Below are 218841 nucleotides of genomic sequence, written 5' to 3'. Positions count from 1 at the left end.
ATGTGCCATGGCCTGCGGGACGGCAGGAATGTGAGGCTCCTGACCTCAAAGAGCTTTACAGCATGGTCGACATACAGGGATAGTGGGAGATCAGGTCCAGGTATGTTCAATCTTTCCAAAACAAATTGAAAAAGCAGCAGGAACAAGGCACCCATAGAGTCCTCCCAGCCAGTGAGTGGGGGGGCACTAGAAGTTTCGTAATTGCTGGCAGATGTAGACCCCAGAACCCCCTCCGCGGGGCACACTCAGCCACCCTCAGTAGGCTGCCCACTTCCTTGCTCAGTAAGAATCTCCTCTTTGATGCTAACCACTTACATTATAGTAATGGTCAGAAGGGCTTAGCCACGGGAAGTGAGTGCCTACCAGAGAAATGCCTCTCCTTTCTCTCCCCAGTAGAGGTGGCCTTGGGCAAAATTATGGAGAAGGAAGGCAGTCCCTCTGATGAAAACCACAGAAAGTTCAGCTCAGGCGATTAAGACTTGCTGGCAGAGGGAGGTGGAAAACTAATACGTGTTGGGCAACTACATGGGCAGGGAGCTTGATCTGTTTGTATTTAACCTCCATGCCAGCCTTGAGAGGGTCTCCTTTTATGTTTCTGATAAGGGGCATAAATAACCTACTGCCCCCTACCTTCTGATGGTTCCAGCAGTCATCACATGACAGAGCTGAGTTTTTTATGCTCATAACTCTGTCTGCCACACCATTGAACAGCTAAAGGAGAGGTTGGGCAGCTGCCCTCCAACTTGCTGAAATGGTAACATCTGCATTTGAACTGTGAAAGTCTAGTTTTCTATAAACAAAATTAAGAGTGAAGAGCCCAGGGATTTTTGGTCCCAGTTTAGCCACTTAATGACTGTACAGCAGAGGGAGCCCTATCAGACCATCACCCCCTCCCTCACCTGCTCAGCTCCAGCACAAACTGTGATCTGACAGACACCGTGGACAGGCTGGGCCTGTGTCTGCTCCAACACCTGCAGTGCCCTTGAGGAGCAATGCCCTGGGTGGCCCCGACTCTCAGAGCGCTTCCCACTGCGGGGACTCTCAGGGGCACACTTCAATCTGTGGGTTTGCATGAGAGGAAGGACATATTAATGATCACCTTCCTCAGGGCAACCTTGTGTGAGCTAAAAAGGACCATGGCCATGTCCATTTCATAGGTCCAGAAACTAAGGCATGGAAATTCTGGAATTGCCCAATACTGTCAGCTCATCAATGACAAAGCAGAACTAAAACCCAGTTTCCTTTCCTGACAATGCAATATGTGAAGTCGATGCATGCCTGGTTCCTGTCTGTATTCACCTATCACGACATGATATGACCAGTGGTCACCTCAAGAATGGCGATTAGGATTACTTAGGAGCACTTACTTGTTTCTACTAACTATGAGAAGAGCCACCAGAGAAAGCTGGTCTGAACTAGGGCAAGCAAAATAGAAGGCAGGTAAAGAAAGGGAATATATTAGTTCAAGAAAGTGTGAGGGCCAGGTGAGCTACTAGATTTGAACAATTCGTACAGGGGTTTTATGGGTTCTTGATTTTAATTTGCCAGTCCCCATGCCTTCCTCGGTGTTCTAGGAAATCACAGTGCCAGCCCTCCCTTCAGAAGCAGCAGAAACCTCACCATGGGGATCCTCTTGAGTTGCTCCTTTGTAATGGAGTCAGAGAGGGAGTTCCAGGGTCCCCTGGAGAGCATCAGCGGAGCGGGGTCAGGTAACCGAGACTGCGCTGAGAGCACACGCATCACCACAAAGTGATGCCTGGGCCGAGAGCACAGGAATTCCAGGCAGCTGGTCATTAGGCCTAAAATCCTGTTTTGAAGCTGGAAACGGGGAGGCAGTCAGACAGACTCCCACATGCGCCCGACCGGGATCCACCCGCACGCCCACCAGGGGGCGACGCTCTGCCCATCTTGGGGCCTTGCTCTGCCGCAATCAGAGCCACTCCAGTGCCTGAGGCAGAGGCCACAGAGCCATCCCCAGCGCCCAGGCAAACCCTGATCCAGTGGAGCCTCGGCTGCGGGAGGGGAAGAGAGAGACAGAGAGGAAGGAGAGGGGGAGGGGTGGAGAAACAGATGGGCGCTTCTCCTGTGTGCCCTGGCTGGGAATCGAACCTGGGACTCCTGCACACCAGGCCGACGCTCTACCACTGAACCAACCGGCCAGGACCTAAAATCCCTGCTTTTTGACTGCTGTCAACAATGTGTTTCTGAAAATGCTGGAAATTCAGACTTCCCTAGAGTTCCCTAGCTGTTAAAGAAATTTATTCACATGTCAGGAGTTTTAAAAATTTGTTTGTTTTTAATGCTTATTGGTTCTTTTCATTAAAAGTAACTACAAATGTCTTATTAAAGTTTCCACTTTAAATGCACAATTTTGCCTCATTTTATTATAAGGATTGTTACAGAAAATGCAAATATCAATATTTGAAAAATACATTCCATTACATGGACTCCAAAGAAACAATGCTGATAGCGCCATGGTCCTAAGTGATGCCATCATCATCCCACTGAGCACCACCCTAAATGTGTTCCTGCAGTTTCTGCCCAGGTACTGGTACCTGCCCTTCCCTTGGTAACGGCCATCTCTACATATCTGCCAAAGGAGAAGCCATTATGTTCAGTAGTCTGCCAACCTGAGACTTCCTCGCTACAGAAAACCAGGGTTGTCAGTTGTAACAGGTTAATATTTATGCCACATAAAAAAGGAACCGTACAGGCAGTGATTTTCCAAAGGAAGTCTTTAAGGCATCTATGTTCACTTCTGGGAATTTAATAAGTGTGTAGTTAATATCTTGTCAAACAATTAGTTCATCACTAAATACTTCCACAAAATGAAAGTGGCTTCCGAACCTCTTTAGAAAGTTGTTTCCCCTTTGCTTCCTCCTCTCCGCAGCTGGGAGTGGGAGTTTTGTGCTTCAGATTAGGAGGGATTGGGCTTGTCCTGAGGGAAGCAATCCCAGATCCTGGAAGAAAGCTTGTTTCAGGAGCTCCTTCTTGCAACTTGCAAACTCCGTGGGTCTGTTAGCGGAAGAGTTGTATTTACTTGTTCAGGCTGTCACCTAGGGAGTTATTTGCCTTTCGTGTATAAGAATTACATAGTTCAACAGTGTTCTTTTCCTCCAGATTAAAAGAACCTAAATGGAGATCAAAGGTCTCCGCCTCCCGAGACTTTCCCTCTACTTCAGGCCTATTGACAAGATTAGCAAACTACGGTTCAATACAACAGGTCAGGGACATGTGTTGGGAGTGGTGGTGATCCCACAAGCACGCTGAGCTCCATGCAGGGACCCCATTCAGGGAGAAGAGTGAGGAGGCCAAACAGGGCAGTCAGAAATGACTCAGGGCTCTGAGGTAGAGGACTAACAGTCACAGGGACCCCACTCCTGGAGAGAATAATGGCATGTGAATGGAACAATCTAATCTAGCATTGACTAAATTGGTAATTGAGGTTGACAGTGCACAGGCAACAAACTCCAAATGGAACATATGTTCTAATACAGCATTCAGTGAGACACCACTAAAAAGATAACTGAAAATTAAAAAGTCCTACATGTAGGCACTTAAGTTTGTAGGAAATTTCTGTGTTAAGAGGATCATAGCAAGTTAGTTCAGTCATTGGATTTATATATAGCACATGATTTGTACCTTTGTCTTTAAAAAGAACTGTTAAGAATACACTGTATAATAAATCTGGTGATAAGCAAGAGACAGTTAAAAAGCTAATTCGGCATAACAATGTTGACTGATGCAGCAAATTGTATTTTGTACAGTTTATTCTTCCTGTTCTACTCATTCATAATTGGCAACTTTCTGAATGAATAAAGCTGAGTTTTTGCTACTAGTATTTAAGCTATGACTTTAAATTTCACAGGAACAGCTAGGGAGTTCTATAATCAGGTCTTGTCATCTTGGAGAGCACGGGGGACTGAGAGTATCTGAAGTCCCAGCAGGGGCAGTGGAGGGGAGGGGCCCACCAGGGCAGCCGCCACTCAAGGACCCCGCTGAGTGAGGCGCAGGAAGCATCAGCCTGGCCAGGGAGACTCCCTAGGGCTGTGGGAAGGTGGTTTTCTAGGTCTACAAGAACGCCAGTGCAGAGCTACAAAGTGCTCCCCTAACCCACGGCTGCTCAGTTACCACAGCTATCCCCAGACTCGGAAGAAACAAGTGTGACTCAACAAATTTTAAACATGATTTTAAGATTTTAAGTGCAATTAAGAGGCAAGATTGTTATTGAAATTGGCATGGTAGGGCAGGAGCAGGACAATCAGCCGCATCCCTGATTGAATTCCCATCCTCCTCTCTCTACCATAAATGTTAAAGGAACAAGTATAAAAGTACCAACCACCACAATTCATATCTAAAGCAGAGATATCTTACCTTACAATTAATTAAAGAATCAAGCTAACTAAACCCTGCTTCCCTGTGGGGGAAGTGGCAACAGAAAATGGAAACGGACCACATGCCTCACATGGTCAAATGTTTGCCAAGACCAGTTTTTCCAAAAAAATTCTATCTGAAATATGTCACAGACTTTTAGTTCCCCAACTCTTCTAATTTTTCTTTTAAACATTGTGCACAAGCTCATATTAACATATAAAGCACATATATCTTATAAATCACAGAAGTATTAAAAAAAAGCACTCTGGTTTATCAGTTCATTTTACACACACATTTAGGCAACGGATGGTATAAATCTACAGCAACATAGAGGACATACTACTATCCGAAAACAAACAAAAAAAGCAGGCTAATCCAAAAAATATTTAGTCCCTTTTACACATATATCCATACTTCATTGATACAAAAAAATGTAGTGGTTATTAAATGTCTGAAAAAAAATCAGTATATATGATTGAGATTGTTAATCTCGGTATAACTGTATAATGTTTATCTCAGGGTTGTTGGGGTTTTTTTCTTTTTCTTTTTTGAAGCAGTGGTAAAAGTTTCTCTTTAAATGTGCATTTTTTAAAAAACTGGCCAAACCTTAAAAAGAAAAGTTTAACACTTCAGAGTTAATATATGCACTAGCAGCAACTAAGGCTCAACAAGCTCTGGGGGCCTCATTCCGCATCCGAGCCAGAGCCTTCCCGAACCAGGTCACACGTTTGCCAGGGCCTCCAGCTATCAGCTCTTACAGGACAGGGAAAGCTGGACCTGGGACGATAGCACTCACAGCCTAATAGGGAAGGTTGCAGCAAGGAGCATTCATGTCAAGGAGAGGGGACCTTCCAGCCCAAGACTGGAGATCCCCCTTCTTATCCCTCGGCCTGTGTAACCTTCTTGCTCCCAATAACATTGCAGGAGTTTCTCCTTTAAGACTTGGTGTGAACTGAGGTCCATTCAGAGCTGTTCTTTAGAATCACTGACACGTGGATATATTTTTTGAATATGAATTTTAAACTGGAATCATTAATGCAGCTATATAAAAAGTGCAGCACAATAAAAGTGCATTTCCTCCACCACTGCCTAGTGGTAGAGTGAGGACTCCACAGACAGGACACAGCAAGATGAGAGAAGGAGACAGCTGCTAGGGGGTGTCAAGCTGCTAACCACACTACTGCCACCAAGTAGCATGAAGACTGGTAAAGCTTTCGGTTGTTAAGGCCACAATTTCTTAGCTCTCATCTTTAACCCTGTTTAGAAAGTTTTCACCTTTTTTTTTTTAAGGGGTAGCTCATAAATACAGCTTAGCTTAAAAAAAAAAAAAAAGACTTTGGGGCAAGAGGATCTTATAATCCTTATGAAAACACTGTAGAGAAGTCCAAAGCCACTTACCCTAGAATAAAGCCAGCTCCCATGGATCAGCCAGACACCAGCTTCCTACTGATGGGTGCTGCTCAGTGAGCCTGCCTAGGCGGAAGACTGCATGAATGCTCTGAGATGGACACACTAGGCTACTGGGAGGGAAAATGGTTTTCGAAGCGTTCTTGTATGTTGCTAGCAGAATGGGGTCTAATTCCTATCACATTTACCACTTAGGCTAATGGCGTGGTCCAATTAGTGAGACATCTAGTGAACTCGATCACAGGCTGACACGCTGACAAGCACACAGTCATCTGAAACGGGATCTATCATACCGTGGTCCTTAATCATTTGTTCCAGTCTACTGCCACAGGAAGGCAATGGCCAGCCCCTGCTCTGGGTCGGGTCAGGCTGGTGAGCAGAGCTGCTGCAAGGAAGGTGACCGGGGAGGTGGCCTGGACTCTCCTGGGTTCACTAGGAGACGCCACCCAAAGTCAGTACATCAAAGCAAATGTTGCAAACTCGCACAGGCTTGTTCAGATCAAACTTTATAATGGGAATCTCCTTGGTCGAACATTTATGGCATAGAAGACGTCCGCAGTGACGACTGTAGAAGCAAAGAAAGGAATTATGAGAGGGATGCTAAAAAGCAGACTGCTTCCCAGTACAAGGAAAGCCACATTGCCAACCAAATTCTACCAATTCATGTATCACTTTTAGTCCATGAACACAAGATTCTAGCCAGTAGTTAAAGTGATTCTGGAGAAGGCTCTTTCTTTAAAGATGAGGAGAGACTCAGCAGTTGCCAAAGGACAGTCTCATTTTCATGGGAATAGCTCCTCAGTTTTTGATAGAGCATCCTGTGTTCAAGCTAGGAAGCAGTTTCTAGGGGGGCTTTGCAGTAAGAAGAAAGCCTGGGAGAGACAATATAAGGCCTGACAGGCTCCCTGGGAGCCATGAAGCCAGCACTCAGCAGGAAAGCCACCAGTCTGAGTGCCCCTGCCCTCCTGATACCATTGTGGTGTGCGCAGTCCTGTCATTCCATCACTCCCTTTGGGCAAGTTTTGCCCACAGAGTGCAGGGCCCTGGCAAGGTCAGGGCTTATCATGGAAAAAGGCAGAAGCAATGACACCAGCAGAAGTCCCCTCACTCCTCTGGCAAGTGATGTTGGGGTTCTTACCAGTGATGTTTGCGAGTTGTGACTCCAAACTTGGCAGTGCACTCGTAGCAGTTGGAGCCGTCACACCATGGAGGCTCCTTGGACAGCATATCTGTAACATCGGCAGGAGAAGACCAGTTCCTGTCAGACAGTGACTGCGCGGCGAGGCGCGGAGTTTAAGGAGCAGTCACTCTGTGTCAGGGAGGGTCCAGGAAAGAGAGCATGGAGAAGCAGCCCCTGCCGTGCAGACTGGGGAGAAGGAATGGCACTCCAAGTAGTGTCCCAGCACAGCGTTTGTGGGGAAACACAGGCAGGCAGGGGGAAAGCCAACATCAGCAGCGAGAAAGACTGGCAGGAACCAAATGGTAAAGGGAACCAGGGAGGAGGGGACCCGGACAAGAGACACTGAGGATGCAGAATCTGTAAGATGTGGTGAGTGAATAGAAGTGGGGGATGAGAGGGAGGGAGGGAGGGAGGGAGCAGGAGGGAGACAGGGGCGATTCCTAGGTTCCTGGATGGAAGCACTGAGCCTGTGGTGGGACATGCAGCGGAGGAGAGACGTAAAAGAACCAGAGGAGGGGAGTTCAGTTTTGAGTTTACAGAACAATCCCTAGTATTTCCCGAACGTAACCAGATGCCAGGCACTGTTCTGAGCGCTCCACGCACAGAAGCAGACCGAGCTTGCAGGAAGGGGCAGCACACGAATCAGTCACTGCCCAGCACCCCCTACACACCAGTACTGTGTACTGGGCTCTAAAAGGCTGACCAAGCTCATGCAAACATACCAGATATTACAGAAACACTGCTTTAGTGCTGGCTCTGCTACACATCAGCTTTGTGACCTTGGGTAAGTCACCTCCATCAAAATCACCTATCTACTAAGTATTGCCAAGCTCATTTCTCTGCCCATAGCATGGGGCCAATAAACCGTCTGTATGCACTGTGGGTGACAACAGGCACTGATGCATTCTGATTCTTCCTGCCACCTCGATGAAGATGAGGAAAAATTAGCAAATATGAAATTAACAGGAATGAAGCATTCCTCTTCACAAAGGAGAACAGAGAAAACAAAGAAAGGGAGCCAGTGGGGGCTAAGGCAGACGGCTACTCTGAAGGAGGAAGAGATGAATGAGCTCACAGATAAAGGGTGGGACCAGATAAGCAGCTGGGACCAAGCGGAGGGTGACCCACCTGGAGCTCATGGATTTCTGGTAGCATCAAGGGAGTGGGAAACTGACAGGGGCCCCAAGTGAGCACTCTGCAAAGAGACTGCTAATAGTGAGCCTCCCACCATTACTCAAGGCCCTTCGTGGCATTCACAGAGAAAGTCCGATGTGATACCTGGAACACTACTAGTTCAAATCTTGGAGCAAGTCATTATGAGATTTAAAGATAATCTAGAAAATCAACACTGTAACTGCTTGCAGCAGAAGAGCACAAAGTAGGCAACTCACCTAACAGTCTAAAAAGAAGTTGCTTGGTGGCAACCTGGTAGTTGAAAATGTTGACTCCTTGATTATTATTCACCCCGAGGCGAGCCCCAGATCGGACGATGGCACGACACAAGTTGGCATTCCCCTTCATGTAGGCTAAGAGCAGCACTGGAAAACAAAACCACAGGTAGGGTACTTCCCACTGGGGCCCATGCCTGGCACTGCCAAAGGGCCAGCAGAGGACAGCTAGGGTAGGACAGACTTCCGGGAGGACACCTGTTAGGACAGTCCCCATCAGTACAGAGGAGCCCTGTGGCTCTCGGGAGACCTCCACAGAGCATCTGCAGCATCGTCTGGTCAAGGTCCTGGCCTGCAGCCGGGGACTCTGGAGCAGCTGCAGCTCCACAGACACAGCCCTCCCCATTCAGAGCCTGGGCAACAAGAGAAGTAAGGAGGGGGTGGGCACAGAAGGAACTCCATTACCTCAGCAGCCTTCCTCTGGCATGAAACACCATGAGGACAAAGCTCTTTTCACACAATGTAACTATCTAAAGGCCTGTGATGTGTGTACACAGGCCTCTGAAAGTCAGTGCGGAAACCATGTTCTAGGAAGTTCTTCCACCCCATGGAGCCTTTCTGCTGTGTGGGTGCAGGCCCAATGGGAACCTGGGCTCTGGCCAGGCCATCCTGCTGGCCTTTCTACTGACAATTACAGCTAGTAGCAGCTCCCCTTTGCTTACCTTTACCAGTTTATTTAAAGTCTTTCACTTAATTCTCTAAATAATCCAGCAAGATGGGTTATTATTTCAAATAAAGCAATGGGCATAGAGAACCTGCAAAATCTACTCGGAACCACCTGCTAGACTATGGGAGCTAGGAGTCTGGAACCAGCTCGTCTACGTGACTCAGCGCCTGCCTGCCTGCCTGTTTACCTGCTCCTGGAAAATGGTGCTCACTGGAGTACGTGCTGGGTCCAGCAGCTCACTCCCAGGCTGACTCCTCTGAAGTTCAGGCTCATCGCTGCCAGCTTAAAAAACACGTTTGTGTATCAAGACCAAGACCTCTTGCCAAGGCCAAGAACTGATGACAAAATATTTGGCCCCGAGCTAAGGTACAGGACATCCCTTGGTGACTGCATTTCTGCCAAAGGCCATGGAGGCTCTGTCTGACACGAGGGCAAGTGAACGGACACACAGCAGCAGCAGTGTGCTCATAAGCCTGGACTAGAAAGAAAGAGATCTGGGTTTTATCTGTTTCCTTACTTGAAAAGTGGGGACACGCTATATGTGCTGCTTCTGACCTTACAGGGTAGTTGTGACTATTCAACAAAAAAACAAATGTAAAAGTGTATTAATACACACACACATATGTATTAAACTATGAAAGCTATACAAATTAACATAGTGATTGCTGATAGCTAGAGCAACAACATAAAAGGCCTATTTTTTACCCCCCAATAAGATGTCAGCCTTTATATGCATATAACTTGCCACTTTTTCAAAGCATGCCAACACATGCTGTTGCCCACTTTCTCTCCTGGGATTTGGGAGCTTGCATAGGGCCCTAGTCACCTGTACTGAGGTAAATAAGGGCAACACAAACAGGTGGGCAGGCCTGTTTGAACATGGGTATGGCTTTGGAGCAGTACATACACATCATATGTGCTTATGCCTAATATGAGACACTGCCAAATCCCATGACAGGGATCTGACAGACGCGCAGAGCCCAGCTGAACTGCACTGGGTGACACGCGTGCCTGGGCTGATTGTTCCAGGAAGTGAGGGATAAAAGTGAGACAGGACACACAACATTAGTACATACCCGTGTTTCCTTCTGCATCTGGTTTATCTAGGGGATACTCAGGCATGCACTCTAGGAAGAGATCAAAGATGGCTGCTGCATTCTCTTTGCCATACTGTCCCAAAATGTGCAGTGGCGACTGGCCTCTGATAAAACAAGTTGAAAAGTTAGATATGTATCTGCCACAGCCATCATCCACAAAAGAAATGGGATTTTCTGAACTCTGTGATACTGGATAAATCAACACACATAACAGGTCATAAAAGTTTTTCTAAAAAGTATTTTTCAGCATGACCAGGCAGTGGCGCAGTGGATAGAGCGTCTGCCTGGGACGCTGAGGACCCAGGTCCAAAACCCTGAGGTCACTGGCTTGAGTGCGGCCTCATAAGCTTGAGTGTGGGGTTGCCCAGGGTTGCAGCTTGAGCGTGGGATCATAGATATGGCCCCATGGTCGCTGGCTTGAGCCCAAAAATTGCTGGCTTGAGCCCAAGGTCACTGGCTTGAGCAAGGGGTCACTGGCTCAGCTGAAGACCCCTGGTCAAGGCACATATGAGAAAGCAATCAGTGAACAACTAAAATGCCACACCTATGAGTTAATACTTCTCATCTCTCCCTTCCGTTTGTCCCTGTCTGTCCCTCCCATATTCTCTCACTAAAAAAAAAAGTATTTTTCAAAAAGAAAAACTCCAGGTTCCAAAGGCTGACCAAGTGGCCAGTTCTGCAGCATGCACCTGTGGCCGATGCGAGGCACCAGGAGGCACCAGGGACCACCAGCTCTGAAGGGCGGCCAAGCAACATGGAGCACTTGCCTCTGCTCCAGACCACACACTCTCACCTTAGATTAAAGGCTTCGGCATCCACGGTGCACTCTGTCAGGAGGACCCGGATGTTGTTGAGCCGACCATGCATGACAGCGAGATGAAGAGCTAGGGAATAAATCCTTTTACTGGGCAAGTCCAGAAACACACACAGACAATCTTGACTGCTGCTCACCCTCATAAACCTCAGGGACTGAGGCAGACCAGCCACCGCCCATTCAGAGTCATCCTTTCCAGTCTTCACCACCCCCCACGCATGAGTTATAATTGCAACCGTATAAGACTTTGCTTTCTGCTTCCAGTTATCCAAGGATGCGATTTAACGGTTTCACAAGAAGCCACTTTTGGCTCTTAGGGTTACCATTCAGATTGGGAGGCCTCCCAAGGCCTGGTCAGTGGCATGCTGAATGCCTCGCTCAGAGCCTTCCCTGTCACTGCTCTGCCCCTGTGAAAGCCGACCTCCCCGGGGGAGCAAACCCAAGGGTGCAGTGCACCTCTACCCCTACAATAAAGCATTGCTTAAGGCACTCAGCCTGGATAAAGGGAATGACTGGGCATTACCATTATTTCCATTCTCATCCACAGCGGCGAAGTCCACTCCATTCTCCAAGAGGACGGAGCAGATGGTGGGGAGGTCCTGCTGGGCAGCGAGGTGGAGAGCGGTCTGGCGGTGCTTGGTTAGTTCATTCACTTTGGCTCCTGCAAGAAGCTGTTGCAGTTGATTACATGAGCAGCCTCTTGGCCACAACCAACCAAGGCCTCACAGGGGGCCAACCTGCCTGTTCTCTGCCAGCCAGAGTCTGTCCTGCTAGTATAGGTGGGAGCACAAGGGCCTCACAAGGGGGCCAACCTGCCTGTTCTCTGCCAGCCAGAGTCTGTCCTGCTAGTATAGGTGGGAGCACAAGGGCCTCACAAGGGGGCCAACCTGCCTGTTCTCTGCCAGCCAGAGTCTGTTCTGCTAGTATAGGTGGGAGCACAAGGGCCGCACAAGGGGGCCAACCTGCCTGTTCTCTGCCAGCCAGAGTCTGTCCTGCTAGTATAGGTGGGAGCACAAGGGCCTCACAAGGGGGCCAACCTGCCTGTTCTCTGCCAGCCAGAGTCTGTCCTGCTAGTATAGGTGGGAGCACAAGGGCCGCACAAGGGGGCCAACCTGCCTGTTCTCTGCCAGCCAGAGTCTGTCCTGCTAGTATAGGTGGGAGCACAAGGGCCTCACACACACTCCTGCTGCAAGCCAGCAAAACTTGTCCCTAGGGCACACTGACAATTACCAAAATGTTAAAAAACCTTTTCTTAGGACACAGAAATTCTACTTCTAAGATTACACAAAACTTTAGTGATGTTCACTGCTTGTAAAAGTAAAACTAGATTGCAAAGAGAATTTAGTCATGAAAATTATAATATATAAAAGAGTACGTAGCTTATTAAGATGATAAAAATTTATAGTTTAACATGAAAAGATGTCTATGATACAGTAAGTCTAAAAAAAGGCAAATTAGCTCCAGCAGGACAACTCAGTTGGTTAGAGCATCCTCCCAATACACAAAGACTGCTTGCTGGTTTGATTGTTGGTCAGGGCACATAAAGGAATGGACTGATGTTTCCGTCTGTCTCTCTCTTCCTTCCTCTCTCTAAAATCAATCAATAATTAAAAAAAAAAAAGGCAAATGAGGAGACAGTATAATAGTATGACTCATTTGGAGAGAAAGAGAGAAATGTATATACATTTACATACAAACACTTTGAAGGTGTTTAAAAGCACATACACCAAACTCAGAACAAAGTTGAGGGTGAAAGGGAGATACTTTCTGCTTTTATATCCCTATGTGCTTAAAATTCTTCACAATATGTACTATTTTATATTATTTGTTAAAAGAAAGAAAATAACACAAAAAATAGTATAAAGTCAAAGGCAGGAAGTACCTTTAAATAATTATTCATTTAGTACTTGAAATTCATTTACCATCTACTTTCTGACAAGTTTCACAGGCAGTTGCTATTCACAGAAAAGAATCCATAGCCTGAGCAGGCGGTGGCGCAGTGGATGGAGTGTTGGACTGGGACGCAGAGGACCCAGGTTTGAAACCCCAAGGTCGCTGGCTTGAGTGCGGGCTCATTCAGCTTGAACACAGGCTCACCAGCTTGAGTAAGGGGTTGCTGGCTTGAGCCCAAAGGTCACTGGCGTGAGCCCTAGGTCACTCGCTTTGCTGTAGACCCCCAGGTCAAAGCACATATGAGAAAGCAGTCAACGAATAACTATGGTGCCACTACGAAGAACTGATGCTTCTCATCTCTCTCCCTTCCTGTCTGTCTGTCCCTCTTCGTCTCTGTCTCGGTCAAAAAAAAAAAAAAATTAATGAAAAAAAAAAAGAATCTGTAGTTTTCAGCAGAGCCCAATTAGCCTCCCCTGAGGGCTGACCACTTCTGAAGACTGTCTGTGTATGCAGGCACTCTGCCTCTGGGACACTCTGGACACCAGTTAGCTGCTTTGCTTCTGACCCTGACATAAGTTCGGCGTCACAGACCTCTGGGCATCTAGTCAAGTCACTCATAGGTCCAGATAGGACATTGCATAGAGGGGAATTTCCAGTCATAAGTGCTAGGGATCCTAGTTAACTCCAAGGTTAGTTAACTGGGGGAGGGGGAGAGGTTTGGGTAAAGGCATTATTTCAGTGTGAAAAGGTTTTAACATTAAATTATACCAATTCACAGAGGAAGGACTGATGGCCATTGTTTGGAAGATCAGCCATTTCTACCCCTATCACTGGAAGCTCAGGACTTACGAAGGCAGAGGCATGAGGCTGGCGAAAGGGCCATGATCCTCACACCTCCCTAGGCTCTCAGTGTGGCAGGCAGGTGGATGGACATACGCCTGACTCTACTTTGAGACCCACCTCTGCCCTCGTCGGCTACTTCCCCCACATCCAGTCTGTCCTGGCATCTGTCCACTCCACGTCCTCAATCACTGCCTAGTGCACCAGTCACCGCCACTGTCTCCCCTAGGTGACGCTGCCCCCACGCCCTTGCACCCCACCCCCAAGATGAATGCTCTCTCAGCTCTAACACAATACAAGTCTTGAAGGTTTTCTAAAAAATATTTCTCAAAAAAAAATGGCAGGGCAGCAAATGCTGGTCAAGTGCCTTAGTGGTCAGTTCTGAGCGTATCTGGGGCTGATGGGGAAGCACCAGCAACTGCCAGCTCTTAGGGGCCAGCAGGGAATGTGGAGCCCTGGTCTTGGCTCTGAATTATGCTCTCACCTCAAACATTTACAATGGTTTCTCCATTGCCAAAAACATGACATCCCACAGTCTGCTTTCTACCTGCTTCTCCAACCACTTTTCCTATTCACTGCTCAAATTTCAATGAAACTTTTCCACTTAAAACACATCACTGCAGCCCCTGGCTGGTTGGCTCAGTGGTAGAGCATTGGCCTAGCGTGTGGATGTTCCAGGTTCGATTGCTAGCCAGGGCACACAGGAGAAGCGCCCATCTGCTTCTCCACCCCTCCCCCTCTCCTTCCTCTCTGTCTCTCTCTTCCCCTCCTGCAGCCAAGGCTCCACTGGAGCAAAGTTGGCCTGGGCGCTGAGGACGGCTCCATGGCCTCAGCCTCAGGTGCTAGAATGGCTCCGGTTACAATGGAGCAATGCCCCCTAGTGGGCATGCCAGGTGGATCCAGGTCGGACACATGTGGGAGTCTATCTATCTGCCTCCCCGCTTTTCACTTCAGAAAAAGAAAAAAAAAAGCCACATCACTGCACTTTCCAGTCTCTGCATTTTTGCTCAGACCCTTCTCCTGCCTAGGTGGCATTATACTGTACTGAAAAAGGCAAGCTTTGGATTCCAACAGAAATGGCTAAAATCCAGGCACACTGCTGACTAGCTATTAATCTTGGGGAGAAAACATTCTTTCTGTGTTTAAATTTTCTCCTTTGTAAAATGTAAAAAATGTCCTACACCCCTCTGGGTGGTTTTGCAAATTAAGAGGCAGTAAGCTCTTTGACATCAATCTGGGTGATGATACTTTTGGATCTGACTCCAAAAGCAAAAATAAACTAGTAGGTCTAGAAAACAGCTTCTGCACAGAAAAGGAAATGGTCAACAAAATGAAAAGGCAGCCTACTGAATGGGAGAAGATTTCTGCAAATCATGTATCTGATAAGAGTTAATATCAAAAATATGTAATGAACTCATACAACTGAGTAGCAAAATACCAACTATTGGATTAAAAAATGAGCAGAGGATCTGAACAGACATATGGCCAGCAGGTACATAAAAGAAGCTCAACACCACTAATCATCAGGAAGATGCAAATCACAACCACAATGGGATGTTCCCTCATGGCTGTTAGATTGGTTCCTATCACAAAGATAAAAGAACAGTATAGGCAGACCAGACCAAGCGCTGGTGCAGTTGATGTCAGATTGGGATGCAGAGTACCCAGGTCCAGGTTCAAAACCCCCACGTCACCAGCTTGAGCACAGGGTTGCTGGCTTGAGCAAGGGGTCACTCGCTCTGCTATAGTCCCCGGGTCAAGGCACATATGAGAAAGCAATTGATGAACAACTAAGGTGCCACAATGAAGAATCTCTCTCCCTTCCTATCTATCTGTCTCTATCTGTCCCTCTGTCTCTCTCTCTCTCTCTGTCACAAAAAAAAAAAAAAGGCAAGAACAGTGCTGGTGAGCATGGGAAGAGAAAAGGGAATCTTGCACACTAATGGCAGGTATGTAAATGGTGCAGCCACTACAAAATATTGTATGAGGTTAAAAAATAGAACCACCAGCCTGACCAGGCAGTGGCACAGTGGATGGGACGTTGGACTGGGACACGGAGGACACAGGTTTGAAACCCCGAGGTTGCCAGCTTGAGTACGGGTTCATTTGGTCTGCTATAGTCCCCTGGTTAAGGTACACATGAGAAAGCAATCTATGAACAACTAAGATGCTGCAATAAAAAATTGATGCTTCTCATCTCTCTCCCTTCCTGTCTGTCTGTCCCTGCCTATCCCTCTCTCTGTCTCTGTCACACACACACACACACACACACACACACACACACAAAACAGAACTACCATATCATCCAGCAATTCTACTTCTGGGTATTTATCTAAAGAAAACAAAAACACTAATTCAAAAAAATAAATGCACCCCATGTTCACTACAGCATTATTTATAATAGCTAAGATATGTAAACAACCTAAGTGGCCACTGATGGATGAATGGATAAAGAAGATATGGTGTGTATGTATATACATTGTGTATGTGTACAGAGTGTATATACACACAAACACACATATACTGTATAGCTATATAATGTGTATACACACACAATGGAATTCTATTCAGCTATTAAAACAGAATGAAATCTAGCCATTTGCAATGACATGGGTGGACCTTAAGGCATTATGCTAAGTGAAATAAGTCACAGAGAAAGACAAATACCATTATGATCTCACAGACTGGTAGTTGCCAGAGGCAGAAGATGGGGTGGCCTGACCAGGCGGTGGTGCAGTGGATAGAGCGTCAGACTGGGATGCGGAGGACCCAAGTTCGAAACGCTGAGGTTGCCAGCTTGAGCGCAGGCTCATCTGGCTTGAGCAAAAAAAAACAAACAAACAAAAAAATTCACCAGCTTGGACCCAAGGTCGCTGGCTCGAGCAAGGGGTTACTTGGTCTGTTGAAGGCCAGCAGTCAAGGCACATATGAGAAAGCAATCAATGAACAACTAAGATGTCACAATGAAAAAACTAATGATTGATGCTTCTCATCTCTCTCCGTTCCTGTCTGTCTGTCCCTATCTATCCCTCTCTCTGACTCTATTTCTGTCCCTGTGGAAAAAAAAAAAAAAAAAAAAAAAAAGATGGGGTGGACAAAATGGGTAAAGGGGGCCAAAGGCACAAACTTCCAGTTAAAGAGTAAACAATACCCTGGCCAGTTGGCTCAGTGGTAGAGGATTGGCCCAGCATGTGGAAGTCCCGGGTTCAAACCTCGGCCAGGGTGCACAGGAGAATCGCCCATCTGTTCACCCCTCCCCTTCTCCTTTCTCTCTCTCTCTTCCCCTCTCGCAGCCACGGCTCCATTGGAGCAACATTGGCCCGGGTGCTTGGGATGGCTCTGTGGCCTCTGCCTCACGTGCTAGAATGGCTCCAGTTGCAATGGAGCAATGACCCAGATGGGCAGAGCATCGCCCCCTGGTGGGCAAGCCAGGTGGATCCCAGTCAGGCACATGCGGGAGTCTGTCTCTCTGCCTCCCCGCTTCTCACTTCAGAAAAATACAAAAAAAAAAAAAAGTAAACAAGACATGAGCATGTAATATATAACATGGTGACTATAGTTAACAATGCTGTTGTATATTTGAAAGTTGCTGAGAGAATCAATATTAAAAGACCTCATGACAAGAAAAATAATTTTTTGTAACTATGTAGAGTGACAGATGTTAATTATACTTATTGTGGTGGTCATTTCACAATATATACAAATACTGAATCAATATGTTGTAATCCTGAAACTGTTTTATACCTCAATTTACAAACAGGAAAGAGAGAGCTTGAAAGCACTAACTGAGCAGAAGTTCCCCCTTTCCGGAGACGCTCCCCCTGCCTCTACCACCGCAATCCTGCCTTCCCTCAAGGCCTCACTCCAGCACTTGCCTGCCCAAGCAGCCCACTGGGCACTTAGGATACACTGCACACTGAGTGTAGTGGCTTACTCCCCAGATTTGCACTGGCCTTTCATAACCACTGGGAAAACACCTGTGAAGAGAGTTTCTGCACACATACATGTGCTTTGTCTATATATTACATGCAGTAACGGTTTGGTGGCACTTACCAAGTTGCGGACAATAATCTCTGAGCCTGCTTGGACAGCAAGGTGCAAAGGGGTCAACTTGGAAGCGTCTTGGACTCTGGAATTCACATTAGCCTGGACACTGATCAGAAACAGGACACTTTCAATATCAGAGTTCTGAACTGCCACATGAAGAAAATTCCGGCCCTTGTTATCCACCTGAGACAAGAAGTAGGAACCAAAATATCAGTGGGCTCCCCTGTGTAAAAGTACATCCTTGAACACCTGCAAGCTGCCATGACCACTGGAGAGGTCATGGTGCAATCTTTCCCTCGGTTCCAGGATGCCCCTCGCCCCCAAAGAGACCAACTCTGCATATTTGTGCACACGACCATGTGTATATGGTCACATTCTTGCGCTCAGGGAAAGGGGGCCCTCACTGATCCAAGCTGTGCCACAGCCTCCTGCAGCAGGAGGCAGCCTGGGAAAGCCACGAGAGAAGCTGAAGTACGAGAAAGGAAGGCACCAAAAGGGGTGGGACATGCCTGACCAGGCGGTGGCACAGTGGATAGAGCGTCGGACTGGGATGCAGAGGACCCAGGTTCGAGACCCCGAGGTTGCCAGCTTGAGCGTGGGCTCATCTGGTTTGAGCAAAAGCTCACCAGCTTGATCCCAAGGTCGCTGGCTCCAGCAAGGGGTTACTCAGTCTGCTGAAGACCCGCGGTCAAAGCACATATGAGAAAGCAATCAATGAACAACTAAGGTGTTGCAATGCACAACGAAAAACTAATGATTGATGCTTCTCATCTCTCTCCATTCCTGTCTGTCTGTCCCTGTCTATCCCTCTCTCTGACTCACTCTCTGTCTCTGTAAAAAATAAAAAAATTTAAAAAAGAAAAGGGGTGGGACACTTGGGGAAAGGCACAGGTGGAGTCTCCTGCTTTGGCTAAACAAGCACCCAGCATCCTAACTCCATAGCTGCGATGCCAGCCTGAGCCTGAGCAGTCAAACAAACCTTCAGAAAGTTCCCTCTTTTACAGAGTGACAGGATAACAGTACATTTCGGGGAAGCAGCCAACAGTGCATCACAGACATCGCTTCACTCGTGTAAAGCAGACAAAAGCTCACTCAAATCGAACTACCAGAAGTATTGTAGTTACAGAGCTGTCATATCAGTAGGATGCTCAGTGAGTTTGAGGGGGTCACCAACATATGACACACACGCCCAACACATACATTTCCACAGCACATGCGCTGGTATTACCAGCACATGTACCTGCAAAGTATGTGGGTCAACAGTACCAGTTTTATACTAGACTGAGAGGAAATGTGAGATGACTGTCCATTCATGAACATTTTACATATCTGAGCAATGATGAGTTAACACCTACACAGTTCAGTCACATGTATACAAATGCTGAAGAAACCAAGGTACACAAGTCTGAACTATCAAACAATGGTCTCAAATATGTTAATTTCCTTTTGCTCAGGTCCCAAGTTTCCACTTACCTCTATAAATGGCTATTCAAAATCTTAACAGTATTCGAAATGCTAAATGGAGATTCATGGGTTTGCAGGAATGATTTAACAAAGCCCTCAGCCCCCGCTCAGAGCAGTGACTGCTGTCATTCCCCACACATCTGTTCTTTCAGGGCAAGAGTTCACCACTCAGAAGGAACAGGACAACTGAACCTGCTAAGCTGAATGATAAATTAATTCCGCTAAAACTCTCAGAAAGTTGACCCACTATCACACCAAAAGCTCAAGTTCAATTACAATCTTTTAGGAACATTCATCACCAGGGCAATTAAATAATCAAGCAAAATGCAAACAATGACCTCATCTGTACATGAAACAGAATTCCTATTACTGGGTCCAGCCATCTTCAGCTTCCTTCTGTATGTGACACCATTTGTTGGCTGACATACAGAGTAGAGTAGTCAAATCTAATCCAGCACTGACAGTACATCTAAATGGCCAAATTTTAAGTAAGGGAAGTATAGCCTGACTAGGCGGTGCGCAGTGGATAGAGCGTCAGACTAGGATGCCGAGGACCCAGGTTCAAGACCCCGAGGTCGCCAGCTTGAGCACGGGCTCATCTGGTTTGAGCAAAAAGCTCACCAGCTTGAGCCCAAGGTCGCTGGCTCGAGCAAGGGGTTACTCAGTCTGCTCAGACCGCTGAAGGTCTGCGGTCAAGACATATGAGAAATCAATCAATGAACAACTAAGGTGTCGCAATGAAAAACTAATGATTGATGTTTCTCATCTCTCCGTTCCTGTCTGTCTGTCCCTCTCTCAGACTCTCTGTCTCTGTAAAAAAAAAAGGGGGGGGAGGAAGTATAATTTCAAAACAAATGTCTTTATATAGAAGAGACCCATATAACTGCAGACATATGGTCAGTGTCCAGGCAGCAGATTCTACCGTGCTCGGGACACCATGAAGAATACTGGGTACTAGTCACTTACCTGCTCTGCAGCCCCAGACTCTCGTTTGAGGATGGCCTCGGCAGCCTTGTTGTTCTTGTAAGTCATGGCGCAAGCAAAAGGGGTCAGCCCTTGCCTGTCTCGTGCATTCAAGTGGATGTCAGGGTGAGATATCAACAACTGAATGATGACACTGTGTTGGTTGCTGATGGCCACGTGGACAGGTGTTCTTCCTTCTGCATCCTATGGGGACAAGGCACAGGTTTCAATGTCCAAATGAAAGATAAAACTCAGGAAAAATCTAAAGAGGAGTAATGTTTAAATCAAATTTGGTTTTGAGAATAAACACTGCCACCCTGTGTTTGAAATCAGCTTTTAAAGAGGCCAAACAGAGATAACTAAAAGCCACCCTCCATTACTCGTGCTCTAGTGACCTAGGGGCACAAACACATTTGTTTAGAAGATCTGCAGTCAGCCTCCCTATATGTTAAACCATTCCTAATCTGGCTATAGGGAAAGGTACATAAATATTCACAGGCTACAACGTTGAAAATCATTAAGGAACACAACTCAGGGATGTTCAACTGAGCTGCTAGAACATTTTCCTAAACAATGTACAGTTGCCCTTCACCTTATGATGAAGTGACATTCTAACAAACCCACTGTAAGTAGGAAATCTTTTAAGTTGAAAAGGTATTTAATATACCCAACCTACAGAACACCATAGCTTAGCCAGCCTACTTTATATGTGCTCAGAACACTTACATTAGCTTATAACTGGGCAAAATATGTAACACTATCTCGTGTAATTTATTATATTAGGCACATCACGTCCATACCATCATAAAGTTGGAAAATCAGTAAGTGAAACCACTGTACGTAGGGAACCATTTCTATGCAGTTTGGAACTAGAACAAAAACAAACTCTCAATGAAAATCTATAACTAACCGGGATAGAAGCCAAAGAAAAGCTGATTCAACAAATGTTCCTCGCCTGAGCAGTGGTGGCACAGTGGATAGAGTGTCGACATAGGACACTGAAGTCCCAGGTTCAAAACCCCAAAGTCACCGGCTTGAGCCCAAAAGTCATGGCATGTATGAGAAGCAATCAATGAACAACTAAAGTGCCACAACTAAGTTGATGCTTCTCATCTCTCTCATTTTCTATTTCTCTCCCCCGCTCCCTCTCTCTAAAAAAAATAAAATAAAATTAAAAAATAAAAATTAAAAGAAGTTCTTCATGCTGTAGAAAGACTAAGGTACAAAGAAGAAAAGTCTTAACATGAAATCATTCAAATTACTAGGCAGGCTTCATGACACAAAGAAAGTCACTTCACCTGTCTGTAGCTCAGCCCCATTTGAGGTAAGGCAGAGACCTAGGACTGGAGAATCTGCAAGGTCCCTTTGATGTAGAGATTTCCCTAATTCTGGGGTTACCATCCCTCTCCCTGGAAAAGAACCCTGCATACCTGTGCATTTACATTGGCACCAAACTCCAGAAGACACTGTACTGTCTCTTCCAGTCCCCAGGAGGCTGCCAAGTGCAAGGGGGTCTGTCCATCTCTGGCCTCTTCCTCTCCTTCTCCATTAGCACCCGGTTGTCGGGGACTGTTCACATCGCAGCCACTGAAGAGAGGGCAAAAGGAAAAGAAGGCTTTAAGTGCTACACTGCCACCTAGCCTGAAGGCACACAGCCTCACCTAATCCAACAAAAAAGCTGCCACCCCCAGGAATTGCTCCTCTAGGTCCTTGGCCTCAGTCGCTAGTATCCGGGTCCCCCTTCCACAGATTCTTCCGAAGTTGGCCATGAGAACTTTCTAAATCTCCCCAAGAGATCTGCAAGCATTTCAGTTTTGAGAATCATTCCTCTAAAGGGTTCCCGAATAAACTCGTCTCCCACACATCCTGTACTCTGAGAGGCCATGGAGCCTGTTACAGCTCTTGTATCTTGGTGGGGCCCTGCAGAGGCCATTTGGTCCCCTCCCCCAGCCTCTTGGCTTCACTGTGTAAACTGGTCTGATTTGACTATGGGCGCTTATATGGCTCCCAGAGCAGGAAGGTGACTCAGCTTTCAGAGTCTCTGATCTGGGCACACAAGCTTGTCTCACTCACACAGCAGAGTGAGCCCAGTCTCTCAGCTGACATGACGTGGCAGACCTTAGTTATGAAAGCCCAGCCGACGAGCCTGCGGCCAGCTGTCACAGACTGCACTGCTACGGTCTTCAGTGAGCTGAATACAAAAGGGTTTGAAGGGATACTTAAGCTTCTCGGACCTGCGAATGAGAAAGCAGGCGATGGACTCATTGTTCTCATCAATGGCTCTGTGCAGAAGTGTCTGAAGACATCCGCTAGGTCCTGGGCCCCAGCATGTGGCATCACAGCCATGTCTGACCTGCAGAAAAACATGTTACTCACAAACACTGCCTAGGAAAGGCAAACATTTTTATTCCCAGCTCTGAGCTTTATGTACATCATTAGCTTTATTTTTCAGGCAAGATACAGTTGATAATTAACTGATAATTATTTTAATCTGCATCTTTCATTAGTTTTATAAACACCGATTAAAATCTGCTCTGTGCAAGTATGCACTAGTCCTTGAAATGATGTGTTTGAAAAATATGAGAGGTATGTTTAATTAGTGGCCTCTAGAGTTGTATTTTAGAAGAAACAGAAAACACATAAGTGCACGCATACACACAATCACAAGCCCTCAGTGACATACACCTGTAGTTAACAGGTAAAGTCAGTAACAACTGGTCAAAACCACCAGATGTAAAATGCCTTACTGTGACATTTCAGGCCCTTCAAAAAGGAATAACTTCCAGGGTTACTCTAATTTTGGGCCCTCTCTTCTGGACAAGGGAACAACACTGAGATTTTGAAATTTATTACTCTGGTGACAGCCATTGTCCCCCACCTCAAATTAACCCACCCCAAGAGAAGACTCCTGAGGAAATGCCTTAGCTTTTTCTCTTACAAGAATTCTGGGTGGTTTTCTGGCTAACAGCCTAAAAAAGGGCTGGCTGAGACTATGTCGAACTGCACTCTTTAACATGATTTCTACTGCTCGTCTGTGACTCAGTTTGTCACGTGGCAGATCTCTTGCTCCCTGTGGTTGTTATGTAGGTACCAAATTCATTTCTGACATAAATATCCCCCTGGATAAACAGACTAAAGTTAAATCTGTCTCACCAGAGTGGACGCGATGTCCTCCAAATCATTTGCCAACGCAAGCCACAGTGGGGGGTTCCCCTTCTCGTCTGGCACAGACATGTCAGCTCCTCGGGTGCACACGGCGTCCACCACAAGCGGAAGCTGATTTCTGATGGCCAGCTGAAGGGCTGTCTCCCCATCCTGAGTCCTGTTAGAACATGCACACCAACACCAACATTGTAGTTAAAGCCGAATGCTAAATGGTGCCCTTCTGGGCATTCCAGAGGCTGAATCCACTGAATCTCTTAAGCATAATTCACTTACATTCATTAATACTTTCAGAGAAATATAACCTGTCAGTAGCGTTTGTCCCAGACTTTTTAAAAAATACAGCTTTGCCTTCCTAAGTCACAGAAAAGATGACTGACTAGCATCCAAGGGTATTGAAATCTTAAGTGAATACAGCTGGCTTTTAATGGTATCTTAATAAAATGACACCCCAACTATCCATGTGACAAAACACTTCATCCATCCACTCAGTCATTCAGGACCACTTGACATTGGAGAGCAAGATAAATTCCTTTGAAAATATAATACAATAAAAGTTTAACTCTTATTTTTTCCCCCTCAAGCCTTTCTGATAGCTCATTTGTTGTAATGTTCTTCATTATAACAAATTCTTACTCAAACAATTGATTTTTAGACTGTTCTTTTTAATGACACTGTGCAATAACATGGATCGGTCTTAAAAAGTTCAGACAAGAACAAAGAATTCCCCTTCTCCATCCCACGACTGTATGAGTACATTTTCTTCCTTTATTTAACAAAGACAAAAATCAGTTCTAGCCTGGCACAGTGGATAGAGCATCTAGCACAGGACTCCGGTTCAAAACGCTGAGGTTGCTGGCTTGAGTGTAGGATCATAGACATGACCCCATGGTTGCTGGATTGAGCCCAAAGATCACTAGCTTGATCCCAAGGTCTCTGGCTTGAGCAAGGGGTCACTCACTCTGCTGTAGCCCCCCACCCCCAGTCAAGGCACATATGAGAAAGCAATCAATGAACAACTAAGGAGCTGCAACAAAGAATTGATGCTTCTTATCGCTCTCCCTTTCTGTTTGTCCCTATCTATTCCTCTCTCTGTCTCTGTCTCTGACACACACACACACACACACACACACACACAATCAGTTCTATAAACAAGGGTATGCTTTTGAACCATCTCAGTGAAACGAGACCCGGTGCTGTGGCCGTCCCACCCACCTGACGTTGATGTCGGCCTGGTGCTCCAGGAGGAAGAGCGCACTCTTGCTATCCTGTCGCTTCATGGCCATGTGCAGCAGTGTCTGCCCGTCAGACATGGTGTCATTGATGCACGCCCCGGAGCCCAGCAACTGGGCTGCGATTGTGTGCATGCCTGGGAAATAAACAAGCCCTAATTAATGCATGCCCAGTTTTTCGCACTTCTTCAACATCTTACTGTAACAAATACACCCTCTCAATTTCTCAAAGCCAGCAGTTTTCTACTGGATATTACAGGCTTAACCCAAACAGAAATGTTCTTTTTACAACCAAAGGATTAGCTCCAAGTCTTCCACACTTCCCTCCTTCCCTCCCTCTCTCCCTCACCCCCTTCTGAGGCAAGTCTATCTGCAGATATCAACAGCCTCAGCACTGCCTCACCTGTCCATAACGCCAGGCCCAGCACAGTCTGGTCTTGGGAATCCTTGAGACTGAAGTCCGGAATAATTTGCAAGTTGTTGGTGGCATGAAGTGCATTAGCTAAATTTTTTTAAAGGAAAAGAACACTTGATTTCATGACCCATGGGCCACATTTTCTTTTTATTATTTTTATTTAAATATTTTTATTTCAGAGAGAAGAGAGAGAGAGAGAGAGAGAGAGAGAGGAGGAGCAAGAAGCATCAACTCCCACAGTGCCTTGACCAGGAAAGCCCAGGGTTTCAAACCAGTGACCTCAGCATTCCAGGTCGAGTCTTTATCTACTGCGCCACCACAGGTCAGGTGACCCATGGATCACATTTAAAGTGTCCAAGATAATAAAGAGTTTAGTTTCAAACTACCTGTCTAAAATACGTGATCCATCTTCTTGTGGAGAGTAGAAGCCAAGAAATATAATATTACAGAGCAAAGCTTAAATATTTTTTTTCTTTTTAGAAAAGAGGAGAAGAGATAGTGAGGCAGACTCCCACATGCACCCTGACCAGGATCCAACTGGCAACCCTTTCTGGGGCCAATGCTCAAGTACTGAGCTATTTTTAGCACCTGAGGCCAACATACTCAGACCAACCAAGCTGTCCTCAACAGCCTGGGGCCACACTTGAACCAATCTAGCCACTGGCTATGGGAGGGGAAAAGGGAGAGCAGGAGGGCAGGGGCGGGGGGAGAAACAGATGGTCGCTTCACCTGTGCACCCTAACTGGGAATTGAACCTGGGACTTCCATGCCAGGCCGATGCTCTATCTACTGAACCATCAGCCAGGGCCAAAAATGAACTTCTTAAAAAGCTTAGAACAATGAATCATCATAAAAAGAAACCCAGATTCTGCTAGGGAAATACACGTTAATTACCTGACTGTGGAAAAGAGAATCAAAACAAGCCGTGGCAAGGTTTTCCTACCACTTTACAATTCCTTTGAGGACCAAGAAAAAGCACATTCTACCTACACCCCACTTCCTTCCAGTGCGAAAAAGCGCTGGTCTTTTTCCAAGATGCAGAGGAGAGTAAAACACATTTCAGGACAGAGAGAACTATCAGAGACTTTCAGAGGGAAAGAGGCCTCCCCACTGCAGGGGCTTCCCTTCTTTTGGGCCCCTATCTCATGGTTCACCTGCCAGGGTGGCTCAGAGGCCACCTGGGAGGGCTGATGCTCATGCAGGACCCGCCGCAGCAGAGTTCTCAAAGAGCTCATGCCAAAGCAAGCTCTGCTTGACCTACACTGAAATGCCTGGGGATTGCTTCTTGGCCTTTTGGCTAAGATCAAGCATAGAAATGCCTGGGAAAACACCCTCAAATAAGAGAGAAGGAGTCAAAGGTTCTAACACCTTAACCCACTAGGTGAAGTGGGCAGGCCCATTCCTGAAAATGTACACTATAGTCGGGAGTCAGAGTATATGCTGATCCAGTTTAACCTTAAAAACTCACCAATGGAAGAAACACCTACTCTGTAATTAACTATTCAAAACCACCCTTTGAAGGTTAAAGTGACAGGCAGTAATTCCCAACTACCTACCTTTTTGCTCCAGGATGACAGACACCACATCTGGATGGTTATAGGCAATGGCCATGTGCAGCGGCGTCTGCAGATAGAGGCTGCCCACTGAGCTGGTCAGGGAGGTGGCCTCCCTCGGCAGAGGCAGGGCTTCCTCCGTCTGCAGGTTTGGGTTGGCACCCTGCTGCAGGAGCTCTGCAGTGAGGCTGGCCAGGCCACGCCGACAGGCCGTATGCAATGGGGTTTCTCCCTGAATAGAAACAAATGACCGAATCAGAGCACTTTCAGGCTGGGGGCCCCCTTCAGAAAGGAGTAATGACAGCCTCAGTGCTAAACTCAGATCCTCTGTGCCAGTCACAGCCCTCGGTCCCCCGTCACCAGCTGACCTCAGTGACTTTCACACCATTCCTCCTGGTCTCTCCTTCCTTTCCTCTATACCATCATCCTTAGTTTCTCCAGTGTCTCGCAGGCACCTTCCAAATGTCCTGGCTTCTCATCCTCTGCATTTCCAATGACCTTCTTAACCACCCTTGACTTTGTTTTTATAATTATTTATTATACAAATAACATCTGATTATTATTAAACAGCAACAGAGGGCTTCAATAGTCACTAAAATAAACACCATAGAAATAGAAGAGCCTGGGGGAGGAGCTTAAAAACGACAAATATAAGGTGACAGAAAATGATCTGGCTTTGGGTGATGGATATACAACATAACTGACTGTTCAAATGATATAGTGATGTTTGCCTGAAATCTGTGTACACTTGTTGATCAATGTCACCCTATTAAAATTAATTTTCTAAATTAAAAAAAAAAAAAGGGAAGAGCCTCAAGATCACAGCCCGAGACAGGACCATCACCTCTCAAACCCCCACCAGCACGCCCAGACCGTTTCTTTGACTCACTCTATCAACCTCACTTTGAACTCTGACCGAGACCACCTCCCATTACTTTTTAAAATTAGAAACATTTTAAGTTGTCTTATTTTTTTATTGATTTTAATTTATTGTGTTTACAAAGATTCTAGTGTTGCCCCGAATGCATCCCCCCTCCCCCGTGTTCCCCTCAAAATCTCCCTTGCGCCCCTGGGTTTTTTCTTTTTGTTTTTTCTCTTCTTTCTCTCTATTTTTTTTTTAAGGTGGTATTATAGATTCCTGATTCAATATTCAAAAGTTACAAGAATATTCAATGAAAAAAAGTTTTCTCTTACTCCTTGCTCCCACCATGCAATTACTGTCCCCTAAAGATACCAGCTTCACGTTTCTCTCCAGTGACAGAATATTCACAGAAGGACACATATGCATATGTATAGTTTAGGACCTGAAATACCACAAATGCTTACAAAATGGTGCTGAGTCAATCAATCAACCAACGTTTGAGGATAAAAGCATCTGTTTCATTCTGGTTTTTTAATCATGTTACATTACTTTGACAAAAACTAAAAGCAAGAATCCATCCCATTTTTCCCTACGCATCTGCCACTGCCATTTCTTTCACAGATCAAAACCGCTTCCCCCGGCTTCCCTGGCACACTCACCCACTTGTTTCTGTGGTTGATGTGGGCACCACTGGTTGCCAGGAAAAGAGCTGCTGCCTCATTTCCTGCTTCAGCTGCCCGCTGTAGTAAGCAATTTCCTAGGAGAAAATGGGCATATTCATTCTTCCCTTTGCATAAAAATGAAGTCCAGTTCCACATTGCAGCACACCTTGTCCTTCCCCTCCATTTTTCACAATTGACCTGAGAAGGTCACACTGAGGTCCACAGAGGCACTCTCTGTATGTGGCCAGAGACTAGGATGGGCCTGGACTTAGCAATGGCTTGTTCTGGAAGTCAGGAGACATTATTCTTCCCTGGGTTTGCACAATCCGCCACCCAGGACCAGAGGTAAGTTACATACCCTTACCGGGGCTGGATTTAAACACGGTTTCTCAATAGCAGTGCTACTGATATTTGAGGCCAGCTATAGGGGTCTGTCCTACATAGCAGAATACTTAGCAGTATCCCTGGCTTCTGCCCACTAGGTGACAGTAGCACCCTCAATCTTGTAGTAACAATAAAAAATGAATACAGATGATGCCAAATGTCCCTGAGGGTGGGGGTGGTGTCTCGTATCTGACAAATTCTGGCTAGATGTCCATTTTGAAGACATTGTGAGCTGAAGTTCTACCAGAAAATGTCCCTTAAATACTTGAGTTTTACTCCTATGGTCTTCAATGTTTGTCCTTGGCTTAGAAATGTTTTGTTTAGCCCTATCATTCTGACTTAAACAAGGTGGCTACAGGAGGGGAGGCTTGAATGGTGCTTACCTGGTGGTGTCCACCAACAGAAAGGTGGTTAATACATCTTTAAAACATTTCTCAGTTATAATTTCTAATGTGATAAACAACAAAAATGTAACCCACCAAAACAGAAAGCTCTTTAGGATATAATTTTAAGAGGGTAAAAGGAGCTCTGAGTTCAACAAGTCTGCCACTCACTGCATTAAACAAATGGAAGTGTTTCAGTGTAACACATATAACTCAGTCTAGCTAAATTTTGTGAAGCACAAGACTAAAATAAAAATAACTTGAACTTCCACTGCAGTTAAAATCAGCACGAAATACTTTTCATAATAACATTTCATTGTTTCTAAATTTTTGGAAGAATACTGACACACTGTTTCATGGCGCTCCAGACGTGAGCATTAGCCCTTAGGGACCCAGGTTTTACCTGTTACTGTGTCGGGTGCATTGGTGTTGCTGCCACGCTGAATGAGTCTGGCCGCAAAGCTGTTTTCATCAAATGAAGTCCCGTTTACCACAGGGAGGTCTTCAAAGGGGTTTACAGACTGGTCGGACGACACAGTGATATACTGCACTGCCAGCCACAGAGCCGTGCTGCCCTCATGGTCTTTCAGTTCCAGATCTAACCTGCGACACAAAAGCAATGTGAACATCAAACACGTTCTTCAGACACTCTATACTGACAACAGCTTCATTCTTCCTCTTTATACTTTTGGAATGATCATTTTAAAACTTTTACTTATTAAAATTTGTAACACTAAAAGACATTTAAAACTATTTTCCACTCACAATCCCACCCTCAAAATTGCTCTTTCATTTCTGCATGTTTCCCTACGTACTGTTTACACTGCAGCAACTGATTGAACACGTATTCGTTCCTGGCCATGATGGACAAGTGCAAGGGAGTCCTGCAGGATGAAGGAGAAGAGGTATCGGTCAGGATGGCCCAATTACTCACAGCAAGAGGCGACTAGAATCCTATGGACAATCACCATCCATAAGAAATACCACATTTCTGAACAGTGTCTTTTTTTACTGTGGCAAATACTTTTTCAAACCCTTAATGAAGTTTCAAAGAATGCAAATGGACTTGCTTAAATGTTACCATTTATTCAGTAGCCAAAAGGATAAGAATCAATAAAAGAAAGAGATATAAATACTTTCCAATTAAATACTGACCCTTATTGACTGCGCAGATACTCATGTTTTGTTTTTTTTTGTTTTGTTTTACAGAGACAGAGGGAGAGTCAGAGAGAGGAAAAGACAGGGACAGACAGACAGAAACGGAGAGATGAGAAGCATCAATCATTAGTTTTTCGTTGCGCATTGCGACACCTTAGTTGTTCATTGATTGCTTTCTCATATGTGCCTTGACCGCGGGCCTTCAGCAGACTGAATGACCCCTTGCTCGAGCCAGCGACCTTGGGTTCAAGCTGGTGAGCTTTTGCTAAAACCAGATGAGCCCGCGCTCAAGCTGGAGACCTCAGGGTCTCAAACCTGGGTCCTCAGCATCCCAGTCCGACGCTCTATTCACTGCACCACCACCTGGTCAGGCGATACTCATGTTTTTAAAACAGCAATTTCTACCATAGGTAGGAAAAGGAAGTTTTGCTTCTCATAATTCCTATACTCAAACACAGGCAGAGCAGCAACAGGTAGGACCTGATCAGAGTGGCAGTTAACTGCTCTTTGCTGCCCTCAGTGCCCTGAAGGTTACTGGCACTGCAGAGCACAGGAACCCCCTGGCTGGCGCCTGTCTCAGTTATAGACTGCCAAACTTGACTGCAGGTGGGGGAAAAAACTGAAGTCAACAGAAGAAAAACAAATGCAATTATTTTGGGGTAATAAAATAATTATCACACAATATTGGGAGATCACGGGGAGATCCATCCATGTATTTTGTCCATCATGCAAATCTATTTTCCTATTCTAACAACCTCACACAATTCTTATTTTTTGACAGTGTTTTCAAAGTTATAAAATACTGAGCTTTTATGATGAAAAGTGAGTCCAACTTATGTTGGTCATTCAGGTAGCTCCACTCCCCTCCACTGCCTCCCACACTGCTGTCCCAAAGACAAGCAGCCTTTTTTTTTTTTTTTTTTTTTTTTAATGTATTTCTTGATTTTAGAGAGAGGAAGGAAGAGACAGAGAGAGAAACATCTATTGTTATTCTACCTATTTATGCATTTATCAGTTGATTCTTTAAAAAAAAAAAGATTTTATTTATTTATTATAGAGAGAGAGAAAGAGAGAGAGAAGGGGGAAGGAGCAGGAAGCATCAATTCCCATATGTGCCCTGACCAGGCAAGCCCAGGGTTTCGAACCGGCAACCTCAGCGTTTCCAGGTCGACACTTTATCCACTGTGCCACCACAGGTCAGGCAAGCAGCCCTTTCTTAGATTCTAAAACACAAGGAACCCTCAACTAAATATTTCTGGAAAGGGGAAGAGGAACACGACTGCCACTGTCAAATACACAGAGGGCTGTGCTACGGAAGAAATGGCAAGCTGTGCAGAGAGAGGTCTCTGCAGTGGGAGTATTTACAAGGAGGTAGAACTGGGTTTAATACACCGACTTTCCCAACAATGAGACCTCACAAAAATAAAACAGACTGCCTTGAGATGGCATGCTCCACTTCTTCAGTCTATCTAAGCAACTCTAACAAAGGTGCCAGGAGAAGGTTTTGCTGGAGGAGTGGAACTAGATGACCACTCTGAAGATAACAGAAATTACTTAAAACTCCAAAGCCCTCAGTTACTCAGGATGGAAATGGTTTCCCCAAATGTCTGGCTTTAGTCATGTCTCTCATTTGGGTAGCAAATCGTTGCGACTTCAATAAATACCAGATTGAATAATACCAAACTAAAGAACATAAAGTTCCTGCCTTGCCACCATAAAATAACATTCTGGAAATGGTGCTAGGCACAGTCTGTTCGCTCCCCAACTTGCCTGCCCTTGCTGTCCTGCATGTTGGGGTTGGCACCAGCCTGCAGGAGGGCCTCTGCAATCTGCGCCATCGCACACATCACATCAGCTGAGTGTTTCTTTGAACTGTACAATGCCACCAGGTGCAGCGGTGTCTCCTGGGCACCCAAGGTAGCAGCATTGACAAAGGCTCCATTCTTAATGAGGAAAGTGGAAGCGAACAGATCTCCTAGAAAAGAAATAATAGAAGAACAGTCACATATGACAATACCCAGGGCAAGCTATTCTGGCCAATGCTGTACCCAAAAGGCACCAGTCAGTAACTGCAGACAAAGAGGAATGACTGGGTGTGTCTGAAGTGGAACTCTTGGGACACCTGTAGTTGGGAACTCATCACTGAAATCATGAAGTTACACACTTGAATTTTGCCCAGATACAGCTAATCAGAAGGGATGGCATTCCTGTGGACTCACCACAGACAGTGGCTGCCTATTTCATTGTTCACACAAACTGGTATACTTGGCTATTAGAATGATCACTGACTATTTTCTTTATAGATTCTAACACATGTCTAGAACCAGACTTAAATTTCATATATGAAAGATCTTTATTTTCTTTTTTAAGATTTTATTTATTGACTTTAAAGAGAGGAGAGAGAGACAGAGAAGGGAAGGAGGAGCAGGAAGCAACAATTTATAGTAGTTGCTTCTTATATGTGCCTTGACCAGGGAAGCCCAGGGTTTTTTTGTTTGTTTTGTTTTTTCTTTTTACAGAGACAGAGGGGAAAGTCAGAGAGAGGAATAGATAGGGACAGACAGGAATGGAGAGAGATGAGAAGCCTCAATCATTAGTTTTTCATTGCGACACCTTAGTTGTTCATTGATTGCTTTCTAATATGTGCCTTGATCACAGGCCTTCAGCAGACCAAGTAACCCCTTGCTCAAGCCAGCGACCTTGGGTTCAAGCTGGTGAGCTTTTGCTCAAACCAGATGAGCCCGTGCTCAAGCTGGCAACCTCGGGGTCTCGAACCTGGGTCTTCCACATCCCAGTCTGACGCTCTATCCACTGCGCCACTGCCTGGTCAGGCAAGCCCAGGGTTTTGAACTGGCAACCTCAGCATTCCATGTCAACGCTTACCCACTGCATCACCACAGGTCAGGCAGATCTTTACTCTTATTATAATGAACTTCAGGCTTGACCAGGCAATGGTGCAATGGATAGAACATCGAACTGGGACTTGGAGGACCCAGGTTTGAAACCCTGAGGTTGCTGGCTTGAGCATGTGCTCATCTGGCTTGAGTGCAGGGTCGTTTGGCTTGAGTGTGAGATCACAGATATAACCCCATGGTCCCTGGCTTGAGCCCAAAGGTCGCTGGCTTGAAGCCCAAGGTCACTGGCTTGAGCTCCAGGTTGCTGGCTTGAGCCCAAGGTTGCTGGCGTGAGCCCAAGGTTGCTGGCTTGAGCAAGGGGTCACTCGCTCTGCTACAGCCCCCCCAGTCAAGGCACATATGAGAAAGCAATCAATGAACAACTCAGGTGCTGCAACAAAGAATTGATGCTTCTCATCTCTTTCCCTTCCTGTCTGTCTGTCTCTGTCAAGAATGAATGAATGAATGAATGAATGAATGATGAACTTCAAGTAAGATTAACAGTTCAAGTTGAAGAAAGGTGAAAACGACTATAGCAATTGGAGCTAGTTGCAGTACTCCAACACAGGGCCAAGGTAAGTAATGAGGCTGACACTACCACATGGTAGTGGTCACTGTGAAAGGTGTGCTACTAACGCTGCCTCTCATTCTCTCAACAACCAGTAAGAGACATGATTCCTACTTTACAGATAAGGAAAAGAAGACCCAAATGGTTAAGTGACTTGTCCAAAGCCAGAGTAATTGGATGAGCCAGGATTCAAACCTTGGTACATCCAAGCTCCAACACCGGTGCTGTGTCTACCACACCATGCCACACTCTCCAAAGTTAGCAGCGATCATGTTTATCGTAACCACACTGTAATCCACAGTCTTGCAGGCAACTGATAAATTCAGAGTGGAAGATTAAATTGTCTGAAAATAAGCATCAAGAATGCATCACCAACTCTTGGCAATTCTTGTAACTAAGCAATCACCAAAATATTTAATAACTCATCAAAGATGTTTTTCATCACACATAAGAATTTAACTCCCTAACAGGAAAGAAACATATTCTGAGATTGTTTTTTTAGTAACATGTCTATTTGTTTCCAAAATAAGTATGCCAGACACTAAACAGTATGGGAAAGAATAATTCCCTGTGCGGTGGAAACTTTCCACACTTAACCCACACCCAGTGCTAAGCACCCAATGGCTTTGCACAATGCAGAGTGGTGCTTGGGAAAAATGCATCTGCTCTTGACATTCACATACTCTATGGATTTCCTTCCCTATGATGAACAAAATGTTCCTCTCCATTAGCCAGCAGGTTTAACACTCTAGCACATAGCTTAGAGACGTATTTATATTATTAAAACCTTCCCCAAAAAGGGTAAAGCCATAGCTGCAACATAACCATATCTGAAGCACCTACATTCCACCCACTAGGAGCAAACCGTGAATGGCAAAAGTGTAGCAGAGACAATAATAATAGTAATAACGCATAATTGAAAGTGTATAAAATACATGATTAAGATGTGGGGAAATCAGTATACTGTCTTTTTTTTTTTTTTTACAAGGACAGAGAGAGAGAGTCGGATAGAGGGATAGATAGGGACAGACAGACAGGAACAGAGCGAGATGAGAAGCATCAATCATCAGTTTTTTGTTGCGACACCTTAGTTGTTCATTGATTGCTTTCTCATATGTGCCATGACTGCGGGCCTTCAGCAGACCGAGTAACCCCTTGCTCGAGCCAGTGACCTTGGGTCCAAGCTGGTGAGCTTTTTGCTCAAGCCAGATGAGCCAGTGCTCAAGTTGGCAACCTCGGGGTCTCGAACCTGGGTCCTTCCGCATCCCAGTCCGATGCTCTATCCACTGCGCCACCGTCTGGTCAGGCTAGTATACTCTGTCTTTAATGTCCACACATAAACCAAAAGGTAGCCAAGTACTTCAATCAAGTCATCTATTGCTCTACAAAATTAAGGCTTTGGAATTTTTGAAAACTTTCGGTGCTGGCCAGTGACTCAGTGGATAGAGCATTGGCCCAGCATATGGACACCTGGGTTCGATTCCCATTCAGGGCACACAGGAGAAGCAACCATCCGCTTCTCTCCCTACCACCTTCTCTCCCTCTCTCCCTCCTGCAGCCAGTGGCTTGATTGATATGAGCACGGCCCCAGGCGCTGAGGATAGCTCCATTGGAGTGCATCAGCCTCAGGTGCTAAAAATAGCTCAGTACTTGAGCACTGGCCCCAGATGGGGTTGCCAGGTGGATACCAGTCCGGGTGCATGCGAGAGTCAGCCTCACTCACTATCTCCCTTCCTCTCACCTAAAAAAATAAAAACTTCATTCCATACTGGAATGCTATTGCTATACAGCTTCCTACTCAATCAAAAATGCTGACTACTGCAGCCCTGGCCAGGTAGCTCAGTTGATTAGAGTGTTGGCCTGATATGCTGACATTGTGAGTTTGATTCTCAGTCAGGGCACAGACAGGAATCAACCAATGAGTGAATAAATATGTGGAACAACAAATCCATGCTTTGTTGTTCCACTGCAGATACTACAATACTAATGACTATGTATTCAAAATATAGCTACAATTTATCATTTTTGTTTATAGCTACAAAGTATAACTTTTCTAAAATAAAATCAAACTTGATCACTTTGCCATGACAGAAGAGCCTAGAGAAAGATACTGAAAGCAAACAAATCACCTGCTTACAAGTAAAAGGTATTTTTTCTGAAAGTACCATCTTTCTAGCCTTTCTTCTAGGCCCCTGTTGACACTACGAAGAGCCTAAACAATAAGGCACAGACAATAGCTCTTCAGTCTCCCTTTGACCCACTGGTCACAAATTCTAAACCATGTAGCCCCTGTGAGTACAGACTCAAAAAGCTTTTAAGGATTTTTGGAACAGGGTCAGAGTCTTCAAAAATTACTCGCTGTGAGTAAAATTGCCTGCAGAGAAAAATATAAAATATACTTCTTCCTACCTCTTTGGATTCCTTTATGTAACAAACTCCAGCCATTCTTGTCTACCATGTCCACATCAGCTTTGTGACTAACCAGTGTGGTGGCAATACTCTCCAGTCGCCGTGATAGAGCTAGGTCTAAAGCAAGATCTCCATTATGATCCAATTCATTCAGCTTCCCAGGGAGCTGCACAAATAAATTTGTATATTAGCACCCAGCCAGCAGATAATACAACTGATTTTCTCTCTCCCACCTCGACTCTTAAATACCATCTCTTATGCAAATGTCAAAATTTAGCTTACTCCCCAAAGTCAACTGAATTCACAAACTTCTCTCAGGCCTCTTCAGGGCACATGCCTTTCAGGAAACGCAGAATTAAAGGGGAATCACAAAGCAGATACATATACCATGGAAGACATTACAAGGACGAGGGGGAAGTGCAAACAGAGCTATAAGAAGATAAGTGCCAGGCCCTGGCCGGTTGGCTCAGTGGTAGAGCGTCAGCCTGGTGTGCAGAAGTCCCGGGTTCGATTCCCGGCCAGGGCACACAGGAGAAGCGCCCATCTGCTTCTCCACCCCTCCCCCTCTCCTTCCTCTCTGTCTCTCTCTTCCCCTCCCATAGCCGAGTTGGAGCAAAGATGGCCCGGGCGCTAGGGAAGGCTCCTTGGCCTCTGCCCCAGGCGCTAGAGTGGCTCTAGTCGCAACAGAGCAATGCCCCGGAAGGGCAGAGCATCGCCCCCTGGTGGGCAGAGCATCGCCCCTGGTGGGCGTGCCGGGTGGATCCCGGTCGGGCGCATGCGGGAGTCTGTCTGACTGTCTCTCCCCGTTTCCAGCTTCAGAAAAATACAAAAAAAAAAAAAAGAAGAAGATAAGTGCCAGGGCAGAGGTTCCGAGAGCCTGATGGGAAACAGCTAATGTTCTCATAAAAGACTGTCTTAACTATTTAATTCCTCCTAGCAGTTTAATGTCTCCCACACACACTGGGCACCCAGGATAAAACATACAACACTCTCATCTGTCAAAACCAATTGCATTTCTGTAAGGCAGTGTGGTAGGCAGAATAATAGCGCCCAGAGATGCCCATGTCCTAACCCCTGGAACCTGTGAATGTCACCTTATATGATGAAGGCCATTTTGCAGATGTGATTAAGGTTAAGGACCTTGAGATGGGAAAGATTATCCTGGATTATCCAGCAGGACCCAATCTATCTAATCGCATGAACCTCAAAAGTAAAAAAGAGAAGCAGAAGAGGAGGTCAGAGATGTGCCGTGAGAAGAACTTGGCCCACCATTACTGGCTGTTTAGATGGAGGAAGGGGCCATGAGCTAAGGAATGGGACACAATCTAGAAGCTAAGAATAATCCTCAGCTGACAGTCAACAAGAAAATTGGGGCAGTGGCGCTATATGCACAAGGAACTGAATTCTGCCTGCAGATCAAATGAGCAGGTAATGGATTCTCCCCCAGAGCCTCTGGAAAGGAACACAGCCTGCAGACAACCTCTGCTGGACTCCCAACCTACAGAACCGTCCGAGAATAAATTTGTGTTGTTTTAGGCCACTAGTCTTATGGTAATTTCTTATAGCAGCAAAAGAAACTAAAACAGATTTTGGTACCTAGAAGTTGGGTTCTGCAGTAACCCCTACCTAAAAATGTGGGAGTGGCTCTAGAATTGGGCAATGGGCAGAGGCTGGAAGAATTGCGAGGCGCATGACAGAAAAAGCTCAAATTGCCTTGAACAAACGAGTAGTAAAAAAACTGCATTAAAGACTGTGCCAGTAATGGCTCAGAGGAAGTGAAGAACATTATAGAAAAAAATAAGCAAAACATAGTTTGAGAAAGGCATGAAAAATGAAAAAAAAAAAATAGCTACAGTACCTGTGAATCCATTTCAATTAGATAAAGGAAGACCACGTCTTCTCTCTCCACTTTGATAGCTTTATGTAGCGGGTACTCAGTCTTGGACTTGATCATTTTGTATAACAACTGAGCACTCATGCTGCTGAAGTCTTCCTTTCGTAAGTCATCCTAAGGATTAATTAAAGACAGTGAAAAGCAGAACAGATTCAACATTTCAATAATAATAACTGACATTGTCCTTAGAACTGTCTGGCCCTACTTTAAAGGGTTTAACATTTTTCAACTCATTTAATTCTCACAAAAACCCTATGAAGTAGGTAGTATTATCATTCCCATTTTTTTTTTAAGTGAAAGGTGGGAGGCAGGAAGGCAGAGACAGAGACAGATTCCAGTGTGGGCTCTGACCGGGATCTACCGGCACGCCCCCTACAGGGCAATGATGCTCTGCCCATCTGGAGCTGCTGCTCCACTGCTCAGCAACTGAAGGATTTCAGCAACTGAGGTGGAGCCATGGAGCCATCCTCAGTGCCCAGGGCCAAACTGCTCAAACAGTTCGAGCCATGGCTGCAGGAGGAGAGGGTGAGTGAGTGAGTGAGAGAGAGAAGGAGGAAGGGTGGAGAAGCAGATGGTCACTTCTCCTGTGTACCCGGACTGGAAATCGAATCCAGACTTCCACATGCCATCCACATGCCAGGCCGACGCTCTACCGGCTGAGTCAACCAGCCAACGCCCATTTCCATTTTACAGATGAAGAAAGTAAAGCATGAAGAGGCTAAATAACTTGTCCAAGTTTACATAGTGATAAATGGCTGAGCTGGCATCCAGAGCCAAGAGGTCCACCTCCCAAGCCTGTGCTATTTATGACAAAACTGCTGTGTCTCCTGAGGAGACAGTAAACACAAGCAGCACTGACTTCCAAGGACACAACCAAGAGGAACCTCCCCCCAACCCCCACAGAGATGATAATTCCAGAATTAACTAAAACTTCTGCAAACAATCCATTCTACTGAGTCACAACTGGTCTCTGCTACTGCAGAGCTCTAAATTTATACCTATTTTAGCAGAAAAGTTACCATTCCTGCTTCAATTCTTTAAAACCCAATTCTTTTAGCCTGACCTGTGGTGGCGCAGTGGATAAAGTATTGACCTAGAATGCTGAGGTCTCTGGTTTGAAACACTGGGCTTGCCCAGTCAAGGCACATATGAGAAGGCACTACTATGAGTTGATGCTTCCTGCTCCTCCCCCCAGTTCTCTCCTCTCTAAAATCAATATATAAAATCTTTAAAAAAAATAAAAGAAATCCAATTCTTTTAGACACTTTGCTCACAATGTTATTGAATAACAAATACTTCAGAAACTAGGTTATAAAACAGCACTAGCCAAGATTTTTTTTAAAAAATGCAAAAACAGTTGTCTGGCCTGTGGTGGCACAGTGGATAGAGCATTGACCTGGAACACTGAGGTTGCTGGTTTAAAACCCTGGACTTGTCTGGTCAAGGCACATACAACGAGCAATGAACAACTAAAAAGTGAAGCAACTATATTTCTTGCTCCCCCTCTCCTCTGTAAAATCAATCAATAAAGTCTTCTAAAAAAAATTAAAACAGTTAACATAACAAAGAAAAATAAAAACTGTTCTTTATGATGAAAGCTACCTAAGCAGGGAAAATCTAAATTCAGCAGGGCTCCACAGGATGGAGAAAGCAAGGAAAAGCCCCCAAAACAGTGAGGCCAAGCACTGCAGGCCTGCTGGCCCCCCGGCGGCACCTGCTCCTGTGGCCCACAGCTGCACCTTCTGTAGATGAGGGTGAAAGCAGGTGTACCTCCATTCCAAGCCTGTGTCCTGACCTGAGCTACTTGCCCACTACTCTGAAATCAGAATTTCGCGACTTTTGGGGCCAGAAAGACTCTCACAGACCATGTAATGCAACTAGTACTTAGCCTTCAATTTTGTAATAAGAGGAAACCAGGTGTCTGAAAGGTAATTTGTCATGGAACTTGGTCCCACGCCCAGGTCTTATGATTCCAGTAAGGAAGCTTTGTCCACACCCCTCAATCTCTCACTCACCCAATGACTTGCAATAATTTCTGCACAGTAATTCATCAGGGTGCTGGCATTTAGCTCCTCTGCAGTCTGATAGAAGCGAATGCAGTTCCTGACATTCACCAGAGACATAACACCCTTCTCACATCTACAAGAGAATATTAATGATGAACAGTATTATTAGTACAAATATATTTATAAACTTACAAACCAAAGCAATAATCTGTGTATTGGTGGCTACATCCAATAACACTAAAGTGCAAGGTTAAGCAAAGTAGTTATGAATAAATTATAGCTGAGCTACCATGTTATAAAAGTACTAGAATTTCATGATGAAACTATATTGCTCATTCTGGTCAGAATCCAAATAATCTGTAAATAATGTTAAGCATAATCCCCCAACTCCCTTAAAATTAATCACACAAAACTCACTGATCATATACACAGACAACTAGAGTATAATATCAAACACACAACGGGTCAAGTTCAGACCTTTGATATTTAAACATATGGGACACATTTGCAGTTTCCACTAACTCTGGTAGGCAAACTGCGGCTCGCGAGCCACATGCAGCACTTTGGCCCCCTGAGTGTGGCTCTTCCACAAAATACCACGTGCGGGCGCTACCTAGATAAGGAATGTACCTACTTATATAGTTTAAGTTTAAAAATTTGGCTTTCAAAAAAAATTTCAATTGTTGTACTGTTAATATCTGGCTCTGCTGACTAATGAGTTTGCCAACCACTGCACTAGCACGTCTCAATTATGAAATCAGTGTGACTTAGAAATAGCTTCAAATATGAGCCTCCATATATTCATTGGCCCTTAAAAGTCCTCCCAAAGGTGAACTATGTTATGTGAATTTTAACTCAATAAAGCTGTTTTAAAAAGCCCACTCAAAAAATCTATCATGTAGCCTGACCTGGTGGTGGCGCAATGGATAGAGCATCGGACTGGGATGCGGAGGACCCAGATTCAAGACCCCAAGGTCACCAGCTTGAGCACAGGCTCATCTGGTGCGAGCAAAAGCTCATTAGCCTGGACCCGAGGTCGCTGGCTCAAGCAAGGGGTTACTCGGTCTGCTGAAGGCCCGCGGTCAAGGCACATGTGAGAAGGCAATCAATGAACAACTAAGGTATCAAAATGAAAAACTGATGATTGATGCTTCTCATCTCTCTCATTCCTGTCTGTCTGTCCCTATCTATCCCTCTCGCTGAGTCTATCTCTGTCCCTGTATAAAAAAAAAAAAAAAAAGACTAAGCTTCTAAAAAAACAATAAATCTGAAACTTAAAAAAAAAATTAAAAAATAAAATCTATCATGTAGCCCTGGCCAGAACAGCTCGGGTGGTTAGAACTTCATTCCAAAGCACAGAGAATGTTGGTTCCATCCCTGTCAGGGTACATAAAGGAACAGACCAATGTTCCTCTTTCTCTCTCTCACCCCCTCTTCCTCTCTCTTTAAAAAAAAAAAAATCAATCAATAAAAAAAATTTTTAATGGCTCCAGTTGCAATGGACCAATGCCCCAGATGGGCAGAGCATCGCCCCCTAGTGGGCTCTCCGGGTGGACCCTGGTTCTGGCACATGCAGGAGTATCTCTCTGCCTCCCCTCCTCTCACTAAAATTAAAAAAACAAATATTATGTATAGAAACAACTGAGTTAGTACAAGCCACAGTACACCAAATAAGAGAACAACTACGTAAGAGAAGAGAGGGCTACACACAGGTAAGCAGGCCTCTGGTAGCACAACGCAGGCACACACTCTAGCCTAGAAGGTGAAGTCTAGGAAGACCCAGGCTTCCGCTACCCTAGAATTCCTGGGAACCATAGTGAGCCTCCACAGAATGAGCCTGGGGGCATGGGTCAGGGCTGGTGGCATGATCCTTGCCTGTACATTTCCCTCAAAATCAGGTTCCTCTCCAAGGTTAGCAGAGAGGCCTATTATAGTGTCAGGGATATTCCCTGATATCCCACCATTGCCTCCTGTGCTCCACAGCCCCCATAAAGACCCTTTTCTGCTCATAAGGACAGAATGCAGTACTGAGAGCAAAATGAACTGTGAGATAAGAAAGACCTGAGTTGAGATCCAATGAATTTTAGAGGCCAAATTACATAAGCCCTCAGTCCTCTTATCTCTTCTGTAAAATCAGAATGGTCTATATCAGAGGTTTAGAGAATCTGTTTTCCAAGATAAAAGAAAACTATACTAACATTGTACAGTAGGAGGTACATAATAGGTATGCTCATAAGTCCGCGGTCCTCAAGAAAGCTGTATAATTCAACAGCTAATATGAACAGGTTTCAGTACTATTATAAATAAGAATAACTGATTGGCTAGCAGATAATACTCTATTTTAAAAGGCAAGTTTTTTAATGAAAAAAATTGTTTTGGCCCTGGCCTGTTGACTCAGTGGATAGAGCGTCAGCCTAGCATGTGGACATTCCAGGTTCAATCTCATCAGGGCACATATGAGAAGTAACCATTTGCTTCTCTTCCTCTCCTTCTCCCCCTTCTTTCTCTCTTCCCCTCTGGCAGCCAGTGGCTTGACTGCTTGCAGCATTGGTACCGGGTGCTGAGGATAGCTTGGTTGATTCAAGTGTCAGCCTCAGGCAAGGGTTGCCAGGTGGATCCCAATTAGGATGCACGAGGGAGTTTGTCTATCTCTCCTCCTCTCACTTAAAAAAAAAATTTTCCCGATTGACCGGGCAGTGGCACAGTGGATAGAGCGTCGGACTGGGATGTGGAGGACCCAGGTTCACCCCGAGGTCGCCAACTTGAGCATGATGAGCTCATCTGGTTTGAGCAAAGTTCACCAGCTTGAGCCCAAGGTTGCTGGCTCAAGCAAGGGGTCACTCGGTCTGCTATAGCCCCCTGCCCCCCATCAAGGCACATATGAGAAATCAATCAATGAACAACTAAGGAACCGCAATGAAGAATTGATGTTTCTCATCTCTCTCCCTTCCTGTCTCTGTCTCTATCTGACCCTCTCTCTGACTCTCTCTGTCTCTCCCACAAGAAAAAGAAAATTTTTTCCCTATTGATTTGAGAGGTAGAGGAAGGGAGAGCGAAAAGGCAAGGGCGAGAGAGAGAAAAAGAGAGAGAAACAAAACATTAACAACTTGTTCCATCTAGTTGTTCCATTTTTAGTTGGGCACTCACTGATTGCTTCTCATAGGTGCCCTAACTGGGAAGCAAACCCGTGACCTCAGCATGTTGTGATGGTTACCCACTGAACCACCTGGAGAGGGCCCCAGTGAGGTTTTGTTTACATAAGTGGAGAAGTACCAAGGGAGTGGGTGGTGGGGGAAGAAAGGAGGAGCATGAGAAAGACCTGGGAAGAATGAGGAACAAACTTTCAAAACTTCACAAATAAGACCTTAGGCTACAGGCAAGATTAACCTTGGAGTCATTTCTCATACAGCAGTAAATGCAGGAGCCTAATTTATTCCAAGACCTATACTTAAATGCTTTGTTTTTAGTAACACAGCTGCCTCATATAAACAAGCATCTCTCCCAGGGCACTTTTAAATCAAATTGTTACCACAGCTAAATAAATTACTATAATAATGAGTAATAATGTTCATTTTTGAGCCTCCTCTCTCTGCCTCTGAACCACCAGCTTCTGCAAACTCCTACCATACCACAGCAATGTTTAAGGAAGTCGTTCTGACCTTGGCTATGAAATCAAGAGAATTCCAGGAGAAAAGTCCTCTTTTCAGATACATATGAGATTTTTACAATGACAAATACCTGTGGTCTTATCATCCTAGTGTCCTAACATATGTCATAATCTCAGGAAGTATGAGGTTATACTTTTGTAGAGCACTTTACAAAGCACATTGACAGACAATGCTTCGAGTCTGAAAGTCCCATTCTCCTCCTTTCTACTGCAAATGACATTGCTCCAAGATGGTCAGCTATGTTTCATTAGGACACGTGTTCTATTACAACTGGCAGACAGTTCATTTTCACTAAACTCTGGGATCCCCACAGTGTCATTCACTATTTGGATAGGCTGCAAATAGTAAATGACATGATTTAGATTCTCAGTTCACATCTCTTTAAAAAGTATCAGACAGGGTTGCTTTTCTGAAGGGATTTTGTTATTAATATGTTCTTAATTTTAGAGTACAAAAAAGACACATGCATAAAAACAATAAACCTAATTTTTAAAATACAAAATCAGACATTAATTTATGTCCCACAAAAACCTGTTAGTTCCTGGCCCTGGCCGGTTGGCTTAGCGGTAGAGCATCGGCCTGGCATGCAGGGGACCAGGGTTCGATTCCCGGCCAGGGCACATAGGAGAAGCGCCCATTTGCTTCTCCATCCCCCCCTCCTTCCTCTCTATCTCTCTCTTCCCCTCCCGTAGCCAAGGCTCCGTTGGAGCAAGGATGGCCCGGGCACTGGGGATGGCTCCTTGGCCTCTGCCCCAGGCGCTAGAGTGGCTCTGGTCTCGGCAGAACGACGCCCCGGAGGGGCAGAGCATCGCCCCCTGGTGGGCAGAGCATCACCCCTGGTGGGCGTGCCGGGTGGATCCCGGTTGGGCACGTGCGGGAGTCTGTCTGACTGTCTCTCCCCGTTTCCAGCTTCAGAAAATAAAAAATAATAATAAAAACAAACAAAAAAAAAACACCTGTTAGTTCTAGTATCAATCTCATGTGTATAAATCACACACACACACACACACACACACACACACAAAATAAATTAATAAAAAGATAAACACCTGTGGTTGAATTAGATTACTTGGTTTTCATCCTTATATCATTCTACATTTACCAAATACCACAATGCACTGAACATGTATTTTATAAACAGGAAAAAATTTGTTTTAACAGTCAATTTTTAGCATACACTATTGGTTTCTTTTTTTAAAATTTATTATTATTATTATTTTGACAGGGACTGAGAGAATCAGCAAGGGGGACAGATAGGGACAGACAGACAGGAAGGGAGAGAGATGAAAAGCATCAATTCTTTGCTGTGGCATCTTAGTTGTTCATTGATTGCTTTCTCATATGTCTCATATGTGCCTTGATGGGGCGGGGGGGGGGGGGCTACAGCAGACTGAGTGACCCTTTGCTTAAGCCAGAGACCTTGGGCTCAAGCAAGCAACCTCTGGGATCAAGCCAGCGACCATGGGGTCATGTCTATTATCCCATGCTCAAGCCAGCAGACTCTGCACTCAACCGAATGAGCCTATACTCAAGCTGGTGATCTCGGGGTTTTGAACCTGGGTCCTATGCATCCCAGTCTGACGCTCTATCCACTGCGCCACCGCCTGGTCAGGCTGGTTCCTTTTTTAAAAAAAGTGTATTTTCCTGGTAATACTTACCAAAAAAACCCCACAAAACTTCCTTTCCATCAAATTGGTGACCGCATTCCCAAACTATCAAGATCCTTACCCTTACAAAAATGAGCAACATCTACTTCATATTTAACTGCACACATTTCTGTCAGAGCCCTTGCACTGTCTCAAATATATAATTTCTCCTGCAGACAATTTAGAGCACTCTGTGACCTTTTAAAAAGCCAACATTTAATCCACTCCTGGGTCTCCACCACTCCAGCTCTTAACAAAGCCCTGACATGCCTAACCAGGCAGTGGCACAGTAGAGCATCAGACTGGGATACAAAGGACCCATGTTCGAAACTCCGAGGTCACCGGCTTGAGCGCAGGCTCACCCAGCTTAAGCCCAAGGTTGCTGGCCTGAGCAAGGGGTCACTCACTCTGCTGTAGCCCCCAGGTTAAGGCACATATAAGAAGCAATCAATGAACAACTAAGGTACTGCAATGAAGAATTGATGTTTCTCATCTCTCCCTTCCTGTCTGTCTGTCCCTATCTGTCCCTCACTCTGCTTCTCTCTTTCATGACAGACGACTTAATGCCCCACATCCAACAATACAAAATTGAGCCTGATAATGTTGATAGTTATAAAGCCTAATCAGTCAATAAACAAACATTTTAATTAAAGAATCCATTACACAGATTACAATTATCTAAACTACTCCAACCCATGGCATTTTTATCAAAGCAATTTAATTTATAAGCAAGCTTGACAAGGTCAATGGGAGAAAGCTCAGGAAATCTGGAAAAAAAAAAAAGATATAAATCTGATTTAATCTAATTAAAATCACTCTCACTTCACTCTCAGATGGTGTAAAAACTCACATAAACAAGCAAACGAAACAATTAAGTGTAAGGCCCTGACAGTCAAGTCAGTTTTATTAGTCTAATGCTGTTTGTGCTTACAAATCTTAGACTTGTTTGGGCTTTTTCTTAGTTATTGAATTTAGGAATTCAAATCCAACCAAGCCCACATCAATCCTAGACAGGAGTAACCTGTGTACTGACTCATGTGGGGCATAATGGACCATCCCATGGGAAACGGCCTGGTGAAAACAGAGCAAGCAGTACGACCTCTCTGGGCTCTGTAAGTGTAACACAACAACAGGCAGACTGCCTCTTGATGGCTGAAACTATCCCTTCACCCACTCAGGAGAAAAGTCATTTCTTCACATACCAAGGGGAATACAAAAGATCACAAAATGATGTAAAAAGATCCTCTCATCAACCAAGGTGACTACCAAGGGCCATACCTCCAACAGAAACTAAAGGGCATTTTGCCTGATATTTGATGAATGTTTTGTTTTCTGTGGTTTTAAAAGGCCAACTTGGGAGAACAATAACTTTAAAAATGCAATACAAAAAACATAGCAGGCTGTCTCTTTGGGAACCTCAAAAGCAGAAATGAAGTAAGATCTCAGAAACTTACTGAGCCATACTCTCAGGTATTAATATGTTTCCAGCAAAGAGAGTATGACCAAGGACTTCATTCAAGTAGATGGATCAGGAAGCAGAATTAAATGTCAAAGGAAAAGGGATAGGAAGGAAAGCTGAGGGTTAGGACATTGGATTCTATTACTTCACATTCAAGTTTATCAAGTCACACCATTATGTAATCTCAGGTAATAAACCAGTGAAAGAAAAAATACTGAAAAGCTTTAGCAAAGTTTAGCTTACATGGTAACACAAAACAAGGGAGATAAAATTCTCTCCCCCCTATAGCCTTTAAAAGAACGCCTTGCAAAAGTTATTTACATTAGTAGGAGAAGCTGTTTTCCCAGAGCTTGGCATAATTAAAGCTCAGCCACCACCATCTGAGGTGCTTGACTATATCTGCTGTGACTTGCCTCTCCCTAAGGAGCTGTAGCTGAAAGCGATTAGCTAGTTTCATCAACTCAGTGAGGAACACATCATCTTCTCTGAACTCCAGCTCATCTGTATAGATCCAGCGAAGCATTGTCATCGTCACCTCAGGGTTAGCATCTGGTCAAAGAAAAAAAGTGGAGAAACTAAAAACACAGCACTTATGACACCTAAGCCTTCTTGAGGACCCCTAAAATTTGAGGCTAGTAATACAGTATATTCTGGTACATCCAACTCAAAAGAAATATCACACAGCGATTAAAAATGGTGATTAAGCATTCTGGGCAGCATCAGACTCTAGAAAAGTGTTAAAAGTTTTAAAAGAGGTGGTAGATGAGGGAAATGAACCTATTAAAGATGTTAAGTAAAAAAAAAAAAACTGGGGGAAAATATTTTTAACATATGACAGTTTACATTCTAATAAAAAGACCCTCGCCTGACCAGGCAGTGGCGCAGTGGATGGAGCGTCGGACTGGGACGCGGAGGACCCCGGTTTGAGGCCCGATGTTGCCAGTTTGAGTGTGGGCTCATCTGGTTTGAGCAGGGGGTCACTCGGTCTGCTGTGGCCCCCTGGTCAGGGCACATGTGAGAGGGCAATCACTGAGAAACTAAGGTGCCGCAGCAAGAAGTTGATGCTTCTCATCTCTCTCCCTTCCACTCTGTTACTCTCTCTGTCTCTGTCATAAAATAAATAAATAAATTAAAAGAAAAATAATCTCCCTCCCTTAAAAAAAAAAAAAAAAAAAAGACCTTACCAAAAAATAAGAAGATAGACATCCAAGGAAAAAAGAGGTAATAGATGTAATAGGTAATTCACAGAGACAAATAAAAATGACCAATAAATCTGAACAATAACTAAATAAAATTTAAACTAGAATACATTTTGTTTCTCAGACTAGCAAAGATTCTTAAAAGTTCATAACCTTCTACAAAGCAATTATATATGTAGAACAACCTAAGAAAATAACTGAGAAAATATAAAGAAACATATGTACTAAGATAGTCAACACAGTATTGTTTTGTTTTTATTTATTTTTAGCACATGTGTGCACACATGTATGTGTGCATGCACGGAGAAAGAGAGAGAGATAAAAAAAGAGAGAGATGAGAAGCATCAATTCCTCATTGTGGCACCTTAGCCGTTCATTGATAGCTTTCTCATATGTGCCTTGACTGGGGGGCTCCAGGCAAGCCAATGACCCCTTGCTCAGGCCAGCAACTGTTGGGCTCAAGCCAGTGACCATGGGGGTCATGTCTATGATCCCATGCTCAAGCCGGCAACTCTGCACTCAAGCCGAATAAACCCACACTCAAGCCAGTGACCTCAGGGTTTTGAACCTGGGTCCTCAGTGTCCCAGGCCAATGTTCTATCCACTGCACCCCTGCCTGGTCAGGCTGTTTTTATTTTATTTTATTAATGTTCACTTTATTGATTTTTAGAGAGAAGAAGAAAGAGAGCAGAAGAGAGACAAAAACACCTGTTCCTATATGTGCCCTGATAGGAATCAAACCACAACCTCTGCACTTTGATATGATGCTCTAGTCTAACCAACTGAAATCCAGCCAGGGCCTATTATATTTTAAATACTTGGTATAAAATGCCTGTTGTATTGCCTGACCTGTGGTGGTGCAATGAATAAAGCATTGACCTGGAATGCTGAAGTTGCTGGTTTGAAACGCTGAGCTTTCCCAGTCTAGACACATACGAGAAACAACTACTATAGTACTAGTTGATGCTTCCTGCTCCCCTCCTCCCCATTCTCTCTCTCTCTTCTCTCTATAAAAATCAATAAATAAAATATATTTTTTAATTGCCTGTTGTATCTTCAACATGTGCTAAAATTCTTTAATAATTAACAAAATTAAAGTTGTGCTAGTTATGAATTTTAAGAACTATCAATTACATAACATCAAAAGAAAATGTGCAGCCCTAGCTGGTGGCTTGGTGGATAGAGTGTCAGCCAGGTATATGGACGTCCAGGGTTCAATTCCCAATCAGGGCACACAGGAGAAGCAACCATCTGCTTCTCCCCCACTCCCTCTCCTCTCCCTCTTCCCCTCCCACAGCCAGTGGCTCAAGTGGTTCAAGAGTGGCTCCAGGTGCTGAGCATAGCTCGGTACTTGAGCATCAGCCCTAAGAGGGGTTGTTAGGAGGATCCCAGTTGGGGCGTATGTGGGAGTCTATCTCTGCCTCCCCTCTTCTCACTGAATAAAAAAAACAGAAACAAAAAAAACAAACAACAACAAAAACCTCATGCAATTTTATTTGTTACAGGGACTGTCAATATTTCATTTTTCCCACTCTTAGTCATTTTGGTTGTATTCAGTATTTCACAATCACACATAAAACTATGCTGTCTGAATTATTTATGACAGAATCCATCTGACAAAAAAAAAACTATAGCTCTGCTGTCTAACTGCTTTCTAAAACTGTCATACCCCTTTACACTATGACTGGCAATGTGTAAGAGTACAAATTTCATAAGCCCAACTACTGGGATCATTAATTTTTGATAATGTAGGTATCAAAAGATGCTAACTTATTCTAAACTTTTTTCTTTAACAAAGATGAATATTTTCTTAACTTTTTATATCTCTTCTAATCTTTGTAAACACTCTGTTCATGTAATCAAGAGCCTACCATGCATATCCATCTTAAGCGAGACAGAGAGAGAGAGACAAGAAGCATCAACTTGTAGTTGTGTCACTTGAGCTGTTCACTGACTGCTTCTCATATGTGCCTTAACGGGCAGGGAAGGGCTCCAGCCAAGGCAGCGACTTTGGGCTTCAAGCAAGCTACCTTTGGGCTCAAGCCAGAACCATGGGATGAGACTGATCCCACACTCAAGCTGGTGACTCCACATGCCAGGCTCAAGCTGGTGAGCCCACGCTCAGGCCAGGAAGCTCGGGGTTTTGAACCTGGGACCTCAGCATCCCAGGTCAACACTCTATCTGCTGTGCCACCACCAGTCAGGCATCTATCATGCGTTTTGTGAAGAATACCTTATAATCTAATGATTTTTAATGTTATCCATAGTTACATATGGGGTCAAAGATATACGGCTTCAAATGCCTTTTTTAATTAGTGAGAGAGTGAGAGATAGACCACGAGAGAGATGAGAGGCATCAACTCATAGTTGCAGCACATTAGTTGTTCATTAATTGCTTTCTCACATGTGCCTTGACGGGCGTGGGTGGGTAGGGGGGCTTCAGCTGAGCCAGTGACCCCTTGCTCAAGCCAACGACCTTTGGGCTCAAGCTGGTGAGCCCACACTCAAACCAGATGAACCTGTGCTCAAGCTGACGACCTCGGGCTTTGGAACCTGGATCCTCAGCATCCCAGGCTGATGCTCTAGCCACTGTGCCACTGCCTGGTCAGGCTGGCTTCAGATGATTTTTTTTTTTAGTGAGGGGAGCGGAACCAGAGAGACTCCCACATGCACCCCAACTGAAAGCCATCAGGCAAGCCCACTAAGGGGCAATGCTCTGCCTATTGGGCTGTTGCTCCATTGCTCAGCAAATGAGCCATTTTTATTTATTTTTAGCACCTGAAGTGGAAGCCACAGAGCCATCCTCAGTGCCTGAGGCCCCTAGAACCAATTCTGCAGGAGAGGAAGACAGAGAAAGAGAGAGATAGAAGGGGGGAGGAAGGGGAGGAAGGTAAAAGCAGATGGTCGCTTCCCCTGTGTTTCCTAACCAAGAATCGAACCTGGGACATCCACATGCCAGGCTGAAGTTCCACCATTGAGCCAACTGGCCAGGGCTTCAAAAAACTTTTAAAATTGAAAAGCATTTTAAAATGGATAGAGCATCAGCCCAGTGTACAGACATCCAGGTTCAACCCCTGGTCAGGGCACAAATGAGAAGCGACCGTCTACTTCTCTTCCTCTCCCTCTCCTTCTCACTCTCTTCCCCTCTAGCAGCCAGTGGCTTGATTGGTTTGAGCATTGGTCCCAGGTGCTAAGGATAGCTTGGTTGATTTGAGTGTCAGCCCCAGACAGGGGCTGCAGGGTGGATCCCAGTCAGGCTGCATGTGGGAGTCTATTTCACTATCTCACCTCCTCTCACTTTAGATAGATAGATAGATAGATAGATAGATAGATAGATAGATAGATAGATAGATAGATAGATAGATAGACGAATGAATGAATAAAATAAAATCGAAAAGCTCTGCTCAACCTGGCCTGTGGTGGCACAGTGGATAAACCGCTGACCTGGAATGCTGAGGTTGCCAGTTTGAAAGCCTGGGTTTGCCCCATCAAGGCACATCCACATGCTTCTCACTCCCTTTCTGTTTCTATAACCCCAGCCTCTCTAGAAATCATTCAATCAATAAAATCTTGAAAGGAAAAAAGAAAAGCTCTGCTCAGAGAGTTCAATCACATACACTGGTGTCATTCTGGTAAAGATTATTTGCTAAGATGTTTTCGTTATAGAAATGAATGCAGATGCACATTTATATGCATGTTTGTACATGTGTATGCTGATAATTCTGAATTAGGGACCTCAGGTTAAACCCTAGAAATGATCATATAGCAACCTCTAGTGCAGGGGTCCCCAAACATTTTACACAGGGGGCTAGTTCACTGTCCCTCAGACCGTTGGAGGGCCAGACTATAAAAAAACTATGAAAAAATCCCTATGCACACTGCACATATCTTATTTTAAAGTAAAAAAACAAAACGGGAACGAATACAATATTTAAAATAAAGAACAAGTAAATTTAAATCAACAGACTGACCAGTATTTCAATGGGAACTATGGGCCTGCTTTTGGCTAATGAGATGGTGGTGCCCCTTCCGGAAGTGCGGTGGGGCCGGATAAATGGCCTCAGGGGGCCACATGTGGCCCACGGGCCGTAGTTTGGGGACCCCTGCTCTAGTGAGTTCACTCCCAGTGGAGAAGCATTACACATTTACCCTAAATCCTTGTTATAAATACCTACTTAACATTTGCAACACTGCTCAGGTATTAGTCACCTCTGACACCTTACTTATCCACCCAAGTTAAGTGTCCTCTGCACCTTAGATACAAAGCAATTATATTACCAAATACATAGTCCTATTCTGAAATGATTCTTTTTAAGTGAGAGGAGGGGGGATAGACAGACTCCCGCATGCACCTGGACCAAGATCCACCTGGCAACCCCATCTGGGGCCAATGCTTGAATCAACCGAGCTATCCTCAGTAGTGCTTCAGGCCAAAGCTCAAACAAATCCACTGGCTGTGAGAGGGGAAGTCAGAGAGAAGGGGGAGAGAGAAAGAAGAGAAATAGACGGTCGCTTCTCATGTGTACCCTGACTGGGGATCTAATCCAGGACATCTGCATACAGGGCCCACACTCTATCCACTGAGCCATCCGGCTAAGGACGAAAGAAAATTTTTTTCTACACATGCTCCCATACTTATGGCATACTATTATATGAAAAGAGTTTCTGGACAGAAATTTATATTTTATACAGGGGGTCCTTGGGTTATGACACAGTTCCGTTCTTACGACAGTGCCATAGCTGGAATTTTGGTGTAGGTCGAAACACACCCTCACCTAACAGAAAAGGAACACTTGTGCTTTTAACAGTCCAAAATGGCATATGTAAGCATACTGGGGGATGCCAACTCCCTCAGTGACAGGCCGCGTTACTGCGTATTCTTCAGCCAAACGAGTTTGACTGCATAGTCTGTAAGTACAACATTAACGGCATAAGCTGAAACATGTCCCGAAATTTTTTATTTCTTTATTTATTTTAGAGAGGAGGAGAGAGAGAGTGAGAATGGGACAGGAGCAGGAAGCACCAACTCCTCTATGTGCCTTGACTGAGCAAGCCCAGGGTTTTGAACGTGCGACCTCAGCATTCTAGGTTGATGCTTTATTCACTGTGCCACCATAGGTCAAGCTACATACACATCTCAATTTTTTAAAGTTTTTATAGGAGTGAGAGTCGTAAACTCAAAACATAGTATGTCGAGACTGTCATAACCTGAGGAACCCCTGTAAATTATAAAAATATTGTAATATTAAAATATTTATTATTAGCCAGGTAGTAAACAGAGGTATTTACAAAGTATAACCTACTGATGCACTAATTATTTAATTGTTCATGGTCACCACTGACTGATACAAAAAGTATTTTACTTTCACACCTTAACCTTCTGCCAAGACTTCTTGTGCTGGCAGTTTTGGGTCCCCAGTCAGTCAAGAGGCTCACCTGACAGGTCCAGCTCTGTGGTGGAAGACAAATTGGTCAGACTCCAGCTGTCACTGCGGGCTGCCAGGACAAACTTGTGAGCATTGATGTGCCTGTCCCCAACCTTTATCTTCAGATCACTGATGAAGAAATATATTCACAAATATAAAAAGAAAAATGTCATAACCATGCATAGTTGGAATTCAAAGCTGATAAAGAATAAGCATTAACTGATCAATATGTATCTGCAAAGAGAAAAAAAATCACAGCAAATTTATTTCTCTATGCTAGCACTGAGTTCTGATGTGTCCTAGTTATAATATATTGCTAGACATATTTTCTATTTCTTTTAACTTTTTTTATTTTTTTATTTTTTTAAGACTATTCATTTTATAGAGGAGAGAGAAAGAGAGAGAAGGGGTGAGGAGCAGGAAGCATCAACTCCCATATGTGCCTTGACCAGGCAAGCCCAGGGTTTCTTTTTTATTCTTTGTTTTTTTTGTATTTTTTCCGAAGTTGGAAACAGGGAAGCAGTCAGACAGACTCCCGCATGCACCCAACTGGGATCCACTCAGCATGCCCACCATAGGGTGTCACTCCACTCATCTGGGGCGTCGCTCTGTTGCAACCAGAGCCATTCTAGCGCCTGAGGCAGAGGCCATAGAGACATCCTCAGCGCCCGGGCAAACTTTGCTCCAATGGAGCCTTGGCTGCGGGAGGGGAAGAAAGAGACAGAGAGGAAGGAGAGGGGGAGGGGTAGAGAAGCAGATGGGCGCTTCTCCTGTGTGCCCTGGCCGGGAATCAAACCCGGGACTCCTGCACGCCAGGCCGATGCTCTACCACTGAGCCAACCGGCCAGGGCCAAGCCCAGGGATTCAAATCGGCGACCTCAGTGTTGCAGGTCAACACTTTATCCACTGCACCACCACAGGTCAGGCATGTTTTCTATTTCTAACTTCTAGCTTTAGTTCACACAGGATGCTCTGCTTTCAAAGACATCTTCTAATGAGATTCTTATAGTGGTGAACCCACAAGTTAAATAGAATGATTAACATTCATATAAAAAGTGGAAAAGGTTTTATGCAGACTAAATCAAGATAAATCATTGGGGGAGAAAGATAGGAATCTTAAAGACTGTGATGACAGCTCTGAGAGGATGGTGCTGCTGTGCTCATACTATATTAATGCTCAAGCACAGTAAGACACAAAAACTATGAATAAATTAGCTTTGATAAAACAAATACACGAAACCCAACAGCTAGACTCCTATTCTTACAAGAAACAGTCAGACCTATTATTACCCATCTTTTTCTCAATTATTTATAAAGAAATGAGGTGAGAGAAATCTTTTTTTTGAATATGTTTCCATGTAGTTATTTATGTTTAACTCCGAAATGTCAAATGTTAAGGGAAGAAAGCATCTAGGCAGTTAACAAAAAACCTAAGAATAACCTACTGAGCTGACAAATATGTGCCATATGGCTATGCTGGCAACAATCCAAAGTCATTAATTATCAATCTGCTTATATTTATGTTTTTCTTAATTTTCATACTCCCCTTTAAAATAATTGTTAGGTTGGAAAGCCTTTAGAAACCAAATATACAAAAACTATTACATGTAAAAAAAATAAAAAGAAACTATATTAATTAACTCATCCACTTAAAAGGAGACCCAACCAAAATACTGTTTCTATATGCTTGATGCAGACACATTTTACCCTACAAAAGCACTGTGTAGAACATACTTTGTAAAAGTATCAATAGTTCTAGTTCTATTAAAGACCAACCAACAACTAATTATGTTAGATCAGAAGAGTAATAGGTTACTTATTAGTTGAAGTAATTACAAACTAATAACACAGTAGAACATTATTAATTGATAAAAAAGAAATGGAATTAATATTCTATTTGAAACAGCATAAAATTCTATCTCAAATCATATCCTATAATAAAGTTTTAAAATTTTAATGAAAACAGAAACCTGGCTATTACAAAGTACAAATAATTTTTAAAAAATATTTTGTTTATTCATTTTAGAGAGGAGAGACAGAGAGAGAGAGAGAGAGAGAGAGAGAGAGAAGGGGGGAGGAGCAAGAAGCATCAACTCCCATATGTGCCTTGACCAGGCAAGCCCAGGCTTTCAAACCAGCGACCTCAGCATTCCAGGTTGACACTTTATCCATTGCGCCACCATAGGTCAGGCCTACAAAGCACAAATAATTTTTAAACTCTGAATTTATTTATCAAGTATTGAATTCTAATAACTTAAATGAATATTTATTGTATATATATTTCAGCCACAAGTCTGAATTTAAGCCACAAAATTATAAATATAAATGTTTCTATAAAATTCCTACCACTACTCATAAATAATAGGTCAAAATTTTTTCTCTTTTATAGAATGTCATAACAAAAGGAAATAAAAAATATTTCATGAATAATTTCTAAAATAATTTTTTTGGGTATTTTTCTGAAGTGAGAAGTGGGGAGGCAGGGAGACAGACTTCTGCATGCGCCCAACCAGGATCCACCCAGCAAGACCACTAGGGGGCGATGCTCTGTCCATCCGGGGCATTGCTCCGTTACAACCAGAGCCATTCTAGCACCTGAGGCAGAGGCCATGGAGCCATCCTCAGTGCCCGTGCCAACTTTGCCCCAATGGAGCCTTGGCTGCAGGAGGGGAAGAGAGAGATGGAGACAAATGAGAGGGGTAGGAGGGAGAAACAGATGGACGCTTCTCCTGTGTGCCCTGGCCGGGAACTGAACCTAGGACATCCACATGCCGGGCTGACGCCAACCAGTCAGGGCCTTCTAACAATAATTTTTTTAAGTACTATTCAAAAATGGAAAATTGAACAAGTAAAGTCTATGTGGGTTTTATGTAGAAACAATGAGGAGGCTAGTAATTTTTAAAATTTCATTCTAATTATGAAAGCATATTTTTCCTTTTAAAATACAGGTACTAGCCTAACTGGTGGTGGCACAGTGGAATGCTGAGGTCCCAGGTTCGAAATCCTGAGGTTGCCGGCTTGAGTGCAGGCTGATCTGGCTTGGGCAACAGCTCACTAGCTTGATGTGGGATCATCAACATGATCGCAAGGTCACGGGCTTGAGCCCAACGTCACACTGGCTTGAGCAAGGGGTCACTGGCTCAGCTTGAGCCGCTGGTCAAGGTACATACAAGAAGCAATAATGAGCCTGACCTGTTGGTGGCGCAGTGGATAAAGCATCGACCTGGAACACTGAGATTGCCAGTTCGAAACCCTGCTCTTCTCTGGTCAAGGCACATGGGAGTTGATGCTTCCTGCTCTTCTCCCTTTCTCTCTTTCTCTCTCTCTCTCTCTCTCTCTCTCTCTCTCTCTCTCTCTCCTCTCTTCTCCTCTCTAAAATGAATAAACAAATAAATTTTTTTTAAAAGTTAAAAAAAAAAGCAATCAATGAGCAACTAAAGTGATACAACTATGAGTTGATGCTTCTCATCTCCCTCTCTCTCTTTCAAAAAAAACAAACAAAAAAACAAACGGATACTAGGATGTTGTTACTGGAGAGGAAGAAAAAATATGGACTAGAGTTTCTTAACAAACATTTTAATAGGAAAAATTCTATGCTTGGTTGTAAAAGGATAAATGTAGTAAGTAACTACACATAACCATCATTTTTAACTATCTTATGGAACAAAAAGCCTTCTCCTGAACTTAAGAAAAAATGAATGTACAAATTTCTTTACACAATTCTAAATTAAAAATTGTTAATACCAACACACATAATACTATTTAAATTCTTCAACAAAATGCATGTTTTTGGGAAAAAGTATTTTTTTCTATATTGGTAAAAGAGCACCTGCTTCAGAAACTGATTTTCCAATTTCAGTTACTCCATCGTCACTCCTTTCTCAAAGGTCCGGTCCCCACCTCATATTCAACTGTAAATAACACAGGTGTTCAACCTTCTTTAGATAAAGGACAGGTGAAGAGAGACCTACTGGAACCATGAGATCATACTAGGTAAAAAGAAGCCAGAAAGAGAAACTGTCCAGTCTCATTCCCATGATCTCCTATAAGGACTACAGTACAATAAATGCGATTGATCAATATGTAATCGAAGAAGTAATAGGAATTCTAATGGAGAAGAGCCTTGAAGAGTGGGAGAAACATGTCTGTAATAGAAGTATGTCAGGTTACCTTGTCAGGGTGAGTAAAAATAAAGATTTTACTTGTCCAGAGGAAAAAGCAGGAAAACATCATTTCTGGTTTGGACTATTTACATTGCTGCTGCTTTCCAGCTCTCTTCTTTTTATAATTTCACCTATATAATGTTACCAGGTTAATCTTCCTAAAACACCACTTTGATTATGATAGTCCTACAACTCAAATATACCATTCCATACTTCTAGAAGATCAAACCCAAATTCCTCATCTTGGCATTTCAATGTAATCACCCTACCTTTTCCCTCTCCCAGTGCCCCCCCCAAAATGGACATGTACTCTAAAATGGCCCCCTTGCCATCCTCTAAATCCTCTGCATGTTCCCATGTCTGAGCCTATTCTTAGCCACTCCCTCTACTAGTAACATCACTGTCATTTCTTTTTTTTTTTTTAATTTTTTTTTAATTTATTCATTTTAGAGAGGAGAGGGAGAGATGGAGAAAGAGAGAGAGAGGACAGAGAGAGAAAAGGGGGGGGAGGAGCTGGAAGCATCAATTCCCATATGTGCCTTGACCAGGCAAGCCCAGGGTTTCGAACCGGCGACCTCAGCATTTCCAGGACGACGCTTTATCCACTGCGCCACCACAGGTCAGGCTCACTGTCATTTCTATTAAATCCTACCCAGCCTTTAACATTTACTTCCAAATTTACTTACTAACAACTGAGTATTTACTATCTATATATCAGATACTGTTCTAAGTGCTTAAAACATATATTTATCAATTTAATTCTCACATCAACCTTAAGATGAGTATTATAGCTCCATTTTATAGATTAGGAACCTAAGACATGTCATATAACTCTAGGTCACATGAAGAGTAAATGGCCAGCTGAGCTTCTAACACAGGCTGTGTGGTTCAAGAATCCACCTTCAACCATCATGCTATACTGCCCACTAGCCTCCTTCTGTGACCATTCCAAAGGAGAGTGACCTATCCCCTTTGAATCCCTGGACATGTAAGCTAATTCCTGTTTGCATTAAACATATTATCACCATGACTCCCTGGCTCTGTGCCCAAGATAAGTAGGAAACAGACAAAATCTTGCCTCAAGGAACTTACATTCTAGAAACTACAAGTCTGCTAAGATCCTCATCAGAGAGAAATAAACTTGGGAAGAAAGTCAACAAGAGAAGTTGCAATGTGGCCTGGGAATAAAGCTACAGGGCTGACTGCCCCAAACTGGCTGTGTCCAGGAACTCACCTGTACTGCTCCTGCTCATAGAGGTCAGCCACGATCGTCAGCAGGCGGCTGATGAAGGACTCACTGCTGTTTTCCTTGTTTGCTTGTGCGGCCAAAAGAGTGCATCTCTTCTCTGTCTCTGCCAATTTTTTCTGCAGCTTGACATACTCTTGTCGGAGAAGCATCAAGTGCTTCTCCAACTTGGCCACCTCCTCTGTAAGGGAAACAAAGAATCAAAATTGACCATGGCAGGTGTAAAGCAGACAGCATTCACTAATCCCTAATCCCAGATAGGATGGCTACCAAAATGACTAGTCACATGATGTTTCTACTTCTTAATGATACTCCTACAGGATCAAGAATGGTTCATTCAGGGTGCCACTGGGTTGCTGGGCCAAAAAGACCATCATGGTCTAAGAGTTTCTCGGTTTCCCTAGAAGATCAATATTCAAAATATGACAATGAACAAACACAGATAAAATGCTATCACGTACCTGCCTTGCAAATCCTTTACCATAAAGTTAGAAGTCTCAAGGAAAGATTATTAAAATCACCTAGGAGGCTTTTTGAAACCACTAGTAACAATAACTGATTTTCACATGTCACATGCTGTTCTAAAAGCTTTCTGTGAATTCTCCCGTGCAAGCTTCATGGCAACCCCATGAGGTAGGTCCTATTACTAACCAGACTTTACAGACGAGGACACTGGGGCACAGAGGGATTAAGTAAACTCACAAGCTGCTGGGTGGGGGGAAGGGGAGAGCCTAGGCATCCTCACTCCAGGACCTGTGATTTATGAACCACTACCCCACACTATCCAATACTTGCTCTCCTTCAGGAGAGGATCAGGGCAGTCAACAATGGTTCAGATGAAAGTAAGGTGTGCTGGGATAGATTTAAAAGGTTGAGAAACACTATATTTGATTCATAAAATTCAACAAATATTTCCCAAGTGTCTACAAGGTAGGTGCCAGACACTGTACAATGGTAAGCAAAATCAGACATATATTTCCTAAAAACTTAGTTACTGGGGAAAGTAAACTTTCACATAATAACAATTGTAAAAATCAAATGCAAAACTACAACTCTAATAAGTACGAGAAAGAAAGAACAACACTATAGACGCTTATGATAAAGAAATTAACTTAGGACATCGGGGAAGACTTCCCTAAGGAAATAACAGTCAAGAAATTTCTCCTTTATCTGGGCTCTAGAGTCTTGGTGGGGGAATAATGCAAATTAGTACCTCCATAAATCAAGGTCTAACTATGGAACCACAGTGCTGCTATGGTCATTCTATAGGCCTCAGTTTCTTTCCCCATCTACTTCCCACCACAGATACATTTCAAATCTTGCCACCATCCTCAAGCCCCTCTCCCACCCAATCTGCCTCATTCTGAGCCAACGCCTTGAGAAAACTAGGCTGCTACCAACAACTTCAACGGCACCAGCAACTACTCCCACCTACTCCATGCTTTCTCAGAGAAGGCATCTCTCTCCCGTCCAAGTTTAATCCTCCACCTATGCTCTAAGCCCATCACCCTCCTCTGGTCCTTTCCTTCATTATCAACCATCCCTTCTCTAGCAACTTGAATCTCTTTCAACTGACTCCTCATCAGCACACAAACCTGTTCAAGTCTAAACAAAACCTTCCTTGCACCCACAACTGACAACGTCTGCCTTTCTATTATTTCTCTACCCACTACTCCCATCATTTTCTCCTTCTGACCACACCACTCCCTTAAAACTACTCTCACCAATGACTTTCCTTTTTTTCTTTTTTAAGTGAGACAGACAGACAGACAGACAGGAAGGTAGAGAGCGATGAGAAGCATCAGTTCCTAGTTGCATCACCTTAGTTGTTCATTGATTGCTTTCTCTTATGTGCCTTGATGGGGGAGGGGGGGTTACAGCAGACCGAGTGACCCCTTGCTCAAGCCAGAGACCTTCGGTTCAAACCAGTGACCATGGGTTCATGTCTATAATCCCATGCTCAAGCCAGCAACCTTGGGGTTTCAAACCTAGGTCCTCAGCACCCCAGGCCGACGCTCTATCCACTGCACCACTGCCTGGTCAGGCTCACCAATGACTTTCTATGTAATTGCCAAACCCAAAAGACACATTTGCCAGTGGTTCTCCTCCTGGACCTCTACAACACAGCATATGGGGTTGCTGTCCATCCTTTTTTTCTTTTATTCTTTCAGCAATGACAGGCCACCCTCTTTCCCATTCTGGCTCAGTCTCTGTCACATGCTTTCCTATATACCTCCCAACGTTTGACCTCTGATATTCCTCAGGTTCTATCCTTGGCCCTCTTCTAAAATGTCTGTTCTCTTGTGCCTGACCTGTGGTGGCGCAGTGGATAAGGTGTCAACCTGGAAAGCTGAGGTCCTGGTTCGAAACCCTGGGCTCGCCCGGTTATGACACATATGAAAGTTGATACTTCCTGCTCCTCCCCTCCCACTTCTCTCTTTCTCTCTAAAATGAATATAACTAACCAACTAACTAAATAAATAAATAAATAAAATGTCTGTTCTCTCAAAGCAGCTGCCCCAGGTCTTGGGTCTGTGGTTGAGACCACAATCTAGGTGCCAATGATGCCTAGATCCATCTCTCTAGTACAGAGTTCTCTTCTTAGATTCACCTATGTATCTGTCCAACAGACAATTCTCTCTAGTGGCCCACAGGCACTTCAAATTCATTATGCCCAAACAAAATGTCAAGCAAATTTGCTCTTCCCTTGTACAGTCCCTACACTAATAAATGACACCACCATCTAGCCTAGTTACCTGAAGGTGAAACATGAGAATAATCTTAGATGTCTCCTCCTAACTCATATGGCACCCTCGTGTTTCCTCCCAATTACCACTCTCTTGGCATTCTTCCAAAGAGAACCATTTATCACACTTCTGACATCACAGACTTCATTTTGCCAAAAATGATAGCAATTTTTAAACAAAATTTGGTGTTACAGTTTTTCACCACACTTAGATATTCAGTGCCAGTTTTCTTTAAAGAAGCCATCACCTCCTTTCTTTTGTCTATTACAAAAAAAGTATAAATTTAATTTTTACTGTCACATGAACTTAATGCTTTCTGTTAAATGCTTTCCCCTTTGAGGTACATAATTACATTTTCTTTCTATTTAAAAAAAAAATCCCATTAATGAGAGAGAGAGAGAGAGAGAGAGAGAGAGAGAGAAGCATTAACTCATTGTTCCACTTAGTTCTATTTAGTTGTGCACTCATTGATTACTTCTCATTTATGCCCTGACCAGGGATGGAACTAGAGACCTTGGAGCACCAAGATGACATTTTATCCACTGAGTAACCCGGCCATGGCCAAATAATTGCAATTTCTTTTTTTTTTTTTTTTTTTTTTTTTTTTTTTACAGAGACCAAGTCAGAGAGAGGGATAGATAGGGACAGACAGACAGGAACGGAGAGAGATGAGAAGCATCAATCATCAGTTTTTCATTGCAACACCTTAGTTGTTCACTGATTGCTTTCTCATATGTGCCCTGACCGTGGGGCTATAGCAGACTGAGTGGCCCCCATGCTCGAGCCTGCGACCTTGGGTCCAAACTGGTGAGCCTTGCTCAAACCAGATGAGCCTGTGCTCAAGCTGGTGACCTCAGGGTCTCGAACCTGGGTCCTCCACATCCCAATCCGACGCTCCATCCACTGCGCCACCGCCTGGCCAGGCTCAATTTTTAAACTCTTTAGTCTGAGTCACTGTGAAGAACTCTTCAAAACCAGTGACATATCTAAATTTGGCACACCAGAATAAAACTGTAGAGCTGAGTCCTACCTACGGGGTTTTGTGTAATTGTAAATGCTACTTGCTGAGATTTTAAAATGTTATAGTAGGACACACAATTTCTTTAGCTAATGTTTTTTAAAGAAATATTTGGTTTAGCCTGACCAGATGTGGCACTGTGAATAAAGCATTGACCTGGGACACTGAGGACCCAGGCACGAAATCACCAGCTTGAGAACAGGGTCGCCAGCTTGTGTGTGGGATCATCAACACGATCCCATGGTCACTGGCTTGAACCCAAAGGTAGCTGGCTTGAAGGCTAAGGTCACTGGCTTGAGCAAGGAGTCACTGGCTCGGCTGGAGCCACCCACACCCCCCAATCAAGGCATGTATGAGAAGCAATCAATGAACAACTAAAGTGATGCAATGACAACTGCAGGTTGATGCTTCTCATCTCTCTCCCTGTAAAAAAACCACAAAAGTTCTAAAAATTGATATACACCTGTAGTGGTTTCTAAAGTCAAAACTGATGGGGATCCAAGCCCTTTTAATAACTATCTGTGAGACCACAGGCAAATTCATCTCTCTGAGCTTCCATTTCTTTATCTGTAAAATGAGAGGAAAGGGTCTATTTATCAGGGCTGACAAGAGAATTACATGACAACTATTGTCAGTGGTACATGTACTTAAAAACTGTAAGTATTGCCCTGGCCGGTTGGCTCAGCGGTAGAGCATTGGCCTGGCGTGCAGGGGACCCGGGTTCGATTCCCGGCCAGGGCACATAGGAGAAGCGCCCATTTGCTTCTCCACCCCCCCCCCCCTCCTCTCTGTCTCTCTCTTCCCCTCCCGCAGCCAAGGCTCCATTGGAGCAAAGATGGCCCGGGCGCTGGGGATGGCTCCTTGGCCTCTGCCCCAGGCGCTACAGTGGCTCGACGCCCCGGAGAGGCAGAAGAGCATCGCCCCCTGGTGGGCAGAGCATAGCCCCTGGTGGGCGTGCCGGGTGGATCCCGGTCGGGCGCATGCGGGAGTCTGTCTCTGACTGTCTCTCCCTGTTTCCAGCTTCAGAAAAATGCAAAAAATAAAATAAATAAAAAAAACCCTGTAAGTATTTCCTCCACCCTCCTGCATTCCACAATTATATAATTACTGGATAGAGTTTAAATCATTATAACAGTTTATACATTTTTTAAAAATTGATTGATTTTACAGAGAGAAGGGGGGTGGACGAGAAGTAGTTGTTTCATTCTAGCTGCTCATTGGTTGCTTGTCATATATGCTCTGACTGGGCAAACCCAGGGATGTGAACCAGTGACCTGTGCGTTTGAGATTGGCACTCTATCCACTGGGCTACTACAGGCCAGGCTATACAGCATCTCTTTGAGTCATGTAAAGCAGAATGAGATTCAAATGTATTATTGAGCTAGGAACTAAGATTAAGATTGATCAATTAAAGTCATAGGAAATCAACCAGACATTATCAGAAGGTGATAAACAAAAATAAAAACGGAAATGGAAACAATGCTAAATACTGAATGAGCCACTTTAATTATTTTTATCACCTCATACAGCAAGTCTGCATCGGTAATTTCCAAATCAAAAAGTGTAGTCCAACATGCTTCCAAATTCATTATCATTCTCATCTGGAAAAGGTACACATTAGGCTGCCTTTTTAAAAAACTGTCAAAGAGGCAACTCCTAATCTACTACAGAAAAAGTCAGCCAACAATGATCAATCTGGAAATGAGTATAAATATTATCACTTAGAAGTACATAGAAAAGAACAGGAAATACTGTAGTCTGGAGAGTGGAACAAGGAGCAGCAAAATTTATTTTTTGTGATAAGCCTCATAATATTAGAAGTTTCAATCTATGTGCACTTATAAAGCAAATATATTCTTTTATGGAAAATTTAAAGATTATAGAAAACAATTACAATAATAAGAAAAAATAAATAACTTTCTAATACCCCAGTGTAAGGGTTTTTTATATCACAAAACTTCCAACAAGAAAGGAGCCTAAAATCTCATTTGAACAAATCTGAGGAGCAGAAAGGGGACAAGCCTATGGCCAGCAGCCTGCCCACCTTTGCCTCTCAGACCATGCTAGAAGACCTTGTTCCCAGGCTGGCTGTATGAAAATCACTCAAGCAGTTTCAATTAGAGAAAGAAAGTACCCAGATTCAGTAGATCTGGGGTCAAGAAAAGTATACTTTTTTTCTTTTTTAGTGAAAGGAAGGGAGGCAGAGTCAACCTCCTGCATGCACCCTGACCAGGATCCACCCAGCAATCCACTAGGGGGTGATGTTCTGCTCAACTGGGGCCCTTGCTTCATTGCAACTGGAACCATTCTTAGTGCCTGAGGCAGAGGCCATGGAGCAATCCTCAGTGCCCAGGGCCAACTCACTCTAATCGAGCCATGGCTGCAGGAGGGGAGGAGAAGACAGAGAAAGAGAGAGAGAGAGAAGTGAGAGGGGGAAGGGGTAGAGAAGCAGCTGAGTGCTTCTCCTGTGTGCCCTGACCGGGAATCGAACTCAGGACTTCCACACTCTGGGCCAATGCTCTACCACTGAGCAACTGGCCAGGGCCAGGAAAAGTATACTTTTAAAACAGTCTCAAGTATAGGAATGACTGTCCTGGAGAAAAAGTTCAACCCACAGAAAATACCTCCGTAAATCACACACAGACTGCTCTGGGAATACTCCTGTTTAGATAGAAACTGCAATTCTTTTGTTCATTCATTGACTTGTTCAAAGATTTTTCATCTCTTAAGAAGACAACTGCATAACCTAATCATTCATTAAAAATTTATTAAGCACCTCTGCAGAGCCAGTGTCAAAGTAAAAACACCATCCTGGAACATTTCTTTTAAACAATATTACAGCCCTGGCCGGTTGGCTCAGCGGTAGAGCGTCGGCCTAGCGTGCGGAGGACCCGGGTTCGATTCCCGGCCAGGGCACACAGGAGAAGCACCCATTTGCTTCTCCACCCCTCCGCCGCGCTTTCCTCTCTGTCTCTCTTCCCCTCCCGCAGCCGAGGCTCCATTGGAGCTGAGATGGCCCGGGCGCTGGGGATGGCTCTGTGGCCTCTGCCTCAGGCGCTAGAGTGGCTCTGGTCGCAACATGGCGATGCCCAGGATGGGCAGAGCATCGCCCCCTGGTGGGCAGAGCATTGCCCTTGGTGGGCGTGCCGGGTGGATCCGGTCGGGCGCATGCGGGAGTCTGTCTGACTGTCTCTCCCTGTTTCCAGCTTCAGAAAAATGAAAAAAATAATAATAATAAAATAAATTAAACAATGTTACAGTGTAATGAAGATGAGCTATTAAACAATTCAATGAACGCTGATAGCACTCTGACAGGGAATACAGATAGGGCATGAAGCAAGACCATCTTCCTTAAGCTAGTACAAGAAAGATATCCCAGAAAAGTGGTGTTTTAATTTAAAACATCTATTTTTTTTAAACTTATTTATTTTAGAGAGAGGAGAGAGAGAGAGAGAGAGAGAGAGAGAGAGAGAGAGGAGAGGAGTGGGAAGCATCATCAATTCATAGTTGCTTCCTGTATGTGCCTTGACCGGGCAAGCCCAGGGTTTCGAACCGGTGATCTCAGCATTCCAGGTGAATGCTTTAGCCACTGCGCCACCACAGGTGAGGCTACTTCAAAAGATTTAAATAAAGCCTATAAGTGTTTGTAGCATTCTGGGCCTTGAAAATGCAAAGAAAAGGCCTTCATTTCATCTTTTACATTCTTGGTCAGATTCTCCTTTTAAACTAGTATCAGTCAACAGGTTTGTGGAACAGACATAGTACTTGACTTTATGACAAATACAAATAATTAGAAGGCAAGACCTAGCCTAGTCCTCCAAGAGCTCATTGGCAAAAATGTATGCCACTCACTTGCCTCTGCTTAAGTTAACTGAAAAGGATGGCCACAGGGTAAGTCATCTTGAAGTTAGAGCCCACTTGCTGGAGAGATATCTTCCATGTTTTCACAGGGGTAGCCTATCACTATGGACTGCAGATTTTTCTGCCATGAAGCCAACTGAATCCTTTAACACTGCTTACACACAGTATTCTAGCCAACCTTAAGTATTTTGCGCAAGAGCTCCAACCCATCAAGACTACACATTCGGTAATTAGTCTGCATTTCCATGTCATTTAAGTCACTAAAACAAATGATCAACTTGTGAGTATTTATGGCACACCTACTATGCTCTAAGGATTATGGGAGATTAGGAGTTGCCTCTTTCAGAGTTTTGAAAAAGGGCAGTTTAACTTGCACCACTTGCAAACAAGTATGTAGCACCAAAGGAGTATCAAATATAAAATCAAAGTAGTATCTGCAAGGAACTCACTTCACAAGCAGGAGGAGAGAAAACAAAATGAATAGTTACAAAGAATCTGGGGAATTATGAGGACATTTGCCTTCAAGAGTAGAAAGCTACTGGTTGCTTTACCTAATCCTTTTTCTTTTTCTTTTTTTATTTTTCTGAAGTGAGAAGAGTGGGGAGGCAGACAGACAGACTCCTGCATGCACTCAACCAGGATCCACCCAGCATGCCCACTAGGAGGGGATGCTCGGCCCATCTGGGGTGTCGCCCCAGCCAACTTTGCTCCAATGGAGCCTTGGCTGTGGGAGAGGAAGAGAGAAATAGAGAGAAAAGAGAGGGGGAAGGATGGAGAAACAGATGGGTGCTTCTCCTGTGTGCCCTGACTGGGAATTGAACCCAGGACTTCCACATGCCCAGCCGACGCTCAATCGCTGAGCCAACCGGCCAGAACAGCTTTACCTAATCCTTAAAATGAGATTGTAAATGTCTGTTTCAATTATTTTCTCCAGCAGTCCCTGTTAATTTTTTTGGATATCAGTTACACACATTACTTCCAAAATCTACAGCAAAAACCCTAAGTTTAGCTCCAGAATTTCTGACACAAATTTCCAGCTGCAGCCTGGACATTGATAAAAAATATAAACTACAAAAGTTATGATCAGAGATGAGGAAAGATAAAAGAAGGGCTTTAGGATAGTTTAGGGCTCTTATTCATGAAATCACAGATGTCCTCTGCCCAGCACCTTTTGTAGAAGGAAACACAGGTCACAAGTGCACCTATCAGTAGAATTGCAATTGCCACACCATTTCATAGTGTTATGGAAAAAGTGCCCACAGCTGAGATGTAATCCTGTGGGGAACACTGTCTCCTTGTATTGATAAATAGCAATGCAATGTATCCTTGAACTGTCATCAAGCTGTACAGTTCTTACAGAAAAAAGAATAAAATTACCATTCTGAGCAATAATGAAGAGAAAACCTACAGCATACAGCAGTGGCAACTACTGATCTTTTTTTCAGTTATTTCCTTAATGTATCTCCTTCCTAGAATATATACAGTATCTTCCTCGTTGGCATCAGAATAGATAAGCTCGCCAATGGTGATGAATTACTACCACTACTACTTTTCTAAACCTGTTACAATGAAGATGCAATTTTTCTTTCACTGGGGTTATTGAGTTTTCATGAATCAAGAGGACTAAATGTAAGTAAACTTTGTTTTAAGATTTTATTTATTGATTTTACAGAGAGAGAAGAGAAGGGGGGGGGGAGCAAGAAGAGAAGTATCAACTCATAGTTGCTTCACTTGAATTGTTCATTGCTTGCTTGTTGTATGTGCCTTGACCAGGCAAGTCCAGGGCCTTGAACCAGTAACCTCAGTGTGGGGTGGTCAGCAATGGGGGAAGGTCATGTGAGGAACCCAGACCTGAGAACTTTGTCTAGAACCGCCCACACTCATGCGTGCCAAAAGAAACTTCCCAAGAGTCCCTTGGAAAAGAGCGACTGTCTGTCAACCACTGAGATTTCGCTACGTCATATTAGCTTGACCACCCTAGAAGACCTCTTTAAATTTGCCCCACGCGGTCTCTCCATGCGATTTTCCTGATCTCCATCTCCCGGGCCAGTGAATCTTGTCCGAGAAGTGCTGTATTCAATAAAGCTTTTGCTTATCCACACTTGGTGGCTACGCCCCTTCCTTCTTCCTCAGTGGGGAAAAATACCTTAACACTCAGTGTTCCAGGTTGACCCTCTAGCCACTGTACCACCACAGGCCAGGCTCTTCACTGGGCAGCAGAAGAGCTTATTCTTTTCTAAGATTTTTATTTATTGATTTGAGAGAGAGAGAGAGAGAGAAAGGGAGGGAGGAGCAGGAGGCATCAACTCATAGTAGTTGCTTCTCATACGTGCCTTGACCAGGCAAGCCTGGGGTTTTGAACCAGCGACCTCAGCATTCCAGGTCAACACATTCTCCACTGTGCCACCACAGAACTGTTAAATGGAGAATAAAATAAGTGAATATATTTACTGCTGAGAACTCAAGTTCACATACCGTAATGAAAAGAAGGGGAAGAAAGATAGCAATATCTGAAGAGTGCAAAGGAATAGTAAGGGTCATAAATACTCCTGCCAGTCTGCACCTTTCTGCTTCCCTCACTCACACACACACACACACACACACACACACACACACACAGTTTGGATATTATTAAAAATAAGATGGTGCTAAGAGATATATAATAATTTGACTTTTCATCATTTAAAAAATCTAGCAATTCAGGGTGGTAAACCCACAATGCAATATACAGATGATGTATTATAGAACTGTACACCTGGCACTCATATAATTTTAGTAACCAATGTCACCCCAATAAATTCAATAAAAAATTTTTTTTAAATCTAGCAATTCATAACTTGAATGCTCTGACAAAGTCCAAAAGCCATTATTTAACCAAAGTTTGTTTTAAAAAAATCCTTTTGGGTTTCTGGTCAAGATGGTGATGTAGATAAATACGGTACTCGGAACTTCCCACAACCACATCAAAATTACAACTAAACTACACAATAACCATGTGGAGAAAACAGTTGCGTTACGTTTGCTTGCTGGTTTCTTCCTTGCGAGCATTTTGCACAATTAGTACGTGAGCATGTGGCAGAAAGCCATGTGCGAGTCCCTATGAAAAGCTATGGGTGCTTTCCCTCAGTGGCAATTCTCCCAGATTGCTTTCCAGCTACTGCAAGGCGCAGTTCCCTGATTCCCTCAGCAACCCCGTCTTCCTGATCCCTTGCCCTCCACTGCAAAAAGTGGTTTTCCTTTGTTTATTCGCTTGTCTGTCTCTGCAAGCCTCTAATAAATGGGTAACGGCCTGACGCTTTTGGGCTCCGCAGTTCCTCTACCATTTGCCCAAATTCAATGCAAACCTACTTGGCCTCAACCAGCAGCATTACAAACCATCATTCAGAATTGCCTGGAATCTACCTGAATGGAAGTCCTACAACTAGCTACATCCAAACTGGTAGGAGCGGAGGAGAAGCAGAACCGACTGGCCTCACACCCACCTGTGGCAGATAAAAATCGAGAGGGAAACCTTAGCTGCAGAGGTCCCCGCTGAGGAATAAAGGGTCAAAGCCCCACACCCCCTCCAAAGTTTCAGTGCCAAGAAGAGAAGTCCTCATAACTTCTAGCTGTAAAAGCCAGTGCGGATTGTTGCTGAGTGAAATGGAAACTGCGGTAGCCCCAACCAGCTCTTCTTTTCTCTTTTTTAGCGAGAAAGATTGAAAGAGAGAAAGAAACGGACAGACAGGGATAGACAGACAGTAAGGTAGAGAGAGATGAGAAGCAGCAACTGGTTGTTACGGCACCTTAGTTGTTCATTGACTGTTTTCTCATTCATGCCTTGACTAGGGGGCTCCAGCAGACAGTGACCTCTTGCTCAAGCCAGCAACCACAAGGTCATGTCTATGATCCCATGCTCAAGCTGCGGCCCCATACTTAAGCTGGTGAGCCCACACTCAAGCCTGATGAGCCTGCACTCAAGCCAGCGACCTCAGGGTTTCAAACCTGGGTCCTCGGCATCCGAGGTCAATGCTCTATCCACTGTGCCACCACCTGGTCAGGCCAAGCAGCTCTTCTTAAAGAGCCCTCACAGAGACTTACTTAGACTCACTCCCTCTAAACTCCTGCACTGGGTACCAGAAGGGAGAAGAGATCAAGAAATTGAAAACCTACTTGAAAAAATAATGACCGAAATCTTCCCTAACCTGGTGAAGGAAATAAACATACAAGTCCAAGTGCAGAGATTCCCAAACAAGATGAACCCTGGGAGGCCCACACCAAGATACATCATGATTAAAATACCAAGGCAAAAGACAAAGAGAATCTTAAAAGCAGCAAGAGAAAAGTTACAGGGGATCCTCAGGTTACAACAGCCAACATATAACCTTTTGAGTTTACAACGCTCACGCCCATAAAAACTTTAAAAAATTGAGATATGTTTTGGCTTACGCTGTTAGCATTGTATTTACAGACTATAGGGGCAAACTAGTTTGGTTGTGCACAGCAGAAGAACATGCAATAATATTTTTTCTGCGACTTAGTTGTGTTTTTATTTTCTAGATTACTATTTTACAACTGTGTTAGGATAGGTAAGTGACTTAGGCTAGGCTGTGTTTTGACTTACACCAAAATTCGAATTACATCACTATTGTAGGAACGGAACTGTTTCATAATCTGAGGACCCCCTGTAGTTACCTCCAAGGAAGCTCCCATAGGATTGTCAGATGATTTCTCAACAGAAACTTTGCAGGCCAAAAGGGACTGGCATGAAATGGTCCAAGTGATGAAATGCAAGGACCTATAACCAAATTACTCTACCCAGCAAAGCCATCACTTAGAATCAAAGGACAGGTAAAGAGACTCCCAGACAAGAAAAAGCTAAAGGAGTTCATCACCACCAAACCAGTATTAATATGAAATGTTAAAGCATCTTAAAGAAGTTTAATAAGCCTGACCAGGCGGTGGCGCAGTGGCTAGAGCGTCAGACTGGGACGCAGAGGACCCAGGTTTGAGACCCCGAGGTTGCCAGCTTGAACGCAGGTTCATCTGGTTTGAGCAAAGCTCACCAGCTTGAGCCCAAGGTCACACTGGCTTGAGCAAGGGGTTACTCGGTCTGCTGTAGCCCCATGGTCAAGGCACATATGAGAAAGTAATCAATGAGCAACTAAGGTGTCGCAACAAAAAACTAATGATTGATGCTTCTCATCTCTCTCCGTTCCTGTCTGTCCCTATCTATCCCTCTCTCTGACTCTGTCTCTGTAAAAAATAAATAAATAATTTTTTTTACATTGGTGTGGCGTTACTACAGTTAAATAATACTTAAGATGGGCTCAGTACAGTAGACCCGCCTGACCTGTGGTGGCACAGTGGATAAAGCGTCGACCTGGAAATGCTGAGGTTGCCGGTTCGAAACCCTGGGCTCGCCTGGTCAAGGCGCATATGGGGGTTGATGCTTCCAGCTCCTCCCCCCTTCTCTCTCTCCTCTCTCTCTCCTCTCTAAAATGAATAAATAAAATAAAATAAAATAATAAAAAAATAATAAAAAAAAATAAAAGTACAGTAGACCCCCTACAAAGCGGTTTGGCTTTCTAAGTTACCTACAACCAACTACAGTCTGAAAATATTAAATGGAAAATTCCTGAAATAAAAAATTCATAAGTTTAAAAGAAAAAAAGGAACAAGTGTTGTAAAGTACCCATACCTTACTTCCGCGAGTTCACGTAGAGACACCAAGTCCAAATGAATTTTAAGGAGTTTTTATTAAAGGAGGAGGTTTATTTAATCTGCCAGCCGCATATGACTATCACGGGGCACTTGCAGACCCAAATCACAAGCACAGGGCACAGCCCTTGCGGCAGGTCATATACCTTTGCACACGTGAGCACACACGTTGGTGGGAAAAGGAGGAAGGGGATGGGACACAATTCATTAGTAAGCTTATAACATTTGTCTATAGGATTTATAAAAACATTTCTAAATATCAAAACTTATAAGGTAACACAATAGATATTCCTAAATTTTCTAGTGTTTATTTGCCATTTCTTTGTTTAGATATATATACATATTAACTATACATTTTCAGGAGGGTAGGGGTGGTTTCCATGGCGCCAGGAGATTAATGCCTGCGAATGGCTCATTAAATAGGAAAAGGTTTTCTTCATTTCTGTCTTCCTGCACCTGGTTAGCTAGTTACCTGCTTCCTTACAGGTGTGGGGGAAGGGAGGGAATCTAAATCTCCTTCCCCTCTTTATTTACAACACAATGCTATCAGCCATCCTGAGTTGGTGTAAATCACACAAGCATAAAAATCATTTTTACAAAATCTCTCTGTATGCCTAGCCCAAATTAATAAAATGCCCTTTAAGCTTCCTAGTAGAAGGGAGTTTCCTGCACAGTATGTTTCTGCAGGCCAGGAAACTTTCATATTTCTTCTCCCTCACCCCTCAAAGGAAGGACGAGACAAGAAAACCTGACCTTTCCTCCTAAAATATCAATATTAATTTTGCAGCTTTTTGGTACCTTACTACACAAGATATGCATGCTTTTTAAAAAAAACTTTGCCTCCCTCTCCGTTTCACAAGTTCCACTAAGGCCGAGACTGTGTCTTGCTCACTCTGTCATACCTAGCATAGTAGCTTGCACCTGATAGAAGTGAAATATATTTTTCCTGAATGTAATTCAACTCTGTCAAGTGTAGTCTGCAAGTCAGTGGTATCACTTTTATATCTTTCAAAACCTCACTCTGCATAGCACTGATCACATGGCTGGCTTATAGGAGATACTCTACAAATAAAAGCTAACCAGATAATTTTTACCCAAATGCCAGTCAGAGTGGAAATGCTTCCAACTGCCTGCTAAGACATAACCACCTAAAGGTATATTAGGCATGGCAAAGTATGTCCAAAACTGAGGACAGTATTTCTGTTCTCAAATCTGTTCCTCTTCTTCCTGTTAACAGTCCAGCCACTATCTGAGTGATTCAGACCTAGAATCCTTTAGTCCTATTTGATCTCTCTTGCCAACCTGCAAACATGTTTTAAAAGCATGGTCTTTTAAACCTTCTATAGTCTCTCTCACATCAGTCCTAACCAATCCCAATGCCCCTTACCAAGGACTCATCAAAATTGCTACAGCCTCCTTGCCAGCCTCCATTCCTTTAAAACCTACCGTTGTAGAGATTTCAACATGCCTCAAACAATTCTAGTCCTGTCACACTATCTTGGCTGACACCTTTCAACCACCTCACCCCATGGCCTGCAGAATAAAATTCAAATATTTAACCAATTCCTTCACAATCAGCCCTTAACATACTTCTCCAGCCTCACATCCTTCTACCAAGAACACTGATCTCTTCCCACTACCATCTCTCCCCGTACCCAAAGAGGCCTATTTCCCAAAACCCAGCTCAAACTTGCTGTAAAGGCCTTCCCTAACCACCCAAAACATGCTCTCTACCACTTCCTTAAAAAATCTCTTCCTGTTCTGAATTTTCAAAATAACCTAAGCATTTATCAATGTCTACCATATAACAGTTTCTTTTTAAAATTTTTTTATTAATTTTAATTTATTGTGTTTACATGGTTTCAAGTGTCCCATTGAATATAAAACCTCTTGGCCTGACCTGTGGTGGCGCAGTGGATAAAGCGTCGACCTGGAAATGATGAGGTAGCCGGTTTGAAACCCTGGGCTTGCCTGGTCAAGGCACATATGGGAGTTGATGCTTCCAGCTCCTCCCCCCTTCTCTCTCTCTCTCTCTGTCTCTCTCTCCTCTCTCTCTAAAATGAATAAATAAAATAAAAAAATAATAAAAATAATAATAAAAAAACCCTCTTGATATAACAGTTTCTTATGTGCATACTTTTCATTTCCCCTCCAAGACTGCAGAGTTCTCTGTGACTAGGCTCTAGGTCTGGCTATTCTTTTATATAGACCCACTATGCCTCCTTCCACCATTCTCTATGCTCACCTCATCCTCTACCCAACAGTGCCTTACTAGGTACAGTTAAATAAACACATAGTTCCTTGGCCTACTTAGACTCAACAAGAGATATTGAGGACATAGCAATTTCTCATTTTGTGGGCATGACTGGAAATCAAGTTATCTCAACTACCTCAACTCACTTTGCTATCGAATGAACCCTGCATATATTAGCATGGCTCTGCAGCTTTACTCTGACACATCAACATTCACCGCAGTGAATGGATAAACTTCCTTTGGAAAAAAATCCTCAAAAAGGCTAACAGCTACTGCTTGTGACAGAAGTGAAAGAAAGGGAAGGTAGAGAAAAGAAAGGAGTGGTACAGAAAGGGACAGTGCTTGAGAAGTCTCGACTATATGCAATGGCCTGGGTCATCTGTTGAAAGAAAATAATAAGTGAAGAGATAAATTTCAAAACTGGAAAGAGAACAAAGTTTCTTCCTTCCCTATTTCTATCAGTCTATACTGATTAAGCATTATTCTCAAACAGAGCTGTCCAACAGCAGCACTTTCTAGAATGATGCAAGTGCTCTATTAATCTGGGCTGTCTACTAGTAAGGGGAGCCGGATGGCTACTGAGCACTTGGAATGGGGCTGGTGATTAACAACTGCATTTTTTGTTTTATTTATTTGTTTTCTTTTTTCTTTTTTAGACAGAAACAGAGAGAGAGACAGATAGGAAGGGAGATGAGAAGTATCAATTTTTCATTGCGGCACCTTAGCTGTTCATTGATCGCGATCTCATATGTGCCTTGGGGGGGGGGGACACTACAGCAGAGCGAGTGACCCCTTGTTCAAGCCAGCAACCTTGGGCTCAAGCTGCTGAGCCTTGCTCAAACCAAATGAGCCCGCACTCAAGCCAGCTCGAGGTTTTGAACCTGGGTCCTCTGCATCCTAGTCCGCATCCTGTTCCGCCGCTCCATCCACTGTGCCACTACCTGGTCAGGCTAGTTTTATTTATTTTTAATTAAATTTGTGGCCAATGACTACTGTGTTGGCCAGTGATTAACCAGAATATGGAACATCTTCACCTTATTACTTCAATTGTTATCAAAAATGATTTTTTTAATTCTTCTTTTCTAAGTGAGAGGAGGTAGGGAGGTAGAAAGACAGAATCCCACATGCGCCCCCATCAGGATCCACCCAGCAACCCCCATCTAGGGCCAATGCTCTGCCCAACTAGGGCAATGCTTGCAACCAAGCTAGTTATACCACCTGAGGCAGAGGCTCCATTGGAGCCATCCTCAGCGCCTGGGCTGATGCACTAGAACCAATAGTGCCATGGCTGCAGGGGTTGGGAGGGGTGGAAAAGCAGGTGGTCGCTTCTCCTGTGTGTCAGTGGTAGAGTATTGGCCTGCTGTGTGGATGTCCTGGAATCGAACCCAGGACATCCACACAGCAGGCCAATACTCTACCACTGAGCCAACTGATCAGGGCCAAAAATGTTTTCTTAACCAAATTCCAGGAAGTTAATAAAGTCTGGGATCAATTTTCTGTTTAATAAACCATTTACATTTTTTTTCAATTTTCACTTTAATTCTACAGGGAAAGGTAAAGAGAGTGTGGGTGAAGAAGAGACTAGGAGAAGAGCTGCACACCAGGGTCATAATGTCTAAAAGCTATGCTAAAAGCTATCTTCATTTATCTTTCTCTTTTTATTTTTTTCCCCGTGTACTATTTCTATTGATCCTCATGGCTACCTTTGAGATAGAGACTATCCTTCCTTTAAAGTTGAAGAAACTGAGAACGATTAATTGGCTTGCATCTGATCACAGTTTAGTAAAACTGGGTGGGATTACAATCCATTTTTAACTACAGAGACCTAAGCATTACACTTTAACTGATGAAACTAAAATGGACTGGATGAAAACTAGGTTAGGTTGCTCCCAGCAGACTGATGTTATTCAGAACACATTAAAAGCTAGACCAACCAGCTTACTTGACAAGAGACTAAGAATGTATCCAGGCAACTTTTCCTGATGTTTGATGAATGAGGCTGAATAAATTCACCCATTCCTTCAACCACAGGCATGATTCTATGTCTCTACTCTTATGGGGTTTATATTCCAGAAATGAAATTTTAAAAAATATTAGGGAAGTTTTCTAAAGAGATGAGAACTGAATAGACAACTGAATAAAAATTAGCTTGTGGAGGAACTGAGACTGTTCTAGGCCAAGGGAACTACAAGGACAAAGAAGCAGAGGTAAGAGCATGTTGGGATGTACAAAGAATGGCAAGGAAGTTGTGGCAAGAGTATCATGACGAAGAAAAAAAGTAGGAAATAAGGCCACAGTGTTAATCAGAGGCCAGTCCTTGTTGGGATTTAAAGGTCACTGAAAGGCTTTGCACTATATAAGATCATGAAGAGCCAGGGAAGTGGAGAGGGGAAGGGAAGGGGTAGGTATTTAGAAGAGCAGGAGAGGCATGACCTATGTTTTAAAGCAAGGGTCAGGAACCTTTTTGGCTGAGAGAGCCATGAACGCCACCTATTTTTTAAAATGTAATTCCGTGAGAGCCATACAACGACCAGTGTACATTACGCATTATCCAATAAAAATTTGGTGTTGTCCCGGAGGACAGCTGTGATTGGCTCCAGCCACTCACAACCATGAACATGAGTGGTCGGAAATGAATGGATTGTAATACATGAAAATGTTTTATTTTATTTTTTTCTTTTTCCATCATGAAATGTTGAAGTTTTGTTTTGTTTTATTTTTGTATTTTTCTGAAGTTGGAAACGGGGAGGCAGTCAGACAGACTCCCACATGCGCCCGACCGGGTTCCACCCGGCACGCCCACCAGGGGGCGATGCTCCGCCCATCTGGGGCATCACTCTGTTGCAACCAGAGCCATTCCAGCACCTGAGGCAGAGGCCATGGAGCCATCCTCAGCGCCCGGGCCAACCCTGCTCCAGTGGAGCCTCGGCTGCAGGAGGGGAAGAGAGAGACAGAGAGGAAGGAGAGGGGGAGGGGTGGAGAAGCAGATGGGCGCTTCTCCTGTGTGCCCTGGCCGGGAATCGAACCCGGGACTCCTGCACACTAGGCAGACGCTCCACCACTGAGCCAACCGGCCAGGGCCTGTTTTATATTTTTAACGTTATTATTATTTTTATTAAAGATTTGTCTGCGAGCCAGAGGCAGCCATCAAAAGAGCCACATCTGGTTCGCGAACCATAGGTTCCCAACCCCTGTTTTAAATGGAATACTGGAAACTATAACACTGGTTGTGGAGAAACAAAATTACAAAAAAAAGTAAAAGCATAAAGACCATGTAGGAGAACCTTTTTGAATGATGAAGGAAGCTGGGATTATAGGAAATCTGCAGAGATGTAGAATGGAAATGGAAACTTTTAGGACAGACTTTAGCTAATTATATATGGTCAAACCAATAACCATGGATGATGGAAGGAAAGAAGGTCAGTTTCTAAGCAATCACTGTAAGAAGTTACTGTGCGCTCAGGCTCTGCAGGTTCTAGTTACTATTCCTAACCACTATTTCAACATGCTCATGCATGCGCACTGCCAAACAAAGGCCTTTCCAGGGAAGTTCCCAGAGTGCACTTGCAGATGATCCAATTATTGTATGATGCAGACTTTTATATTTCTTTTTCTTTTCCTTTTTTTTATTAAGTGAGAGGCAGGAGGCAGAGACAGACTCCCGCATGCGCCCCACTGGGATCCACCTGGTAAACCCCAACCAAGCAATGCTTGGCTGGGCTGCCTGGCTGGGCTGCAGCTCTGTTGCTCTGTAACCGAGCTATTTTAGCATCTGAGGCCAAAGCCATGCAGCCATCATCAGCACCTGGGGCCAAGTAGGGTAAGAAAGGGGGGGAGTAGGGATAGATAAGTAGATGGTTGCCCCGACCAGGAATCGAATCCGGGACTTCCACATACCGGGCCAATGCTCTACCACTGAGCCAATCAGCCAGGCCCTATATTTTATATTTAAATGAGTATCTCAGAACAAGTGCAGCCGGCTCTAATAAATTCTCATTAAAGTACAGCAGCATTAAACAAGTAACATCCCTGCAAAGCATTTTCTAGCTAACCTATTTCTTTGCATAATAAGCACCTTCAGTTTAATAAGCTAATGGCCTAAAATGCCCCACTCAATTTTTTCTAGTCAAAGTTTGCAACATTGTTTCCAAAGATAATAAAACTGGTTAGTAAAATCATACAGGTTTCAAGCATACAACTCAAAACAAGGAGTAAACCATGCAGTGTGCAGCTGGTGTGCAGCTGGGATGTTTTGTTTAAGATGCATACTCCACTGGCTAGATGTTACCCTAACACCACGTATGTACTTTGAGACACTTGCACGATAACCATCAGCATATTCACCATGAATGAGTTCCTCATGGCTGGAACCTTCAACCTTGGTAATGTATTCCCAAAACACTTACCAACTTCTCTTCATAGTGTAAAAGAGCTGGACTTCCCATTACCTTCTGTAAGGCTTTCCTGAACCCTTCTACTCACCACTATAAGCAACAAGCCCCATTTCACAGGCCGCCTGCAGTGTTAAACAATGTTACACAACATTCTGTGGTTCACCCGAAAACTAGCTTCATGCAACACCTTAGCTTTCTTTCAGCTTTTATTCCTCCTCTTTCACACAATATTCGTCTGTTTCCCCCACCAACGGGGCCTAACATGGTAAAAAGCAAAGACGAAAACTAGGTGCTAGTCCCAGCTATCTCTATTGCTTTATCTATAAAGTGCAAATAATATATATGCCAGGCCTCCGTCACAATATTGTTCTGAAGTCTAATCCAATGAGAAAAGCCTGAATCTGTCATGTGCCGTCCAAAGGTAAGAGCTCTGTGAAGACGTATTCAGACAAAGCTTGACTCAAAACCAACAAGACCGGCCCTGGAGGTTGGCTCAGCGGTAGAGCGTCGGCCTGGCGTGCGGGGGACCCGGGTTCGATTCCCGGCCAGGGCACATAGGAGAAGCGCCCATTTGCTTCTTCACATCCCCCCCCCCCCTCCTTCCTCTCTGTCTCTCTCTTCCCCTCCCGCAGCCAAGGCTCCATTGGAGCAAAGATGGCCCGAGCGCTGGGGATGGCTACTTGGCCTCTGCCCCAGGCGCTAGAGTGGCTCTGGTTGCGGCAGAGCGACGCCCCGGAGGGGCATAGCATCGTCCCCCGGTGGGTGTGCCGGGTGGATCCCGGTCGGGCGCATGCGGGAGTCTGTCTGACGGTCTCTCCCCGTTTCCAGCTTCAGGGAAAAAAAAAAGGTAAAAAAAAAAAAAAAAACCAACATGACCGCCTGACCAGGTGGTGGTGCAGTGGATAGTGTGTAAGCCTGGGACGCTGAGGGCCCAGGTTCAAAACCCTAAGGTCGCTGGCTTGAACGTGGGATCATAGACATAAGCCCCCTTGGCTTGAGCAAGGGATCACTGGCTCGACTGGAGCTCTTCAGTCAAAACACATATGAGAAAGCAACCAATGAACAGCTAAGGTACTACAACTAGGAGTTGATGCTTATCATCTCTCTCCTTTCCTGTCTATCTCTCTCACTTAAAAAAAAAAAAAAAAACACGAGCAAAATAAACGAAAAACCAATATGACATGTCATGACCAAGTACCTTGAAGTCACTCAATAAACAAGTAAAATAAGGAGTGTTTTCCTCCAATAAAGGGATGAATAGAAGCATACTGGCCAGATCCCTCAGTGTCACTGCAGGGTCCCTGGCAGGTAACTCCTCATTTTCCCATCCTTATACAAGGCTTTCACAAGGAAAGATTCTAATACTGTTACGTTGAGGGAGATGGAACCTGAGAAGCCAAACTGCCTTTACCTGCAGTGTATAAAGACAGCACTAGAAAAGAGGCTCAGGACTAGCCTGAGAGGCAAAGGAGCAGCAATGTGGGTTGAAGCACATCACTTACGAACCGCGTGACCTTGGTCCACTCCCTCACCAGGCAAACCCCTCCTCCCGTCCACAGCTGTAAACCTAGCGGAAGAATCCCAGCCGGACCGCATCCCGGGACTGCGGGGACTCCAGAGACCACAGCGCGTGCCTGTTTGGCGTGCTGGCTAGTTACAGCCCTGGCTCTCCGCGCTCGTCACCCTGCGAAGAGTCCCAAGCTCTTTCGCAGGCGAGGGATGTGACCCTTCCGGATGCAAGACGTGCCAGGACAGCAGTTTCGATTTCCGAAGAATAAGGCTTAGTTCCTCCGCCGTCCCAGCACCGCAAGCAAGCAAAGAAGCCTCTCCCGCTCCCCACAGAATACCCGCGGGCGCATTCCGTGCCGGCATGGGTTTTCCCAGCCCGGCTCCGCAGCCCACCAGGGTCCCGAGAGGTCCTGGACCGCCGGAGGGGCGTTGCCATAGGAATAACATTCAAGACCCCCGCCCGAGGTGCCCGGGAGAGGCTGAGAGGAAGGTTCGCGACACCCGTTCTGCCCCGTGCGGCCACGTCCGGCCGTTCCCTCTCAGGACTGTTTGTCCCAGCCTGCATTATCCCTACAGTTCCGCGCCTTCCCGCCGGCTCCACAAAAACCCTACCTTCCGCCATGTCGGGCCGGCCTCGCCTGCAGCCTCGCGAGAAGCGCGCCGCTTAACTGGGGCGGTGCATAGCAGAGGCCCCAGGTCTCGCGAGAGTCGTGGGAGGTCAGGCAAAGGGAGGAGACGAGACTACGAAAAAACGGTGAATGAAAGTGGAGAGGGTAGCCAGATACATGGAAAAGCGCGAGCTGGTCTCTTTTCATCTAGTGCTTTCGAAGTCCGGGACTGACCAGGCTCTATCATATTGCACTCCCTAGGGAAGGCACCGAAAAGGATGGACACAGCGAACTAGACTACTCTGGAAAAACTCATCCGTAAGAGGGTCTAGAGAGGGATTTTTGGTTTTTGTTTTATTTTTTGTCTTAAGTTATGTTTGTAAAAATATGAGAAGCTGAGAGAAAAGAGCCAAAGGCGAGAGAAAGGCTAAAGACGGTTCTAAGTCCTTGGGGAGGTGGGAGGCCCTTCCAGCGAATGCAGAAGGAATTCTGGAGAAGGATTCAGACCACAGGCTGGTCACTGTTATTCTGCTAAAACATTGGGAAACAAGAGCATGCATGCAGACAGATGTGAGGGGGTGGGAGAAAGATATCGGGGAGAACGCTGGATAATATCAATTTTATGGTGAAGTTCTTAGGCAAGGGGACCAGAAGAGTGAAGAAAATTTGAGAAAGGACTGAGGTTGGAAGTCTTGGTTTCAAGTGTCTCCTATATGTAGTTTTCAAGCAAAACAGCCACCTGGCTGAAGGAGAGAATACAGATTATAGCATTTGTACAGGGCTTGGGATTTATTACCCCCAAAGAAATTGAGAGTGCTCGGGAATACAGCTCAGCTGCAAACTGGGTTAAGAGCTGAGGTAGGGAGTCATGAAACTGCAGGTCTCTGCAGAATTGAAGACCAGTGCAGTGCAAACAAGGTGGTGAGAGTCCTGTGGTCAGGGTGGCAAACTGAAGTTCGTAAGTTAAATAGCACTAGGAAATGGTAAAGTCCAGGACAGGGCCATAGGCTGCAGTAGGTGAAGTGGAAGTGAGAAGCTAGGAAAATTATATTGGAATTTAGAGGCAGGGAAAGAAGGAGACCATAAACTAGGTGCTAAAATATTTTGTGGTTGTTTGTTTGTTAGTTTGTTTTAGTGAGAGAGAGACAGACATGAAGGAAGAGAGAAGCATCGATTCTTCCCTGCGGCACCTTAGTTGTTCAATTGCTTTCTCCTGTGCCTTGACCCTGGGGGCTCCAGCTGAGCCAGCGACCACAGGGTGATATGTATGGTCTCACACTCAAGCCAGTGACCCCATGCTCAAGCTGGTGAGCCCGCAATCAAGCCAGTGACCTCAGGGTTTCAAACTTGGGTCCTATGCATCCCAGGTCAACGTTCTATCTATTTTAGCACCTGGGCAGGCTCAGGTGCTTAAATCTTTAGTGAATGTGTGGATGACTAATACCAAAAAATGGGGGTGAGGGGTTTAAAGGGTAATGTAATTGAATAGCATTAGACCTTTCAAAAAAGATTTTTATTTAAAGAAGAATCAAAAGAATGTTGCATGTACCCATTCCTAGAAGCATTAACAGTTATGGACTGCAAGGCAAGTAAGTGGTGGCCTTCGAGAAGAGCCAGGAGATGGTGGGTTGAAGGATCTGAGAACAGAATGAGGGTGTTAGAACAGAAAAGGGGGAGGATTTGAAGTTGGAGAAGTTTTAGGTGCTACCAAGATTAAGCATTAGTGGGTAGTGAGGTAGAAGTAGAGAAGGAATTTGGAGTTCTAAACATGGAAACATAGGGTCATGGGAAAATTTTTGAGGAAGAGTAATTCTAGCAGAGGGACACCTGGGAGCTGGAAGGGAAAAAGTATTGAAATATGTAAGAATGATGGTATGGGCCATGGCCGGTTGGCTCAGCGGTAGAGCATCGGCCTAGCGTGCGGAGGACCCGGGTTCGATTCCCGGCCAGGGCACACAGGAGAAGCGCCCATTTGCTTCACCCCTCCGCAGCGCTTTCCCCTCCCGCAGCCAAGGCTCCATTGGAGCAAAGATGGCCTGGGCGCTGGGGATGGCTCTGTGGCCTCTGCCTCAGGCGCTAGAGTGGCTCTGGTCGCAACATGGCGACGCCCAGGATGGGCAGAGCATCGCCCCCTGGTGGGCGTGCCGGGTGGATCCCTGTCGGGCGCATGCGGGAGTCTGACTGTCTCTCCCTGTTTCCAGCTTCAGAAAAATGAAAAAAAAAAAAAATCAATCAAAAAAAAAAAAAGAATGATGGTATGCTTAGGGAAATGAGGTTCCAGTTGTGGCAGACTAAAAGGTGTGAAGGAGGTATGGGCAGGGAGGTGCTTAGAGGAGTTGCACTGAGCAAGCAGCACTTAGACCAAGGAAGGGAAGGGAATATTGTGCTTGCCAGGCTCAATGGAGGTGCCATACCTCAAAACTTCTCTGTCAAGCATGGGTTATAGGTGTGCCACATGGTGAGCCCTTGGGGCCATCAGCGTGGCCAGGCAAACCGGTCTCCTGTGGCCATAAGCAGCCTCATTTGTTTATCTTAACAGTATCCTACAAATATGTACTGGGTCACACGATAAAAATGATGTTAAGAGTGGTTGGGAAGTACTGTCATAACTGATGTCTGTTTTTACAGCATATGACTTGCCTTTGCCTCACCAACACCAGCCTAGTACAGTAGCTGTTCAGAATGTCTGAGTTACCATCACTGTGACCTATACTGGGAGTCAGGAGAACTGGGTTCAAGTTTGGCTCTGCAACCAATTTGCTGTGTTGATCATAGGCAAGTCCCTGCAAGCTTTACATTGCCATCTCAGATTCTACATTTCAAAAGGGAGTTGGACTAGATGCATGGCTGTTAGTGATTTGGGGTCATGACCCCCTTTATTTATTTATTTATTTTGTGACAGAGAGAGGTACAGACAGGAAGGGAGAGAGATGAGAAACATCAACTTTTTGTTGTGGCACCTTAGTTGTTTGTCGACTGCCTTCTCATATGTGCCTTGACCCGGGGGCCACAGTAGAGTGAGTGACCCTTTGCTCAAGCCAGCGACCTTGGGCTCAAGCTGGTGAGCCTTGCTCAAACCAGATGAGCCCACACTCAAGCTGGTGACCTCTGGGTCTCAAACCTGGGTCCTCTGCATCCCAGTCCCACGCTCTATCCACTGCACCACTGCCCAGTCAGGCATGACCCCCTTTTTTTGATGAGAACCCTCTCCCTTGGGATCACACATGTAGGAATAAAAAATATATATATGCCCTTTCACTTTGCTTGGACTAGATGCCCACAGTCACAAGAGAATTCACTTTTCTTTTTTTAATTTATTGATTTTGGAGAGAGGAAGGAAGAGAAACATTGATTTGTTGTTCCACTTATTTATGCATTCATTGGTTGATTCTTGTACCACCAATGGGGAAATCAAACTCACAACCTTGGCGTGTCAGGACAATGCTCTAACGTAACCAACTAAGCTATCAGGCCACAGCAAAAGAGAACTCGCTAAGAGGTTTAATCAACTCAAGGGCTTGACTAGCTATCTCATCAAAACCTACCTTCAAGAAGCCCTCTATCAGAGGTGAAAGCACTCCTTATAGAAATGCATTTAATATCCTTCCACTGACCCTTCCTTGTCTTCTGAGTAGGCTCTTACTGGCTTGAATCCTCTGAGCTATAAAGCAGGGGTTTTCAACCTTTTTTACATGTGGGAAATGGGTGAAAATAGTATTTCAGGAACCACTAAGGTACAAATCACCCTGAGCATATGCGTGTTCAACTTAAGATCAGGTATATAATCATATATCAAGGTGGTTAAATCTTTCATGGACTGGCACAAAATTTCTGGTGGACTGGTCCGTGGACCAGCATTTGAAAAACATTGCTATAGAGGACTTCTTAACAAAGCCTGTAAAATAAAGCATCTGTAGTACTCAGTGAACTACAATACCCAACAGACTTGGATGGAGCTACATTAGATACCTGAAATATATAGTCATCTTAAAAAAATCTAAGCACTAGAAAACATGGTTTTAGACCTTAGATTTTGCTATCAGTTTAAGAGGAACAATGTGGACTTGTCTCAGGCAGGGAACACGAACTGCAGAAGGGATGAATGCTGACTGCCTGAAGAGCACACAGGAACAGACTTTCCAGGGAGACAGAGCCATAGCATAATAGGAGGAGGAAGGGAGGGAACCACTAGACTGGAAGTCCAATGAATTGGGTTCAACTACCAGCCTCAACACAGCCACTCTCTGGGTGACCTTGGAAAAGATGTTTCTGGAGTAAGTAGTGTAATGGCATACAGTATGTAAGGAAGGTCATGGAACTGAATCCCGGCTGCTAAATTTGCTTGCTATATGGTCTTGAAAAATTTATCTGAACTTGTTTCCTCACAAGAAACTATTACTTTGAAGGATCTGTGTAAGAATTTGGCTACTTTATGAAACCTAGACAGGCCTGCCACAAAGAAGCTCTATAAATAGGAACCGGTGCTCTTTAGGAATAAATGAGATGTCACAAGTGCTGTTATACTTATTCCTAATGGATACTGCTGGGAAGGGAAAAAATCAAGTATTTTTCCTATGGCTTTCTGTGCAGCTCCTATGTCTAAGATGTGTCTGGCTGCCTTTTATGAACCTTTTCCTTCTCCTTAGTTTATTCCATCTATTTGAATAGGATTCAAAATTCTTTAATCATTTCACTCCACTTCGGTGATATGCTGTCTAAACAAGCCAAAAAGCCTAATCCTCCCTTGCCAGATTACACACATGTGAAACTGAGCAGCCAAAAATACCTTATCCTGGATAACTTGCTCTGCACACTGAATCCCGTTGAGGTTTGCAGTTTCCCAGAAAATGAAAAATATTAATAAGGTGGTTACAGACCTCTCTCTACGAGGGGAAGGGAGAAAATCAACTAGGCCTTCCTCAAAGCCAAGTTAGTGCCTTGCACACCATAGAAACACTCAAAAAGCTCATCTGAATTTGAAGCAGCATGCAAACAAAAACATTTTTGTTATGTACCTGGAGTAGATGGTTATGCATAAAGCTGATCAAGTTCAGGAACATCATCTGTACCCTCCTGTAATAGTTTTATTTCAAATACATTTCCCCGGGAAATTAAAACTGAAAAATGCCTGACCAATGGATCGAGTGTTGACCTGGTACACCGAAGACCCAGATTTGAAACCCCAAGTTCGCCGGCTTGAGCACAGGCTCACCAGCTTGAGCATGAGGTCGCTGGCTTGAGCATAGGACCATAGACGTGAATCCCATGGTCGCTGGCTCGGCTGGAGCGCCCTGGTCAAGGCACGTATGAGAAGCAACCAGTGAACAACTAAAGTGCTGCAACTACCGAGTTGAAGCTTCTCCTCTCTCTTTAAAAAAGAAAACACACAACTCTGAAAATTACTCCCAATCTTTCTCAACTGCTCTTCAGGATTTTCTTGGTGGTTTTTTTTTTAAGATTCTATTTATTCATTTTAGAGAGGAGACAGAGAGGGGAAGGTGGGAGGAGCAGGAAGCCTCAACCCCCCGTATGTGCCTTGACCAGGCAAATCCAGGGTTTTGAACCAGCAACCTCAGCTTTCCAGGTTGATGCTTTATCCATTGCACCACCACAGGTCAGGCCCAGGATTTTCTAGTTTTTTACTCAGTTGCATGTTCTCAAGAGTTGTGAGGAAGAAGACTTACTTAATACATACAAGTAGTGGCTGGCAACTTGTATGAAAACAAGTTATCTTTCAACACCAAACGCTGTATATCCACATGAACTCTATGTAAGGATGCAGGGTGAAAAGCTGGATATTGAAATCCTACTTTTTTAAAAAAGGAAAAGTACTCAGTCTTGACTTTTGGCCACTAATTTATTGAATACTAAGTGGTTCTGGGTAGGTATTTGGGCCAAGTGTGCCCATCTGTTTAAAGCAGGGAAGGTGGTGATTGAGATGGTGCCTGTGGTCTCTTTCAGTTCACATTTGGGTCTGGATTCTTCACCTTTTACTTATTTTTATAGTACAGCCAGTTTAGGCCAAAGTCAAAATTTCCAATAATGCTCTAACTGGTGCTCATTTTATTTAGATTCTAAATCAGCATCACAGAAAAACTCTTGATTAAAGACGGGTACTCGGCCCTGTACTAAAAAATTTAAGACCATTGTATTAGTTTGGAAATTTATGTCCTACCCTCTTGGTTCCTTCTTTAAATGAAGTTTTAAAAATTACCAAGGTTCCCCTGTGGACCTTTTGGTATTGTGTGCTGTTTACACAGAAAGAATCCCACCTGCATCCTAAAACCAAAATAGCCCATGATACAGCCTCTAAGTCATCATTTATTGATTTATAGAGCCCCCATCACATGATCGAGGTGCTTTACAATACAGTAAACATCACAACAAAACTCACATATTTAAATACAATCAACAAATTACAGAACTAAAAACTGGAATGAAGCAACATTATGTCAAATTTCAAAGATGCTGAGAAGTGGCAGTACAAAAAAGGTAATTCCACCAACTGGAGACCAGATGGGCAAAGATACACAGGCACCACAACCCCAAATGGGCAGATTGGTAGAGGGTGAGTGAGCATAAGATAAAATTCCACAACCAAGAATGAAGGCCATTAAAAAATATGACACCCAAGTGATCACAGAACCAGTGGAATAACCTCACAAAGATATTGCCTAATAATGACAAAAAAACCAACCTCATGGATTTAAACTCACAGAGGCCAAAAAGCCACTGAGATCACCCATCCCATTATGAGCACAGACTGAAATTTATAAGCCTTTACAAGAACTTGGAATAAATTTAGGAAGCAGCCAACACTTCTACAATTAGACTATGTAGATGTCAATAGCTGGCACAAAGTTAGGGAGAAAAATCCTTTTCCTAAGGCAGAGAGGACTCACCTCACACTAATGGTGAGGGACTGGTGGGACAATAGCCACCTGGATAAGTAAGTGTCACCCAAGTGTGATTTAATAACAAATATAGAGGCATTGAAATTCACATTGTCAGATGAACTTTTAGGAAGGCACAGATGACACCTCTGACAGAGGAAAAGAAGTCAAAACATCTATCAAGTCCTGTATTTCCACATGTAGCATGGTCAGGACACCAGGTGGAAAGGAGTGTGAAGAAAGGTGCACTCATTCCTGCTTCTCTCTTCTTCTCCCCTAGATCTAAGCCCTAAACACATACGCTTATATCCAAGTAACTGCATAAAAGTGGCACTTAAAGTTCAAGAATAGTTGTCCCTGAGTTACTAAGTCATGTTTCTCCCTGAAGAGTCAAATTGCCAGGTTTTAACTCAACAGATCACTAGCAGAATTCAGCAATAGAAGAGCAAAATTCAGACTCCATTTTGTCACAACCACCACCACCACGTGAACAATTTCTGATTTAAGAGTAAAAGGATTGCTTTCAAAGTCCCATGTAGGTGTGCAGTACTGGCACTTTGGGGCAACAATAGTCTTCAGAAAAAAAGTTAAAGTTCTTGAAGAAACGGGCTACAATGAATAAAATAAAAAATCTTCACAGTCATTATACATTTATGGGTTTCCATATTGCTTCAAAGTGAACAGCCTGGGTTAGAGACAGCCTGGGATTTAGAAAAATCACTTTCTACGGTGACTACATCCTTAACCATTTTACTTCTGTTTAAAAAAGGACATGCAAAGTTCATAGAGGGCTAGGCTACTTGCAGGAATCCTTTCATCTGCCAAAGTATCTCTCCAAACTCCACAGGGCAGAGATGTGCCAATTCTCATCGATTCTCACAATTAAATACCATGTCCTATCTGGTGTTGTCCCTTATGTTGTTTTTTTTAAAGTATGAAATATATTTATGCTCAAACATTAATAAAATCCAAGTGCACCATGTCAGTGACAGAACCCTATGTCAAATAGCAAAGCATTTCCACCTCCGTAACGCTTTGAAAGTCACATAAGAATCTAGATGGAGACAAATATATATACTGCCATGGCCATGTGATTTTCAAGTATGAAAAGTTTGTTTGCATAAGGAATCAACCTGAGATTTTTCTAAACTGCACTTCTCTGGCATTCAGTATTATACCTTCATTCAATATAATAAAAGCCAACAACTTGACAATTATTGGAAAAAAATTATATTTTGGAAGAACTTACTACATAAGGTGACAGAATTCCAAAATCAAATTACATGAAAATATACATCGCAATTTCTTTGTACAATAAGTGAGAAAAATCTGCAGTATAGAAGAATAGAGGCAAAGAAATATGAAGGGCTAAGGAGCAGGGTATGAAGGTAAATAGCAAACCCAGAAGTGAAGAAAAAGCCTGTGGCTGTGCATGCTTTATTCATCCAACCTTAACAGTCAGTAACGAGAGGGCAAAAATAAAACCAAATTAGAATTTTGTTTTTGAGGTGAATTTCAGTAAATTGATTTCAGAACCAACCCTTTTTAATTCTTGGGAATAATGACAGTTCAAGAGCTCTCAACGGCCAAAAAATGTTATTGCTACATCCAATCCAAGTGATGAGTGCAACTACAATACAAAAAGGACAAAGCACCTAGTGATGACCCCTCTTCCGAAGTCATCATTAAAAATCAAGTAGCTGCTTATTAAGTATGTCAGTATTTGAACTAAGTGATTTGAAAATTTTCTGGCAGATAGAAGAGATAAACACAAAGGGGAGTGTGTCAAAACAAAGAAGATACAAAAGTTTAGTAAATGAAGAGTTTAATGAAGCCTCAATGCTTTAAAGGAAATTAAATGGAAACTTTTAATCCTAATTGCTTTTCATCTGACATGCTTTTAGTCTTTTAAAACAAGAAACAATGAGTTAGGGGAAGAAAACCTGCTAAAATCTTTTAGAATTTACACGATTCTTATTCTACTACAAGAAAGCATTATTTGGTACAAGGTGTATTTGTGGATGTACATGAACAGTATATATATTATCCGGATCATGTTGTGCTATGTACAGGTCTTTACAATTCTTCCTGAAGGTTAAAACAGTTCATTAGAATTCAAAATGCGTAATCATCTGTAAGTTGGCACTTGTTAGGCTCTTGTCAGCATTGATACTGGCATGTTTTATTGCAGCCCAGTTCCAGCCAGTGTTTGCCAACTTGTTACAACAGAAGTCCAGCAATAGGTGGGTAGAGTGCAGGAAAAACAGTGCCATGTTTCTCAATTGGAGACCTACAATAAAACAAACAGCATTATATAATTCATTTATAAATTACAAAAGAATTAATTGATCATAAATTTTATTCCTATGCTAGTTCTTTAAAAACAAATTCTTATTTTTATTTTAAGCTCACTTTTGCACTTGTCCAACATGATAGCCATTTGGCCATTTCGTTTTCAATCTAAATAATAGTAAATAAAATTTAGTTCCTCAGTTACACTAGCTACATATCAGTACTCAAGATAGTTAGTGACTATCGTATTAGTGCAGATACAGGATTATTTCCATCAGTGTAGAAAATTCTGTTGTACAGCCTTAATTTAGATTTTTCAATGCCCCAAATGTACTGCAACTTATATAGTATATCTAGAGTCAAAAACAGAAGAATTACCAAAAAGTCGAGTGATTGGAAATTAACAAATATTTAAGGATAATCAGAGAAACAATTTAAGATTGCTATACTTCTCAACTTGCTAAATTTTAGCCAATTCTCTAAGTTCAGTCCAAACACATTTTCTCCATGAAGTCCCCACAACTGACCCCTTATCACAATTAGTTTTCTTTCTTTTTTTTTTTTTTTTGTATTTTTCTGAAGCTGGAAACGGGGAGAGACAGTCAGACAGACTCCCGCATGCGCCCGACCGGGATCCACCCAGCACGCCCACCAGGGACGCTCTGCCCACCAGGGGGCGATGCTCTGCCCCTCCGGGGTGTCGCTCTGCCGCGACCAGAGCCACTCCAGCGCCTGGGGCAGAGGCCAAGGAGCCATCCCCAGTGCCCGGGCCATCTTTGCTCCAATGGAGCCTTGGCTGCGGGAGAGGAAGAGAGAGACAGAGAGGAAGGAGGGGTTGGGGGCGGAGAAGCAAATGGGCGCTTCTCCTATGTGCCCTGGCCGGGAATCGAACCCAGGTCCCCCGCACGCCAGGCCAACGCTCCACCGCTGAGCCAACCGGCCAGGGCCACAATTAGTTTTCTATTGTTTTGTAGTTGCAGGCCTCAGGTCCTCTATTAGCATAGAAGTCAATGATCATAATTAAATAAAATCAACTACCACCTTATCAAGTGCTTATCATGTGCCACACAGTATATAAAGTGCTTTACAAAATCTCAGGTAATGCTCATAATCACCATATGAAAGAGTGTTGCCCTATTTTGCAGAGAAAAGTGAGACAGCTAATAAGTGGCAGAGCTTCCTGCTCAAAAAAGTTAGGAAAAAACTAAGTTCAATTACAAAAAAAAAAGTGTCATTCAACGATTGGGCTTCTCAGAGCCTTTATTATATTAATGTGTGTTTTGACTATGTAGAAGGAGCAAAGGAAGGGGACAAAGAGGATAACACCTACTAATATTCCATCGAATTGAGTGTTTCAGAAACTCAGAAAACTGTATTGTGTGCCAAGCACATTGTTGGGTACAAAGAACTTGAATAAAGGATGACTAGGAATTCAAGACATATACTTTTAAACTAACAAAGAAGTCAAATGTACTTAGTATTATGAAAATATTTAACTCATACCAGGCATGTTAAAAGTTCAGTATGTCTCCTAAAGCCCTGAATGAAGTTATTAATCTTATAATCACCCAAATTCAACCATACCAAAACTCTGTTGTGGGTAGAAAGAGAGCTGTGGGCCTACCTGTGGCCCTAGTCCGTAGTTCCTGAGTAGAACTACTGCTAATTTTTTTAAGATTGTTTTTATTTATTCATTTTGGAGAGAAGAGAGAGAGGGAGAGAAAGAGAGAGAGAGAGAGAGAAAAGGAGTGAGGAGCAGGAAGTATCAACTCCCGTATATGCCTTGATCAGGCAAGCCCAGGGTCTTGAACCAGCGACCTTAGCATTCCAGGTCGAAGCATTATCCACTGTACCACCACAGCTCAGGCAGCTGCTGAATTTCTTTCCAAAAGGGTTCAAACAATATAAATGGTCCCTAGTACCTGATCAGGCAGTGGTACAGTGGACAGAATATTGGCCTGGGATGCTGAGGACCGAAGTTCGAAACCCCGAGGTTGTCAGCTTGAGTGTGGAGTCACCGGTTTGAGCACGGGATCACAGATATGATCGATTGGTTGTTGGCTTGTGCCCAAAGGTCACACTGGCTTGAGCAAGGGGTCACTGGCTTGGCTGGAGCCCCAGGGTCAAGGAACATATGAGAAAACAATCAATAAACTAAGGTGCCACAACAAAGAACTGATGCTCATCTCTCTCCCTTCCTGTCTGCCCCCCCCTAAAAAAACCCAGTCCCCAACAAAGCAATAAATGCACCAAATATAAATGTATCACCCTCGCCATAATCAGGTTCTATTATTTGCATATAGGTACACATATGTGCACCCATTTCTTATTAGAAAAATCTAAGACATATGGCATATTAAAACTCAAGAGACATTGTTATAGAATAAATTTTGCAACTTTAAGATAATTTATTATTTGAATGTTTTTCCAAAGACTACACTGTGCTCAAGTTAATCCCTGGCCAATTAATACCTCAGTGCTCAAACAAAACTGTGTACAAGCTTGGGCATTGAGTAATCATTCCCCTGTGTATGAACAAGAAATTTCAGGGCCACAAAAGAATCAATTAAAAACTTTCTATGTGAGGCTTTTAAAGAAAAATACCCTAGAGAGGATTGACTGATGAAAGTTGTTAAATACCTAAAATCAGGCAATCCAGCCTTTTAATAGTGAGTATCCAGCTTTAAACAACATTAGCTTTTAGCTTCCTTCATCAGAAATAGACCTATTTCCCCCCCCCCCCCCCACTTTTTTTTTAACAGAGACAGAGAGAGTCAAAGAGAGGGATAGATAGGGACAGACAGGAACGGAGAGAGATGAGAAGCATCAATCATCAGTTTTTCATTGCGACACCTTCGTTGTTCATTGATTGCTTTCTCATATGTGCCTTGACCGTGAGGCTACAGCAGACCAAGTAACCCCTTACTCGAGCCAGCAACCTTGGGTCCAAGCTGGTGAGCTTTTGCTCAAACCAGATGAGCTCACGCTCAAGCTGGCGACCTCGGGGTCTCGAACCTGGGTCCTCCGTATCCCAGTCCATGGCTCTATCCACTATGTCACCGCCTGGTCAGGCTATTTTTCCCACTTTGAATAAAATGCATTCTCAACAGAGAAAAGCCTCAGTACAGAAAAGAAGTTGCTTGTTCTTTTCCCTAGAAAGACAAATGAGAAAATGAAGTAACTGCATAACACTCTAAATGGCACTGACCTAAATCATTTACATTTTTGTAAGTAAATCCCATTTCTAACTTAAAATATGCATCTGCTGTTAAAATCACACTTTTTTATATTAATTGAGATTGTATCAATTGTCTAGTTTTTGTATCAATTGTCTGGTTTTATGAAATAATTTAAGGTTTTGTTTTTTTCTTCCAACCTCTTAATTTTTCCTGACTTTTAAGTCACAGTTCTGGAAAGGTTTCACTTCAAAAGACTACAAATGTCTCCATTTATTTCTAAAACTAAAACCAAATCATTCATTTCCAATGTGGCTACACAACTTAATCTTTTTAAAAGGCCCTAAAAATACAAAGCAGTCAAGTATGCTTCCAGATAAAAAACCACTTTTTGATATCACAGACAATAATAAAAGTAACTATTCACTCAGGGGTAAATGTTAAAATAATCTCAACCATTTTTAAATGAAAGCAGTCCGTAAGTTAAATGGCTTAGTACCAAGAGTTTTTTCCCATTACTTTCACAAAGATGCTTCTAAAAGTTTCAATTCGCCCTAAACTGACTGCTATCCAGCATACTACTAGATGACAACTCTCCCCTCATCATCAATACACTGGCTTTTCCCCCAAAACAGATTCCTATGTCTTACTCTTTTTTTTTTTTTTTTTTATGTCATAGCACTGGTGACTACCCACATCCTCTTCCTTTCTGAGGTCTGTAAATGTCTCACTATCCAAGCTCTCCTCTTTGTATCTAACCAGTCCACATGTTTTTGTTTCTGTTTCTTCCATCTGTTTCCCTCCAACCTGGAAATTGTACAAGATGCTGTCCTTGGCGGTAAAAAGCAATGCTCTCTACACCTAATAAATTTTCATCTCTACTATGGGGACTTCCAATCTCACCAGCAGCTCTGTCTAACCTCAGTCCAAGCATCCCAACCATTCAGTACTTAGCCATGTGCTGACTTCTCAAAGCCATGCTCTGCTTCTATTCCCACTGGCACTCTTAATGTGCCTTACCTTTTTTATTTTAAATGCTTGATCTAACTGGTTAAATTAACAGCTTGTTAATTGGCCAGGATAATGCATCTACAGAACTTAATGATGCCTTTGCAAATAGTAGGCAATTAACAAATATTCATTAATAAATACTGAAATGAGCTCTGTGTCAATTGCTCTCGGTATTACCTCTCATTGCAAGATATAAACATTGATTCTTAATAATATGCAACTGTTAAAGGTAGCAGATATATATTATTGAGTTAGCAAAATATCAAAAGACAATGTTAAATAAAAAGTGTACTATTGAGACTGAACCTTACAATAATGAGGAACAGTAACTAAAATTAATCACTGAAAAAATGAGTGTATTAATTTTATTTAAAAGTCAGTTCTACTAAGAATTCTGGCTGTTACATGGTACAAAGTCATTACAATGCATGCTGAATGTATCTGGAGAACTTGCAACTTTAAAGAATGATGTTTTGTTGGCCCTGGCCAGGTAGCTCAGTTGGTTAGAATGTTGTCCCCATATGCCAAGGTTGTGGGTTTGATCCCTAGTCACAGCAGATAAAAGAAACAACCAAAGAATGCACAGATAAGTGGAATAACGAACTGATGTTTCTCTCTCTCTCTCTCAAATCAATAAATTAAAAAAAAATTTAAAGAATGCGACCCTGGCCAGTTGGCTCAGTGGTAGAGTGTCAGCCTGGTGTGTGGATGTCCTGGGTTCGATTTACAGTCAGGGCACACAGGAGAAGCGACTATCTGCTTCTCCACCCCTCCTCATCTTCTCTCTCTCCCTCTCTCAGCCATGGCTCCATTAGTTTGAACACACTGGCCCCAGGTGCTGAAGATGGCTTTGTGGAACCTCCACCTCAGACACTAAAAATAGCTCAGTTGCAAGCACGGCCCAAATAGGGGTTGCCAAGTGGATCCAGGTCCAGGCATATGCAGGAGTCTGTCTCCTGTCACTTGGAAAAAACTTAATAAATTTTAAAGGATGCTTTGTTATTTATTTTTTGAGAGGGAGAGACAAGCCAGCAACTCCATGATCAAGCCAGCAACCTCAAAGTTTTGAATCTGGATCTTCAGCATCTCAGGCCAATGCTCTATCCACTGTGCCACTATCTGGTCAGGGAGGATGCTTTGTTATTAATGTGTGAACAGTACTGATCTATGTTAGTGAAGATTTCCAAGTATTGCTTCCATACTTTTTAATCGTAAATTATCAGTTCAGTTTCATTATTAACAGTACATTATATTATTTTTCAATTATGCTATTCTATGCAATGAGGTATTGTAATTCAATATATCTTTACTTCTATCTTTTTGATAAGTCAGCTTTAATCTTGGTAAGTGTATCTTAACATAATTTATACTTGACATATGATCATAACATGTGAATATTATGATCAAGTATAAATTAATCCCACTAGCAAAGGAAATAATATATAATCTCTTACAAAATTTGCATGTGATACTTCATTAATATTTATTGAATTTATAATATACTATTATCAAGGTAAATACAATAAAATTCTTGGTTATTTCCCTAAATTTATAAAGTACTGTTTATACAAGGTAAAATCACACATAAGCTTAGGTTTCAATTATGTTATTTTGTTCCTCACCAATTCTTTGTTGTAGCCAAGCCTTATCTGACTAGAAATGATATAGGTAAGGAAACCAAGCCCTGAGGGTGTTTGTTGTTCCTAAGATACTGTCATACTTATAAACCCACCAATGCAATGAGCTGAGGTTTGTGAAGACTAACATGGCAGTCGTATCCAGCACAGATATCCAGGATGCATGAAGTGCAGGCTGGCATGAAGAATGTTCAATACCAGCAGACTAAGGTAAAATCTAGTACTAACAAGAACTTGATCTAAGATGGTGTAAAGCAAGAGTCAAAGAAGGGAAAAGACATGGACCACTGACTAGATGTGAAGGAGGTATCAGATGTAATGATACTGAAATATGAAATAAGAACAAAATTACTAGCAAAAATAAAAAGGATATAAACATGAAAAACAAATAATTTGAAGACTACAAAGTTACTGTTATATCTGGTAGAAACAACAAAAAGTTAATTTTTAGAATTTCAGGTTATTATAAGATAACCTAAAACTAGATCTGAGTTTTTTCAGAAATCACAGATATCAAACATGAAAACAGAGTGAGTGGTGGATAGATTTTAGCCTTCTGATTTGCATCTTTGCATCTAGTACATGAATTTATTTATTTATTTATTTTTTTTTTTTTCTTTTTCATTTTTCTGAAGCTGGAAACAGGGAGAGACAGTCAGACAGACTCCCGCATGCGCCCGACCGGGATCCACCCGGCGCACCCACCAGGGGCGGTGCTCTGCCCCCCAGGGGGCGATGCTCTGCCCATCCTGGGCGTCGCCATATTGCGACCAGAGCCACTCTAGCGCCTGAGGCAGAGGCCACAGAGCCATGCCCAGCGCCCGGGCCATCTTTGCTCCAATGGAGCCTTGGCTGCGGGAGGGGAAGAGAGAGACAGAGAGGAAAGCGCGGCGGAGGGGTGGAGAAGCAAATGGGCGCTTCTCCTATGTGCCCTGGCCGGGAATCGAACCCGGGTCCTCCGCACGCTAGGCCGATGCTCTACCGCTGAGCCAACCGGCCAGGGCTAGTACATGAATTTAATCACAAAAATAATAAATAAAAATTAAGATATTGTGATACTGGTTCGGGGATAAACAAACCAATAAATCATAGAAAAGTGAGAAACAGAAATATACACGGAAATGTAATTTTATAACATAACCAACACTGTATATCAGTGTTGAAAGGATGTATGCTTTTAATAAATGATGTAGTCAACAGTTGTACATTGGTGGGATGGAACGGTCAAGTTGAACTCCTGCCTCACACCATATACCAATCAATTTCAGCATATTCAATACATACATGAATGGCAAAATGACAAAACTTTTAGGAGATAAATAATAGTAGCATTCTGATGACAGGGAAGAAACTAGGACACAAAAAAGTGAAATCCATATGAGAAAAAAAACTAATAAACTCAGCTGCATTAAAATTAAGAACCTCTTCATCCAAAGATACCATAAAGTGAACTGACAAGAATACAAACCAACAACCTAACAGAAAAACAGTCCAAAGATCTGAACAGGCATTTTATAGAGGAAATGCCAATTGTCAAACATATGAAACAATATGCAGTTGCACTGTTAATTAGGGTAACCACATTAAATCATAATGATGTATTATTTTACACCTTCCACATTAAAAATTTTGTACAGATCTGATAATAACAAATGTTAGAGTAGATAAGAAAATCAAATGGAATTCTTATTCTTGCCAATTGGAGTATAAATAGATAAAACATTTTAGGAAACAATTGGATATTATCTAGTCAAAGTGATTTGCATATACCCTTAACTCAACAATTCTACTGCTAGGTACACAACCTAGAAACTCTTGTAGTATCTGTGCAGGAAGAAACAAGACTATCCACATACTCTATAACAGCAAAAACAAAGCAAAACAAAAACACTCATCACAAATTGAAAAATAACTGCAATAAGAATCAAGAGTAGAGCCTGACCAGGCGGTGGCGCAGTGGATAGAGCGTCGGACTGAGATGCAGAGGACCCAGGTTCGAGACCCCGAGGTCGCCAGCTTGAGCCCGGGTTCATCTGGCTTGAGCAAAGCTCACCAGCTTGGACCCAAGGTCACTGGCTCAAGTAAGGGGTTACTCGGTCTGCTGTAGCTCCACGGTCAAGCTACATATGAGAAAGCAATCAATGAACAACTAAGGTGTCGCAATGAAAAACTAATGATTGATGCTTCTCTTCTCTCTCCGTTCCTGTCTTTCCCTATCTATCCTTCTGACTCTCTCTCTGTCTCTGTAAAAAAATAAAATAAAAAAGAATCAAGAGTAGAGAGGTGATTTACCTAATAAAATCCTACATAACAGTAATAACAGACAAAATATAGCTTACATTATAATTCCATATATATAGTTCAAATAATGCAGCACACTGCTAGGAATACAAACTTAATTAGATTATATATAAAACACAATGATAAACACAGAATTGGGAATATTAAAAAAGGATAGAGTAGCCTGACTGTTGGTGGCACAGTGGATAGAGCAGGACACTAAGGTCCCTGGTTGGAAACCCTGAAGTCGCCAGCTTGAGTGTAGAATCATCAAAATGATCCCAATGTGGCTGCCTTGAGCAAGGGGTCACTGATCAGCCTGAGCCCCCCCCCCCCCCACATCAAGGCATGTATGAGAAGCAATCAATGAACAAGTAAAGTGATGCAACTACAGGTTGATGTTTCTTATCTCTCTCTCTCTCAAAAAAAAAAAAAAAAAAAAGGACAGATGGAGAAAAGGAATATTGAGGATGTAAAAGGTAATAGGGACGGACCATTTAAAAAAAAGGAGAAACCAAGTAACTTAAATGTCACAGTTGGTCAATTCACCTATACCATGTCCTCTCCTAAATCAGATGGGTGCCTTCTATCTTTAATTCCTTGCTAGTCTTAAGACGAAGTAAAACAAGATAGGTAGATGTTTAACGCTCTTGCCATTATATTACAAAATACAATCTTCCTTCAAAAAATATTTGGGAACAACCTGGCTGATGGCTCAGTGGGTAAAGCATCATTCCAACACACTAAGATTGCAGGTTCAATCACCAATCAGGGAACCTTTGAGAAGCAATCAATGAATGAGTGCACAACTAAGTGAAACAAGTTGATGCTTTTTTTCCCTTCTGTCTCTCCCTTCCTCTCTCTTCCTCTTTCTCAATCAATGAAAATATTTTTAAAATTAGGGTGATCAAGATGGTACAGAATGCCTTACCAGGCGGTGGCGCAGTGGATAGAGCATCGGACTGGGATGCGGAGGACCCAGGTTCGAGACCCTGATGTCGCCAGCTTGAGCGCGGGCTCATCTGGTTTGAGCAAAGCTCACCAGCTTGGACCCAAGGTCGCTGGCTCAAGCAAGGGGTTACTCGGTCTGCTGAAGGCCCGCGGTCAAGGCACATATGAGAAAGCAATCAATGAATCACTAAGGATTCGCAATACGCAACGAAAAACTAATGATCGATGCTTCTCATCTCTCCGTTCCTGTCTGTCTGTCCCTGTCTATCCCTCTCTCTGACTCTCTCTCTGTCTCTGTTAAAAAAAAAAAAAAAAAAAAGGAAGATCAAAAGGTAAAATGGTTACATGGAAAAAACTGTTAAAGTAAGTACTTTATCATTTAGAAGAAAGTATCATTAGGTGTAAATTTTACTATCTCTAGTTTCCGAGTAAAAAAAAAGAATACTGCTAACAAACTAACCAGTTTGGTATATCCAGTTAAAAATAGCTGGGTCTGCTAAAAGAGAAAGCAAGTAAGTTAAAAACTATTTCTATTAAGAAACAACAAACTACTGGATATTACTGCTAAAATAATAAAGCCAATGAAAAAAGCAATTCAAATAACTAAATCACATAATTTCCCAAAACATATATGACATTTATTAAGAGGCAAAATAATAGTATAATTTTAAAAACAAACTTACCCTGAAATAAGTGAAGTTACAGTTGTTGAATAAATGTCACTCAAAAGCAGTCTCTTGGCTTTTTCTTACACAACGGGCAACTTTCCTTTTGAATTCTCCGTTTCTGTCTTCCCTCCATTCTTTCTATAGGTATAGCAGTGATATCAATTGATTTTATGCAAACTACTCTTACAATCTCAAATACTAATTTTACTTTTGAATATAATGCTTTGGCAATATGTAAGCTGGTAAGAGAGAAAAGTAGCCAAAACTACTTTTGCAAGGCACTCTGCTGGGATAAAAAAAGTAAAACTCCCCCATGCAAGTCACCTCTACAAGCAAAATTCTCTTTAAAAAAAGAAACAAACATTAACAGTTTTATATTATATTGAAAAGAAAGATACACTTAACAAATAAGATATTCATGTTATCTTACCAACTCTTATAAGCAAGCAGAAAATAAAAAAAGACATAAAAATGCTGTCTATATAAAATAGGCAGAAGGAGTTCATCAAATTGAGATGATGTTGAGTGCTACTTCAAATATGGGTAGGATGGGAAGGTGGCGAAGTATTGCTACCAATGCCAGAAAATGAAAATAGAACACAAAGCAACACCGGCATAGTTTCACACAAGAACAGAGATAATTTTATCTAACATGTAAATAGTAGAAAATTCTCACAAGAATACCCAACCTTTTCTTTTCTTTTTTAAAAACATATCACCCATTTACAGACTGCAAAAACCCCTAGAAATCTTCGATTTTTGCTTTTGCAGAAGAAGACATTAGAAAAATAACTTTTGCCCTCAAAGCAAGGAAAACACCACAGAAATCCAATCATTATAATCAATTATAAGATAAACTATAATGTTAACATGTACAGAGATTGAGATGTATGCTAAAGTATTTGTGAGTAAAATGTCATAAACCGTAATTACCTCATTATCATTTTAAGTAAAAAGAAGAAGACGGCAATTCTAGGCAAAAGGGGAAAGTCAACCTCAAGGAAAAAATTCACCAAAAACTACCACTTTGCAGAAAATTGAGACTGAGAGCAGGGAGATCAGATAGAAACTATTACAATAATGTAGAGAAGAAGTAAAAACCAGATGGCAGTGCAGTGGATAGAAAGTCGAACTGGGACACGGAGGACCCAGGTTGGAAATCTTCAAGGTCACTGGCTTGAGTATGGGCTCATCTGGCTTGAACACGGGCTCACCAGCTTGATCATGGGGTCGCTGGCTTAAGCATGGGATCATAGACATGACCCCATGGTCGCTGGCAAAGGAGTAGCAATGAAGAATTGATGCTTCTCATCTCTCTCCCTTCCAGTTTGTCTGTCCCTATCTGTCCCTCTCTCTGTCACAAAAAAAAAAGAAGAAGAAGAAGAAGAAACTAAAAAGGACTCAAGTCATTAAGGACAGAGGTGTGGCAAGGAGTTTAGAGAGATTTCATGACTGACATTCTCTGATGACTGAGACACTACTCGGGAAGTAAGACTTACAAAGGACAGATTGGTAGATGATGGCTCCAAAAGGAACTAGCTAATATAACCACCATTTGGTGAATCACTATGCCATAAATGTGGATGACCAGAGAGGTGATATTATCATCTACATGCATATCTCTTTGCTCTCCTGAGACCCTATTAAAAATGATCCTATGGGGCCCTGGCTAGTTGGCTCAGTGGTAGAACATTGGCCTGGTGTGTAGAAGTCCTGGGTTCGATTCCCAGTCAGGGGACACAGAAGAAGTGCCCATCTGCTTTTCCACCCTTCCCCTCCCGCAGCCAAGGCTCCATGGGAGCAAAAGTTGGCCTGGGAGCTGAGGATGGCTCCATAGCCTCCGCCTCAGGTGCTAGAATGCCTACGGTTGCAACGGAGCAACGCCCCATGCGCCCAGCAACGCATGGTCGGGCGCATGCGGGAGTCTGTCTGTCTGCTAGCCCCACATCCCAGTTCTCACTTGGGGGGGGGGAGATCCTATGGGAATTTCTTCCTTAAGGGATAAATCCTCAATATCAAAGAAAATGGCAAGAGTTTGACCAGCAGTGGCAGTAAATAAGGCATAAACCTGGAATGCTGAAGTCAACGGTTCAAAACCCTGAGGTTACTAGCTCTGAGTGCGGGCTCATCAGTGCAGGGTCACTGGCACAGCCCTGGTCAAGGCACATATGTGAAGCTCAATATGCAACTAAAGTGAAAGCCACTATGAGCTGATGCTTCTCACCTCTCTCTCCCTACTGACTAGTTGTCTAGTAACAGAGGAATTTTAGCTGGAAGACCAGAATACGGAATAGTAATGAAGCATGCAGCAGAGAAAAAAATGTATCAGCTTAGAAAAGTCTCAATAGAACCAGAACCAAGGAGGGCAAAAAGCTATTCAGCAGAACTCTAAAGAAGTTCAAGTTTCAGAATGGTAAACCTGAGAAGAGTCAGTAAGAAGTAGGCTGAAAATAAATTAATAGAAAGTCTGTGTAAGTCAATAGTTTGGCATTTTCCTCCCACCTATATCAAAAACTGTAATATCTCCCCAGAATAATAATAATGATAGATTTTTTTGAGGATATATTGATTTTATATAAATAGAGTATACTGAAGAGTACTGAACTTAGAGCTGTTAGTGAGAATACTGCTATTCATAGTAATTTCTTCATTTTGGCATTTAAACATCACCCCTCCTTCTCCAACTCTTACTCTTAGAAGTTCAATATCTGGCTTTTTACCCACACACTTTTTTCTTTTTTAAAAATTATTTGGTTTTAGCCATAGAGGAAGGAAGAAAGAGAGAGAGAAAGACAGGAATATTGATCCATTCCTGTATGTGCCCTGACCAGGAAGCAACCTCTGAAGTTCCAGCCAACACTGTAACCAACTGAGCTAGTCAGCCAGGGCTACCACACACTCAAGTACAACAAATTCTGCACATGCACACACACACACACAGAGCTCCAATCTGCTTTCCTAGACCCTCATTTCCTATCATTTCTTAATCATGAATGGAGAGTTGTGTAGAAAAGGCCTCAGAGTTCCAAAGTAGTCTTCAAAACACAGAAAAAAAGCTGACCTTAGAGAAAGAGACTTCAGAATTTAACTTTTAAATATTTCTAGATAGAGCTCCAAAAAGAACTGTTAAATTCATTCGAGTGATAAGATTTCATTTAAAAAAATGGAGAAAGGTTCAAGCATTTAAAATGAAGAGCAATACTGTCAAAATGAGAATTCAACATAAAATTTAAAATCAACACTATATTAGATGAAAAAGATAAAAGGAATCCATCTGGGTTATAAGTACAAGTTCAAAAAAAGGAAAGAATGCCAAACAAGAAAAATTCTCAAAATAATTCAAAAAGAAAATTCCACATACCTAAAGTCTTCAAAGTAAACATCAGCTAGAAAATTTTAAATAATGTGAAATTGCATACCAAAAATCCAGAAAAGGACCTAAAGGGAACCCAGAGAAAAAAAAAAAAAATCCTGACCAAGTGGTTGTGCAGTGGTTAGAGCATCAAACTTGGATGCAGAGGATCCAGGTCCAAAACCCTGAAGTCGCTGGCTTGAGCATGGGCTCATAAACATGACCCCACGGTCGCTAGCTTGAAGCCCAAGGTCACTGGCTTGAGCAAGGGGTTACTCGCTCAGCTGTAGCCCCCTGGTCAAGGCACATATGAGAAAGGAATCAACGAACAACTAAGGTGCCAAAGTGAAGACTTGATGCTTCTCATCTCTCTGCCTTTCTGTCCCTCTCTCTGTCTCTGTAGCAAAAAAAAAAAAGAAAGAAAGAAAGAAAGAAAAAAAAGAAAAGAAAAGAAAAAAGAAAGAAAAGGCCACCTACATATGGAAAAGAATAAACCTAACATTAACATTCTCATCAGTAACAATAAATACTAAAAATAAATTCTGAAGAAATTTGATTTTTCTCCCCTAGAATTCTGTAAACAAAGTATCAAGTATAAGGATAAAAACACTTTCAGACATATAAGGATTTGATTCCCAGATACCCTTTCTAAAACATTACTCTCAGATGAAGAAAAGCAAAAGAAAAAAGTCAACCCAAAAAAAGGGGGTGGGGGAGATCTGGGAAATATGATCCAATACAAAAGAGAAGCAAGGGAAGGAAGGAAAATTCAAGGAAAGCAACCAAGCAGCAGACTGAATCAATCAAATTTGGAGTCAAGGAAGGGGAGATCCTGGACAAAGATCTCCAAGAAAAATGAGTTTCCAGGAACAGGTATCATTAAGAGGTTAGAAAAACAAACAAAAAATTATATAAAAATATAATTTAAAAAATATGTAATACAAGAGGAAAAACCAAGTAAAAAAGGTAAACAAAATTGTTTACAAGAAAACTAGGGTGTAAATGTGAGACAACTAACTGGTTAAATCAGAAAAAGGAGCAGGGGGTTTCAAGAAAAAGAATGGGATAGATTTTGCATACTGTGTGAAGTCAAGTTTGCATATTTCAACCTCACATTAAGGCTATTTCTACCCTTTTGAAAATGTTTAGCATCAAGAGAAAGACTACTTTTTCAGTAGCTTCTATAGTTTCAGGACTCAACTGTTTTGAAGAGTTAATAATTTTTCCTATTCACACTGTCAAGTATTTATTTTTTCTTAATTTCTCCTTGGAGATTAAGACTCAAATTGTCAGTTCCAATCTTATTAAAAAGAGCTGAGTTAAGAATAAAATAATAGGCCCTGGCCGGTTGGCTCACTGGTAGAGCGTCGGCCTGGTGTGCAAAAGTCCCGGGTTCGATTCCCGGCCAGGGCACACAGGAGAAGCGCCCATCTGCTTCTCCACCCCTCCCCCTCTCCTTCCTCTCTGTCTCTCTCTTCCCTTCCCACAGCCCAGGCTCCATTGGAGCAAAGATGGCCCTGACGCTGGGGATGGCTCCTTGGCCTCTGCCCCAGGCGCTGGAGTGGCTCTGGTCGCGGCAAAGCAACGCCCCAGAGGGGCAGAGCATTGCTCCCTGGTGGGCGTGCCGGGTGGATCCCCGTCGGGCGCATGCGGGAGTCTGTCTGACTGTTTCTAGCTTCAGAAAAATACAAAAAAAAAAAAAAGAATAAAATAATAATTACTCTCTCTAAAAATTATTCTACAGAATTAAAAAAAAATCTTTCACCTCTTCTCCCTTACCACCTCTTATATTGTTTGAACTAATACTTGACTAAACAGAAAATTAAAAGTGTTCTACCAGTTTTTACTTCAATTTTATTACTGAATGTAAAATTTCAAAGCTATAGACATGAAAAGGGGCTATGTAGTGTTTTTCTACATGTAAAGTCTCACTCAAGTTTTTATATAGGTTTGAAGTAACCCAAGAAAAAGGTGAATTTAATCTTCTATGTATCTTTCATATACATCTTTCATTAATGTATATGAAAAAGTTCCAAGAATAAGAATGAGAATAAAAGGCTCTTTAAAGGATAGAAGGCTGAGAAATAAACATTAAAGAAGACTAATAAAATAAAAACTTGGGCCATAGCAGGACAACTCAGTTGCTTAGAGCATCAATCTGATTAGCAAAAGGATACAGGTTCAATCCCCAGTCACGGCACATACAGGAACAAATCAATGTTTTTCCTTCTCTCTCCTCTCCCTCCACCCCCACCCCCACCCCCTTCCTCTCTCTATGAAATCAATAAAAAAAATTTTTTAATAAGTCTGACCAGGCAGTGGCGCAGTGGATACAGCATCAGCCTGGCTTGAAGCCCAAGGTCCCTGGCATGAGAAAGGGGTCACTGGCTCAGCTGGAGACCTCTGGTCAAGGCACATATGAGAAAGCAATCAATGAACTAAAGGTGCTGCAACTGAGTTGATGTTTCTCATCTCTCTCCCTTCCTGTCTATCTCCCCACCAATCTCTCTCTTGCCAAAAAAGAAAAAAACACACACACACTTGGGAATAATAATATTGACTTTTACTGTCTTAGGTATAACTTTTTGTGTGTGTGTGTGTGGGAGAGATAGAGAGAGGGACAGATAGGGACAGACAGGAAGGCAGACAGATGAGAAACATCAATTCTTCATTGCGGTTCCTTAGTTGTTCATTGGTTGATTTCTCATATGTGCCTTGACCGGGGGGCTACAGCAGTCCGAGTGACCCCTTGCTCGAGCCAGCGACCTTGGGCTCAAGCTGGTGAGCCTTGCTCAAACTAGATAAGCTTGCACTCAAGCTGGCGACCTCGGGGTCTCGAACCTGGGTCCTCCACATCCCAGTCCGATGCTCTATCCACTGTGCCTGGTCAGGCTTAAGTATGACTTTTAAAATGGTATTCTTATTCTTATAAAGATGCAGGTTGAAGTATTTAGAAAGGAAGCTTACTTTAAGTGTCTGTAACTTATTTTTATACTGATTCAGGGAAAAAAAATAATGTCTATAAATAAATATATAGACACATACACATAAACACACAGAAATATACATATAAAGATACAATAGTTCTATTGAGTTTAATTAAAGGGGAGATGTGACCACCTTACCGCAGCATCAACATTAGCAGGTGAGTCTCCATTGGGGTCTGCCAGCATAGAAATAACACTAATCATGATAGTTTCCACGGTATGAATGGGGAGCCAGCGTTCCTCTGGTTTTTCATAGCCATATTTATCTTCACCAGGCTCATGAAGAATTGAAATGCATACATCACCATTTTTATCAACTGCAAAATTAGAGAGAAACAGTCCTGTTTAAATATATTTGAAATAATCTAATTATACATATCTATTATAGATGTAGTCCTGATTCCAACAATATCTGTATAAAACAATGAATATATGTAGAAGTTAATTTCCAAAATGGAACCATGTTAACCTTCTAGGAACATCACAGATTTTACCAAACAGGATCCATCTGACAAACCCAATAGGAATATATGCTATCTTTTACATTTGTGCAACACTTCAAGATAACTAGCATGTAGATGTTACATTTATATGTAAATACAGCAGGTCCTCCAATAACATCTTGTTTATATCAATTAGCCAATGAAAAAATGGGATTTATTATCCATCATTTGGCTTAAAGCTGATGCATCTCATCTCCCTTCCTCTCTCTCTCTCTAAAAAATAAATAAGTAGGTAAATAAATAAATAATGGTCTCTAACATCCTCTTCTATGCTACCAATATCTTTATAACTACATCACTGTCTTCTCTCAGTTTTACCATTAAGTTTACATGTCCAGCTTTGCTTTATATAGACCATATCTTACTTTTTGAGTATGAGAGACAGAGAGAGGGACAGACAGGAACAGACAGACAGGAAGGGAGAGAGATGAGAAGCATCAATTCTTCATTGTGGCACCTTAGAAAAAGCACTGATTGTTTCTCATATGTGCCTTGACGGGGGGGGGGGGGGGAGGGCAGCTACAACAGAGCGTGTGACCCCTTGCTCGAGCCAGTGACCCTGCACTCAGGCTGGTGAGCCTTGCTCAAACCAGATGAGCCCACGCTCAAGCTGGCGACCTTGGTTTTTCGAACCTAGGTCCTCCGCGTCCCAGTCTGACAGTCTATCCACTGCACCACCGCCTGGTCCAGCGAGACCATAATATCTTAATAAAAGAGACCATAGTCATTAATCATCTTTATATTCCACAGTGCCTAGCAGATACACAGTCATTTCAAAATTACTTTCACTCTTTCCTAGTCTAATTTTTCCTATACTTGCCATTATTGTCTCATCACCTCCTCAGGTATCCTTTCTTCACAAAGAATTCCCCTCTCAAATCAAGTTTTCATTGGCCCTGGCCGGTTGGCTCAGTGGTAGAGCATCGGCCTGGCGTGCAGGAGTCCTGGGTTTGATTCCCAGCCAGGGCACACAGGAGAAGCGCCCATCTGCTTCTCCACCCCTCCTCCTCTCTTTCCTCTGTCTCTCTCTTCCCCTCCCGCAGCCAAGGCTCCACTGGAGCAAAGTTTGCCCGGGCGCTGAGGATGGCTCTGTGGCCTCTGCCTCAGGCGCTAGAATGGCTCTGGTCACAACAGAGCAACGCCCCAGATGGGCAGAGCATCGCCCCCCCCCCCCGGGGCAGGGGGCATGCTGGGTAGATCCCGGTCAGGTGCATGCGGGAGTCTGTCTGACTGCCTCCCCGTTTCCAGCTTCGGAAAAATACAAAAAATAAAATTAAATTAAAATTAAAAAATCAAGTTTTCATTATTTTCCTCTCTAATGCCTTCTTTCTTATGGCCAAAAAACAAAAAGGTCTCTTCAACCTTAAAGAAAAAACAACCCTCACTCATTTCATAAGTTGTTCTCTTAAACTAGTCTAGGCTATTGTTATCCTTCCTCTTCACAGAACAGTGTCATGTTTACGTATATATGTGCTCTCAGTTAATTCTCACAGATGGAGAAACTAGGCTCAAAGACGCTTTGCCTAAGTTATACAGCTAGTCTGGTGTAGCCAACAGTCAGAAGCTTTGTCACATCTTCTTTTGAAGTAGGTATAAAAAGATCGCCTATTACACTTCAAATAATTCAAGTGAAACAGAAGAAACTGCCAAAAGCCTAGAAGAAATGAAAAATGTCAAAGAAACAAGAGGTAAATGTCAATTCATGCACCCATACTTCATGTAGCACAGCTGTTAATGCATTCTCCCACAAATAAATTGTTAGAGATATTTTTCTCTCTTCTGAACACAAATAATTGTGTGCCTTTCGTAATCACTGCTATCTTAGATGTGATAAAATATGGTGGTTCCCTTGGTTTCCAACAGTATTCCATTTGCCAGTTCTAGTCTCTCATAAGACCCATCTGCTTTTTTAAAAAAAACCTTTTTAAAGACTTTATTTATTCATTGTAGAGAGAAGACAGAGAGAGAGAGAAGGGGGAGGAGCAAGAAGCATCAACTCCCATATGTGCCTTGGCCAGGCAAGCTCAGGGTTTCGAACTGGTGACCTCAGCATTTCAGGTCGACATTTTATCCACTGCGCCACCACAGGTCAGGCAAGACTCATCTGTTTTACAAGCCTTGGGGTCTAATGTATACTCCCTATCCATGCAATAATGCCTTAATTTATTCTATAACCCATCACCCTCACACTGATTTTTGTTTAAAATAATAAATAAGGCTTTTTCTTCCTTGTAACTAAAAGAAAACTTGACTATGAGAAATAAAATGCAGATTAGTGTAGTGGTCTAAAAAAACAACAGATTACAAAATACTGATAGCCAAAATATGTAGAAAAGAAATCCTCACAAACTCATATAAAACGACCAAAATTCAAGGAGACTATGCATGATAAACATCGTTTATGTATTTAACCTAACCTTTGGCTTACAAAGTGGGTTTTATTTTACTTTTTTGAGGGAGGGAGATAAGGAGGGAAGGAGAGAGATAAAGAGAAAGAGAAAGAGGGAAAGGGAGGGAGAGACAAAGAGATGAGAAGCATCAACTCATAGTTGTCGCACCTTAGTTGTTCACTGATTGCTTTCTCATACGTGCCTTGACCAGGAGGGGGCTCCAGCTGAGCCAGTGACCACCCTACTCAAGCCAGGGACCTTGGGCTTCAAGCCAGCGACCTTTTGGCTCAAGCCAATAATCATGGGGTCATGTCTATGATTCCACACTCGAGCCAGCAACTTCAGGGTTTCAAACCTTGGTCCTTAGCATCTCAGGTTGACACTCTATTCACTGCACCACTGCCTGGTCAGGCACAAAGTGGATTTTAAATGGTAGTACATCTTCGGGTAGAAAAGCCAATGTTTCCATTTCATGAACAGCAGTACTGGATGCTTTCCAAAGGTTAAAACATGGTATTTTACCTTATTTGATGCTGTCACCTGAGGTAGGTAGGACATACCCTTTTTTATAGCTAAGAATATAGATAAAAAGGTCTAAGAGCTAAGATGAGAAAATATAAGTAAACAATTCAGGTTTAATTACTTCTGTGCTCTAGAGCCAATGAGTCACCTGATAACTTGAAAATTATCTCCTCAATTATAAGAGTTCTATTAATGCTGAATTATATCACACACACCCCCAAACTTGCCTCTAGTTTGGAACATCATGAAACTCAAAAGAGCTGAAAACTAAGTAAATAATTTAAAGAACTATATTTTTTACATAATCTGTGATTTCTTCTGGTCTAAAGAATCTAATGTACACCATTTGCATAACAAACACAATGAACTTAGTACAAACATTCAAAGCAAATTCATTAAGAACAACATCTTTCTTATTGATCTTGAAAACTTCAGTGATAGGCCATCATATTTGTAAATGCAAAAGTAAAACTAGATAAACTTACCATTTGGGTGCCAGATTTCTGTAATGAATTTCATTTTAGGAGGCCGGAGGGGATAATCTTTTGGGAAAGTGAGATGAGCCTTAAAAACACCACCTTCACTAGAAAACAAAAACAAAAACAAGTTCTTGCCTGTAAGTTCCTGCTTGTAAATTGACAATTATTATAAATTAAGTAAATGAATAATGTGGATTTCAAGCAGACAGTTTACTTACTCAAATACACAGGTTTAAAATCTGTCATACCCTACCACCTTTTTAAACTCTCAAAAAGCTAGTAAAATAAAATAGTTCAAAAAAGACAAGCATATTAGGTATTTTTTGCTGTGCTACAAACCTTTCTATCATTGCACTTCTAACAAAATTTAGAAGGTTTAACATTGTCAATAGGGGCCAACCTGCCAAATCTGTTGATCCCAAATCACTCTTCTTTCTGTCCTAGCCAGTCTTCTTTCAGTTCTTCGAATACAATGAGCTATTTCTCATCTCAGAATTCATGCACATTTGGTTGTTCCCTGTTTGAGAACAGATGTGCTTTACCTTCCTTTAATCTAACCATTTACTAAACATTTAACAAATATTTGGCCCTTATGTGTGAGACTCTAGGAATATAGAAATGAACAAAGTACAAAGTCTTGCAAAAAGTTTATATTCTAGTGACTTTCTAAAGGAGTGCTGTGTAATAGAACTTTCTACACTACACAATGGAGATGTTCTGTATTTGTGTGGTCCAATATGGTAGCCACAAGCCACTTGAAATACGGCTGGTGAAACTAGGGCCCTGAATTTTACATTTTAAATTTTATTTAATTTTAACAGCCACAGGCAGCCAGTGATTGCTATGCTATATTAGCGCAGTTCCAGAGTATTCTCATTTACTTAGGAAGTGTTCTCGGAGAACTGTCAAAATAATACAATGAGTAGTATATGTTAACGATGAAAATCAATGAGATAAAGTCAACCTAATTGGGCAAAAATGAACAAGTTCCTGCCTTGTGTCCTTGGTACTAGCTGTATCTTTTGACTGAAATACCCTTCTCCCTTTATCACTCAGAACTCAGCTTAAACGTTACCTCTGGAGAAAGATTTTACCTGACTACCCAATTTTAACAAACCACTCTAACAATTGACTAATTTACTGCAACAGCAAACAATTCCTTGTCAGATTATTATTTTTTTAAATTATTTTAGAAAGAAGAGAGAGAAAGAAGCATAAAGCATCAACTCCCATATGTGCCTTGACCAGGCAAGCTCAGGGTTTTGAACCGGCAACCTCAACGTTCCAGGTCGACGTTTTATCCACTGCGCTACCACAGGGCAGGCTTTTGTCAGAATTTTTTTGTTGTTGTTTTGTTTTGTTTTGTTTTGTATTTTTCTGAAGCTGGAAACGGGAGAGACAGTCAGACAGACAGACTCCCGCATGCGCCCGACCGGGATCCACCCGGCACGCTCACCAGGGGCGACGCTCTGCCCACCAGGGGGCGATGCTCTGCCCCTCCGGGGCGTCGCTGTGCCGTGACCAGAGCCACTCTAGCGCCTGGGGCAGAGGCCAAGGAGCCATCCCCAGCGCCCGGGCCATCTTTGCTCCAATGGAGCCTTGGCTGCGGGAGGGGAAGAGAGAGACAGAGAGGAAGGGGGGGGGGGGTGGAGAAGCAAATGGGCGCTTCTCCTATGTGCCCTGGCCGGGAATCGAACCCGGGTCCCCTGCGTGCCAGGCCGATGCTCTACCGCTGAGCCAACCGGCCAGGGCCTGTCAGAATTTTTTTACTGTTCAACATACAAACCATCAAAGCAATTTCATATGACTGTGTTTGTTTCAGGTAAGTGAAAGATAGAATTCTTGGCTCATTAAATTGAACAAATACACATTAGTTATCTACTTGTGTGAGGCACTGTTCTATGTAAAAGGATATACAAAGCCTGACTTTAGAGAGCACTGGTTTCATGGCACTTACCGTTCTAATAGTAGAGGAAAATATCAAGAAAAGTATCAATAATAAGTACTGGAATGATATGAGCAATCTATTGTTAAATTAAAACACACATACACACAAGCATCTACTGGATAAGCCCAATGGTCTTGAGAAGAAAAAAATGTGTGAGTATGTTTACATACTATGTCCGGAAACGTCACCAATTCATAACAATGTTTAACTGGAGCACAGTATTATGGAATCTTTACTTTCTGCTTTATACATTTCAATACAGCTTTACCTTTAACCACAGTAAGTATTAATTTTTATCACCTTTTTCTGATTATCAAAGCAAAATTGGGGGAAAGGTTAATAAGAGAGGTAGATCATTAATAACAAATAGTATTGATCATTCAGAAAATGCCACTGGACTCCGAGCATAAAATGTAACCTCGATAATACAATTTTGGTAGAAGCAGTAGAAAAAAGACTGCAAAGTATTAAAGAAAGAATGAGATGGTAAAAAGTACAGCATAGTAACAATTTGAGTTTAACAGTTAAAGATGGTGTGTAGATGGAAAAACATAATAGTATAAGTGAAAGGCTTTAGAAGAGGGAGAAGAAACTAATTTTTGTGCAAGTAAATGGGAAGGTACTGGCAAAGATTAGAGATACTAAAAAAAATAACTGAGAAATTAAAACAAAAAAATAAAGGTAGTAAAGATATAACCAAGGGAAAATGTAGTACAGATATCTACAGGTAGAAAGGGAGAAAAATGACAAAGTTTATGCCTGCCTTATTGGCCTTAACATTCATAATTTATTAAGATTATCTACTGAAGGGGAAAAACTTGAAGATGAGGACAGTGGAGACTGAAATAGCTGTTGTGAAGAATGAATTACATTGAAATCAAGGTAAGTCTACCAATTGACCAGTGGTGGAGCAGTGGATCAAGTGTCAACCTGGGATGCTGAGGTCCCCAGCTGGCTTGAACAAGGGGTCACTGGCTCAGCTGGAGGCCCCCAGTCAAGGCAAGTATGAGAAGCAATCAATGAATAACTAAAAGTGAAGCAACTACAAGTTAATGCTTCTCATCTCTCTCCTCCCTCTTTTTCTCTATCTTTTCAGCCTATATTACTCTAATTCTGTTAGTGCCAAAACCAGTCTTAGGACATATTAATTATATGGACTAGCTTTCCAAACTGAGTCACTAACTAGTTTTCTTTTTTTCTTTTTTTGACAGAGTCAGAGAGTCAGAGAGAGGGACAGATAGGGATGGACAGACAGACAGATAGATAGAAAGGGAGAAAGATAAGCATCAATTCTTTGTTTCGGCATCTTAGTTATTCAATGATTGTTTCTCATAGGTGCCTTGACCGGAGGTCTACAGCAGAGCAAGTGACCCCTTGCTTAAGCCAGTGACCTTGGGCTCAAGCCAGCGACCATGAATCATGTCGATGAGCCCACACTCAAGCTGGAGACTTCGGGGTTTCAAACCTGGGACCTCAGTGACCCAGGTCAATGCTCTAGACCAGGGGTAGTCAATCTTTTTATACCTACCGCCCAATTTTGTATCTCTGTTAGTAGTAAAATTTTCTAACCGCCCACCGGTTCCACAGTAATGGTGATTTATAAAGTAGGGAAGTAACTTTACTTTATAAAATTTATAAAGCAGAGTTACAGCAAGTTAAAGCATATAATAATACTTACCAAGTACTTTATGTCTGATTTTTGCTAAGTTTGGCAGAATAAATCTTTATAAAACAACTTACTATAGTTAAATCTATCTTTTTATTTATACTTTAGTTGCTCCACTACCGCTCACCATGAAAGCTGGAATGCCCACTAGTGGGCGGTAGGGACCAGGTTGACCACCACTGCTCTAGACTAAACATTAACATGTCACAAGTTCATTGTTTTTCAAATATACAAAAATGTTACTGTACTGAGCAAATTTAAATTTTATTAAAAGGCATCAATGAGGCCCTGGCCAGTTAGTGTCACCCCAAAACAAAGTTGTGGGTTCAATTTCCGGTTAGGGCACACATGAGAAGCAACCAACTAATGAACGTATGAGTGAACAACAAATGAATGATTCCCTTCCCCCTCCCTTCTCTCTCCCTTCCTCTCTCTCTCTCTCTCTGAATAAATAAAGACATAAAAATTAAGCTCTGGACGAATAGTTCAGTTGGTTAAAGTGTTGTCCCAGAGCCAGAGGTTGCCAGTTCGATTCTCCAGTCAGGGTGTATACAGGAGCAGCTCGATGTTCTTGTCTCTCTCAAAAAAATAAGTAAATAAAATAAAAATAAAAGGCATCATTGAATTAAAAATACCTTCTCTTCCATTATATATTCTCTTCATCACAAACACTAAAAGTATAATGCTAGCACAACGTTAAAGAGGTATGCATCAAGGAGTTTCCCATTTGAAAAGGCTGAGAAACATCGGCCTAGTTCAAGTTTCTATATGAGGCCTCCCTTTCCGTTTTTTTGTATTAAATTATAAAAATATTACAAGGATCAGAGACCCTATCATTCCACTTTGTCAGATATTATCATTCTGCCATATTTATTTTATTTAAATAATAAATTGTATGTTGCAATCTGAAATTTTGTTCAACATTGTTATTTTATATATATTCCTGTTGATACTTGTCTCTTGTTCGTTTATTTTATCTGACACATTCCACAACTTACCATTATAATCATAAGATATTTGATTACTTCCATTTTGCTATTATAAGCAATAGAATATTGAATATTACAAACACTTCTGAGGCACAGGGTTTTTACCCTAGAAAGCAAACTGCTAAGACAAAGTTTAAGTAATTGTTCTAAGTCATGCAACTAATAAAAGTGGTAGAATCAGGGAGCTAAAATGGTAGTCCCTAAAGCCTATGTACTTTAAGCACTAAGTGATAAATAACATGGCACTGCCAGTGATCCATCAATTTCTGAGCAATACATGCACTAGGTACATTCCCTCCAAAATTTCATTACAGAATATATGGCTTGTGGCTCTAAGTCTTAAACAAAACTATTAAAAATTTTGTTATCATAAAAGAATATTAATCACAGTTTGATAAGTCAACTCTTCATTTATTATATCCTCTCATAGTAAGGCAATACTACAAAATACAAATACTTCTCCAAATTTTTTACAAGATTGCCAGAGGTAAGAAATAAAACCACATACAATTTGAACAGGCTAGCCATTAGTAATGAAATAAAAAGAGAGTAAAGAGATAAAAGAAGTGGTACATTCACTATCCACTAATACTAAAAAAAAAAAAAAAAAAAATTAAAGAGACAGGAAGCTTGGAAGGGGGAGGAGAGATGAGAGACATCAACTCATAGTTGCTTCATTTTAGTTTATTGATTGCTTCTCACGTGTCTGTTCTTTTAATTTTTAAAGATTTATTATATTTATTATTATAAAAATTTGTTTATTAATTTTAGAGAGAGGAAAGAAAGGGGGCAGGAGAGACAGGAAGCATCAACTCATAGTTCTTTCTCATATGTGCCTTGACTGGGAAAGCCTGGGGATTCAAACCAGTGACCTCAATGCTCCAGGTTGAAACATCATCCACTGCGCCACCAAAGGTAAGACTCAAACTCAAGCCAGAGAACTTGGGCTTCATGTCAGCAACTTTGGGGCTCAAGTCAGCCACCCTGGGATTATGCTGATAATCCCGTGCTCAAGGCAACAAGTCTGCACTCTAGCCAGTGACATTGGGGTTTGGAACCAGGGACCTCAACATCCCGGGCTGATGCTCAATCCATTGTACCACCACTGGTAAGGCTCACTGATACAAATTTATAAAGATATAATCATATAGTGGTATCTAGGTCTCAGAGATTTTTTTTTTCTTTTTTTTTTTTAGTGAGAGGAGGGGAGGTAGAGACAGACTCCTTCATGTGCCCCAACTGGGATCTACCTGACAAGCCCACTAGGGGGCGATGCTCTGCCGGAGGCTCTTGCTGCGTTATAACTGGAGCCATTTTTTAGTGCCTGAGGTGGAGGCCATAAAGCCATCCTCAACGCCCCGGGCCAACTTGCTCTAATCAAGCCATGGCTGCAGGAGGGAAGAAAAAGATGGAGAGAGAAAGAGGTAGAGAAAGAAAGAGAGAGAGAGAAAGGGCAAGAGAGGGACGGGTAGAGAAGCAGATGAGCACTTCTCCTGTGTGCCTTGACCAGAACAAATGAGACTTTCTTTAAACACCTATTACCCCCAGTCAGGGCACATATAGGAAGTGACCAAAGAATGCACAACTAAGTGAAAAAACAAATGAATGCCCCCTCCTCTTCTCCCTGTCTTTTAAAAAATCAGTAATAATAAAAAACATATTGCCACTCCTACAATTTTTTTAAAAATTGTATTGATTGATTTAGAGAACTAGAAGCATCGATTTGTTGCTCCACTTAATTATGCTTTATTCCTGTATGTGCCCTGACCGGGGATCAAATCTATAACCTTGACATATCAGGATGATGCTCTAATCAACTAAGCTACTCAGCCAGAGCCTCCACCTGAATTTTTATTTCTATAACTATGGATAGCTATCCACACTACTTGATAATCAGTAGTCTAAAAACTGCGGGTATATCACACTAGTTTCAGAATATCTTTCATAGAAAGAGAGCCTCACCAGACCAGAAGGCACACAGTGGCACAGTGGATAGAGCAAAGGCCTGGGATGCTGAGGACCCAGGTTTGAAACACCAAGGTTGCTGGCTTGAGTGTGGGGTCACAGACATGATAGCTCAATTGAGCCCAAAAGGTCGCTGGCTTGAGCAAGGAGTCATTGACTTGGCTGGAGCCCCCTGGTCAAGGCACATGTTAGAAAGCAATCAATGAACAACTAAGGTGCCACACAACTATGAGTTGATGCTTCTCATCTCTGTCCCTTCCTGTCTGCCCCTGTCTATTCCTCTCTCTCCCTTAAAAAAAAAGAGAGCATCAAGTAGCAATTCTTAAGAGCAATAGAAAGAATAATAGAGAAGCAGTAGAAATTCAATTCAATACTGGGCAAAGATAAATATAATGGCTAAATTAATACAGCAACTATCAGTTTCAAATAAAGTAATCCTTAAATATACCAGCTGATTACATAGATTGTAAAGACTGTGGACTGCCCTCTAGTGACTAAATGAAAGCTAATGTTGTCACCATGAAACATCACACCAGCTTTTAAAGAACTTTAGTTCAGTATTCTTTTATTACATGAATTATAACTATTAAGCGATGAATTAATTACTTAGGTCTGGGTACCATCTAAGCCCACATTAACTTAATTTCAATCCTGTATCTCCCCCCAACCCCCATTATCAGTCTATATTTATTTTCCTCGGCAGTTATTTATACTTAAGGTCTATGTATGCGTTCCCAAAAACACTCCTCAAACAACTGGATGGTCCCTGCCCATCTATACTCCATTGAAATAACTTATAAGAACATCAGAAATTTCCTTACTGTTAAATCAACAAACACTACTGAACACCAGAAATTTTCTTACTGTTAAATCAGGGGTTGGAAATCTTTTTGGCTGAGAGAGCCATGAATGCCACATATTTTAAAAATGAACGCCACATATTTTAAAATGTAATTCCGTGAGAACCATACAATGACCCGTGTACGTTATGCATTATCCAATAAAAATTTGGTGTTGTCCTGGAGGACAACTGTGATTGGCTCCAGCCACCCGCAACCATGAACATGAGCGGTAAGAAATGAATAAATTGTAATACATGAGAATGTTTTATATTTTTAACATTATTATTTTTTTATTAAAGATTTGTCTGTGAGTCAGATACAGCCATCAAAAGAGCCACATCTGGCTCGCAAGCCATAGGTTCCCGACCTCTGTGTTAAATCAATAAACACTATTAAATGCTCGATTTTTGATACTGTACTTGATTCTGTGCAGCATTTTAGAAAGCTTTTATCAGTAAAACCTTTCTTCTCCGTGTACCTTCCTGGCTAAATTCTTCTGCCTTTCTCCAAGTCCTGCCCTACACACACATGCTTTCTCTCTAGCCCCTAAGCAAAGGCTATTAATCTGCCCACTTCAAGTAGTCATGGGCAACCCCCAAACTTCCAGTTCATTATTTTTATATACTAAGAAATTTTTAAAACATTTTTTAAAGATTTTATTTATTCACCTTAGAGAGAAGAGAGAAAAGGGAAGAGGAGCAGGAAGCTCCCATATGTGCCTTGACTAGGCAAGCCCAGGGTTTCGAAGTGGCAACTTCAGTGTTCAGGTCGACACTTTATCCACTGAGCAACTGCAGGTCAGGAATGAAAGATTTAAAATAACATTGTTAAAAACCTATTTTTGTCCTGACCAGGTGGTGGCGCAGTGTATAGAGCATCTGCCTGGGATGCTAAGGAGCCAGTTTCGAAACCCAAGATCACTGGCTTGAGCACAGGCTCACTAGCTTGAACACAGGTTTATAGACATGACCCCATGCTAGCTGGCTTGAAGCCCAAGGTTGCTGGCTCAAGTAAGGGGTCACTGGCTTGGCTGTAGCCACTCTCACCAAGGCATTTATGAGACAGCCATCAATGAATGACTAAGGTGCCACAACTAAGAGCTGATGCGTCTCATCTCTCTCCCTTCCTATTTGTCCCTGACTGTTTCTCTCCCTCACTTAAAAAAAAAAACACCCCAAAACCACATATTTTTGTTGCAGAAATAAGAAGTAAACTAAGGAAAAACAAAATCCATAATCCCAGAATTATAATATTTAGTAATTCAATGCACATTCTAAAATATAAATTAAAATAAATAAATATAAATTTAATTGGTAACTCCTGATGTAAAATTTCTCAGTGGCTGTGCTTTGTCCTTAGGACAAAAAAAATCAATCAATTCAAACTCTTAATCAATGTTTTGTAAACTTTTTTTTTTTTTGTATTTTTCTGAAGCTGGAAACGGGGAGAGACAGTCAGACAGACTCCCGCATGCGCCCGACTGAGATCCACCCGGCACGCCCACCAGGGGCGATGCTCTGCCCCTCCGGGGGGTCGCTCCGCTGCGACCAGAGCCACTCTAGCGCCTGGGGCAGAGGCCAAGGAGCCATCCCCAGCGCCCGGGCCATCCTTGCTCCAATGGAGCCTCGCTGGGGGAGGGGAAGAGAGAGACAGAGAGGAAGGAGAGAGGGGGAGGGGTGGAGAAGCAGATGGGCACTTCTCCTGTGTGCCCTGGCCGGGAGTCGAACCCAGGTTCCCCGCACGCCAGGCTCTACCGCTGAGCCAACCGGCCAGGGCCAACTTTTTTTTTTTTTTTACAGGGATGGGGGGGGGGATAGATAGGGACAGACAGACAGGGAGAGAGATGAGAAGCATCAATCATCAGTTTTTCATTGCGACACCTTAGTTGGTCATTGATTGAGTTCTCATATGTGCCTTGACCATGGGGCCTCAGCAGACTGAGTAACCCCTTGCTCGAGCCAGTGACCTTGGGTCCAAGCTGGTGAGCTTTTGTTCAAACCAGATGAGCCCATGCTCAAGCTGGCGACTTCGGGGTCTCGAACCTGGGTCCTTCGCATCCCAGTCCAATGCTCCATCACTGCGTCACTGCCTGGTCAGGATTTGTTTTTTTGGACAGAGAGGGACAGAGAGAGGGACAGATAGGGACAGATAAGAAGGGAGAGATGAGAAGCATCAATTCTTTGTTGCAGCACCTTAGTTGTTCATTGATTGCTTTCTCATATGTGCCTTGATCAGGGGCCTATAGCAGACCGAGTGACCCCTTGTTCAAGTCAGCTACCTCTGGGGCCAAGCCAGAGGCCATGGGGTCATGTCTATGATCCATGCTCAATCCAGCAACCCTGAGTTCAAGCTGGTGGGCCCGTGCTCAAGCTGGTGACCTCAGGATTTCAAACCTGGGTCCTCTGCATTCCAGTCCAACGCTCTATTCAATGAGTCACCACCTGGTCAGGCTCTTTACTTTTCTTTTCTTTTTTCTTCTTTTCTCTTTTCTTCTCTCTCTCTCTCTTTCTTTCTTTTTTTAAGATTTTACATATATATGGAAAGAGAGGTAGGGGGAGGAGCAGAAAGTATCAACTCCCATTCGTGCCTTGACCAGGCAAATGCAGGGTTTCAAATCATCTACCTCAGTGTTCCAGGTGGACACTTTATCCACTATTCCACCAGAGGTCAGGCTGTTTTGTAAATTTCAACTAGCCCTCAACTTCTTACCCAAGGTCATTGTGTGTGTGTGTGTGTGTGTCAGAGATAGGGAGAATCAGAGAGTGGACAGATACGGACAGACAGACAGGAAGGCAGAGAGATGAGAAACATCAATTCTTCGTTGTGGTTCCTTAGTTGTTCAATGATTGATTTCTCATATGTGCCTTGACCTGGGGGGGAGGTACACCAGACCTAGTGACCCCTTTCTCGAGCCAGCGACCTTGGGCTTAAGCTGGTGAGCCTTGCTTAAACCAGATGAGCCCACACTCAAGCTGGTGACCTTGGGGTCTCGAACCTGGGTCCTCCACATCCCAGTCCAACATTCTATCCACTGCACCACCGCCTGGTCAGGCCTAACCAATGTCATTTCTTAAAATTCTTTATACTCACTTCACTCAGTTGCCATTTCCTTGGTCCCATCCCTTTTTTCCAGGCTTTATGCCAGGGGTCCCCAAACTGCAGCCCCCTGAGGCCATGTATCTGGCACCCGCCGCACTTCCGGAAGGGGCACCTCTTTCATTGGTGGTCAGTGAGAGGAGCATAGTTCCCATTGAAATACTGGTCAGTTTGTTGATTTAAATTTACTTGCTCATTATTTTAAATATTGTATTTGTTCCCATTTTGTTTTTTTACTTTAAAATAAGGTATGTGCAGTGTGCACAGGGATTTGCTCATAGTTTTTTTATATAGTCCGGCCCTCCAACAGTCTGAGAGACAGTGAACTGGCCCCCGTGTAAAAAGTTTGGGGACCCCTGCTCTATGCATACTATTTCCCCTATGAAATGCTTAACTCCTACTTTTTTTTCCACTTACCCCACAGCTTACCGTCATTACCAGAATATTGGTCTAGTTAATTCTTATCTTGCTTTTTTTTTTAATATTTTTTATTTATTCATTTTAGAGAGGAGAGAGAGAGAGAGAGGGAGAGAGAGAAGGGGGGAGGAGCAGGAAGCATCAACTCCCACATGTGCCTTGACCAGGCAAGCCCAGGGCTTCAAACCAGCGACCTCAGTGTTTCCAGGTCGACGCTCCATCCACTGCGCCACCGACTGGTCAGGCCTTTACCTTGCTTTTGACAGTCCAAAATCTCTTCTATCTCTGAATACTTAATCTAAACCAGATGTGGCAATCTCATTCATCTTGCTAGTTACTGGGTAAGGAATGAGCCAGTCACTAAAGTCTGACAAATGAGATAAGAGGTAGAACCTGCTGAAGAAACTTTCTCTTCTTTCACTGGGTGATATTCTGAAATGCTCAAAAATGCTGTAATCATTTTGTGTCAGGATAACAAATTATTCAAAGTATTGTAAGGCAGTTAAAATCAGATTTCTGTTGCTTATAGCCACTAAGCCTAATAACTAACATAGTTACTAACTCTTCAGTTCTCGTATTAGACATCTTTTCCTCCAGTAAATTTCCCTGACACATTCAAAACCTGCCATGTTCCCAAAGACTTCTCATAATAGCCCATACCTATCTGTCATCATAGCTATCATCAAAATGTGTTACATGAGTATGCAAAGATCTGTTCTGTCAACTAACATATAACCTTGTTGGGAGCAGTGACAATTTAGCTTATTCAAGGTCATGTTCACAGCATCTAATGTAAGAGTACTCAGAAAAATAATCTGATAACTCAGTAAATGAGTAGTGTAACTACCAATGTAATGCTTTATTTTTGCAACCATTTTAGGTAGGACATTGCCAAAAGGGATGGCCTAAACTCAATAATCCTTACACAATAAATCTTAAACCTCTTTTTTCAGGACTTTTAAAACAGTTTTATAACTTCTAGCACATGAATTTTAGAAAAAGATCGTTAATAAAAAGAAATCAGGTAATTTTGGATGATCATTACAATGTTTGTCAACTGAATTATGGCTTCATTACTCACAAGATGTTCAAAATACATGTGGCACTGAGGTTAAACTACAGTCCTGGTGCTGCTGGTGCTCTCACGAGAAAGGGACAGTGTGGAAGTGGCTGCCAATCATCTATCTCATCAGTAAATCCGTACTCCTAAGGAGCTGCCACAAATGCTTCTGCCACCCAAATCTTGTATCAAAAAGCCAGCATTCTTAAAATGTATAGTGAAGGACAGAAATAGGTTTTTATTGGTGGAAATAATGACTGTTAATTAATACAATGTTTATTAAAAAGTGGTTCTCGGCCCTGGCCAGTTGGCTCAGTGGTAGAGCATTGGCCAGGGTGTGTAGAAGTCCTGGGTTCAATTCCTAGTGAGGGCACACAGGAGAAGCGCCCATCTGCTTCTCCACCCTTCCCCCTCGCCTTTCTCTCTCTCTTCTTCTCCTGCAGCCAAGGCTCCACTGGAGCAAAGTTGGCCCAGGCACTGAGGATGGCTCCATGGCCTCTGCTACAGATGGGCAGAGCATCAGCCCCTAGTTGGTGACTGGGTGGATCTCTAGCGGGGCATATGCAGGAGTCTGTCTCTCTGCCTTCTCTCCTCTCACCCTCCCTCCCCAAATGGTTCTCTGTAGTGAAGCTAAAGGTACACAAAATATATGGACCAGCTAATAATAATATTGCCACCACTGCATGAAAAAAAGTATAAGAATTGTGAGGTCCTTAGAGAAAAGATCAAGTCTAGATGCCTAACTAATCCTCTATGCAGACAGTATCAGTTTAGAAGAATTTCTCTCATTATCTCATGTCAACTGTAAGAGTAACAAGAGTCTACCACCGGAATATTGCTGTGTTTTCCCCGAGTAAACCTTCATGCAATATATTTTGATTGCAAAACCTAGAATAGAGCTGAACTTCATCAGGCTCACGAACCAGGTTATATAGATGGATCTGTAAAAAAATTTGTTTTAAGGCCTGACCTGTGGTGGCGCAGTGGATTAAGCATTGACCTGGAAATGCTGAGGTCGCCGGTTCGAAACCCTGGGCTTACCCGGTCAAGGCACATATGGGAGTTGATGCTTCCTGCTGCTCCCCCTTTTCTCTCTCTCTCTCTCTGTCTCTCTTCTCTAAAATGAATAAATAAAATTAAAATAAATTTGTTTTAAGAAATTAGTTTTCAAATAATATTAAGGTTGTGAGAGAATACTTCTAGAATGGTTTTTTTTTGTTTTTTTGTTTGTTTGTTTTTACAGAGACAGAGAGAGAGTCAGAGAGAGGGACAGACAGACAGGAACGGAGAGAGATGAGAAGCATCAATCATCAGTTTTTCGTTGCGTGTTGCAACACCTTAGTTTGTTCATTGATTGCTCTCTCATATGTGCCTTGACCGTGGGCCTTCAGCACAGCGACCTTGGGTCCAAGCTGGTGAGTTGTTTTTTGTTGTTTTTTTTTTGCTCAAACCAGATGAGTTCATGCTCAAGCTGGTGACCTCGGGGTCTCGAATCTGGGTCCTTCTGCATCCCAGTCCGACACTCCATCCACTGCGCCACCGCCTGGTCAGGCTAGAATGGTTTTTAATGGATACTGTTATCTATCAAACTAATGTGGTAGTTATTTTCAGTTGAGTTATTTCCGCTTGCAATAATCATTAATGCAAACATACCATTCAGAAATACACCAACAAAAAATTTGATGGCAATATGTATGACAAAACGATTTTTTTTCAAACTATAGAAAATACACAAATCCACACTATAGCTCAACTCTATATGTCATATACCAGTCTACTCTGGTACAGAAATAGCTCTGAGTTTTCTTTTCCATAACACGCTTTCTGTGGTATAAAGGAATTACCATCTTAGAACACCTAAACTGAAAATACTTAACCATCAGAAAAATTGTTTGATGCACCCAAATCCTTGCCTGCTTAGTACCATCAAGGACCATGGTCAAATGAGAAAGTGCAGTCTCCAGGAAACTCAGATCTAGAACTGTCCCTACTGTCCCTCAGTTGTATGGCTTTGAGAAGGTTGCTGTATTTTCTTCCCTCAACTTCCATAAAAAATATAGAACTTGTACCAGTCAGGTACAAGGTATTCATGATTCCTCTTATAGAACATTAAATATTAGTAAGCTTAAGTTAGTCGTAAGCATTTGGAGATGAAAATAAGATTGTGGTCTTTGAATCTAGAAGAGTATTACATAAAATATTTAAGAAATTCCATCATTTTTTCTATTGCTTTTTTTTTATTATTCATTTTGAAGAGGAGAGAAAGAGGGAGAGAGAGAGAGAGAGGGAGGGAGGAGGAGGGGGAGGGGGAGAGGGGGGGGGAGCAGGAAGCATCAACTCCCATATGTGCTCTGACCAGGCAGGTCCAGGGCCTCGAACTGGTGACCTCAGTGTTTCCAGAACGCCGCTTTATCCATTGCGCCACCACAGGTCAGGCCTCTATTGCTCTTTAACACCATTACATTCTGCTGTCTGTCTTTACATTAGTTAATGGTAATTAACTAAAATAATTAACCGTAGCCCTGGCCAGCTGGTCAGGAATAGAGGATTGGCCCAGTGTATGAATGTCCGGGTTCAATTCCCAGTCAGGGCACACAGGAGAAGTAACGATCTGCTTCTCCACCCCTCTACCTCACCCTTATCTCACTCGACTCTATCTCTCTGTTCTCCTCCTGCAGCCATGGCTTGGCTGGAGCTAGCTAACCTCGGGCACTGAGGATGGCTCCATGGCCTCACTTCAGGTACTAAAGTAGCTTGGTTGCTGAACAACAGAGCAGCGGCCACAGATGGGCACAGCATCACCCTGTAGTGGGCTTGCCAGGTGGATTCTGGTCGGGATGCATGAGGGAGTCTGTCTCTCTGCCTCCCCACTTCTCATTTAAGGGAAAAATAATGATTAACTTTATAAACTGGGAAAAGATGACTGTCAGTTCATTTTGGAGTGAGAATACCTTGGATTTAACCAATCTGTTGGGACCCAATTAGAGAACCACTAAAATTGTTATCTTGAAAGTTATTTCTAGCCTTTTTAAGACACTGATGTATATACTATACTCTGTATGAAATCTCCCAGATTAATAGTATGCATTAATTAAACCGATAAAACGTTAAGAATGATAAAGCTTTGTCTTTAAAATCATAATGTTCCCTTTGGAGGCAAGGCACAGTTTAAGTACAGCAGGAAAAGAAGAAACATTTCAATAAAGAATTTTCTTCTTGGCCCTGGCCGGTTGGCTCAGCGGTAGAGCGTTGGCCTGGCGTGCGGGGGACCCGGGTTCGATTCCCGGCCAGGGCACATAGGAGAAGCGCCCATTTGCTTCTCCACACCCCCCTCCTTCCTCTCTATCTCTCTCTTCCCCTCCCGCAGCCAAGGCTCCATTGGAGCAAAGATGGCCCGAGCGCTGGAGATGGCTCCTTGGCCTCTGCCCCAGGCACTAGAGTGGCTCTGGTAGCGGCAGAGCGACGCCCCGGAGGGGCAGAGCATCGCCCCTGGTGGGCGTGCCGGGTGGATCCGGTCGGGCGCATGCGGGAGTCTGTCTGACTGTCTCTCCCCATTTCCAGCTTCAGAAAAAAAAAAAAAAAAAAGAATTTTCTTCTTCCCCATCCTGACAAAAACCAATCCAATTTCTGGGATACAAGTAAAAAAATATATTACTTATAATCTCACCTTAAAGATAGTTTTTCTGTAATACATTTATCCCAGGTATTAAGAACATCTGAATTTATGAAACTATTATATATTTTAAAAAGCAAGTTTTAGATACTAGAGTTTCAAGCAAAACACAACAACCCTAGGCATAATCACTCCATACAAATGATACTATAAATACAGCCATTTCACCTATTCTTCAAAAAAATAATTTCACCTCAGTTTGCCAAAATAGCTCACATTTCAATTAATTATCAGAGCTGCACTTTGATGTCAGTTTTGTTGTACTTACTAAAGTGTATCTGGAGGACCAATAATAAGGACTTCCCACCGGTAGAGATCATTGTCATCTATTAAACCTGCTGAAAAGCCTTCGACTGGATTTTTGTTGAGTTCTGTGGAGAAAGAAAAATTTGACCAAAACTTTAAAATTAAAGCACATTAATTTTCACCCAATAGATAAATTATAAAACTTAAAACCTGAATGCATACCTTATTAACCCTACCTGGATCCATCAGCAAAATGCTACCTGATGACCAAAAAATTTCCAACTCTTTAACACAAGAAAGCAATGAGTAAAGCAAACTGATCAGAATATCAATTTCTACCGCCCTCTTACTTTTACCCTGGTTTCCAGCTAGGTTCTTGCTATCCTAGGTAGCTCTACAGTGGTAGAGAGACACAGTGGTGACACAGTGTTTAAAGAATCAACCTGGGACACTGAGGTCCCTCTCAGTTTCAAAATCCCAAGGTTGAAGGCTTGAGCGTGGCTCATGAGGCATGAGTGCCAGCTTACCAGCTTGAGTGACAGGGTCATAGACATGATCCCATGGTTGCTGGCTTGAGCCCAAAGGTCACTGGCTTGAAGCCCAAGGTCGCTGGCTTGAGCAACGGGTCAACGGCTCAGCTGGAGCTACCGAGTCAAGGCACATATGAGAAGAGATCAATTAACAACTAAAGTGATGCAACTATGAGTTGATGCTTCTCATCTCTTTACTCCCTTCTCTGTCTCTCTCTCTCTCTCAAAAAAAGTAGATATCCATGTCCATCCCCCAGAAACTGTTTCAGAGGAAAATGAAACCAGTACTTCCAGCAATTCTCATGCTATAATCTTTAGGGTATACTTTCAGAAACACCAACAGAGTGCCTAATACCTTTTCATTGGAATTTTTTTGAGCTTTTACAACCTTCATTCATACTAATATCTGTGTATATATTTGACAACTCCTCTGTAATCTTGGGATACACACCTACAGTTGATGTTCATGTGTGGCCCATCAGACTGTGAGCACGAAGAGAGCACAGACTCCATGTGTTCTGACTGTGTGTGTTGACCCCTCTGTCGGCTACAACTTCCAGCACACAGGAGCAGCTTACGGATAATACCTGGAGCCTATAATCATAAAATTTTTCTCTTCCAGAGAGTGGCTCTGGCATGAATGGAGGATGATGGAGGCTGGGGACAAGAACAGAGGCAAAGGACTAGTGAGGTTGGGGGACACATCCCAAGAGGAGACCTAGAAGAACAAGTGAGGGTTGCAAAGTCTAAACAGTTTCTGGAGATACAGGGTTTAATAAAGTAATGACCTATTGATGGTAGACTTCATGTAAGGAATTTTTTAACAGCTTTAATGAGGTATAATTTGCAATCAGTTAACTACACATATTTAAATTATATAATTTGATACATATTGATGTGTATATACATTTGTAAAGCCATCACAGTCATGATAGTATATAAGTATGCATATGTAGCATCAACTGGGAAGCTCAAGCACGGAGCAATGACTGGCTGAAACTGGGAAACAGACAAAGCCCATGCAAGAGAAGAGCAGCTCAGAAAGAACTTGCTGGAAGTTTGAACAGTTTTGTAATTCTAGTAATTCCTGCCATCCTTTTCAAGAAGCTCAATCTAATGATAAAAGTAAGCGTACCAGCAAACTCAAAGGGCTCTAAAATCTAGAAGACTGAACAAAATGTGTTGGTCACTGAGAAAGAGATATTATTTTTTTTTTGAGGAATCAGAGGTGATTCACACCCCAAAATGCCAATGAAACAGAGACTGAGCTAAAAGTAAAAGTTTATTTATATTTAAACACGAATGCCTTCTGTTCTCAAAATTAAGGGGCGATTTTTTATAAGTCTAATATTATTTCCTAACAGGAAAAATAGATTTTATATATTTTTTCAAATTAATACTGTATTTCAAAAAATAAGAAAGGCCCTGGTCAGTTGGCTCAGTGGTAGGGCGTTGGACTGGTGTGCAGGAGTCCCGGGTTCGATTTCCGGCCAGGGCATACAGGAGAAGCACCCATCTGCTTCTCCACCCCTCCTCCTCTCCTTCCTCTCTGTCTCTCTCTTCCCCTCCCACAGCCAAGGCTCCATTGGAGCAAAGTTGGCCCGGGCGCTGAAGATGGCTCCATGGCCTCTGCCTCAGGCGCTAGAATGGCTCTGGTTGCAACAGAGTGACGCCCCAGATGGGCAAAGCATTGTCCCCTGGTGGGCATGCCGGGTGGATCCTGGTCGGGTGCATGCGGGAGTCTGACTGACTGCCTCCCCATTTCCAACTTCAGAAAAATACAAGAAAAAAAAATAAGAAATACATTTTTACCTTTAAACAGCTATTCTAAGACAAAAAAATACTAAAGATGCAAATACAAGAATTACATCTTAATCTTATTTTGTTTATGCACACAAACATTTACTGAGTGCTAACTACAGGAAGAGCTGAAAGTCCCATTTTTACTGTCAATTGAGGGAAAGGGTAGAGCACAGACAACTGCAAAACAGTTTCTACATGGAGTTATCTCATTTCCAATCTTTTTCTAGATAAACACTACAGAAACACAGATCATTTCTCCAAAACTGTATGTAAATAAGTCTTGTAGAAGATTCTATAATTTATCTATAAATCACCTACCTGTATTTTCTGTCAGAAGTTTAATGGAGTTATATAAAGTAGGTGGGAAAGCTCTGAAATTAACATGTATGGTCAAAAATTACACTTAAAAATTTCCTTACACTTGCCACAAAGAATATTATTGTTTCTCACTTTGTCAATACACTATAAATTTGTAAAAATCTTTTGCACATACTTCCCATGCTTCTCTTCCATAAGAGTAATTGTACCTACTGCTTGGTTTATGTACGTAACACAAAATCAATGTTGAAGAAATGTCCAACATCTTCCTTTGTCATGGTTTTTGCCCCTAACATAAATCCCAATAAATATGATCCATGGATATCCAACAGTTTTAATCTACCATATCATGGAGTAGTCTACCATTACCATATCTTCATGAATGGTTCCTTAAAGGCCAGTTTAAATAACACCTTCCTCCATGAAGCCTTCCCTAAGTAATTTACCAAATAATATTCTTCTGATTTCTTTTCTTTCTGATTTTAAGCAAGAGAGACAAGACAGACAGACAGCCAGAAAGGGAGAGAGATGAGAAGCATCAACTCAGTTGCGGCACCTTAGTTGTTCATTGACTGCTTTCTCCTTATGTGCCTTGATGGAGTGTGTGTGTGCGTGTTTCTCCAGCTGAGTCAGTGCCCCTTGCTCAAGCCAGCCATCATGGGGTCATGTCTATGATCCCACACTCAAGCCGGTGACCTGGACTTCAAACCTGTCAGACCAACACTCTATCCACTGCGCCACCACCTATCAGGCTCTTCTTTTGACTTCTGAATTCCTATTAATTATACTTTTACCCTGCACTACATCATCAGGCACTTAACTATCAGCTCCTGAATTCTGCAATGTGTAGTCAACACTCCAACAGGAATTTGGAGGGGAAGAAAAGAAGAGTACATTATAATCATTAAGAGGCAGAAAGGGCTTCTAAAAGAGAAGAAACATCTAAAATAAGACAAAGGATTTCAGTCAGGGAGGTCCCAGTGTTAGAGGAACATATACAAAACCTTAAATATGGACCCTGGCCAGTGGCCAGCGGCCAAAGTGCCAGTCTGGCCTATGGATGTCCTGGGTTCAATTTCTGGTCAGGACACACAGGAGAAGCTACCATCTACTTCTCCCCGCTCGCTCTCTCCCTTCCCTCCCTCTTCCCCTCCTGCAGCCAGTAGCACTATTGGTTAGAGCAGGGGTCCCCAAACTACGGCCCGGGGGCTTCATGTGCCCCCATGAGGCCATTTATCCAGCCCCCGCCGCACTTCCGGAAGAAGCACCTCTTTCATTGGTGGTCAGTGAGAGGAGCACAGGATGCATCTCCTGGAGTACGGTATGTGGCTGCACTGCAAAGCACAGCGTCGATCACGTACAGTACTACTTCCGTTGATGCGGACACATGTGTCACGGCTCCGGAAGCGCGTCATATCACTTGTTCCGGCTAGCGGTGACAAATATGGAACCGGACATTGACCATCTCATTAGCCAAAAGCAGGCCCATAGTTCCCATTGAAATACTGGTCAGTTTGTTGATTTAAATTTATTTGTTCTTTATTTTAAATATTGTATTTGTTCCCGTTTTTTTTTACTTTAAAATAAGATATGTGCAGTGTGCATAGGAATTTGTTCATAGTTTTTTTTATAGTCTGGCCCTCCAATAGTCTGAGGGACAGTGAACTGACCCCCTGTATAAAAAGTTTGAGGACCCCTGGGTTAGAGAGTGGCCCTGGGTGCTGAGGATAGCTCTGTTGGAGCGCATCAACTGCAGGCACCAAAAATAGCTCAGTACTCAAGTATCAGCCCCAGATGGGGTTGCTGAGTGGATCCCTGTCAGGGTGCATGCGGGATTCTGCCTCACCATCTCCCATCCTCTCACCTTAAAAAACATAACAAAAGTTCAAATATCCACATCAGCATATGGCTAGAAAAAAAGGAAGGGTGTTGTTAAGTTGAAACTAGACAGAATGGAGCTGTACAGCAAAGAGCCTCTCTCTGTAGGCTCTGTAAGTTTAGATGTTCTCCAGAGGACTGTGATGATGAGCCTCTGGGATTGTTTTGTCTTGCTTTTAAAACAATGTGCTAAGTTCATAAAATTTACATTTTCAAAAACCAATTTTACAGTATGTGAAAGATGACATAGAATAAAGCCATGGTTATGACAAAGAATTTTAAAAAACTAGTTAAGAAATTGCAAAAAGAGTACCTTTCTTATATGATAAGGTTAACAATGACTAAAACCACAGATATTTAGGAGAGAAAGTAATCAAACACACTTGCTGATGTGGGGGGTAAAACAGTAAGTCAAAAATCACACACACAATTCCTTTAAAAGTTAAACATATAGTTTCCATATAACCCAGCAATTCCACGCCCATATATAGACCCCCCCCCCAAAATGAAAACATCTGTCCACATAAGAAGCTGCACACAAATGCTGCATACAGCATTACTCATAAAAGTAAAAAAGTGAAAACAACCCAAATGTCCATCAATAATGAACGAATAAACAAATTACGGTAAACAAATACAATGGAATATTTCAGCAATAAAAACAAAGTTCTGATACATGTTACCACTTAAATCTCAAAAACATCAGGTTAAATAAAAAAATATATATTGTATGACTCCTTTTATAAATCCAGAAAAGGTAAATCCAGAGACAGAAACCAGAATAGAGCTTACCAATAAATAGGAGAGGGGAAAATGGGGTATGATTACTTAATAGGTATGGGTTTTTTATTAACAGAATGATGAAAAAGTTTTGAAACTAAAAAGAAATGGTGGGCCGACAGGTTGGCTCTGTGGATAGAGTGTCGGCCCAGCATTCGAACATCCCAGATTCAATGCCTAGTAAGGGCACACAAAAGAAGGGACCATCTAGTTCTATCTCCCTCCCTTCTCCCACTTCTCTATCTTGTCCCCTCTAGCAGCCAGTGGCTTCATTGGTTTGAGTGTAGGCCCTGGGCACTGACAATAGCTTTGTTGGTCCAAGCATTGGCCTCAGGCGCTGAGGATAGCCTGGTTGATTAGAGCAGTGGTTCTCACCATGGACCGGTTTAATGTCAGAAAATATTTTCACAGACCGGCCTTTAGGGTGGGACGGATAAATGTATCACGTGACAGAGACAAGCATCAAGAGTGAGTCTTAGATGATGTAACAGGGAATCTGGTCATTTTTCAAAAATAAAACATCGTTCAGACTTAAATATAAATAAAATGGAAATAATGTAAGTTATTTATTCTTTCTCTGCGGACCAGTACCATATGGCCCATTGACTGGTACCAGTCTGCGGCCCAGGGGTTGGGGACCACTGGATTAGAGCACTGGTTCCTGAAAGCAGTTAACAGGCGGATCCTGTTTGGGATGCGTGCAAGAATCTGTCTCACTTTCTACCCTCCTCTCATTTAAAAAATAATTAAATAAAATGAATATATAAATAAAAATAAAGGGATGGCTGTATACATTGTGATTACATACATTAAATACCAATGAATTACACACTTTAAAATGGCTAATTGTCGCCTGATCAGGCAGTGGTGCAGTGGATAGAGCGTTGGACTGGGATGCGAGGACCCAGGTTTGAGACCCCGAGGTCGCCAGCTTGAGCGCAGGCTCATCTGGTTTGAGCAAAAGCTCACCAGCTTGGAACCAACGTCGCTGGCTCGAGCAAGGGGTTACTCGGTGTGCTGAAGGCCCGCAGTCAAGGTACATATGAGAAAGCAATCAATGAACAACTAAGGTGTCAAAATGCGCAACGAAAAACTAATGATTGATGCTTCTCATCTCTTTGTTCCTGTCTATCCCTCTCTCCGACTCTGTCTCTGGGGAAAAAAAAAAAGGCTAATTGTCTTAGTAAACACCTCTGAGTTTGTGTTACAGATTAAGCTTTTCATTGTTTGGAAATTTGTGAAGTATTTCCAGTTGCAAACGATGTTTCCAGTTGCAAACGATCACATTGTCCAAGCCTCCCTGGGCTCAATTTCTACAGAGACTATCACAGAGAAATCTACATTTCTCTTATCAATTTTATGTTCTGCATTTGTGCCCCAGTGAATATCCAGTAATGTAGCTGATATACCAGGCTGGTGTAATAATTGAATGACTAGCAAAAGGGAATAAAAAATTTTAAATATATTGCAGCCTGACCTGTGGTGGTGCAGTGAATAGCGCAACAACCTGGAATGCTGAAGTGGCCAATTTTAGACCCCAGGCTTGCCCAGTCAAGGCATATACAAGAAGCAACTATGAATTGATGCTTCCTGTCTCTCCTTCCCTCCTGGCTTCTCTCTTCTTTAAAATAAATAAAATCTTTAGTGTATGTGTGTACACACACACACACACACTGCACTGGAACATATGTCTATATTCCAATATACATACATACATACATGTGTATGTATATATATATACACACACTGCACTCATACAACATGAGTTAAGGAGCCTTATTATATATGTATATGTACTCACTGTATGTGGGGATGTATTTTATAAATAAGGGTGGATGTAATCTGTTTAACCAGCTCCAGAAAGCTGTTGGAAGCTCAAGTTTCTTTTGCCAAAAGCAAAATACCAATCAACACTCAAGGTTATGGCTGGTGACTGTTTTAGATGCCAACATAGTCACTGCAAAAGGTCAAGACCCTGCATCACGGAGTTTTGCAATTCTGGCTTTCACTCTGCAATGGCAGATAATGATGCACTCAGCAGGGCTGCTCTAAGCTCTCTGATACTTAACTAACCTGAAAAATAGCTTCCAAGGCCCTAGCCAGTGGCTCAGTGGATAGAGCATTGACTGGGGGAATAAACATCTCAGGTTCAATTCCCAGTCAGGACACGCAGGAGAAGCAACTATCTGCTTCTCTTTTCCATCACCCCTTCTCTCCCTCTTTGCTTCCAACAGCCAGTGGCTCGACTAGTTTAAGCATGGCTACAGACGCTGAGGATAGCTCCATTGGAGAGTATCAGCCTCAGGCACTAAAAATAGCTCGGTACTCAAGCATCAGCCCAAGACAGGGTTCCTGATAAGATCCCAGTCAGAGCATGTGCGGGAGTCTGCCTATCTCTTCTCCTCTCAACTTTAAAAAAAAATGCTTCCAAACCTTTTTTTTTTTTTTTTTTGTATTTTTCTGAAGCTAGAAACGGGGAGAGACAGTCAGACAGACTCCCGCATGCGCCCGACTGGGATCCACCCGGCACGCCCACCAGGGGGCAACGCTCTGCCCACCAGGGGGTGGTGCTCTGCCCCTCCGGGGGGTCGCTCTGTCGCGACCAGAGCCACTCTAGCGCCTGGGGCAGAGGCCAAGGAGCCATCCCCAGCGCCCGGGCCATCTTTGCTCCAATGGAGCCTCGGCTGCGGGAGGGGAAGAGAGAGACAGAGAGGAAGGAGAGAGGGAGGGGTGGAGAAGCAGATGGGCGCTTCTCCTGTGTGCCCTGGCTGGGAATCGAACCCAGGACCTCCGCACGCCAGGCTGACGCTCTACCACTGAGCCAACCGGCCAGGGCGCTTCCAAACCCTTTTAAGGATCACCTATACAGAAGAGACAAACTTTCAGTAAAATTAACATTAGAGAAGAAATAAACCATCATTTTCCTGGAAAAATAATGGTTCTTACATATTGAATGAAAATGGGAGCAACACTTTTCACACCTTCCCTGACCCTTGATTTTTCATTTGTGAAATGCAGGGGAAGGTTCTGCTTTTTGGAATTCTAATCTTTTGTAGGCTTCATTGATTTATATTTCTGTAAAGTGACCATTAATGTATTTATTAGGATATATAAATTCTTTAGGATTATTATACAATTTATATACTTATTAATATTCATTAACCTTTTATATGATGCTGTTAAAAGAGGCTGAAGGACATGAGTATTGCTACAAAAAGAAGTGTAATAAAAGTTTATGATTTTTTTTTTTTTTTTTTTTTTTTAGTGAGACAGACGGAGAGGGGAGACAGGGACAGGCAGACAGGTAGAGATAGGAGAAGCATGAATTCTTCATTGTGGCACTTAGTTGTTCATTGATTGCTTTCTCATATGTGCCTTGACTTGATGGGGCAGGGAGTGGGGTCTCTAGCAGAGTGAGGGACTCCTTGCTCAAGCCAGTGAATATGAGGGCATGTCTATGATCCTACATTCAAGCCAGCAATCTCACGCTGAAGCCAGCGACATCGGGGTTTTGAACCTGGGTCCTTAGTGTCCCAGACCAACGCTCTATCCACTGCACCAACCCTGGTCAGGCTAAAAGTTCATGATTATTTTAACGAGTCTATGAAAAATGCCTGCTTTTCAAAGCAAGGCTACAATACTTAAAGACTGGGGGTGGGTGTAATGAAAGAAAATCGTATCATCTCAGTACATCTCTTATCTTGAACTCAAATATAAAAAGTGACCTCATGAAAAAAAATGCATCAATTCGGCCCTGGCCAGTTGGCTCAGTGGTAGAGCGTCGGCCTGGCGTGCGGAAGTCCTGGGTTCGATTCCCAGCCAGGGCACACAGGAGAAGCGCCCATCTGCTTCTCCACCCCTTCCCCTCTCCTTCCTCTCTGTCTCTCTCTTCCCCTCCCGCAGCCGAGGCTCCATTGGAGCAAAGATGGTCCAGGCGCTGGGGATGGCTCCTTGGCCTCTGCCCCAGACGCTAGAGTGGCTCTGGTCGCGGCAGAGCGACGCCCCGGAGGGGCAGAGCATCGCCCCCTGGTGGGCAGAGCATCGCCCCCGGTGGGTGTGCCGGGTGGATCCCGGTCGGGCGCATGCGGGAGTCTGACTGTCTCTCCCTGTTTCTAGCTTCAGAAAAATACAAAAAAAAAAAAAAAAAAAAAAAAAAAAAATTCATCAATTCTACATATGATGAGATATAGTCCCATTCATTTATTTTTCCCTTTATTTCCCTTGCCCTTGGGGTCAAATTCATAAATTGTTCTCTACAGTCAAGGTACATGAGCTTAGCATCTGTTTCCTTCTATGTAATTTATTGTTTTGGATATTATATTTAGGTCTTCAATCCCTTTTTTTTTTTTTTTTAGGTCTTTGATCCATTTTGAATTAATTTTTGTGGAGGAAAACAAACTATAGTCAAGTTTCATTCTTTTGCATGTGGCTTTCCAATTTTCCCAGCACTACTTATTGAAGAGGCTTTCTTTTCTCCACTGTGTGTCTTTGGCTCCTCTGTCAAAGGATGATTTGTCCATATGTACATTGTTTTCTTTCTGGGTTCTCGATTCTGTTCCATTGGCCGGTATGTCTGTTTTTCTGCCAATACCATGCTGTTTTGATTATATTGGCTCTATAGCAGGGATCAGGAAACTTTCTGGCTCATGGTGTTCACGAGAGAGCCATAAACCCCACATATTTTAAAATGTAATTCCGTGAGAGCCATACAATGACCCGCGTACGTTACGCATTATCCAATAAAAATTTGGTGTTGTCCTGGAGGACAGCTGTGATTGGCTCCAGCCATCCGCAACCATGAACATGAGCAGTAGGAAATGAACGGATTGTAATAAATGAGAATGTTTTATATTTTTAAAGTTATTATTTTTTTTATTAAAGATTAGTCTGCAAGCCAGATGCAGCCATCAAAAGAGCCACATCTGGCTCGCGAGCCATAGGTTCCCGAACCCCTGCTCTATAGCAGTAGTCCCCAACCTTTTTTGGGCCACAGACCGGTTTAATGTCAGAAAATATTTTTACAGACCGGCCTTTAGGGTGGGATGCATAAATGTATCACGTGACCGAGACAAGCATCAAGAGTGAGTCTTAGACGGATGTAACAGAAGGAATCTGGTCATCATTTTTTCAAAAATAAAATATCGTTCAGACTTAAATATAAATAAAATGGAAATAACGTAAGTTATTTATTCTTTCTTTGCAGACCGGTACCAAATGGCCCAAGGACCGATACTGGTCCGCGGCCCAGGGGTTGGGACCACTACTCTATAGTATACAGTGGCACCTTGAGATACGAGTTTAATACGTTCTGTAACCGAGCTCATAAGTCAGTCAACTCATATATCAAACAAATTTCTCCTATTTATAATAACTGAAATAGATTTAATCTGTCCCAGCTCTGTGAAACATCCTCAAACCATCCTAGCCCTGTGAAACATCCTCAAACCATCCTAAATTATGAAAAAAGGCATGTTTTTAATTAAAAAACACACATGTATACTTTACCAATGCATAACAAAATATATGAAATAAAAGAAAAAAAGTGTTATTTAGTACTGTATTCTTACCTCGGAGACAGACGAGTGCGGCTAACAGAGGTGAATGGCGGAGGAGGAGGGAGGGAGGAAGGGATGCAGGCACTGTAGACCCGTAAACTAAAACTGCACTTTCTTTACTTAAAATGAAACCACAAAAACTTAATTGTAAAAAAAATACACTTTCTTAACTTTAAACTTAACCTAAGCTTAACATTGTATATTTTTCATTTAATCATCACCTGTTTTTGCCTTTTTGGCTGCACTTTTGGCACTTTCACTTGCAGGACTTTTGAATAAAAATCTATTCAAAGGGGTTTACTTTTGCCTGCCTTTTAGACGAGATCGGGCACATTCAGGGTGGTATGGCTGTAGACGCCTTTGCCTGCCTTTTAAAATGTTACGGAAATGTGACAAACAACTGTCCTTAAAAAGTGCTGAAGCAAGACCAGTTGAAACTTTTTCTGGGTGTTTCTTTTCAATGAAACGTGAAAGCTTCTCCCACATTGCCAGCATGTCTTTAATTTCACTTGTAGAAATCACTTCTTCCAACTCTACCTCCTCCTCACTACTAATCTCTTGCAAACACTCTGTATGTTGCATCATCTGTAGCTCCTTCAACTCCTCAGTTGAGAGTTCCTCCTCATGTCCCTCAATAAGCTCGTTTATGTCACCCTCATCTACCTCCAGACCCATCGACTTTCCGAGGGACACAATCTCCTCCAACGCTTCTACCTTGGTCTGGGTCTCTGGTTCGAATCCTTCAAAGTCCCTGTCTGCAACAAGATCAGGCCATAACTTTTTCCATGCCGAGTTCAAGGTTCTTCTTGTAACCTCTTGCCATGCCAAGCCAATAATGCGTAAACATATCACGATGTTGTAGTGATCTTTCCAAAACTCTCGAAAGGTTAGAATTGTATTCTCAGTCACCTCAAAGCAGCTGTGGAACAAGTGCTTTGTGTAAAGCTTTTTAAAGTTGGAAATGACCTGCTGATCCATAGGTTGCAAGATTGAAGTCGTGTTGGGTGGGAGGTAGAGGACTTTCACAAATTTGAACTTATCAAGAATGTCATCTTCAAGACTAGGTGGGTGGGCTGGAGCATTATCAAGGATTAGTAATGCTTTCATCGGGAGTTTATTTTCTTGAAATATTTCTTCACTGCAGGACCAAAGATGAGATTTACCCATTCAATAAAAAACTGCCGCATAACCCATGCCCTAGCATTGGCACGCCACATAAGCTGCAGTTTTTCTTTAAGAATCTTGTGAGTCTTAAAGGCTTGAGGATTTTCAGAATGATACACTAGCAGTGGCTTTACTTTACAGTCACTGCTAGCATTTGCACACAATGCAAGGGTCAGAGGGTCCTTCATGAGTTTAGGGCCTGGCAGCTTCTTCTCCTCTGCAGTGATGAAAGTCCTCTGGGGCATTGTTTTCCAAAACAATCCTATTTCGTCACACTTGAACACTTGTTGGGAGATGTAGCCTTCTTTTGCGATAAGCACAGCAAAACGTGCAATGTACTCCATAGCTGCCTTAATGTCAGCACTCACTCACAGCTTCACCATGCCTCACCACTAAGTGGATCCCAGATCTCTTCTTGAAATTTTCAAACCAGCTGTGACTTGCCTTAAACATATCTTCTGCTGCCTCTTTTGAGGTTGATGGTTCTTTCTTCTTCAAGTCGCTATAAATAATACGTGCCTTTTTGCATATTACAGTCTCCATCACTGTGTCTCCTGCCAGCTCTTTCTCTTTCACCCACACCAGCAGAAGCTTCTCCATTTCTTCATGGATATTTGTCCTTAATTGGGAGAGAATTGTAGTTCTTTTTGCTGAATTTGCTCTTTTGATTGCATCCTTTTGTTTAAGGATGGTACAAATTGTAGATGTATTGCAGACGTACAGCCTTGCCAGTTCAAACACGTGTACACCATGCTCATGTTTTTCTAATATTTCTTGCTTTACTTCTATTGACATCATTCTCCTTTTCTTCTCACCAGTGTCCTTTACACTCACTTTCTTTGGTCCTATCACAGCACACAAAAAAAGTTAGTAAAAAATGCAAAAATGATGCAAGAATGAGTACAGCGCACGAGATTTGACTTGATTCTGCAGGTAACACGTGAGAAAGAACGAGATGCTGGTGGTGTGCTGCCGATACTGGACTCGTACGCCAACTAGCAGCAGCTTCCCGAATCAGGACTCGTATCTCGGAATTTCGCTTGGATCTCAAACAAAAATACGGACCGAGTCGCAGCTTGTATCTTAAAATTAATATGTTGGTCTGCTTGTATCTCAAGGTACCACTGTAATTTGAATTCAGGTAGTGTGATACCTTCGGCTTCATTCTTTTTCCTCAGGATTTCTTTGGCTATTTGGGTTTTTTTATAGTTCCATACAAACCTGGTAATTTTTTGTTCTACAGTGTGTCCATAAAGTCATGGTGCACTTTTGACCGGTCACAGGAAATCAACAAAAGACGATAGAAATGTGAAATCTGCACCAAATAAAAGGAAAACTCTCCCAGTTTCATACCTATTCAGTGCAGTTCAATGTGGGCTCATGCACAGATTTTTTAGGGCTCCTTAGGTAGCTATCCCATATAGCTTCTACAGACTCATCACTGACTGATAGCCTACCAGAATGGGGTTTTTCCACCAAACTGCTGGTTTCCTTCAACTGCTTATCCCACCGAATAATGTTATTCCTATGTGGTGGCACTTCGTTATAAACGTGCCGATATTCACGTTGCACTTTGGTCATAAATTCAAATTTAGTGAGCCACAGAACACACTGAACTTTCCTCTGTACCATCCACATCTCGACTGGCATGGCCGTGGGCTGCTCTGCTGTATACACGGTGTTATGTCATCATCTGCGCATGCGCACATGCTGCCACATCATCCTACAGAAACTGGAAGGGTTTTCCTTTTCTTTGGTGCAGATTTCACATTTCTATCGTCTTTTGTTGCTTTCCTGTGACCAATCAAAAGTGCACCATGACTTTATAGACACACTGTATTTCTATTTTTAAAATGACATTGGGATTCTGATTGGGATTGCATTAAATCTGTATATTGCTTTGGGTAATAGGGCTATTTTAACTGTGTTGATTCTTCCGATCCATAAACATGGAATATTTTTCCATCTCATTGTATCTTTTTCAATTTCTTTCAATAATTTTTTGTAGTTTTCAATATATAGCTCCTTCACATCCTTTGTTAAGTTTATTCCTAGGTATTTTATTATTTTTGTTGCAATTGTAAAAGTGTTTTTTTTAGTTCATTTTCCAATATTTCACTGTTGGCGTATAAGAAAGTAGTGAACTTTTGTATGTTGATTTTGTACCTTGTAACTTTACTGTTTTGGTTTATTGTTTCTAATCATTTTTTTTTTTCAGTGAAGTTTTTGGTGTTAATAAAACTATTCTTAAATTGTAAAATGGCATATGCTTTTGTGTAAATTACATCTGAAAGATTCTGGAACTACGGCACATTCAAACCCATATTCCAGCCCCTATATCTGACTGACAAGAACACAAGAAACCAGGTTGCTGGGAAGAAACTCGGGGAAGTTGATTCTGAAGGCCTGGTTTCAATTAAATTTCTTTTCTTTTGTGAGGGAGTGGGACGAATGACTAATAGGAAGGGGGAGAGATGAGAAGCATCAACTCATAGTTGAGGCACCTTAACCAGGGGGCTCTAGCCAAGCCAGTGATCCTTTGCTCAAGCCAGTGATCATGGGGTCATGTCTATTATCCCACGCTCATGGTGGTGAGCTCAAGATCAAGCTGATGACCATGGGGTTTCGAATCTGGGTCCTCAGCATCCCAGGCCGATGTTCTATCCACTGCAGCACTGCCTGATCAGGTAATTAAATTTCTTAAGAGCAGAGTTCTTGGGAAGATGTGCAGGACCACTTTATTAAGTATTTTTACCTCCTCCAAAAGTTTTTTTTTTTTTTTTTTTTTTTTTTTCATTTTTCTGAAGCTGGAAACAGGGAGAGACAGTCAGACTCCCGCATGCGCCCGACCGGGATCCACCCGGCACGCCCACCAGGGGGCAACGCTCTGCCCACCAGGGGGCGATGCTCTGCCCATCCTGGGCGTCGCCATGTTGCGACCAGAGCCACTCTAGCGCCTGAGGCAGAGGCCACAGAGCCATCCCCAGCGCCCGGGCCGTCTTTGCTCCAATGGAGCCTTGGCTGCGGGAGGGGAAGAGAGAGACAGAGAGGAAAGCGCGGCGGAGGGGTGGAGAAGCAAATGGGTGCTTCTCCTGTGTGCCCTGGCCGGGAATCAAACCCGGGTCCTCCGCACGCTAGGCCGACGCTCTACCACTGAGCCAACCGGCCAGGGCCCCAAAAGTTTTAAGACTTAAAAAATTAAAACCCAAAATACTAATTTGAAAGAATATATGCTCTAGCCCTGGCCGGGTGGCTCAGTGGTAGAGCATCAGCCTGGCATGTAGAAATTCCGAGTTCGTTTCCTGGCCAGGGCACACAGGAGAAGTGCTCATCTGCTTCTCCACCCTTCCCCTCTCCTTCCTCTCTGCCTCTCTCTTCCCCTCCTGCAGCCATGGCTCCATTGGAGCAAAGTTGGCCCAGGTGCTGAGGATGGCTCCATGGCCTCCACCTCAGGCGCTAGAATGGCTCCGGTTGCAACAGTGCAATGCCCCAGATGGACAGAGCATTGCCCCCTGGTGGGCTTGCCGGTGGATCCCGGTCGGACGCATGCGGGAGTCTGTCTCTCTGCCTTCCTGCTTCTCACTTCAGAAAAATACGAAAACAAAAAAATATATACTCTAATGTAACCCAATAAAGTTAATTTAAAAAAAAAGAACATATACAAACCTTTTGTTCATTGCAGTGTTATTTACAATAGCCAAGATTTGGAAGCAGCTCAAGTGCCCATCAGTGGATGAGTAGATAAAGAAGAGCTGTGGTACATTTTACACATTGGAATACTATTCAGTCATAAAAAAGAAACTTCACCTTTTGTGATGGCGTTGATGGACCTAGAAAGTATCTGATGAGTCATATAGGCCAGTCAGAGAAAAGACAGGTACCATATGATTTTACTTATATGTGGAATCTAAAGAACAAAATTAACCAACCAACAAAACATAAACTGACTTGCCCTGGCCGGTTAGCTCTGTCGGTTAAAAGTGTGGTCCTGAAATGACAAGGTGGGAGATTTGATCCCCTGTCAGGGCACACACGGGAATCAGCCAATGAATACATGACTGAGTGGAACAACAAATGAATGCTCCCCTTTCCTGTCCCCCTTCTCTTCCTTCCTCTGTCTCTCTGAAACAATAAATAAAAAGAAATTAAGCCCTGACCAGATAGCTCAGTTGGTTAGAGCATTGTCCCAAAGTACAGAGGTTGCCAGTTCAATACTGGTCAGGGCACATTGAAGTTCCTGTCTCTCTCTCTCTCAAATCAATACAAGAAACATTTAAAAAAAAAAAAAAAAGAATGAAAGAGAGAAAGAAAGGGTAGGAAAATATCAGTGAAAACTTTTTCTAGAGGTTTGTGGATGGAAAAGTGTAGTAGCCATAAACATTAAATTCAAGCAGGATTTTAGTGAAAAAGGCCAAAGAAACATGCTTAATACCCTATCTGATTATAAATGGTGATAGGGATAACTCACAGTACCTTCAAATCCCATTGGATTACAGATATAAACAACATAACTTAACTGAAAGAAAATACAGAATTTTTTTCTTTTTTTACATAATTTTGAGTAGAGGTAGCCGTCCTCAGCAGAACACAAAACACAAGTCAGATTATACTACACAAAATATTTTAAGTCCAGTATCGCAATAAAATTTACACACAAATGAGAGGCTAGGGAGAACATTCGCAACATAATAAGTAAAATCTAATATCCCTAATACAAAGAGAGTTCCTATAAATCAAAAGAAAAGAGAAACATGCAAAGGGTACAAACACATGGGGAGAAAATGGAAATGGTTAACAAACGCAAATATCTAGCTTGCTTGCAACAAATATTTAAACCAAGCAGTACCCATGCTTGGGTCTCTACTTGTATTTCTTAAGGTATGGCAGAGAAGTTTTGAATGTAATAAAGCTGAAGATAACATCTTTTGTTAATGCCACCTAGACACAATAGAGTTGGAAAGAGCTAGAAAGAGCTCTCTCACAATCAAAACTGTAAAGTTCTAAAGCAAGCAAAACTAATCAACATTATATGAAATTGTTTTCTTTTGGAAGGGGAAATGAGAGTAGGATTTCAAAGGAGGCATGAAACTACCTCTTGGATACTGGTAATGGCATGCTGTACACAATATTTATGTACGTGTCTGTGCGTATGTTATACTCCAATTTTTAAAACTCAGTATATCATGGAGTATCACAACATTATTAAATGAGTTATGTACGCATGCCATAAATCTGTGGACCAAAGTCGTCTATAAACCGTAGATAAAAAGGAAACTAAGGACAAGAAAATGTCCCTAAGAATAATGATTTGGATAGGCATAAGTAATGAAAAATAATGCGTGAGCAGACTTGCTATGATATGGTCATTATGCAAGAATAAAACTAAAAGAGAGAACATATAAAAAGTAAAAACTGGAACTGGAAATATTAATGCAAATTCATGAGACAGCTTTAAACCCTTTTAGTACAAACGTTCATGTACATCCTTGTGCTTCCTGACCATCCAGAGTATGACTGTACAAAAATTTTTTAAAATGTGTAAGGCCAACATTTAAAAAAAGGCAAATGTATGTTCTTCTTGTTTCCATAAATTGGTTATCAACCAAACATGATTTTAAGTTAATAAAACTGGAACTAATTTCATTTTTTGAAAAAACAAACAAACCTTACTCCCAAGGGTCAGCGAGCATGAAAAAAACTCACTGCTCAAAGGGTTAAAAATCTGAATTCTGCCCACTGAAAAAGTACAGAAAAAATGGCCAACCCTGTAGCAATGAGCATTTCTAATGACCAGCACATGGTCTCCAAATATGATTAACCATCAAAGGGACCAGGGCTTTTCACAGAATGGCTAATTCCAGGTCTGGGACAGAAAATGCCCTATGCTTATCTCATACACAGCAGATAAAAAGAAAGCCATCAAATAATACCACGGTCTTGTTAAAAGAACTCAGCCAAACCTGTGGATCAAGTGTTGATCTGGAACACTGAGATCCCAGATTCAAAACTATGAGGTCCCTAGCTTGAGCACCAGCTTGCCAGCTTGAGCCCAGGGTCACTGGCTTAAAGCCCAAGGTCACTCACTGGCTTGAGCACTCAGTCAAAACACGTAGTAGAAACAATCAATGAACAACTACAGTGAAGCAACTAAGAGTTGATGCTTCTCACTCACTCTCCTCCTCTCTATCTCGCTAAAAATCACTTTTTAAAAATCAAAACAAAACAAAACAAAACTCAGTCAGCTTGAAGAGGCTCCACTGGCCAAATATGAGGACAACTTGAGTACCATTAGTTAATAACCACAATGGATTGAAACACGAGTTTCTAAATGTAATTTAAAAAGGACAAACTAGGCCTGACCTGTGGTGGCGCAGTGGATAAAGCGTCAACCTGGAATGCTGAGGCCGCCGGTTCAAAACCCCTGGGATTACCTGGTCAAGGCACATATGGGAGTTGATGCTTCCTGCTCCTCCCCTCTTCTCTCTCTTTCTCTCTCTCTCTCTCCTCTCTAAAATGAATAAAGTCTTTTAAAAAAATTTAAAAAAATAAAAATTAAAAAAAAGGACTAATTGGTCACCATTATAGGATGCTAGTAAACCATTTTATATTTTGAAAACCAATAAAAAAGCAAAAAAATCAAAATTTATTCTTCCTTTTCATACAAATTATATCACCAAGTGATCAAATAGTAACTACCACTTGATCAAATGAGGTATCTCTTTATAGAAAGTCCAGTTAAAAATGAAAAAATATTTAAAGCATTTCCAGTTTGTCATCTTAATCTAGACATTTTAAAAAGAAGGACAAACTGATATGTCTCCTGATAAACAAACAAACCACCACTTATACAGTGATCTCTCCTGATTCCCAAAGCTGAACCTGTTCAAGCCCCCAGACACAATTATCAATTTATAGAAAATATAGTCAGAGAAAATATGTTTAAGAACATCTCTGGAATACAATTAGCAAAATCTACACTGCTGGTAAATCTAAAGGGCAAGGCCTGGGATCTTCCATAAGTACACTGGCAAGGGGGAAAAAATGAAAGGACTGAACTTTAACTTTTAAAAATTTGGCCCTGGTAGGTTGGCTCAGTGGATAGCACATCAGCCGAGCATGTGCACATCCCGGGTTCCATCCCCGGTCAGGGCACACATGAGAAGCAACCATCTGTTTCTCTTCCCCTCCCACTCCCCATTCTCACTCTATTCTCTCGCAGCCAGTGCCTCAAATGGCTTGAGCATTGAGGATAGCTCAGTTGATTCGAACATCTGCCACAGATGGGGGTGGAGGTTGCTAGGTGGATTCCGGTTGGGGCACATGCGGAAGTCTGTCTCTCTATTTCCACTCCTCTCACTTAAAAAAAAAATTATAGACTGACCAGGCGGTGGCACAGTGGACATCGGACTGGGATGCAGAGGACAAAGGTACAAAACCCCAAGTTCTCCGGCTTGAGCGTGGGCTCATAGACATGACACCATGGTCACTGGCTTGAGCCCAGAGGTCGCTTGAGCTTGGAGCTCAAGGTCGCTGGCTTGAGCAAGGGGTCACTCACTCTGCTGTAGCCACTTCCCCCCATCAAAGCACATGTGAGAAAGCAATCAATGAACAACTAAAGAGCTACAACAAAGAATTGATGCTTCTCATTTCTCTCTCTTCCTGTCTGTCCCTCTCTCGGTCTCTGTCACTCTCAAACACACACACACACACACACACACACACACACACACACACACACACACAATTACACCTGACCTGTGGTGGTGCAGTGGATAAAGCATTGACCTGGAAAACTGAGGTTGCCAGTTTGAAACCCCAGGCTTGCCAGGTCTAGGCACACACAAGAAGTAACTATGAGTTGATGCTTCCTGCTTCAACCTGCACCCTTGTCTTTCTCTCTTTCTCCTCTAATATCAGTAAATACAATCTTTAAAAAAAAATTTTTTTTTTTTTAGAAATTACAACACACCCTGGCCAGATGTAGCTCAGTTGGTTAGAGCATCATCCTGAAGCACAGAGGTGGCTGATTCAATCCCCTATCAGGGTACGTATAGGAGGAGCATATCGATGTTACTGTTTCTTTCTAATATCAATACACAATACAGTAAACGTTTAAAAAGCAATTTATGACACAAGTGAAAAATTAAAAACTGACTAGATATTAAGGTAATTTTTAAAAATTCATTATTTTATTGATTTTAGAGAGGAAGGGAGATAATGAGACAGGACATCAAGATGCTCCTGCACAAGCCCTAACCAGGGATCAAACTGGCAACCTCTGTGCTTCGGGAGGACACTCCAACCAACTAAGCCATCGGCCAAGGCAAAGATAATAGTAATAATAACAATAATAATAATAAATCATTGTGCCTGACCTGGTGGTGGAGCCATGGATAGAGCATTGGCCTGGGACGCTGAGGATCCAGGTTCAAAACCCCATGGTCGCTGGCTAGAGCCTAAGGTCACTTGCTTTGCTGTAGCCACCCCACAATCAAGGCACATAAGAGAAAGCAATCAATGAACAACTAAGGTGCCACCACTATGAGTTGATGCTTCTCATCTCTCTCCTTTCCTGTCTGTCCCACTAAAATATATATATACATACATATTAAATTATGTTTATTTTTAAAAGTATGGTGATGGTAATGTGGTTTTTACCCCCATTTTTAAGAGATAAATATTAGGATGCTGAAATACTTAAGTTAAATGATGGTGATGTTTGGTATGTGCTTCAAAATCATAAGAGATCAGGGCAGAGGACAAAACAAGATTGGTCGTGACCTAGTAACTGTTGAGGTTGAATGTATGGAAATTCATTACATCAATCAGTCTAGTTTGGTATTTTATATGTTTAAAATTTTTCTAAAAAGAATTCAAGAAACAATGCTAAAAAAGCAATTTAAGGTAGTCTAAAATAATGCCTTGTAATATTTTGTCAAAACCATGAAAATAAACATCCACTGAGCCTCAGCAAAATTACGAAGTTTCATAACAACATACAATGACCCAAATACTGTCATTTTATATTTGACTATTAAGGAAATAAGCTACTTTAACACTATAAATATACTTTGCCAAGACCAACTCTACCAGCTACAAAGCCAAATACAAACTGATATTTATAGCCTTGCACTGATGTTTCTTTGTGTCTGATTGATCGTAGTCTCCTGCTCCAGGGAATGTGCATTCCTGTCAAGTTTATTTATATAACACACAGCTGGCTGTAAGGTGCATTTGTATAAAGTGACTATTTTTACACTGGCTTCATTTTAAAGTTTTGAAATCACAGATAGAATCTTTTATCAAGACACTATCTAATTACTCCTAAGTATTGAGATGTTTTGTCAAAATAATTTCTACCTTATTATCAGAGGAATAAATCACCACAAACCCAGTCACCAAAATTAACTGGGAAAATATTCCTTTCTCATAAGCTTCTGTTAATTAATTTTGAAAAAAGTAATATTGTATATCAGCACATAACTGCAAAGGTATATTTACATTTCCTCTATAAACTTTAAGATGCATCAATTTAATCATCTTCACAGATCTCTTACAAACTTTAAAAGGTTGCTTAAAATTAGCTTTATTTAACCTCACCTGTGGTGGCGCAGTGGATAAAAGCGTCTACCTGGAATGCTGAGGCCACTGGTTCAAAACTCTGCGCTAGTCTGGTCAAGGCACATATGGGAATTGATGCTTCCTGTTCCTCCCCCTCTTTCTCTCTCTCTCTCTCTCTCTCTCTCTCTCTCTCTCTCCTCTCTAAAATGAATAAATAAATAAATTTATTTTTAAAAATTAGCTTTTTTTTCTTTTTTAACATCATGCCATGGGTTAGGGCTAGGACTCGCTGATTTCCTAATTTAAATCATTTGCAACCCAGATGAGTTTCTTATAGCATGCTCCAAAAACATGGAGCCTGCCTGACCAGGCAGTGGCGCAGTGGATAGAGCGTCGGACTGGGATGCGGAAGACCCAGGTTCGAGACCCCAAGGGCGCCAGCTTGAGCAAGGGCTCATCTAGTTGAGTCCAACATCGCTGGCTCAAGCAAGGGGTTACTTGGTCTGCTGAAGGCCCGTGGTCAAGGCACATAAAAAACAAACAAACAAAAACAAAAAACAAAAAAACATGGAGCCTGACCAGGCAGTGGCACAGCGGATAGAGCATCAGCCTAGGATATTGATGACCAGGGTTCAAAACCTCAAGGTTTCTGGCTTGAGCCCAACAACTAAGGTGCTGCAAAGCTATGAATTAATGCTTCTCATCTCTCTCCCTTCCTGTCTGTCCATGCCTGCCCCCCTTCCAAAAAATACATATGGAATATGGAGCAGACAAGCAAAACAGGTCAGAGATCATATCTTGCAAAGATTTTACCAATATGCTTCACAAAGATTTGCTTGGCAGATTCTGGACCACATTCCTAAAATAACAAGTTTACTAAAGTCTGCTGCCTGCAATATTTCACCTTGCTTATACCCTCTTCAAACACTTAGATCTAGGGGTTCTTCAACATTAAGTCCTAAATAATGTTGTTCAAGGCTAAATTAAATGCAGTAACATCATCATACATCTCTGCCAAGATTTGCTACAGCAGGAACTTCTCTGCACAATACAGAAATTGTTATGCCTTTACACTAGTCTATAGTTTCATATAAACTTCACCTATTTTCACCTATTTGTCCTGACCAGGTGGTGGCGCAGTGGTAGAGCATCGGACTCAGATGCGGAGGACCCAGGTTCAAGACCCCGAGGTCACCAGCTTGAGCGTGGGCTTATCTGGTTTGAGCAAAGCTTACCAGTTTGGACCCAAGGTCACTTGCTCGAGCTAAGGGTTACTCGGTCTGCTGAAGGCCCACAGTCAAGGCACATATGAGAAAGAAATCAATGAACAACTAAGGTGTCGCAACAAAAAACGGATGATTGATGCTTCTCATCTCTCTCCGTTCCTGTCTGTCTCTCCTATCTATCCCTCTCTCTGTCTCTGTAAAATAAATAAATAAATAAACACCTATTTGGTGATCTCATTTTTTTATTTTTTTTTTTTGACAGAGAATCAGAGAGAGGAACAGACAGAAAGGAAGGGAGAGGGATGAGAAGCATCAATTCTTCGTGTGACATCTTAGTTGTTCGGTGATTGCTTGTTCATTGATTGCTTTCTCATATGTGCCTTGACTAGGGGGCTACAGCAGAGCGAGTGACCCCTTGCTCAAGCCAGTGACCTTGGGCTCAAGCCAGTGACCTTCAGCTCAAGCCAGGTGAGCCTGTGCTCAAGCCTGCGACCTCAGGGTCTTGAACCTGGGTCCTCCGCATCCCAGTCCGATACTCTATCCACTGTGCCACCACCTGGTCAAGCGATCTGATCTATTTTTAGAAATAAATTTGACAGAAAATGGGAAAAGGATTCTGAATTTCATTTTACAAGAGAGAATTTGGGACACAGTTTTAGACACAGAGCATGGTATTATGTCAGCCACACCTGGGCTTGACTGCCAACTCTCTCACTAGCTTTATATTTTAAATAAGTCAATCTCATTCTCTCTCTGTCTCATTTTCCTGATCAGTAAAATATGGTAAAATCCAAAATAGTGTTTGCAAGACAGGCGACAGATATGGTATATGGAAAAGATTCTCCATCTTAGAGTACATAAATGTAAGCGTTAGCTATCCATTTTCTTCCTTTAAAATTGCTCATCAGGCACTGGCCAGATGGCTCAGCAATAGAGCGTCGGCCATCATGTGGATGTTCTGGGTTTGATTTCCAGTCAGGGCACACAGGAGAAGCGATCATCTCCTTCTCCACCCTGCCCCCTCTCCCTTCTCTCTCTAATTTTCTCTCTTCCCTTCCTGCAGTCATGGCGTGGTTGGAGCAAGGTGGTCCCTGGTGCTGAGAATGACTCCATGGCCTTGCCTCAGGTGCTAAAACTGCTGAACAACGGAGCATGGCCCCAGATAGCCAGAGCATCACCCTATAGGGGGCTTGCGGGTGGATCCCGGTCAGGGCTCATGCAGGAGTCTGTCTCTCTGTCTCCCTGCTTCTCACGTAAAAAAAGAAAATTTTGCTCATTAGGACCTAGCCAGGCAATTCAGTGGATAAATCATTGTCCTGGTGTGACGAGGTCACAGGTTCAATCCCTGTTCAGGGCACCTATGAGAAGCAATCAATGACTGCACAACTAAATGGAAAAACAAAGTGGAATTGATGCTTCTCTCTCTCTCTCCCTCCCACCTTTCCTTCCTCTTTCTTTCTCAAATCAATGGAACAATTAAAAAATAAAAGTGCTTCATCAAACTACAGGCTATGAAAGAAAAAATGTTTAGAATCGTAAAAACAAGCCATATCTTAAATTTAACTACAGATAGTTGTTTGTTATTACAAAAAGAAATGAATTCTTAAAACAATCCTAAAGTTCAGAGACTACTTTAAGTAGAATTGTGAGTCAAAGGAACATGCATATCATCCATGAAAAATTTATTTCAGTACGTAGATATTCCCAGAAACACTGCAGGTCCTTTTTTTCCCCTCAGCCTTGCTCACACTGGGTATTGTCCTTTTCCCTTTGGTCACTGACAATCTGTATTTCTTACCTGAATTACCTATTTAAATTTTTACTCTTTTATACATAAAGTGATTCAGCCTTTTCTTACTGACTTGGGTGAGCTTCGTAAGTATACTGCTCACAAAAATTAGGGGATATTTCAAAATGAATATGAAGCGATTAAATAGCCCCTAATTTTTGTGAGCAGTATATTTTGGCTCTTTATAACTACCATCTTTGTTTTAAAATGTTGATTTTTATCTTTTTAAATTTTCATTTTTTTTACTAAACAGAAGTTCAAGCAATATAAGTTTAAAAACAGCAAATATTCTTTCTTGGCGGGTCTTTGGTTTGTCATGCTTATTAGTAAAACCTCATTCCCTCAAACACAGATTTATTTATTTATTTATTTGGGAGGGGGATGAGAGAGAAGGAGAGATAGACAGGAAGGGAGAGAAATGAGAAGCATCAACTCGTAGTAGCGGCACTTTAGGTGTTCATTGATTGCTTTCTCATATGTGCTTAGACCCGGGAGGCATGACAGGGGGTGGGAGTGGCTCCAGCTGAGCCAGTGACCCCTTGCACAAGCCAGCAGCCCTGTGATCGTGTCTATGATCTCATCCTCAGACTGGGTGAGCTCACACTTAAGGTGGCAACATCCAAGTTTCGAACCTAGGTCTTCGGCATCCCAGGTTGATGCTCTATCCACTGTACCACTACCTGCTCAGACTAAAATATTCTCAGTTAGTTTCTTTTACTGTTCTTATCTTTTATTTTATTTTACCTATTGTCTAATTGGCCACAGTCAGGTTTCTCACCTCTAAAATGAAAATAACTGTCTCTTTCAAAAGATCTTTCTCTGTTTTTTTGCATTTTTTTGAAGTGAGAATCAGGGAAGCAGAGAGACAGACTCCCACATGCGTCTGACCTGGATCCACCCAGCAAGCCCACAAGGGGGCGATGCTCTGCCCATCTGGGGCATTGCTCCGTTGCAACAGGAGCCATTCTAGCACGTGAGGCGGAGGCCATGGAGCCATCTTCAGCACCCGGGCCAACTTTGCTCCAATAGAGCTTTGGCTGCAGGAAGGGAAGAGAGAGAGAAAAAGAAAGGAGGGAGTAAGAGTAGAGAAGCAGTTGGGCGCTTCTCCTGTTTGCCCTAGCCAAAAATCGAACCCGGGACATCCACCCGCCAGGCTGATGCTCTACCACTGAGCCAACTGGTCAGAGCCTTTCATAAGATCTTTTTAAGAACACATTCACACATGTAGTGTCTGACCTAGTACTTGGCACATTATAAGAATGTAGTAACTGTCCTGGCAGGTTGGCTCAGTGGTAGAGCATCAGCCTGGTGTGCAGGAGTCCCAGGTACAATTCCCGGCCAGAGCACACAGGAGAACTGCCCATCTGCTTCTCCACCCCTTCCCCTCTCCTTCCTCTCTGTCTCTCTCTTCCCCTCCCGCAGCCAAGGCTCCATTGGAGCAAAGTTGACCCGGGCGCTAAGGACGGCTCTGTGGCCTCTGCCTCAGGCGCTAGAATGGCTCTGGTTGCAACAGAGTGACGCCCCAGATGGGCAGAGCATCACCCCCTGGTGGGCGTGCCGGGTGGATCCTGGTCTGGTGCATGCGGGAGTCTGTCTGACTGCCTCCCCGTTTCCAACTTCAGAAAAGTACAAAAAAAAAAAAGAATGTAGTAACTATCACAACCCTTTATAATTTATGCAAACATAAAGATATAAATCTAGTTCCCATCCACCTATCCTCAATATGATTAGCCAGTTGTTCCAGGAAATTCTGTTAAATAATACATCTTTTCCTTAAGCTTTGAAAGCTAGCTGTTGGTAAATCCCAGACCTGAAGGCAGATCATCAAACTCTAAATATGCTGCTTTCCGTTACAACACTGAATCTTGAGTTTGGTTTCAGACCAATCTGTAATAGCATTTCCTGGCCCTGGCCGGTTGGTTCAATGAATAGAGCTTCAGCTAGCATATGGATCCCTTCAGCTCGATTCCTGGTCAGGGCATACAAGAGAAACGACCACCTGCTTCTCTCCCCTCCCTTCTCTCCCACAGCCAGTGGCTCGACTGGTTCAAGCATAGGTCCTTGGCATTGAGGATGGCTCAGGTGGTCTGAACGTTGGCCTGAGACACTAAAAATAGCTCAGTTGATTCAAGCAACAGCCCCAGACGAGGTTGACGGGTGGATCCCAGTCAGGGCACAAGCGGGAGTCTGTCTCACTATCTCCCCTCCTATCACTTAAAAAGAAAATATTGTGTGTGTGTGTGTCTGTGTGTGTGTGTATGTAATAGCATTTCCTTATAAAGTGTTTAACTTACATTAAAATCGATAAGAAACTTAAATAACACAAGTTGAGAGACCCATTCTTTCACTTGTTTGTACACATACATGAATTTCTAAACTGGTCATACAGCACCTCAAAAACAAAGAATCCTAAATAGGCCCTGGCCGGTTGGCTCAGTGGTAGAGCGTCGGCCTGGCAAGCGAGAGTCCCGGGTTCGATTCCTGGCCAGGGCACACAGAAGAGGCGCCCATCTACTTCTCTACCCCTCCCCCTCTCCTTCCTCTCTCTCTCTTCCCCTCCCGCAGCCAAGGCTCCATTGGAGCAAAGTTGGCCCGGGCGCTGAGGATGGCTCTCTGGCCTCTGCCTCAGGCCCTAGAATGGCACTGGTTGCAGCAGAGCGACACCTCAAATGGGCAGAGCATCACCCCCTGGTGGGTGTGCCGGGTGGATCCCAGTTGGGCGCATGCGGGAGTCTGTTTCCAGCTTCAGAAAAATACAAAAAGGAAAAACGAAAAACAAAAAAAGAATCCCGGCCCTGGACGGTTGGCTCAGCGGTAGAGCGTCGGCCTGGCGTGCGGGGGGACCCGGGTTCGATTCCCGGCCAGGGCACATAGGAGAAGCGCCCATATGCTTCTCCACCGCCCCCTCCTTCTTCTCTGTCTCTCTCTTCCCCTCCCGCAGCCAAGGCTCCATTGGAGCAAAGATGGCCCGGGCGCTGGGGATGGCTCCTTGGCCTCTGCCCCAGGCGCTAGAGTGGCTCTGGTCGCGGCAGAGCGACGCCCCGGAGGGGCAGAGTGTCACCCCTGGTGGGCGTGCCGGGTGGATCCCGGTCGGGCGCATGCAGGAGTCTGTCTGACTGTCTCTCCCCGTTTCCAGCTTCAGGGGAAAAAAAAAAAAAAAAAAAAGAATCCCAAATAAATTAAACTCCCTCCAATTTTTGAATTTCTTATGTGAAATTCTCAAAATTTTCTACATTTGATTTCAACTGAAAAAGCTTACTTTAGGTAAAGAGAAAAAAGCAAGAACTTACTGGTATTCAAGTCTTTTAAAAAATATTCATAAAGAAAGAACTGACTGTATGTGCATGCACAATAGTGTTTTAAAGTCTCTACCAGCTTTTCAACTAATCTATGGCTTTTATAAAGACTGAAGACAAAAATTACACAAAACCCAGATAAAATCTTTGCTAGACAGTCAAACATTAATTATACTATTCCCAATTGAGGAGAAGAGCAGATCCCTAAAGCAATACATGAAAAAACTGACTTGAAACGCCAAAAATAAAATAAAAGATCTGAGGCTAGAGGTAAGTGACCACCAATCATTTAGATGAAATGTAAGCATTTTAAAAAATATTTTATTTATTCATTTAAGCATCAACTCCTGTACGTGCCTTGACTGGGTCAGCCCCGGGTTTAAACTAGCAGCCTCAGCATTCCAGGTTGTCACTGTATCCACTGTGCCACCACAGGTCAGGCTAAGCCAGGGGTAGTCAACCTTTTTATATCTACTGCCCACTTCTGTATTTCTGTTAGTAGTAAAATTTTCTAACCGCCCACTGGTTCCATGGTAATGGTGATTTATAAAGTAGGGAAGTAACTTTACTTTATAAAATTTATAAAGCAAAGTTAAAGCATATTATAATAATTACTTACCAAGTACTTTATGTCAGATTTTTGCTAAGTTTGGCAGAATAAACCTTTATAAAACAACTTACTATAGTTAAATCTTTTTTATACTTTGGTTGCTCCACTACCGCCCACCATGAAAGCTGGAACACCCACTAGTGGGTGGTAGGGACCAGGCTGACTACCACTGGGCTAAGCAATTCTTAAAGCAATCTAAGTAAGGAGCTGGATCCAAAACTAACAGAAAGTTTTTCCTATGCTGACCAGTACTTTGGTATAACTACATTCCACTGGCTTTAAAATGATGGGAATAAAAACAATTTCACAAAGAAATGAGATACAGTAACATGTGCCATTAAATAAAGGTTAGGATAACATATTAACTAAACCATGTATAGTCAGTCCCCTTTCCAAAGTTATCTGTCCTACCCCTTTTCGTTTCTTTGATAAACTCTAAACTCAAAGTTATAGACTGTATGTGATTTAGGGCCAAATGCACCTGATATTTACAGCATTCAAACTTGAATCATTGTCAGTACCCAGTGATTACATTATACAAATCTGAGACACGAGCATGCAACAGTCAAAATCTCATCTCTTTAAGTCATTCATAAAATATGAAAAAATTTTAAAGCTATGTTAATGTTAGATTATTAATATGAATGGCCGACCAGCTCATTCAAGTTTAAGTTTTAATTATCAATGAAAACTTTCTAGAAGTCAAGACAGTTATATCCATCCTGTGCTTAATTTTACTCTAAGCAGTTCTTTCTTAGTTTTCCTCATATATAAAAAACAAGTAGGCAATTATTTTTTATAATTGTTCATATACTTAAAATACATATATCCTTGAATTTAAAATATTTCATTATATAGTGCTAAATTTTAATTAGTAAATTTCCTATTTATAGTTGTTTTAAATTCACTACAGCTACAAATATCTTGTAAACTGGCAGGCAAAAATATAATTTACTGCTACTTTATTTGTAAGGTAAACTTTATTTTATGTGCTAATTACAATGAAATGATATACTGTTCTTGTCATTCATCTGTTTTTTTAAATAGTTTCATCTTTTCCTTAATACATCTTAATAAAATTATCCATTTTAAAATATTATATACAGATATATCTATCTTAGCTCTTGTTTCTAACGTTTAGTTTGATTTTCTGGATTTTTTAAAGTAGATCATTGTTTGGTAACATAATTTGATTTGTTACCATTACTTGTATTTCATTTTCTGTCTAATTTTCTTGCACTGGCTACATTATCAAAAATATGAACAAAAGTAGTGATATACATCCTTTTATTATTTACATGTATTTAAATATACATATAACTACTGTTGATTCCCAACCATTATTTATACATTAAAGCAGTTTTATTCTTTTCTTTGGATTCTAAGTTGTTTGTTATTTGGTTAGTTTTAAAATATCAAGCATGAATGGAAACTGAGTTTTTTCAAATGCCTTTTCAACATTTGTGTCCATTATTGATCCACAATCATGGTATTATTCCTTCTTTAATGAACTAGTAGTAATATGAATACATTATTTCAGCAATCCTAAATAGAATCCCATTGGTCATTTACTATATTGACAGTTTCAACTTGCCAAAAATCTTAGTGAGAATGTTGGCATTCTGTCCTGGGACTGCTCTAAAGTGTTTCTAGGCTGTCAGATTTTAATACAGTTGTAACAGATTCAAAATGAACAGGAAGCTTTATAACTTTCATGAAAGAACAATAAAATAAAGTGGAGTAAGTATCAGAATTAACAGATCAATGGAACATACTGGAGAAAAACAGTTCTCTGGGAATTTACAGAGGGTTCATTGGGCTGAGGGGGAAAAATCGAAAATTTACATTCACATTATACATTTATATATAACAGTTACCAAAATAAAGAAATAAAGTTTTTTAATTCTTTAGCTAGACTAAGCAAGACATGAAACTCAAAGGTCATAAAAATCAGAGTGATAGCTTTGTCTACATAAAAATGTAACTACTTGAACCACAGGAAAAAATTACTACCATATGGTCAGGTGTTAATCTACTTTTAGTGCATGAATTCACATAAGAAATACAAAGAGGCCCTGGCCGGTTGGCTCAGTGGTAGAGCGTCGGCCTGGCGTGCAGGAGTCCCAGGTTCGATTCCCGGCCAGGGCACACAGGAGAAGCGCCTATCTGCTTCTCCACCCCTCCCCCTCTCCTTCCTCTCTGTCTCTTCCCCTCCCGCAGCCAAGGCTCCATTGGAGCAAAGTTGGCCTGGGCACTGAGGATGGCTCTGTGGCCTCCGCCTCAGGCGCTAGAATGGCTCTGGTTACAACAGAGCGATGCCCCAGATGGGCAGAGCATCGCCCCCTGGTGGGCCTACCAGGTGGATCCCAGTCGGGTGCATGCGGGAGTCTGTCTGACTGCCTCTCATTTCCAACTTCAGAAAAATACAAAAAAAAGAAAAAGAAAAGAAAGAAATACAAAAAGAAAAAAGAAAGCAATGCAAAAAAACCCCCCTAGAATGGGTAATACAAAGGTACAGCAGTCCCTCCCTTATCTGTGGTTTCACTTTCCATAGTTTCAGTTACCTGTGTTCAACCATGATCAAAAAATAAATGAGGCCCTGGCCGGTTGGCTCAGTGGTAAAGCGTCGGCCTGGCGTGTAGAAGTCCCGAGTTTGATTCCCGGCCAGGGCACACAGGAGAAGCGCTCATCTGCTTCTCCACCCCTTCCCCTCTCCTTCCTCTCTCTCTCTCTCTTCACCTCCCGCAGCTGAGGCTCCATTGGAGCAAAGATGGCCCGGGAGCTGGGGATGGCTACTTGGCCTCTGCCCCAGGCACTAGAGTGGCTCTGGTCGCGGCAGAGCGACGCCCCGGAGGGGCAGAGCATCGCCCCCTGGTGGGCAGAGCATCGCCCCTGGTGGGCGTGCCGGGTGGATCCCGGTCGGGCGCATGCGGGAGTCTGTCTGACTGCCTCCCCGTTTCCAGCTTCGGAAAAATACAAAAAATATATATATATTTTTTTTAATTGATTGATTTGTACAGAGAGGAGAGAGAGAAGGGGGAGGGAGAGTGGGAAGCATCAATTAGTAGTAGTCGCTTCTCATATCTGACTTGATCAGGCAAAGCCCAGGGTTTTGAACCAGTAATCTCAGCATTCCAGGTTGACACTCTATCCACTGTGCCACTACATACAGGTCAGGCAAAACTCTTTTTACTTAGCAGAAACAAATATATTTAGATAGTATTAAGAACACAGTAGAAAGTGGCATTTAATATATAGTGATAGTGGAAATACAAACGGGCTCATTTTAGAGGCAATTGATAATAGTTATTAAGAACCTCAGCCAGACCAGGTGCTGGCACAGTGGATAGAGTTCCACCTAAGAAACTGAAGACCCAGGTTCGAAACCCTGAGGTTGGCAGTTTGAGTGTGGGATCAGACATGACCCCATGGTAACTGGCCTGAGCAAAGGGTCCCTGGCTCAGCTGGAGCCCCCCTGCCCCCCCATCAAGGCACATATGAGAAAGCAATCAATGAACAACTAAAGGTGCTGCAACAAAGAATTGATGCTTCTCATCTCTCTTCCTTCCTGTCTCTCTGTCCCTATCTGTCCCTCTGTCTCTTAGTAAAAAATGAAAATAAAAATAAAAACTTTGAAGGAGTATTTAGTAACATGGGATAATAATTGCAATGTGTTTTTAAAAGATTAAAATATTGTAAATATACCTAACTCAAAAAAAAAAAAAATTAAACAGCCTGACCAGGCGGTGGCACAGTGGACCAGACTGGGACACAGAGGACCCAGGTTAGAAACCCCGAGGTTGCCGGCTTGAGCTCAGGCTCATCTGGTTTGAACAAGGCTCACCAGCTTGAACTCAAGGTTGCTGGTTTCAGCAAGGGTCACTCACTCTGCTGTAACCCCCCCACACACGCGTCAAGGCACATATGAGAAAGCAATCAATGAACAACTAAGGTGATGCAACGAAGAATTGATGCTTCTCCTCTCTCTCCCTTCCTGTCTGTCTGTCCCTCTCTCTCTGTCCAAAAAAAAATTACACATACTTAAGAAAACAAAACAAAAAACTTTGGCCTAACCCTCTAGTAGTCTATCTTCCAACTCTAAGTGCCAATATAAGCACATGTGTTAATTTTCTCTTCTTCCTATTTAAATTCTCTAAAGAAATATTAAAGTAACTTTTTAATTTTAAAAAATTGCCCGATCAGGCGGAGGCGAAGTGGATCAAGCATCAGACTGGGACGTAGAGGACCCAGGTTTGAACCCCAAGGTCACCGGCTTGAGCAAGGGGTCACTTTGCTCTGCTGTAGCCTCCTGGTCAAGGCACATATAAGAAAGCAATCTATGAACAACTAAGGTGCAGCAACGAAGAATTGATGCTTCTCATCACTCTCCCTTCCTGTCTGTCCCTATCTGTCCCTCTCTCTTCTGTCTCTCTCTGCCTCTGTCACAAAAATAGATATAGACAGACAGACAAACAAACAAACAAACAAATAAATAAATAAATGGCTGCATAGAGTGGTCACAGTTCTGAAAGATGAAAAAACCGAATGGAAGAATGTGACCTGATTCAGCCAAGTGGAGACAGTAGAAGAGTAGTATATTCACATAAGGGGATGAAGCCAAGGAGGAAGGCTCATCTTCTGGGCAGAACCCCAGAGAGATGCCAGTTCAGTGACTGTCATAGGAAGAAGGTCAATAGTGAGAGGTGGGACTGAAAACATCTGTCACAGCAAGAAGTCAACAGAGATTGTCTAAAGTTGATAAACCAAAAAATAAATACTCTAAGCATATTACTTAGAACAGGGGTCCCCAAACTACGGCCCCGCGGGCCGCATGTGGCCCCCTGAGGCCATTTATCCGGCCCTCGCAGCACTTCTGGAAGGGGCATCTCTTTCATTGGTGGTCAGTGAGAGGAGCATAGTTCCCATTGAAATACTGGTCAGTTTGTTGATTTAAATTTACTTGTTCTTTATTTTAAATATTGTATTTGTTCCCGTTTTGTTTTTTACTTTAAAATAAGATATGTGCAGTGTGCATGGGGATTTGTTCATAGTTTTTTTTACAGTCCGGCCCTCCAACGGTCTGAGGGACAGTGAACTGGCCCCCTGTGTAAAAAGTTTGGGGACCCCTGACTTAGAACATAGGGATAAGCCCCAGGAAATTTGAACCAAACGGGTTTTTTTTTAAGTAATTGACTTTGGGGAGTGGGGCTAATGATTATTAGGCCTTTTGTATAACATATTTGATTAACTTGATTTTCTTAAGCTAAGTTTGTGTAGAATATTGACTTTCAGTTATTATTCCTTTTAATTTTATGCTTATTTGTTTTCCTTTGTTTTACCTCCTTCCCACTAAGATCCTAGTGGAACACAAACAGCATTTCTTTTGCATAATAAAAAGAAAAAATAAAATAGAGACATTGTTGGTGCTTTCATTTCAGTTATAAATGTTTATTTAAATGTATGGACTGAGGTACTATGTAAAATCTCTCTTGCTGTGTGTCTATTATCAACCCAGTCGCCAGAGTGATCCTGTAAAAATTGTAATTAGAAGTATGTCATCACTCCAATGACTTTGAGCTCTCACTCAAGAGTAATGGCTTGATGATGGCCCAAAAGTTTCATCAGAATTAACCAGCTTATCTTTTCAACCTTCTAATTGTTACCTCATTCACTTGGCTTCAGCAATCTGCTCCCCTTCATCTTCCTCCAATGTTCAAATCTGTCCCCATTTCAGGGGTGCTCAACTCAAATGTCACCCTGCTTTAAATTATAACCACCACACTCTTACAAACTCCCTATTTTATAACCTTACTTTCACACTGCTTTCATTACTCTTACACACTCTTTACTTGATTCCCTGTTTTACTTCTCTAGCACAACTTTCTACTATCTCCCCCATCTCCACTAGAATTCATAACCTAAAAGGGCAAGGATTTCTGTTTACTGATTTAGCCCCAGCATGTTAAAAGTCCCTGGCATGTAGTATGCCCTCACTAAGTATCTGTCCAATTAATAGAATAGTCTCAAAATATATATCATCTTAGAAATATGTCAAATAATTGTCAGTCAACAGTTTGGAACCCTTAAGAAATTCTGCTTATTTCAATTATAAAGATAAGCTATGAATTAGACTCTGGAGTAGTAAATTCAGGTTATTCACAATACTGGGTGTGTTGCTAACATAACTATGTCATACTGAATGTGCAAATCTACCGAAATAATTAAAATAACCTTCGTTAACATCAAAAATGCTTGTATCTCAGCCATCATTTATAAAAACAACATAGGAGGACCTGGCCAGATAGCTCTCAGCTAGTAGAGCATAGTACCAATACGCTAAGGCTATGGGATCCCAGATCAGGCACATACAAGAAATCAACCAGAGAATGCATAAGTAAGTGGAACAACAAATTGATGTTTTTCTCTCTGTCCCTTTCTCTTTCTAAAATCAATAAATTAAAAATAAATCTTTTAAATTTAAAAATAAAAGAGTAACATAGGCTAATCTATTTCCTAAACAGCTGAGATAAATTAAAGTGTATATTTTACATTTTTTAAAAATCACAGTCTCATTCTCAGTAACCACAATCAGCGCGCAGTCACAATTTTCACTATTTCCTTCAACCCTGAATAGAGAGATCAAGAAGGCACACTGCTGATCATTTTCATTTCTTCAGAATAAAACAAAGAGCAAATTAGAATTCAGGTGAAATTCATAGTGGCACACATGAATGACAGAGCCTGCCAGTTATGATTTCAATGAAGTTGTTTTTGTTTTTTGGGGGGTTTTTTTCTGTGTTTTTCTGAAGCCGGAAACGGGGAGAGACAGACAGACTCCCGCATGCGCCCGACCGGGATCCACCCGGCACGCCCACCAGGGGGCGATGCTCTGCCCTCCAGGGCATCGCTCTGTTGAGACCAGAGCCACTCTAGCGCCTGGGGCAGAGGCCGAGGAGCCATCCCCAGCGCCCGAGCCATCTTTGCTCCAATGGAGCCTCGGCTGCGGGAGGGAAAGAGAGAGACAGAGAGGAAGGAGAGCGGGAGGGGTGGAGAAGCAGATGGGCGCTTCTCCTGTGTGCCCTGGCTGGGAATCGAACCCGGGACTTCTGCACGCCAGGCCGACGCTCTACTACTGAGCCAACCCGGCCAGGGCCTCAATGAAGTTTTTACTAATACACATTACAACTCATTGAATTTCAAAAAACTTCAAGAGTTCAATGATTAACAGAAAAAAATGAACACTTTTCCCTAATACAAAAAGTACACATGGCAAAAAACAGATTCCTACTGTGTACAAAGGAAGCTTATTCAGATACAAAAAGAAACAACACTTTTCCCTAATACAAAAAGTACACATGGCAAAAAACAGATTCCTACTGTGTACAAAGGAAGCTTATTCAGATACAAAAAGAAACATCTTTAGCCTGCAAAAGAATAATGGCTTTTCCGTATTTCATGCCATTAATAACAGCATGATTTGATAAAACAATTTATCACTTTTTTTTTCCTGTTTTTGGAGGATAAATTTTGATATTAACTGCTTTGCATCTGGTTTTACCCACCTTCTCAAAAACAATGTGATTTTACCTGGTTTGACCACAAGTAAAGGCCTTTTTATAAAAAGAGGAAAATAAATGAGACAATTTGAAAGGGCAACTCGCAGACATAAATAAATAAAATTGAATTAAGTACTGAAACCATGGGCAAAATGAAAACTACATTGTATGAAAAAAGTAGGAGATCTAATACTGATAAAAATAAATTTAGGAAATGAAAGGTAACCTTGAAAAAATTATACAGAACACAGCAAAAAGAAACAAAGGAAGCCTGATACACAGAGGTTGCCAGTTTGATTCCCAGTCAGCACACATATGTACAAAAACAGGTCGTTGTTTCTCTCTCAAGTCAATAAGTTAAAATAAAAAAAGAAAAATAATAAAATAAAAAAAGGAAATAAAAATGATCATAAAACTAACATTTCTTGAGGAAAGAATAAAAATGAGAGCATGTTAAAAGACATATTAGAGAATACTCCTAAATCACAGATTGAAATTGCTTACCATGTAACAGAGAATCACACCAAAGACCAAGATATATCCTGATAAAGTTTCTGAACTTCACTTCAGGGATAAAGAAAGATTTCTACCAACACCCAGGCAGAAGTAGGTCACCTACTAAGGGGTAAAAAAAAGTCAGGCTCGCCCCAGACTAAAGTAATTCTACATGCCAAAGATAATGGAATAATGTCTACTTAGTATTAAGGGGAAGGTAATATAGCTAAAAATTCTATAACCAGCCAAAATATCATTTCACTTGTGAAAACAACTGACAGATATTTTTAAACACACAAGAACCTGAGAAAAGAGGTTCTTCACAAGAATGCTGAGAATAGAGCATTCAAACAACCACTCTTCAAACAGAAAATTCTATTTGGTAAATATAATAAATTTCAATATTTTAATGCTTCAGCTTTGTAATAGCCACAGACCTATAAACAAACTACCATATTTCATCTCTTCTAAGATAGATTTTTTCTTATTTCAATATCTAAAATCAGCATGCATTACTACTGATGGTATGTCATAGTTTCTGTAAGAGCACTTAACCATATCAGTAGCTGTCAAAATAATGAGGCATCTTGCAATCAATGGTACCTTAGACATAACGAAATACAGTATATAATTTCCAAAATGAGAAAAGAGCAAATAAAGGAAATAAACAATGTGGTTTAAGAAGGAAAAAGAAGCCCTGGCCGGTTGGCTCAGCGGTAGAGCGTCGGCCTAGCGTGCGGAGGACCCGGGTTCGATTCCCGGCCAGGGCACACAGGAGAAGCGCCCATTTGCTTCTCCACCCCTCCGCCGCGCTTTCCCTCTCTGTCTCTCTCTTCCCCTCCCGCAGCCTAGGCTCCATTGGAGCAAAGATGGCCCGGGCGCTGGGGATGGCTCTGTGGCCTCTGCCCCAGGCGCTAGAGTGGCTCTGGTCGCAACATGGCGACGCCCAGGATGGGCAGAGCATCGCCCCCTGGTGGGCAGAGCGTCGCCCCTGGTGGGCGTGCCGGGTGGATCCCGGTCGGGCGCATGCGGGAGTCTGTCTGACTGTCTCTCCCTGTTTCTAGCTTCAGAAAAATGAGAAAAAAAAAAAAAAAAAACAAAAAAAAAAAAAAAAAGAAAAGGGAGCCCTGGCAAGATAGCTCAGCTGGTTAGAACATCACCCCAATATGCAATGGTTGTGGGCTCAATCCCCAGTCAGGGCACATACAGGAACAGACTGATGTTTCTGTCTCGCACTCTCTCTCTCCCTTCCTCTCTCTAAAATCAATAAGTAAATTAGAAAAAAAGAAAAGAAAAAAGAAAACCAAGCAAAAAGGAGGAAAAAAAGAGGATTACAAAAGCAAAATCAAACATACAGCAATATAAAGCAGCTCAAACTGAGTCCAAAAAAGACTAACCTTTATCCAACTACAAGAGAAAAATCTAAAACGAAGACTTTAAATAAAGTTAAAAGTAAAACATTAGACAAAATATACCAGGCAAGTATAAATACTCTTAAAACTCGTTGAATTCAAAGTAAACACTAAAGGTGGCAAAAAACTTTTTACAATGGTCACCTTGTAAAAGTTAACTTTTACAAGGTAACTTTTTACAATGATCAAGATTACAATATATAAAGAAGATACAGTATTTATAAAACTATATTTACCAAAACTTCCAAATACATATTTGAAGCCAAAACTTTAAAGAAAACTGGGCAGAAAAATAAAAATAGAAAGTAATAAACCATTCTAGTCCTAGGAGATCAAACAGTACAAATGATAAAATGGCTGAATATATGAAGGGATAAGATGAAATCCATATGAAACATGTATAAAAATTGATCATCTATTTACACAATGACACTTCAAAATTTAACAAAGTAGAAATAGTCGAGACCACAATCTGACAATGAAGCAATTAAACTACTCCCCTTAGTGGAAGAGACTTGACATTTATGTACTATCTTTCTCAAAACCACTCCATTCAAAGATGAAAATCAAAATATGAATATACCTAAAACCAGTGAGAGTTTGAGTAGATTTCCATGTATCTCCAGGTTTCAACTGTTCCCCTACTCTTCCTACATTAACTGCCCCACATTTACAACTGGTTCCCAAACTGTCATCTGACTCATGTGAAAGCCAGTATTTCCAGAGTATTACACATACAACTGATTTAAGGAAACTGGTCATGTAAATAACACTGTAACTTAATATATAAATATTACAACCATAACAATTTCATATACCAAATCATTTAGTTACCTCTACAAATGATTTTAATAGTCAACAATTACAGAGCACCTGTGTTCTATAATCATCCCTGTATAATATTAACCTATCCAATATTCATAGAAATCCCATAAAGTATAAAATTTTCCACCCTCCACACTGATCCATCCTCTTTCCTGAATCTCTGCCCATATACTTATTACTTCACCTGTTACTTTGGAGGAACTTCCATGAGCCTAGCTAAGGCTTCCAAACTGGGCAGTAATTAGATCCCATCTCATTCTCCTCACTCAGACATTGCTCCAGAAATTCCTGCCCTCTCCTGTGTCATCAATTCTTTCCTCTCTATTGAATTCAACCCCACAACAAACATGCTCGCTTTTATCCAACCTTCATGAAAACAAATATGAAGTTCACACTCACTCCAGTTACATCCCATTTCTCTGCTCCCATTTTACAGCACAACTTCTAGAGTCATCTGAATTCCATCTCCAACCCTTTTCCTCCCAGTCTCTCGTGTTCATACCAATCTGGTTTTTGCTCCCATCACTAGACTGAAACTGTCATTCTTAAGTCATCATTCACCTCTAGTGGACATTTACCAGTTTACATTACCTGACATATTATTTGACACAGTTGACCTCCCTTCCTCCTTGAAACTTTCTTCACTTGGCTTATAGACTACCATATTCTGGTTTTTCACTTATTCCCTGACACTCACCACCCAGCTGTTCCTTCCCTAGTTTCTGGTAATGTCTCTGACTTCTTAATGCTCGTGTGCCCCAAGGACTTAGTCCTTAATACTCTTCTCTTACTGATCCATTCAACTCATGGTTTACAAACAACCTATAAACAATCTCCCAGTTTAGTTCTCTAAGCCAAACCTCTTCACTGAATATCAGATTATATATAAGCTGCCTGTATGACTTCTCTACTTCAATGTCTAATAGGAAGTTCAAATTTTGTGTGTATATTCAAAACTGAGTAATTTCTCCTCTTCCTCCTGCAGTCTCTTGCATCTCAGTTAATGCCACCTTCATCTTTTCAGTTACTAATGTCAAAAACCTTGAAGGCATCCTAGATACATTTTCTCTCACACACACCATTACCCAAAAAAACTGGTCTAACAGAAAATCCTGACAACTCTATTTAGAAAATATATCCAAGAATTCAACCATTTATCATTTTCACTGCCACCAACCTTGTCCAAGCCACTATCTCATCTGACTTATTGCTGAAGTCTTATAACCACTCTATTTCTGCCTTGTCTCCCTGCAGTCTATATTCTTAGCATCATAAGCCAAGAGTGATCCTGTTAAAATATAAATCAGATGATATCATTTCCATGCCAGAAAATTTTTAATGGCTTGTCTCTCTGAAAAAAGGCTAAATCATCCTGCCACCCCCTACACCTTGCTGTTTCACTGACAAACTAGGCCTCTCTTCCCACCTCAGTGTTCTGTTCATTAAAGTAGGCACTCACATGTTCACTGCAGTGTTATTTACAATAGCCAAGATCTAGAAACAGCCGTAATGTCAATCAGTGGATGATGCATGGATAAAAAAAAGCTGTGGAACATTTACACAATGGAATGCTACGTGGCTGTAAATAAGGAGATCTTACCTTCTGCAACAGCATGGATGGACCTAGGTATTATTATCCTAAATAAAAAAAAGCAAGTCAGAGAAAAACAAGTATGTACCAAAATCTCACTTATATGTGGAATCTAATGAACACAATAAACCGATGAACAAAACAGAAACAGAGGCATGGACACACAGAAAAGATGGACAGCAGTCAGAGGGGAAGGGGGTAAGGGAACTGGAAGAAAGAAGGTGAAGTGATGAGCCAAAAACTATATACATGATAGACTCAGACAACAGGGTGGCAACAGCCAGAGAGAAAGGGAGATGGCGACAAGGTGGAGGTGGGCAAAGGGTGGGGAAACAAGGACAAAAAGAGATTTTGCTGGGGGTGGAAGGTGCATGATGCAGTGTGCAGATGATTTTTTATTCAGTTGTATACTTGAAACCTGTATGGTTTTGCAAACCAATAATAATATCCCAATTAACTCAAATTAAAAATTAAAATTAAGGCCCTGGCTGGTTGGCTCAGTAGAAGAATGTCAGCCAGCATACAGATGTCCCAGGTTTAATTCCCAGTCAGGGCACAGAGGAGAAGCGTTATCTGCTTCTCCATCCCTCCCCCTTCTCTCTCTCCCTGACTCTTCCCCTTACACAAAGCCATGACATGGCTCCACTGGCTCCAGCATATTGGCTTCAGGCTCTAAAAAAACGGCTCTGGTTGCAATGAAGCAGTGGCCCCAGATGGGCAGAGCATTGGCCCCTAGTGGGCTTGCCAGGGGGATCCCAGTTGGGGCACAGGCAGGAGTCTTGTCTCTCCACCTCCCCTCCTCTCACTTAAAAAAAATAAATTAAAAAAATAAAAAATAAATAAAATAAGAGCCATCATGTAGTTAAAAAAAAAGTAGGCACTCAAATATTTAAGACTGTAGAATTAAACTTGATGTGTCAGCACTTTCAGTTCAAAGTGCTATGTAAGATCATTTTAACAGGATCCCATCTCTTAAAAGCTGTAAAACTAAAAACAAGGCTAACCCCCTTTTTCTGTATAAGCAAGTGACAGATTGATTACAATATACAATAGTCTTCTTCAGATCTTTTTCCACAAGAGAAAAGAATATATATTATCAGTAAATTTCTCTTCTATTGCAATAGATACAAACTCAAGAGGCTAAAACTCTGGGGATATCTCTGGAAAAAATAGCAATGACTCTAAACCAAAAGAAAAAAATTGAGGTAAACAAATACACTGGTACTCTAGCATGTTTCTAAAACAGCATTAAATCCTTCATTTATTTAAAGCAGAGACAATGTTATCCTTCGTCTTAACTTAAGAAAAAAATGCAACAATTGAGAAAACTCATTTACCTCATATATAAAAACTGAATTTTATACAATTCATATAAGACCAAACCATCAACTTATGTGGTGTTAAATATACTATATATACTAAATATAATATACTTTTCAGCAGAAAAGTAGAACAGTAAAATAATCTACCTTTAGGTTCAATTATCCAGATGGCCCATCCTGTTTATCTATATAAATGCAGGGCCGGTGTCCACAGCCATGCAGGTTCGCACTGAATTTGGGCAGATGATAAAGGAACTGTGGAGCCGGAGGATGGCAGGCCATTCTGTTTATTACAATCTCGCATGACCTTGGTGGCACACTGGATCAAGCGTCGACCTGGAATGCCGAGGTCGCTGGTTCAAAACCCTGGGCTTGCCCTGCCAAGGCACATATGGGAGTTGATGCTTCCTGCTCCCCACCTTCTCTCTCTCTCTCTCTCTCTCTCTTCTCTAAAAATAAAAAGAATTTGTTCAAAAAAATAAAAGAGTCTCGCAGCGGTGGACAGGCAAGGAAATGGAAAAACAACTTCTCCCTCTCAGGACTCTAGCAAAACGGGGGGGGGGGGGGTACAGACCCCTTCTCCAACAAACAATAGCAAACAATGGCCCTTCCCAATGGTGGCAGGCAATCTGCATTTTACAATCTGTTGCCCTGAGGGCAAGCACCTGCAGCTTTACACAAACTATACACACATGGTGCTGTCCTGTGCTCATGCACCAACCGGACAAAGTGCAAGTGAGCAAGCCTAACACACTTGTTTGCCTAACAATGTCCTCACCCATAATCCCTTAACCTAGAGTTTAAAGTAAATTCTGAATGTCATACTTTTATCTGCCAATATTTTAGTCTAAATTCTAAACATAACTACATTATCACATCCTAAGAAAAATCAACAATTTATGTTAGAATCAGATATCCAGCTCAGTTTTTCCCTTTTACTTCATGTAACTATTTTTTACAATTAGCTGGTTAGAATAAGGCTCCATCCAAATAAAAGCCCCACATTGTATATAGTATTTGGTTAATCTGTCTCTTTTAATTTATAGGTTTCCTGAGCCTTTTCTTGTCACTTATTTGTTAAAGAAACTAATACTGTCCTATAGAATTTCCTTCTAGATTTTACAGATTGTATCTACCAACGCTTTCTTTCAACATGTTCTACTGTTCTACTGTACCTTATATTTTCTATAAATTGCTAGAGGCTTGATCAGACGCAGATATGAATTTTTTGCATAGGTGATGTCACTGAATCACATCAAGAGGCACATGTTTGGTTTGTCCCTCTTTTTTATTACAGGTTGAAAAATGGTAATACAGTATTCTAATTCTTCATTTCTTTATTTAATTCCTGGAATATTATTATAAAGAAAAACGTCTTTTTATCAACCATTTGGTTTTCCAGGAACATCTTTACAAATAAACGCTTGATTCTTTCCTCCTGCCCTCAGAATAAATTAGTTCCACAGTGTCTTCTGAAGATGACCATTAAGATGTTTAGTTGTTACTTGTTGTTTTAGTATTATAAAATTACAGATTTTAACAAAGTCGATGTGTTTTAACCCATAATTATTACTCTTTTTATCCACCCAAATTGTCTGTGAGCAATTTACCCAATGGAAACCTTGCCCAGTGATTTTCCTTTATGGTATGACAAGATAGGTTCTTTTTAATAGGAAAAAGTAATGTGTTATATATCGTGGCCCATTATCCTAAAATCTCCTACCTATCCTTTTTCTCCTAATTATTACAATTTCAACATAAAGTATATCCAACTGTATCCAGCTAACAGACAAAGTTCTGTATGGCTACCTGAACAAGTCTAATTAGTCTACCTTGCCACCCAATAGGGTACAAAAGTGGAAACAGAAAACAGGTGATAAACTCAGGGAAAAGTAATATAACTTAAAAAAATAAAATCCTTAGGTAAAAGAAAAGACTGAGCATACCAATTTCAAAGAACAAATTATGAATATATAGACAAACGAGAATTCTAAAAGTAAACATGGTGGGAGTTAAGGTATGAGAAAATACTAAATAAGTATAATATTGTACCTGCCTTTATAAATTTCCTACAATTCAAAATGCAAACAAGTTTTGCTTTATTATATGCAGTTTTGTGCCCAAGAAATAAAAAGACCAAACTTCAACTTAAAAACATAATTATCTTTCAATTCCCAGCCAGGGCACACCGGAGAAGCACCCATTTGCTTCTCCACCCTTCCCCCTCTCCTTCCTCTCTATCTCTCTCTTCTGCTTACACAGCCAGGGCTCCATTGGAGCAAAGTTGGTATGGCTGCTGAGGATCACTTTACAGCCTCCGCCTCAGGCGCTAGAATGGCTCCGGTTACAACAAAGGAACACCCCAGATGAGCAGACCATAGCCCCCTAGTGGGCATGCCGCATGGATCCCAGTCAGGTGCATACGGGAGTCTGTCTCTGCACTCCCAGCTTCTCATTTCAGAAAAATACAAAATAACAAAAAAAATAAACAAAACCCCCCAAAACATAATTATCTTAAAATTGTGAATTGGCTTTGCAAAATAAATTACTTCATAAGTAAAGTCTCATGTGATGTCATGTTAGGCCAGAGACCTAGAAAGAACAAGGAGAATATAGCACCAGATGGGCAGCCAGAAATACAAGCCCCAGCCTACAAACAAACAACATAATGCTCATTAGTTTTTTTTTAAATTCAATGAAAGGAGGGGAGCCAGAGACAGACACACACATGCGACCCCACAGGAATCCACCAGCAACCCCACCAGGAGGCGATGCTCTGCCCATCTGGGGCCTTGCTCCCTTGCTCAGCAACCCAGCTCTTCCCAGGGCAGGCAGAGACCATGGAGCCATCCTAAGCTCAAGGGGCCAACTCGCTCCAGTAGAGCCATGGCTGCAGGAAGGGAAGAGAGAGAGAGATGGAAGAGAGAGAGAGAGAGAGAGGTGAGAGGGCAAGGGATGGAGAAGCAGATGGGTGCCCTACCTGTGTGCCCTGACTGGGAATCAATCCCAGGACATCCACTCGCCAGGCCAACACTTTACCACTGAGCCAACCGGCCAGGGCCTTATTACTTTTGTTGAGAGGGGGAAAACAGTGTCATTAATTAGGTCTTCTCTGCAATGTTTTGTTTTTTTTTCTGAAGCTGGAAACGGGGAGAGACAGTCAGACAGACTCCCGCATGCGCCCGACTGGGATCCACCTGGCACGCCCACCAGGGGCGATGCTCTGCCCCTCCAGGGCGTCGCTCTGCCCCTCCAGGGCGTCGCTGCGACCAGAGCCACTCTAGCACCTGGGGCAGAAGCCAAGGAGCCATCCCCAGCGCCCGGGCCATCTTTGCTCCAATGGAGCCCTGGCTGCAGGAGGGGAAGAGAGAGGCAGAGAGGAAGGAGGGGGGTGGGGTGGAGAAGCAAATGGGCGCTTTTCCTATGTGCCCTGGCCAGGAATCGAACCCGGGTCCCCCGCACGCCAGGCCAACGCTCTACCGCTGAGCCAACCGGCCAGGGCTCTCTGCAATGTTTTGCAAAAGTAATCTACTAACAATCTTTTCAGCCCAAGCCCCAACCAGAGTCTAATGTCTTAAAAAGTATAAATGTTGCTATGTTGCTCAATATGAATTTTAAACAGTACTGTTTTGCTTTCATTTTGAAATTAAAATGAAGATAAAAATTGATTTACAAGACTTACTTTTAATTCAAGAGGCCTGGTTTATTTCCAACAATTTGTAAATAGTCTATATATATACTTTCATTGATCCCTTAATAAAGAATTAAAAACTTAAACATATTATTCAACAATACAAAAAATTACTTCTATCAAGTATTTATCAGGCATAAAGCCAGCCTTTGAATTTATTATTGAATTATTTTTAGTCATAGTACCAAGAGAGATTTGGTATAGCATTACTTTTCCTTGAAAAAAAACCTCACAATAAATATCTACCAGTTTACTAAGACTTGTTTACTCTTCTAACAGTCTCCTTTACACAATTCTCATCTTACGAGAGAAGATCTCTTGTTGATCTTCAGAACATGAAATCAGAGATTGCTTCAGTATGAGGATCCACAAGTAAAAATAGAACAGATTCCAGAGACTCAAATTGAGAGGAGGAGAAAAACTTATTTAAGAAAACAACCTATGGTTCTATTCAAAACCAAAAATGGATTATCTCCCTTAATTTGATTACAAGGTGTTCAATAATTCAAGATTGCACTTTTCAAACTAGTTTTACAATAGGTTAGTAATAGGACGCTAATATCTGCTACTGATATTTCAACAATATAGCATTCAGCGTTGCTATACAATTAACAACTTATTCTCTTTATAAAAATAACTACTTTTAAAATACAAAAATATCACTTACTCCCATTAATGTAAAGACCAATCTGTGGTAGAACCTCAGCCTGGTGTGCGGATGTCCCAGTTTGATTCAGTCAAGGCACACCAGAGAAGCAACCATCTGCTTCTCTACCCTTCCCCCTCTACCCCCCTCCTTCCTTTCCTGCAGCCGTGGCTCAACTGGTTCAAGCACACCGGCCCCCAGCACTGAGAATGGCTCCCTGGAGCCTCTGCCTTAGGCACTAAAACTAGCTCAGTTGCGAGCATGGCCTCAAATGAGCAGAGCACTGACCCAGATGGGGGTTGCTGGGTGGATCCTGGTTGGGGCAACATGTGGGAGTCTGTCTCTCTATCTCCCCTCCTCTCACATGGAAAATATTAAAAAAAAGACCAATCTGAATTCTCATCATAGGTGTATTTTCTATCTACTGAAAGAAGGTTTTACATGCAGATAATTCTCCAATGAATATCGTATATTAATGCTAGAAGTATGAACACTGTATCCACACCTAAAAACTAAAGTAATTCTAACTATTTTGATTAGATAGCTATATTAATTATTTAACCAATAAACTCAAATAGTTTTATGGTCCTTCAAAGGAGATAAGATACTTCAGGATCATCTATACAACTTAGAAGTCAAGAAAGGAGGAACTGGCCCTGGCCAGTTGGCTCAGTGGTAGAGCGTTGGCCTGGCATGCAGGAGTCCCGGGCACACAGGAGAAGAGCCCATCTGCTTCTCCACCCCTCCCCCTCTCCTTCCTCTCTGTCTCTCTCTTCCCCTCCCGCAGCCAAGGCTCCACTGGAGCAAAGTTGGCCCGGGCGCTGAGGATGGCTCTATGGCCTCTGCCTCAGGCCCTAGAATGGCCCTGGTTGCAACAGAGCAACGCCCCTGATGGGCAGAGCATCACCCCCTGGTGGGCATGCCGGGTGGATCCTGGTTGGGTGCATGCAGGAGTCTGACTGCCTCCCCGTTTCCAACTTCAGAAAAATACAACAAAATACAAAAAAAAAAGAAAGGAGGAACTGGCCCTTGCAGACTGGTTCAGTGGTAGAGCATGTGGATGTCCCAGGTTCGATTCCCAGTTAGGACACACAGGAGAAGCTCCCATCTGCTTCTCCTCCCCTCCCCCTTCTTGCCTCTCTCTCTCTCTCCTTCTCCTCCAGCAGCCATGGCTCTATTGGTGTGAGTTGGCCCTGGGTGCTGAGGATGGACCCATGGCCTCTGCCTCAGGTGCTAAAAAGAGCTTGGTTGCTGAGCCACAGAGCACTGCCCCAAATAAGCAGAGCATCGCCCCCTAGTGGGCTTGCCAGGTGGATCCCAGTCAGGGCACATGTGGGAGTCTGTCTGCCTCCCCTCCTCTCAAATAAAAAGAAAAAAAAAGAAAAAGAAAGGAACAGAGAAAACAAAGATGCTAGAGCCTGACTTGTGGTGGCTCAATGGATACAATGTTGACCCGAATGCTTAAGTCACCAGTTCAAAAACTTGGGCTTGCCTGGTCAAGGCACATATGACAAAAAAACCAGTGAACACCTAAAATGAAGCAACTCAGAGTAAATATCTCGTCCCCTCTATTCTCGCTGTAAAATCAATAAATAAAATCTTTTTTTAAAAATTATTTTAAATAAAAAGGAATAAAGATGCTAGAGAAAACGGTACTAATGAGGAAGCAAATACAATGGTAGAAATTCAAGAATTAAAAAAAACTGTTTAGGCCTAACCAAGCGGTGGACAGTGGATAGAACGTTGGGACTGGGATGAGGAGGACCCAGGTTCGAGACCCCGAGGTCGCCAGCTTGAGTGCGGGCTCATCTGGTTTGAGCAAGGCTCACCAGCTTGAGCCCAAGGTTGCTGGCTCGAGCAAGAGGTCACTCAGTCTGCTGTACCCCCCCCCCCCCCCCGTCAAGGCACATATGAGAAAGCAATCAAGGAACAACTAAGGAACCGCAACAAAAAATTGATGTTTCTCATCTCTCTCCCTTCCTGTCTGTCCCTCTCTCTGACTCTCCTTGTCTCTGCCACACACAAAAAAAAACCCCACAAAAAAAACCAACTGTTTAAAACTGTTTAGTTCTTCTAATAAAATCTACCAGCCTCTCCCTTTCTAATAACCTTACAAAGATTTAAATTTAGCAACTACCTGAACAGTGCCACCCACAAACATTTATTTACTGAGTGTCTACTATCTGTCAAACAAGTACTGTGTCATGTGCTAGCAATATAATCATTAGTACTGTCATCAAATATATCTGGTTTTCTCCTTTTGCAAGCACACAAGTAAGGCATTTCTTGGCCCCCTTGTGGTTGGGCCCCTGTCTTGGAAGTGGAAGTATCTCCATTCACTTCTAGCCACAGCATTTAACTTTTGGTTAAACGAAGCCTCCACAAAAAACAATGCCTCTCTCTGGCAAAGTTTGAGATTGTAACCCCGATGAGCAGACCTCTACTAACCTGAGCTAGTAAGAAATAAACCTTTGTGTTCTAAGCCACTGAGGTTTTAGGGTCATGTTTTTAACCACAGCCTAACCTGGTCTATTGTGACCAGTACAAAACATGACCTGTAATAGAGCTCTTTTTCTCACAAGCTACCTATGGCTAAGCTAGGTCTCCCTGACTTCATGCTAGCAAAGTCACTTTTTGTTTTTTAAGACAAATACTATTTTCTGTTATTTCAGCATATTTTCTGTCCAACTATGGAAACCTTTCTAAATTCTAATTTTATCAACTAATCTAATCGTTATTCAATTCCTGTGAATTCTACAAACTTAGAGATCACATTATACGTATACTCTAATGTTTTCATTTAAGTGATTATTTCTTGGAATTGAATCAGTCAAGTTCAGGAACCCTGATACAAACCAGCAGAATATTCCATCCTAGTTAACATGAACCAATCAACCACCACTCTGGTTCTAACTGTTCAACTATACAAGCATCCAGTCTTCCACATGGCTACCACGAACCATTCTCTCAAGTGTCTTAATAGAATCATTACAAAGTATTATACATGACTTAGGAAAGAGAGAAGGAAGGGAATGGGGATTAAGAAATAGGATATTTCCCTGGCCAGATAGCTCAGTTGGTTAGAGCATCGTCCCACAGCACAGAGGTTGCTAGTTCAATCCCTGGTCAGGGCACATACCTGTGTGTGTGTGCATGTGTGTGTGTATGTGTGTGTGCCTCTCTTTCTCTCTCTAAAATCAATAAAATAAACATTAAAATAATTTTTTAAAAAAGAAATAGGATATTAACAGTAGAATGACCAGTTAATATCAAACAAAGGGCAAAGGGAAGCACATAAGCCTGACAGGAGGCGGCGCAGTGGATAGAGCATTGGCCTAGGATACTGAGGACCCAGGATCAACAAACCGAGGTTGCTGACTTGAACATGGGCTCACCAGCTTGAGATCAGGGTCACTGGCTCAGGCATGAGATCATAAACATGACCTCATGATTGCTGGCTTGAGTCCAAAGTCGCTGGCTCAGCTGTAGCTCCCCAGTCAATGCACATATAAGAAAACAATCAATGAACAACTAAGATGCTGCAACTACGAGTTGATGCTTCCTTCCTGTCCATCTGTCCCTCTCTCTCTTAAAAAAAAGGGGGGGAAGACACATGAAATTCCTAAGTGGCACATTGGGTAGAGTGTCCTCCCAAAGCACCAAGGCCACCAGTTTGATCCTAGGGTAACCAACTCAAGCACAAGTCAGAGCTCATAAAAAGCAATCAATGGGTAACACAACTAAATGGAACAGAGTTCATACTTCTCTCTCTCTCTCTCTCTCTCTCTCTCACTCTCTCTCCTCCTCTGTCTCAAAGAAAAAATAACCCTCATAGCTAAGTACAAAATGATAAATGCCATAAGGATAAAGAAAATACTGAGTAGAGCAGGGGTCCCCAAACTACGGCCCACGGGCCGCATGCAGCCCTCTGAGGCCATTTATCCGCCCCCGCTGCACTTCGGGAAGGGGCACCTCTTTCACTGGTGTTCAATGAGAGGAGCAGAAGATGCATCCGCATCCTGTGCTCCTGGAGTACTGTATGCGCTGCAAAGCGCTGCGTTGCTCAGGTATAGTACTATTTCCGGTGATGCGGGACGCACATGTCACGGCTCTGAAGCGTGTCATATCACTTGTTATGGCTAGCAGTGACAAATATGGAACCGGACAATGACCATCTCATTAGCCAAAAGCAGGCCCATAGTTCCCATTGAACTTTCTCATATATGAGCTTTTTCATATATGCCTTGGTCAGTTTGTTGATTTAAATTTACTTGTTCTTTATTTTAAGTATTGTATTTGTTCTCGTTTTGTTTTTTTAATTTAAAATAAGATATGTGCAGTGTGCATAGGGATTTGTTCATAGTTTTTTTTTATAGTCCGTCCCTCCAATGGTCTGAGGGACAGTGAACTGGCCCCTGTGTAAAAAGTTTGGGGACCCCTGGAGTAGAGGGAATAAAAATTCACTAAAAATATTCCAGGCCCTATTCTATTCTCAATATCAACAACCTTGAACAACTATTTTGCAAGGGATAGGGTGTCAAAGGAGTCATCTAAACAGCAAAAACATTTGAATTGGTCTTTTACCTTAAAAAATGAGTTTATTTTACCAAGCAGAGATGGGATGACAAAAGACACGTCCTCAAATAAAAAATGTGTGTGTCAGGCCTCTAATGCTTACTTTTTTGAAGAACATCTAGTTCAGTATATTCAAGATTTCTAGCAGCCGATATGAAAATATGATCAGATAGTCATACAACTAAATGCCACTGAAGTTGAGAAATTATTTTTCTGGTTAACAATAAGTATTGGTATTGCTAATAAGAATAAATTTACTCCTAAAGGTCCTCTTTAAAAAAGACACTAAAACTCAACACCCCGTAAAAAAATCTAATGGGCAAAAGCCTGAATAGACACTTCACCAAAGAGGACATAGAGATTGTCAACAGACATATGAAAAGATGTTCAACATCACTAATCATCAGAGAAATACACATTAAAATGACGAGCTATCACCTCACACCTGTCAGAATGGCTATCATCAATAAATCAACAAACAAGTATTGGCAAAGGTGTGGAGAAAAGGGAACCCTCATGCACTGTTGGTGGGAATGCAGAATTGGCACACCACTCTGGAAAGCAGTATGGAGTTACCTCAAAAAATTAAAAGTGAAATTGCCTTATGACCCAGTAATTCCACTTCTGGAAATTTATCCCAAGAAACCCAAAACAGCCTGACCTGTGGTGGCGCAGTAGATAAAGCATCGACCTGGAATGCTGAGATCGCTGGTTCGAAAACCCAGGCTTGCCCAGTCAAGGCACATATGGGGGAACTGATGCTTCCTGCTCCTCCCCCCTTATCTTTCTCTCTATTTCTCTCCTCTCTATAAAAATAAACAAATTTAAATAAATTTAAAATAAAACAAAGAAACCCAAAATACAAATTCAAAAGAATATATGCACTCCTATGCTTACTGCAGTGTTATTTACAATAGCCAAGGTTTGGAAGCAGCCCATGTGCCCATCAGTAGATGAGTGGATTAAAAAGCTAAGGTACATTTATACAATAGAATACTACTCAGCCATAAAAAAGAAGGAAAACTTACTTTTTGCAACAGCATGAATGGACCTAGAAAGCATTATGCTAAGTGAGGTAAGTCAGTCAGAGAAAGACAAGTACAATATGATTTCACACATATGTGGAATCTAATGAACAAAATGAACTAACAAGCAAAATAGAGACAAACCGATAAAGAGCAGGCAAACAGCTGTGGTGATAGGGAGCTTGGTGATAGTGGTAGAGAGATTGAGCAAAAAAAGGACAAAAAAGAGAAAAACTCATGGACATGAACAACAGTGTGGTGACTGCTGGGGTGGGTAGGTGGAAGAGGGTACAGAAGTGATAAATGGCAATGGACGGAGACTTGATGGGGCAGGGCGTTGGTGAACATACAATACAGTGTACAGAAGATGTTGTAGAATTGTGCACCTGAAACTCGTATAATTTTTTCTTTTTTTTTTTTTTACAGAGAGAAAGTCAGAGAGAGGGATAGACAGGAACAGACAGACAGGAACAGAGAGATGAGAAGCATCAATCATTAGTTTTTCGTTGCACGTTGCAACACCTTAATTGTTCATTGATTGCTTTCTCACACGTGCCTTGACCACAGGCCTTCAGCAGACTGAGTAACTCCTTGCTCGAGCCAGTGAGCTTGGGCTCAAGCTAGTGAGCTTTTTGCTCAAACCAGATGAGCCCGCGCTCAAGCTGGTGACCTCGGGGTCTCGAACCTGGGTTTTCTGCATCCCAGTCTGATGCTCTATCCACTGCACCACCACCTGGTCAGGCCGTATAATTTTGTTAACTGCTGTCACCCCAATACATTCAATTTAAGAAAAAAAAGACACTGTAATGTAACATCTTCACAACACCCAAAATGAATTTCACAGGGCTGCTACTGATAGCATGCCTACACAGGTGGAGACAGCAATGATATCACCCAAAGCACAAGTCAGTAAAGACACACCCCTACGTAGGGTAGGTGTACAGCACTCTACAGTCTGGCTCCATTTTAGGGTACCCAAGACGATGATAATTTGTTGCAGGCAAAAGAAGTAAAGAGATCACCAGGCAGGTGGTTTCAAAACCCTATAAGAATCTAAATGAAGGGGAAAATCCTCCCCTCCTTTTACAACTACACAATTTTACAATAAGTATAATTTCAAGTGATTCTAAACCCTAATACCCATCCAAGACCCCCAGAAGAAAGGACTTACTGCACAGATGTTATAGTCAGTCCTTAAAAATATATATATTTTAATCTTGACAGAATTGAGTATGGTAGCAGCAAATCTCAAGACTATTTTCCTTGGCCAATGACACATTATATAAATTCTACGTGGCCAACTGAGAGTAATCCTAGGGTAGAAGCAGACATTCTCAAAGCCCTAAAGAAGTCTTAAGACTACAGAGAAGACCATCCCATTTGGATATGTAAAATGGCTTAACAGGCTTCATTGACTCATGCAACTACCACCCCCAACCATTCTGGACCTATTTTAGTTTTCCCCAATGTCCTGGCCTTTCCAAACATCTAACTACTTCCTATTAATTATCCTTTTCTTAGCTATCACTTCCTCAGTGATGCTTTCCCTAACTCTTCCAGCTGTATCATCCTCAGATTTTATGGTAATTACAAATTTGACCATCTTCCTTACTAAACTAATGTGCTTTCTAGGAGAATCAATTTCAATAGTACTTAAAGTCAGCATTCACATATTTACCTAAAGAACAAGAATACCTCTAATAAAAAGCAAATTAGCCTTAGATATTTTTAAATCTTCTTTCTGATATGCAAATTTAGCTGAGCACACTGTCAAGGCCATTAAAACCAAATGCACCTTCAACATTTCAAAATAAAGCATTCACAGAATATCAGTATTTCAGCAGTTTTACTTTCTGCTATACTCTCCAAATTAAACTATTTGTAAATACGTGAACTCAGGAACTGAAAGAAGCAACTTATAATTAAATGGCAAGGCCACTGTTACTTATTTAAACTCTCATAGATAATACAACCATATCATCTTCATAATGTTGCCTTCCCATTCTCTAAAGAGAAAATGCTTCTATCTAGCTCACTCAAAAGTGGTTTCAGCCTGACCTGTGGTGGCAGAGTGGATAAAGCATCAACCTGGGATGCTGAGGTCAGCAGTTCCAAACCTAGAGCTTGCCTGGTCAGGGCATATATATGAGAAGCAACTACTAAAAATTGCTGTTTCCCACTCACCTCCCCCCTTTCCCTCTCTCTCTTCTTTCTAAAATCAATAAATAAAATTTTTTTTTAAAAAAGCATACCAGATTGTGAGGGAAACTATTAAAAAGGAGAATAGCCAAGGCCCTGGCCGGTTGACTCAGTGGTAGAGTGTCAGCCGGTGTGCAGATATCTGGAGTTCAATTCCCGGTCAGGGCACACAGGAGAAGCGCCCATCTGCTTCTCCATCCCTCCCCATCTCACTTCTCTCTCCCCCACCTACTGTAATCATGGCTCAACTGGAGCAAGTTGGTCCCAGGGCACTGAGGATGGCTTTATGCCCTCTGCCTCAGGTGCTAAGAAGAGGCTCAGTTGCTGAGCAACAGAGCAATGCCCCAGATGGGCAGAGCATCACCACCTAGTGGGCTTGCCGGGTGAATCCCAGTTGGGGACCATGCAGGAGTCTGTCTCTGCCTCCCCTCCTCTCACTGAATTAAAAAAAAAAAAATTTTAAATACATATTAAAAAATAAAATTTTTAGGCCCTGGCCAGTTGGCTCAGCAGTACAGTGTCAGCCCAGCATGTAGAAGTCCCGGGTTCGATTCCCAGTCAGGGCACACAGGAGAAGCGCCCATCTGCTTCTCCACCCTTCCCCCTCACTTTCCTTTCTATCTCTTTCTTCCCCTCCCGCAGCCAACGCTCCACTGGAGCAAAGTTGGCCGGGGCACTGAGGACGGCTCCATGGCCTCCGCCACAGGCACTAGAATGGCTCCAATTGCAACAGAGCGACGCCCCAGATGGGCAGAGCATCACCCCCTGGTGGGCATGCTGGGTGGATCCCGGTCGGGCACATGCAGGAGTCTGTCTGACTGCCACTTCTTTTTTTTTTTTTTTTGCATTTTTCCAAAGCTGGAAACGGGGAGGCAGTCAGACTCCCACATGCACCCAGCCAAGATCCACCCAGCATGCCCACCAGGGGGCGATGCTCTGCCCGTCTGGGGCGTCATTCTGTTGCAACCAGAGCCATCCTAGCACCTGAGGCAGAGGCCACGGAGCCATCCTCAGCACCCGGGCCATCTTTGCTCCAATGGAGCTTGGCTGCGGGAGGGGAAGAGAGAGACAGAGAGGAAGGAGAGGGGGAGGGGTGGAGAATCAGATAGGCGCTTCTCCTGTGTGCCCTGGCCGGGAATCGAACCCGGGAATCCTGCACGCCAGGCTGACGCTCTACCACTGAGCCAACCGGCCAGGGCGCCTCCCCACTTCTAACTTCAGAAAAAAATACAAAACAAACAAACAAATAAATAAATAAGGTAAAAATAAAAATTTTAAAAGGAGGGAAGGAAATCTCTACAATCTAGTAACAAAAGGAAGAAAATAGACAATATGAAAATTAAAAGGCAAAAAACCCCCCACCAGATTAAAGAGTTCAAACACTGACTAGTAAAAGTTCAAAGACAATGTAGAAGAATGTAGAGGATGACAAAAAAAATTTTTTTTAAATTTCTGAGCTCAAAACAGACCTAAGCCTTCTGCCTAATAGAGCCAACTGAGAATCTAAAACAATGAATGAAAAAGTTATACTTAAGACACACAGGTTGGCCCTGGCTGGTTGGCTCAGTGAATGGAGCACAGGCCCTGCATATGGATGTCCTGAGTTCAATTCCCAGGCAAGGCACACAAGAGAAGTGACCAACTGCTTCTCTCCCTCTTCCCCTCCCACAGCCAGTGGCTTGATTGGTTTTCACCAGGTTCTGAGGATGGCTCAGTTGGTCCGAGCATCAGCCGGAGGTGCTAAAAATAGCTCAGTTGATTTGAGCATCAGCCACCAACAGGGGTTGCTGGGTGGATTCCAGTCAAGCACTCGGAACTCGGTCTCACTATCACACCTCCTATCACTAAAAAAGGCACAGGGTAAAAGTTTAGAATTCCCAACAGAAAATCCTTTAGAACTTCAAAAAAGTATCTACACTGAAACTAAAATCATACTGACATGAGTCATCCTTTATCACTGTCTTCTCAATGAGAAATTCAGGACAACGGAACAATGATACCAAAGTTACATGGGAAAATATTTTCAACCCAGAATTCAATTCCCAGAAAATCAAACAATCAAGTCTGAGGGCAAAATAAAGCATTTTTCAATATGCAAAGAATCAAAACTTACCACCTACACACACACTATAAAAAATTAAAAAACACTAGAAGACAACGTGGGATAAGAGAGAAGTGACAGGTATGAGCCAGAATAACTAGGTAAAGTTAAAAGGAAGACTTTTTTTAATTGAATTTATTATATTAAGGTGACACTGGTTCACAAAATCATACAAGTTTCAAGTGTACAACTCAACAAAACAACATCTGCACACTGCATCGTGTGCTTAAAAATTCTTCAACAGCAGCGGTAGAGCGTAGGCCTAGCGTGCAGAGGACCCGGGTTCGATTCCCGGCCAGGGCACATAGGAGAAGCGCCCATTTGCTTCTCCACCCCTCCGCCGCACCTTCCTCTCTGTCTCTCTCTTCCCCTCCCGCAGCCAAGGCTCCATTGGAGCAAAGATGGCCCGGGCGCTGGGGATGGCTCTGTGGCCTCTGCCTCAGGCGCTAGAGTGGCTCTGGTCGCAACATGGCGACGCCCAGGATGGGCAGAGCATCGCCCCCTGGTGGGCAGAGCGTCGCCCCTGGTGGGCGTGCCGGGTGGATCCCGGTCGGGCGCATGCGGGAGTCTGTCTGACTGTCTCTCCCTGTTTCCAGCTTCAGAAAAAAAAAAAAAAAAAAAAATCTTCAACAGGTAGTTTCAATGATGAGAACTGCACCTCCTCTTTAACTCCAGAATCATTATTTGGTATTATAATGAATATATTAACATAATCAGAACTAGACAAACACAGAGACTTAACTCAGTTATTAAAAAAGAAGATAGCTTGACCATTCAGTGGCACAGTGGATAGCACATTGGCCTGGGATGCTGAAGACCCAGGTTCAAAACCCTGAGATCACCAGCTTGAGCACAGGCTCATCCGGCTCAAATGCTGGCTTGTCCGCTTAAGCGTGAGATCATAAATATGACCCCATGGTCACTGGTTTGAACCCAAGGTCACCGGCCTGAGCAAGGGGTCACTGGTTTGGCTAGAACACTCCGGGGATCAAGGCACATATGAGAAAGTAATCAATGAACTAAAGTGCTGCAACTATGAGTTGATGCTTCTCATCTCTCTTCCTGTCTGTCTCCCTCGCTCTTAAAAAAGAAAAAAATAAAAACAGAAGATAAATGTTATAAACAAAATTTGTGGCCTGACCAGGAGGTAGTACAGTCAGCCTGAGGACCCAGGTTTGAAACCCCAAGGTTGCCTGCTTTAGTGTGGGCTCATCTGGCTTGAGCACAGGCTCACCAGCTTGAGCACGGGGTTGCTGGCTTGAGTGTAAGTCACTGGCTTGAAGCCCAAGGTCACTGGTTTGAACAAGGGTCACTTGCTCTACTGTAGTCCCCACCGGTCAAGGCACATATGAGGAAGCAATCGATGAACTAAGGTGCCGCAACAAAGAATTGATGCTTTTCACCTCTCTCCCTTCCTGTCTGTCCCTATCTGTCCCTCTCTCTGACTCTCTGTCTCTGTCAAAGAAAAAAAACAACAAAAATTTGTGTGTAGGGGGGTAATCACTATGGTAACTGTGCTAATTTCTTTACCTTTCATAGCAGGGACTCCTATGTAAGAGTGATAAACCATTTTATTAATATGTAGTAATAAAGACAATTACTAGAAGAGTTACAAATATATAATAAAAATTAGGAAAGGGAAAATTTTTAAATTGTCTTTTATTATGAGAAGTTAAATAAACTCATGAGTTAAGAGGTATATAAATTATATTAGAAAGTATAAGCATGAACTATAAATTCACTTCTGAAGAATGAAAAAGGAGGGGGTTGATGGATGGGATTTACTTTTCATTATATTCTCTCTTTGTACAACTTAAATTGTTTTGCATAAATATGCAATATTTTTACAACTTAGAAAACTGTTTTGCCTGACCTGTTTTGGCACAGTGGATAAAGTGTCAACATGGAATGCTGAAGTCACTGGTTTAAAACCCTGGGCTTGCCTGGTCAAGGCACATATATATATGGGAGTTGATTCTTGCTCCTACCCCTTCTCTCTTTCCCCTCTCTAAAATGAATAAATTAAAAAAATCTTTAAAAAAAATTGTTTTAAATAAAAAGTGAATTGTGTTTTAGCCATACAATGGAATACTGTGGAGGTGCTTAAGAAGAACAAAATAAGTCTCTACATACCAATACATGAAGATGTCTACACTATATTAAGTGAAAAACTAAGATGAAGAAAAATGCATTAAGATGGTACTGTGTTGTCTGACTTATGGTGGCACAGTGGATAAAGTGTTGATCTATAATGTGGAGGTTGCCAGTATGAAACCCCAGGCTTGCACAGTCATGGCACATTTGAAAAGCAATTACGAGTTGATATTTCCTGCTCCTCTCCCTTTCTCTCTATCCTCTAAAATCAATAAATAAAATCCTAAAAAAAAAAAAATGGTACTGGGTTTACAATAACCTGCTTGGTAGAGCCACTTTAAGACAATCTGGTAGTTTCATATCAAGTTAAACCGTCTTACCATACAACCACCAATTGCACTATTAGGTACTTATCCATGTGAAGTGATAATTTATATTCACACAAGAACATGCACACAAATGTTTACAGCAGCTTTCCTCATAACCACTAAAAACTGGAAACAAGCAAGATAATTGTTGTCCTTCAATATGAAAATGGATAACCAAACTGTTACAATGAAATGTACAGTCAAAAGTATACAATGGAATACTATTCTGTAATAAAAAGAACAGACTACTGATTCATGCAGTATTGTAGCTAAATTTTAAATCCATTTTACTAGGTGAAAGAAGCCAGACTCTAAAAGTTACCTATGACATAGAGAAAAGGAAAAACTATAGGTACAGAAAATAGATCAGTGGTTGCCAAGGATTGGTAGAACAGGGAGTGGTAGACTAAAGTGAACACAGAGAGGAAATTCTAGGGTGTTATAACTATTGTGTATGGCCCTACAGTAATGAATACATGACTCTGTCAAAACCCATAGACACATGTATCTCAAAGAATGAACTGGGACATATGCAAAGTAAATGTATTAATAATCAACGAGGATGGAATGAAGACTAATGACAAACGAATCTAACTGTATTACAAATGTATGACATAACTTCAGTAAAAGAACTAAAGGGGGAAAGGAGTTCACCTAAGTAATGCTGGAAATTAATGCTTTGACTGTAAACGGAGAAGAACTGTACATTAAACACAGTACTCCAGTTGTACACTTGTTTTCCACAAGGGTATGGGTTCATAATTCTAAAACTGCTTTAAATAAATGAGTATTCTGTCGGAGAATGAAGTTACAGAAAAACAAGAAGGGAAGACCAGAATAAACACTGGCATTTTATTAGAGTCAGAAACATCAATATATACCTAAGTGCAGCTTGATCTATATACAGATGCATATACAGAATCACCATTGGTATCCTGGGTTAGTTATAAATACACACTGCCAATCTATGTCCTATAATGACACTCCAATAGAAATGAGCATTTCCAATGCCCAGATCTTGGTTTCTAGGTACTATTCTTGAATCAAGAGCTCATACTAGCACTGGGATAGAGAAAACACAAGATAGGTCTGATACATCCTGTAGCCATCAGAAAATAACAAAGTGTCAAAAGGATATAGGAACCAACCTGAAAGAACTCTCATTGATCAAAACTGGAACAATTCAGGAACAAAATCAAAGACATGAAGAACAAAATAAGCATGTGGTTAATTTTATGTGTCAACTCGACTAGGTCAAAACATTACCCTAACCTGTCGTGACCCACAGGTTGAGAACCACTGCCCTAGATGTTTTTGTGAAGGTGTTTTATAGATGAGTTTACAATTTAAATCAGGAGACGTTGAGTACAGATTACCCTTTATAATGTAGGTGCACTGTAGACCATCAGTTGAAGGCCTTAATTTTTTTTTAAGATTTTATTTATTGATTTTTTTAAGTGACAGCTGAGAGACAGAGAGAATGGGGGGGGGGCAGGAAGCACCAACTCATAGTTGCTTCTCGCATGTGCCTTGACTAGGCAAGCCCAGAGTTTTGAACTGGCAACATCAGACTTCCAGGTAGAATGTTTTACGCAATGCACCACCACAGGTCAGGCATGAAGGCCTTAATTTTTTAAAAAAGACTGACCTCCCCCAAAAAGGAAGTTCTGCCAGCTGACTGCTTTCAGAATTGAACTACAACATCAGTCCTTCCCTAGGTCTCCAGGCTGCCAGGCTACCGCTACCCTGCAGATTTGGGACTTACCAGTCCAAATCAATAACGTGACTGATACATACACATATCTCCCATCCATCCTATTGGTTCTTTCTCTGAAGAACCCTAATACAGATTTTAACCCAAAGTATAAAATAAAATATACAAGTCCATACTTAATAATTAAATTTTAAAAAATGGAGGGAGCCTGACATGTGGTGGTGGCACACTGGAGAAAGCGTCAATCTGGAATGCTGAGGTCTCCAGTTCAAAACCCTGGGCTTGCCCGGTCAAGGCACGTGTGAGAAGCAACTATGAGTTGATGCTTTCCACTCCTCCCCCTGCTCCACCTTTTAAGATTTTATTTATTCATTTTAGAGAGGGGAAAAAGACAGATAAAGAGAAAGGCCTGACCAGGCGGTGGCGCAGTGGATAGAGCGTCAGACTGAGATGCAGAGGACCCAGGTTCGAAACCCTGAGGTCGCCAGCTTGAGCGCGGGCTCATCTGGTTTGAGCAAAAAGCCCACCAACTTGAACCCAAAATCGCTGGCTCCAGCAAGGGCTTATTCGGTCTGCTGAAGGCTCGCGGTCAAGGCACATATGAGAAAGCAATCAATGAACAACTAAGGTGTTGCAACGCGCAATGAAAAACTAATGATTGATGCTTCTCATCTCTCTCCGTTCCTGTCTATCCCTCTCTCTGACTCACTCTCTGTCTCTGTAAAAAATAAATAAATTTTTTAAAAAATTAAAAAAAAAAAAGAGAGAAGTGGGGAGGGACAGGAAGCATCAACTCCCATATGTGCCTGACTAGGCAAGCCCAGGGTTTCAAACCAGAGACCACAGATTACAGGTTGAACGTTTCTCCAATGCACCACCACAAGTCAGGCTCCTCCCACCTTTCTCTCTCTCTCTTCTCTCTACAAAATCAATAAATAAAATCTTTAATAAAAATAAGCCTGGCTAATGGTGGCACAATGGATAGAGCATCAATCTGGGACTCTGAGGCCCCAGGTTCAAAACCCCAAGGTCGCCAACTTGAGAGCAGACTCACCAGCTTAAGCATGGGATCATAGACATGATCTCATGGTCACTGGCTTGAGCAAGGGGTCACTTACTCGGCTGGAGCCCCCCCCCACAATTGTCAAGGCATGTAACAGAAGCAATCAATGAACAACTTAAGTGACACAACTACAAGTTGATGTTTCTCATTTCTCTCCCTTCCAGTCAGTCTATCTCTAAAAAAAATAAACAAACATATAAATAAAAATAAAATAAATGGAGGGAGAAATAACAAATCTCCCTTACAGAAGAATTCCAAATAGTAATATACTCTCCCCTCAGGAAGTAGGGCCTAGTCCCTCCTTCCCACATGAATATGGGTTGGACTTAGTAAAAGGAAAATATAGTTACTGTACAGTAAAAAAGAAACCTGACCAACACAGCCTTAACCAAGTGATCAAGGTTCACATCATCAGTGTTGTTCTGTGGTTATCATATACCACCAATATGTGATAAGAAGGATACTTCACATCTGTGGTATTCTTCCTGAAAACCCATAAATCCTCCCTAATCAGGAGAAAAACATTAGGCAAACCCAATTTGAGGGACATTCTACAAAATATCTAACCAGTATTTTTCAACACTGTAAAACACATGAAAAATAAGGAAACTGAAATGCTCACTGAACAAAGGAGATCAAGAAGACATGATAACTGAAATGCAATGTGATATCCTGTATAGGTTCCTAGAACAGAAAAATGAATATAAGGTAAAAACTATAAAAATCTGAATAACATATAGACTTTAGTTAATAAAAACATATCAATACTGGTTCATTAATTATGATAAATCTACCATGCTAATGTAAGATGTTAATAAGAAAAAACGAGGTGCAGAGTATATAGGAACTCTTTATACTATCTTTATAATTTTTCTGTATATCTAAAACTGTTCTAAAATTAAAAGTTTATTTTTTTTAAAGCCTATCACAGTGGTACTGCTTCCCAACAGCCACACCACATATATATGCCTTAGACCAGGGGTCTCAAACTCGCGGCCCACCGAACAATTTTGTGCGGCCCGCAGACTAATCCACGAAGTTCAAAATATTTTGGATAAAATTAAGTAAGCCTAGAGGCCTACTTGTATTTTTCATTTCTCTAGCATCCTAGCTAGATATTAGCTTAGTTAACAGCAGTTGTGATGCGAACTACCGTTTCTGGTCGTTTTGTGACACTGAGTAAACTGCATGTACGATTGTGCTTGTTGTACTGATTTTTTTTTGTTTTCAACTGCAGTGAGAAAAGTATTGCGTAACAGTTGCCTTTTGTAGACCTAGTGCGGCCCACCGAACGGCTGTGATCTTGCTCTGCGGCCCACATGCTGAGTTGAGTTTGAGACCCCTGCCTTAGACCCTGAAGAGGGCAGCAGGAAGCACAGTACCTTCACTCAAGCCACTGCTGCACCTGTAAGAGTTAAATATAAACCAAGCTGGATAAGAACTGTTTTGTTCTATTTCCACCAGGAAAATACTAAGGGTAGAATCAACAGCAAAGGTATAATCCTAAGGGAGAAATGTGAAAACAACCAGGGAAGACGTCAAAAATACAATATTTCCCTAGAGAACTATCACACCATAGATGTTCACAAGCAATTTGAAAAAAGACATTAGCCCAGTCCAAAAGCCTAGACTTCTTTTTTTTATAATTAATTAATTAATTAATTAATTTTTTTACAGAGACAGAGAGTGAGTCAGAGAGAGAGATAGACAGGGACAGAGAGAGATGAGAAGCATCAATTATTAGTTTTTCATTGCGCGTTGCAACACCTTAGTTGTTCATTGATTGCTTTCTCATATGTGCCTTGATCGTGGGCCTTCAGTAGACCGAGTAACCCCTTGCTGGACCCAGCGACCTTCGGTTCAAGCTGGTAGGCTTTTGCTCAAACCAGATGAGCCCGCGCTCAAGCTGGCAACCTCGGGGTCTTGAACCTGGGTCCTCTGCATCCCAGTCCGACGCTCTATCCACTATGCCACCGCCTGGTCAGGCCAAAAGCCTAGACTTCTAATGACGAAAATATAAAACACCATACGCACTGTTAAATACAAAAAATAAATAAATATTATCCTCTACCTACCTAGAGTAAAAAGTATCAAGGAAGGTCTAAGAGAAACACCTCTCTCTACATAAGCCTTGAAACAGATATTCTAGTTTTAGAATCAATCCTACAGCATAGAAGATGAGAAATAGAAAAACTCAAAATATCAGGTGAGGCGATGAGGAACAGTAGTCCATCTTCCAAAGAGTTTAACAAGGAGCATGCTAATGTTAAAAAGCAAATCAAACAGTCTTGGTAATAAGGTAATGTAGGTTTGAATCTATTTCTGCCACTTACTTGATAAATAAATCTGGAGGAATAACTTCTTAATCTAGTGTTGGGTTGCTTTAAAAGAATCTAGTATGTAAAAGAATCTTAATGAACTCAACTTCACAGTATGATTTTCACTAAAATTGTTATCACTCAAGATTCTTTCTCTCAGAATTTCAGTTAAAAAGGCAAAAATAGGCCCTGGCCTGTTGGTTCAGTGGTAGAGCATCAGCCCGGAGTATGAAAGTCCCAGGTTCGATTCCCAGCCAGGGCACACAGAAGCGCCCATCTGCTTCTCCACCCTCTCCTTTCTCTTTATCTCTCTCTTCCCCTCCCACAGCCAAGGCTCCATTGGAAAGGTTGATCCGGGTGCTGAGGATGGCTCCATGGCCTCGGCCTCAGGCGCTAGAATGGCTCCTGTTGCAACGGAGCAACGCCCCAGATGGGCAGAGCATCACCCCCTAGTGGGCTTAAACAAGTGGATCCTAGTTGGACACATGCGGGAGTCTCTCTGCCTCCCTGCTTCACTTCAGAAAAATACAAAAAAAAAAAAAAAAGGCAAAAACATGCAATGAAAAAAAAAATCAGCTGTTAACAGAGACTACAAAGGGATGACTGATGTTATAGTTTATGTATTTTTTTTAAGCAAGATAAAAGAGGGAAAGAAGAGAGATAGAGAGAGAGAGAGGGACAGAGAAAGAGAGAGATGAAAAGCATCAACTTAAAAAAAATAGAAAAGCATCAACTTGTAGTTGCGGCACTTTAGTTGTTCATTGATTGCTTCTCATAAGTGCCTTGACCAAGAGGCTACAGCCAAGTTGGGATCTTGTCGATGATCCCATGCTCAATCCCATGACCTCGGGATTTTGAGGTGCTCTATCCACTGCACCACCACTTAGTCAAGCAGTATGTTTTATCTTTTCCAAATCAATATAATAAATATGTTCATCTGTAATTAGAATTTTTTTTTAATTTTCAATTGATTTTAGAGACGGAGGTGGAGTCCAGAGATGGGGGGGAGAGAAATGAGAAGCATCAACTGGTTGCTTCACTTTAGTTGTTTTTTATTGATTGCTTCTCATATGTGCCTTGACTAGGGGGAGCTCAAGGTGAATCAATTACCCCTTGTTCAAACTAGTGACCTTGCGCTCAAGCCAGCAACCTTTGGGCTAAAGCAAGCAACCTTTATGATCCTAAGCTCAAACCCACCACCTGGTGCTCAAAACAATGCGCCTGTGCCTCCTCCGGGTTGGGGTTTCAAACCGGCACCCTCAGTGTCCCAGGTCAATCCACAGGTCAGGCCATTGGTTGATTCTTGTATGTGCCCTGACTGGGGATGAGCCTGCAAACCTGGTGTATCAGGACAATGCTCCAAGCAGCAGAGCTACCTGGCCAGGGCTAGACAAATCACACATACATTTGTCACTTTCCTCCAGAATATCTTGATTTGTTACCTGACATTGATTTTTAATATATTTGAGGTATGACCCCACAGACACCCTATGACCTAAATAAAAAAGAGACAATAGGGATCAACATATTTTTATATTCTCTATGTAGACCTAACTTAAATAGTTGTCTTGGTTCTGCTATTGTGAATCAACCAAACTCAGTTTCCTCTTCTGAAAAATGTGGTCAGCCACCTGCATAGGAAGCTTAAGGTACTAAGTAAAAGGACCAGAGAAAAACCTTGAAGATATGAGAAAAAACTAAAAAAATAAAATGGGGGGGTCCTTTAATTTTTGTGGTTATCTATAAATTATAACAAGTTAGGAAAATGACAGTCAGTACATAAACTGCTTGAGAGAAAAAGACTTTGCTGAGACACTGTAGGTGTTCCAACAATTGTCCTCACTGGTCAAAGCTATACTTTAAACAATTAAATGGGGAAAGAGTGGAACAGACATGTAAAAAGGGCAAGAACAGGCCCTGGCCGGTTTCCTCAGTGGTAGAGCATCAGCCTGGCATGCAGAAGTCCCGGGTTCGATTCCCGGCCAGGGCACACAGGAGAAGCGCCCATCTGCTTCTCCACCCCTCCCCCTCTCCTTCCTCTCTGTCTCTCTCTTCCCCTCCCGCAGCCAAGGCTCCATTGGAGCAAAGATGGCACGGGCGCTGGGGATGGCTCCATGGCCTCTGCCTCAGGCGCTAGAGTGGCTCTGGTCGCAACAGAGAGACGACCTGGATGGGCAGAGCATCGCCCCCTGGTGGGCGTGCCAGGTGGATCCCGGTCAAGCACATGTGGGAGTCTGTCTGACTGCCTCCCCGTTTCTGGTTTTGGAAAAATACAAAAAAATAAAAAATTAAAAAATTAAAAAAAATAAAATAAAAAAGGGCAAGGACATCTATACTACTGTAACAAAGTATCTATATTCTAATTATTGGTCAATATTTGTTCATAAAAGTTTACCTTCCCCACTAGAAGGGGAACCAGGGATTGTATCATGAATCTTTGTATCCTTAGGGCCTGGCATAGAGAAAGAATTAAATGTTTCCTAAATGGATGTATTCTAATTGTTTTACTTTCTACCTTAAAAAACTTAGTTCACATGTGCTTCAGACCTAAAGGAAAAAAACTATTATAGTAGTTCTGATCCACTCAATAAGTATTTATTGTTTGCCTATGTTTCAATCACCCTTCTAAGCATCTGTGATATGTCAGTTAATAAGCAAAAATAAAAATCTGTCCTCATGGAAAGAATGTCATCTAAATCAGTGGTCCCCAACCTTTTTTGGGCCACGGACCAGTTTAATGTCAGAAAATATTTTCACGGACCAGCCTTTAGGGTGGGACGGATAAATGTATCACTTGATCGAGACAAGCGTCAAGAGTGAGTCTTAGACGGATGTAACAGAGGGAATCTGGTCATTTTTTAAAAATAAAACATCGTTCAGACTTAAATATAAATAAAACGGAAATAATGTAAGTTATTTATTCTTTCTCTGCAGCTCAGTACCAAATGGCCCACAGACCGGTACAGGTCCGCGGCCCAGGGGTTGGGGACCACTGATCTAAATGTCATATTCCACCCTAAGGCAGTGCTAACTCAAAGTGTGCTTCATGAATTGGTGCCAATCCACCAAATTGTTACTGGTCCATGGTACAGCAAGCTAGAGTAAGCATTTTGAAACTTATATAGCAATTTGAAAGTCATTTTAAATGATGAACCTAATATTACAAAGTATGGGTTCAAATGTGTCTTTATTTAATTTTTCTAATAATTCATTTTTATTGTTTTTTTAAAGTATCACTATATAATGAATTGAAAACTTTTTTTTGTATTTTTCTGAAGTTGGAAACGGGGAGGCAGTCAAGACAGACTCCCACATGCACCCGACTGGGATCCACCCAGCATGCCCACCAGGGGGTGATGCTCTGCCCATCTGGGGCGTAGCTCTGTTGCAACCAGAGCCATTCTAGCGCCCAGGCCAACTTTGCTCCAATGGAGCCTCGGCTGCGGGAGGGGAAGAGAGAGACAGAGAGGAAGGAGAGGGGGAGGGGTGGAGAAGCAGATGGGCGCTTCTCCTGTGTGCCCTGGCCGGGAATCGAACCCAGGACTCCTGCACGCCAGGCTGACGCTCTACCACTGAGCCAACCAGCCAGGGCCTCACCACAGATAATTTGAGAAGCACTGAACACGCATACTTTGATCACATCACTCACCCCTTCCTTAAACAGAATTCTATACAACATTATTAAGATCTTCTACAACTATCACCCTTTCCGAGTATTATTTTCCCACTATTTCAGTATTTCATACACTTTAACCACATTGAATTGCTTTCAGCACAAGCCTTCTATCTTGCCTATTCTTTTCTCTCAGCCTTAACTACTTCCCTACTTCTATGTGATTAAAGTTTACATACCCTTTTTTTATTTTAGTGAGAGAGACAGAAAGACAAGGAAGGGAGATGAGAAGCATCAACTTGTAGTTGCTTTACTTTTAGTTGTTCATTGGTTGCTTGTCATACATGCCTTGACCAGATATCTCAAGCTGAGCCAGTGACCCTTGCTCAAGCCAGTGACCATGGGATCATTTTGATGACCCCACACTCAAGCTGGTGGGCCTGCATTCAAGGCAGATAAGCCTAAATTCAAGCCAGTGACCTTGGGGTTTCAACCTGGGACCTCAGCACCCCAGATTGACACTCTATCCACTGTGCCATCACCGCTCAGGCTACATATCCCTTTTTTTCCTTTCTTTTCCTTTTCCAAGTGAGAGGAGGAAAGATAGAGAGACACTTCCACATACACCCTGACCAGGATCCACCTGGCAACCCCTGTCTGGGGCTGATGCTCTGCGCATCTGGGGCCAATGCTTCCAACCGAGCTATTTTTTTAGCACCTGAGGTGCAGGCTCTACGGAGCCATATTCAGCACCCGGGGCTGATGCACTTAACCTAATCAATCAGGCTACATATCCTCTTAAAGTCAAACACAAATGCCACCACCTCCTCAAAACCCTCCATGAACCAGACAAACAGAAGCAAGCTTTCCCTGACTTTCTCTAATACTTTAAAGCAGCCCTCTTACCAAATTTTCTGCAGGCTCCAAGTTCCTGGAATATAAAAAACAGTAACTTACTCATTTGGCATCCCTATAACACAGAAAATAGCCATCAAATTTTCTGAATGAATAATGTAAAAAACAGAATTATGTGTACAAATGAGCTTTGTTCAAGAGATCAAAAAACCCTCTGAAATGGTACACCGAACAGCATCCACTTTTCTCAGGAAAAAGTCTTTAACTCTTACTAGCTTCTCTCTACAGAGTCTAAGAACCCCCAAAGGTTAAAGAAACAATTCCTTGATAAAGAAAAGGCTCAAGTTTCATCAGCAGACAGACCTATTTCTGCTAGCCAGCTCCAACAGGGTTACCTTGGGGAAATTACCAGATATATAAATCTCAATTTCCTTTTATCTCAAAAAGGTGTTAATATTCACCTCAAAGATTTTTTTTGTGGCAGAAACAGAAGGTGGGACAGACAGGAAGGGAGAGAGATGAGAAACATCAATTCTTCGTTGCAGTTCCTTAGTTGTTCATTGATTGATTTCTCATATGTGCCTTGACCAGGGGGCTACAGCAGACCAAGTGACTCCTTGCTATAGTCAGTGACCTTGGGCTCAAGCTGGTGAGCCTTGCTCAAACCAGATGAACCCGTGCTCAAGCTGGCCACCTCGGGGTCTTGAACCTGGATCCTCCACATCCCAGTCCAACACTCTATCCACTGCGCCACTGCCTAGTCAGGCTATTCACTTCAAATATTTAATGTGAGAATGAATATGACCACATATGTCAGCGGTTCTCAACCTGTGGGTCGCGATGGCTTTAGGCGACCCCTGTGTTTTGGTCGTTCGACCCCCGCTGGGGTCACGACCCACAGGTTGAGAACCGCTGACATATGGAAAGTCCTAGGATCATCAAGTACCTGTGAAAGGCACTCAATGATTTAAATTTCCTTTCTACCCTCCTTTCTCTTTTTAGTTAAGTTTATATATTGCCCTGGTCAGGTAGCTCAGTTAGAGCATTGTCCCCATAATGCCAAGGCTATGAGTTCGATCCCCGGTCAAGGTAAACACAAGACTTCAACCAATGAACGCATAAGTTTTTATATCCATGAAGTGAGCAGGCTTAGGTCCCTTAAAAGTTTTTTAATTACAAATTAATGCCATACCTTGAAACTTGCACTCAGACTATTTTCTCAGAAATCTTCAACAGGGTTAGCTGTCTTTCAGAAACAGTTATTTGTTTTAAATCTGTAAACTGTATCACTTCTCGGCCTTTTGGCTAAGATCAAATGTAGTATGTGTTACCAGTTTAAATCTGTAAACTGTAGATTTCTGTCTATCATGCCAAGTAATTCTAATTACTGTTTTCTCTAAACTCATAAATGCAAAGGTTTTTTTTAGAGTATATAACCTAATATTCTTAAGAGAATTGACATCTTGCCTGGCCAGGTGGTGGTGCAGTGGACAGACGTCCACCTGGGAGCTGAGGACCCAGGTTTAAAACCCTGACGTTGCCAGCTCCAGTGCAGGTTCATCTGGCTTGAGTGTGGGCCCACCAACTTGAGTGCAGGTTCACAGTTCATGATTGCTGGTTTTAGCCCAAAGATTGCTGGCTTGAAGCCCAAGGTAGGTGGCTTGAGCAAGGGTCACTAGCTCAGCTGGAGCACCCCTCTCTGCCCCCGTCAAGACACATATGAGAGCCTGACTAGGCGGTGTGGCACAGTGGACAGAGCGTCGGACTGGGATGCGGAGGACCCAGGTTCAAGACCCTGAGGTCACCAGCTTGAGCGTGGGCTCATCTGGTTTGAGCAAAGCTCACCAGCTTGGATCCAAGGTCACTGGCTTGAGCAAGGGGTTCCTCGGTCTGCTGAAGGCCCACGGTCAAGGCATGTATGAGAAAGCAATCAATGAGGTGTCACAACAAAAAACTGATGATTGATGCTTCTCATCTCTCTCCGTTCCTGTCTGTCTGTCCCTATCTATCCCTCCCTCCCTCTCTCTCTGTAAAAAAAAAAAAAAGACACAGATGAGAAAGCAATCAATGAAAAACTGAAGTGCCACAACTATGAGTTGATGTTTCTCCTCTCTCCCTGTCTGTTCCTCTCTCTAAAAGAGAGAGAGAGAGAGAGCGAGAGAGAGAAAGAGGCTGACCAGGCAGTGGCACAGTGGATAGAGCGTCGGACTGGGATGCGGAGGACCCAGGTTCGAGATCCCGAGGTCACCAGCTTGAGCGTGAGCTCATCTGGCTTGAGCAAAAAAAAAAAAAAAGGTCACTAGCTTGGACCCAAGGTCGCTGGCTTGAGCAAGGGGTCACTCGGTCTGCTGAAGGCCCGCAGTCAAGGCACATATGAGAAAGCAATCAATGAACAACTAAGGTGTCACAACGAGAAACTAATGATTGATGCTTCTCATCTCTCTCCATTCCTGTTTGTCTGTCCCTCTCTGACTTTCTCTGTCCTTGTAAAAAAAAAAAGAGAGAGAGAGAGAGAGAGCGTGCTGACATCTTGATTCGGCTGTCTCCCAAACTGAACTGAGCCCATTAAGACAAAAAAATGCTTAGTACAAATTTTACTTGCTTGAAGCAAGAGCACTTCCACACCAGTTTACCATAAATTTGTATACAACCCTCAAAAACAAACAAACAAACAAAAACACCTTGCACGAAAGTACCCAAGACAAAATAACCCAAGGCTTGAAACTCATCTGTTCTTTTTTTTTTTTGTATTTTTCTGAAGCTGGAAACGGGGAGAGACAGTCAGACAGACTCCCGCCTGCGCCCGACCGGGATCCACCCGGCACGCCCACCAGGGGCGAAGCTCTGCCCACGGGGGGCGGGGGGGGGGGGGATGCTCTGCCCCTCCGGGGCGTCGCTCTGCCGCGACCAGAGGCCAAGGAGCCATCCCCAGCGCCCGGGCCATCTTTGCTCCAATGGAGCCTTGGCTGCGGGAGGGGAAGAGAGAGACAGAGAAGAAGGAGGGGGGGGTGGAGAAGCAAATGGGCGCTTCTCCTATGTGCCCTGGCCGGGAATTGAACCCGGGTCCCCCGCACGCCAGGCCGACGCTCTACCGCTGAGCCAACCGGCCAGGGCCTGTTCTTTTTAATTTTATTGATTTTTAAGAGACTTAGGGAGAGAGAGACACAGAAACATCAATCTGTTCCTGTATGTGCCCTGACCTGAGATGGAATCTGCAACTTCTGCATATTGAGACCATGCTATAATCCAGTGGTCCCCAACCTTTTTTGGGCCACGGACCAGTTTAATGTCAGAAAATATTTTCACGGACCAGCCTTTAGGGTGGGACGGATAAATGTTCACGTGACCGAGACAAGCATCAAGAGTGAGTCTTAGATGGATGTAACAGAGGGAATCTGGTCATTTTTTAAAAATAAAACATCGTTCAGACTTAAATATAAATAAAACGGAAATAATGTAAGTTATTTATTCTTTCTCTGCGGACTGTTACCAAATGGCCCACGGACCAATACCAGTCCGAGGCCCGGGGTTGGGGACCACTGCTATAACCAACCAAGCTATCCAGCCAAGGCTTGAAACTCATCTTAATGCAAACAAACACTCTTCACCTGAGACAAAGAAGTCACAAGCAACAATATAGTAATGAATGTATTTTCAGTTTCTACAAAAGATATCATTCTATTAATAATCAAGATGTCTAATTTTACAATTATATGCAGACTGTCACCAAATATAATGTGTATTAACTTATATAAACTAAATAATAAAACTATATATTGTGGCCCTGGCTAGATGGCTTTGTTGGTTAAAGGATCATCCCGAAGCACAGAGGTTGCCAGTTTGATCCATGGTCAGGGCACATACAGGAGCAGCTCAATGTTCCTGTCTCTCTCTCTCTCTCTAAAATCAATAAACAAAAATAAAAAAATAAATAAAAATTTTAAAAAAACTATACATTTTGGTACTACTTTACAGTAAATACAGTGTAACCTTGGGCAAATTAGTTAACCTCTCTAAGCCTCTATTCCTTACTGAAAGTATTAAATAAGATAATATATATAAAGCTCTCAGTGTCTGGTACCTGTTAGTGCTCAGTAAATGTTAGCCCAAATATACATATATAAAAGAATCTCTCTAGAAAAGACACAAAATTATCACTGACGGCTACTTTCAAGCAAAGAACTTGAGATCAGGGTGGAAACACTATACCTTCTTGCCCTCATAGTTTTACCCAGCACTTATAACTTTTTAAATAATAAAAATGTTTAAAATGATCTCTTGTGCTATAGGATTTCTTAGTGTTTAGCATAATGCACTGCAAAAACTAGGCTGCCACTGCTGAATTCACAAAGGAATCAAATCATAGTCTAATAATATCCACAAAAAAATACACAACCTATCCGATTTTAAAAATCTGTTAGGTGTTCTTACTTCTTTTACAACACCACATGGTCTTAATGAAAATACCTTACACCAGTGATTTTTCAAATTTTGTCCCTCAGGGAAATGTGGCAACAGAGACATTTTTGGCTGTTACAACTGAGGGGGTATATACTACTGGCATCTGGTGAGTGAAGGCCAAGAATGCTGCTGCCCTGGCCGAAGAGCCTGGTTGATTAAAGAGCATCATCCTGAAGCACAGAGGTTGCCGGTTCTATTCTCAGTCAGGGCACATACAGGAGCAGATCAAAGTTCCAGTTTCTCTCTCACACATGTGTCCTTCCTCTCTCTCTAATATCAATAAAATAAACATTTAAAAAATAAGTAGTATTTTAAAAAAATAAAAGAATACTGCCAAACACTGTATTATGTACAGTATGGGACTGAACAATAACCCACCCCAAAAGTCAGTACAGCTGAGGTGAGAAACTCTGCAACACAAGGAATCATTCTGTTCAATTCTGAAAGTAACCAGGTTCTTCATTTCTTTACCTACAAAACAAAACACATAGAAATTCTCCCCTCGCCTGATCTGTGGTGACACTGTGGATAAAAGTCGACCTGGAACGTGGAGATTGCCGAATTGAAACCCTGGGCTTGCCTGGTCAAGACACATGGGAACTGATGCTTCCTGCTCCTACCCCTTCTATCTCTTTCTCCCCTCTCTCTAAAATGAATAAAACCTTAAAAAAGAAAAGAAAAAAGCCCTGGCCGGTTGGCTCAGCAGTAGAGCGTCGGCCTGGCATGCGGGGGACCCGGGTTCGATTCCCAGCCAGGGCACACAGGAGAAGCACCCATTTGCTTCTCTACCCTCCCCCCTCCTCTCTGTCTCTCTCTTCCCCTCCCGCAGCCGAAGCTCCATTGGAGCAAAGATGGCCCGGGCGCTGGGGATGGCTCCTTGGCCTCTGCCCCAGGCGCTAGAGTGGCTCTGGTCGCGGCAGAGCAACGCCCAGGAGGGGCAGAGCATCGCCCCCTGGTGGGCAGAGCATCGCCCCTGGTGGGCGTGCCGGGTGGATCCCGGTCGGGCGCATGCGGGAGTCTGTCTGACTGTTTCCAGCTTCAGAAAAATACAAAAAGAAAAAAATAGAAAAAGAAAAAGAAATTCTCCCCTAAATTAATGAACTAAAATCCTTATGGACTAGCAGACTATGGGCTCAATAAATGTAACTATTGTTGGCCACTACTTTAACTTTCTGAAATTCTAGCAGCTAGAATGGGTTACAGGTTTGTGTGTCTACTATACATTTCAAGAGTTTTAAAGTACAGTACTTTATTATAAAGCCTTCCAAAAGTATACTCTAAAAGATTTCAAGAGATTACAGATTACCATTTTTCCTGTTTTTTTTAATATCTGAAGAACTGCAAAGTTCAAACAATGTACTATTAAAAATACAACAGGGTCTTTATTTTAGTATGTATCAATAGTTATCAAGTCTGTCCAATAAAGTTGCTATTTTTACATTTCACTTGGCCTCTATTTTTCTATATTTTGAGCATGTTAATTAAAACCCCTCAAAAATTTAATTAGGAACAATCCATTGTTTCTGATCAAGACAAGAAAAGCAGGTAACTAATTTTTTTTTTTTTTTGGATTGATATTAGAGACAGATGGGGAGAGAAACCAACTTGTTGTTCCACTTGTTTCTACTTTTTTTTTTTTTTTTAGAGAGGCAGAGGAAGGGAGAGGGAGGAAGAGAGAGAAACATTGATTTGTTGCTCCAGCCAGGGCCAAGCAGCTAAGTAACTATATAGTTAGTAAGTCTTGAAAAATTATAAACTAGGGCCTGGCCAGGTATCTCGGTTAGATAGAGCATCGTCTCAGAATGCCAGGGTTGTGGGTTCAGTCCCCAGTCAGGGCACATACAAGAGGCAACCAATGAGTGCACAACTAAATGGAATGAGTTGATGCTTCTCTCTCTGTCTCAAATCAATGTTAAATTTGAAAAAAGAAAAATTACAAATGAAATCATCCTCTCTTCCAATCTTAAAGCATATTTTAGTGTGCCTTATCAAAATGTCAACCATTAATAAAAATTTTGGGGAAATGTTTTATCAGTATGTGGAATTACTCTTGCTTAAAAAGTGCAAAACTGCCCTGGCTGGATAGCTCGGTTGGTTAAAGCATCATCCCCAAGCACAGAGGTTGCAGATTTAATCTCCAGTCAGAGCACATACAGAAACAGATCAATGTTCCTGTCTCTCTCTTTCTCTCTCTTTCACTCTCTCCCTCCCTCTCTCTAAAATCAATAAAATAAACATTAAAAAAAGTGCAAAACTGAACCAAGTGGCTATCAAAATTTAAAGCTAGTTCACAAATGGGTAAATAAATTTAAATTACTGTTACTGCTAGCAATGTTATTAAGTCATACTTTACTTTCTTAGTAACTGCTTAACTCTTTTACTTCTTTTAAAATGTATATCTTTTTTTTTCTGCTTTTCCAAGTGAGAGAAAGGGAGCTAGACACACTCCCACTCACACTCCCGCAACCGGGATCCACTTGGCAATCGCCATCTGGGGTCAGGCTGCAACCAAGCTATTATTTGCACCTGAGGTGGAGGCTCCATGGAGCCCAGGCATGGGGCCACTGGAACCAACTGAGCCATGCTGCAGGAGGTGAAGAGAGAGAGAGAAGGAGATAAAGAGAGAAGGGTGAGGGGGAGGGGTGGAGAAGACGACGTTGCTTCTCCTCTGGGCCCTGACCAGAAATGGAACCCAGGGCACCCACATGCCAGCCAACACTCTACCACTGAGCCAACCCACCAGGGCCTAAAATGTACATCTTGAAACAACGTGATCGTCCCTTGATAGAGGACTGGGTAAAGATGTGGTACATATATACAATGGAATACTACTCAGCCATAAGAAATGATGCCCTAGCCAGATAGCTCAATTGGGGAGCATTGTTCTAATACGCAGAAGTTGCAGGTTCCATCCTTGGTCAGGGCACATTTCTTTCTCTCTCCCTCTCCGTTTCTTTCTCTAAAAATGAGTAAGTAAATTAAAAATATTAACAATAAAACTTAAAAAAAAGAAATGATGATATATTGCCATTTACAACAACATGGATAGACCTTGAAAACATTATACTAAGTGAAATGAATCAGAAAAAGCTAAGAACTATATGATTTCACACATAGGTGAGATATAAAACTGAGATGTATAAACATAGATAATAGATAAAAGTGAAGTGACTACCAAGGGGAAGGGAGTCAAGAAGGACAAATATACAGTGACAGTGAAAGAAAATTATTTGACTTTGGGTGCTGGGCACATACACAATCAACATTTAAAAGCTATAGAAATGTTTACCTGAAACCTATGTACTTTTATTGATCAATGTCACCCATTAAACTTAATTTCTAAATAAAAAGATAAAAATAAAATGTTACAAATGATATATTATAGAATTGTACTACTGAAACCTATATAATTATTAACCAGTCACACCAATAAATTCAGTAAAAAAAATAAAACGAGGGCCCTGGCCAGTTAGCTCAGTGGTAGTATCAGCCTGGCATGTGGATGTCCTGGATTGGATTCCCCGTCAGGGCACACAGGAGAAGCAACTATCTGCTTCTCCACCCTTCCCCCTTCTCTCTCTCTCTCACTCTTTATTCCCTCCCTGCAGCCATGGCCCCATTAGCTCCAGCAAGCTGGCCTTGGGTGCTGAGAATGGCTCCAGGGCCTCAGCCTCAGGCGCTAAAAAATGGCTCTGGTTGCAACTGAGCATGGTCCCTTAGTGGGCTTACCAAGTGGATCCCAGTTGGGGTGCATGCAGGAGTCTCTCTGCCTCCCCTCCTCTCACAAAAAAAATTTAAAAATAAAATGAGTATCTTTCTCAATATATAAGAATTAAGGACTATTTTAATACTAATTTAGTATTTTCATATTGTTTAATAGTTCACTATATAGTAAAAACTTATTCTAATTAAAAACATCTTCAGGCCTGACCTGTGGTGGCACAGTGGATAAAGCGTGGACCTGGAAATGCTGAGGTTGCCGGTTCGAAACCCTGGGCTTGCCTAGTCAAGGCACATATAGGAGTTGATGCTTCCAGCTTCTCCCCCCTGTCTCTCTCTCTCTCTCTCTCTCTCTCTCTCTCTCTCTCCTCTCTCTCTCTCTCTCTCTCAGTCTCTCTCTCTCCTCTCTAAAATGAATAAATAAAATAAAAATTAAAAAAAAGAAAAATAAAGGAATTAAAAAAAAAAAAAGACATCTTCATTCCTTCATCCAAAACAAAGTAACAAATTACACAGACAAACCTGGTGTTTGAAAATATAAAATGCAATCAAGTTATTATTCTTTCACTATTTTCAAAAATATTTTTCATGATGGACATAGGTACACAAGAACTTACCTATTCATTTCAAGTCACTCTCCCTAAGCATCTAGAACTTTAATACTTGTCCAAACCTGCTTGTTCATGGTCTAATAATAAACCTAATTATACAATCTGTAACAGCCCCTGACAACCTTTTCCTAAGAAGTCATAAAGGTGGTTTAACTAATACCTCACACTCTCAGTAAATTTTATTTTAAAAGATTTCTTCACTCCTGCCTTTGGCTTCTGCTGAGGACTAGGGCTGCTGGCTGTACAGTGGGAGGTGAAAATCCGGCTGAACTGAAAAGAACACACACTAGGTGTAACTGCTGGTTCATTTCTCTTTAAATCTGGCAGCACGTGGGGCGGCATTGTGAAGCCAACCTCCCCCCTTACACTCCGCACACGTACGTCTCCAGTGCGCATGCTCGGCTCACACAGTCCTAGCAGAGTAGGAGCCAACCCCCTAAAAAGTCAACCTGGAAGCCGCAAACGGCCGGAGGCCGGGACAATGGGGGAGGGGGGCTGCAGGCACCTCTAGAGAGAAAGACCCGGCCGCGGCCCCAATCTAGAGTCCGCCGGCCACAGCCCGGTGATTCTGCAGGCCTGCGCAGGAGCCGGAATCGCTCCAAGCACAAAGCCCCAGGCCGGCCAGCGAGCGGCTCTCCGCCCGGCCCGCTCCTACCCTCCCCCAGCCGGGAGGCGCAGCTGGAGCCCGTGCCAAGCAGAGGCAGGCGAGACGGCGTCCCGCACCCCGCCAGGTCCTTAGACCCCCCGCGCGCCAGTGACGAGGCCACGGAGGCCAGCGCTTTGTTGTCCGCCACAACTCCGCGGACCTGGCGCAGCCCGGGCAGAAGTTTTGCGCGCCTCACCTATCCGGCAAGGGGCGAATTTCTTCGCCTCCTCTCTCCACCCGCTGCCCATCCGCGGCTCAGACACCCGAGCAGGGCACTCGGCGCTGGGCGGGCCCAGACGCTCCTTTCCGCCCCCAAGGGTCCGGCGGCCTCGGCAGCACCTGAGCCCGGGACCCGCCCCTCCTGGGAGGGTCGGTCTGGGCTAGGGATCCACAGCCCCTCCCCCGCAACGTCCCACCCAGCAGTGGGGGAGGGGGCAGCTCCCCTCCAATTTCACTGGGCGCCAGGCCCGTCCGAGCGCTGAGGCTGGGGCGCGTCCCCGCCCCCAATGCCCTCCGAAAGCCGGGGAAAAAGTACTGGGCCCGGCCGGGACCGGAGCCTCGGGCTCCCCACCCTCGCAGGCGGCTGCCGCTCCCCCTCAGCCATCCGGCCGCCTGCCCAGGAGGCGAGCAGGAGGGGAGCCGCAGCGGCTCGCCACGATCGCGGCCCGGCGCCCTGCCGCCCGCCCGCCCGCTCACCTGCCAGCTGTCTTCGCAGTAGCAGTGCCGACTGCAGCTCCGTCATCCTCCCCGCCAAGGGCCCGGGCTGGCGCCGGGGCTTTCGGAAGGCCGAAGACAGGCTCTGGGGGCTGCTGGGGCTGGGTGTGCGAGGAAACCGGGCCCCACGACGGGAGCGCCGAAGCCGAGGGAGGCCGGGCTGGGGCGGCGGTATTAGCGCCTCGCTGCCGGTGCGAGTCCGCTTGGTTTCAGCTCTCCTCACAGCGCCTCCCGCCCGGAAGGGGAGGGTAACTCGGCCGCGGCGGCGCTCACTGGGACTTCGCTCGCCCGCCCGCTTCCCTCCTTCAGCCCGTCCGTCGGCCCCTCCGGTGTCTTCCCCCCCCACTACAGCCTCACTGCGCGCAGGGCCGCTCCGCGCAGGCGCGCCGGGATTGCCTACTTCGGCAGCGGCCAGCCCGCAAGCCCTACCCTCTGCCTCACTGCCACGCCTCTGGCGACGGGGCCCCGCCCCCTACGCGTATTTGCCCGGGTCGCCGCCATCTTGGGAAGGTCGACGCCCGGCTGTCCAGCAAGGCCTCAGGCTGTAGACGCCCCGCGGACGCCATGACAAAGAGGTCGCTAAGGTCAAGACACCGCCTCCGGATTGAAGCAGGTGTTATGGGAGCAAAGAGGCCAAAAGAAATGGTTGTTGTGTGGTTGTTGGCGAGCCGCCAACAGCCACCTAACACTCCACACGTGCTGTGTAAATCAGTCATTGTTAAAGCTGAATTTAGTAGTGGTGTGCCCCATATTAAGCAAACCCCTCCCAACAGACTCTACATGTTAATTCACTTTACAAAAAGAATGCACAAGCCTGACCTGTGGTGATGCAGTGGATAAGGCATCAACCTGGAATGCTGAGGTCGCTAGTTCAAAACCCTGGGCTTGCCCAATCAAGGCACATGAGAGAAGCAACTGCTATGAGTTGGTGCTTCCTGCTTCCCCCTTCTCTCTCTCTCTCTCTCTCTCTCTCTCTCTCTCTCTCAAATCAATAAATTTAAAAAAAATCTAAAAAAGAAAAGAATGCACAAAAAGATTCTTGATATTAGCAAAATGTCCTGCATCTCATAATACAAAATGTGTAAACATCATTAATAATCTCTGAATAAGAAGAGTTGAGATTAGCAAAATGTTATACACACAATTCAAAATGTCATTGAGAAAGGCATCTACAGTGTAAACTCAAGGTGTGAGATCTAGGATTTGGAAAAAGCAACTTTACTGGCTCTACCTGCTCCTTCCCTCAGTCTTCTGCTTTGCATAAAACAATCACAAAGAGATGAAGCAGAAGAAAGAGTAATACCTCATGGCCTGAAATTTATCTGTTCCCTCCATTTATAAAACCTGTATTAACTTGTACCTATACTCTAAAAATACAGAACTACAGCTCTGTTCCTGCCTTCAAAAGGCTTAATCTCTTTGAGTTCCAGATAAGATGTAAACAGCCAAAGGAGGAGCAAGTTCCAATATAATTTTTATTGTAAAAATTACTGGAGGAGAAAAAAACTGTTCTCACCCTCTCTCTAGAACAAGAATTAAAAGGAACAAATAAACATGATCAATGAGTCCAAATTCCTTTGGGGAACACAACCCCCAGGAACTAACACAGATTTTGTGAGGACTAAAGTTTACCAAATTTGAAGGACCCATTATAAGGGGAAAAAATTTTAAGTAAGCTCCAAAAATGACTTTGGAATAAGGAAATAAATCACAAACAACTGTAGTCTTGGGGAATCCTTCCCTTTCTCTGAAATCTCATCTCTTTAGTCAGGTTATCCAAAATGCTGCTGGTTGCAACATGACTTGCTCTCTCCCCTAGAACAAACCCCAGCCATCACAGGGGCTCCAAATCTTCCTTAGCTTAACCATTAAAAATCCATTTCCAACCACACTCCTCCTTTCTGGACAAAAGCCTTTCTTTTAAAATTTTTAATTTTATCAAAGTAGTAAATACCTAGTTTATAATGAATCTTTTTTCTTTCCTCAGGGACAGAGAGAGAGTCAGAGAGAGGGATAGATAGGGACAGACAGACAGGAACGGAGAGAGATGGGAAGCATCAATCATCAGTTTTTCGATGCAACACCTCAGTTGTTCACTGACCGCTTTCTCATATGTGCCTTGACCACAGGTCTTCAGCAGACTGAGTAACCCCTTGCTTAAGCCAGCGACCTTGGGTCCAAGCTGGTGAGCTTTTTGCTCAAGCCAGATGAGCCCACACTCAAGCTGGTAACCTCGGGGTCTTGAACATGGGTGCTCCGCATCCCAGTCCGACACTCTATCCGCTGCGCCACCACCTGGTCAGGCCATAATGAATCTTAAGGCTTATAGCAAAAACTTGTTTTGTCACATCCCTTCCCCTTTCCTATATCCTGCTTGCCAGAGGCAATCCCTTTTAACTCTTAGTTTCTTCTAGTAGTTACCTCCATTATTCTAAATGATTTATGTATGATAATTTTCCTTTTTCTTTTTATTTGATTTGAGAGAAAGAGGAAAGGAGAAGGGAGGACATTGATTTGTTTCACTTATTTATGCATTCATTGGTTGACTCTTGTATGTGCCCTGGACCAGGGATTGAATTCACAACCTTGACAATATGGGATGATGCTCTAACCAACTCTGCTACCCAATCAGGGCTATAATGCTTTTTCTTGACTTATTCATTTTAGACCTTATATATATTCTTGCTGTATCTGATAAGAATTTAACAGTTTTATGCTACCTCTCATTATTCTCCTATATGAAATCATCGTATTTTGTTATATCATTAAAAAGTTTTTACACCTATTATGGTTTGTTTGTGGGGTTTTTTTGTATTTTTCTGAAGTTGGAGACGGGGAGGCAGTCAGACAGACTCCTGCATGCGCCCCACCAGGATCCACCCGGCATGCCCACCAGGGGGCAATGCTCTGCCCATCTGGGGCATCGCTCTGTTGCAACCAGAGCCATTCTAGCACCTGAGGCAGAGGCCACAGAGCCATCCTCAGTGCCCGGGTCAACTTTGCTCCAATGGACCCTCCGCTGCGGGAGGGGAAGAGAGAGACAGAGAGGAAGGAAAGGGGGAGGAGTGGAGAAGCAGATGGGCGCTTCTCCTGTGTGTCCTGGCTGGGAATCGTACCCGGTACTCCTGCATGCCAGGCCGACCCTCTACCACTGAGCCAACCAGTCAGGGCCTACACTATTATGATTTTTAAAGTGTTGACTAAGAGAGCCAAATACTATAATGGATTATAATTATATTTATTCCTTAAAAAAAATTTTGGGGGGACCTCAAGTCTCTAGTTACCGTATTTTCCCCATGTATAAGACACACCTTAATTTTGGGCCCAAAATTTGAAAAAAAAAATGTATTACATAAAGTTATTGAACTCAAGTTTTATTCATCATAAAATTCATACAACTCCTCACCACTGTCAAAACTCCTATCCAGCCTGACCAGGCAGTTGCGCAGTGGATAGATCCTCAGACTGGGATGCAGAGGACCCAGGTTCAAAACCCCAAGGTCGCTGGCTTGAGCGCAAGCTCATCTGGCTTGAGTGTGAGGTCACTGGCTTGAGTGTGGGATCATAAACATGACCCCATGGTCATTGGCTTGAAGCCCAAGGGCACTGGCTTGAGCCCAAGGTCGTTGGCTTGAGCCTAAGGTTGCTGGCTTGAGCAAGGGGTCACTTGCTCTGCTGTAGCCCCCCAGGCAAGGCATATATGAGAAAGCAATCAATGAACAACTAAGAGTCTGCAATGAAGAATTGATGCTTCTCCTCTCTCTCCCTTCCTGTCTGTCTGTCCCTATCTGTCCCTCTTTCTGTCTCTGCCACAAAAAAAGAAAACAACTCCCACCCATTAGCTTGTCCTCATCTGTGTCTGATGACGAGTCACTGTCTTCAACAATGAGTGCAAAAACAAGTGCAAAAAAGCAGAAAATGCAAATAAAAACATCTACAACCACTGTATAAAATGCACCCAGTTTTTACACCCCACATTTTTTTTTAATTTTTTTATTTATTTACTTTTTTAGATTTTATTTATTCATTTTTATTAGAGAGAGGGGGGAGAGAGAGAGAGAGGGAGAGATAGAGAGAGAACAGGGGGAGGAGCAGGAAGCATCAACTCCCATATGTGCCTTGACCAGGCAAGCCCAGGGTTTTGAACCAGCAACCTCAGCATTCCAGGTCAACGCTTTATCCACTGTGCCACCACAGGTCAGGCCTACACTCCACATTTTTTTTAAAAAGTGCATCTTATACATGAGGAAATATGATATTATATTTGTTTTTCTTGAAGTATCTTTTTTTTTTAATTTTATTTATTTATTTATTTTTTACAGAGACAGAGAGTGAGTCAGAGAGAGGGATAGACAGAAACAGACAGACAGGAACGGAGAGAGATGAGAAGCATCAATCATTAGTTTTTCATTGCACGTTGCAACACCTTAGTTATTCATTGATTGCTTTCTCATATGTGCCTTGACCACGGACCTTCAGCAGACCAAGTAATCCCTTGCCGGAGCCAGCGACCTTGGGTTCAAGCTGGTGGGCTTTTGCTCAAACCAGATGAGCCCACGCTCAAGCTGGTGACCTCGGGGTCTCGAACCTGGGTCTTCCGCATCCCAGTCCGACGTTCTATCCACTCCGCCACCGCCTGGTCAGGCGAAATATCTTGATTATAATTAATATTTTTCCTTTCCCTATTTCACTCAGTTGCTATTTTAGTCTATCAAATTTTTTTTTTTCTTAGAAATCTCCCTCCTGGAAACCTCTCTGTTATGTCTCTAATTTGAGCTGCTTGCTATATACAAGACTTCATAGGATTGACCCTGGTTGCCCTCCTGGGGTGAGTCTACTGCATCCTACATCTCAAGTGTAATTCCTTTTTGTCTACTCCCGTCTTTTTCTTGAGCATATTATCAGATAACTGATGAGTACATATGAGGCAGATTTTCTAAGTTCTTCTATATCCAAAAATATCAAAATTTTAAACATCTATAATTAAATGTAAGTTTAGCTGGGTATAGAATTTAATGTTTAAAATCAAATAATTTTTCAGTTTTATTTTTTTGTTTGTTTGTTTTTTTATTTTTTCTGAAGCTGGAAACGGGGAGAGACAGTCAGACAGACTCCCGCATGCGCCCGACCGGGATCCACCCGGCACGCCCACCAGGGGGCGATGCTCCGTCCCTCCGGGTCATCACTCCGTTGCGACCAGAGCCACTCTAGCACCTGGGGCAGAGGCCAAGGAGTCATCCCAGCGCCCAGGCCATTTTTGCTCCAATGGAGCCTCCGCTGCGGGAGGGGAAGAGAGAGACAGAGAGGAAGGAGAGGGGGAGGGGCGGAGAAGTAGATGGGCACTTCTCCTGTGTGCCCTGGCCGGGAATCGAACCCGGGACTTCTGCACACCAGGCCGATGCTCTACCACTGTCAGTTTTATTTTTTTAAGACTTTATTCGTTTTAGAGAGGGAAGTGAGAGAAAGAAGGGAGGAACAGGAAACATCAACTACCATCTGTTCCTTAACCAGGCAAGCCCAGGATTTCGAACCAGTAACCTCAGCATTCCAGGTCAACACTTTATCCACTGTTCTACCACAGGTCAGGCCACAAATAATTTTTCTTTAAAACTGTGAAACCATTGGTCCATTGTCTTCTAGCATCATCTAGTGTTGGTGTTGATTCATGTTCTATTGTAGATGATCTGGGTTCATTGTCTTTTTTTTTCTTGGATATTCTTAGGATTTTCTTGCTTTGTCTGGTATTTTAAAATATCCGTTCCTGTCTGTCTGTCCCTATCTATCCCTCTCTCTGACTCTCTCTCTGTCTCTGAAATAAATAAATAAATAAATAAATAAATAAATATCACAATAACAGCCTGACTAGGTGGTGGTACAGTAGATAGAGTATCACGTGGGATGCTGAGGACCCAAGTTCAAAATCCTGAGGTCACCAGCTTGAGCCTGGGATCATAGACATGACCTCATGGTCACTGGCTTGAGCTCAAAGGTCACTGGTTTGAACTCAAAGGTTTCTGGCTTGAAGCACAAGGTCACTGATTTGAACCCAAGGTTGGTGTTTTAAGCAAGAGGTCATTCACTCTGCTGTAGCTCCCTCAGTCAAGGCACATATGAGAAAGCAATCAATAAACAACTAAGGTGCTGCAACAAAGAATAGATGCTTCTCTTCTCTCTTCCTTTCTGTCTGTCCCTGATGTTCCTCCTCTCTCTCTCAAAAAAAAAAAAAAAAGGTAAACATAGCCTGACCAGACATAGGTTTAAAAACCCCAAGGTCACTAGCTTGAGTGCAGGCTCATCCAGCTGAGTGTGGGGTCTCTGGCTTGAGAGTGGAATCATAGACGTGACTGACCCCATGGTGGGTAGCTTGAGCCCAAGGTCATTGGCTTGAGTCCAAGATCGCTGACTTGACTGGAGCTCTTGGTCAAGGCATGTATGAAAAGCAATAAGCAATTAAGAGTGCAACAACTATGAGTTGATATTTCTCATCTCTCTCCCTTCCTGTCTCTCTAAAAAAGTAAACAAATAGTAAACAAATCAGCTTTGGATTATGATAAGTGAACAAAATGATGGTAATAGAGTGAATTAATAACTGTGGTAAAGGGTTTATGTAGATAAAGGTAGGGAAGTTTTCTCAAGAGATTATATTTGAGCTAAGATCTGAATTACACACAGAACATGCCACTTAAGGATTTCAAGCAGCAGAATACTAAGACCCTGAGGTAAGAAAGAGGTTAGCTTGTCCAAAGACAAGAAAGATCAGCTTGGGTGGGTGGTTCCACTGGAGCCTGCTGAAAAGGGGGTTAAGAGGAGGTTAAAGAGGTAGTCAGGGGTCATCTTACAACGGTCCTTGTTGACCACAGCAAAAAGTTTGGATTTTAGTTTAGTTGCAATGGGAGCCCCGAAAGGGGTGTGATCTGATTTAGAATTGTATAAAATTCCCTTTAGTGCTTACTGAAAAGAAGAGTTGCTGGAAGACCAGTCAGAAGGCTATTGCAGAAGATGAGGCCAAAGGTGGTAGCTTGAACCAGGATTGAGGCAGGGGTGGTAAAGCAGGTGCGGGGAGGGGGATGGGGAATGGATTTGAGATAGATTTTGGAAGAAAAATAAAAAGGGCTTGCTGACAGATTGAATGTGGGTGAAGGGGAAAGATGACTCCTGAGTTGCTGATTCCTGGAATGATTCACTTGATTTCAAAAAGGGTGAAAGAGCCATGGTTGGTAGGGCAGTGGATAGAACATTGTCCCAGAATGTAGTCCCAGAGTGCCAAGGTCACCAGTTCAATCCCAGGGCTCAAGGGGTCACCAGTCGAGCAATCAATGGGTGTACAACTAAGGGGAGCAAAGTAAATGCTTCTCTCTCTCTCTCTCTCTCTCTGAAAAAGAAAAGGGGGGAAGGGAACAATAGTTTTGGGGGAAGGGAGATATTAAGAGGTCTATTTTGGTTGAATTCTATTTTAGCTGTTTATTAGACATTCAAGCAGAGATGTCAAATTAGCATATGCATATATAGGACTCAGAGCTTAGAGAAGAGGCTAAAGCTATTGTTACAAACTTGGAGAGATCAGCATTTGGTTGCTTAGGGAGTGAGAGAATGTAACAAGCTGGGTTTGTTTGTTTGTTTATTTGTTTTTATTTATTTATTTTAATTTAGAAATTAAATTTAATAGGGTGACACTAATCAATAAGAATACATAGGCCCTGACCAAGTGATGGCACAGTGGATAAAGCATCAGACTGGGATGCAGAGGACTTGGTTTGAAACCTTGAAGTCGTTGCTTCAGTGTGGGCTCATCTGGCTTGAGCACGGGGTCACTGGCTTGAGCATAGGATCATAGACATGACCCCATGGTTGCTGGCTTGAGCTCAAAGGTCTGTGGCTTGAACAAGGGGTCACTGGCTCGGTTGAAGCCCCCCAGTCAAGGCACATATGAGAAAGCAATCAATGAACAACTAAGGAGCCGCAACGAAGAGTTGATGCTTCTCATCTCTCTCCCTTCCTGTCTGTCTGTCCCTATCTGTCCCTCTCTCTGTCTCCCTCTTTATCTCTGTCACACACAAGAAAAGAATTCATAGGTTTCAGGTATGTATGTATGTGTATCTATACCTTGACTAGGCAGGCCTGGAATTTTGAACCAGAGACCTCAGTATTTCAGGTCGATACTTTATCCACTGTGCCACCACAGGTCAGGCATCTTTTTTTTTTTTTAACCTAATAATGAGTCTACAAGCACCCAGATATTTAGATTTAGAGGGCAGGTAGGGAAGAAAGAAGGATCCAGCAATGGAGATTGAGAAGGAGTGAACAAAAAGTAGAGAAACCCAATGTGTGGTGTAATAAAAGCTAAGACGGAAGACAGTATTAGGAGAAAAGAATGGCCAACTGCCATGTGCTGCTGAGAAGTGGAGAAAGATGAGGGCAGAGAAGTGTTCACTGAATTGTGGAACTAGAAAGTTGTTTATCTTTCTTTCTTTTTCTTTTTCCAAGTGAGAGGAAAGGAGATAGAGAGACAGACTACCACATGAGTCCCAACCAGGATCCACCTGGCAACCCCCTCTGGGGATGATGCTCTGCCCATCTAGGACCATGCTTGCAACTGAGCTATTTTTAGCACCTGAGGTGGAGGCTCCATGGAGCCATCCTCAGCGCCCAGGCCAATGCACTCAAACCAATCAAGTCATGGCTGCAGGAGGGGGAGAGAGAGAGAGAGAGAGAAAGAGAGAGAGAGAGAGCAAGAGAGAAAATAGAGGAAGAGGGAGGGTTGGAGAAGCAGATGGTTGCTTCTCCTGTGTGCCCTAACCAGGAATTAAACCCGGGACATCCATATGCCAGGCCAACACTCTATCACTGAGCCAACCAGCTAGGGCCAAGTTGTTATTCTTGATAGAAGGATTTTGATGGAGCAGTGCTGACAGCAGGAAAAGCAGAGTGGGCTAATGTAAGGTGAGGAAATAGAGATTTCATTGTTGAGTGTTTATATAAGGTTTGAGGTCATGAACTGAAAGTGGAACCACTAGGCACAGTTCAGTAATTTTTCTAGTAATGTTCATCTGCTCAGGAGCAGGCATGGAGAAGGCAAGTAGATGCATTTAGGGTTGGGGATTAGTCAATCAAGTAAAGGAGAGAGATGGAGACAGGCAGGTTTGTTGAGAGTGTATGAAAACAGTGACTATAGTAATGGACTCTTCTCTAACCTGAATAGAGAAGGAAGTAAAAACAGGAGGGAGCTGATGAATAGTAAAAAAGTGATATAAATAATGAGGTCTCGATGAAATTAAAGAATTATGTGGTGTAAACACTAAAGGAAGTGAGCTGGGAGGATAGGACATGGTGGTCAGAAATTCAGAACTCGTTTGTGGTATAGTCATGGGTAGTGAGGTGGTCTCATGTGAACATGGGAGAGGCTGGCTGGCATAAAGGCGGAGGAGGCAATCAAGGAGGTGGCAAGCAGGAGTACTAGATACAGTATCCACGTGGGTAATTAAGTCCCCCAGGTGAGGGCCAGAGTAGGATGAACAGAAAGACTGTGAGCCAGGAGCCAAAGTCATTGGAGAATGGGTCCACAGGTAATAGCAATAAAGGGAGTAATAAGTGGTTCAGGTAGATGGCATTAACCTCAAAAGAGCTAGGGTTAGTGGAAGGAAAGGGAGAAAAGGTTGGAAAGCAGCAATGCAGAACAAGAAAGAGATGCTCGGCCTGCCAGCCCTGAGGTCCGTGGGATGTGAGAGAAGACACTTTCCCTGAGGAAACTGAGTCCTTCAAAGACAGCCAGGTTCACATAAGGCCAAGAGGTAGAGAAGTTTTCCATGAGCCCCTCAAACTACTGTGGTTGGAACCCATCATCTTCTCCCCAGATCTGCTCTGTCACAACCAAGAGTACCCAGTCACCTAAGTCAGAAACAAGAGAGTCACCTGTGGTGTGCCTCATTTCTCATCCCTACGTCTGATTTGTCACCAAGACCTAAATGTTTCCTAGTTTCCACTCCTGTGGACACTCCTTAATCCAAGCCTAGATGACTGCCACAACTCCCTAAGGGTCTCCTGGCCACTAGTCTTGACCCTCCCTCCCCTCATCTATTTTCTGCAGCCAGAGCAAAACTTTCAAAATAAAAATCTGCTACTGTTCCATCCCTACTTCAAAACTCTTCCATGGCCTCCCAGCTGTTTTAGGATGAACTCCAAGCTCTCCGATACAGTTTAATTGCCTTTCCTACTCTAGTCTCCAGGAACTTTCCAGCTTCATCCTGACTCATCCTGTGGCCTCTTCCTGACACTCTCCTCTCCTGAAACATTTCTTTTCCTTCCTCCAAAAGGTCAAGGTTTTATTTACACCTCTGGGTCTTTCCATTTGCTATTCCAATGGCCCAGAACACATTTTTCTACTATGTACTTGATAAATTCCTACTAATTCCTACTTCAGGTCCTTCCTTTTTTCTTTCTTTTTTGTTTTGTGTGTGTGTGTGTGTGTGAGAGAGAGAGAGAGACACACACACACAGACAGACAGACAGACAGACAGAGATCAACAGACAGGAAGAGAGGTGAGAAGAATCAACTTATAGTTACAGCACCTTAGTTGGTTCATTGATTGCTTTCTCACATTGTGCCTTGACCAGGGGTCTCCAGACAAACCAGTGACCTTGGGCTCAAGCCAGCGAACTTGGACTTTAAGCCAGCAAACTTGGGCTTCAAGCCTGCGACCTTTGGCTTCAAGACAGTGACCTTTGGGCTCCAGCCAGCAACCATGGGGTCATGTCTGTGATCCCACGCTCAACCTAGTGACGTTGGGGTTTTGAACCTGAGGCCTCAGTGTCCCATGCTGATGCTCCATCCACTGTGCCACCACCTGGTCAGGCCATACTTCAGGTCCTTGAAGGAAGCTATTTTCTCCAGAAAACCTTTCTCAATCTCAAAGTTAAAAATTTTATTCCTATGTTTACTATTTCTAGCATGTAGTACATTTTCTATCTTAATATTTATTATGTGCAGTACTGCATTTAAAAAGATTTTTAAAATTTTATTGATTTTGAGAGAGAGGGAGAGAAACATTGATTTCTTGTTCTACCTATTTGTGCATTCACTGGTTGATTTTTTTTAAATTTATTAATTTTTAGAGAGGAGAGAGAGAGAGACAGGGAGGGATAGAGAGGAGAGAGAGACAGAGAGAGAGAGAGAGAGAGAGAGAGAAGGGGGGAGGAGCTGGAAGCATCAACTCCCATATGTGCCTTGACCAGGCAAGCCCAGGGTTTTGAACCAGCGACCTCAGCATTTCCAGGTTGATGCTTTATCCACTGCGCCACCACAGGTCAGGCCTAACTGATTGATTTTTTTTTAAATATTAAATTTTTTTTTTAATTTTTTATTTATTCATTTTAGAAAGGAGAGGGAGAGAGAGAAAGAGAGAGAGGAGAGAAGGGGGGGAGGAGCTGGAAACATCAACTCCCATATATGCCTTGACCAGGCAAGCCCAGGGTTTCGAACCGGCGCCCTCAGCATTTCCAGGTCGACGCTTTATCCACTGCGCCACCACAGGTCAGGCCTAACTGATTGATTTTTTTTTTAAATATTAAAAAAATTTTTCTAAGACTTTATTCATTTTAGAGAGAAGAGGGGTAGGGAGGACCTGAAGCATCAACTCCCATATGTGCCATGACCAAGCAAGCCCAGGGTCTCGAACCAGTGACCTCAGTGTCCCAGGTCGATGCTTGATCCACTACACCACCACAGGTCAGGCTTCTGGTTGATTCTTGTATGTGTCCTGACTAGGGATTGAACCCGCAACCTTAGTATATCAGGACAATGCTCTAACCAACTGAGATACCTAGCCAGGGATGCATATCTTTTTTTCTTTTTAAGTGTTGTTAAGCTTTGTGATGGCAGGACTCTATTTCAGCTCTCTGTTTTCAGAATTTAAGATAATCATACTATGCAGTAGGCACTCAACAAATATCTGCTGAATGAATGAGTCAGTCCTATTAAATTAATAATAAGGTGATCTTTCAAGATTACTTTGGACCTATGCCTATTAAATTTGGGTTTGTATATCTGGCAGAGGGTAGTACAGAGTGGTGTGCCCAGGTGTTCTCGAAGCCACAGGATAAGTCTCTATTGAATTATTTTACTGATTTTTTTTTTTGTATTTTTCTGAAGCTGGAAACTGGGAGAGAGTCAGACAGACTCCCTCATGCGCCTGACCGGGATCCACCCGGCACGCCCACCAGGGGCGACAATCTGCTCACCAGGGACCGATGTTCTGCCCCTCTGGGGCGTCGCTCTGCCGCGACCAGAGCCACTCTAGCGCCTGGGCCAGAGGCCAAGGAGCCATCCCCAGTGCCCGGGCCATCTTTGCTCCAATGGAGCCTTGGCTGCGGGAGGGGAAGAGAGAGACAGAGAGGAAGGGGTGGGGGTGGAGAAGCAAATGGGCGCTTCTCCTATGTGCCCTGGCCGGGAATCAAACCCGGGTCCCCCGCATGCCAGGCCGACGCTCTACCGCTGAGCCAACCAGCCAGGGCCTTTACTGATTTTTTTTAGATTAAAAAGTAACCCCTGACCAGGCAGTGGCGCAGTGGATAGAGCATCAGACTGGGATGCAGAGGACCCGGGTTCGAGACCCCGAGGTCGCCAGCTTGAGTGCGGGCTCATCTGGTTTGAGGAAAAGCCCACCAGCTTGAACCCAAGGTCACTGGCTCCAGCAATGGGTTGCTCGGTCTGCTGAAGGCCCGCGGTCAGGGCACATATGAGAGAGCAATCAATGAACAACTAAGGTGTCGCAACGCACAACAAAAAACTAATGATTGATGCTTCTCATCTCTCTCCGTTCCTGTCTGTCTGTCCCTGTCTATCCCTCTCTCTGACTCACTCTCTGTCTCTGTAAAAAATAAATAAATAAATAAATAAATAAATAAATAAGTAAAAAAAAAAAAAGTAAAAAATACTTAAAGGAAAATGTAAAACTTTAATAAATGTTTATACTAAAAAAGAAGAAAGATTAAAAACAGTGCATTAAGCATTTATTGTAAAAAGTAAAAAGGAGGTGATAAGGAAATTGAAACCCTCATACATGTTTGATGGGAGTGTAAAATAGTACAGCCACTGTGGAAAACAGTCTGGCAGTTTCTCAAAAAGTTAAACCTAGAATTACCATATTATTTAGCAATTCTACTCCTAGGTATATACCAAATAGAATTGAAAATAGTTTTTCACACAAAAACATACATAAGCATTTGTAGCATCATTATTCATGATAGCAAAAAAATGGAAATGACTCAAATATCCATCAACTAATGAAAGAATAAACAAATGTGGTATATCCATACAATGGAATATTATTCATCTATAAAAAAAATGATGTACTATTGTATGTTACACCATGGATGAACCTTGAAAGCATCATCTGAACTGAAAGAAGTCAGACATGAAAGGCCACATAGTATATAATTCCATTTATATCAATACCCAGAATAGGCAAATTTATAGACACAGAAAGTATATTGGTTGTTGCCTAGGGATGGGGCTGGAAGGAGGGGAACAGAGAGGAACTGCTAATGGGTACAGAATTCTTTCTGGAATGAAGAAAATGTTCTAAAATTTATTGTGATGGTTGTACAACTCTGTGACTATACTAACAACCATTGAATTGTGTACACTTTACATGGATGAATTGCATGGCATATAAATTAAACATATTTTTAAATTTTATTTATTCGTTTTAGAGAGGTGGGGGTGAGAGAGAGAGAGAGAGAGAGAGAGAGAGAGAGAGAGAGTGGTGGGGGAAGGAGCAGGAAGCATCAACTTCTCATTTGTGCCTTGACCAGGCAAGCCCAGGGTTTTGGACGGGTGACCTCAGTGTTCCAAGTCGATGCCTTATCCACTATGCCACCACATGTAAGGCAAATTAAGTCTTAGTAAGTTTATTAAAAATAATAATATAGAGAAAGCAATCAAGGAACAACTAAGGTGCCACAAAAAAGAATTGATACTTCTCATCTCTCTCCCTTCCTGTCTGTCTGTCCCTATCTGTACCTCTCTTTGTCTCTCTCTTATTAAAAAAAAAGTAATAAAATAAAAATAATAATTTACCCAAAGAAATAAGAAAATAAAAACAAGAGTACAAAAGAGAATATAAACAATAAACAGGAAAACCAGTAAAGAGGAATAATAAAGACAAAAAAAATGGTACTTCAAAAAAGTCTAATGAAGTTGGTGAACCTCTGGGAAACCTGTTGAAGAAAACAGAAAGCACAAATAAAATTAAGGATGAAAAAATGTCTTAATTGCACTTCTAATCAGATAAGGTTTCTCTACTGAGCTGTGAACTGCTTCAGGGGTGTCTTTAGGAGTCAGCAACATCGCAGAAGACATTGAGACCAAAACCAAGAACTACCAGACTACCACTTTTCTTTGTTAAGATTTTTTTGTGTGTGACAGAGACAGAGAGAGAGATAGAGAGAGGGACAGAAAGGGAGAGAGGTGAGAAGCATGAATTCTTAGTTGCATCTCCTTAGTTGTTCATTGATTGCTTTCTCATATGTGCCTTGACTGGGGGGAGGGGGACTACAGCAGAGCGAGTGACCCCTTGCTTGAACCAGTGACCTTGGGCTAAAGCCAACGACCTTGGGCTTTAAGCCAGGGACCTTTGGGCTCAAGCCAGCAACTATGAGGTCATGTCTATAATCCCACGCTCAAGCCAGTGACCCCACGTTCAAGCCGAATGAGTCCATGCTCAAGCCAGTGACCTCAGGGTTTCGAACCTGGATCCTCTGCATCCCAGTCTGACACTCGATCCACTGGGCCACTGCCTGGTCAGGCTAAAGATTATTTACTTATTGCTTTTATTTATTTATTTATTTATTTATTTATTTATTTATTTATTTATTTCAGAGAGAGAGTCAGAGAGGGGGATAGACAGGGACAGACAGACAGGAACGGAGAGATGAGAAGCATCAATCATTAGTTTTTTGTTGCACATTGCAACACCTTAATTGTTCATTGATTGCTTTCTCAT

The 218841-nt window shown here is 42.6% G+C and overlaps 2 protein-coding genes and 1 pseudogene across 2 annotated transcripts; 1 reads left to right on the top strand and 2 right to left on the bottom strand.

Moving 5' to 3' along the window:
- Nucleotides 1-5693: 5693 nt before the first annotated feature.
- ANKFY1 (ankyrin repeat and FYVE domain containing 1) lies at nt 5694-80740 on the bottom strand. The gene is made up of 25 exons (XM_066363411.1): nt 80679-80740; nt 58572-58764; nt 53185-53303; nt 46963-47098; nt 39786-39909; nt 37735-37884; nt 35877-36042; nt 31776-31980; nt 29663-29731; nt 29251-29450; nt 28078-28175; nt 26560-26788; nt 24992-25090; nt 24572-24725; nt 23348-23516; nt 22429-22547; nt 21625-21781; nt 20198-20398; nt 17774-17950; nt 11511-11658; nt 10967-11057; nt 10153-10277; nt 8353-8499; nt 6920-7010; nt 5694-6346 (listed from the first exon to the last, which is right to left on the bottom strand). The coding sequence occupies exons 1-25, from the start codon at nt 80686-80688 to the stop codon at nt 6214-6216; spliced, it is 3510 nt and encodes a 1169-aa protein (XP_066219508.1). The 5' UTR covers nt 80689-80740; the 3' UTR covers nt 5694-6213.
- An 8340-nt stretch (nt 80741-89080) lies between these two features.
- Nucleotides 89081-206269, bottom strand: UBE2G1 (ubiquitin conjugating enzyme E2 G1). Its single transcript, XM_066364348.1, has 7 exons — nt 206264-206269; nt 203825-204293; nt 125740-125842; nt 109822-109919; nt 106060-106238; nt 99598-99720; nt 89081-89857 (listed from the first exon to the last, which is right to left on the bottom strand). The coding sequence occupies exons 1-6, from the start codon at nt 206267-206269 to the stop codon at nt 99634-99636; spliced, it is 942 nt and encodes a 313-aa protein (XP_066220445.1). The 3' UTR covers nt 89081-89857; nt 99598-99633.
- Nucleotides 194976-195096, top strand: LOC136396295 (U2 spliceosomal RNA; annotated as a pseudogene).
- Nucleotides 206270-218841: the final 12572 nt, after the last annotated feature.

Source organism: Saccopteryx leptura, chromosome 2, assembly GCF_036850995.1.
Source record: "Saccopteryx leptura isolate mSacLep1 chromosome 2, mSacLep1_pri_phased_curated, whole genome shotgun sequence".
Classification (NCBI taxonomy): Eukaryota; Metazoa; Chordata; class Mammalia; order Chiroptera; family Emballonuridae; genus Saccopteryx; species Saccopteryx leptura.
This window is presented reverse-complemented; position numbering and strand designations above follow the sequence as displayed.

Excerpts from the sequence above, each read along its gene's own strand:
- ANKFY1 (XM_066363411.1), bottom strand. Across the intron at positions 37,885-39,785 it reads AAATTATTGCAAGTCATTGG|GATGACTTACGAAAGGAAGA; the intron begins GTGAGTGAGAGA and ends ATTAATCCTTAG. Across the intron at positions 20,399-21,624 it reads GTGCCAATGTAAATGCACAG|GATGCAGAAGGAAGAACACC; the intron begins GTATGCAGGGTT and ends TTGTCCCCATAG.
- UBE2G1 (XM_066364348.1), bottom strand. Across the intron at positions 125,843-203,824 it reads ACTGCGAAGACAGCTGGCAG|AACTCAACAAAAATCCAGTC; the intron begins GTGAGCGGGCGG and ends CTTTCTCCACAG. Across the intron at positions 109,920-125,739 it reads GGTCCTCCAGATACACTTTA|TGAAGGTGGTGTTTTTAAGG; the intron begins GTAAGTACAACA and ends TTTGTTTTCTAG.